The following is a 264,077-nucleotide window of genomic DNA, read 5'->3' as shown; positions in this document are numbered from 1 at the left end:
ACCAAAACCAGTTTGCGATTGGACAAACCAGGTCTGCTTTCGCTGAGACTCTTCCTCCACAGAACGGTAGAATCTTACCTGATGTTTGATAGAAAATAAATATCTTAATTAATACATTTTTAGCATGAATTTGATTATAGTTATTTGTATGTTTAAAATATAATTTCAATGATAACACATTTCACTACCAAAGTTTCACATGTTAAAAAAGCAATCTGAGGGTGCAAAAAAATAAATCTAAATATTGAGAAAATAACCTTTAAAGTTGTCCAAATTAAGTTCTTAGCAATGCATATTACTAATCAAAATTAAGTTAATGGAACATGGTTTTTACTTAAAATCCTAATGATTTTTGGCATGAAAGAGAAAATCTATCATTTTGACCCATACAGTGTATTGTTGGCTATTGCTACAAATATACCTGTGCTACTTATGACTGGTTTTGTGGTCTTGGGTCACATTTACCCTGGAACGTCACCCTGTGTCAAGTGCTGAGTGAGGCTAACTCATTTCTCATGCATTGTCATTAAAAAGTAAATAATATTGCAATTTTTAAAAAACCAGTTTTCTTTTTTAATATACTTTAAAATCTAATTCATTCCGGCAATCATTACTCCAGTCTTCAGATGTCACTTCAGAAATCATTCTAATATGCTCATTTATTATTAATGTATTAGCAACAGTTTTTGCTGCTTTGTGATTGAGATACTTTTCTCAGGATGTTTCTGATGAATAAAAAGTTTACAGCATTTATACAGTAGAATAAAAGCTTGAAGTGAGAGAGGAAACAATGAACGATGTGTGAGATTCATCAAACGCTTCTGTCTTTGTTTATTGTCTGAAAGGCTTCACTGTCTGTTTTGTCTAGGTTGTTTATTCAGTCAGTAAAGAGAACCTGATGACTCTCTTCCCAAGATTTTAAAGACAGATCAATCTAAAGAAGCAGACTCTCTTACCAAATTTCATTTTCCATGCGTGAAACTCCATGTCCTCCAGAGAAAGACTGGCAGCACTGGCAACAGCCAGAAAAGCAGCGGCAACAACAAAACCTCATCCTCTGCACCGAGAAAGAGAAGACACGAGTGTGAGGTCGGACAAGAGGTGCACGAGATAAAACAGAACTGAGTGTCTAAGTCACTGTTTCATTTCTTCTGTACTCCCCACATTTTTCCTCCAGCAGTACTTTTTTTTTTTTTTTTTTTTTTAATCTGGTTAAACCTGAAAAACCTTACTTGTGATGGTAAGTAGGATATACATTTCCTTGATGTCAATCACCCGGTGTGTCAGTGTTTGGCAGAATGAAGATGTGAGATATAAATAGGTGTTTTCATAAATGAACACACTCTATCTTTAAGCATGCACAGTATACTCTAATAATATCATTCAATAAATAATGAACATATGCAGTAATCCTTATGAGGTCATATTATAGGATCTATTTTATGCAAATGCAGTTGTTTACCAATAAAAACTGTATCTGTTTCAAAAAACAAACAGGCTGCATAGACTTTTCTCAAGACAACCACCCCCCCACCCCAGGACCTCAGCTCCTCTAAACTGTAGTACTGTTTTACTTTCAGTTATTGTATTTTTATGAATTCTGTCAGTCACTGACTGATGGAAGGAATAGAGGCCCGTGTAACCTTCTGTCTATTGAAAGTAAAAACGTATGCATGTTACACGTATGCATCTCACAAAAAAAAGTCTTGTGATTTGGGTTCCTGACTATTTAAAGAACCTTTCAGTTAAAAAAAGTTAACCATGCGAATCATCATCAGTTAAAACAAGCCAACACTTGTCTATCAGCTTGGTATTGTAGTGTTCTCTCGGGGGGAAAAAAAACAGATGAAGACTTGGTTGCATGATTTTAATGAGGAAAAGTCTAATGTTTTGGATTCCTGATGATTTTAAAGAGCTATCTAGTTAAAACAAGCCAAACTGAAGCATTGTGTTGATTGTGAATTATGAAGAGGAAATATTGGAAAAGACCAAACAACCACAAGAATGAGAGTTTCATGATCAAATATAAAACCACATACATTTTATTCCGGTACTTCATACTAACATAGTGTTTTCCTAGTTTAGGGGATTTGAAAATATAAACAACAGCTGAAGTTAGTTCATTCAAATTTTGGAAATTGTAATTAAACTAAAAATATGATTATGAGGTATTCTTGTACAATCAGTCAAACGGTCCACATTTCCTTTTCTCCCTTCCGTTGTCCGTGTTCATCTTCCCTGCAGAACATAAGAAAGTAATTTTATCCTTAATTGCAAAGTAATCATTGACATGTATTTATTACATTTAAACCTATGTTTTAAATGTCCATAGAAACCTTTTTACAGGTAAATGAACTTGCACCAATTGTGGTGAACTGACTAAAGCCATGAAATCATATAAGTAATGAACTCACCCATTAGACCAGAGGATAACTGGCTGCAGTAGCGATGCCACATTGGTTGCTCTTGTTCCTGGACATCATGATGTAGCCCTTGTCACCCCATTCCCACACCCCAGCTAAAATCACAGAAGTTTTGAATGTTTACATATAGTTTTACTCCTTGCTCAGCAACGTACTATTACTGCTTCATCAACATGTGCTTTTTTCTTAACCTGTTCTTGACGATCCAATAGTCCTCTCCATTTGAACTTCCATAACCAACAGCCAGGACACCATGATCTAAGTCAGAGCTGCTGCAGTCAGGCTCATTGTAGATACCTACAAACATGATTTATGAAATTAGACAACACATTTTGAATTCAAACCTGAATAAATAATGAATAAAATGTCAAATGTAAAACCCAGGACCTAAAAAACAAGTGATAGCATTTACCTGATTCGTAGAGCTGAAAGCTGCTGTGTCCAGCATCGATTGCAACAGATATAGGGCCGATTGTGGCAACAGCCTCCTGTAGAGCACTTTCATCCCCACTGGTGACATCAACATATCCTGTGCATGTGGCACCCACATTGCTCGGGTTATAACGGCACTGATCATCCTGTGAGGAGACAATTGATGAGCTTTTAAATGAAATTTAAATGAAATCATTTAAAAACTACAACAACGACAAGGTGAAGTACTATGGTCAGACTCAAACATCATTACGACTTACAATGGCCTCATATGGATAGGACTCCTCTGTATCCAGACCCCCATTGGATTTAATGTACTGGAAGGCCTGGTCCATTAGTCCTCCACCACAGCCCATGTTCCCAAAAGAACCAGAGCAGTCCACAAGCTGCTGCTCACTCAGAGACACCAGTTTTCCTGTCTTCTTGAATGTCTGACCCTCCAGGGAACCAGTCTGAGAGACAAAAGAAGGATGAATACATGCAAAGAGGTTAAGAATGCTGACCTGAGCTATAAACATTAGCCATATAAGATCTGTTTGTAAATGTTAAAATGTGATTCTTACTGCACTGAAGGCCCAGCATGATCCACAATCCTTCTGGTCTTTAACATCGGTCACGTATCCCTTGTCCCTCCAGTCCACAGAAGTGGGCACCACAACAGCATCCTTCAGCCGGAAGAATGTAGCACCACCACGGGCCTTAGTGTTATTCATGGAGCCAAGACATCCATGGAACGCCACCTGTCTGTATTCCTCATTGCTCTGAGAGAGGATGGGAGGAATGTGATGAAGTTTCATGTAAAGCAAAATTAATTAATTGAATAAGATTATTAATTATATATATATATTTGTTTAACTATATTTCAAATATATTAAAAAAGATATAATAGAAAAAAAATTTAAAATACACTTCACATTCAGCATCAATTTTCTAACTGATTATGATGATAATTATAATGACCTCTTTGTGTGTGTGTGTGTGTGTGTGTGTGAGAGAGAGAGAGAGAGAGAGAGAGTGTTTTAATTTTTACCATGTCAGCATAGTACGTCATGCCAAGCCTGTAGGTTTTGATGCCCTGATCTGCCATCATGTTGTGCACCAAAACCAGTTTGCGATTGGAAAACCAGGTCTGCTTACGCTGAGACTCTTCCTCCACAGAACGGTAGATCTTACCTGATACACACAAGCAGCTGATGACTCTCTTTTCTCAAGATTCTGAAGATAGATAAGATAGATAAAACTAAGAAGCAGACTCTCTTACCAAATTTCATTTTCCATGCGTGAAACTCCATGTCCTCCAGAGAAAGACTGGCAGCACTGGCAACAGCCAGAAAAGTAGCGGCAACAACCAAAAACCTCATCCTGCACCGAGAAAGAGAAGACACGAGTGTGAGGTCGGACAAGAGGTGCACAAGATAAAACAGAACTGGGTGTCTAACGTCACTGTTTCATTTCTTCTGTACTCCCCCGCATTTTCCCTCAAACAGTATTTATTTACATCTAACCTGAGAACTTACTTGTGATGGTATGTAGGATATAAGTTTCCTTGATGTCAGTCACCCGGCCTGTCAGTGTCTGTCAGAGTGACGATCTGAGTTTATATAGGCGTTTTTGGTGTCTCTGATCAGGTGCCTGTCATAAACCCATAAAACAAATAGTGATGCTGAGTGCAAAAGAAAAAAAAGGGAAATTACGTAACAGCAATTGTATGTGGCTTGTAAGAGTGTAATGCTGGGGAACACTCTGTGTAGAAGGAAATTTCCTGTAAACAACAACTGGAGATTCTTTTCTTCTTTCTTTTAATCTTTCAAATTGTATTTGTTTGATTGTGTCTCAGCAGTATGTGAGTTCTGATTTTATTATTCAAGGCAATGTCAGCAGTCATACCAATGACAACACTGCAAAACATCGCTCATAAATATTTTGATGAAGTTGCAAATTTTCTGCCTCTTCCAGTAACAAACTGCATGTGACACACTCTTTCAGAAACAGTATGCCTGTGTATATATGTGTCTATGCCTATATGTGCTTGTATGACTTAGCTGCATGGCCTGTGAGGAAACATTTTGACATAATAAAAAAAGAAAAGAAAACTGTAGAAAAAATGTACAGGTAATATAAGCATAATTTTAAACTAAAATAAAATTTCCAAACATGTTAAAAATAATAATAATAATGTCACAGAGGGGTCTTCTAAAGGAGCTTAATTTGCAGTAAAGACAGGCTTACTGTACATTTTTCAGTGACAACAAAGGTCTATGCCATTGCCCTTTTAATAAGCATCTGAGGGAATTTGTTTAGGTTGGGATTGGCTTGTGTGTTTTATGTATCTCAGATAAAAATGTATACATTTGGATAAAAGAATCTGTCATGTACATAAATGAAACTATGTGACTGAGTAGCTGTTGCATGTCAGCAATTCATGAGCTGATCAAACAAACACATGAGGAAATGTCTATCAGTGTATAGGCCTACAATATAAACAAAAGTTCATTAGAATTCATTTTAAAAAGCTCCAGGCAAAGATCACCAACTTCCATTATTATTCATACTTATTCACTTCTCATGAATAATATTTCACATGGTTTTTACTACACCGTGATGATGATCTCAGGGTTTTTCTATAACTCATTCTCTCTTCTCTGCCTGTAAGCATTGTGATTAATATACAGCAGCATTTGATTTCCTGTTAATGTGAAATACCATTTGTGTGGGAAGATCCAGATTCCTCTGAATCACATAGCTTGCCTGGATTTCTTTGAAAGGTTTTACCCAACCCACATCCTGTTTACTTCAGTCTCACAAAGATTCTGCTTCATTAACATATCCTTGCTCATTCTGTATTACCTGCACTTGTTTTTATGAGTCTCTTTTTCCCTTCACACTGTCACATAATATCTTGTTTGGCACTCTCTCAGTTGATCATGAATCCTGTGAACTATGGACTCAAGGCCAACTTAAAGATCACATTAATGTGTCTCTCTGAGCTTTTTTTTGCACTGTCATGATAGAGGTAAAAGATCAAGTGACAAGGCACAGAAGCGTTCTCCATATTTGAAGAACACGGCAGATGTGGTTTTAGGGTAACATGCTGCAGTTCTCTATAGGATGACTGGACTCCTTTGTGTTGAAGTGGACAAAAGTACAGAGCTCTTCTTGTTTTTTTTTTTGCACGTGTTTTGTGGTGGTTTCAAATGTATAGATGTAGGCATCGGTGTGCTCTCATGTGTTAGTGCTTAGTGTACATTTTATGTTTGTGCACAAACATGTTTTCTCCCTTGTTGTTGTATATCATAATAATGAAGACTCATGCTCGCTAACCAAGAATTCATTTATTTAATCAAAATCTAGTAAAAACAGCTATTGAATAACTGTTTTATTTGTAAATATTGGAATAGTAATTTATTCATGTGAGGACAAAACTGAATTATAAGCAGCCATTACTCCAGTCTTCAGTGCCACTCGAATCTTCAGAAATAATTCTAATTGGCTGATTTTAATATCCAGAATTTAAACTGATTGTATAGTTTGTTTGTATCTTAATAATGTTGTATATTGTATCATAGTGTTGCTGATCATAATAATGTTAATGCTAATAATAATATACTTCACTGTTAGATTTCTGCTTATTTTACCATTTAGGTACTTTACGACCACGGCTTTCTTTCTTTTCTTGTTTTTAAATGTAAAATCAGGGTAAAATCTGTTGAAAATGACTGAACTTAACCACACTAGGTACATTTGAACTCACGTGAGAAGACACCAGATGACAGAAAACCACTTGCTTGCTGCATTACTGATCACATGTTTGAAGTATAACATTTTTATAACTTGTGTCAAATGACTGACTGTATCTGTGTCCTAAAAACTTGTCAATATCTGATGATATCTGGCCACAATTTCTTTTTTACCATCTAACACATGAGTGCCATATAACAACAAAATAACTGCTTAACCATGACTAATGTTTTTCAGGAATTTTTTCTCAACCAACATATACATAACATAGGCTAACATAAAGTTGCTACTGACACACAAATCAGCGCATACAAAGTTGACCCTTACACATTTTTGCATCATTTTGTATACTATAACAACTCTATTATTATTTGTTTTATTTAATATATATATATATATATATATATATATATATATATATATATATATATATATATATATATATATATATATATATATATATATATATATATATATATAATCAGATTTTTTTTTTATTTTAACACCATTTTCCACGAAGTTTGGAAAAACAATTACAATACATGGCCAGCAGAGGTCGTTTTTGTTTCTCTTCATGTAAGTGTGAAACACACCTGACAAAACTTTAAAGGTCACATACCATTTCATGTGATTTCTGAATAATGGCTCACACTTGAAACTGAGTATGAAATGACTCAATGTCATCCTTATTCTGTAAAAGTGCAGTAATGTATTGCATTAAAAACAGAATAACTCACTGCTTTGTTCTTGTTCTGGCCTATTTATTTAAAGGATCTTTGTGGCATGCATTTTTGCTACATATATATTAATAATCAACTTTCTGTTTTGTCTTAAAACATAAATATAAATAGTCCCGGTTGACAGACAGATATTTTGTACCAGCTGGCTGTCATGTTTTACAGTTTTGGCAGGGGAGTCTTAGAGGAACCAACTATCTGTGCACCCGTTTATAATTTCATGACAAGACAAGAGTGAGTTTGTGACCAACAACATCAGTGATAAGCCTGGAACATCTTTCCTTCCAGAGGAACATAAATACAGTCTGATCAGTATCAAATCTGGGCTACAGCAGCCCATAATTACACAAGACACAAAAATAAATCAAGGCTTTCTGTCAGTGACCTTACATGTCTGTGACAAACATGTTAGTTGGAAATGTTTCTTTGGTTCTTGCTCTAGAAATTTGGATGACACAAAGACAAATCCGATTTTTAACTTACAACCCAATTTTGAAATATGAAGTATTCTTTTTAATATTTCATAACAATAGACATCTTCAAGATAATAGAAATAGGCCATTACTAGAACAAGGCAACACATTTAAACGCATGTTTAATATTGAAATACAAACAATTTCTTACATTTTTTTCTTAAAAGAACATCTATTCATTTTGAATTCAATAAAGTAGACTCACACATAAAAAAATACACCAGAAGTGACATTCCCCTTATAATAACATTTACAGAATCTCTCTGAAGTGGTTCATTAACCTGGAAAATCACATCATTTTATCTCACTCTTTAATGATAAGGTATGGTTTATTAATTATTTCTGAGTTCTCTCAGATTTATTCTAGCTGTTTCACACCATAGCACGTATTCCAAGAAAAAGAAAAAAAAAACTAATAGCACTGGCTGAAAGTGTATTTTAATTGAAACACAGAAATACTGATGTATATATAAATAAAAGTACTGTACATGGGAAGAAAAATAATGCAATGAAACAAGACAAACACATTGCTGCCATCGTTGTTCAGTCAATATAAACAGCCAGATTGTGTACAAATGTATCATTCTATATACTGCACCATGCAATGTTTCTTACATCTCACCGTTCCAAACAGGGGCTGGATTTTTACACCACAATAAATTAGTTTAAAAAAGATCAAAAAACAGAAAGACCATGTCGTCTAGCACCCCTTCCTCCCCTAGGCGTTCTCTCCTCGCCCTATGTTCATATCTCCATGGTGCACACAAATAGTCCTGGAGCGTGTTCAGAGCGTGTGCAGAGCTGGTGAAGAGAGCTGCTGTGCGTGGGGACTAAAGAAACAACAGTTCGGCTACAATGGGCCAAACTGCAGGCTTTAATTGGATGGTCGATGAAGGGCTTCTCATTAAAACCAGTAGAGCTCCTTCCCTTTCTTGTGGTGCTGGAGACCTGCCGTGCAAAGCAGACATGAACACAATGGCTGAACACAAGAGGAACCATTCACACACACAATCTCCATGGTGGCGGCAAACTCTTTATATAATAAGCACCAACAGCTGAGGCCAAACAATCCATTTCCTGCCATTAACCTGGAGGGTGTGTGTCTCGTTTGCTTTAAACATAATTCATGCACTTTTCTAAACAGAACACTGCACAAACTTCATCGGTGATTTGCTGGTAAACTCTCAGTTAGTTTGGAAAATGAATTTCTGTATAGCACATGTGAAAGCTTAATGGCTTCATTTCACAAACTGAGAGTTTACCAGCAAATTACTGATGAAGTTTGCAGTGTTCAGATTTAAAAAAAAAAGCGTATAATTTATGCTGCCAGAAAAATTAAAAAAAATTATAATTTTGTGTGCAGTTGTGAACATTAACATATAAATACATTATTTATCTGGTATAATGTTTATTTTTTTAAACATCACCTTCATTAAATATGAAAAGCAAATATTTAATAAAAAAGATTAATTACAGTAACCTCAGCACTTGCATTTTGTTTCCCTACATAAGATCACCTTCCATGTTGAGAGCCAGACTCTGTGCCACTTCCCCAGGCGGAAGCAGCCCTGGCCATGTTGGGGTGGGTTCCAGCTTTCCCACATCATAATGCCCAGGCAGCGTTGGCAGATGAGGCGGCCGGACGGCAGGCATCAGTAGGGGTCCGTAGTGGGCATCCAGCCCAGGAGGGGTGTACAGTTCGTGTAAGGGCCGTGGGGGGGGATAGGGCTGGCTCTGAGAGTAGCTCCAGGACTCTGATGGGTGCGGGTGAGCGTGTGTATGAGGCAGACCCGGGTGCAGGGCCTGGGCGTAGGGGTCCATAGCATAAGTGGGAGCACCTGTGGGATCACAAAGGGGTCGGCTGGGTGGAGAGGGGTAGTTACTGTCCCAAAAAGATGGAGGGAAACTACGCCGACTGGTTGAGGATGAAGCATCTAAAGGGGAGAGAAAAGAATCAGAATGACAAAGAGAAACAAAAAGCAAAGGATGTAATGGGATGATTGCTTGGAGAAAAACTACTGTAAATTTTGATATATTTTCATATATTTGGATTGTAAATATTGGCAGATTTGTAAGTCAGTGGGATAGTTACACAAACAACAACGATCTACCAGTTCTAACACCATGGTGAAAGTTCAAGCAAAGCATGCTTACTGTTATGTCTTAGGCCTCATAGTAGACAATAGAGCAATATACTGCGTATTATTATTACCTGCTGCCACACAGATCTAAAATAAACATGCAGTTTACCTCCACAGACATAACCGTCTGTTTTTGTAACATGTGTGCTTTTAACATAAACGTGTGTATTTGACAGTTTAAGTGCAATAAGACATAAAAGAGAACTTAGTTTAGTAACGTTACTCACATGCCTTATTCCATGGAATTTACCTGTTTCCCTCTAATTCTCTGATTTCCTGCCTCCACAATTTTTCTTAATTTTGTCATTAACCATTTAATATCTCTTTTGATGATGTTGTTGTTTATTTTATTTAATTTTTTATTTTATTTTTTACAAATAAAACCACCAAAATCAATACAGTACAATCAAAAATATCTGTATTTCTTCTGTTTATTAAAATCCTTATAAAGGTTGAAAAAAAGCACCAGAAATCAATCCATCAGCCCTTAATGAAAAGTTAATTTCTGTCACTGCTACTGTTGCTATGGTGACCTCCTCAGGAGCATATGAGCCCAGTTCACGAGCATCTCTCTTCTGTGTGCTCTGACTAACTTGTAATCCCAAGTTTTGGTAACTGAAATGTTGTCTAAACAATGTTGAAACACTGAAACTCCCTTTGGAGTGTTCAAGCTTTAATTAGAGGGGTCCGACCCCCTAAAACCCCCCTATAATGTGCACGCTGGTGTCGGTTAGTTATCATATTATTAGAGGTCCAGCTGAGATGACATTTCTCTGTCTCATTTGTCCACATATAAGGCCGTTGCACCTTGGACTTTCAGGTCAGGCTTGTCACATGATTTCACATGATTTCCAGCCCCATGCCCTCAGATGTCTTTCTGGTTGAATCATATGGTGTTCCATTTGCTTCTAAAGAGCTTAGCACACATCACAGAAATACACACGGCCACATGAGAGAGATGAGAGATGGAAAGAGAGAGAGGGAGAGCTAGAAAGGAGTAAGAAAACGCATCAAAGAAATACAAAAGATGAAGAGGTCAAGATATTGACAAGCAACAAAAGAGCAGAAGAAAGACGAGAAAAAGGCGCAGACTTCTGTCTGCTGTAAAGGTCTATATAAGGCACAAAGTTAAACCTGGAGGTGGTCTTCTCCTTCTTCTGTCATATAGGCCCCCCAGCACCTCCACAGACCTGCAGACCCCTGTCTCTGCTCGTGCCCCCACCTGTTGTTTTTACTAACCCTCCGGCCCCCGTAACCCCTCAGAGAATGCGGAGGGAGGGGTGAAGTATGTTTTTAGCCGTTACTTTTATGTTTAGAATTCCTCTGAAAAAAGACACCGGTGATGTGGTCATAATCAGAGGAGGGGTGGGCGAGCTCCTCATAAATCTGACGCTTGGTATTGTGAGCTGTTTGAACGTGATATGAGCTCGAGCCACTGCGCTTACCGCCACGTATAAACATAGTATCTGTTGGGAGGCAGGCAGCGTCTGAGAGGCCAGATGAAGATGTCATGGGGAGGGAGGGAGGGAGGAAGGGAATATACCAAAGGTTCATTAAGGTAAACACACACAAATTAAGCACCACCTTGCATAGCAAACACTTGTGCAAGCTGGTATTCAACAGACTACTCACGCTATCTCAGCTGGCGGCTTAAAAGGGACAGAAAGTGAATCACATTTGTGACTATTTGTGACTGTGCAACTGTGGTCATTTTTTGTTTGCTCCTGTTCTGATCCTTGCTAGTTCAAACAAAAGTGATATGTTGGTAATCATTTATTCACCTTCATGATGCTGTGAGCTCATATGGTTTTCTTTCTTCTGCTTGAAACTTATGGACCTCTTTGACTTTCACTGTAAAACGTGATAACCTGCAATGTTACCTTAAAGAGTTATTTCTACCTGACTGAACCCATACAAATAATTGTTTTTGTTATGAATTGATGTATATAGGTTGATTTAGTGATATTAAATAATATTTTTGATTTCAATAAAACCAGTTAATTTAGATGTTACCCTTTTTTGGTTATGAATATTTGTGTACATGTATACAAACAGCTGAAACATTCCTCAAAATGTCTTCTTTTGCATTCCTCAAAATATTAATTCTAAAATTATTGATTCAATAGAAGAACCATTTTGAGTTCCCCAAATAACTTTCTTTAAAAAAAAAACAAAGAAAAAAAAACTTCTTAGTGTAAAGAATATTTAAATAATATGAATCTTTTTCTACTATAAAGAACATTTTGTGCAATGGTAAGGTAAACCAGTGATGCCCATAAAGAACTTTTATTTTTACGTGTTCAGAGGAAAGTAAGCCACACCGGTTTGGAATGACTTGAGGAAATAATGACATGGCTAAATAATGACAAAATTGCATCACTTTGAATAAATTGTAAAATTGATCATTCATTTCTAACTGATTTTATTCTAATAAGACGCTTCATTCAGTTACATTTAATTCAAGTTGATTTGATTAAGTTCAATGCATTTTATTTTGATTTGTGTATGCAAATGATTTGCAGTAATTTTAAATTCCCTTGCATCTGTCTTCATTCAAACTAATGGGTGCTTTTGCCGCACTCTCACCTGTGCTGGGATCACTGTGCCTCTTTTTGCCCTCTACCTCCATGTAGGTGCTGAGAGCTCTGGAGAAGTGTTCATCCACCACGCTGCTAATGTCTCCTTGGTAGTAGGTAAAGAGGACACATCGTGAGCTCAGGTATTCTGCCTCCCTGACCTCTTTGCCCTTCATAGCCTCCTCTGCTTGTCCAGATGAAGGATATGGTGATGGGGACAGACCCCCTGAGCTGGAGCTTCCAGCAGAAACCGGGACACCCTCCGAGCAGCACGGGGTCGCCATGCTGTCCATCGGATCCCTACAGCGAGACAAGGTGCTTCTCAGACCAAGGGGTGCCTAAGAAAAAGAAGTAGCTGAGAAACATTGCGACACATTCTGTTTTTGTGTGTGTGTCTGACTGTGTCAGTGTTTATGTATGCTTGTGTGTGTATGTGTGTGTGTGTGTGTGTGTGTGTGTGCATGTATCTGACTGTGCAATTATGAATGTATATAGGTGTGTACGACAGTTGCAATCATATATTTTTTTTTACTTTCGGAATTTGAGTATCTAAAAAAAATATTTGGTAAAAAAACATAAAAACAATCAAATCATACTATTGAGGTGATACGCAGTACGTACGCAATATCAGTATTTTAGTATTAAGCGGACTGTCACTTTTTCGTGTGTAGCAGATGTTCTGACAATTTGTGCTTACCCTAAACTTACCTATAAAACAATTCAAATATATTTTTGGCAGCACAATCTGATAGGTATTAAGTTTAAGAGTAGTAAGTAATAACTAATAAGGTTACTTTTTTATTATTATTTTTTTTTCCCACTGATCATACTTGTATATATTCAGAGTCAACTATAAAGTCAACTATATAATGATTTTAACTATAGAGTTTTATAAGTTTGTACTGAAAGACTGAACAGTGTTCTCGGGACAGTCAGATCAAGACAAGTGACCACCTGTGTTGTGAATGCTAGTTCGTATTTATTTGTGCAATTTATCAGTCACAATATTTGTTGAACACACTTGTTTGATATTTTAGTAGCATATATTACCTTCGATACGTTTGCTATTTCATGATTTTTTTTCTGTTTAAATGTAGCTGAAAAGTCCATGTAAACGGTTTAATGTCAGGTTCCACTTACCATGTAATGTGAAAAAACGCCCCACGAATGAAATGCATATTTTTAACTGTATTTCTGTGCAATAATGGAAAGGTTCGACTGCTTGAGATGGCCGAGAATTTAAGATTTGTGCTGAAATGTGATATTCACTGGAATGTGACAACTTGCCCCGCTCTAACATAGGCTAACTCATGCACAGAGCAAACAAACAAAATCCTGATATAAACATTAAAAAGTGTAAAACTGCACACTTGCATGTCTTATTTAATTATGCATTTCCCATAGCAATGCATTGCGCGGAAACCTGCTTACCGGTAAAGTGCTGATGAACGCTGAAGCTTTGTGCGCGTACGGTGCGTAATGACCATAAGCCGGGTACATAACATCCAGACAACTCATGATAACCCGCTCGCTCCTCTCGGCTCGCAGGCAGCGGAACTGTCGAGCTCTGTTTCACGTGCAGAAGCAGAGGGTAAGTCAAGTAGGACAGTGCAACATCTCGGTGTTGGTAAGCAGAGCGCGCGGTGACTGACCGGTGGTCCACGGTGACGCACACCTGACAGCTGCGCTCGCGGGACTGTGGTTTGGTTTATACCACAGAATGCGCCGAAGACAGAACTTCACATGTCGACCCCTCCTACCCCACACCAAGACCCCCGACCACCCTTGAAAATGTAACTGCGTGATCCACACAATGCAGAGCAGTGCATAGAATTTGGGCTAGACCCCATTCATCTATCATGACTGATGCCTAAAGCAATTACTGTACGTGATGGAATTGTAAACCACCTTTTTAGAATAAACATATGCAATATAAATACTGTGCATAAATACTTAGCACAACTTTAAGGCATGGCTGGTTGTAACTCTAAATCAATTTACATTTTAAGTATTGTATAGTATTTCTTATTAACAATAAAGTTATAATATAGCCTACCATTATTTATATATTTAAAATACTTTTTTTAAGAATAAAAAAAAGATTATGCCAACTTAATTACAAAACATAGTGTAGTAGACTACAGTTAAGTTGCTGTGCTGAAGAACATTGGCTGATTCTCAGGGTGCCACAGGGGTGTGAGGTATAGTCTGGACACCCAATCCATACCAGCACTTGAGCAAAGAGATTCCTCTCAAATCTAGCTCACATTATCACCTTCACTTAAACAAACACGAGGTCAGTCAAACACACACCTATTAATGTTGACTCTCTCCCACTAGTTTACATTAATATTCCAAATCAAAACTGTTAATGCTTTCTTCAAGAAGGAACCTCCTCTAGATCGAGCTCTTTTAAATGTGCCAGATATTCTCCCAGATATTAATATGTTCACATTGGACCTTGAGTGCCTGGGGTTTTCTGACAGACATTCTAGAAACGTTAAGAGAATCGTGTGGAATATTTGCAGAATTTCATCTAGCGGTGTTAAACAGAGAGGAATGTCTCTGTAGTGTTTGCTCAGGGTCATTCGAGGAGATGCCAGAGCAATATGTCAGCTTCAATTGACCAGTAAACTCTCTGTCTAATAGAACTGGTTTCAGACTAACTGGTCCTGGAGAATTTAAATAATATGCAACTGCATTACTTTTGAATTAACCTTAAAACAAAACAATAATGCTAAAACATAATAAAATATTAAAATATTGTATATATTGTTTTATAGGTTTACTTATAGGCTTGTACTACTAATAATACTACTACTAATAAAAATATAAAAGTAGCCTTATACAATGTGATATTCATTATTTAAGCATACAGTTCCTATGTATAAGCACAGGATTTTCATTGTGCCTTATCAGTACTAAAACATTTTTTAAAATACCTTTAGAAACTTCATGCAAATGCAATATAATGATTTGTTTTAACACAGCCAATATAGTCGCACAATTATGGAGTACATTTACGGGAATGAGAGACATGGACACTTGAGACAAAGTTGGATCAAGCTCGGCACTGCTGTCATGAGTACATGCTTAACTATTCCCTGCTGGAGGTCAGGAGGTCTGGGACCATTAACCTCTCATTTTACATGCATTTAAAAGACTTGTTATCTGAATGCGTTCTGGAGTCATGGACATGTTTGCCCATCTAATGTCTGTCTAGGCTAAAGCACACTGTGAAACTTTACTCGCATTGGATACAGGGCGAATGATGCAATGCCACATGGGAAAGGGGTTGAGAGCTCCAGCATGACAGACAGCTGCTCCTGACAACACGCAGCACAGTTTAAAACAGACTCCGCACGATGACCACATGTAGGAGGAACCATTTATATTAATGGCCATGACCGCTTGCTCTCTCTCTCTCTTTTCTTTCAGAGTCTTCCCAGCAACACATATCACTCTCTCCTTTTTGGAACAGTAAGTCATTTGTCATTACTAAGAAAACAGGTTGTATGACTATATGCGTATGCGTGTGATGTTTTGCCCAGTCTGTATCACAATCTCTGAGCCCCAGCGTATGACCCCTGATGTAGAGCTCCGAGTGACCAAACTAGGGAACAGAGGAGAAGGACAGACGGCCCCCTCCTTACCTTCACTCTCCTTCCGGCTCCATTTCTCTTTATTTCTGTTTTATTCAATGTCCAGGCCCCTCTCCCTAAGACTGTGTGTTTGTGTGTGTGTGTGTGTGTGTGTGTGTGTGTGTGTGTGTATTTGTGAACGAGCAGAAAATAAACGCTGATTACATCATTGTTTGGTTTAGACCCTTCATGCTAAACCAAATCTCTCAGGCGTAAAACTGAACTGACAGCTCAGTCAGGTGATCACGGATTCACATTCAGATTCTTGTACAGCTTGTTTTAGAAGTTATGAAATAGTTTAAGGAATTTCACATAAAACAGTGAACATGCTATACAAAAAAAAAATTGCATCAAATATGTGATCATAAAATTTATTTTATACTTTTACAATGTATTTTAAAAGTAAACCTTTAACATACATTATACTTTCATATTTAACCCTTAAAATCTTTAATCTGTTCTGTTTTAATTTTTTTATATACAGTGTTGGGGGTAAAACATCGCAAATAACGCAAGTTACATGATCAGATTACTTTTTTCAAGTAACAAATGAAGTAATGCATTACTTTTTAATTTACAAGATAAAAAAGTTACCTATTTTCCCCATTTATTGATTGAAAGCCTCCTGCCCCCATGTTGAGAGAAATCAGGAGTAAGATGTTACTTTAGTTTAGATTTAATTTAACTCAATATATATATATATTTTAAGCTTATATAATGTATAGCCTGAATGCACTGTAAGTCTCTTTGGATAAAAGCGTCCATTTAATTTAAATTTATATATAGACTTAAGTATTTTTGTTTCAAATTTAGTTTTAGTTAGCTTAGTTCATCTTAAAAAAAAAATACCTGGCTCATCACCAGTGGGGTCAGGGCTGGGGGTGGTTGTCTTCTTCTATAGTGCCATGTGTGGTGTACAGTTGCTGCATATGCACACACACACATATACACACACCACACACATGTGCGCTGTCTGTTACTACAACAAAGACCACAGGCAGTCTGATTCTACACTATAATCAGGGCTCTAGAATGTTGGTTTAACTTTAGCCCCAAAACTCTTTACTGTGTTACATGAGCTATCAGGAACTGAAGATGCTTGTTTGTCATCTAAGATTATCTCAAGCTTAACAAATCTGCTTTCAGACTGAACCACATCATCCCTGCATGTCCAATTGCAGTATGTTCTATTTTTCCCTTGGCACATCTAATCACAATTAAACTATTGCAATTAGACACATTTGGGGTTAAGTATGACTTCTTATGCATGGTCATTCCTTGCTTTTGAAAGACCAGCATTGTTTGTAAAACAATAGGATCATTATTATATTATATTATATTATATTATATTATATTATATTATATTATATTCATTTAAATGTGATATGTTACTGATGTGAAAGTAAATTAAAAAAAAAAATACAAATCTAAAAAAAAAAAAACGGTTTCAAATGCTTAATTTTCCCCAACAAATTTACTGTCCTCCTCTCCCTCTCCCTCTCTCTCTCTCTCTCTCTCTTTCTCTCAGTAGCCTTTATCTCCATCAAACAGGGTACTTTCTCCTTGGGCCTGTTTATTAAAAGCTAACCCATTCAGTATGGATAGTATGTGAACAAGCAGCATGGCTGAAGTAACTGACGGGTGCTACATTCCCTCTTTGGCAGCCTGGAGTGTCCCAGCGATGTAGACAAGCAGCTGATGTCATCCTCGGTGTGTGTGTGTGTGTTTGTAAAGGGCTAGCAGGAGATTGTCACCCTGCTGCTGAACATTCCTGTCCCACAAGCAAAGGAGGGCGCTACTGCCCCCAGAGAAAGAAAGAAAAAAGAAAGAACAAGCAAGCAAGAGAGAGAGAGAGAGAGAGATGAACTGATTGAAAGGGAGATGTGGTTACAAAGCTGTTGTGTCACATGCTCCAACAGCGATAATTTACTCCGCTGGAGTCAGATGGTGCTGGTGCCTCTGAATGCCAGGAACGCAGATGAATTCATTCTGCACGCTATAAGATGATCAAACGCGCAAGTCATGTTAAAGGGAAGTTAAAGGGAAGTTCCACCAAATTTTTAAAGGCTCTCCAATGCTTCATTTTGGCTTTTTGCTTCCCAACAGGGATGATATTCTCTGAATTTACCTTTCGGTTTTGTTTTTAAATATCTCTTTTATATTTCTAAAGCAATATGTGGTCAGATATTCACATGTAATTGAAACAGTTCAGCACAAATATGTGTTATTTAGTATATTTAGGGAATTTTGTTTTACTGGTTCTGTGCTGCTGTACTGCTCTGAATTGTGGGAATACTTTCTTGTATTACTTGCCATTTCAGATTCAGAGTGATTTATTCAGTGATGACATCATAGAGTTCACAGCTATTTTTATTGGCCAGTAAACTGGCCGAACTCCCCTCGGTTACAACAGCTAGCCAATCGGAAAGAGTCTAGGGGAAAAATATGTTTTATGCTAGCAATCAACCAGGCATCCACGTGGAAAATCTATGGTAAATAATGTAAGAATATACAATTGACTTTAGCCTGTTGACTCTATTTTTTCTGTAAAATAAAACCTGTCTCCATGCTAACAAGGTCATTTCTCTAACAACCGCACAACTTGAACCAAATACTTTATCCAATCATTTTCCATCTCTTATTTCTCACAGGACCCTGGAACTGAGAGGACACTAACGTCACCCCTGTGCAATCCCTGTGCAATCAGATCAGCGCCATCCATTTCAAATATAAAATTCACCTGTCATTGACCTGTCACTTCCAGCACTGAGAGGCAGAGCTGTTATGACATCTTAGCCATGTGACAAATTGACACTTTTACAATGTCAACAAATTACAGAATCTGTGGTCTTTTTTTATTTTATTAGTTAAATGGGAAAAGTGGGGTTCCTTTATTTTAAGAGTTTGAAAGCACTGTGAAATATATTGACTATACACAAACATCAGTAACATGATCCATTTAGTGTCCTTGTTACAGTATAATTATAGATTTAAGTACTGAGTAATATTAATTACTTACTATAGGGTTAGGGTTAGGATCAAGATTTGGTTAGTTGCAATCATTCATAATGTTATTTCAATAAGTGCTTGTATGCAATAAGTAAGGACAAGTGTTAATGAAAAATTACCAGAACATTGTGCCAGGAATCACAGATGTGACACGCGGGAAAAAGTTTGTTGTGAAACTTACAACTGCTTTTTTCTTCCTTTTTTTCATGGTCACTATGTTTCAGTTTCAGTTGGGACCCATGAGATTTTCCTACACAGACATTTCACCTTTTCTTCAGCTCTAAAAAGAAAAGATAAAAGAGTTTAAGTATAACTAATTTGGAACCACTACATTCAACAGCAACATTCAAAGTATACACATCAAATGCCATATTAAAACAAGATGAACCAGAGAGCTAATTACTTACTCTATTAGGAATTCATAAGACCACAAGCTCTTTCTCCATCAGAGTAATCTTAGAAGATCTGACACTGGGCTTTAAGAGCAAATAACAGGCCCAGGCCGAAGCTTGAAAGGTTATAGAGCACAGGTCTCACATCTCTTAATAAATTACGAGGTGAGAGCTACTAATGAGTTGTTTTGACATGGTCTGAGACTCACAAATTGGATCAATACACATTCAGTAAACGGTAAAGACACCTTCTTAATTGGTCATTCATTCATGTCAAGTTAATTTGTGTGTGTGTGTGTGTGTGCGCGCACGAGTGAAAGAGAGATCACTCACTGAGTTATCTGCCTTGTGCATATGTTCATTATTAGAGATATAATTAGCATAATTTTCCGAATAAGTTCTCACAATTTACTGTTAACTATGCAATTAATGTAACAACAAACAGTACATTTGGTATTTAGTCTATTGATCTTCTTGATGTTAATAAAACACAGTTTTTTTTAGTTCATGTAAGCTCAGGTCTATTAAATAATATTAACAGATACGACGTTTGATTTCAATTATGCATTAGCAAATGGTGATTAGATTGGATTTATTATATTAATTAAATTATTTTTTGTTGTTAGATCATGTTAACCTATGGTTAATGTTATTCGATTTTGTTACATTTGCTTATTATTTTATATCATATAAGTGCTACTCGCTATCTGCATTATACTCCCTCGCGCTCAAACATGACATACTATCAAAATGAGAATTAGCATATAACTCACATGTTATATATGCTAAAAAATTAAGTAGTAGCATGTACGCAAGAATACGTTTGGTCCACGTCTGCCATGACTTGGCCAATGGACTGACTCAATATCAAGATATCAATTTGCTGCATAATCATGAGGACATCTAGTGGCGTAAAAGTGACAGTGCAGTTATTATTTCTACTCGGGTTTTAATGGTCTATTAATGGTCACAGCACACAAATACAATTTAAACTCGTTATATCAAGACTAAATTACTTATATTTTCCTTTATTCTCTTCAACAGCCCAAAACATATAATTCCTTAGAAGGAACTTTGTTTTGTTCGTAACATGACAATGTCAATGGATATTTTACATTGACATAGACATATTTTGAAATGTTGATGATAACTTTTAAATTTCAGCCAGGAATTTTTTTTTTTTTTTTTTTTTTTTTTTTTTTTTTTTACTAATAAACAAGCTAATACCACATAATTCTTAAAAACTACCCAATACATCCGGATGATTTTTGCAGTTGTTTGTCTCGTCATTCACAGTGTTTCTTCCAGAATTTTGTTAGGAAATGGCTTTAGTAAGTTGAAAGGACAATAATTGCAACTGGCAATAATAGCAACAACACCAACTAACAGAGGAATTAGAACAGAGGAATTAGAAAATCAACTTTGTTGAATATTTTAAAATGATGTATTTTAAATATTATATTTAATTTATATATAATATTTATATATAGGATGAATAACTTAGTTTACGATTAGTACGCTGCGTACTTGCTGGAAACAGATGTGTAAATTTGTAAATCCGCAGATCACGCAGACAGACACCTCCTCCTCCTCCTCCTCCTCCTCCTCCTCCTCCTCTTCCTCCCAGCCGTGGAGTGGCGCTGTACCGCAGTAGATAAACGTGCGGCGGCCGCTCAGCCATGTTGAAGTGTGGAGGAACTGCAGCCCGCCATTGTGTGTCTGATCTGCAACTGTAGCGAGAGAGAGCGAGAGAGATAGACGGGCGCAAAGAATATAAAAACACACACATTTCCCGTTGACTTTAACCCGTAAACAAACGCGCAGTCTAACACACAGTTTCCGGGGAGAGAGAAATGTCAGCCAGCAGCCTTCTGGAGCAGGTAAAGAGAGGCACTTTGTGAACATTGAACAGAAGTGGCGTCGAGGCGGGTTTTTTTCTCTCTCGCAGCGCGAGTTCAGGCCTGAGCTTCATATAAACCTTCGTTTATTCTCCCTCTTTCCTCTCCGAACTCACTCCTTCATGAATCACCTGGACCCAATCCAGAGACCGAAAGGCCAAGCAAACAAAGGTAGGTGAAGTGCCGCTGTGCCGTTTTTGTGCTGTAACGTTAAATAAGAGTGTCGTTCTGGTGCTGCTGTTAGCAGGCCGAGTCTTCATACCAATTCCGCTAACAATTCAACCACTTAAACCAGCTTAAAACAATCGCACGTGGACTTAAAGGAGAAATTGATCTTAAAGTAGAGAATCTGGAAGGTTTTAGTTTCTCACATGTGTGAGGGGAGACTGTGTTTGGAGTCCACGCTAGTTAGCCGCCTAGCACAGTAGTGAGGCCGAGCACAGCTAAACGCGTGACACACACTCAAGCACCTGAACACCTCCTACACTCTGAGCGAATGTTGTTTTTAGGTGTTTTCTTCGAATTTAATGCTATAGATGTCTCCCGTGTACTTAAATTCACAATTTCTGTCTGTGGTCAAGAGGTAGTGGTTTAAGCATGCTGCCAAGAGGAACCTGTTGAGGGGATTTTCAGCACCACACTCAGGGTATCAACCTTTCACAATCCAGTCGCGGGTTGAATCACTTCTTATGACCACGTGGACATTATGTGAGAACTTCTAGTCTTTTTATTTTAATCCGTTTTCAATTTAGAGCTACATTAATGACGTTGATTTGCATTTATTATTAAAGAAAGATACTATAGAAGGCGCACGGTGATATAAAAGATGGGGACATAATAAAACCAGTGCAGGCAAGTTAGAGCTAACGTTAAATAATAACTATATATTGTGTAAGTGAAGTTTAATAGACTTCAAGACATTGTTGTGCAGACAGTGAATTAGCTAGTTTATGGAGATCAGATCACGAACTGATTTCTGATGTTCAAATAAATTAGGCTGTGAGAGCTAAACATCTGACACTTTAGTAAAATGAGTGTTTGAGGTTTTCTGATGTTTGTATTTAAATAGGGATTTGTCTTTTTGTATCTCTGACTGAAAATATATTGCCAGATTGTAATTTGTTTTATATGAGAGATTTGTCGAGCCATTTCTTTTAAACTAAAGTTTGATGACAAGCGATGCATTTCATCCACATGTTGATTTCAGCAGCAGGTGCATTGATCTGATGGTGTGTTCCAGTCATGTTGAAAAGATCATATTTACAAGTTGAAAGCATGTTAATGTCAGCGAAGTCATAACTATGAGTGGGAAACCAGGGGTTTTCTGTGAAACTCAATTTTTACGCAAATACACACCTGATGCACATTTTTTATTTATCATCACCATCTTGCTCCAACAAAAGGGATTTGACATTGTAATCTCCTTGTAAATACAAACATCCCTGTGGTACATAAACGTACCATGACTGTTAGTTGTGTGCCTTGGAAAGCACTCGTAAGCTGAAAAATTCCCAGATAATATGTTCAGCTTTGGCCTGATACCACAGTTATTACATCCATTTCATTAGACAGCTTTATGTTCTCTAACTCTCTATGTCTTTTTCTTTCCAGTGCAAAACGGAGCTGTTTCCCAAAAGGATACTTTGAACGATGATGAGTTCGAGCCTTACCTGAACGCTCAGCCTAGACAGGTAGGTCTTGTTTCAGAGCTGAACAAAAGAAGAGTAGGGCAATTGTTTTTGTTGCCTGTTCTCTCAAGGATTTATTATGTGGTCCGTAATTGCATCCTGGTCTCTAGGCTTTGTTTTCTTATTAGTGTGTCACTATGGCTCTCTACACTGCCAAAGACTGCATGAGTTGTTTAAAGAGGTGTGTGGACTTAGTTAAGTCATCCATCATACATATTGATATATGACACCGGCAGATATTTAGTTGCTGTCTAAATTGTATTGCATGTTGATGAGTCATAGGAAATTGTGCACAATTTTGAGCAGCTGTTCACCAGGAAGTGAAGAAAGGTGATTAAGGAATGAAATAGCAGTAATTACATTTGGGCTCCTGCACAGATATTTTATAATGAAATTATTTAAATGATAAATTCTCCAATTTGTCAGTCCTAGCGCTAATATATGCCAAAATAACGGGTGTTCTGGCAAAGGATTTCTTGTGAGGAAAATGGGACAACGATGAATAAAGGGTTTAGTATTCACCCTATCAAAGGAATGCTGGGATCTTTTGAAGGGAATCTGTGCCACTGTTGCCCTCACAAAGCTGATTGCTGTTGTTGAAAATATGAGCAGGCTGTGAGCCTGGAGGGGGCCGATCCATGACCAGTCTCAAATGATCTTCTCAAAGCGATCTTCCCAGGACTCAGCATGTCAGCAGAGGTCTTTTAGTACAAAGTTTCAGTGCACTTGAGGTTATGGTGAGGAGGGCTGGACAGAGCAATGTTTTTTTTTTTTTTTTTGATCAAAAATACATTGAAGACATTATTTTATTGCAATTTGAAAGAAGTAAAATTATTTAATATACTTTAAATTGTAATTTACTACTTTATAAGCAGTGCTGAATTTTCAGAAGCCATTAATCAATGTCATAGTCCTTCATAAATCCTAATATGCTGATTTATTGTGAATGAGATTTATCAATGCTTTTTTATTATTATTATTACTTTAAGTTCAAAATAACAGAATTTATTCAATATATAAATTTATGACTTTTTTTTTTTGGCAATACGGGTAGTAATCTGAAATTCATGCAGAACAAAACCATATTTAGTTGTTAACTTCACTTTATTTTATTCAGCTTCATTTAATTTTGAACCAGCAGTAATGACAAGGGAGAGTAGAGGATATTTAATGGCAGTACAGAGTTTATATGGTGCTGCTTTTACCCTAATGTTGCACTTAAACTTGTGAATATTTTACCCCCCACATGTATTTACCTTTTACTTGTTTTACTCATTTACTTGTTTTTATCAGCCTGTGCAACTGACTATGCTCAATAGGAAGACTTATACATTGTTTTTGTTTTTGCAGAGCAATGCCTATACGGCCATGTCCGACTCCTACATGCCCAGTTACTACAGCCCCTCGATAGGCTTTACCTATTCGCTGAATGAAGCAGCATGGTCTACAGGCGGTGACCCCCCGATGCCTTACCTGGCCTCTTATGGACAGCTTAGCAATGGAGAGCACCACTTTCTCCCAGATGCCATGTTCGGCCAGTCTGGGGCACTGGGGAGCAACCCTTTCCTGGGACAGCACGGCTTCAACTTCTTCCCCAGTGGGATTGACTTCCCTGCCTGGGGAAACAGCAGCTCTCAGGGACAGTCCACACAGAGCTCAGGTTACAGCAGCAGTTACGCCTATGCTCCTAGCACACTAGGAGGTGCTATGATCGACGGACAGTCTCCCTTTGCAGCCAATGAGCCACTCAACAAGGCCGTGGGCATGAATAGTTTGGATCAGGGCATGGCGGGGCTTAAGATTGGTGCTGGGGACATGGCACCCAAAGTTGTTGGTTCTGGACTTCCCGGAGGGCCATTGAGTCAGGTGTCTGCAGCTCCCACCATGGCTTCCGCCTCCATGGCTCCTGCGAAAACTACTTCTTGGGCGGACATTGCCAGCAAGCCCGCCAAGCCGCAGCCTAAGCTGAAAACCAAGGGGGGACTTGGCGGGACGAGTCTGCCGCCACCTCCCATCAAACATAACATGGATATTGGGACTTGGGACAACAAGGGGACTATGCCTAAACCAGCAGCCCCACAGCAGGCTTCAATGCCCACTAATGGACAGCCGCCCAATCAGCCGTCCCCTCAACCAGGTGCTACTGCTGGTGGGATGCCACAGCTGCCCCTCAGCAATGGACAGTTAGTGCCTCCCACTGGTCAACTCGGCCAGCATCCTCTTTCTCCAGGTGGCCAGCCTGGTGCTGTCCCACCTCCACTGTCCCAGGGCCCTCCTGCTACCCAACCCTCCCAGCCGACCCGCTGGGTGCCGCCGCGTAACCGTGCCAATGGCTTTGGGGATGCAGCAGGCGGACCTGGCCAGTCCCCTCCAAATTCAGGAATGGGTGGTGTTGCTGTGCCATCAGAGCCCCACCCAGTTCTGGAGAAACTGCGCATGGTGAACAACTACAATCCCAAGGACTTTGACTGGAACCCTAAACACGGTCGCATCTTTATCATCAAGAGCTACTCTGAGGACGACATCCATCGCTCAATTAAGTACAATATCTGGTGCAGCACAGAACATGGCAATAAGCGTCTGGACGCTGCTTACCGGTCGCTGGCCAACAAAGGGCCACTCTACCTGCTCTTCAGCGTGAATGGTAGCGGGCACTTCTGCGGCGTGGCCGAAATGCGCTCGCCCGTGGACTACAACACTTGTGCGGGCGTGTGGTCGCAGGACAAGTGGAAGGGCCGCTTTGATGTGCGTTGGATCTTTGTGAAGGACGTTCCCAACAGCCAACTGAGGCACATTCGTCTGGAAAACAATGAGAATAAGCCGGTGACCAACTCCCGAGACACACAGGAGGTTCCGCTGGATAAGGCGCGTCAGGTTTTGAAGATCATCGCAAGTTACAAGCACACCACCTCCATTTTTGACGACTTTTCACACTACGAGAAACGTCAGGAAGAGGAGGAGTGTGTAAAAAAGGTAATTTGCCATGTCGTAGCTCCATCAGGAATAGCTATCCAGTTCCTTTGATGTAAGATTTGAAATGTTAGGACCACTTGTTCAATATTTTGTCCTTATGAATTTATGCTCTTGGAATTGTTTAAGTTTATCAAATTCAAGAGTATAGTAAAATTTTCTGTCACATATCCATTTAAGGATATGACGTACAAAAATAAAATATTGATTGGAAAATGCAACCTTAAATGGTGCTACAGGTTTTTGTACACAAGAACTCCCATCATTTGCAGAGTCCCCTTAAAATTGTAGTTCACATATAAATGAAATTTTCATAATCTACTCAGTCATGTCTTTCCAAACCTATGTGAATTTCTGTTAAACAAAAGTTTGTTTTTTATGATTATTGTATGGGCAAAAATAGCTGAAACAATTATTTAAAGTATAGAATAGTTGAATAGAATTTCTGTGGAAGGAAGTCACACAGCTTTTAAATGACATAAATAGTTTTTTTTGTTGAGTGAGAAAGCTATCCCTTTTACCTCATGCTGTGCCATTAATGGACTTTAAAAATGTAATTAGAATTCAAATAAAATTTCTCACTCAGCTAAGTTGTTTATCAGTAGGATAACATTTACAAATTTGAGTCCATATAACCTGTGTTTGGTTTGACCATAATGTTAATGTCGAATGACATACATGGGGTTGAAACCACCTTGAAAACCTCTACCACAATTGTGCTGGGGCTTTTGTTTTACTGTTTAGCACTGCAAGAGAACATCAGTGTTTGTTTAAAGGTGTTTTTTTTTTTCCTTCAGTCACATCAATTCTCAAGTTACTTGAGCAAAATTCTGATGTTGCATGTCCATATTTCAGATTTGACCAAACATCTGCATGCATGTTTTTTCCCCTACAAGCCAAATAGTGTGAAAAGATCTAAAATGCTACATAAAAGGAGCATGTTTAAGTAATATATGGGTGTGATCACCTTTTATTCATTTTTTTTTTGTCCATCTCTTTGCTGTGTTTTCAGTTTGTTTGTATTTGGCTTGGAGTCACTTAGTGTGAAATGCACAATAAGCATATAAAGTGTACTCATTTACTGTGGTGAACAGCATTTACAGAGTTGTCTGACAGCTCATAATTATCTATTGAATTAAATGAAAGCCCAAATATCCACCGTTCTGCTTTGTATAGTGTGGACACTAATGGTTTTTCTGCTATATGATTGTGTGGTGCTGTTGTAGCAGAAGAGAGGTATTTTTAGAGAATTCATTTCTTTACCGTGGTTATGTGGACAACATGAATTATGGCTGTAAAGCTTCAGAATAGACCGTTCATATTACACTTCTTTCTGTATACGTGGGCTAACATCACCAGGTTAGCACACAAAATGTTTTTAGCAGGACAGTTCTTCTGTTTGAATAAGATGTAATTGCTTTATTGTGAAGTATTGTTTAGTGAAATGCACCTTGAAGTGAAATTCAGTTCCATCTTTGTTTACTTTTATTGTCCTTATTCCTAAAAAATGCTGGCATTGTGGTTTCCCCTCATGTCCCTACACTGAATACAGACTTGTTTAAGATTGGCTTGGAAAAACTGAATTTTCGTTTGTTGTTTTTAGTGTGGAACAGCTGTTAGAATGGAGTACTGTTTCAGAGTTTGCACCCTTCAGTGTCTAGTAAATCTTAGTGGATGTCATTTGAAATTTTAGATTTTATTAACATGTTGCAAAACTAGTTGTAATATGACTGGAGAAACCTAGAAAAGAAAACTTGGAAATAATTGTAAAATTTCCAGACCAGAAAAAAAAAATCAGGGAGTGTCTGCTCTGTAGTGGATATAGATGTCTGGGGGTTCTGGTCATGCTTGTCTTGAAAAAAAGTTACTTATTATTATATGATTATTGTCATTCTATGTTATTTGAATTTGAATAATGGTTGGTATTTCAAGAGGATTTTTTTTTAAATGATATTTTTTCTTTTGGGCAGGTGGAGGTTCAGGGGAGTGACCCATACTCCAGTAACTCCAGTCGGAGCCACTACAGAATGCAGGTGATACATCTTACAGATTCAATCCTTCTTCATATCAACCTCTTTTAGAGATGATCATTTTAATCGTTTAACTGACCATCATTTTTATTTTATTTTTTAACAGATTATTACAATTAGTAAAGTAATTGTATTTTTTTTTCAGTAATTTTATAAGAAATATTTTAAAAGGTTTGCTGCATGGTCAAAATACACTACTGTATATAAATTTCGCAATTTATTATTAGGCCTAATGCCGAAGCAAATTGTTTACAAACATTATAATTCACTCTAAACATAGCTAGGCTATTTTAGTTCTCTTCAACTCCACAACAAATCCTTTCAATTTAACCGTAGCTTAGAAAAGAACAAGAATTAAAAATTTAAGCTATATATGTCAAAATATGTATTCACTCACGTTCCCATATCCACATAAAATGTTTTGCATAGCATCACAGTGGTACGGTGATGATGCTTAATGGCACATTTTAGTACATGTAAACTGAGCAGGTTTTTTTTTTTCTTTTTCCTATGTTTGACTGAATATATTTAATTATTATAATGAACGGGCAGCATTATCAAGGAAGCAGGGCTCATCTGTGTGCGGACATGCAGCGCCAGCCCAATCACTTCAGTCTTTTTCCTTTTAACCTTGGAAGCAACTAGCCTACTCCTTTTTAGTCATAAAGATAATCAGAATTGTAAAAGGTTTGCTTTTATTTGTGTATATTGGCAATAAAAACAAAAATTTGTGCTTTTGTAAAATACTCCTAAAGAGAAATAGGATCCCGCTTTCTGCCATCGGTTTCCTTTCGAGCAGCACAAAAATTAATTGAACCTCTGCATACTGGGCTGTTTGTTGCACAGTTTTTATTTAGTTTTCTTAAAGGAAAAAAATATTTCTCATATACGCCTATTGTGTTTGTGAATATGTATATATGGATGTTATTCTCCACTCGCAGAAGCGCTGCAGGTGCATGATATGATTTTTTTTTTTTTTTGGTCTGCTAATTTTTGGCTATTTAGAACTGATCCATGCAAAACAAATGTTAGTATTTTTAACGGGTCGCATACACTTATTATTTCTAATTTAAATTCTAATTTAAAATCTTGTCGGTTAATAATCGGTTAATGAGCGGCAGTTGTCGGTTAGGAAAAATAACCAAAATGAACATCCCAACCTCTCTACTATCTATCTGCATGCTTGTAAATTAGAGTATCTGTCAGCTTTTAAATAATGGGTTTAATTTCTGTTAGTTTCAGTAGGCCCAGCCATTAGTCATGTTAAAGCACCTTAAAGTAATGTTGTTAAAACATTAAATCATTTAACAATGTTAAACATTTTCCTTACAAGGGTGTGGGTATAATAGCTATAGATAGAGATTTAGTTGGAATTTAATTTGATTAATAACCTACTTGTCATGTAACCGGTAGTATTAAACAGTTTGGGAACAGGTAGTTGGTGTTTTTTTTTCCTCCTCTTCTTCGTTTTTGAAAGTAATTACTACTTTGAAAAACTTAAGTAATTCTGGGGAAATGATTCCTGATTCTTTAGAAATATTAAACGACAGTTTTGTTTTCAGCATTTATAACAGTAAATCTGCATATGTGAAAATTTCTGAAGAATTGTGTAACACTGAAAGCTGGAGTAGTCGCTGCTGAAAATTCAGCTTTGCCATCATAGGAACACATTACATTTTAAAGTGTATTGTAATAGGAAAATTCTTTTAAGTTGTAATATTTCAAACCACAGATTTACTGTATTTCATCAAATAAATGGAGATCAATTAAATTGTTACCTCCATCTTTTGAGGTGTACTTTTTATTTAAAAAAAACGTATATATAATGTGTGTGTGTGTGTGTGTGTATATATATATATTATAAAAATATTAATCATTTATTTTTATTGCACAATAAAAATAAGATTTGTCATGCGCATCTCGTCAGTAAAGCCGATTCTGTGATTTAGTAAATCTCCAACTGCTTTCAGATAGAGCGGCATTTAATACACTGAGCTGTAGTTTGCTAAGAAGCGTTCATAATGGAAGGCCATTCATCTGCGATTTTACGAACACTATTTCTGCGTAGCTTGTCAGTGAACTATGGCCCTGTGTATTAAATGCCGCTCCATCCATTAAGACCCAGTCTTTACAGAACTTGCTTTCAAAATATCCTCCCATCATGGGTTGTTTACCATTGTTTTATTCATTCTCTTTTCCAGGAACGCCAAGGACGTGTGAAGTAACAAGCACTGCTTTGGGCAAAAGACTGACAGGCCCCATTTCTCTCCCCAATCTTACCAGATATTTTCAGAAATTATTTTGGGGAAAGATTTAACCAAGGATTCAAAAAGAGGAAAAAAGAAACTAAATGAAGACTCTTCTTTGATTTCTGTTGACCTAAAAGACTTACTTCGAACTTGTAGTAAAAGAAATGACACGATTATTCATAGGACTACAACTTAATTCTATAGGATTCTAATAGTGAACCCAGTACCTTTTTTTTTGGGGGGGGGGGGTCCCGTTTTTGTTCTACTGCCTCATTTTCTCCTAAATTGTTTTTTTTTTTTTAGAAAAAAACATCTGCTTTTACAGTCCAAGCACATGGCATTGCTTCTCTCTTACTACAACAGTGACTTTTTTTTTTTTTTCTTCTTCCCCTCTTAAATCATTGGATTCTAGTGCCCCGGATCCTGTATAGGCAGATTCCCCCCTCATTTCTCTGTTAACCCTCACCTTCTCTTTATTGGAGCTGAAACCACCCAGTCAGGATGTAAAATGATCGTCTCATCCTTAGTGGATGTTCCATTGTTGGTTAATTGGCCACAAATCAGTAAAAGTCTCATTACCTTCTGTGGGGAAAAAAAAGTAGACCAAGTTTCAACCAAGATTATAAAATGGAAGAAAATGTAATTCAAAAAAATCTAATGAATGTTCAGGAATGTCCTGAGTTTTTTCTGTTCCTGTTTTGTTTTTGTTTTTTATTGTGTTGGTAATAGAGGGTGTTTGGCAGGGAATGGTAAACAGAGATGCCGATTTGTTGAGTTAAGGCTTTTGCTCATTGGATCAGTTTTATAATGTACAAAAGGGGGCTGTGTTTGAGAGTTGTCAGCTTGTTTTCCATTTACTTTTTCTTCTGCAAGTTAAAGAGAAATTTTTGCTATTGGGCTACTCTCCTCCCATTTATTTTTTTTCGTCTTTCTCTTCTGTTTCTTAAGTCTGCATTGAGGTGGGCCTTGCACCCTCTCTTTCTCATAATCAGTTCATTAAAAATAAATGTGATATACTCGGCAGAACTTGTGTGTTGCATTTTCCCCTTGTTTGACTAAATACTTTGTCATGCACTAACCTGTGTCCCAAACTGCCTGGTCCCCCTCCACCCAGCACCCACACTCTTCTCCTACACTAGCTGCCTGCACACTTCACCCCTTCTTCTCCTTTGTTCATGTCGGTGAATTAAAACGACTCAAGCAAAACTGCTGCCATTCAGCAGTGTCAGAATAAAGATGCTGCACAAAGCTTCAAGTGTGTTTGCTGTCTGAAGAAGTGAGTTCACAGTATGAACAACAATTTGGTTGGTCTGTTCTTCTGTACTTTGAGGGTTTGTTTTACCTGTGTCCATGGATGAGTGTTTAATTGTCTTAAACACAATATGCCTTTCTTGTGAGGAAGCCATCTGAGTGTAAATCCACCTTAATAGTCAATCAGTAGTTGGGTTAAGTGCTTATTTCACTCATACTTAGTTCAATGAAATAATTCAATTAACTACCCCCATGAAACTTAATGTTTGAGCCAGATCAAAGAAAAAGATGCTATGGCCATTGGAGATTTGACTTCTCACAAGCTGGAATGTGTTTTCTGGTTCATTGATCAGCTTTTCTTACATGGAGTCACATTGGTCTTCCATGAAACCGTTTCATTATTTACAATGCTGAAATTAGTCATGTGTGAGTGATCGTGGGATTTTTGTCAGCGATGTTGATTTTCTTGTTTACTCTTTAACCAGGTGGCGCTGTTTCCGCATCTATTCTGAATGGGGATGCAAGGTTAAGCAGTGTTTGTATGTGTTAGGTAATCGTTAAAATTCCTTTAAAATCATCGTTAGAATATCGAGTAACTTTATATTTATCAAAGTTGCATGCAGGGTCCTAAAGTCACAACGGGAGGCCTTCAATGCTCCTCGACAGAAGGACAGGTTTAATCCTAAAATGGCGGCACTGTGATGATATGAACGTGTTTGTTCAACAGGGGGCGTTAAAACTTCATTTTTTCGCCTCTAAAAACTGAGGTCAACGACCAGTTTGATTGAATGAAAAGAATAAGAACTCGCATTTATGAAACTGGATGATTTAATGAGATTTAAAACGATGTTTTTTTTTTCATCCGTTTCGCAACAAAAGATAAATCCAAATTAAGTTGCATAGCTATAACTCTTAAATGCTTAGTTCACATTTCCCCACCCTTGTGTCATTCCAATATTATTTTGTTCTTTCTTTTCTGAAACAAAAATAAAATTATTCTGAGAGATGTCCCACAATTGAGATATATATATATATACATATATATATATATATATATATTCCACTAAAGAAAGGAAGTCATATAGTTTTGGAATGACAAGGGTGAGTAAAGGAAGATGTCATTTTTTTTCTGGATGAACAATACCTTTTGAAAATCCTCCTTGATACATTTACTTGTTCAGAACAGATATGTGGGTTTAATCTTACATAGTAAATAAAGACAAAATTTAGTAAATAATTTTATTTATTTTTACCTTACCTTAAACCGTTGCAAAGAATATTGCAGGTGGCCTACAGACTATTAAATAAATCAAACATGGCTCGCAGAGTGAAGATTTGTTTATTTCAGTGTGCACAACATTAAGCCTTTCACTTCATTTTTTGTAGGTAAAATGAACAGAGGCATTTCACACAGAGTAAATGCAATTTTACATTTGACTATCCAACGGTTTTGAGCTTGGGTAATTTGTCAGAGGCCTCCGTGTCAGTGGTCACAGCCATCAATCAATTAAACCTTTTAATTGATGACAGTGCAGCAGAGTTCTGCCTGCTTAAGTGCTAAGACCAAGTGTTTACAAGAACCATCATATGTTCCTCCATTACTACTTTCTGATGTCTGTATGGCCATATGTGTATGTATTTGTGTATATATTTAGAGCATAAGAGATATCAGCCTGTCAAAATGGGTACTTGTGTGTGTATTGTGTTGATATTCAGGATGCTTTTTTTTTTTTTTTTTAATATGAGGGGGAAATAAGATGCATCACATGGCTCAACCTCCTGTCTGTCTATATATCATGCCGTCTGAGGGGCCCTTCTCTGACCTCGGCCTCCCTCTCCCCAGGGACCCCAAAACCTCTCGGGATCCCCAGACAACATGAAGGTGGGGAGAGGAACGGCACGGCACGTGTCTCTGAAACCGTTGATGTCGTGTGTGTTTAAGACAGATGCAGTCTTGTCTGTCCATGTGTCTACTGTCATTCTTCTCTGAAAATAGAGCAAACTAAATAGTGCACATGCCTAATGGTGTTTACATTGTGATTAACTTTTTTGGTGTTAAAACTGTAGGGTGCCTTAGAAGAAAAGTAGAAACTCATAAAAATGCAAGGGGAAATTCTTATTAAACCATTTCATTTTAGCATAAAAAAAGCTTAATATATAGCTTTATCTGGCTACTTGGAGATCAATCGCTATAACAGTGCAGGTCACAGGAAAGTCTGCAGCGATTTTCAGGCTTTTAGATCATATCCGTGTGGCCGCTGATATCAGGCTGCAGCTGAATAACAAAGAGATGCAGGCCTGAACTCAATCAGTCTCGGGTTTAAGAGCAGTCGATGTTGTGAATTTCCGATTTAGGTTCTTCTTGTACCCCCAGACAGTATTATCGCTTTTTATCCGGCTGCCGTTGCTGTCCAGATTGCGCGCGGGGTGAGGGGCTCCGTTTATCAGTGTGTTGACAGTCGAGCAGCCGCGTGCGTTCAGCGCATTATCAAGAGCACGCGCGTGTATTTTTGCCATTAGTAACGCCTGGCCATGTCTGCAAAAGATGCGATTTACATAATAAAATCATGTCTGTACTACACTGAGGGACCGATTTATTTCAAACGAATATGTATATATGGAGGTAGAACGAAAATATTAAAGGGTCCATTTAAATGTTCTTTCAATTGCATAAAATGTGTTTTAACACAAGTTAAAAATAAAACGGATAAATAGCACGATTTTTTAACAAAGATTACAATTTAAATTTAAGCTAATTTATTATATAGCCTACTAATGCAAAATGTAAAAAAAAAAAAAGAGACATCTTGCGCATTTAATGATGTCTCATGTTTTTATTTAAATGATCCCTCTCTTTATAAGCATTGGCTATTTGTATATTTATTTATATAGGCTAACAAAGAAATCATCCAAATTAATTTATTTAAAACATTAATTAATTGTAATTTGCTCTTAATTTTTTAATTATGTTAAGATGTTTTCCATTTGCTAATCCTCACGCATTTTTGTCATATCTGTGTTTTTTATTTCTCCTTGTAGATGAGATTTTGAAATACTATAGGGCTAAATAAATAAATAAAAACAATTAATTAATTAATTTAATTGGTATTATTTGTTAATATGTTTTTCCAGAGACATAATAGATATTAGACACACTGAAATTTTAGGCTATTGTTGAAATGTTTTAATTAAAATGCTTCTCGTTTTATAATAATCCATTATTCTTTTATACAAAATACAATTATTTTACGTCGAATTTATTTAACTTATTCCTTATCGTTATAGGTTTGCCGAATCCGAGAGTGTAGCACGTAACCTCAACATGGTTAAAGTCTAAGGTAACGTTCCTCTCAAACACTGCAATTGTAAAATATTTTTTTAATCATGCAAAAATGCTATGCTGTTGTGCAAAATGGTCCTTCGTGGTGATCAAGATTTGAAGTCGTCATAAGAACAAATGTGGAAATGTGGGGAAAAAAATGAATACGTCTCAAAGGTTTGTTTGAAAAACACTCTGTGTAAATCTATATAAGCTTAAAATTCAACACCAGCAACGTCATATGCAGTCTGAATGACTGTCAGAGTGATTAATATTTGCTTTTATTATCTTCACAGTTGTGTTCCGTCGACGGAAATCTAGCCTAAGGGGCAGCGCCTCATCCCAGACCCTCTTTGCCTTTCTTTTGTGAGTAAAATTCATCATTAGTCATAAATAAATACGTAAACTTTGACCCCTCTAAACATCTGCGCCACGTGCCTAGAGCAGATAGGTGATTTATTACTGCCAGCTTGAAGGAACATGATTTGAATGGCAGGAACATGACGTTGTTTATCTAGGGTATTAGGTAAATCTTAGGGTAAATCCTAACTAGGGTATAGGGTACATAAGGCCTTGTGTGTTGGTGTTTGTATTCTTCTCCTATTTAAAATGGGCAGTAGCAGGTTGTAACAAACCTTAATGTTCTTCTCCTGTTTAAAATGGGCAGAAGCAGTTTTTAACAAACCTTAATAATACCCTAGTTAAGATTTTCTTAACTTAAGTAGTTTGTTGCAATGGGCGCCTGATCTTACTCTAAATTCGCTGCGTCACAGGTTTGGGCAGTGGTGTAAAAAATGAGAGAATTGTGAAATATAGTCTTTAAAAAAATCTGCACAAATTTTATGGGTGATGTTTAAAGCCCTTAATCCCATACCCACTACACTGTGTTTGCATATTACACTCCATTGCTTGTAATGATGGCTTGTGTTGTGAAATGTAGGTCATAATGCAACCTTTGCATTTTTCGCTTTTTGCACAGTATTGCCACTTAATATAATCTCATGGTTTGGAAGAGATACTGCCATGCCTTAATCATTATATGCATATTAGACCCGTGTTCATGTGTTTTTGTTTAATTTAATGAATATTCGATGGTCTACTTAAGTGTTTGGCATGTTTAAAGGGATTAGCTGGTTGCATGATATCAGATAGGGGTTGGCAGTGTGATGGTGCAGTGTTTTTGTTTTATTGTGCACACATGATGTCTAGTATGAAACCATTGTGTCCGTACTAAACATGACTTGGTACCGTCGATCGGTCGCTCAGGTGAGTGCTGCTGTTGGCTTCTCTCTTGGCATTCACCGCGTGCCTTAATTGTATTGAAATTAAATCAAGGTCCACTGTGAACACAAAGAGCAAAAACCCAAGTTTCCGAACGTCGCCCACTTTCGTCTTTTCCTACATACTCTCTCCGTTCAGTCTGGTCCTGCAGTCTGGTCTGTTCTCACGGCTAACGATTCAGTCGTGCACTTCAGTATCTCCGGTTCTGTATTTTGTCCCTATGCATTCTTCATAATCTGTTCTGGTCCTTCAGTACAATACCATGTTTCTGTACTCATCATCTAAAATTCCTTCCTTCTCACCTGTCTTCCTCCTTCTGCATCTGATGTGGGCTTCGCTGGTGTTAGTGCAGTCCAAACAATAAGTCCTAATCTTGCACAATCACACACACACACTCACAAACACTTACAAACGCACTATCGCACATCTTTCCGAGGATTCTCCCTGTTCCTGCAAGATTTAAATGGAATAATTCTCCTCTTCGATTGGCCTAGATGTGTGTTAAGGACAAAACATACATGACAATGCAACTCATGGTCATATTTTACACACATATACACAAAAAGATCCCTTTTAAAAACATTCAGACCTAACCCACAATTCTAGCTGGACTCTGTACCGAATACATTTCCTGAGAAATTACAAGAGAGAGAGAGAGGGATAGAGAGAGAGAGATAAAGAGGATCTACCTTTTGTTGTACACATTCTGCAAGAAGCCCTGGCACCTGCCTTCTGTTTCATTCCAGAAGACCTTTTCCCTCTCTCGGCCAAACAAAGAGGACCAGCAAAGCAATGCGTGAGGGATAGGTGAAGATGCAAAGCTATGCACTGCTCTCCCCCTCGTCCATTCAGCACGTCTACCGCCATGATGAGACGGCTGCCAGCATCACAATGTAAAGCTAGCGCTTCCCTATGACAGTCTGTTCTCTCCCTCTCTCCCCCCACCTCTCTCTCTGTCTTTTATTTCTCGCACTCTCTCTCAGCATATGAGTACCTATACGGCAAGTAAAAACAAATACAGTAAAAATCACATCACATAAAATGAGTTGAAGCTGACAGTGACATTGAAGCTGATAAATGCATACGTTACAGAGAACATGTACATGGATTTAGGTAAATAATAATAATAATAATAATAATAATAATAATAATAATATTTCAAAACACATCAGTTACAGCCACAAGCATCAGATCACATACAACAATTACCCAGTAGCATGAAGCACAGTCTATTTCTTCAAAACTACTGACATTAAGCAGCAAATTATCTTTAGCTTCGTTCTTTTTCCTCACATTCTCGCCCTAGCAGAGAAAAAAGAAGCGTATATCCTGTTTTTCCCGTTCTCTTAGTTCCGTCAGTTCTCGCTATTCTCCATCCAAGGGTGAACAGGGGGTCCTGCCGAAGCTATCTGCCCCAGCTGAAGCTCCTTTTCCTGGGGGCTGGAGAGCGGGATTGCAAGGGGAGATGTTCTGGGGGTGGAGGGGGTTTAGGGGAGAGGTAGGCAGGTAGGAAGGTTTTCACGCATGCATGAAAGGGAAAAACAGGTGCTGGGATGCCGCAGCCGCTTAAAAACCAAAACAACAACAACAAAAAAAAAAGAGGAGTATTCTCCCCTGTGAGAAAATCAGCCTGAGAAAATCCAGCAGTGCGCGTCACTAAAAAATTAAAAAAACAAAACAACGAAAAGCTGAGAATGCGCATATACATATATAAACACATCATATATGTATACATATCCAGAGGAAGAGGGAAGGAGCAGGTATGCAAGGGATGAGCGGTTCACACACACGGACACACACACACTGCGCTGCGCACACGCTCGAGCTACAATTTATGCTCTCCGTTTGACACCACCCCCACCTCATACATACATACGCGCTCACACACACGTGCGTGTAACGTCCCAGCTGATCGTGGTAGAGAGATTAGATTGTGGGGACAGCTGGCAGGGATTACACACACAGGGGGTTGACTGAGCAGGGGAGGGGAGACCCTCTCTGACCAAGATGTATACACACATACACGCACAATAAATTGCACATAAATACAGGAAGAAAGTGTGCAGCATCACGTTTACCTAGAAATGCACTGATATCCCATAAATGGCTGCTATATTTGGAAATAAGGTAAACACACACTCATAAACTGAATGCAGCTGAGCACGCATGTAGACGTTGAGGGTTAATGTATGGTAATACATACTGACTGCTAGGGGGTGGCGGGGTGACACAGTTGACCTTTGACCCTGAACCACTCCATCTTTTCAGGGTGATCAGCTGATTGCAAAAGGGGGGCCTTGGGGAGGCAACCCAATATGCTTCCATGACACACACGCACACGCTGAGACGATACATCATGCATGATATAACACGAGCCACTACTTCACTAATGCGTAGTATCACTGCGAATCAGCGGGACGGGAGCTTCAAATGCAAAATACATTTTCATTTTAAATCGGCGTTTCTTCGTTCGTCTGCATCACACTTGATGGTGTTAAATCTGGAAGCGTTTCAAAGCGTGAAACCCCAGTGCACTAGCTGTAAAGAAGAGATCAATACTGTTTAGTCTTGGATTTTGAACAGCATTTGAACTATATCTGACATTTAAATCAATTCTATGCTTCAGCATTTTCTGCTGCAGAGTACTGAAAGAACATTCTGTTCTTTGAAAAAATAGAATTTAAAAATTGTACTTAAAGAATGCATGGCTATGTTGTAAACATCTAGACTTTTTGATATATAGAAATAATGTGTGTTAATGTCATTCAAATATTTCACATACTTGGAGTATTATAGTTAAAATAAAGTCATATAAATGTATAAATTTTTTTATAATTATAAATTAATGAAGCATCACCACAATAATATTTTTGATGGAGCTAAAAAGGGAATATAGTGGGCGAGTAAAAATCTACAACTGTCTTTAAAACAGCGTGTTTGTTTGTAGAATGCTGAAAATGTCTCCTCGCTCTATTTATGTCTTTGTCAGTGCATGTATATTCCTGCATGAGATCATTATTGTATATTATTGCATTTTATGTGTCTGTATGCCCTAGACAAATCAAACAGAAATTAAGTGTATGTAAATGGAAGAGATTAGGGCCAGTGTGTGTGTGTGTGTGTCAGCACTAGCATAGCCTTCATTCCTCCTAGCAATAGCGTCCTCTGAGTGCACTTTAATCTGTAATCTGACAGATTAGCAAATAGGAGCGTTTGAGCTGGATTATCGCTTCATTACAAATGACGAGCATCCTAGGACCTGCTTCTTGTGTGTGTGTGTGTGTGTGTGTGTGTGTGTGTGTGTGTGTTGGAGTAGTCTGTATTCTTTGTGTCTGTGTGGTTGCGTGCTTTTGTGTGGTAAGAGCTTAATTTAAATACACTTCCATGATAGTGTGGGTGTTTCTTTAAAAGTGACTGAATTCATCACATTTAAAAACAATATATATATTTGTAAATATTTTTTCCTGTCCTTTATGTTAAAAGGACACATTTTCAGGCTTCATTTATTTTTTTCAAGATTCATGTCTTTTAATCCCAGAGTTCATATCTTGTATGTCAGCATCAGATTAAAATTTCCATTTAAAAATAAATAAAAAAAAACAAAGCAGCCAGATGTTCTGCTGAGGCGGTCGGTCTTTGCGCTGCATCATTTTAAAGAGGTCACATAACAGATGGGTCGCTAAAACGTCCTCACTGACGAGCCGAAATGGGACATTTACAAGATTACAAAGACTAAGGCTAAATGAGTTTAAAACCTAAACCTGCAGTATTTAAGGGTGAAAGATCATTATTTTAAACTAATGCAAGCTACAGCGTGCAAGTGGGAAAAAGCAGAGTGGTGCACGGTTGCACGTTAAGATGTGTGTTATGTTTCTTCTTTCTTTTGGGCTTTTGTGTCCTCCTGCTTTAAAGGTATATGGGTATAATGCTGAGTTGGCCATTATATGTGTGTCTCGGGAGTGTGTGTGGTTGCCTATGGGCTATGCACAGATGTGTATGTGAGCGAGCATTGATGCATGTGTGTCTGTGCAGAATGCTTGGTAGGTCATTTGGTAAATCCGGCAGCATGTGCTATTGTGTTCGCTGCTGCACTAACATGCATGCACACATATATAAAAGCATGAAATGCTCAGACAAATGAAACAAAAAATACAATTTATCGTTAAATCAACACATTAACGGGATAGTTCACCTGAAAATGAAAATATTGTTGCCATTTATTCACCCTCATGTTGTTCCATACCTGTATGCCTTTCATTCTTCTTTGGAACACAAAAGAAGATATTTTTCCTCTAATCATATCTGAAAAATATTATCCTGCTGGGTGAAAAATGTACAGCTCCGCAGCTTTAATTTGTCATACATGTATTTAGCAGTACAGCTCATACTAGAATACGGTAGAGGATGTGATGCTAGTTATGGCAGTGCGCAGTGCAGTCTCCAGTGTACAGCTGAAAACATGAGCTCTCGGTCATGAGCGCTTCATTGTGGATGGATCGATGCCCTACTCTCCCCCGGGTCACTGGTGTCCTCCAGTGCCCTTAATATTAGTGGCAATTTCATTAGCTCTGACCACATCACACTGATAGAGAGGGGGGTGGGGGATTTGGGTTTGCTGATTAAGTAGAAGTGCAGAAGTGTTTTTATTTTATTTTATTGAAATGACATCCCATTTTACATTTCTTTCATACCTCAGATGATTATTTGTTCTCTTTGTAGTTGAAGCTCTGGAATACTGCATTTGGAATGGGATCTAGCATCTTCGGATGCTTCTTGAAATAATGATGCTACTAGACCCAAAAAATGTATGGGAACTTCTCTTTCTATCTCTGTTTCTCTCTCCCTCCCTTTTTTCTCAGTATGCCCCAATAGTCAGCCCAGCAACAGCACACAGAAGCTCCCAAAAGCAACCCCCCTCTTGCCGCCTCTGCATCCAGTGACCCAGTTTCCACCCCCTCTCTAAAACAAATCACTCCATGACCCACTTCTTCGTTTCGCACCACTTTAGCGTGTGCATGTGCTTGGCAAAATTATGCATCTGTCTTCGCTCTGAGGTTCAGAGGCATTTCATCTGTGTGTTTGGTTATGGAAAAATACTGCTGGCAGCATAAAATCCCCCACATTAATAATAAACGCACAAAGAACTGAGATATTTCTGCCTTCTGTATGTAACATCAGTATGTCTGATTATGTTAAGACAGTCAAGGTCAGCGTTGCCTCATGACCATCTATAAACAGGATTTTTGCAATCACAATTATTTTAATCTTCCACTTTTTTGTGGCTCAGCGTCGGATACGTGCGTGATTTGTAATTAAAGTACGCCATCAATGGCTGAATTCTTTTCTGATTAATGTATGTGATAATGCTCATACTGCTGATAATAAGAACATGTCAGTGAGACTGTCAGAGGCGGCAACAGCAAGGCAAATCAATTTTGCGGCCTATTTAAGCAGAGAGACTAATGGTAATTTTTAATAATCAGTTATGCTCAGACAGTAGGTAACACATACAAACAAACTCCGTTTATAAGAATTAATAGGTAAACATTTGTAATCACAGCACTTTTCTGTTCTGGCAGATGCATGCTGTCAGAATCTTGAGTGGAGCTGATTCAGGTAGGATTCATTTAAAGGAGCAGTGGGCCAAGGTTACAAATTTTAACTCAAAGGTGCATCAATTGGAAAAACATGCATCATTCATTAATGCAGTGCATAAGTGTGTGTGCACTGCAGTAAATGAAAGGCAGTGGGTCAGATTGACCCTGAATGACTGGTTTGGTACTGTACATCTGTCAGTAGAGATGCAGCCATATTTACTGCCTTAAATATCAATATTACATTTTATTATCCCCTATTTTTACCCCAGACTAGTAATATTTTATCCCAGTTGTAAATCTTTAAAAAAAGACTCTTTACTGGAAATGTCTGTGCATGGATCATAATGTCAATGCATTCATATGATAGTCTTAGTATAGTTTTTTGTTTTAATCAATAAACTGCATTCATAAAAATGATCATTTATTTAATATTTAATATAATGATTAATAAACACTGTAATATTTAAAATTATAATTATAAAATACACACATTTCAACACATTTAAAATGAAAAATGTATGAACAAGTTTCATAATTTCATATTAAGCAACAAAACTAGGGATAACAATAATAAGAAATGTTTTTGAGTGCAAAATCAGTTTATTAGAATGATTTCGGAAGGATCGTGTGACACTGAAGTCCGGACTAATGGCTAAATTTAGCTTTGTCATCGCAGGAATAAATTACATTTTTAAAACGTATTAAATCAATTATTTCAAATTGTTACACTATTTCAGAATATTATTGTTTTTTATTGCACTTTTGCTCAAATAAATACAGCCTTGGTCAGCATAAGAGATTTTAAAAACATTACATGGAATATACATTACACACACACACACACATACATTTATATATATGTAGTGCTTGATGTAACACAGTAAATCATATACAAACTGAAAATTCTGTTGTGCATTTGGCTGTATTATTTTATAAATTTATGCATTTATGCATTTCATGGCATCCTCACAGTACTTCCCGTTTTTTTCATAGTAAATTTTGCTCACAGTGAAAGCCCTTTAAAAGCCTGCAGCCACAGATTTCTACACAAAAGCGGGGAGGAAAAGGATGACTATGAGGAGGAGGGCAGAAGGGAGGCCAGTGGCACGTGTCCAGATTAAACGTAATCCCAGAACAGGATGCCAAACAAGGCTTCAGGTGAGAGAGGAGCTCCAACGGGACGAGAAATTGGAGGGGGTGGGAGGAAAGACAGGTGGCCAGGAAGACAAGAGATTTGCCCGACAGTATAATGATGCCCATTGGAAGGGGACTAAAGGGTGGATTCAAATGTATAATTGTTATTGCAGGTGACTGAGGGAGTATATGATTATGTATATATATATATATATATATATATATATATATATATGTAATATGTATTTACATTCTAAAGATTTATTTTTGGCGTCTTTTTACTTTGTTTTGATAAAACAAAAAGCGAAGTGTGTGAGTGGGGGGATGGTCTTAAAAGGTCAACGAGCTGGGGTTCGAACTTGGGATTCCCGTAACGCCATAATGCTGTATGTTGGCGTGCTGCCCACAAGGCTATAATGTATTTGTGTTTAGAAAACTATTAAATATGATTATATTATAATACTAATATTATACAAATATGATATAAGGGTAAGATTTTTTTGTATTTTGAAAAGGTTTCTTATGCTCACCAAGGCTACATTTATTTGATCAAAAATACTTTTACAAAAATATTTTTTTTTTTGAAAAACTTTTCTACTTTTTGTAAATGCTTATATACAGTGGAATATATTAATATTATTTGAATAATATATGTAATTTATTTATTTGATGGCAAAGCTGAATTTTCATATATGATTTGCTGCTCAAAAAAAAAAAAAAGTCATAGCATTATCACCAAACAGTTATGCAGTTATATGCTCATGCTTATGCGTATATGTATATGAATAAAATTAGAGGGTAAGATTCCCTGTCCACTTCCTGTAAAGTTATAAATCAGTACACACTTGTTTCGGTTACACTTTATCCTGTGTCCTTGTTATAGTGTAATTCCACATGTAAGTACTGAGTAAAATTAATTATCTATATGTACTTACTATATGGTTAGGATTGGGTTTTGGTTTAGGGTTACATGCATGTAATCATACAGAATTCATTGTTATTATAATAGTAAGTAAATGTAATCTTTAACAAGCACACCTGCTACAAAAGTGTTACCCTTTTGCTGTTTCTTTTGCTGTTTGAGGTGCCCTTCAGACTGAATATTCACATCATATAGTTTGAGATATCACTTAATTTGGCCGAAAACCTTGTCCTTCATGGAGCACATTTGAGCGATGCAAACATACACAGAGACAGAAACATACCCAGAGATGCAGAGATTGACACTTCTCTGTCGTCTCTGCAGGATTATGGAGAAGCTCTAATCTGACCATCCCACGTGGGGTAAGAGTGTCCTAATCAAGTCAGCTCCGGAGTAAAAACAGCAAGGGTAGAGGGGGAGGGGAGGATGATATCTACTAACCAGTTAAAGAGTTCACCAGCTAATCCTGAAGTGGGATTGGGTGGATGTGGCCCTGGATTGGACACAGCGGTTGAAGTGTGACCTTCACCGACACACTGATGATACATTTCTGAGCGAGTGAGGAGGAAAAGGAAAAAAGGATGTCTTCAGAGGTAACGCAGATGATTTATTATTTTAATTAAGCATCTCAGTCGAGTGAGACCAGCAAAGCCACAATTATGCTAAAACAGTTCTCATGTTAATCAGAAAGAAATGTGGGTATGCCGTAAGCAGTTATAGCTCAACAACACTTTCAACTGTAGCATAGATGACTTCACAAAACAAATCAATGTTTAAAACTGACTGTCAAACCCCGTCCCAAAAACACCAGGACGATCCCTTCAGAAATGGCCTTAATTCATCTCTGATTAACTCATCTTGTGAATCCATTTATCATTGCACTCACCTTTTTTTTCTTTGAATATAACTACTTATTTCACCTTCTCTGTCCCCCTACAGTAATCTGTCATTAACTAAATCCATAGCCCTCTTGTATTTTCAGAATACGGTGATCTGAACCTCCAGCTGGTACGAGCAGCATCTGCCAAGAGCATAAATGTAAATGATCAGATGTTAATGGCCCTCTAACGGTAACAAGGAGAACAAATATAGCTGCAAATCTACTCCCTTTGTTCCTTTTGAGAGACCTCGTCTCATTTTTATTTTAATGTTTTATTTATTTTTGCTCCAATCCATGAGCCATCAAATTTTGTTGCCATTTACAGAAACACCAGTTTTGCATCCCGCCACCCACTCAGAGTTCACAGACTTCAGGATAAGTATTGCAAATCAAAACACAGAAAGAAAGATGTCTTGATTGAATGCATAAGTGCAATGCAATCTATGTTGCCAATATTCTGCACCAAATTTCCTCTACTGTTAATGGAAACATACAGAGTGTTGTGTATCAGTAGCACAGTCCTTCTTTGCCTGCTAGGTACACTGTTAAAAAATTACTGTAAATTTTACAGTAAAATACTGGCAGCAGGGTTGCCAGCCAGGTACTGTAAATTTTACAGTAGTCGTACTGTAATTTAATTTACAGATTTTTCCTGTATTCTCAATTACAGTAAAATTCTGTAAATTAAATTACAGTAAGACTACTGTAAAATTTACAGTAACTGGCTGGCAACCCTGCTGCCAGTATTTTACTGTAAAATTTACAGTAATTTTTTTATATTTTGTATACTGCATTTTTACAAAAAAATATATTATATACTGCATTTTTAATACATTGTATATGGCATTTAACAATTATTTAAATAGCAAATGCACACTTTCAAGTAGTTTACTGTGCAAAGCAATTCTTTGAAAAAAAGCATATGTGTATTTGCTATATTTAAAGTATGTAAAATGATAGCATACAATATATTTTCCCTATTGCTGACTTAACTTTAACTGCATAAAGTGTTATATAATGCATAACTTAATTCACCAAACAAATATAAAAAAATAACATTTTTAAAATCTAAAAAAAAAACAGGTCAAAATGTTATATATCACTTTCAAATTTACATAAAAAAATGACATAAAAAGTATATTATTTTGAACTCATTTTTATTTATTTAAAAATTCTTTCATTTTTTTTTAAATGGATATGAAATTTTGGCATGATTTCTTTTTTATTACTTGGAACATAATGGCCATCATGGACCTTTACACAAAGAAATATTCAAACTGCGTTATAACCGAAACATGACCAACATGGTCATATTAAAACAGTTCACCCAAAAGTGAAAATTCTGTCATTTCTCACCCTCATGTCATTCCACACCCTTAAAACCTTTGTTCATCTTCACAACACACATTAAGATATTTTTTATAAAACCTGATGGCCCAGTGATGCCTACATTGCTAGCAAGATCATTTCCCTTTCCAATGCCCAGAAAGGTACTAAAAACATATTTAAAACAGTTTATGTGACTACAGTGGTTCAACCTTAGTGTAATGAAGCAATGAAAATACTTTTTGTGTGCCAAAAAACTAAATAATGACTATTCAACAGTATCTCGTGATGGATGACACTGCTTCATGAAGCTTCAAAGCTTTATTAATCTTTCAGTTCAAATCAGAGCATATCAAACTGCCAAAGTCACATGATTTCAGTAAATGAGGCTTCGTTACGTCATAAGTGTTTTGAAATTTCAATGGTTCGTGTGACTTTTGCAGTTTGATACACGTTCTGAGCAAATGATTTGAAACAAAAGATTCGTAAAGCTTCTAAGCTTCATGAAGCAGTGTTTTGAGATCGCCCATCACTAGATATAGTTGAATAAAATCGTTGTTTTGGGAGATGGGGGTGGGGGGGGGTTGGCAAAAAAAGTATTCTCGTCGCTTTATAATATTTAGGTTGAACAACTGTAGTCACATGAATTGTTTTAAATGTTTTAGAGGCTTTCTGGGCATTGAAAAAAAGAAATGATCTTGCTAGAAATGCACGCTTCACTGAGCCACATCTTATTATGTGTTGTGAGGATGAACGAAGATCTTACGGGTGTGAAACGACATAAGTAATTATTGACTTAATTTTCATTTTTGGGTGAACTAATCCTTTAAAAACCACAAAGACATTTTCAGATAGCTATCATCATTAAGGAATAGACCAATATTGCCAAACAAGTCATACAAAAAAAAGTGATGCATGACTGACCGGAAGGAGCCGCGCACTTGCAGAAGTCATACAAACTTTCCATCAAACAGATAAAAATCAACCAAATAACAATTATGCTCCAGATGAAGTTCCATCCCAGGATTCAAAGTGTGACTAGAAATATTGAAAAGAGTAAAGAGGACAATACATTAGATATATTACAAAACATAATAATACTTTCAGAAACAAATAGGGGGAGGACAGATACAGTCAGAGACAGATACAGGGATGAGAGGTACAGTCAGAGAGAGACAGAGGGATGAGAGGTACAGTCAAAGGCAGATAGAGAACAATAAAAGGAAGACGCAATCTTGGTGTGTGTGTATCCTTACATTTCAGAAATTCCATTGGAATTTGCACAGAAGAGTGGCAACATGTGGGTTGACTGCCACACATTTTCTTCTGTATCACTTGTCCTGTTTTTATTTCGATGGCACTTTTCCCTTGGCTTTGGGTCCTCTCTCTGGATTTATGCCCACAAAGCACCTAAAGGGTCATGAAACAGACAATATGTAATTAAGAGCGGTTTTAGGACCTCCAAGAAAGTTGGAGATGTCCACTAATAATAAAAAAAAAACATATTTAACTCAATAGCTTGCTGGTGTTAAATAGGGAGACAAATATATTCTCTTCTCGAGTTAAGACACATTGTTTTAAAGGCATCAACAGAAATAACACTGATAACATAACATTATTAAAAGGAATGTTCTGATATAACTTATCTATAAAATGCTGGTTCTGAAGTTGTTAGAATTCAACCATTACCTTTGAATGAACTCCAAGGTACACACTGCTTCCTCCTGATACTCAAGATTAAACTAGTAATAAGCAGCAAACAGAGTGGCAAGGCCGGACAGGAAACTGGGCTGAGTGCCCTCAGAGACCACCTCGCCTTCAATACTCAGCATCCAGTGCCCACTTGTCAAAGTGTCTCCTATAACAATCAATATCACAATAGTAATTAATACCTATACCATTTTTTTTTTTTTTTTTTTTGTATTTCAGATTTTTACATTTACATTACATACTATATTTAGTAGGGGTGGGATAAAAATGTGATTCTTAAATGTATCGCAATGCATAAGCAGACGATTCTGAACTGATTCACAAATGTCAAAAATAAATTTTCTAAACGTTAATTCATGTAATGTTGACGGAGGGTAAAAGGCGGATCTCTGAAACGCGGAAGTGCATGCCCAGACAGTCTGTGACATGCACATATTTCTTTTACTGTCTATGGTGTGTATCCACTGGCGCAGAGCAAGCGTTTTGAGACCTATAACGTTACTTGAGCGTTTTCAGTCCATTTAATGGAAGTTGAGCTTCCATAGTTGCATATGGTTTGTGGTGGATCGATAATGCAGCAAAATGCCTCCTAATGTGAAACAGACTGCAAGCACTTTGTTTTTTTCTTCCTGAACCTTCTGGTTGTTCGTTCATTTGAAATGACTCGAAAAAAGATTCGTTCATTTTGCTGAACGAGACTCAAAAGTCCGATTCGGTAAAATGATCCGAACTTCCCATCACTACAACTGATGACAAGATTCAAGTCATAGACGCAATAAAACAACTCGTTTGTTTATTGGTCAGTGTCGCGCATGATCAGTTCATTTGTTCAAGTGTCACCAGACTGATAAGGAGCATTTGTGCACCCTGTGCCAAAATACACACAAGATTTGCCGGCCGACATAAATATAGACACATATATATAAATAGCATATTTAATAATTTCAAGGAAAACGTATTTGGTCGCCCTAAGGTAATAAATTAGGCTAACTATACAAAGCAGACTTTATATCAAACAGATTTGTTAAAGTTTTCACATTAACGTTACCTGAAGTTAGCAAAGGCTCAAAAAAAATCTACATCTCACTGGTTACGTTATCTTAGAAAAGCACCACTGATAATTTATATGACACACACATCCTCCGTGAGCGACCCTGACTGACCGCGAGGCTTTAGAAACGCGTTTTATTTCGGCGCCCGTGTTAACAGATGACTGCATGTGCAAAGTTGTTTTACATCATAAAATAATCACGACGAAGTGTGCTGATAAACACTAAGTTACAGTGAATATAAACTATTAGCACTGAAACATGTCATTCATAACGAAGGATTCCAGAGATTTTCTGTCCATGGCTGCTATAGCGCCGGGGGATGTGTGAAATCCTACCGCGACCGCGCTACTGAAACCCCGCGCAATTCTGCCTCGCGCCCCGCGGACGGATGATGCTTGAATCTGGGGTTACCAATATAATCCGCGAATGTAGATGCATTCATATACTATAAACTACCAAACAAGAAATATAAAAAACTGAAGTCACTTACCACAGTTGTGAATCACTCCTCTTGTCTTTAACGTTAATCTCCTCGACCGTTGACGATGCGGCTCCGAAGATTTGAAATTTACAGCAAAATTCTGTAAATTTGAGTCAGACCTACACGTGACCCCAGAATGCATTGCAGTTTACAGCAATATGCTGTATTATTAAAAAACAGTCCGCGGCTGTAAAATAATGCTGTAATTTTTACAGCAATTCATTACAGTGTACAGGGACAGACTGATTTGGTTTTATTTTTTAAATTAGTAAAACTATATTTTTTAATTTAATTAATTTCATGATATGCCAGTTAATTAAGCAAATGAATCACAATTTCATGCATATATTAAAGGAATAGTTCACCCCAAAATGAACATTTGTTGGAAATGTACTCTCAGGCCAATCAAAGTTCGCAACAGATTTAGAGAAATTTAGAGGAGTAATTACTTGTTTATTATTGGATCCCCTGCAGTGAATGGGTGCCATCAGAATGATAGTCCAAACAGCTAATAAAACATCACAAGTAATCCACACAACTCTAGCCCATCAATTAACATCTTGTGAAGTGAAAAGCTGCATGTTTGTAAGAAATAAATCCATCATTAAAAACATTTCCTCCAGTAAAAAAGTAATTTCCCTGTTGTCCTCTCAAAATCCACCAACATATTTGTCTTGTAGACTTTAATCTTTGCATACAAACAAGATTCAGGCAAGATGGCTTTTTATTATTATGGATAGAGGACAAACAACGGTTTGAAGATGTTAACTGATGGACTGAAGTTGTGTCCATTACTTCTGGGTTAATGTGATACTTTTATAAGTTGTTTGGACTCTCATTCACTCCAGAGGATCCTTTGATGAGCAAGTGATGTAATGCTAAATTTCTCCAAAATCTTTTCAAACAACTACATCTTGTTTAACCTGAGGGTATTTATTTATTTATTTTTAGCAAATTGACATTTTGGGGTGATATATATATATATATATATATATATATATATATATATATATATATATATATATATATATATAAAGTGACGTAGCATACAGCCAAGTATGGTGACCAGTACTCAGAATTCGTGCTCTGCATTTAACCCATCCAAATTGCACACACACAGCAGTGAACACACACACACCGTGAACACACACCCGGAGCGGTTGGCAGCCATTTGTTATGTGGCGGCCGGAGAGCATTTGGGCATTCGGTGCCTTGCTCAAGGGCACCGCAGTCGTGGTATTGCCAGGCCCGAGACTTGAACCCACAACCTTAGGGTTTAGGAGTCAAACTCTCTACGACTTCCCCCCACATACACACATATACATACAGTATATACACTCAATGGCCTCATTATTAGGTACACCTTGCTAGTACCATGTTTAACCCCTTTTTGCATTCAGAACTGACTTAATTATTTATGGCATAGATTCAACAAGGTGTTGGAAACATTCCTCAGAGATTTTGGTCCATATTGACATGACATCACGCTGCAGTTGCTGCAGATTTGTCGGCTGCACATCCATGATGCGAATCTCCCGTTACAACACATCCCAAAGCTGCTCTATTGGACTGAGATCTGGTGATTGTGGAGGCCATTTGAGTAAAGTGAACTCATTGTCATCTTCAGGAAATCAGTCTGAGATGATTTGAGCTTTGTGACATGGTACATTATCCTGCTGGAAGTAGCCATCAAAAGATGGGTTCACTGTAGTTATAAAGGGATGGACATGGTCAGCAACAATACTCAGGTAGGCTGTAGCATTTAAACAATGCTCAATTGGTACTAAGGGACCCAAAGTGTGCCAAGAAAATATTCCCCAAACCATTACACCACCACCAGCAGCCTGAACCATTGAGACAAGGCAGGATGGATCCATGCTTTCATGTTCTTTACGCCAAATTCTGACCCTACCATCTGAATGTCACAGCAGAAATTGAGACCTATCAGAACAGATTTACATATAGTTTTTTCCAATCTTCTATTGTCCAATTTTGGTAAACCTGTGTGAATTGTAGCCTGCATTACCTGTTCTTAGCTGACAGGATTGGCACTCGGTGTGGTCTTCTTCTACTGTAGCCCATCTGCTTCAGGGTTCGGCGTGTTGTGCGTTCAGAGATGATGTTCTGCATACCTTGGTTGTAACGAGTGGTTAATTTGAGTCATTGTTGCCTTTCTATCATCTCTAACCTGTCTGCCCATTCTCCTCTGACACTCTGACATCAGCAAGGCATTTCCGTCCACAGAACTGCCACTCACTGGATATTTTCTCTTTTTCAGACCATTCTCTGTAAACCCTAGAGATGGTTATGCGTGAAAATCCCAGTAGATTAGCAGTTTTTTAAATACTAAGATCAGCCCGTCTGGCACCAATAACCATTCCACATTCAAAGTCACTTAAATCCCTTTTCTTCCTCTTTCTGATGCTCGGTTTGAACTTCAGCAAGTCGTCTTCACCACATCTAGATGCCTGCAATGAGTTGCTGCCATGTGATTGGTTAATTAATCATTTGTGTTACCAAGCAATTGAAAAAGTTTACCTAATAAAGTGGCTGGTGAGTGTATTATATATATATATATATATATATATATATATATCCACCACCACACATTTCACCTCTCTTAGTATTTAACCATTAGTATATCTGTTTCACAGCATCTCAAAGCTTCTATGAACCAGTGATTTCCTCCTTGGCTTTTGTTTTACCACTGCTGCTCAGCATGCATTTGGTAATTATATCTCATTTGCAAAGCAATTTCAAAGCCTCTCTTTCTGCCCTTAACACCTCTATAGGTGACACTAAACCTGCTCCTTTTCTCAGATAAGAGGCTGCAATTTTAAAAGTGAAAATAAATTACAACAACAACAAAAAGCCAGCTTTTTGTCTTTCTTTCATCTTTCTAGTCTGAACAAGTATGGTGTAATGTATATTTGCTTTTAAAAACATGAATAATTCCTCTTTTTTTATTCAAATGCTCATGATGCAATGCTTACACAATTCATGTATGTATCTATCTTTCTTAAAATATGGTTGAAATGAATAGAGCACTGTTGAGGAGTATCTGCAATTCAAACACAGAAAAGAAAAGCCACACTCGCTGATATGACAGCTACAAATCGTAAAGTTTATCGGATTCTCTGGGTCACTGGTGGTCTACATGTTAATCTTGTTTTATATTTCAGTGCAGCGAAATAGATTTGACTTGAAGTGTCAAATTCTTTTTGACAGGGTTTAGAGACAGTGCCTTTATTTTGACACTGAATAAAGCCAGCACTGCAATGGAAGGAAATAATGCAAGTATTTACATGCATAGAAATAGCAATAATCATAATGAATGGATTCCAGATGCTAATTTTAATGTATGCAGCCGCGCTTCTCTACGACAGCACACAGATGCTCAGTTTTGCTGTAGGGACGGGGGTGCTGGAAACTCATTTGCATGCCGAACTGCTATCTTAATGTGGATATTTATTTTAATTTAATTTCTTACCCGCACATACCGCACGGCAGGCTTTTGTGGCAAAGTCACATTAACCTCTGGCTAGTTAATATTCAGCTGGCGAAGTCCCCCAGCACTTGATGAATATTCATGAGGTGGGCGAGGCCGTCCCCTCACTCCTCCTCCAGCTCCATGGCGCTCGCGCGGACATGTTTATTTCTGAAAGCGGCAGCGCACGCGGCCATCATCATCACCGTCATCCTCATCATCCTGCAGCTCGGTCTGCGCGTGACAGTCGCTCAGCTCAGTATGGCAAACAAGAGCGCTTTGCCCACCAAAGAGCGCTCTCTGAAGGGCAGGGAGGAGAAAATGGTCGTGGCAGGTAAATTCCGTCTCTCGTGAAATGTCAAGGGACACTGATGTTAAAGCAGCTTGATCTAACACTAGCGTTTCTCAATGAATAAACTCTCGTATGCCACATTACATCCGGGACATCAGGACAGTTGAATAGACGGCAACTTCCGCATTCAAACAAAAACCATGGTAACCGGAATACCGGCAAAACGACACATTTGTAGTTATTAATATCATAATAAATGAATATAAAATCTCATTCATACACTGTAAGAGGCTTTACAAGCGCTGTAGTTTTGTGTAATTGATTTGATGAGAGGAGATGGGGGTCATTTACAATATGGTGAGTTTTTGGCTTTGAAGCTTTCTTGTCAAAACAGAACAAATTTGACAAATAGCATGAAAGCCTAGTAACGTTAAACTTTTAATAATTGTCAATAATTTGGTTAACTGGTATGTATCGCTCAATTTTATTTGATACAATATTATGTTTTTTTTAATTAAAGTTAATATAATTTGCCTGTTTCATAATGCCATAACTGAGTGAAAAAAAACGAATTAACAGTAATTTAATAAAACGTAAATGTATTATTTAAGTTACATGTCTTTATAATGATGTATCAGGGTGGGCAAAACTCAAAAACGACTTCGCTATCAGTTTTAATTTTGTACATAACTCATATTTGTTGTGATTTTGTTGAATTTTTTTAAATGACCTCTTTTGGGTGGTCATAAAAAATGCATCAGTTCTTGGCTTACTTGGCAGGACTGAGTTCTTGTCTTTTTTAGAGTAACACTAGGCCCAGTTGGCTAGGCACTCCCTGCCCTTATTCCAAAAATAGTTGTGGTGTTCCCTACCTTAAATAAATGAATGTATGTAATCACCAGCAAACAACCAGGTGATTCTGTGCTTTCAGATATAACCATGACAGTTTTGCTGGCCTGGGGCATCCTGGGAGTTCTGGTGCCCTAGCAGTGTCCAGGGGCCCATCTGTGCATTATGCGCATGAAAGCTCCGCCCCCGTCACGCATTCCCGGCCCTTCTGTCGAAGCAGCTCGCTGTCACGGCATGGCGGAAGCTTCCGGGCCTCTGCATCCATGGGGGGTGGAACAGAGTTTTGGGGAGGATGATCAAACCTTACATGCTGTTGCCATGCTGGCACAGTTTCGGGCCTAGAACTGCCTGAGAAAATGTACTGATGTCAATGCCACAGTCAACGCCTCTTTTTTTAAATGTCTTTATTAGCTGTCTATTAAAATGTGACGTATTTCATTAGATGTTGATGTTTTGTGCAGAGCATTCACATGCACACCTCTTTCAGATCTGTTTATTTTTACTTTTACTTTAGTATTTTAGTATGAGAGCAGAGAAAATTGAGGAAAGCTTGATATTTAATGGAAAAATACATGTTTAGGATTTAATTAGTGCTGGGCGATATGGGCAAAAAAATGTTGCAGCTGATATCGATAATTATGACGATACATTTCAAATCCGTTTCTTTCAAGCATATTTTTTACTTTCTAAGTGGAAGTTGTAGAATCCAGACCATTAATTGTGTTTTTAAGCTGTTCTTTAAGATTTCAAACACTTTGTGTGTTTTTTTTTTTTACACTTTTTATTTTTCTTTAATAAGATATACATATATCTTAATAGAAAAAGGAAATTCGTAGTTTCTGCATGTTCTAATGAGTGATATTGTTTCAAATCATGAAACAGGTTTGTGTTGGGTGACTTTGATGATGCGTACATTCAGCACAGTTTGCAGTGCAGGCTGCAATATTAATATACATTTTTTTCTCTCTTAGAGATTTGACCGTAGCTTGAGTTGACAGTAGTAGTAACATCTGTAAAAACTAACAACATCATTTTTGAAATGTAATTATTCTGACTGTTTGAGCCATTGGTTTTCCATAGTAGCATTCATGCAAAGTTACTATAGCTTAATCACACAAAGCACTGTAATTATAATCCATTACTGCTTCAATACCTTTAATACATGTCTACATCGATAATATATAATTTGATATGAATATCCCACATTTCTGCCCAAATACCATGGTGCATTTAGTGTTACAGTAAATCCATGGTAAATGATGGGGATTTGTAGATTGAAAATCCTTCTGACTGTATCGTTGCACACAATGTTTCTACTGTTTTTCAGCGCTGTTTCATCTGGCTTTAAACTTTAAAATGTAATTTGTGTTGTATACTAAACTCACTGCACTGTTTATTGTCCAAGTGACCAACTCATAAGTGAGTAAACGCATCTGCTCTAGTGAGCTTGTGCTGCCCTGCAAGTTTGAACTTTGAACAGAGTGGATAAATGGTCCGTGTGACAAAGTTCAAGTGAGAAGCGCTGTTTTATTATGCTTTTGTCGCATAAAAATTGAATCTAATATTTATCAAATTCTTGTTATCGTTTTATTAAGGAAAATAATATGGCAAAAATTATCGTTTTATCGCCCAGCCATATTGTAAATAACTAACTTCATTAAATTAAATTGAAAGGGTTAGTTCAACCAAAAAAATAAAAGAGATCTTTGTTCATCTTCGGAAAAAAAATTAAGATATTTTTGATGCATGTTGAGAGCTATCTGAACCTCCCATAGACTGCAAGGGTACTACCATGATCAAGGTCCAGAAACATAGCTTAGACATCGATAAAGTTATCCATGTGACATCAGTGGTTCAACCTTAGTTTTTTGAAGCTACGAGAATACTTTTTGTATGCAAAGAAAACAAAAATAACGACTTTATTCAACAATTCGTCTCCTCTGTGCCACCATAGCGCCATTTTGGAGCATGTGCTGTTCTGCATCAGCTGTGCCACACGGATACGTTTTCTACGTTTCCTAAAATTACGATTGAACCACTGATGTCACATGGATTACTCCATGCTATGTTTCTGGACCTTTGATCATGGTAGTACCCTTGCTGTCTATGGGAGAGTCAGGGAACAAGATTCCATCAAAAACATCTTCATTTGTGTTCTGAAGATGAGGTCTTACGCATTTGGAACAACATGAGGATGAGTAATTAATGACAGAATTTTCTTTTTTGGTAAACTATCCCTTTTAGTTAATGTTCTGCCTTGTCAGATTTGTCTGTTTCATAAGCATTACTTGTGATTCAAATCCTTATTTTGGGAAATTATTCTTTCATTGTGTGTATACCTGTGAAATGATGCACATTCCACCTCATTGCCATTTAAAGAGCAATCTCATCTGACCTTGTAGAAGAAAAAGTTCTATAAAGAGTGACTGGGTGACTGCTATTGGTTTTTCATCACCCTCTGCACAGAAGTATTTATAAGATGCTTTTTATCCAAAGCTATATAGAATACACAAATAGGAGGCTCAGACCGCCGTGAACAGGCTGTAGTTAAGAACTTTGCTCAAGTGCACAGTGGTGACAAGTAAAACTGTAATCAAAGTAGCTCTTCAGATCCTTAGCTTCCCATACCTGAGAATGTAACCGTAACTGTAATGAGCTAGTACCCAAGATTCCAAATCCCTAGATTAAAATATACTGCTGGCCTTTCACTATTTAAAGAACAAATCTATACTATGGACCCATTTGGTTTGTCATGCTGAGCATAGCCATGTTCATTTGTGTGGCTGTGAACATTTTTATATACAGCTATTGTATTAAACCCATATTTTTACATCTTCAAACCATTCAGAAAGTTGACATTTATTTGCTTAGGGCCTGAGAATACTGTTTTTCCACCACTGTATCCGTTAGCTTATGTTTTGTTTCAGGCATCAGAATGCTGGAGGTGTTCCACCGATTACGTGCACTATCTTGCAAACTGTAGCAATGAGGGGGGCCATCCTTCACCATAGCAACCGGAAATGGTTGCTTGGATACAGGTTTGAATAGAAAGTATGGTATGAATGCATCAGCAGTCTTCTCCAGGGGACATAAGGCACTTGAACTTGTCGGTGACTCCAGTGTCTCAGCTGATTCAAGTTGACCCAGCATGAGGTGGTGTTGGTGCAGTCCAACAGAAATGGCCTTGAATGTGCAATGTTTAACAAGAACGTGAAGACTGGTTGGTTTAAAACACTTTCATACTGAGATTGATTAGATTTTTCTTTCATATTCAGAGTGATAAACACAGCAGGTAGGCCTACATGCAGTTTAGACCTTGTCTTTACAGTAGATGTGTTTATATAGTACCGCTTGAAGCAAGAGAAACAGTTTTATCTTCAAGACAATATGGTTAGGTGGCAATGGAATCATTTGAATCAATATTTCACCCTGCTAGGTGCGTTTATAATCGGATTACAAATAGTGAAATCATTTCCAATTGGTTCCAAAGAGTTTGACCATTCTAGTTTCTCTACTGAATCTCTGGTAACTCTGAGTTGTCTTAACCCAACACCAGTGATATGCATCCAACCAGCATTACAATTAATTCATATACCCATATTACATTTTAGCGTTGTGAAATCCTCAAATCTTAAAAAGCAATGGCAACTTTGACAACAGAAACACATGCTGTAATAGTCCAGGTTAACATCAGGTCCTTGGGTCATGAGAAAGTTGTTGTATTGAGGGATTGTGAAGGCTCATTCCAGTGCCATGATGATGGACAGGCAGACTCCCAATGAAATTAGCAGAGAAAGCATGCAATAGTGTTGCAATTCTGTGCGCTTTCTGATATTTATCAAGGCTATTGCTTTTTCTTCTGTTTGCCGGAACACAAATCACCCCAAATTAGGTCCATTTTAGCTGAGGTTTCGGAGAAGAAAAGTCCTTTTACCAATCTCAGCGCTCCATTAAAAGTCCTCTTCTGGTTCTTTTGTCAAGCTCACCCCACCTTCCTTTGCCTCACTTTCTTTTTTCCCTTTTGCCTTCACTGTCCTTTTATCGGCAGAGCGGTTGGTAAGGTGTTGTGGTGTTGGCGAAAGCGTCTTTTGGCACAGTCACAGGGCACCGTTAAAGGAGGCAGACTGGCACGTCCTGGACCCATGCCAGAGCTCCTCAGGAGAAATACCCACTGCTGTGGTTGATGTGTGAGTGTGTGAGAGAGAGAGAGACCGATAGAACAGGAAGAGAGAGAGAGAGAGAGGCATTATGGGAAGGTGAAGGGAGGAGGTTGGTGAGTTAGTGAAAGAGAGAAAACACTAGGTTTGTGGTGCCAGAGCTTTTGTGGATGTTGGTTGTGTTGGCGTGTTCTTGGCCAGCTTTACTTTATTCCAGTTTGTTTTGTTACGTTATTTTTTTTTCACTCTTTCCTGGATGTAGCGGCTTTGTGTTCATCTGCTGCCAAAAGGCACGAAGGAATGAAAGAAAAAACGTGCAGCTCCATATTTCCGCTGCTCTAATCTGTTGCGCATCCCTCTCTTATATTCCTCTGCCCATTCCTGTCGTCATCACTCACTCCGAATATTCATTTGTCCTCCATTTCTCACCTCCTTTATTTGGAAAATGTGTTGTTTCCCCTTTTCTTTTCAGATCCTCCCTCGCAGAAATTAGAAATGGCATAATTGTATGCTTGGCTGGCAGGTCAGTGCCAGGTGGTCTTTTCGAACATTGTGAGATTTGGCAAATGTGACTGCAAAGGTGTGTATGTGTGTGTGATGCACAAGTCCTCACCCTGACCAGAATAAAGAAAGCTTTGCTTTTCTAGGTGACAAAACAAGCTGCTCTTTTTTATCTTGATTTGGGAGCATGGCTTTTGCCTGACTGCTTGTCTTTGTCTCTTAGTTATTTGCTTGTTATCTCATTTCTTTGTATGTTTAGCAGCATTCTTGTTGTTAAATGTGGAAAACAGATTACACGGGTTAAACCAGTTTTGCAAATGAAACCAAATGCACTTGTGTGCACATATGTGCTTTAATTCTTTCTGGCGTACTATTCAGAGTGCCTGTGAATAATACAATTCTGTGATTCAACCTGTCTGACATGTGGCTAGTGAGATTGGTGTATGTATATTTTATTTTAGTTAGCATGCTGTGCTTTAGCTGTTAACGGCACAATAAAAACCCTCTCAGGGAGTTTTTCCTTATTTAAAGTTCCTTTAAAGCACTGTTGTAACAGACAGCAATACGTCTTTGTCCATTGCGTCACACCTAACTGTGCTTTTTTTTTACTTGAGTGTGTTGTCACAAATTTTGCATTTTTAAGACCCTGGCCTCATTTTCACCTGGTATTAAGATGTTTTTTCAGTGATCCCAAATGGTCAGCCGAGGCTTAAACTGTTTTTTACAGTTTAAAATGCACCTCTTGCGACCAGTGCTGTTTTGGATATATTGAGACACTTCCCTATTATTTCTTCACACTCTGCATCACAAATACTGGTGACTGAACAAACCCATGTTATGCGAATGGGAAAGGAAGCAAATGAAATGAGTTAAGAAGCAGTCCTTGTGTTTTTGAGTTGAAACAAGTCTTGTGCGTCTTTTCAAACATATTTGACTTCATGAAGATCTAAACTATATAAACAGTTTAGATGCCTTGTACACTTGTATTTTATCTTAATGCCAGATAAATATATATGATGTAAACAGAATTAATTTTAGCTCAATTTATTTCAGTTTTAAAAGGCTTTTTTAAACTTATTTTAATACGAATGAATAACAAATAAAGTATCTGATCCCAAAACCAGGAACTCCATTTAGTCGACTAGTGATTTATACAACCAACCAACCGACTAGTAGATTTTGTATATCCATAGATTCTATTTTTATATATACTGAACAAAATGAGATATGCTTGCCCTTGCAAAATGCTACTGCTACAGTGTTCTGGGTTCTCTTGATTGTGAAGTCAAAAGCGCCCATCTCCAAATCTCTATTATATTCTAGTTTCTAGATATGGCTCACGCCCCTCCTTCAGTGTGAGTCCATTTATGCCAGTCAAGAAAAAAAGTCTAATTACTAATTGATTAGAAAAGTAATAGCATACCTCTCCTTAGAAAGCCCACAAGATTTAAGTTCCATTCTTATCTAAAGCACAAGGAGTGCAGGATATGTTATGTGCCAAAGTTAAAACTTTGCTACGCTAGTCTAACTTTCAGGCCAAGCTTTTTGCAATTGGTAATGGACAGAGTCTCAGTATTAAGGTCTTTATCGTATATAGTTTAAACTTTAGGGAGATTAAAGGGGGAATGAAGTGTGGATTGCCCTAAATGCATTATTGTGTGGGTTTGTTTGTGGGGCCATGACACATTTCTTCATCCATATGCTAATATTAGTGCACAGTGTGTAAACCACTATCCTTTGCGGCCTGGAGATTTAGGTGGTAAATCACTTCAGTCTTCTTAGCTCTAATCCTCCCCACATCTGTGCCCCTTTTCTCTTCCTCTTTGCTGCTCTAATTCCGGTATGGCACAGTTGGCCATCATCATCCATCCATATAACTCGGGAAACATTTGGTTTGTCCATCCTTTATCGCCCTTGTGGCCTAATGCACTGTAGGTTGTTCCACAGGGCTTTCAGAGAGCTGATGTTGTTTCCTTCTGATGCATTTGCATCACTTGTGGTTTGTGACCTTCTCGGGATGGTTTAGAGGTGTGTGTGTGTGTGTGTTGGGTGGGGTGGGGGAAGTTCAGCAGTGTAATCTGCTAAGTGTCTCCCACTGCAGAAACAGCAGCACTGATTCAGCTTAGCCTGAGCAGACCGGGCAAATCTGCAGTAATCCTCGCCACAGAACCCGGTCTGACAGTCCCACCATCTGGAACAGCGCCACCTCGTGCATACGTACACCCCATTATTACAGAATATTTATATTGCTGTCTTTCTCTGTTTCTGCAGCAAAGCATGCAGCAAATGGGAACCCCACAGTGGAGCCATTTCCTGATGGCATGGAGATGATCATGTTTGGTGAGTTTGGAAAGGATCATATTCCAGACTATTCTTAGCCTATTGCTTCCTAAAGTACCACTTGTTTCTGAGTGGTGGCACATGGGAGACCCAGGGTTGAAGTCCAGCCTGTTCCAAACTAATTTCTCCATCTCTCCTCTTGACTTCTTGTTTTCAAGTGCCAATAAAAATGTGGCTAAAGGCTCATTTAAATGAATCAGTTGAAATGTCAATGACTACCTTAACATGAACATCAGTTATCTATTTTTTTAACCTTATTCAGAATAAGACAAAATTATGATTGGGGGGGGGTCGTGGCCTAATGGTTAGAGAGTTGACTCCTAACCCTAAAGTTGTTGGTTAGAGTCTCAGGCCGGCAATACCATGACTGAGGAGCACCTTGAGCAAGGCACAGAACCCTCAACTGCTCCCCGGGTGCCTCAGCATAAATGGCTCCCCACTGCTCCGAGTGTGTGTTCATGGTGTGTGTGTGTGTGTGTGTGCACTTCGGATGGGTTAAATGCAGAGCATGAATTCTGAGTATGGGTCACCATACTTGGCTGTATGTCCCGTCACTTAAGTTGTTTACATTGGTTGCTTTTTGAATATTTCTTTGATGTTCCCACACGACGCCATCCGACGTACACTCCAGAATTTTACAAATCAACGTATAGTTTTTAGTCATTATGGTGCCATATACAGCTTGGGGTGTTTCATTTTCAATTTTACCAAAGCGTCAACTGCATTTATTTATTTGTCATGCTATATGAAGCTTCAAGCTTTGGTAAATTTGAAAATGAAACACCCCAAACTGTATATGGCTCCATAACAAATACAAACTATACAGTACGTTGATTTGTACAGTTCTGGAGTGTATGTTGGATGGTGTCATGTGGGAACATCAAACGAATATTCAAAAAGCAACTGATATAAACAACTTAAGTGACGTGACATACAGCCAAGTATGGTGACCCATACTTCAGAATTCATGCTCTGCATTTAACCCATCTGAAGTGCACACACACAGCAGTGAACACGAACACACACCCAGATCAGTGGGCAGTCATTTATGCTGCGGTGCCCGGGTAGCAGTTGGGGGTTCGATGCCTTGCTCAAGGGCACCTCAGTTGTGGTATTGAAGGTGGAGGAGCGCTGTACATTCATTCCCCTCATCTACAATTCCTACCGGCCCGAGACTCAAACTCGCAACCATTGAAATGGATTACAAGTCCGGATCTCTAACCATTAGGCTACGACTTTTCAAACTGTGGGTTTGTCTTGTTTTGCTTGTGTTTTGGGCAAAAGCTTTTGTTTTGAGAGGGTCACAGAGTATCAACAGTGTCTGAAATATCATTTTTTAGTATGTAAAAATATAATAATCAGCAGAAGCATTAAAGATGTCAAACTGACGTAGTTAGGAAGGGCTTTGTGGAAGAAGCAAAAAGGAAATTTTGTTAAAAAGTCTGTCTGTGCTCAGTGATTTATCTGCAAAAGATTAAAACTGTCCTATTATTATCGCTATTTGATGTCTCTGTCCCATATATATTCAGGAATGGGCTGTTTTTGGGGAGCAGAGAGGCGCTTCTGGAGGATTCCTGGTGTGTTCTCTACTCAAGTGGGCTACTCTGGGGGCTTCACACCTAACCCTACCTACCGTGAAGTGTGTTCAGGTTAGTCCCAGCCACACAAACACAGCCAGTCAAATACAGATATGCATGTAGACACACGCCCAAATCAATTTGTCCTTTTTGCCGCTACATGCTTGTTCATCTCCCATATCGAAGAGGTCTCTGATGACACTTTTCCCAACCTTAAGTCACACACACTAGAGCAGCAGCAGCTTCACTGTACCCAGATTAGTGCTTCGCTGCAGTCTTCACCAAAACATTCCCTTCATCTGCAGTGAACTACCCAGAGTGCACTGCTCTCTCCCAGATCCGCAGCCCTTCCCCCCTTCCTCTGTATGACCTACTTGTAGCCAGACAGTTCAGAAGAGATGAGATGGAGGGAGGGATGCAGCTGTGATGTTGCAGTTTCTGAACTGGTCCCAGTGAGAAGGTTCTTCTGACTGCAGCTCAGAGGGTTTGATCTCTCCAAACACACACACAGGCTCTTTTAAGTGTGTAGTGTGGAGAAGACTTGCGGCTGTCAGAATTGCGTTGATTGTTGGGGTTAATATGTATTCAGGCTTTGTTATTTGTAAGAGTACGGTACAGATTTACACGATTGCTTTTGAAAGGTTTTGTCTTTGACAGATTTGACAGAATGGTTCTAATGATCTGAAAACCTTCTTGGACTTTATGCTTAAATGCTTGAATACAGTTTTGTATATAATTTTAAATTGTGCCTGCGTTTTGTGGCTGACATCTTTCCTAAATTTCTTTACAATACCATTTTAAATGTTTAAGCCTTTGTGGGCCTGCCTGATCCAGTATACAGGATACACCTCGTAAAGTTGGATAAGAGAAGTTTATCTTCATCGTAACCACATGAAACAGACAAACGCATTCACTTCAACTACAGTACAAAAGACAGTTTTGTTTTTCAAAGAAGTCTCTTACATTCATGAAGTCTACATTTAGTTGATCAAAAATACAGTAAAACGTAATATTGTGAAATATTATTACAATTAAAAACAATTGTTCTCTATTTGATTAGATTTTATTGAATTTCCAGCAACCATGATTATACCAGTCTTTAGTGTGTCATGATCGTTCAGAAATCATTGGTATATGCTGTTTAGTGATCAAAAACCATTTATTAATAATTTTTTTATATTCTTTGATGAATAGAAAGATCAAAAGAACAGCATTTCTTTGAAATAGAAATTTTTTGTAACAATACAGGTCCTTCTAAAAAAATTAGCATATTGTGATAAAAGTTCATTATTTTCCATTATGTAATGATAAGAATTAAACTTTCATATATTTTAGATTCATTGCACACCAACTGAAATATTTCAGGTCTTTTATTGTTTTAATACTGATGATTTTGGCATACAGCTCATGAAAACCCAAAATTCCTATCTCAAAAAATTAGCATATGTCATCCGACCAATAAAAGAAAAGTGTTTTTAATACAAAAAAAGTCAACCTTCAAATAATTATGTTCAGTTATGCACTCAATACTTGGTCTGGAATCCTTTTGCAGAAATGACTGCTTCAATGCGGCGTGGCATGGAGGCAATCAGCATGTGGCACTGCTGAGGTGTTTTATCACAATATGCTACTTTTATCACAATATGCTAATTTTTTTAGAAGGACCTGTATATACGTCTTAAAAGTCATTTTCTAATCAATTTAATGCATCATTGCTAAATAAAAGTGTATGTGTTGCTAAGGTTGTTAATATTGCTAAAAATAATTAATAAATGTACAATATTTGAACAGCAACTTAATATCTGAGTAAAAGATTCATTCAAATCCTGTTCATTTTCTAATGCCTGAGTTTAAAGTATGCTGCAAAATTACAGAACATTTGCATAGCTCTATTTGTGAATGATCTGATCTAATCTAATTCTTTTTGTGCTGTTCTCTCCAGGTTTAACAGGGCACACGGAAGTAGTGCGAGTGGTCTTCTCTCCTAAAGACGTCAGCTTAGAGAAACTTCTCAAAGTCTTCTGGGAAAGCCATAACCCCACTCAAGGTAAACAAACACACGTATTCCCTCACATCTACACAAGTGCACTCACACAGATGTCCATAGAGAGACCCCTGGGTGCAAGGTGCAGTGGCCCAAAAGCAAACGGTCTCATGAGGGTAAAACCCGGATGCATCTGTGTGTTCACGCTGCTCCATGCATGTGTGTGTGTGTGTGTGTGTGCTGGATGGTCAGGATGATCTCGCAGGAATTGGAACAGCCTCAGACAGGCTATGTTAATGTGTCTGAGACCAATTCAGCCATGAGAGGAAAAGAGACATCGCGTATGTGTGTGCATCAGTGCAAGCGTCAACTATTCCTCCAGTCCTCTAGAAACAGAACCAATATTGAACACACCGCTGATATTTGCTGTCTGTACTTGTCCTTCAGTTCCTCATTTGAGAGTAAATCAACCTTGGTGTCTGTCTGCAATCCAGCACTAAGCTTGAGAAAAACAGAAGAAAACTTAAGAGAGATCGATCTATCTGTCTATATCTATTTATCAGTCTCTCTTTCCCACTTTATGTTATTCACTGTTTGTCTGTCTCTCTGCCTGTACACGTATCTATACTTCTGTCTCTCAATTTGCCTGTCTTTCTTGTCTATCTATCGATCATCTATGTGTCCTTATGTCTGTCTGTCCGTCCGTTAGTCTGTCTGTCTATATGTCTGATGTAACAGTGTGACTGCAGCTTGAAGCTGTTGTTTGGCTCTCTGTGTTCAGTCACCCTGAAACAGAGAGAGAAGAGAGGAAGAGACACTCCTCTGAAACATTCATAAAGCTTGACCCTGAGGACCTGAAGCGCACACACCCTCTTCAGCTCTCCTTCGTCAGCTGGACTGTGGGACTAAAGTCTCTGCTTTAATACTTTATATGATGTCTATGGTCCATTCAGTAACTTCAATAACTTCTTGTCTGTATGTTTTCCTCCAGGAACATGTACAAATTCCCTTCGGGGATCAGTAATGCATGTCTGTATATCTGCCAGTTGAGGACACGCCCCTAAAACCTGAGTCAGAGCGTGATTTAAGAACGGCAGAGTGGTTTTCTTTGAATCTTTCATGTGTCAAATCATCAGTTTGAGGCTGACATGATTACCCTGTGTGTTCGGTTCTGTGCCAGCTCTGTAATTCACATCATGTTCTGAAGGTGTCTGAACTTTAAAAAGTCACCCGGGACACCGTCACCCTGTCAGCCAGAATGCCCCAGAAAGTAAAGAGCAGAAAATTACTCATAGGAGCCAGGGTTAGTTGTCAGGAATGGCCTTCAAATGTGATTAAACATCTAACTTGCTCTGTTTTCTTTTAGCTATAAGAATGCAAGGTATCTGCAGATATATATTTTCTAAATTGACTAGTCTGCAGGTTATCTGGACAACTGATTGACTAGCTGACCTTAGAGTGGTAGTTCACTGAAAAAATGAAGTCTGTCATCATTTACTCTGCAGAACACAAAAGAAGATATTTTGTAGAACTTTGGGGTCCCAACAATATTGACTTTCATTTTGTCACAGAATACAAAAAATAGTTTTTGGAATAATGTGAGATTGAGTAAATGATGATACAATAATTAAAAAAAATAAACAATCCCTTTTCCATTTTTCTATAATAAGGCTGGCTTAGGATGATGTCTATCCAACCTGATCTGATGTGTTTCTTAGGGGGTGTTTGCATAAGATCCATTCTTGCGTTAGAAAACAGGTAGACAGATTGCAATACAATGGAAAACAAAGCAGAGGTCTCAAGGCACGTTTTTTAAAGCTGAGAGCATTTTTAACTTGACACAAAAGTTTTTGTATACATAGACCAGGTTTTAAAAACTAGTGTAGACTGCAAGCAAGAACTTGCAGCCTTTTATTGTGATAAATTATAGATGGACAACAAACATACAGGTTTAAAAATATAACCTTTTACTGCACAAAACTATCATAGTCCTCCCAAAAAGCCTCCAAATTACATATAAGAGATGTTCCTCAGAACAGATTTAATGATCGGAAAAGACAATTTTAATTTGTAATTGTCTGGAAATGTATTGTTGAAGCGGTGGTTCTTTGAAAAGTATCAGTTTAGATATGAGACCGTTTTAGTAACATATATCCAATAAAATACTTTAGAGCCTGACTACAATAATAAAATAATGGACATTCATTTTTAGGATTTTATTCACTTTTCAGGTAAAAAAAAAAAAAAAAAATCACACTTTTGTAATTCCCTCATATATCCCAAGTGGGCCGCACACCCCTTAGTTAAGAAACACATAGTCTGAAGGACCATCATGACCCAACACCCAAAAAAACACACACATATACTCTTATAGAATCAAGTGAGAACATGAATATATGAAACTTGTTCACACATTTAAATGTGCACCAGGTAAGATTTAATAATTTAAGCAACATTTCAGCACTATTCCTCCATGTTGGCATGGCATTTTTAGGTTGTGTTTCATGATCCTGAGAAGCATGATGAAGACCATGGCCCATCTGCATGACAGAAGCATCAGATTGTGTTTTTTGGCGTGGGGCACGGGCGCGGCCGCTGCACTGCTATTGGCTACCAAGAATCGAGAACGTCTCTGTAGGCTGTTCATCCATGCATGCTTAACGCACATTCTATTTGTCTGTACTAGAACGCTCACGCTGAATCAACTATGAATCATGTGTGTTCGTCAACATGTGCACGTGTGTTCGTCATTGCTTAGAATAATAGGTAAATACAGTATAAATCCGCAAGTGTGTAAGGTATCATAGGCTGCATACGTGCACGCTTGTATGTATTGACATTTAAATGTGCACCAGGTAAGATTTAATAATTTAAAGCAACACTTTCAGCACTATTCCTCCATGTTGGCATGGCATTTTTTAGGTTGTGTTTCATGGATCCTGCAGGAGTTTGGTAGAGAAGCATGATGAAGACCATGGCCCATCTGCATGACAGAAGCATCAGATTGTGTTTTTTGGCGTGGGGCACGGGCGCGGGCCGCTGCACTGCTATTGGCTACCAAGAATCGAGAACGTCTCTGTAGGCTGTTCATCCATGCATGCTTAACGCACATTCTATTTGTCTGTACTAGAACGCTCACGCTGAATCAACTATGAATCATGTGTGTTCGTCAACATGTGCACGTGTGTTCGTCATTGCTTAGAATAATAGGTAAATACAGTATAAATCCGCAAGTGTGTAAGGTATCATAGGCTGCATACGTGCACGCTTGTTTCCGTTGTGCACAGAGACCTGTGTATTAAGCTGCTGTCTCACAGTTCAAAGGGTTCTGCTCTCAGCAGCATGATTTCCGGAATCGTCCTATCAGGGCTGGGATAGCAACATCCACAGCCAATCAAACACTCCCAGCACTCTCCTCTTTGTACCCCCACCTCATACCCAGCAACACTTGCTCTGGCAGAGTCTTTAGGTCATGGTATTGCAAATGTGCGGTAGCTTCCCTATACCCTACGTTAATTTTCTAAAAATATAGGGTGTATGCTTCATCTTTGGCTGTGCTGACAAAGATAGTACAGGAAGCCGAGGGTTGAGTGAGACGAGTTGGGAAAATTGGGTTCCTGGATGGATTTGACGAACAGGAAATAACTGAAGCTATTTTAACAATTCTATCGCCTGTGGCAAACTGTAGAGTGGAGAAGTGCAGTGCGGGCACACACACGAGAGAAACGCGCACACACGCTTGATCGCCTCAGCAGTTTGTTACTTCCTTGTTTAAGAAAGACCCCCCTCCTTTCCTCCCCATTCCCAACGGCCCCCGGGGCTCTCAGTCTGTCTACAGGATAACAACATCTTATCTTCTCTGTTCTCCTCTCCTCCCCCATCCCTGGCTTCTTCTCTCCTCCATCCCTCGCTCCCCCTCAACATCATCCCATCAGCATTTCCGCAGTGACTCCTCATTCTTACCCTCCGCTTTTTATCTCTTAGTCACTTTCTTCATTCTGCCATCCCGCGCTCCCTCGTTCCGCTAACAATGAAAGAGGGCGGGTTTCTCTCCTCCTTTGTCCTCGTTTTTTCTGTCTTGCCAGTTTCATCTTTTATCGTGTCATGTTTTTTTTTTTGATTTGCAGTATTTATGTAGCTGCTGCGTCAGAGAGATGCATTATCGCTTGCTTCACGGGGGAGAGACAAGATGGCTGATGCAGGCGCTCATCGTGTCTTTCAAACGTAGCGGTTGATCTAGATTCTCCTAGGCCTGTAAACATTACATCCAGTTTCCCACCTGCTTTTGGTGTGACTGACACTTTTGCTGTGTATATTTAGCCCTGAAAAGCTAAACATCAATGCTGAAAGCTAATTATGTACCCAAACTGTTTGCAGGATCTCCATAATTACTCCGCCACACTTTTGTTTTGTCATTGAAAACAAAGGTTATTGAGTTCACATGAACACCATTTTGTGCATAAGCCACCAAATGGGACAAAAAGAAAAGACCGCTTCTAAATTAAGAACCCCCCTTTGTCTTTTTGGGGTTCAGCAATGGGCACGTGCCTCTCGGGGGGTGACCTCGACCCCAGTCCCTCCTGAATGAGGGGGGCTCATTACAGTTTGTCAGTCAGCTAAGGGGGAGGGGCCGACAGAGGTCATTTATGGAGAGTAGATGAGAAACGGTCGCAGAAATGCTTATTTTTGATGAGAAGGGGGTGGATATGCTGGAAGAAAACATTTGGCTTGTTGAGGAAGTAAAGAAACAGAGCTTATTTTTCCATCATATTGGACCATTTTGGATGCCCTGTTGAAGGTGCACAGTGTACAGGTGCATCTCAATAAATTAGAATGTCGTGGAAAAGTTTGTTACAGTAATTCAACTCAAATTGTGAAACTGGTGTATTAAATCAATTCAATGCACACAGACTGAAGTAGTTTAAGTCTTTGGTTCTTTTAATTATGACGATTTTGGCTCACCATTTAACAAAAACCCACCAATTCTAATTCAAATTAGAATATGTTGACATGCCAATCAGCTAATCACCTCAAAACATCTGCAAAGAAAATAGTTTCTCAGTCTTTGGTTCACTAGGCTACACAATCATGGGGAAGACTGCTGATCTGACAGTTGTCCACAAGACAATCATTGACACCCTTCACAAGAAGGGTAAGCCATAAACATTAATTGCCAAAGAAGCTGGCTGTTCACAGAGTGCTGTATCCAAGCATGTTAACAGAAAGTTGAGTGGAAGGAAAAGATGCACAACCAACCGAGAGAACTGCAGCCTTATGAAGGATTGTCAAGCAAAATCGATTCAAGAATTTGAGTGAACTTCACAAGGAATGGACTGAGGCTGGGGTCAAGGCACCAAGAGCCACCACACAATTAGCTACAGTTGTCGTTTTCCTTTTGTTAAGCCACTCCTGAACCACAGACAATGTCAGAGGCGTCTTACCTGGGCTAAGTAAAAGAAGAACTGGACTGTTGCATAGTGGTTCAAAGTCCTATTTTCAGATGAGAGCAAGTTTTGTATTTCATTTGGAAACCAATGTCCTAGAGTCTGGAAGGGTGGAGAAGCTCATAGCCCAAGTTGCTTGAAGTCCAGTGTTAAGTTTCCAGAGTCTGTGATGATTTGGGGTGCAATGTCATCTGCTGGTGTTGGTCCATTGTGTTTCTTGAAAAAACAAAGTCACTGTACCCGTTAACCATGTTTACCTTTGCATGTGTTTTGAGTTGATTAGCTGATTGGCATGTCACCATATTTTCATTTGTAGGAGAATTGGTGGGTTTTTTGTTAAATGTGAGCCAAAATCATCACAATAAAAAAATAAAAAAAGACTTAGACTACTTCAGTCTGTGTGCACTGAATTTATTTAATACACGAGTTTCACAATTTGAGTTGAATTACTGAAATAAAGTAACTTTTCCACAAAGTTCTAATTTTTGAGATGCACCTGTATTTTAGCCCAATATTATGATTTACATAAAACTTAAAAGGTCTGGAGTTATTAATTTATTTTTTATGTTTTATGTTTTTTTTAGCAAGGATGAATTAAATTGATCAAAAGTGACATTAAAAAACATTGAACTTTCTGTTCATCAAAGAATACTGAAAAAAGATTCTGCAGCTCAACTGTTTCCAGAATTGATGATAAAAATAAGTTTCTTGACCATCAAATTAGCATATTAGAATGATTTCTGAAGGATTGTGTTACACTGAAGATTGGATTAATGGCTGCTTAATATCCAGTTTTGCCATCACAGGAATAAACTACATTTTTAAATAAAAACAGAAAACTGTTATTTTAAATTGTATTAATATTTCACAATATAACCGTTACATTATTACTAGGGGTGTAACGGTTCACAAAATTCACGGTTCGGTTCGATACGATACACTGATGTCACGGTTCGGTTCGGTTCGATACGTTTTAGATACAGCAAAATGTAAAAACATCTCAACTTTTCAGAATGCCGCAAGCGCACCGCGGGTCATGTGACAAGAACTAACCAATCAGCTTCATCCTTTCCCGTAACCACGTTGAGAGCTCAGCCAAGATGAAGGATCAGCTGATCATAGTTGTATATGGATTGCAATTTTGAAATAAATTTAGTAGCAGAGCTACTGCAAGCGATTTTTAGAGCTGCAAATCCATTTATCCTTCGCTGAAATTTCCGCGTCTCATGGAGAGAGCACGTCATTGTTGCTTAGCAAAGACAGACGCCTCATGAGCGCTTCTGCCCAAGCGCTTTGGAAAGGAGGAGAAAGACGCGCTTAGCGTTTTCCATGCGTTTTTAGGCACGATATGTGAACGGCCCCTAAGGCGCTCGCTCACTCAGCACGCGCTGAAGGCTCGTTGCAAAATGTCGAATGCCTTTAACAGACCAGAAATATAAGATCCTAAAATAACCAACAGGTCTGGTGTTTGGGTTGGATTCCCTGTAAGCTATAGTTTCTAAATGCTGCAGGGATAGTTTGCTGCGTGCATGTTTCTCCTTTTTTTCGTCTTTTCCCAGATAGTACTGACGCATATATCCCAGATTTTTTTTTTTTTATTATTCCCGCTGGTGTACCCTGTCATGTTGCAGATGCGACATACCGTTGTTTTTTTATCCACCACTCTCTTGCCATCACCATTATAGCTTAAAGGGAATCCAAAGTGCACCCAAACACCAGACCTGTTGGTTATTGGAGGATCTTCTCATTTCTAGTCTGTTAAACGCATTGGCTATTTTGCAACGAGCCTTCAGCGTGTACTGAGTGAGCGAGCGCCTGCTGAGTAGCCTAACATAAACATATAAGATGGTGTTTTTTTCTTCTTCGGGAGTGTCAGGGGCGTTGCCTGTTACGTTGTTTGGGTTATTGGGCTACCTTGTTGAACGCATATCATTATATTTCTCTCTCTCTCTTTTTTTTTTTTTTTTCAAATATAATTAATTACTCCAACGAACCGTTCGGTATACATAATGCGTACCGCGTACCGAACCGAAAGCGTCGTACCGAACGGTTCAATACGAATACGCGTATCGTTACACCCCTAATTATTACTGTGTTTCTTATCAAATAAATGCAGCCTTGGTAAACATACTCTAAGAAAAAAAGTACAAAACACTTGGGTACCCTTTCAAAAGGTATCTACTGTGGCATGGCTTTGGTTTTGTTTTAAGGTCTGAATAACAACAGCAACAATTAATGTTTGCCACAAATAATTAGTTTTCTAATCTAGAAAAGTGTTTTTTCTAGTTTTACAGTAATTTATAGAATGTCTTTTCTGCAAGAAAAATTAGAGTGTAAGAGATATATTCACAGTATAAAATTGTTAAAGGGGTCATCGGATACCCATTTTCCAGAAGTTGGTTAAAATTTCTCAATGATTTTTTGCTTTAAATGCTAATGAGCTCTGCTGACCCCGCCCCTCTCTTCTATGGGGTGACGAACTGAACAACAGAACACCTCAATCGCTATGGAGCCATTCTTGTCTACATCTGGTCCGCCGGTCGGACTGTTACAGCTCACTCAGGGCGGGTCTACTGTAAGGATCAACAAACCTGGGAGCGGCCTTCATCAGTGTGATGTCACACAGACCAGAAGCTGAGAACAGCCTGTAAAATGGAATATTATTTTTAATGATTAAATAAAAAACACTGGGTGGATTTTTATCTTTATAGTTTAAATGTGTACACACACTGCCAATGCACATTTATGTAAAAAAAAAAAATGTGTAAAAGTGAATTTAGCATGTGATTACCCCTTAAATTTAAATGTTTTCATCAGTGAAATGCTAGCTAATATACATACTAAAAATAAACACACACACACACACACACATATATATATATATATATATATATATATACAAACCATGTTACATTTACAGCACATTTTAAACGTGTGTTTTTATTTATAAGGATAATGTAAGAATTTGTGTGTGTGTGTGTGTGCAAAAGAGTGAGGTTGTGAGCTTGTGTGTGTATGTGTATTACATAAGAGGTGTAAAAATAGACCCAGCTCTGCACCATTCCTCTTAGTTGGCTCCTCTCGCACGCACACTGCTTCATCGTACCCACAGGGCACACACAACAGTGCTCTGAACAACCCCTCACACACATACACTCCCTGCATCATACACACTCAAATTCACAAACTAAAGCATCACACATGCACCTTCACAAACACAAAAGGTGGACATACTCCATCTACTTGCCATCAAACTTCCTTTATAAAATACAATCTACATACACATCAATTTGTGTGTTTTCTCGTCGGCATACATTTGAGCCTCAGTGTTTAAAAGCTGTTTTTGTCCACGGACACAGAGGCTCTTCGGTCACAGAAACGCAAGCCACAGAGTTTGTGAGTAAAGTGATAAACCAAGCAGACTAAGATTCAGAGCCATCAGTGTGACACATGATTGACATTTTGTGTGACAGGGAAAATTTAGCTTTTGAAAGACACTGAGAATTCTCTGGTGTCAGGCTTCACATCACAAACACACTGTTGATGTTTCAATATTTAAATTTAAAGGAATATTTCTCCCCTGAAAATAATATTTGTCAAGATTTACTCACCCTCGTGTTGTTTCAAACCGGTGTTCCGTTCACTCTCAGGGAAATTTTTTTACAAAGTCTGTCACCAGGGCAGTACCTTTTTTAAAACTTACACCTTTGTAACTTTTAGGTACTAATATGCAACCTCAACCTTTGGGTATAAAGGTGTACCTTTTGATGCTTGAATTAAATAATCACGGCATTATAATATTTAATATGAAAAGTAGATGCTATTTTAAAGATTTGCAAAATAATTTTCATCACTAATTATAGTATTTTTAAACATTTAATTTATATGACTATCCAATATCAAGCAGTACTGAACAAAAGTGACTGATGACAGATTGGATAGTTAAGGATTTTTTAAAAAGATAGCAACAACACAGTTTTGGTGACCATTGACATCCATTGTTCATCCATTGTTTTGTGTTCTACAGAAGAAAGAAAGTTACAGGTTTGGAACGACATGAGGGTTTTGGGGTGAAATATCCCTTTTAAGTTGCATCTGTGTTTATTTCTAGTTTCCGGAGTACTAATGTCCCTCAAGCATTTTCAAAAAAAACCTGAACACTAATAAATACGAGGTTTTCATCTTATCCTTTTCATTCACTCTTCCAATCTTTTTTTTTTCCCTCCTTCCTCATCGAGCCACATAGTGCTGATATTTGAAATGTCTGGATTGGTCAAAGCAGCCTTAGAGGATTGGCATCTGTCTGGATGATGCTGTGTGTGTGTGCTTTCACGTGCGTGTACAGCTTATTCACTCACAAGTACACATAGTAAATCTTTCCATTCTTCCCTCCGTCTAAAGCAAAGGGTGATGCTTCTTGACCTCTGCATTAACAGAAACCGTTTTCCTGCGGGAGAGCCATGTTATGGAGAGCGAGAGAGACTGCGTGTGACATTTATGGAGTCAGCTTCTGCCCAGCTCTCTGCTCTGACCCTGTTTGTGCGCTGATGACACATCTGCAGCGTTCTCCACTCTCGGTTCACGTGCGTGTTGTGTGTTGAGAGGAGAGATTCTGTATATTATTCAGCTTGAACAGGGAGGATCATCAATAATAACTAAGCATCGGGATGGAGGCTGAAAAAAGAAGCGCTCCAGTCTCAGATGGAGTACATTGAGTGCTCATCGTTTCCTTTTAGTTTTTAACTCCTTTTTCCCTCGTATGAGCCGAGATAGATTTAAGAGTTTTGATATTCAGTGACACTTAAAAGTATTTGGCCACTTAATTAAAAATGTCTGAATGGCATTGCTGATTGTAATAAAATATATATATATTTTTTATTATTATTTTTATTACTTTTATGTAATTTTTTACTTTTTGTATTTTACTTTATTCATCACTGAAATGAAGTGCATTTTAACATTTATTCAAAAAGAAAAAAATTATTTGTAAAATGTCTCAAAGTGGTTCCTTCATCATTTGTTTGCAGATGGTAAATGTTTGGTTGGAAGTTCCCGCTCCTGTGCAGTGGCAACCGTTAATTAAGTGTCCAAACATTTACCAGTATAACTTGGCTGTGTGATGTTTTTGGTGGCTCAGGCCTCAGGGTCACGGGGAAGGTCAGTGACTGTCGCTTTGGCACTTTGGAGGATCAGCCAATCAGAATGCAGTATTTTGGCCTTTGAAAAGAGAGCTACAGAGAGCTCATGGCAAGATGGCCGACATCCAGTTCTGCAAAAAGATACAAGAGAGACAGCAAATTCACTGTGGAAAAAAAATGGCAAGGGAATACCGGAAAATACAAACATGTTTCCACATGTTATCAAGGAGGAAATTATTCAAAGACTGCTATTTTTTTCATATTTTCTAATCTTTTTTATTTTTTTGCAGCAATATCAGAACAGAATTGGATTTTGCTTGCTAATAATAGAAATGTCATTAAAAAGACTGATGTATACAGTGACAGGACTGCAAATTCCTGGGGTTTGAGTTTTTTTAAAGAGCTCTAAAGCGTGTGTGTGTATTTTTTAGGAATGGCACAGGGGAATGATCATGGCACGCAGTATCGTTCTGCCATCTACACCTACAGCCCAGAACAGCAAGAGCTGGCCGTGAGAAGCAAGCATGTGTACCAGGAGGTGCAGTATCTCAAAACACACACACAAACTTTCCTTTGAATTCTGTTGCTCTAGAATGAATTACGGATATTTTCATAACCCATAGTCCTAACCCAGCTCCAACATTATTTACTTTTATTTCTAAATATTTTTTACTATTCTCATTCATGGTTTATGTCATTTTTCTATATTATGTGTTAGAGGGGACATAAGTGAGAAATAAGGATACACTACCATTCAAATGTTTTGGGCCAGGAAAAGAAATGAATACTTTTATTCAGCAAGGACGCATTAAATTGATCAAAAGTTACAGTATAGACATTTATAATGTTTAAATGCCATTTTAAGACCATAATTTACAGCACTAATGATATTGAGCACAAAATCAGCATATTAGAATGATGTCTGAAGACTTGAATAATATCTCCCGATAATTCAGCTTTGCCATCACATGCAATCACATCTAATAAAATGATCATTTTATAAATCATGTTTTACTGTTGTTACTGTAGTTTTATTGTATTTTTGGTCAAATAAATGCAGCCTTTGTGAACAAAGTTCTTTCAAAACACTTAAGAGACCCCAACATTTTGAACAGTAATGCGCAAATCAGTTTAGTTAATCAAATATAATCAGAGTTGAAATCCACTGATTTTGTTTTTGCCCCATCACATCTCCAGAAGCTGTCTCATTTCCATCCTCTCTTTTCCATTCTTTGCTGCTCTCAAACTGTTCACTGTCAAACGCTGACCGCCCACACCTGTCAGAGAGATGCGCTTGTGGATGCTCATGAACGCAGCTCATCTGGATGGCTGGACTGTTATCCCTGTCAAACTAGTTTGATGATGCTTTGGTTTGTGAGATACAGGAGCTTGGGTTGCCGTTCTTGCGGTAACCCTTTGCTCCTCATGTCATCGGTCTTGCTTCTAGGGCTCAGATGTGATTTGGGGGTGAGGGGAATGAGGCATGGGCAGGGAGGTGGGGTGACCCCTATTGGCCTTGGCATTGTGCACATCAGGGTGAAAGGTCAGGCTTGCAGGAGGCAGCTGTGGTTAAAGGGGCACAATCAGATCAGGGGACCGAAACGGACATGCTGTTGATGGCCCTAGTGACCCCACAAGCTGAAATGTACACACACACAGATATAGTAAAGCAGAAGGGGCATTTCAGCACGGGTTAAACTGGGCCATAGCACTTTTAAGGCACTTTCAATTCAGAATTAAATAATTAAATAATGGCTCGGGTTGGTAGTTTTTTTATTTAAAGAAGTCTCTTAAACTGACCAAGGCTCCATTTATTTGATCAAAAGTTCAGTATAAACAGTAATGTTGAAAAATACTATCACAAAATTCATAATAACTTATAACGTAATTTATGACTGTAATGGCAAAGCTGAATTTTTTAGCAGGCTTCAGTGTCACATGTTCCTTCAGAAATCATTCTGATGTGCTGATTTGGTGCTTAAATAACACTTCTTATTATTGTCAATCTTAAAAGCCGTTGTGCTGCTCAATATTTATGTGGATAAGTAAATCCTATATGAATAGAAAGTTCAAAACTAATGTTTATTTGAAATAGAAATCTTTTGTAACATGTATTTACTGTCACTTAAGAACAATTGAATGCATCCTTGCTGAATTAAAGTATTAATTTCTCACAAATAGTAAGTATGATTTGAGAACTGGTATCGTAAATGCTATCTGTGTTTGTATGGTATGTGAATGTTGTACAGTAGGTGACTTTGCATGCAACATGATGATTTTTGTGTAGAACGAATGGCTCCAGATTGCATGAAATCTATTTTAAATACGTTTATTAAAAGGGCATCACATCTCTCAGACTTCATAGCCTTTCCCTGCAGTTGATGCTTGTGCTTCTCTCTCTGAGGGTGGTTTCGAAGAACGGCTCGGTTACATAAGATGAGATTAGACATGTTAGTCCAGAGTCTTGTTAAAATATAGAGGAGCGGACATGTGTGTGCATCCGTCATACTGTGGAAAAGCGCAGTGGAGAGTGAGAATTTGAAGAGAGACACTGAAATAAAAGAGAGTGTGAAGAAATTGGTGAGGCCTTTTTGAGGACACTTCCATCAGGTCAAATTCAGGTGATGAATCAGACACCGACATCACACGCAGACGGGAAATGAATTATTAGCACTCGCTGAGAGTTGCACTCCATCAGAGTCTCCCAAAACTCTGGCATCAGTGAGGGCAGTCAGGGAGAAGGAAACACGGGAGTGTGAGAGGAAGAAGCTCTTTTAAGCGCTGTGGTTGAGGAGGGGAGGGCTGCTGTAATGAAATGTAGGAATTTGCAGAACATCAAAGAGTTTTTATTCAGTAGTGAAAGAGAGCGAGACGCAGGAAGATAGAGTAGAGGTACAATTCTGCTGCAATGAAGCACTTTCTCCGAGGAGTTATTTTGGGGATTTGAATGGAAGTTTATGAATTTGCTTTGTTTATCTACTTGTGTTATCCTGCAGACATCAAAATTGTTTTTTTTATTTTATTTATTTTTTTGTTATGTTTTGGGGGGGTTGAGATTCATCTTCATGGCCCAGATTAAATAATGTTGACAAATGGTCGTTGAAAAAGTGAATGCACAAATGTGCTGTGAATGTCAAAATTTGGCATGTTGATATTATTGATATTTTTCATCTTATGTACAATTGAATGCTATTATAATATTCCCAGTATTTAAAAAAGTTAGCATGATTATTCATAAAAATTTAAATTTTGTAAAATGTAAAATTTTTATGTAAAAATCACCTAAAAAAATTATGAAAAGAATAGACTATGTAGATGTAGCACTTACATATGCCTTGTTTTAAAATGAATTATAATAATATTGGTTATAGTCTTGTTTTTGTTCGATCCCTTTATAATCCATAGATAAGCAAAAGATTTTATGTGAAATATCACTTTCTTTTTGGCTCAAATTATCAAGGTTTTTTTTGTGTGTGTGTTGTTGTTGTTTTTTTTTGTTTTGTTGTTTTTTTCTAATCAATTCCTGATGGATATAATCCCATCCTAAAAAAATGTTTTTCCTGTTGGAATATCCCGTATCATTCTGGGATGTCAGTTCATGGAGGAAAATTTGGTTAATGGAATATGACATTGACTTTAAGAATAAACAAACACACTGTGCTCTAGAGCTAGAAGAAAATGTAGTTTTTGATCATTTTAAGCATGTTGTATTATTGTTTATAAATGTAGTAGTAACACTAAATAGGCTCAATTTTCATCCACAATGTTATTGGCTGATGTTGCCTATAGCTCAGGTTCTTATAAGCACTCCATCTAAAAACAAAATCTCTCTGTTCCACGTCAAGTAATCTCACACAGATAGACGCTCATGCTCTCACACTTTGATCTGTCTCCTCTCACAGGTCACATGACCCTCTGCTGCCTTATTCTCTCTCACAAAATGCAGGAACCGCCAAGGATGACAAAATGGATTCCTGACTAAATCTTATGCACACACACTCATGCTTACATGCAAGCTAAGTATGTGTGGAGATGTGCGTAAATGCACAGAACATGCAAAGATCAGCCTTGGCCTTTGCACTGTTTTTTTTTATTTTTTTACATTATGCCTTCTTTCTCGTGTATGTTTGAACTAAAGTGAATCATCTTTACACCTACACATGCTTTTCTGTTGGTGCGGCAGAACTATACAGCTTATAATATGGCAAAGATGCTGTAGCTTTTAGCAGAGACTCTGCTAAAACAAGAAACAATAAGCTTTCTCGTTAAGCTAAAACTGTATCACCGTTTCAGGAATTTTGAAGTGTAGCTTTTTACTTAATAGAAAAAGCTGCATTAATATTTATTATTTATGTTGTTCTGTTAAAAGTAGGCCAAGCGGTTGCAGTTAAAATATACACAGGGAATGTGCGTGTTAACGTGAGCAGGTTCAGGTGTGTGTGTGTGTGTGTGTGTGTGTGAATAGTCTAATATATAAGGTAAGTTTGTTCTCACAGGAATATAAATGGAAATATATGAATTAAATCTGATGGGGATAAAAGGGGAATTCTGATTGCAAAACATACTGAAAATGGTCAGACTAATTATAACATATATTGGTGGGTTTGTGTGTGTGTGTATTTGAAGATGCAGGAACACATAGTGACATTAGTTGAGTCATCAGAGTCAGATGAAGCATATTCAGATATGCAAATGCTTATGTAATCTCTCTCTCTCTCTTTACCTTTCTTTTTCTGTCTCTTTCTTTCTGTCTCTTTGCTTGACTGTCCACAGAAATGTTCTCCTCCACAAGAGAGACACAGACCACTGAGCTTTGACAGAGCCAGCTTTCTGACACCATATCCACACACACATAAAAAAAAAATGTCCACCCTTTCTAATGCACACTATTTAAAATATTTTGCACAGTTTAAAGGATGATAAACATGGCTCAGCAATATGGATTTTCATTTCTGCTGGCCCATTCAAGCCAATAGTTTTGATTTGCACTTGACCTTCCAGTACAGGCCTAGTAAAATCAAGAATGAAAATTATGAATTTTAATTAAACAGATTTCTGTGTCAGAGGTTTTTATTTATGTTTATTTAAGAAACCAGTGTGCTCTATGAAATCATGGGTGTATGTGTGTGTGTGTATATATATATATATATATATATATATATATATATATGTATATAAATGCATGCTGTTGAACATTTTGATGGTGGATTCTGATAATGAAAAGTGCATTATAACAGTAAAAGAAAATATATATATATATATATATATATATATATATTTTTTTTTCTTTCTTTCTTTCTTTTTGTGTGTGTGTGTGTGTGCGCTCTGCTTATCAAGTTTCTGGTTCTCTTTTTATGCACACCTGGCTAAATGTTGTTTGTGTGTCCATCTTCCTGTTCACTGTAGCATGTGTAACCATGTGATAATCCTATAAGGTTATTCTTATCTTTTAGCCTTATAAATATACTAATTTCAGAGACATATTTTTAAAAAATAAAAAACATGGGAAATGTTTTGTTTATGTTGTATAGGTATCTTTGTTTTTCTGGCGTCCATGCTGCTGTTAGTATCTCATGGTGTTATGCACATGCAGCCTCTTTTGTTAGACATGAAATCAGTAGCAACTGAAGCAGACTTCTGTCACCACCTAGTGGCTGAGATCTGGAACTACATAACATTTCATATAAGGACGGTTGTAATTGCTTAAAGCCAGCACATAAATGCTCCCATCTCTTTCTTTGTGTTGTAGAGACACCTCCCTCAGGTCTACATGTGAGCTTTAGAAATACTGTGATTGATCTGCAAATGTGTTTTGTTCTGTCTGTTTGAAATAGTAGTACCTAAAACCTTTTTCTGCTGGAGTTTATGGATGCGCCCCTAGAGGGAGACAGAGCTTCATTCATGTCCCTTTGAAACAGTTTTGGACATTCTGTCTGGCTTTAATATCACATACACAAGAAAGAGTTGTTTCAGTTCGAAATTATTTGCTTCTCCCTAGACAGTGATCACATTTATCCTCTTCATATCAAAATGTGTCATCATTTATCGTCTCTTTTTCTGTCTGTTCCTGTTTCATCTTTTTGCTAGGCTCTACATAAGAAAGGCCTGGGTGAGATCACCACCGAGATCCGAGAGCAGGCTGAATTTTACTATGCTGAAGACTATCACCAGCAATACCTGCACAAGGTGCCTAAAGGATACTGTGGCTTAAAGGGCACCGGTGTCACATGCTCTATCAGAGGAGAGAAAGATGAACTCTGACTCGGGGCACACAGACATTTTTCTGCTATTTAAAGGAATACTTCACCTGAAAATGAGTATTATGTTGATTCACTCTCATGTTGTTCCAAACATGAATGAATTTCTAAGAAATTCTTTCTAATATTCTTCTGCATTAACTAACTAAAATGAAACCCATAACAAAGTTTTTTCATTACTTTAAATAAAATGAACTGTAAATGTAATTAAATAGAATGTTGTTGTTGTTGTTGTTTTTTTCAGGTAGGCAACATTTCTTGTTTTTGTTTAGTTTAACTTGAAGTACTTAAATAACTAAAAATAAATAATATAATTTTAACAGACATTCTAAAAAGAACAAATATGCATTAAATTGTTACAACTTTAAGAATAAAATAAAAACAAATTCAAAGTATTAGCAATATATATATATGTAAGTATGTATATACGTATATGTATGTATATACGTATATGCGTCCTTGCTCTTTTTCATGCAGTTACTATAAATGTGCGCTTTAAAAAAGGAGGTCCATTTTTCTTACCCAAAAAAACCGTATGACTTGAAAAGAATATAACACACAAGTCAACTGGATTTCACTGTAAGCTTTGTTTGGGTGAATTACTTCTTTAACAGGGGAGTGGTGTGTTTTGCAAGTGTCTTATTTGATCCATGTAGAAAAAGACATGTGTATGTTTGTACAAACTGTGTATTAAAAATATTTTTCTGACAAAATGTAAGTCTGTGGTACAAGTTGGGCTCTTAAAGCCAACAGTAACCTTCTGCCAGTGATATTTCCACAAGCTAAATCTGTCACACTGTCTGCTCTAGAGCATCTGCTGTGTGGCTGCCTTATGCTCCGGCCAATCTCTGATCTCTGTGGGCATTACAGTACAGTACTGCAGCATTCTAATACATCAACCCCTGATTTAAAATACAAATGACCCATTCTGCCTCATGCAACATGAATAACAGTGCTTGCTTGTACACAAAACTGTTTATTTAACTCTATTTTAAAACAAACAATCATATTACACATTTTATTTGTGTAATAATCATTCAGTAAAAATTCTCTATTTTTTCTTCATTAAGCCTTCAAGTTGCACCTGTGGTTTCTGTATACCACTAGGTGGCAGGACATGTAAATATAAAAACATGCCTTTAAATAAATCAACTGTAGATTAAAGGAGGTGGCAGGTTGTAATTTCTGTGCCAGCAGCATCACCAAACCGAACTGCAGAAATGACTAGAAAAGGAAAATTGGTAATTGCGTTACAAAGCCTTGAAATGAGAAGGTTAATTAGGCCTTAGTTTGAATACTTTGTATGTGTGAAGTGAGACTTGAAAGCTGGAAAATCTGTGGTTGGTAGGCAGTTGGTTTCTAGATGGCTGATAAGTTTTTCTGGGTGGTTGTGGGGGCATTTAGTTGATGTAGCCTGAAAGCTTTAGGAGGAGTTGGAAATAAAATTCCGATCTCACCCTTAAAAATAAATTATTTAGTAAATTTCTTTCTTTCTTTTTTTTTTCTTTTTTTAATGACAGCAATATATTGACCAAATAAAAAAACAGTTAGTTGACTTTCATTGTATTATATTTAAAGAGGTCCTATTATTCTCAAAGTCTAGATTTTGTTTTGGGGGTGTGAAAAACGCATTTTTTTTCCACATAATTTACATTATTACAATACCTTTCTCCCCAGCCTGGCACAAATGGCTCGATTAGTTCTGGGTTTGATGTAGGCCCGCCTTCCAAAAAAAATTAATGCGTTGTGATTGGTTAACAACTTTAACAGTGTTTCAGTACTGCCCCGCCCCTTGCCAAAGCAGCAAGTTTCGTCTGCTCAGGTATCCAACTTACCTTGCAAAGCGGAAGTAAATACAATTACATACTTCCTTATAATGTGTTAAACTTCCGTTACAAAAATCAGCAAGCTGTGACAAAGTGGAGACAAAACTCATCAATCACATTTGAGCAGAATAGGATTGGAGAGATGGAAAAGGAGAATAACACAAGAGCTTCAAAGGGGAGTTGTAATACAGACATATATTTATAACCTACTAAAATATAGGCTATTCAGACCATATTTACTCTCGGTATTATTTTAGGACTACTGGTTTTTTTTATTGACAGCGATGTCATTTGTGTGCGGCATTCAACAACGTTAACAACAGGAGGATGGAGGACCTGATGGCTGTGATTTTGTTGTGTCTCGCGGGTTTCACAATAATGGACATGGAATGTTGACTTATTTGGAAAGCAATTGAAAGAATGGGAAGAAGGAATCTACAACAAAAAGTGCTACATTAGTTACAAGTGCCTGCACTTCATCGTCCATACATTTCTCGTTATTCATCATACTTGCGAAATAAGTTGACACAATGTTTACAGAATGTTTGCACTGCATTTTAAATCATGGTGAGTGAGTGTCTACTTGAATAGTACTAGTTGTGCTGGTTAGACCCTGCTCCGGAGTAGAAGTTCATTTGGTTCTCAAAAAAGGCAGTCCGATACTAAAATTGCACCCATTTCCAGTGGTGCAAAAATGCACAAAAGTGGGTAGTTCCACAATTAGTTCTGGTACTTTGAAAAGGTTCCCACGGTGTAAAAGGCCCTATTATTGCACTGTTTGGCTATTAACTGTGAGCAGTGGATAACTGTGAGTAACTGGATTTTTTTCCTGCAACTTTGCTAAAAAGAAGCCCAAATTCGTGTATAATAGGCCACACGTACTTGTCAACTAGTGATGTACCTTGTTCATGAACTAGTTGAAAGAACTGACACATGTCGTTCAAGAATTAAATGAACTGGTACATAGCTTATCTCATTCGTGAGCGAAATGAATGAGAGTAAACCAGGTCAGTTGGCCATTTAGCATGTCAACCTCACAAAATGCAAAGCGCAGTTATAGGTACTGTGCAGGTACGATTTTTCATATTTAGCATACAGAACATAATTTCACATTTAATCCCCGAATTATGAATGTGAATATATAGGCTAATATATGATCTGTCTGACCAAACAATTAAAATGATAATTATGCAAGAAAACCTCATGCTTTGTTCATCTGAACAACCTTAATAAACTTTATATATTGAATGCAATTATGCACACATTTTAATAAAGCCAAATCAGTTTTTGTTACAAGTGAATACGTTCGTTGACTTAAGACACTCTTTTTCGCCATATTTTGTGTAATGCCAAGAAATGGTCACTGAACGAATCAGTGAACAAATCTGAACGAATCATTTCGGTGAATGAACTGAAAATGAACGAATCTCTTGAAAGAATCATGTGCTGAGTCCCAATTCGCATACTATCTGTGCTAAATAGTATGCGAAACTAGAATTAGTACGTCCCAAATCGTAGTATGTTGAAAAGAGTATTCCAAAGATACCCGGATGGTCTACTATTTCCGGTTAGAATTTGAAGTGCAGATCAGTGCACACTCTAAGTGCTAATATTGCCCACAACCCATTGCGTGCGGGAGGGAGGAGCTTTGCGATGGCTTTGTGGTGATGTAAACATGGCAGCCGCGTGCAGCAGCGGAGATGCGCCCTCAGCTTTTAAGTGTAAGAATTAAAATGTTATTAAAGGTTGGCTTGCTTAGTTGGGGTCACTTCATCTACAGCGATATCATTGACTTGATTGTAAATAAAAACAGACACTATTTAAACTGAACAGAGATGACATAACTGAATTCAATGATGAACTGCCTTTAACTATCATTTTGCATTATTGAGACACTGTTTTCCAAATGAATGTTGTTCAGTGCTTTGACGCAATGTATTTTGTTTAAAGCACTATATAAATAAAAGTGATTGATTGATTGATTGAATAACTAATTAAAGTTGTATTTTATTTCGTTACACACATTGCACATGAACGTCAGAACCAGCCGCCTCACAAACGACCTGCGTTTGGTTCTACGATGACGCCGCCCTGCTTCTTCACTCCTCAACTTGGTAGAAGAACACATTGTAAAATGTATTGTGAAAAAAAAACGATGAGAAAAAAAGATGGGAATAGTAAATAAAATTTTATTGGACATAAAGAATGAATGAAACGTTAACAGTTGTGGGGTGCGTACTAGGCGTTCACGTTGCATGACGTCATCGAAGTATGTCCCAGAACGTGCATACTCTTTTGCTACACACTCAACAGTATGTACTTTTTCCTCACAAAAAAAGTACATACTTTTAGGTCGTAGTATAAGTAGGCGAATTGGGACTCAGCAATGATTTCCACCACTATTGTCAACTCTGGTTCTAACCATGACCTTTCCCCTGCCCAACCCCCCCCCACCCCCTCCAACATCACAAAAGCTGGGAAAAAACGCTGTAGTCCAAACGAGCCGTTTGTTGTAGTTCTTGAAAAGGGATTTTTTTTTTTTTTAAACAAAATATCTCCCTTTGGAGTGGATTTTGAGATTTGTAACTTTGTAGATATTATTTATGACACACTACAAACTGACTAAAATTCAAAAAGTGAAAAAGGAAAATAGGACCCCTTTTCTTATTTTTAATACAGTAGGTCCATTTCTTTATTATTTGAAACCTAACAAAATGGTTAGATTGCTATATAAATGTTTATATTATACATTGTACGTGTGTTTTAAAAGTATATTTTAATTTAATTATTTTTTTTAATTTTTTTTTACCACAACAGTATGTTGAAATTTTTAAACACTGAACTCCATTGACTTACACTGTATGGGCACAAAAACAAATTTCAGTAGAAACTCTTTTGTGTTCCACAGACGAATGTAAGTTGTACAGGTTTGGAATGAAATGAGGGTGAGTAAATGCTGACAGATCTGTTATTTTGATGTGAACTATACTTTTAAAACCGGCTATTCTAAATATTTCGGTTTCACACCTCAGCTGTGTATAGCGCTACACATGAGTCAGCTGCTCATTTTAGAAATTGAAAAAACTTGACAACAAGCTGATCTGCTGACTGGCCTGAATAGAGCCGGGTAATTATGCTGATCTGTCCAACTTAAGCAGCATTGCCCTAGTTTATCTCGATGCTTCGTTAAATATGAAGTACTAATGAACCCGGCCTGGCTTTGGCTGGTGATAGTTTGGGTGATATCTCATATATGGACTCAAGTGCACAGTGAGTTCTGGAACAAAGGCCATGTGCTCTAAAACCGGATCAAAATGTGGTAAAGTCGACAGAACGGAGGATTCTGGAAGCCTCTTGTGGTGTGTTGTCGTCTGCTCCTTGGCTGATGATGTCACTGTGTTATCTGTCATCTCTGACTGTGTCTCTGGGATGAGACACACACATGATTCACACAGCACCTGTATGAGGAGACAGATTTCTGGGAAATGATACATTCATCTTCAAACTCCCACATGTGTGCTATATGCACACCTATATTTTCACCGCCAGACGTACTGTACATAAGGGTTACATAAACACATTTCTGCTATGAATGGATCCCACACACAAACATTAGCTGAGATCAGATTACCCAGGTTTGGTAAAATTATCTTCATACAATGGCACCAAAAAGTAATTTGTACACTTAAAAATGTCTGAACATCACTCCATTAGTTTAATAAAATTATCACAAGAAATAACTTTATTTTTCTTGTATATTATTTGAATCTTAATTTTCTGAATTTAAAATTGAAGTTATGATTAGGAGCTTGCAATGAAAGTGAATGGGGCCAGTCTATAATCATAATATGCAATGTTTCAAAAGTATGTTCAAATCGACAGACAAATCATATGTATATATATATATATATATATATATATACACACACACACACACACACACACACACTTTTTTATTGTGGTAGTCAACATCATGCTCAAATGTTGAGCTTAACTTTTGATTCTGGAATATTTCTTCAAGTGTCCAAATACACATGTGTTTATTGTTTTGAGTTAAATTAATACGTCCAGTACAGCCGCAACCAACATACACACACAGGTGTGGTGGCATGTTCAATGAACCAGACACACACACGCTTGTACGCACACACTCTGACACACTGACAAATCTTGAAAAAGCTTTTTTGTTGACCGCAGTCTGATTTCCTCTGCTCTATTTTCTCTTTTCTTTTCTTTTCTTTTTTCTCTTTGTGTCTATCTCTTCCTGGCACCTGTGTGTAGGTGTGGACCGTGCTGCAGGTGCTCAGTCTCTCTCTCTCTCTTTGGCTTTCTCTATCTATCTGTCTCTCTCTCACTCTTTCTCAGTCTCTTCCTCCCCCTCCCTTTATGAGGTTATTTTGGTATGATGATGATATTTTTTGCATTTATGCACATGTTTCTGTTTGGCTTGTATGTGCCACATCGCTATAAAAATCAGCTTGACTCTGGGTATGTCCCTATGTGGTTATTGCTGCCTACCAATCTAATAGATCAGTGGCTGATTCTTAAAACTGAAAAAGTATGTTGCTGGAAAAAACGGCCTCACTCATATCTTAGTGAAATGAACTATGTGGGACAGTGGTTTAGCTCTCTTTAGCTCTTAATGTGGCTGATGGTGTACAGAAATGGTCTAAAATAAACTAACGGAAGGAAAAAACGACCATGTAAATTGTATGATGTTGTTTTATCTGTTATAAACCGTGCTGTGTTGTGATATTATCTGTTTGGATATATATGTTCCTTTTCTTGTTAGTTAATTAATTAGCCCCACACCTGTGTCTGTTTCCCACTGATTACGTTCCCAGTATTTAAAAATCTGTGTTCTCCATTATTGCTTTGTCCATTATTGATGTTAGATCATTTGGGTTTGTGTTAATGTTCCTTTTTCTCTCCTGTGGATCAATAAAATAACTATTTTGATATATTCTTCATTTTGTGCTTTGCCTTATACACCAACACGTGTGACATTAGTAGCTTTAGTGTGTTAGGATGTGTTATATTTATATTATATGCTGTTATGTATCATGTTATGCTAGTTTCAGTGTGATGTGTTGTTATTTGATGTTCTGTTTTGATGTTGTGTTGTGTTTTATGCATGGTTGTGTTATTATAATATGATGTGTTATGTTTTGATGTGTTGTGTCTTTGTGTGATTTTCTGTTTTATATTGTTATATGTTATGCTGTCTGATGTGGTGTTATTTGTTCTGTAAGTGTGTTGTTGTGCTCTGTTAGCTTATATATTGTAAATTAAATGTTCTATGTTTTTGTGATATGTTATGAATGTGTTGTTATTTGCTGCTTTGCGTTGTTTAGTTATAAGCTGTTTTGTCTTATGTTATATATTGTGGTTGTTATTTGTCATATGTTTGTGTGACTTTATGTTAATGTGTTGTGAACTGGGCCATTCTGTGTGGCACACCAGTGTCAAAAGGTTGCCCAATTCATTTGAATTCATAATGGATATACATATTTATAAATGCCAATGCTGAACCTACTGTATAAGGGACAAACAATATGTCCTAAACAAATTATGGCTGATAAATATTCGCTGGTCATTGGCAGGTGAGGTTAATTTTGGATCATGCTTGCAAAAGATTGTCTCCTCTTTCACTTCTCTGTGTCTGTATTATTCCTCCCTCTATCTGTCTTTCTGTCTCTGATCATATTGGTGACTTTGTGCAACAGTATGAAGGCAGTGAGTGTGACAGAGCCAAACTGTCCAGGTGCAAGTGTCTGACTCCTCCCTCTCACTAACACACACACTTCGGCACAGGATGAAGACACTCGGCAGTTATTTCTGTGTTTCCTGTCTTGAGTCTCTCTCACACACACACACACACGCAGGTGCAGTGGAGAGTCACTCAGTGAGGAGGGCACCAGCCAGTCACATGCACGTGTGTTGCGACCGGACACGATGACACACTCTGATATTCCCCTCCCAGTGTGTGTGTGTGTGAGAGAGAGAAGGGTGGGTGATGCTGTTACCACAGGGGCAGAGGTCAAAAATCCCTATAAGGGAAGATGTGTAGAACTGAAGAAAAAAATAAAGGCAGAGAAATTGTGAGAGAGGGAGAGACACCGGTGCTCAACACCGCCCACATTTCGCAGATGTGCTGCCCGGAGAACAGTGAAGCTTACTGGGCAGCACAGAGACAGCAGTGTGCCCTCAGCACACACACACATATGCGCTCTCACGACCAGACGTGATTGCTCCATTAGGAGGTTCCTCAGCTGTGGCCGTTTCTCACACACTCGCATACAGCTGCGAACACACAATTATAGCCTACTTTGACCCTCACGCACAGACGCTCGCTCGCTTACGCTCAGACACACCTTTGAGAGTATTAGTTCACATCCGACCTCTGGGTGTTTCGAGAGAGGCCACAGGCACATACAAAGCTTTTTGTAGCTTATTTGGGTCACTATCTGACATCAAACACGCTGTCCAGTGCTATCGCCCATCAACTGATGAGTAAACAGGAAAAGGAAATGTGAGTGTGATAGATATCAGTGTGTTCTGCTGCAAGGTGCTTCACATTGACAAACTTGATCTCATTAAAACATCGGCAAACTCTTAAGATCTTAGATAAAATTCAGTTCTGGAATTTTCAACTGACAAACAGCAGGCCGAGAACCTCCATCTTCTTGTTTTATTGATTCATTTGCATTAGTGCAGAATCTGAACTTTTTGTACTGGAGGTTATTTTATTTTTTTACTGATTACACCAGTGATTCTCAACAATAAAATAAAGACATAAAAATAATTCTAGACCTGTAAAATTAATGTAAATAGTAAATCTTGTCATATAAATGAACTTCACAGGCATTGTTATAGACAATATTTTTCTAGGTATGTTCTAAGTCCTAAAATATGTTATCAGGTAGAAATTGAGAGTTAAAAATAATTATATTCAAATAATAAAATAAAAAAATAATACAATTCAAAATCCTTATCCTTATACAGCAAATCATGATCCACTAGAAAAATAATTGAGCCTTTGTATATTGTTGTGGACAATCGGGGGCCTTAGAGTCAAAAAGCTTGAGAACCTTTAAAAAGCATTAGAGGAAAGTTTTATTGCTCAAAATGAAAACGGAAATGAATGTAACATGTCTATTTAGTGATGTTGTGATATCCTTTGGCATAAACGGTTTCCTCTGTTCTGGTGATTGATTCTTGTACTTGTTCAAACCATCAGATCCTCCCGGAGGAAGTTCAAATTAGAAGTTTAATCACTTAATTATAAACTTTCAGTTGAGTATCAACTATAAATTAGATGTTAATACTAACATAAAAAATACTGTCACTTTAAGAGAGGTCCTTGTAATCTTTTCACAAGTTGAGTGAGAATTGGAATTCAATTGGCCACACCTGTCAGGAAGTTGAACTGAATAGAAAGAGGAAGTTAATTTAGCAAATTTGGTGAAAAGCCTTCAAACTCAAGGCTTTTTACATTTAAAAAAAAAACACATATAAGCAAAATTGTCTTGTCTGACTATATGAATTCAATTTATTTAAATTTTACTTTCTTACATAAAAATAAAAGGCATTCTAAATTAATTTCTGAACAGCACACAACCCTGGAAGAACTAAAAGAATGTTTAATGAACCTGAAATAACCGTATTTTGAACATATTTTACCTTTTGATGTCAGATCTTATTATACTGGAAATCTAAGTTTTAATATATATGATATTACTGTTGTCTTCTTCTGAGGAGAAGAATGTGAGAGGCAGGAAATGTCAGTAATCTCTATCTGCTCTCCCTAGTCTCATTGCTACCTAGGAAAAACACTTGCGATAATAAATAGATCTAATGTGTGATTTGTCTTTCCTGTGGGTGGGGTTTAAAAGAGACTTTCAGGTACATGACTCTAGTGTTGTTGTGCCGGAGCTGAGAAGAAGATTGTTTTTCAGCAGCTCTCAAACCTGGGCATCCTGTTGTTGTGTGATCCGCTCCAGCCCGGCAGAAAAGTATCAAGATGTTAATATCAGCACAAAGAAGATACGTTGTTTTTACTGCGGTTAAAGAGGGCTCTCACTGCACACAGACTCAGTGCAGCAGGCCGCAGAGTGCAGTATGCAATACTGCGTGGGCGAACCTCGCTGTAGCTTTTAACTGCGTGGGACAGACGAATGTGTTTGTCTGTGTACGTGTGCATATAAGGGTGTGTGTGTGCGAAGGACAGGTTGAGGATGGTTGCAGAAAGTGTACAGCATCTTACTTTGCCCCACAATGACTCATTTGCTTCTCTTCTGCACCCTGCTGCCTTGCACACACACACTTAGTTAATGAGGACATACAGCAGACAAATTATAATAACTCTAGTCTAACCCATCCCTACACACTAATCCTTTTTCATGAATCTTTTTTTTCTTCAAACGTTAGTCCCCAAAGTTTTCTGTCATTTTTTAGTTAAACCCACATAAACATTCATACAAAGGTCTCACTTACTGACTCCTAACCAAGTTCTCATACACACTTACACAAATGTACATTTACATTAATCAGACGCTTTTATCCAAAGCGATTTTTTTTAATGAAATATATTTTGACACACACTTTAGTCACTGGTAATGCTTTACAATAAGTTTCGTTTTGTTTCCATTTTTCGTTACATATAATGAACTCACCTCTAAGTTTTCCATCTACAAAATGTCAGATGTCTTATGAATATATGTAAAACAGTATGCACTAAAAAAATGCACTATAAAAAATATAAACAGTTACATAAGGGAACAATCACAGACATCCAACTTGAAATTATAAAACTGTTTTAGTGTATGTAAAAGTTAAAATGAAAAATAACCCTTATTGTAAAGTGTTGCACATTGATTTTGTATGTATTTTAAAAAACACATACAGTTACACATGGGGGAAAAATCACAGGGATCCACACATCTACTGTAATATTTGATAAGTAACTGATGAACTAGGCGAGACAGAATATGTGGCGTTTAATAGCATTTTTCTGCTCATTTGGAATTCATTCATAGATTATGTTAAACAGTTTCATTCACATTTATTGGTCAGAAAGCATTACCAAATCAGCTACAACATTTGATAAACCAACACACGTTGCAGTAGATGTATAGAATTTTGTGAATGGTGAGTATTTGGAAATGTGTGAATCAGGGACCTTCCTAACAGTGTCATCAGAAAACCCATGACCTTACCCCTACACACACATTGCTGCTTCAGTGACAAGATGGGTCATCTACATTTTGAATGAAAGATATTAATAACCCTGAATTGAGAGGAATGCTAATTATATATCAAGTACAATAATGTGATTTGTAATGACAATTATTCTTGCAAAATCTATTTTTCCTCTGTCCTACTTTGCCTTTCTAGGCGCTCTTCTGTGGAAGTTGAGCTGTGTTTATTTCTCAGCCAGAGATCTCACTGATGAATGTTACCAGCCGGGTTACTTTTTCAACATATTCACGTCTCTGTTTGACTGATAAGACATAGGGAGGAAAGGTTCATCAGGAGGAAACCACATTCGACATCTCTCCCATGCAGCTGCTCCCAGACACCCACTCTTCCTGCAGGAGTGTGTGTGTGTGTGTGTGTGTGTGTGTGTGAATGCTTTCAACAAAGAGTATGTAAGTCTAAATCTTACCAACACTATATTCTTGCATGTTTGCATGCATAAACGTTTGTCCCTTAAAGGGGTCAAAACATATGAGAGGTCTTTGTACCATTAAGTTTCATAGCTTAAAATGTCCTTCAAATTATGAACAAAGCATTTATTTAATTAAGCTCCAAAAACTGCTCGTTTTGGATCTTAGGTGCAAGCTGAGGTCACCCGTGCACAAACATTTGCATAAACATTGTCTCCAGAGCAAGGCATTGACGAATAGTCTTCTTCTCACCATAGGCCACACCCACTGGTGTTCGGTCGCTTAACGGCTTGACACTTGATTATGCTGAAAGCGAGTGTTGTGTCCAGATAAAAGCAAATAGAAATGACAATCACTGCCCCTATTTTGTCTACACTGGGTACAGTATACAGATACTTGAGTCTGTTGTCAATCGGACAAATGCAGTGAAAAAACGCACACTTTGGTGCATTTGGTTTAAACATATAGTTTTTGTTTTTGTACAGATATCAGAAGGATCTCAGCATAAGGAACAAAGGGATAGTTTCTTTTTATTGGCACCGTGAATCGTGTCAGATGATTGTTTGGAGTATTTTGCTTTGTAAACGAGGCACAATGTCATGGAAAGTTCGAAAAGAAACATTTGCTGAAAGATGAAGATCTACTAGATCTTACTGCAGCTGCCTCACAAACCGTAAGTAAATGATTTCATAATGCTTTCTCTGGAAATGACCATTTTATTTTGATCATATTGCCAAAACACTCATATGCAATAGTGAGGGGGGCGTTGATACGGTTTACTATGCAGTGATGTTAGCCAATCATAACAGCGGCCAATTCCTGACAAACCTTGAATGACAAGCCCCTTAAAAACAGGGCTTTTTAGACAGAAGGTAAGCATGAGGGTTAAAAAGAATACTTTTTCCACATTTATTCGTTTTTTTTTTTTTCGTTTTTTTTGTGCAGTATCATAAGTAAACATGAAGGAACATAATAAAATAATTTAACAAAAAATCCATGTCATGATCCCTTTTAAGAACTTTAAAAGAGTGTTCATGTCCAATAATTTCTTACAGTATTAGGTGCACTCAGAGGTTTTGCCTCCTTAAAAATGTTTTTAAGAATATTACTTTTACAAAATATTATTAACAAGATGTAAATCTGCATGAGATGAACACAAACAGCTGCTAATTAAAATATTTTATTATTATTATTATTATTATTTTACATTGAGTGGTTCATCTTATGTAGGCCAACATGTTGCGATCACATAACCAATGACTCATATTTTTGGTGACTTGCCTGTTACTTAACACTTTTGTACAATTGAATGAAAGCTGGCTTATACAAATGGCACTGTTAATAGAAATCTTTTTTGCGCCTGAATGAGTATACATCCACACCACTGGGTGTCACTATATATTTATAAAGATATGTCAGAAACAGTAAAAATAGTACTCTGTTCCAAATGCATCCTTTTGCACTGAAGGCCAAATGTTCTGAGTGCATCTTTAAAAAAAAAAAAAAACAAGCATTATCTCTTTCACAGAACCAGATTATTACGAATGAAGCCTCATAATACATTAATTTGCATTAGTTAAACCCCAAAGTAGAGTTAAGTCGGAAAAAGTGGCGTTGAAACCACAGTTGTAAATAGCGGTAGCCAGTAGGCCACACGACTCTCCTGGACTGGCTCCGCAGGTCTGCAGGTGCACAGCGAGATGGAAAGACATACAGATCACAGGCACAGAATCTATTTTTTTACCCCTGACCTTGAAAAACATCCGGTGACAAAATACTGGTCTGACATCTTGTAGATGGAAAACTTCGAGGTGAGTGTGTGACCGCACTCAGTGTGAGGTTTTGAGAAGGCATCATGCTGTTTACACACACTCACATGGTGTCTCTGTTGTGGTGGGCCGCACTAAAGTTTCCATTCCGACGAAGCATCATTTCCTGGGCAACGACTCTTCTGACCACGTGATCCATTACGTCCGATTGACTAAGAGTTGATTTTTTTTGTGTTGTACACCTGTAGCGTTTTCTTGAAGAGTCTTGAGGAGATATGATACAAGCACACATCAGCAAAGTTTTTTTGCTTGCTGATCAGTTTTGAACATCGAACCTTTTCTGTACGGGTGTTTGATTGTGAACATGTGCTTATGCCTGCTTTCTTAACCCCTGCGTGATAACTGAATAAGTATGAGCGGTACAGCGCCAATAGTGTGGTAAGCCGCAGACAGAAATAGCTGATGTACTTTTTTGGTGTACTCTGGCCTGGGTCTCACCTGTGGGAGAGAGAGCAGGAGGTGGAGGGGCTTTTAAAGATGAAGGAAGGTGACACTTTACGTGAAAAGTACCTATTGCACAACTTAATTATAGTGAACTGAAACTAGAATCATGAAACATATTTCTGGTACTTGAGATAAAATAAACATTAACAGAAATATAGTGAATATAAAAATACAAAATGTCTGATGTAACGATGCAACTAAAACTACAACTAAAAAAAAAATGTATATATGAAGACATTTAACAAATAAAAACAAATAGTAAGAATGACAAATATACAGCAAAAATATTAAAACTTTAAATAAAATTATTATCCCAATATTAAAATAACACTGTTGCACATCCTTCATCATACATAAATCCTATAATATCTAGAATTTAAAGTTAATAGTCCTATTTTGAAAAAGTTGCATGCACTGAAATTTAGAATTACAAAAGTACAATATAATGTCAAGTAAAACATTGAACTTTGTTACATTTCGAAGAAGAAAGACTGAAATAGTATTTTCTCATAAAACATGCACTAATAATTTATTAAGAATTTCAAAATCTATACTGAGCACATAGTCATAAGTAATGGCTGTTTATTTTGCACCATGCTAAAATATTGTGTTTTCAATTAGAAAAAAGGATGTTTATTTGTTTTTAATATATAGATTTTGTGCTCAAATCTGACATGCATGAGAGACACAAATGGGAAAATTCACCTGTTAGATTGATATTACCTCTCTAAAAATATAAGTGTTGCAAATATGAACAACATCATACATAAAGTAAAGCATCATGTCAAGTGAGCTTTAAGACCCCAGAAAGATTGCTGAAAACACAGATGATGAGTGGTCAATCAGTGTGGGTTTTTAGTGACAGATCCTTCAGTCTTCTCCCCCAGTTTTAAAGATTTATTGCATCTTCACTCCAGAGTCGACATAACATCAATATGTCTGTTTTCAAGCTGTTCATATCTGTCATCTGGAGACGTTCTTCTGAAGGTCTCCAGATACTGATCCCCACAAGGGAACGTGAGCGAGTGCTGCACCCTCTCCTGCTGGCATAGTGGCATCATTCTAAAACTGGTATTAGGCATTTCCTGCTGGGTTCGTTGGCGGGTGGAAGTGTGTGAATGTGTGTGTGTGTGTGTGTTAGAGTAGATAGCACCTGGCTTGCGCAGCTGTGGGTCTCCTAGTAGGGGGGAGCAGGAGGAGGGGAATGAGGTCCTGCACTGTCACAAACTGTGTGTGTGTTGCATCTGCGCATTTCTATATCAGTTGCCAAGGGCTGAGTCAATCTAAATAAAACTAAAGAATCCAACATGCAAAAATGTTTTTTTGCATCCAGGAAACTTGCTATGTTGCTCTTGGCCTTGGTAAACATGACAAAACAGCAGTTTTTTAGTTAGTTTTCCTGGTTTATCTCGTTTGCCCCTGCTGGTAGATGCTTGAACTACACACTCTGCAACCAAAAAGCATCTTTCTCTGTTGACGGCCATTCACAAACAGCTGTGTGTAAATGTTTCATATGATGTCAAAGATTTATTCTAATTACTATATGGTGTTCTTTTAAAGGGATAGTTCCCTGATAGCACCCTCCATCTTGTTCTAAATCAGTAAGAATAGTTTTTTCTGTGTCTGTTGGACACATAAGAAGGTATTTTGAAGAAAATGAGTTAACGGTAACAATTGACTTCCATTATAAAAACAGAAATACTATGGTTACCTTCAGCATTTTTTATTTTTATTTTTATTTTTATTATCAAATATCTTTTGTGTCCAACAGAAGAAAGAAACATAGTGTATAGGCTGTGCAACATTACTGAGATGAATGGGAATTCTAACAGATAGTTTTCTCCAGCTGTTTGGTTGGTTCCTCTTTAGGACAGAAAAGCCGTTATTTCATCACCAGAGAGTTTGTTGAGTTGTGCACGTCTCTAAGGCATTTCCCAAGTGTACTAGGTGGGGATTTAAACGGTTTCTGGTTCGTAGATCCATGTTAGACGCCATAAACAGCATGGACAGGGAAAGTGATTTATTGACTGTTTTGAGTTGAATGCTGGCATGAAGTCACATGAGAACATCTATTTGTTCCCTCACTGTAAGAGTCTGTAGGAGTGCAAAAACCTTGACTGGGAAACTCCGCATCTGTTCAGTGTCCTTGACTTAGAATGTCTCCCATTAAGAACCTTGAGCTTTTTACGTTACCCTGAGTGCCTTTCAAAGCTGTTTATTTTTGCTTTATCTTCACTCTTATTATTTATAAACCGATTTGAATCATAAAATCTTAGCACCTTTGAATTGCATAAATAATCTTCTAGTGCCATGTTTGTTGATACGTCTGCCTGTGTTGATTCGTAATCTGTGTGATTGATAGTTTGCATGTGTGGGACTGCAGATGAAATCCACTAGTGTCCTGTAGGGGGCACTTTGGATCTTGGAAAAGTTCTTTGGAATGCTGTGGAGAGCAGAGAACATGCTTTTTTGTGTGGTATGTGAAAACCAATCAGGATTAAAATATTCTGAAGGATTTGCTGAGTTTATTTAAACTGTTTGTGGAAGGTAAGAACTCTGATTTTTACTAATATATCTTGCAAGCGGGCAATCAGTTAAGCAGGAAAATCCAAGTGATTCATTATTTGTCATAAATAATTTGGCAAACAGAGCTCTCAAAGAGTGTTTCCAAGTGGAAGTAACTTTTCAGAGTTATAGCATCTCAAATAGTGCTCATTGTCAGGATGGTGCTATCCTGTCCACTGTCTTCTGTACAGTTTCTGTTTCACAGCTCAGAGAAGCAGCTACAAAAACCATCAGGGGCAGGTCACATGGCAGGTTAAAGGTTAGAGGTTGGGTTTGACCGGTAGGGTAAAGAGGTCACACATACATCACGATTGTGGCCTCAGGATATTCTGAAACCTGTGATGGACCTAGCGTGTAAAATGAGCTTACACAAAAACAGAACAACCAGATAAAGATTAAGACCGCTGTGTAAGCTATGGGGAATCAGCAATGCTTCCAGTCAAGACACATCTGCATTAGCTTTCACAATGCCTCTCAAGAGGTAAACAGTGATTTAGCAATCAGCTTTTGTATCACTTTATCACTCTTTGCAAAAGATGTTGACCCTGGAACATGTCTTACTTGGCAAAATTACTGCAACCTTTTACAAATGGTTTTATTGATGAGAAAACATTAATGGAATTTTTCATTTTATAATTGTTCAAATATCATGGGAACGTTACCTCTTCTTGGAGAGTATACTAAAACAAGTAGTAACATTTAAAAAATGTTATACAAACATCCAACTAAATGTTTCAGAAAAAAAAGTCCTGAAAAAAAAGTATAATGATGTATAAATAACATTTTTGTGCTAACGTTTCAAGAACTTTAATAAAGACCAAAGGAACTTTGAACAGTATTTATTAACATTAAAGGCAGAAGGTTTGTTTGAGAGAATCTTGTTAGAACTTTAGAAGTTGTTTTGCACTGTTTAAAATCAGCATAGAAGACTACAACCAATAGAGAAAACATGCATTTGTGTAATTAGGCTTTGGACTCAATCGTCATAATTATTAGCCCCAGACTGCGCAATGCATAACCAATCTTCTATTTATGTTGTCTAAAATATAATGGAAGTGGAGAAAGAACTGTGGGCTCATGTGTGAAACACTCAAGCGTTTTTATTGCTAAGCAGTGACTTTTGTAAATTACTGAAAATTAGATTTGTGAGCTTTACTCGCTGTCAAGACTCTTAGTAGATTTACCAATTTAGAACAGAAACACTGATTAATTTGTTGCCTAAAAAAAGTAGCGTAGCGTGTCAGACAAACAAGATAAGGTCTCATCTGACCTAACGAACGACCTGATGGGAGGAGAGAGGGAGAGAGAGTTCCCGGACACAAGCGCTGTTTAAGATATATTGACATTTTAAGGGTTCAAATTCTAGCTTAGTTCAGTGGAGGACAACCTGTCTGTGTGACTGCTATAACTTTTCAACTTAAAGGCTTTCTGAAACACTTTTAAACGTTCATGCAAGACCTTCAAGACTTCAAGTCAACATTGAGAATTTGCCTTGACGAACTTTATTACTAGTAGCAGGTTAAATATGTTTCTTCAGAGAGAAGGAAATGTTGAAATTGAGATGGACTGTATTCCATCCTGAGATTTCGGACAGACACAAGTCTGTTTGAGTTCTCATGGCTGGGTCCGGTATCCCCTCCCACTCCTTCCTTATCAGTAATAAATGCAGAAATCCAACACCTCACAGCTCACCAAACACCGTTTGTGACTTAGGTCCGATCATCCGTGCCCAAGGGCCAATTTCACGGTGGGCGATCACAACAACCAAATGTCTCCAGTCAGTCTCTCTTTGATGGGGGCAGATGAAGTGAGAAATGAAGGAAGGAAGGACTGTGGGATTATGGTGATTGTTGTGCTATTTTGATTCAGAGAAAGTTAGTGTATGCGTGAGTCAATGATTTCTGACCATTGTCAAAAGAAGAAACTAAACATGTCAAGCACATGTGCCGGTGTATATAGCTTAAAGCATGTACACTTAACCTCTAATTTTTACCTCATTTGGCTTATATAAAAAGCACACCTGTGCTCACGATTGTTTTGAAGACCAGAAAAGGGCGCCTACGATAAAGATTATGATAAATGGCATGCAACACCCCTATGGCTACAGTCTGTCTGCTGTTACATCTGGATGTCCCATCAGAAACGTTCAGTCAAACAAACACTACAAGTCTCGTTCTTCTCTCTCACTCAAATATCTTGTGAAATACTACAACAAATTCTGTTCATTAACATGAACAAGCACACAGAGGCAGCCGTGGTAGTTTTGGACCTGGCAGCTCACTTAGTGCAGATAAAACTCATGAAAAAAGATTTAGTAATCTTTAATGTGTTAAACACATTAGTCTAATGGTACAGCACTCGTTTAGCATGCAAAGGGAACTCGGGTTCAAATCCAGTGCTAATATAAACCAAAAATAAAACTGAACTTGGCAGCAAGGCATCCCAATGCATTTTCCTGGTATGGAAAAAGGCAGACTGGATTATTTGGTATTTAAATTTATTTTGTGTTCTATTCATTCTCAGTTCAAAAAACAAACAGTATGTAGATGATACCTGGATCTGATTGACCAAGTTTAGACTTTAAAGAACGGCAACATCAAATGATCTTGAAGCATGTTGTAGATCTTATTGTGAACAATTAATATGTGGATATGTTTAGTTAAAAGAGTGTTTAATCAAAAGGTCATAATAGGATCTTCCAGGTGAAAATGAGAACATATGCAGGATGTTATGCAATCATTTAGTCGGCTTTTCCTCAAAAGTTTGAGTGCAGCATACTCAAAATTCAATCAACAAATGATGCATAAAAACCAAATCCTCATCCTATTATTTCTTTTTTGATAATCTTTTGAACTCATATGTTCCTCACAATATGGAAGAAGAAGAAATCTTCCTTCTGATTTATCACAACTTTAAACTAATGGGCCATGCGACCCCCTCAAATGTCTTGAAATGGCAATATATATATATATATATATATATATATATATATATATATATTTGATATTGATAGTATAGAAAAAAAGTGAAAACATAAAACATATTGACAAATATATTTTCACACTGAATGGGCTGCTTCTGTCTTCACAATCTTTTATATAGTTACATTTTCGAGCTATTTTTTCTCATTTTGTTCCACTTGTAGTGTGCATGATCACAAAAATGCAGGTAAAAGTCAAAGAACTTTATACTAAGCCTGTATAGGAACATATATGCTTGCATGTGTGCGAGTGTGCGTGTGTGGTGTGACTTTTGGGTAATGCAGTCGCCTGTAAAGCAAGGATGGAAAATCTTAGAGAGACTAAACTTGCAGCTGAGGTTAAAAGAAGTGTGTGAGTGTGTGCAGATGAGTGTGTTATTAATGCCCTGGGTGCTGCAGTGAGAGCAGATACTGGTTAGCTGCTGTGGTTGCGCTCTTGCAGTGGCAGGAAACAACCCAACCTGTGATCTTTGCAGACTCTAATGGAAAATTCACTCAAACAGAAAAAAAAAGATGTGTGTACGTTTGTCTGCATCTGTGACAGAGAATGAGAACATATGCTGCTGTCGCCTAAAAATAAAGGTGTTATTCATTTATTTCTTTGATTATAAAGGATGCTGTCTAGTGCCACTAAACCCCATAAATAACGCTACACAACTTGCAGTGTTGCTTTATTTAAAGGGTCTTGTGATGTTTATATCTGCTTTTAGGGTTCATAGAACATTGCATTTCATAATAATAGCAATTAGCAGGCTGAAAGAGATCATATATTCAATGGTAATGCATTTACGCAAAACTATGTGCACAAACCTGACCTGTGCGTTTGTCTTATGTATTTATTTATTCTGATTTAAATGATAATATTTAGTTTTTTGGGCGTTGCCTTGCCTGGGAAGGGTGGAAAGATGTGTGTGTGTGTGTGTGTGAAGTGTGTCTTTAATATGACATCTCCAACAGCTGTGTATAATCTCCCAATACACTCGCTCACACTCTTTTCCTATTCCATCTTCTGCACAATGGAACAAAAGAGCAGGAACTGCCACTCTCTCCCCACCGTCCAATCAAAGCCGTCATTATTTCTCGGCCGAACACTCCCTCAGGAAGTGCCATCTCCAAAACACGCCAGCTGTGCTGCTGTGCTTATTATGGGCCATTATGAAAGACAGAGACACAGTAACGCCACAACATACAGTATCTGGGCTATTGTGCATATATGCCGCATTAAGGTCCCCTGCTGCGCGCAAGTGCTGCTCTATGGTTCCATCGAGAGCAACGCACCCGACTCTGAGACAACATCTTGCACCGCTTATGACTTCAGCTCAAATTACGGCACAAAGCCTGGGCCAGGTGACGGATAACATCTTCCAGATGTTAGTTGGATGTCATTTAGAGGTTACGGTAATACAGAAGCTGCAGCGAGGCATAAAAATCACAAATCATATGGTGGCATCTTATGGGGTGAAAATGGGTGTCTTATTCTCGGTCTTTAACCTTAAACAATTTTCTTCTACCGCCCACTTTCCCAGAGACTACAGCTGAGTTTATGGCATCCCTTACATCTATGACCAACAACTCCTGCGCAGGTGCTGCTGGAGTATGGCATATTCAGTAGAATAGATGACCATTCTCATACACGCTGATGCCAAACTCCATAAAAGTCTGAAATAGATGACTGTTCTCATCCGCTGTATTGTGAATAGTCCTTAAAGACTCTGATGCTTAATTGTGCTTAACTTTTTCTGTCATGTCTCTGCAATATCCATCATTTTGTGACGACATTTCTGCAAAACAATATAATGTTGTTTCTTGCACATTTAGATACTCTTTAAGTGAGTGCTACTTAAAGTCTGTTCAGTTTTATCTGACATAGATAGACGTGTCACAACAGTTCATAAATAAAATGTGAAGTTAATGGTGCTAAAAGGTTAATGCTCTTTTGTGGTTTATAAGAACATTTGTGACCATGGACCACAAAACCATTTTTAAGTGTCAATTTTTCGAAATTGAGATTTATAATCTGGAATCTGAGGGTGCAAAAAAAAAAAAAAAAAAAAATTCTATATACTGAGAAAATTGCCTTGAAAACTGGCCAAATGCATTCTAAGAAATGCATATCAAAAATGTATATTTGTTAGCGTTAACCAAAAGCAAACACAAACTAAAGCCTCACTGGCTAAAGCAGCAATGCTTATCTTGCTTCTACAAGAGTTTTTTTATCAGATGATCTACCAAGCATATTTTACTACATTAGAAAATCCATACAAATGAAGGTGGTCATGTGATTCAAATGTCAAAAAATCATGCAATAGAAGTATGTGTAGTGATGTTGTTCGCTTGTTTGTTGTCTTGGAAAACAAGCAAACAGAAAAGCATCTGATCATATCATTCATAACGCGGTCGATTTACATCTCATACAGTATGTAAACACTTGTGTTACCAAGGCAACGAGTGATGAGCTCTGTTATCAGCCCCACAGTGGAAAATGAAACCATACTGGCTGGGCTGGCACAGAATACAATGGTTAAACAATGAGAATGGTTAGGCCCCACTGTGGAAAATGTACTCTTACATAGAGTAAAGGCATAATATGCTTTCAACATAAAAGCTTTTACTTTATAATTCTGACTAAAATACCTAGTTATGACCATAATGCAATTCCAAATGAATTGCATCAAACTCAGAATAACATCAAACTCAAAAATAAAATAATAATAGGGATGTTCTTATTATCATGGGGAGATATCAACCTCTACAGCACTTCCATGGAGGCATAACAGCCAACTTTAAACAGATATTTCAAAATAAATTAATTACTCCTTAGTTTATCTATGGAACACAAATGTAGGTATTTTTCATGAAATCTGAGAGCTTTCTAAACCCTGCATAGACAGCAATGCAACTGACACATTCGATGCACAGAAATGTAGTAAATACATCATTACAATAGTTTTTTCATTGTGGTACTCCTGTGAACGCATGGCAAAGACTGACATGGAAGAGAAAAAATTATGAATAAAGTCAGATTTTTCATAGTTTTCTCTGCTCAAGTTTTCTTGTGTCAGTTACATTGCTGTCTATGCAGGGTCAGAAAGATTTCATCAAGCAATATCTTAATTTGTGTTCCAAAGATGAGTGAAAGGGTAACGGGTTAGGAGCAGCATGAGGGTGAGTAATCAATGACAGAATTTTAATTCCTTTAATCATTTGTGCCTTAATCACATGATATTCTTGACATCATTGAATCTTCTGCCAAAGTTGTTCAACAGTCAATACATTTTTGTGGATACCATAGAAATGAATAGGAAATGCAATAAACAAAAGTCCATATTTCTCTTAAAAAGCAATTTTTGCTTCTACCTATGTAGAGCCTTCTAAATCGGTTGCAGCTGACCATAGACTAGTTTCTGTTATAGAGCATGAGACTTTTTTCTCAACTAATGGACAGATAATTTAGTCTCATGTTTTAGCTATGTAAAGTCTGCACAATCACAGCGTTCCCTGCTTATCATCTCTGTCTGTCTCTCCATTATTGCTGATGTTCATTCCTTGGTAGACGTCTGAGAGCTGATAATTAACTCGATCCGTTGACACAGGTGTGCATCTCTGTGGATATTTAACACCCATTACAAACAACACACACACAATCCTGTAAGTAAACCTGCCTCTTTAACACACAAACCAAATCCACACAGCCAAACATATGATCACATTTACACCTTCTCATGTCCCAAAACACTCATAATCGCCAATCTAAAACTCATAGTGTAAATGGTTGTTTGTTTATTTAAAGTTTTTCACACTGAGACATTGTGGGACAGTTTGTTTACTGGAGTCGTTTCTCACTGTGAATCTTATCTTAATTACTCTGTGCTTCTCACTATATGGCCTCTTCGCAAGTCAAAGGTCATCAGCTCTCTATCTCAAGTACCCCCCCCCCACACACACACACCAGACAGGGAATGCTAAACTGATGTAAGCTTAGCTTTAGCACAACCCCCATAATCTCGTTCAGTCACCCTGACATTAGCTAGAACATGACCATATCAAGGCCTGATGACCTCTTGAGCTTTCCTGTTGTTTCTGCACTAGCTGCTCCATTGTCTTGCAATTATTAGCTAATTAATGCAATGACCTTGAATAATTATATAATTTATCTAATGTGGTTTTATGTAAAGCGTTTAATCACACTAAATCAATGGTTTGAAGGTTAAAACCGAGAAGCTTTTGGATTTGCTGAGAAAGAATTTGGTTTTGTGTACAGATCTAATATTTTTTTAATGTGTAGCTCTAAATATATTTATTTTAGACCATTTTTCTGCATTAAATATTTCTTTTGGCTTCTAATCATTTTTTTTTCAATCATTCTTGCACATTAATGTAATATATATTCGACATACACTACCATTTAAAGGTTTCGGGTCATTACGATTTCTTTTTTATTCTTATTTTTTTTAAAGAAAGGAAGAAGATCTTTTATTCAACAATAACACATTAAATTGACCAGAAGTGTCAGTAAAGATATTTATGTAGTAAAAAATGCCATTCATCAACAAATCCTTACAAAATGAATCAAACATTTTAGGCAATAAATCTGTTTTCAACATCAATAATAAGAAATATTTCTTGAGCATCAACTCAACATATTGGAATGATTTCTGAAAGATAATGTGACATAAATGACTTTTTAAAATATATATTTAAGAAGCAATAGATTTTGAATTCTAATAACATTTCACAATACTATTTTCTTACTTCTTTTATTAATATTAAAAAAATCCCTTATGCTTGACATGAGTGAATTTTTTCCCTTTAAATACTATTCCTTTAAATATGTTTTATATGTATTACTGTATTACAAAGCAAAGCCCCTCTTAGCTTTCTTACAGACTGTAATGTAAAATCACATATGAACCTAAAGTGTGTCATTGTGTCTGTTTGGATCAGAGATATGTGTGTAGTCAGTGGGACAGGGAGCAAGTGGTGACATCTCAGAAGATAAGAGGTTAGTTATTTCTGATTAGTTGAATGTCTATCCGCATTGAGTCTTGAAATCAGGTCAGTTATTGTGTGTGTGTGTGTGTGTGTGTGTGTGTGTGTATGTTGCATCTTGAGGAAGGAGAGGAAGGGGCATTGACCTGGATAGGAACAGTAAAAGGAGGGGAGACCATGTGTCAAGAAATCAGCTGTTTGTTTCTCAGTGGCTCTTTCACATCATCTGTTCATAGAAAGATCTCAAATGAACATGTGAATGTGAACATATATGTGTGTGTGTACACATACTTTGAAGTTGAAAGACCAAAAACTGTCTGTGATGTCAAAGCATCATTGACCCAGAAAGAAATGTGTGCACACTGGCTCTAATTTACATGCAGACATTCAGTAAAACTGTCTGTAAGGACAAGAGCCTGGTATATCTCCCTGAGCTCAGTCTCACTGTCTCTTACAATGTCTTGCCCTCTTTTATCCTTCTTTCATCCCTTCTCTTTTTCCCTTGTTCCTGTCATCTAAATCCAACTCCTGTCTCAGTCTGTTTTTATAGTCGGTGCATATGCTGTATGATACTCATGCGTTTGACCCCAGGATAAGTTGTGTAGCCTACTTACCCTTCGATCAATGCAAACAAAACCAGTTATGTAATTTAAGCACAAACCTCTGGCACTGGATTTATGGTTTGAAAAACGGCCAATGATGTGCTTCTGTTTCTCTTCAAAAGATCTCCATCAAAACTTTTAAGATGCAAACTGATCTGGTCTGGCTGCCGTTATTTATTTTTAGTAGATTTAACTAGATTGCTACATATAGATATCCGTACTATATTTAACAATAATGTTTTATTATAATATTAATATGTTACCTTGGATCAGGACACAGTCATGTAGCATGGGTATATTTGTAGCAATAGCCAATAATACATTGTGGATAAAAAAAAATATATATATATATATATTTGTATTTTATGCCATTAAGTAAAGATCATGCTCCATGAAGATATTTTGTAAATTTTATTACCGCAAATATATCAAAACTTTATTTTTAATCCGTAATATGCTTATAATTAATTAATAGGCCTATGCGTAATATATTTCTAATGAAATTTTGACAACTTTAAAGGCGATTTTCTCCATATTTTCCTTTTTTCCAGATTTTCAAATGGTTGTATATATATATATATATGTATATGTATGTATGTATTAAAAACAAATTTTGCCTACCCTTATGACCAGTTATGTGGTCCAGGCTCACATAGCCTATTCTTAAACCTTTTTGATCATTTCTTTTAGATTTTGCTAATGTTAAATAAAATCTGTTCATTATCATTTCGTTTTGTCCCTTCTTGCTGTGTTAGACACATCACTCAAAATAAGTCGCTACTTCTTTCTCTGTGGAGAATATTCTGGCGGGTTTCTCGGCGATCCCTTATTGCAAATAGAGAGGCTTTGTCGACGAAGAGGGAACAAACGCCTTGAAAGATTTTCTTCGGGAGTGATGAGGGCGGGAGGGGGTGGCGGGGTCGCGCTAATTATGCACGGCGATTGTTGATGGCTTGATTGTGTGCGTCCAGCTGCACAGAGGCGCGGGGGCGAGCAGAGGGCGGGGACGCGGAGCAGGGCAGACTCACTGACGCCAGTCGCCACATTCTCCCATGCGCTCAAAAACAGGCTCGATTGTGCCGGCCCTGGTCCACAGACACCGCAGTCACACTGAACTAAACAGAAAGAGAAGAAAATACGCCTCACGTGTCCCCTGTGTTGAATCCATCAGTACCAGCACTTAAATTAGTTTTCATGTTGTGATCAAACGTCACGTCAGGTCAGTTCACGAGGTATGTGGTGCGTCACGTGATTAGGGAATAATAAGGACGTATTCATTCTAGTTTAATGTGCTTTATTGGCATGACATAGCCTAACTGCATATTTGCATTGCCAATAGCATTGCAAAATGCGTAAACTGAAGTAAAATAATAAGAAATGCCAATGGATTAAACAGTTAGTATGAACAAATAAAATTGTGGTGTGAAATTAAAAACAATGATATTTAAATGAACAAAAATAGAATTTAACAACCAGCTAATTAAGACAGCAATATCACACTCCTAATCATACCAGTACATCCATGAAACAAAATGTTTTCAAATGTGCCACTGTTTTATAGCTTACATTATACATTTTAGATTTAAAAAAATTGTCAGTTGGTTCATAATGAGCCATGAAAACAGTTCCAAAAGAAGCCTTTGCAGAAAGTCGGTATGGAACAGTGTGGGTGAATCAGGGATATACATTACTACAGTAACATTAATTAAACTAATTATTAATTTTGGTTAATTAGATAAACATTATGTTAAGCTAATAGTTATAATAAGCCAAATTGCAGGTAGACATTGAAAGGGACACATAGGTCTACTCAAGGCCTATAACTGTCCTTCATGTTAGGCAATGAGATACTGTAGGGCCAACTTATTATTGACTTGGTATAACATAGGCCTCATGTTTGAGACAATACAGTGGCTTCTCAACCAAACATTTAAGGAGTTGCTTGGTATCAGCAGAGATGACGAAATATTTCCATGATCTGTTTTCAAACATGTTTTTTTTTTTTCGGGGTGATCCTTTCACTTCTCACACCCACATGTTCTTCTTGTTTTTATTTTTTATTGCTATTTTCGAACCCAACTGGATACCTGCAGAGACCTTCTTTCCATGATGTTGGTCTTTGCAAGAAAGGAAAGGGCTGAATTTCTTGCAGTCATACAACAATCGAACTAAATATATGGTTTGCACCCTAAGTAAGTAGCACGGCCTGCAAAGAAGTGTATTCATTCGGTTGCATGCACATAAAATAAAAGGTGTGTGTCTCTAAAAATTCTAATAGGCAGGTTAAACACCATGTTTAATTTTTAACGAATGTAATTATTCTGTGAGAAACAGAATGACAGTTGGTTTAAAGTGCTTTAATGTTATTAGGCCTACATTTGCATTAAGTCATTCAAGTGCAACTTCTAACCTTTTAGGCTACAACCTGAACCCACTAAACCTCCCCTCTGTTTCTTACAGCCTCTTTTTTTATTCATGAAAAATGTTATATTGTGTCTTCTTTGACTAAAGTGAACTCAATTTAACACCAGTTTGAACATGACAAAATATAGCCTAGCCATTCAAGCAAAACAGGAATGTGTTTTATTTGAGAACTATTATACTATTGCAGTCTGAGAAAACGGAGCTGGTTTTGTATTAGTTTAACTAATCTAGCCAAACTGAAGAGCTTTACATACGGAAAAACTCTTGACTGAATGTAAGTCCAGGTGTGCGCAAATAAATTGTGTGGGCAAGTCTACGTCTTGCGCGAGAGGTTGGGCGAGTTCTTGTAGTTTGATTGACAGCTGTTCTGACCAATCAGAGCGGCTTCACGGCCAAGACTAGTCTTTTGCAGATGGGGTGCGCGCTGGAGCGCGTGAATGGATGACGTCGGGAGCCCGGCGCCAGGCTGTCTGGGACTCGCGCGTTAGATCAACACAGCTGGAGCGGGACAGGACACACAGCTGGCCCGCCAGCGCATTCCTTCACAAAAACAGCACTGTGAGAAAAGAGGGGACACATCTTGATGTAAACTATAAATGTGCTGGGTTAAAACTGGAACGAGAGTCAGGCTATAGTTTGATTGTAACTTGCGAAGCTTCCTCTTCATATAAAAAATAGTCATGGGAGACAGCTATAGTTATGATCTATTTATAGATAACGAGTAACACTTTTAGAATGCAAGAAAACCGCGCGCACAGTGGTTTGTACAGAAGTTCCTGAGTTGGTTATTAATATTTCTGTGATCGTGAGAATATTTATTGAAAAAAAAATATCTATTTGTGTCCCTCTTGGCATGAGAATCGAGATGGGTATCAACGTTTCAAGCTTGATTCATTACTTGAGAAAAAAAAGTAGGCCTATTGAGCTGGTTGCATGTTGTGACTTAGGCACTTTGATTTTCCTTACATTTAAGGTGTTTAGTTTTAACTAGCATTTAATTATAATAGCCTATTTACATTTTAGAGGGTTGCTTTTTTCTGTGTTGGCCTTAAAAACGTGTTCTGTTGGCTATAGATATGTAGGTTATGTGTGTGAAATAGTCTCCTAAAGGAATTAATTTCCGACGCCAGTTTGTCTGCAGGTCACGGGAGTAGCCTAGCGTATTTATGGAATTTATCCATATCATGTCTTAGCTGAGATGGAATAATTTAATTAGAATAATTCCTTCCGCTTTTTCCTCTACAAATGTTTAAAAAAGTGTTCACTTTAAAATAGATATGGTAAAATAGAATTCTGAAAAGAATTCCTAATTACTAGGAGTGTTTGCATAGCATACAATACTGCCAAAGAATCAGTATAGCCTACATAAAATAAAAATAATACATATGCTAATAAGAATAAAACGTATCTTAGGGGATAAAACGTGTGAACTTTAAGCAGAGTTTATATATAATCTACTGCACAAGCTGCCCCAGCTCCGTTTAGGTTCACTGACCCCAAATCTTCACTCAAATCCACCACAGAAAAAAATATCTCTCTTTCTCTCTCGCTCACTCTCTAGTATTCTGACAGCTCTTCCTCATTCCACCATTCTGACTGACATCTCAACGCTTCCACTCACGAGTTATTTATTTGCATAGGGCGGGGCCTATACGCTTATAGTCCTTTTACTATTGGCTAAGCAACACATGAGGGTTTGTTTATTTCTGGAGAGGGCGGTTCTAAATGAACCAACGCTTGAAAAGCGGTCGCCTGCTTGCTCGTGCTTCCATCGTTCAATGAGCACGAGACGTGGAGAGGGACAAACTTTGGATAGGCTATCTATCAAGCTGGAGAGCTAGTTCGTCTCACTTCCCAGACTTCTTCAGCCATCTCTACAGTTGGATTCTCCTAGCAAGTCAGAAGTCAGATCCAGAATGAAGGCGATCAGTCCCGTTCGCTCTGTCAGAAACTGCTATGAAGCTGTGTGCTGCATCTCAGAGCAGAGTCTCGTTATCAGCCGCTGCAAGAGTCCCATTGAGGAGCTTTCAGATATGAATGACTGTTACTCTAAACTCAAAGAGCTGGTGCCCAGCATCCCTCAGAACAAGTCCGTGAGCCAAGTGGAGATTCTTCAGCATGTAATAGATTACATCTTCGATTTACAGATTGCATTGGAAAACGAGACGGACACGCAAAACACGCCTGACATGTTCATGGCAATGAAGGTGAGCGCAACGTTAGGATATTTGTTGTCTTTTAATAAGCCTACTATAATGTATGCGGTAGTCTATATTAATCAATATACAGTTCATTTGAAAAAATAAAAATAAAAATCAAACGTTGTATGTATTTTCCCCCTTTAGAACTCAGAGATGAGTCGTAATTTCTCCAAAGAGGATGAAGCTATGTGCCATTAGGACAGAGGGATGACAACGTTCAATGGTACGTGACTGTTTCTTTATTTTAAACTATTATATTAGTCCAATTTTGTTAGGTGTTAATCTACACTCCTTTATTAAACTTGAAAAATAACAGTTCTTCAGTCCTCATAGGTTCAGCAAAGAACGCTCTTGTAGCTAATCAAGAACCATTCCTGATCTGAAGAACCTACAGAATGAAACATGATTAAACATGGTCTTTGTTTCATTATAGGTTCTTCAGGCCAGCATATTGGTTTTAAGATCTTTTTTGAGCTGATGGTTTTTCCAAAAACAAGAATAAAAGGTTCTTTGTGGACCCTAAAAAGCGTGCCCTATGATATTAAGCTAGAAAAAGGAATCTTTATTTTAAAAAGCAAGGAAAGCAGTTCGATTTACTAATTGATTAGTCATTATGCATGGATTAAATCTCATGTTTTTGGTGAATGTTGTACAGGACAAGATTACGTATTAAAGTCTGCCCATTGTCCTATTTTTTTTTTGGTCATTGTGCCAATCAGCAAACAAACTTGGATTCCCCTATCAGCTCTAGCAAATGAAAGTTTTCCATTTGGCGCCAGACTGTCTGCAGTCCATCTGAATCCACAGTGTGTGTGTGTGTGTGTGTGCGTGCTCTGAGTTAACTTTTCTCCCTCTCATCTATGCTGCAGGTGCGGGATAGAAACTTTTCTCCTCCACTTATGGAAGAAAAGAGAGTGAAGGGGTGAGCCGGGTGAAGGAGTGAGGCTCTATTCAGAGTGTGGGAAAGCAATCTGCACCCCTCTCGAGCTGTCTATTCTTTGGTCACTGGACACTTGAACAAACCAAAGCCGAGGAGTCTTTAAGATCACAAAAAAGAAAAGCCCTCCGATTTTTTTTCCCTTAATCATTCCTGTTTTTTGTGGCAACAATCAAGCATTGTATATTTTGTGCTGGCTACATTCCTGACTATTTGGACTAACTAATATCTCTTTACACACCCTTCCTTCCCAGCCAGTCTTGGAGAATACACCCCCTCCCCTTTTTTTTGAAAACATTTCCACATTTCAGCATGGCTGCAGTTTGGTCTCCGTGAGCTTCTCGATCACAGGGATGATGTATATATTGTGCTTGAGGGGAGTTTTGTGTTATAGGGTGGGAAGGGCCTTGGGCAGTGGGAATACAGATGTGGATTAGAATTTGAACTCTATAATATAGAGTGGATTCATGTATATGTTTGTGGGGATTGTCTATTTCTACAGACTGTCAGATCAACGAGTTTCATAAACTCCTTTAAAAGATTTTTTTTGTTGCTTTGTACTCTTTTTCACAAGAAAATAAATCATACATGAAACAGAAATATGTGGTTCAGTATCATTTCTTAAAGAACTCAATGCAGACTTTTTGCCACCTTTAAATCATCAAATGTGTCTTCTGGATATATACTGAAAATAAAATGTGCTTTCTGTTTGAATAAATAAGGGAAAAGGTGATTGCATTAACTCCATCTCCCCCATAACTGTTTGTGTGATTAATATATTATTGATATGAAACATCACTCCGAACACAGGCACTTTCAAGACATTTGATTAAAAAATGCTGCTTATGAAAGGCTATGTGTAAGTAAATACTGGTTAAAAAAGTAAAAGTACAGTACATCTGCCAAAAATATTTCCAGATTGAGTCATCTTGGACTTTTTTGTGTTTAGCATATGATCTGTTACAGGCCTACACAACAATGTCTAAGTGTGAGTCACTTTATTTAAATAGCACATCTGTCCTATGAGTATCTGTGATCTCAATCAAAAAAGACCTTTGCCCACAGAACTAGAGTTTAGTGCAAGAGTGGCCTGTGGTCAAACTCTGATAAGCGCAAGCACTCATCTCATCTGGACTCTAAAGGAGGGATTATGGTTTTAAGAGGCTGACCGTGTCCAAAGATTTGGGTGTTGAGTAATGTGAAGTGTCCTGAAAGACGTCTTCAAACATAATAGGTATTATAGCGACACCCGGTGTTCAAAGTAATAAACACATACACGTTACCGTTTAAACCGCAGATAATCAACAGGCGCCATCGTGTGGCTTGTATATGTAAACAAATAGTTAATTGAACACGTTGACGTTTTGTGGCAACCCCAATCATAGAGGATGATACGGTAGACCTATTTTGGTTAAACTTTTACATTAAATCTAAATTGTATCTTTATTATAATTGACTCAAATCTGAATATTTCGAACTAGCTATTTGAAAACGAAATAAACCTGGAGAAATATATGCTTGTTTAATTCATCTTTTGACTCTAGTTAGGCTATAATCCTTTGTCACAACTTCCCAGCCTTATTTTAATGTTGAGTAAAATATTCAGTGATGTTTTCCTTTAATAATTCCTATTAAGAAAAAGTTCTCAAATAACGGGATAAATTAAATAGAGTTAAAATAAAGTTTACTTTGTTTAAATAGCCTAAGTAAAGTCTGACGATGGACAAAAGTAAACGATTCTTACACATTTTGTCATTCTTTCTTCACAAATGAAGAATAATTGTCTTAATTCAAAAACATAAATGCCAGAAATCCCGTGTCTCTCCAGAAGAGGGCGGACAAGAGCACACGACTCTCACCTTCTCGTAACGTTTCTGTGTACATTGCTGTTCAAAACCTATCTTAGCTATGACTAAAGTAAGGAGAAACTTCATGTGTCACTTTAACAATATGTAATTTTTTGCAGCAATTTTAACAAAATTTTCCATTTGGAACTGAATTTTTAGATGCCCTCTCCACCCTTTTTTCTTTTATATCATAAAACACACTATGTCTATGTCATTTGTCAAATAATTGAAATGGTGAATAAACCCAAATAAATATTCCAGCCTTAATAATTATGTTACCTATAAAATTAATTACAAATGTAACAATAAATACAAATTTCATACCATAATAAATGCTCTGCAAGAATAATTTACTCAGACGGACAAGAACTCACATTATAGACTTGTCTTACAGTTTGTTATATTTTCTCAAATAAACCTGATTCATGTGTTAGATTAGGCTACTAAGTCCAAAACTGCTTGTTGGATTTGAATGTGTGTACTAGGGTATTCAGTGCTTTCATAAATGCCTACTTTTTCATTAAAAGCACATATCTGACAGTGTTTGCAGAGACACTAGACCCATAGCTAGATCTATTATACATCAAAAGTGATTCCCTAAAAGTGATTCATTTTCTGCCTCCATATAGTATGGTGCATATTTCCCCAAAGCCCTGGCTGATTTTAAACAATTTCATCTCTGTGGGCAACTGGATAATTATAATGATTTTGCTATGTGATACGATGTTTCTAATCAAACTATTGTGATTTCTGCAAGATTTGAATCACCATCTTGTTCTTGTTTGTTTATTTATTTTTATTTTTATTTTTTTGATGCTCCACTGCCATACTTTATTTGGAAGTGTGTCTCTACTAAACACTGTAAAGATATAATCAGGCAAATGGTTGCGTGGGAGAGTCTTAACAATCATCTGAAGCATGGTGGGGGTTCACTCTTTGTGCCAGATAATAAGATCCTTTCAAGTGTAAAGTTTTTTTTTTTTTCTGTGGGGTTGTTTAGGGCTTTAAAGCTCTTTATTTCTCCTTTAAGTCTCATTTCACAGAGTCAGGCCATGCCAGAGTCAACTATTTTTCCATTTTGCTTTTGAAAAACATTGACATTTAAGACTAATCTATGACCATGATTAATTTGGAAACCATGGAAACACAATTGGTATGATGTATAGTACTCTTTCTACTTTGTGATGTATTGTATCTGTGTAAATGCTTTGGTTTTATATGATATGAGTTCATTTGTGTGAAAAACGTCAGTTTTATTATGAATTATACTTTTGTGAAATACATCTAAATGCTAAATCTACATTTGACTAGGACACGTTTGATAACGCTGTTGTTGTAAAGTCTGAACAATATGTCGCCCTTGTTCACAACAGAGATTAAGAGAGGCTGTGTCTTTAAGAGGATGAACGCTAGGCACCAACTGTTACGTGTAAATATATTCAAAATCCGAACTAGCGCGTCGTGCCAGCAGCCAATCACGAAGCGCGTCTAACCGCGGGAGATCCAAATTTCGCGGGACGTAATTTGGCGCTAAAATAGCGCTCCTCTGTTGAGCTGATGTCAAAGCAGGGCTTCTCGGCCGGAGAGGAATTACAGACACATAGGAACGTTTCTCACAGTCGCCGGCTCTACAAAAGAACTACAAGAGAAACATTTCCGAGCTTTGTTTACCTTTGAAAGGTACATTTATGAAACTGAATGACCGTGGTACCTTTATTACATGTTTAATTTATTTGCATTATATTGAGACGTAATAGCCTCTCTTGTGCTACTAACAAAGGACCCTAGGAAAGAGTTTTTGTGAATTTCGGATGTTTAAATTTTTTAAGTTTTAACGCATAATTTATCTACAACTTTAACAATATTTATTATACTAAAGTGCAGGTTCTCTATATCCTTTGCAGTATTTTAAGATATACATATTCATTTTGACGGTTGTTTCATTGTACAGTAAATTGTAGACGCGATTTGCGTAATAAAAGAGTTTCTTTTGCGTGACTTTCGCGGGTTTTCTTGCATTTCGTGTGCAAAATGATGCGGATACCCAGAGGGATTTCTCCAGCTTCTGGAAGAGGCGCAGTATCTGGGCTCTCGTGCCCACAGAAGAAAATGTTCTCCGCGGTGAGGACGGATTTTTTCAACACTGGACTCTCAAGCCCACCGATGAATTCGGTACCGGCTGGATACTTCACTCAAATCGGGAACACGACAGCTGCGGAGCAGAGACCCAACTGTTTGTACGCGACCCCCCACGGGCCGGAGCCTAAACCGATGCGGACCTCTTCCGGACGGCTGCCGGTAAGCCTATTTCCTTCTACCGCTTCTAAGCTATGTATTCGAATACTTGTTTCATGTCTTAGTACAATAATATGGCATTTATTACAACACTGCTACAGTCACACTATATAATCCACGTTGTACAGCAGGAAAGCTTCACGTTTCTGGCTTTGCCACAGGGTTTTATCTGTGCCATCATCTCTGATGTCCTGAAAATCTGTCAGTTCCTCATGAATGAATAAAACAGGCCGGTAATTGGAGAGCATGACCACAACACTTGCATGTATATTTCAGTCATGACATTAACACAGACAGGACCTTCAGGTAAAAGAGTGTGGCAAGCCATTTGTTTCTTAAATTAATCATCCTTCTAGGATCAACAATTATTAAACATTCAAAATAATACTCACTGTTTTGCTAATGTCAAGGACATATACCATATTCAGGGTACTGTCATTTAATTTTGCAATGAAATGAAAAGGAGTCTATGAGGGATAGAATTACAGTATGTTCAAAGGCTTGTGCTGTTAGAACATGCCACTTGAAGCATCTTTTCACAGCAGACTTTAGATAACACCAATAAACGGTTTAAAATTGTGAGATCTGCTATTATGTAGACTCAGACTTCAAGTCTAAAGGTGATCACACACCAGACGAGAAGCACTGCGCCTCAGAGGCGCCACGTCTAGGACATCTCTAAGTATCGAACATCGCACATTCTATATGCACAAGCTTAATTTAGCTCATTTAATATAAAACTTTGCAGATGGCGCTCTGTGCCACGGAAAGACGCCGAAATGGTGTGCATACTAGGGATGCACCGAAATGAAAATTCTTGGCCGAAACCGAAAACCGAAAAAGAGAAAACCAAGGCCGAAAACCGAAACCGAAACACCGAAAGAAATTGTGCCAATTATTAGTACCATTGCAATTATTGCTATGACCGTGTACTAACTTTACTATAAGACATTGCAATTGCATAAATTAATATTAAAGTTTCAAAGATAATTACAATTACATAACTTATTTAAAAAAAAATAACATAAAAAAAACAATACAAATGATGCAAATATTTATTAAGCACATTGCAACAATGCACAGTATAAAATAAAATTCAAACTAACAATTTATCCCACTCATGTGTATATTTAATAATAATGTACAGGCCTACTGGCCTGCAGAAAGGTTTTAAAATGAACAGTTCTCTCATAAAAACAAAGTGCATTTAGGTGAAGTGCATTTGAAATTTGTCTATGTAGGACTAGAAAGTGCATTACTTCTCCAGTTGGCAAGACTGTTATCACTTCTGGGGATGGGGACTTCAGACAGATAACCATCTAGCTGTTGAGCAGTTGAGCTTGTCATCTGCCTGACATTTGAGAAATATTTGAGAGAGTGTATTTAAATAGGGCCAGGGCATAAATAAACATTTTTATCAAATTAAAGCAGAAATCTAGCAGAAAATCTAGCATAAATATGGCTACAATCTGATATTATGTATGTATATATGTTTGTGTGTGTGTATAAGAACAAAATAGCCAACGTATTATTATTATTTGAGGCACTTTCTTGCAGAATTCCACTGAACATATCAGACAACGATGGTGCATGCCACTCATCTGGTGCAGAGACCAGTCTTTTTTTCTGCGCTCTGGTCTGTCTCCTACGCTTTGCGCTTCTCAGTCTCCACGCGGGTTCTCCGCAATCCGCATCCAGCGCGGCCTGGATCATTTCTCGTGAGCGCTGCCTTATTTCCGCATCCAAGTAATGGTTTTATAACGCGGATCAAGCACATTCGCGATGAAGTGCAGAGGTTCCGAAAAGATCTCAGTGAGACGTGTGCTAACAGACTCTATAAGACTGTACTTTTCTTTGTTTTTACTTCGTGGTCCGTCTTAATCTCTTTGTTAGGAGACGCTTTAGTGCTGCGAATAAAGGAGTAAGAAGAGAGAGAATGTTCTCACTGGTGTTAAGTGAATGTCGCGTGGAGCTCGTGGTCTTTGCTATGCAGGTGCACGTGCAGGTCGCGGTTTCTGTTTGCGTCATCAAAACATTTCGGCCGTGTTGTTTCGGTGATAAAAGTCTATCGGCCGAAAACCGAAAAGGCCATTTTCGGCCGAAAATTTTCGGTGGCCGAAATTTCGGTGCATCCCTAGTGCATACGGTGTGCATACACTCATAGAAAACAATGTGTTCGAATTTTATAGACGTGGCATGATGTGACGTGGCACTGTGCTTCTCGTCCGGTGTGCGACCCCCTTAACACTCACAGCCTCATTTCTAATATGGTAAACTCAATGTGGCGTCTATCCTAAAGTCTATGCCATGGTTACTGTTAACAAATACAGGTATCAGATTAATAGTAAAACTGAATACTGGTTTGTTACCAGTGGAAACATGACTTTACTGTGAGAAGGACTAGCAAAAAATTACTGGGACCAGTATCTAATGAACAGTTACTAGTGAAATGGAAAAAACTTACTAATTATAAAAAATAACAAGTACTAATGACATCTAAATAAAAAGTTGTACCTAGTTAGTTTTGAATGTTGAAATGGCTTTCCATATGAATTATTTCAGGGGGGAGGTGGTTGAAGCTGATAGATGGGGGAAGGGTGCTTTACAGCTTCTGAACCGGACATTATATTATATGGGTCTGGCTTAAAAGTAAAGTGGGGGAAGGGTCTTCGAAGGTAAATTAATCAAAATACAGAACATTTTTATATTTAGCAATATATAAAGCATGTTATGAATGAATGCTTTGCCTCCCGTAAAGCCCCATGATTAAATGACCCAGGTTCATCAACAAACTGGTTATTCCTGTATTTGTATGTTTAAACTCCTGGATTCTACAGCTTTTAGTTTATGTAGCTGCAGTTGTAATAATCACTCCCGTTTTTCCTGTGCCATTTTACACCTGTCTCACAATTCGTCCTTGCACAAGCTCAACGTCTCAAAAAGGTCGGAAGGTCAAAGTATCTGCTCCAGGAACTGCCTATGTCGTACTTCTCTGTGTTGCTTGCTGCCTCCAGCTGATAAACAAAAGTAATGATCACAGACTCATGCTGCAGAATATGGGGCAGGGCTGATAACAGACTGGGCGTCTGAATGGGTTTGATGCACATGCATCCAACTCTAACATAGATTACAACAAAAGCCTACTTCAGAATGCTTTTCTGGGTTTCTGGTTTTTCATTTTGAATTGACCAATTGATGTAATTGGTCAATTCAAAATGGTTAACAGATCAGATAAGGCCTTGTCATATTGCTTTCCCTGATTCCAAACTCTATATTTTTTTATCATATGTCATTTAGTCTGTAGTATTAAAATGTTTCAAACAACTTCTTTAATATCTTTTTTGGAAGAAAAAAAGAGTCTAGTGAAACTTCCAGTTTCTCTTGTTCAGTTTTTCACACTAGTGTGCAAGTCACATCTCCTGCTCTGAAAACTTTTTTTTTTCTCTTCTTGTTCTCTGCCCCTTTTTCAGTTTGACATGAATGACACACCTAAAGTTCACGTTTTCCTTTTCAGACCTTTGATCCATTACTCCTTAAAAACTAAACTTGTGAATTACATTCAGTTAATCCTGCTGAAATGCGTAGTTCACGTTTCTTCAAAATGTCAAAGTCAATATGATATTATAATTTCTAATTCAATGTGATATTATATTTTTTTGCAATTACCTATAATTGTTATCAATGTTGCATGTTATTTCAAACAACCAAAAAAAAGGCTTATGTTTATAATCATTAATGTAAAGGACTTTCCTTTACTGCTGACATCATTTAACTTTCTTTATCCACCTTATTTTTCAATGCAGAAATACAGTGGTTTACATGTGAAACTTCCATTTAATTAGTCACTAGATAAAACTATAGAATAATACAGTGCAGTAACTGGTAAAATTGTTTGCTACAAACCAGCGATTTTGTGGTTAATGATAAATGTTTTCTGATTGTGATTAATCATTTGCTGACCTTCTGATTTGTTGCTTCAAAGGTAAATACTGACCCTTGAGGATATTTAATTCAGCATTAAGTTTTCTCAATCATATTTTCTTAACATAGTTTTGCTTAATATGTTATCAAGTCCAAGTTTATTTATCAAATGCATGAGCATAACAATAGTTGCAGACTACATGCAGTAGTAATTGATGTCAGCATTGCTCTGGTAATCTCCAGTGAAGGAAAATAAAAACTAGAGCACTGTACAACAGAGCCAGACTTTGAGGATTTAAAGGGTCATGGAGATCGCTAGGTTTCTGGTTCTCTCCAAATCTCACGTGTCTGAGATCAAATGATCAACCACTGGTCTTTGATCACTATGTTGTAGAACACATGATTTGGCTTTGTTTCTAGAGACCCTGGTGACACGTCCCGCCCTCCACCTCCCCCATTCCAGAGTCCCTCGAGTCAATTTACCTCATTTCATTCTCTTAATTTATCTGTTTCCCCCTGAGGGGCCACCAGTAACCAGGTGTTGCATAAACAAGGTGGGTGATGGGTCTCAAGCTGTTTAACTCTGATAGCTCTGCATGGACCCATCTGGCCAAGTTTTGCATAAGTATCATCCCCTTGTGCCCTTTTCATGTGTACTTCCCCATTTCTCTTTTACCTGTGGCTTCTTTTCATTTTGACACTTTGGAATATGTCACTGACACAGAATGGCCTTTCTCACTCTTACACGTTGTGAGTGGGATGTATGTGTTCTTTCACATTTGGGAGTGGCACTGTTTGCAGGTCATTCTCTCACGTGTGTCTGTAGGCGTATAGAAACCTGTTCTCTTTCAAGTCAGATTGTGATTGTTAAAAAACACCTCAGATGATGATTACTTGGAAAGTTACACAATAACACGTATTAAGACCCTCATTCCCCACCCCCAGCTAGGAAAAGAACTCATAGTTATGCCATTGATGTGGGAGAAAACGGGGGAGGTGTGACTTCATGCACCGTACACTTCAAAGAATGAGCCTGTAAATATCTAAAAAGAAATGAAGCATATATTAGAAGTGCCATACCATTTGAAAAGTGCCTCATTTAGTAGGCAAAGCTTAGTAATTTGTCATCAGTTGAATTTAATCATGATACTTTTATAGTATACACTGTATGAAAACCATATGAAACCAGTGGTTGAAAATATTTCTGTTCAGCTTTCACAAGCAGTGTTTTGTGTGAAGACCCAACATTTTACTTCCTTTAAAGCTTTGTTTTCATTAGCACTAAATTACACTGCCGTTTAAATGTGTAAAAGTAGTTCATACTTTTCATTCAAAATTTGTTTCCTGAAATGTCTTGAAATGTTACTTGAGCACCAAATCGGCATATTAGAATAGTCTCATGACTGTAAAGACTGGAGTAATGGTTGCTGAAAGTTTAGCTTTGCCATCACAGGAATAAGTTACATTTGAATAAATATTAAAATAGAAAATATTTTACATTGTAATATTTAACAAATTACTGCTTTTGCTGTATTTTTTATCAAATTAATGCAGCCTTTATAAGCGTAAAAGACTAATAAAAAATATATATTTCCAACTCCCAATGTTTGAACAGTATTGTAAGTATACTGTCTATGAATAAACATTGAGTAGGGGTTTTATGATGAAACATCCTCTAGAAGTTATTGGAAATGATCAGGTGTTGTGTAACTCTTGTTGAAGTAGCTATTAGTGAAACATTGCTTGCTATATGAGCATTGTGCCATAGCAGTGTTGAGTATTTCATAGGGTTTCATCATGATCTCTAAAGTCACTTGATCAGGCCTCTTGAGTTGCTTTTGATTCTAATGTGAAAAGGGAAATGTTGCACATCCTAAATGTCTTTTGTGGTTATTTAAGTCATATTTTATTAATAATGAGTGGGGTAGACCAGTGTCTAATGCTTAGAATTTTACTAGGAAATCTAAAACTAAGAATTATTTGTTTAGCAATCATCATAAAGATTATTTATCCTAACCTGTTGCAAATATTGCCCGTAATGTGTACGCATATCATTGCACACTGTTACCATCGGTGATTGGTGTATGACATCTAAGTATCAAGAGAGCGGTTCTAGAGCATATTCGAGCACACACTCTTACCTTCAAAAATAGGTGAAGTGGCGTGGGGGGTTGCCCGCCCGCTTGCTTGCACGCTCGAAGTGATGATGCGCGTTGTCGCGCGACTCTTTTACCGGCTGTTTTGATGAAAGATCATCGTTCGCGACAAAAATAATATTTGCAAACTGTAATGAAGCAGAAATCAGTTAGTTCCTCACTTTCCGCGCTGACGCCGAAGTCGTTTGCTTGCTTCAGTGAAAGTATAACGTGCCTAACGTTTTCGACTCGTGCATTACACGTCACGCCCTGATGTCACGTGTTGTTACGGGATCTTTACTGGTTGTGTGTGAAAGCACGCACACATCCCGGGTAATCACTGGCAGTGTGAAAGTGCAAGATCTAGCGACCCAGGAACAATTGCCTGAACACTTTACCCATGTATTTGCCGGAATGGCAGTGTGAAAGGGGCTATAGAAAGATGCGATTAAAATGGCTTGTTAACACAATGTCATGTAGCATTTCATTTATCTCAGGCTAGTCATCAGGTGACCACAGCTTGTTATTCAACCAGACAGATTAAGTTTAGAGAAGAGCATTTCGTGAAATATTAAACTATAAAGCTACTCATTTTATTTTACTTTACCTGTTAGTGATGTCCTTAATCATTTAGTGTTTATTTTAAAAAATAAAGTTATGACAGACATTGTCTAAATAATTATTTCAACAACAAATAGAAATTGTATAATTTATGAGTTAATTTAAATACTTCTCTGAATATAAATAACATGTTTGCATACATTTTTTATATTTATATGAGTGTTTATTATTATAGTTAGAAATAAATAGTAATTACATTTAAGTTTGGACTCTGTTTTTAATTGTAATCTTGTAGTAATGTAAAATGGTTTCTTATTGATACAATGCTGAAATCAATTCAGTTTTGCCTAAACATGGGTGTTTTTGCTAGCCACAGCTGTGTGTGATGTTCGCTTTCTCAATGGATTTGCATATTTTTGGGAAACTCCTGGGCCTGACGCAGTTCCACAAGTTTCAGATATAAATCTATACAAACTGGTACAAATATTAGTAGTTTGGATTTCAGTCGGTGAAGCTGCTCCCAGATCGGTACTTTAGAAGTGAATATTTCAGGTTCCACCCCATACATTCTGAGCCAGCATTTCTCAGTTCTCATTTCCCACTGACACAGGAAATGGGCAGAACCAACTGCAAACTCTTACAGTCATGAGATGCTGTTGTTCAGAAAAAAATGAAGCACACAAAGGTCCCCTTCTCACACTCAGGTGGGCGTGTGTGTTCATCTTGAGCTGATCTGCTGTGCTAAAGCATGGTAACAGCTGATGCTTACACAGATTTGATGACAATTCAAAAAGGGAACCCACAAGACTCTACTTCAAACATCTAGTGGTGGCTCCAAAACAGCTCTTAGTGAAAACATATATATCCTGTTAAATGTCACCCCGTCCTGTATACGGGACGCCTACGTTGACTAGTATATTACAATCAATTCTAATCTAATCTTGACAAACTATGTATCGTTGGAAAGGTCTAAGACTCCCAAAAATATATTTTACCAATATTTTTTGTTAAACATTATGTAGGAAAAATAATAGATGGATTTATGACAAGAGTGCACCCTCAGAAATCTACAGTACAAAAGGGGATTTGACCTTTGTTTAAAAAAAAAGACTTCCTCGTTGCCTTTTTCTCTATCACATTTTAGAAATCATCAGAAGTTATATATCACTTGAAAACATAAAATCTCAAAATTCATCCTTCAAAACCCATTTTAAAATCAGACATTGCATTACCATGTAAATGGTACATCAAAATCATGTTACAAAATGTTTTCAGTCATGAATTATAAAAATTTAGGTTTGTATCATGCACATTCATGTCTATCTTCAAAAACGTGAGTGACAGTTAACAGGTTAAATATTTTTTAAACCTGTTGCCAAGGACTCTAAATTGTTTTCCTGTGCGGGGTAACCTTTTGTAAAATATAATATAAATGCAGCTACACATTTTCATGTATAAAGATTGTTATACTAGGCTATATAAAAATGAAAAAATAAAAAATAAGAAAAATACGTTAATAGTGCTGTCAAACGATTAATTGCATCCAAAATAAAAGTTTATATTGACATAACGTGTTTACTGTGTATATTTATTGAAAATGAAATGGTCATTGCTACATTCAGTAAATATTACCAGTTTTTTCTGATTTTTTTTGGCACACCCCACATACTTTACATCAGTGTGTTTGCTTCCTTAATATAGGTCTTGTGTAATATAAAACAAATGGGGGAGGCAAGGTGAAAATTAAATTGAAAAGGTTGAAAAAAGAACGGAAGGGGAAACAAACAAAAAAAGAGTTTATGCTCCTCTCCCCCAACCACCTGCTCAGTAGCTCCAGATGTCAGTGACAGGTGTAGATGTTGTTCAGGTCGGGAAATGCAGACGCACACAGGATAAGCGAACTGTTCACAGCAAATGCTCGCTGTCTGTTACAGGAGTATCCTGTCTTGAGTGAACTGCACTCCTGATTGCCATTGGAAAGCAAACAGGCAATGTGTGGGTGTAGATTTCCGTGTCAGTTGGCTTTTGAAACCTTTTTTTGTGGAGTTGGGTTGTTGAAACCGGCCCATCTGCCTGGTGTGGAATGCTAAAGATTTCAGAAATGTGTAAAGTTTCAGGTCATGCCATCCTTAATGCTTTAATGGTAAAAAAGTTGAATAAATAGAAATAGTAATGTCAGGCTGGGAGATACTTTAAACCCTATAGCATTACTCTATCAGGTTCTCAGTTATTGCGTTTCAGTGTTTTAGATTTCTTTTGAATTTGATTCGAGATCCATAAATCCCATGTGGGGATTTAATCATAAATGGGTAGTGCTAAATATTTTGTGTGACCTGATCAATCAAGTCAAATGTAGTTGAAAATGTGGTCATTTCCCATTTACAGTGTAAACTTTTATGTGTCCTGAGGTGTTTAAGACGGTGGGCTGCCTACTCGCCTGTCAATTAAATTTTCCTCCTTCAATAATTTAGGTTGTTTAAACCTTACACCTATCTTCTAATCTACTAGTATTAGTAGCAGTTGAGGTGACCCCCTCAAGGAAAAAAGGACAAGAACTTGTTTTTCTTTTTAGGATTGAGACGGATTTAAAGTGGCAGTGTATTCGGGCAGTTGAGGAAAGAGGAGTAATTGTTCTTGAACAATGCAGTTAAGAAAACACTTTCACTCAAGTGTGTCTCACTGTCTGAGCTTTCCAAAACACTCTTTCCTGTCTGAGCAAATGTGAAAAACCATGCAACATTCATAGGAACAATAGACACAATGCTAAATTGGAGCTATATAAATAATCCAATAGTTTGCAGGCAATTGAAGGCTAGCATAATTAACATTCTCTTGCTGTCTTTCTGTCCCAGGCCAAAAGAAGACTAGATCTAGAAGAGCCGATTTATCTCCCAGAATTCCGCACACCTAAAGGGAAAGGAAACTCTGCATGTGCAAGGGCACCAAGCCCCAAAAGTGAGTACAACACAATGATCTGCAGCAAATGTCAACACAATCACTGTTAGAGAAAATGGACCTTTTGTTCATGAGAGATGGAAGTTCATACCTGTTTTAGGGCATCTCATAATTGTTTAAAAAGCAAACACACCTGCCCAAGCCTCACTTATTCCTCTGGTAGGAACTGCAGCTGGTAATACTGGTAATACTATTATTAAAAGAATGCCCCTTTTGTATCTCTCTCTTTCCCTCTCTCTAGCTCCCAAGTCTCCAGGGGAGCGCACCCGTTATGACACTTCCCTTGGCCTGCTGACTAAGAAATTTGTGGGCTTGCTGAGTGAATCAGCTGATGGGGTTCTGGATCTGAACTGGGCCACAGAAGTTCTGGAGGTTCAGAAGAGACGGATATATGACATCACAAATGTTTTAGAGGGTGTGCAGCTCATCCGCAAGAAATCCAAAAACAACATCCAGTGGCTGTGAGTGTGTTAGATTGGATGTTCTGGAAACTAAAGTGCTAAATGCTCAATTTTGAGTCTACTCTGAAACGCATGACCTGAAGATGCTGTTGTAGTTCATTGTCAATACTCCTCTTCTTGTGTTTGACAACTTCCTGGGAGTCTTTTCCACTCATCGATCCAATTGAATAGAGCTTTTCTTTTACTGGAAGAACATTCTTCCCTTTTAGGCCTCATGATATCAAAATGGGCATATTTTATCCTTGTAATTGGAAAAAAACTCAGCAGCTATCATTTTAATTTTGTTTTTCAGCAATGATGTGTAAAATGGAACTAAATTGTGCAGTTGAACCAAATTTTCCAAAGTTTACAGATGTTATTTCATATTAATGATGTTTTTTTTTTTTTTTGGTGGTGGGGAGGGGGAGTCACCATCTCTACAAAGATTTTAAAATCGCACAATTGTTTCAATACTGATAAATGTTTGTTGAGCACCAGATCAGCAGAACCATGTGATGCAGTATTAATATGTACACATACATGCTTACTATATGTAATTAATTATGATGTTAGTTTTAAGCAGTATGTTTTCTGTATCTTGTGTGCTTTAGTGTCAGTGGTGTGTTTGAGGGCTCATCCTCCAATTTAGAGAAGACCAGCGCTCTCAAGAAAGAGCTTTCTGAGCTGGACAGGCAGGAAAAATCTCTGGACGACCTCATTCTATCCAGCTCAACGCGGCTACGTGAACTGACAGAGCACAAGGACAACCAAAGATATCCTTTTATTGTGTGAATGATTTGAGTGATTTGTCTCCTTTACTACTGTGAGCTTGTTCAGACATGCTGTTTTCAAACAACACTCACATGGCATAGGGATCCGTTTTGCAATTATCTTAATTCTGAGTCTTTCATTTTTAAATGCAGTAAAGTTACCATGTATGTGAACTGTCAGTCATTTTTACTCCGTTTTATTTTAGCTTTATGGAATATTTTATCAACACTTGAATGTTTACTGAAGAAAAGGAACCAATTTTTTTTTTTGAAAATCTTGTTATTGTAAATGAAAGATGATCAAAACAGATGGAACAGATCACTTCCAACAAAACATCCAAAGCTTGCATAGTCCTATACCACTTAGATCAACATATTATTTGGTAACGTTATGTAGGTTTGATTTATATGCTGTTGAATGTGTGATGATTGCACTATTTTGCATATGCATCTGCTTACATATGCGATTGCTTGTATCATTAATTATCTATGGCAGGGAAGAGTCATAAACCGTATTAAATGCAAAAGGAGTTCCTTAACTGAAGCTCACATTAGGATATGTGACCTATCAGGACATTCGTACCATAAGCAGCTTGAAAGATCAGACTGTGATTGCTGTGAAAGCACCATCTGAAACCAAACTGGAAGTTCCAGAAGCATCTGAGGTCAGTATTTGTCTTAGTCCAAACATAACGTTACTGAAAAGACCGGCATAAAATCTGATGCTGCTCTTAGCTTGTTAATGCTGGCTGTTGATCAAGCTGGTAGACCAAAGAAATCTTGCTGGTCAATCTAGTTAGGAATCCATGTGGGACACACAATATATGCTGCTCTTTTCAGCTTTTTATATATCTGTAATAAAAGTTCTAACCCAAACTGACTGTAATGTTCAATTTAATCTCCTGAGTCTTATGATACGACTTCAAATGTCTAGGAATTTTGAATTAAATATGTGATTTAGCCTTTCATCATTCTTTGTTTCATTTGGTGTTCTGTAGATATTTAAAGCCACTTTGTCTCTTTCATATTAGTGATGTAAAACATTCATTTATGAATCAATTGATATTAGACAAAATATGGTTCCCACTGTCTGCAGGTAAATTTCACATCTTCCTTCATTTTCATTAGGGCTCGCTGCAAATTTACTTGAAAAGCAAGAATGGCCCAATTGAGGTGTACTTGTGTCCTGAAGAATGTTTGGAGGATGCTAGTCCCGTCAAGAACGCCACACCCGGAAAAGATTACCCACAAACCCCCAGCGCCACCACACCCTCTGTCTTCCCACCTGCCAAACCCCAGCCAGTCGAAGGTGAGACAGTTGCCACGAGCTTACTACTACTTAGCACTTTCAAAGCAAGCTGTTAGTTGAAGTCGCTAACAAAAGTTTACGTTTGAAATGCTTCAGCTGAATAGATGATAGCGGTAACATTGTGTGCAAGAGACTAGAGAGCGGTTTGACAGACTAACAGTGTCTATTTCTTTGTACAGGTTTGCCTATAAAGCCTCAGACTTCGATGACTGGCACCAGCGGCAGCACGTCCCTGCTCGATGTGGAGGGAATTCTGGATCTTCCTCCCAGCCTTCTCCAGATCACTGAAGACCAGCTGCCTGGGATTGCATTCACATCCGATGCTTCAGGGCCCTTTGTTAACTTTTCTCCTCAGCTCAGCCATGACGACTACCTCTGGGGTCTGGAGGATGGAGAAGGAGTATCCGACTTCTTTGACACATACGATCTGGGAGATCTGCTTAAAACATGAGGCATCCAGTGTGACGGAAGTGTGATTAATGGTGTGAGATTTCAATTGTAATTAGTTTAATTAAATTTTTTAAAACACTCCTTCACATAATGACAGATTTAAGTTTGTATAAAATGCACTACTGAATTGGCTTAATCGGTTCTGTTCCTGATAAAGAGAGTAAATTTGGGATGGAACCATGTCTTAATATTTTAACTACATATAGTGAATGGAATCTGACAATATTGTCAACAAGCGCCTTCTAGAGGAGATCCATGTGTTAGGTTTAGTACACTATGAAGCCATACTTTTTATTTCTGTCAGCCATATTACCTTAAGTAAGGCATTTTTGCTTAGTTTAGATATTTTTGTCAAAACAAAAACTGAATTGTCATTATTATTTCAATTTTAAGTTATGATATGTTTTTGGTCATTATTACTTGAATATCGGTGATAAAATCAGGCCTAGGTATTTGCCTTTTATAGATATGAGATAGAACATACTGTTTATTAGTAAATCTTCAATGAGATATATGGAAACTCAGGTAATTTTAAAGCTTTTCTAGAGCTTTAAAGCTTGTAGTACTGCCAAACATTGCCAGTAGAGGGCTGTGTGACCATTTTTAGCAGTCGGCAAACAAAGGTGCTTTTAAAGATATTTAGAGGAGTGAATTGTTATAGAGTAAAGTTTTGAGAACATGTATGAAAGGCATCTACATAACCAGACTTAACTGAACCAGAGATCTGAACCTCAAGCTCTTTCAGTCTAGACAGAAATAGGTGCTTATCTGTTCATTCTACCTCCATCTCTTAGTTTTAGACACTGCGAGGTAGTACCTTGATCTTGTAAGAGTGGCCTTTCCCACTGCACTGAGTTATGATTGTGTAGTACTGCATGGCTCAAGAAACAAGGTTTTACCATTGATGTGTCTGTTTATGAGAAACCTCAGGGAATGTCCAGATTTGGCAGCTGTTTTTTATTTGTATTTTTTTATTCTATTTTATTTTACATTTCCGAATAATTAATTCAAAGTGATACATTAGCGAGGGATTTTCTTGTATGTTTAATCCATTTTTCCTGAAATGACAGTAGTGGAGTTCTCAGGGTTCACTACTCCACTCAGAGTAGTTTAGAGACTTTTAATGGCATCTGGCAGAAACCTTTGATACTGTTTGAACACTGAACTGCTGGGAATACAAAGTGAACTTTGTTTCCAGGGTGTTTTTTTTTTTTTTTCCTATTTGGAGTTGGGATTCTTGCTCCACCTGAATGGTAGGTTTATAGCTGCAGAGGCAAAGCAGAATTTAACTGTTTTTGTCTGGTGTGTGTAGAAATACTCTTACTGAAAACACCCAACTTAAATGTAGAGCACATATGGGTCTGGATACAGTATGGAAAAGCTTGATTTTCTCAACTAGTTTCCCACACCAAGTTCTGCAGTGAAAATAATTATTTTGAAACAAGCATTTCTCAGTCAGACTGAACAAAGACTTGAATTTAGCAGCATTCTGGAAACCTGATCTGGTTGATTCAGCTTTTTTTTAAGGGGTTGGGTTGGTTTAAGAGCAGTTGTTAATCAGATTTAATAATTGATTAACTTGCCTTTTGAAATATGTACAAATGTTTTACTTGGGGTTTGCTTCATGCAACTGTCCCACATGCGGACAACTGTCCTGTCCTAACAAACTTGAAAAGTGTGTGTCTGTATATGCATGAGTGTGCTGAAGTGTGAACTAATTTTTTGCAGTTTTGTGCATTTGATTGTAGTTTATAGTGTGTTTTATTTTATTATTTTTATTTTTTGGGGATGTTTTTGAGTAAGCATTATGATTATTATAATTTTTTTTATTGTACAGAATAATAATTTTGTATTTATAGGTTTTGCATTTGAAGGAAATTGGTGATTGTCTCAGGATGTCATTTTTATAGACCGTCTGTTTAACAGGCAGCACTTAATATTTGATATTGTGGTGTTTAAATGAATAAAGCCCTGGTAATGCTCAAAGTTGTATTTTGTGTACAAAGCATTTTTTGTTAAAAGTATGTGCTTGTATTGTGTAAGCAGACTCCTACATGGATATATGCAGGTTCAGTAACAATGTTTTAGTTTAACTGTATTTTCATACTTGGAGTGAGCTGCAGGGTTTACCTGTACAATGAGGAAATACCATAGAGATGAGTCAGTGAAAATGACAGAAACATTGAGACTTGCACAAAACAGACGGGTAAATCTGATTGATAAACTGCTGCGGTCATTCTTCATTCCAAGTTGTCTGAAAATGTTGCTTACATAGTTGCTGTCAACCAGTGTGGTCAAGAAACATGGTTATTTTTAAAATCCTTGGTTTGGTAGTGAATGTTTTTATTTTTTTATTTTAGATAAACAATATACTGCTAAAGAGTTTAAATGCATTAAATTAAAGAAATTAATACTTTAATTTGGCAAAAATGCTTTAAATTTGTACAGTGACAGTAAAGCACACTTAAAAAAAAAAAAGAGTTGTTCTTTTGAAATTTCAATTCAAAGAATCCTGCAAAAATGTATGACAGTTTCTATAAAAATAGCATAAAGCACTGAAAATAAATCTTTATTAAGCACCAAGTCAGCATATTAGAATTATTTCTGAAGGATCATGTGACAACTGGAGTAATGACTTGTAATTTCAGGTTTATTATTATAGGAATATTGAATTTTAAAATATATTTAAAACAGTCCTTTTAAATCATATAATTTCAAAATATTACTGTTGCATTTTTGATCAAATAAACTGCCTTGGTGAGCATGGAAGACTTTTTTCATATTAAAACATCTTTGTGACTTTTAAAAGCTACTGATGGTGATTATTGTATTGTCACATTTAAAACAAATGATCCTTTTTTTATTTTTTAATCTACATGCATCGTAGTCTGTCGCTTAAGCACAGCTGAAGTCACTGAATGTGTGTTACAAAGTTGACAGTGAAATCTCCAGCAGTTTCATTCAGGCAGGTTCTGACCTGCTCTCTGCTTTTCTAATTCGCTTTAGATGCATCATGAGAGACCACACACACACACACACACACACACACACACACAGAGATTTCGATCTGAGACTATATTAACACATTTGATTTTTGTGCTTAAATTTTGACCTATTTTTGTGAAGCTTAAAAAATCCCTAATATCTTAGCTTATCTAAAACAATTGATTTTAACTATCCCTAGTGAAAGAATAGTGTGTTGACAAGACAGATTTTATCACCCAAATTAAACATTTAAATCTAATTTATAATAAAAACAGCTACAAATTTTGTACATTTTGTAGACAGTTACATCTAAACTTGTATTTGGCTCCACTTCTCACAGACATTGTAATATCGTGGTTCAAGATACAAGGAAGGACATTTTCCCTTAAATATTTAGCACACAGCTTTTCAAAACACAATAGCATCACACAGATGAGTTTCTAGAGGAGGATTTTGAATTTCCCCAGACAGACTGTCACACCCTCACAGAAAACACATTTATAACCATGAAGAAACAACTGTTCACACCAGTCTGTCGTTAAAAACAAGACTTGCTTCTAAACTGGTTTATAAACACTGATGACTTCAAGGGAGGTGTCCTATGTCTTATTTTATGACAAGGTTGGGTGGTGATTCTTTGTAGGGAGTGTTATGGTTGTTTTCGTATCTTCATCACATTTCTGTTGCACTGTTTAGTCCCACTCTAGTTATGTATAGAATCCCTCAGCCTTCCCTGTGAGATATATTTGCTGTCTTCTCTCTTTTGCAGTGTTTTACAGTAAACGTGGCCTCCCTGGGCTGACAAGACAGGATAAATTATTATTTTCCTGTTCTAGAGCCAACAGATCTTGGCAGTGTGGATGGGAGGGGTTGTCTGCTAGGAATCCTTCTAGTCTGAGCTGTAACCTTTCCTGGAACACGCCTCATTTTTTGTTCAGCAGCCACAGACTCCAGCCCCCATCCAGATCCAGCCCCCAAATGCATGCGATTGGTTGATGTCAAAGAAACATAACAATAGGGGAAGGACAAAAGCCGGTAAGTAGGAACATGCAGCACGCTGTGGCCACAGCAGTCTTAAAATATGGTACTGAGGTGGAGAAGACAAGAAAAAAGAGGGATAAATGAAAGGCCCGTTCAAATGCAGACTAGACTTCACACTTCACACTCACACTTCCTTTCTCTTCTCTATCACCCACTTTCCTTTTTCTCTTCCTTCAGAGTGACGTCCAACCAGTTTCAACATTTCTGCTCAGATCCTTTCAATAAAGCTGCCACACAAAGAGGGGCCACAGCCAGGGGGAGAAAGAGAGCATTGTTTGGTCACAAAACCACCATTACATCAACAATAACTCATGAAGCCAGTACAGAATATGAAGAGAATACTGTGTGTGAGGGAACGCATTGTGTTTGGGGAGGGGGTGTACTTTGGAGAAATTCAGGTCAACGAGCCGAGTTAACTTCATTTATTTCGGTTTAGTCATCTTATGAATAGTCATGTTTAGTTTCTTGCATGTTTGAATCATGTTTGACCCAGAGTTAATTTTACAGTATAAATCATTGTTCATTGTATAAATCATTCCATTTTGCATATGGAGACATAGATACATGTATTTAACTTTTTAAGTTTGACTTTAAGTCTTTAAGGAAAAAATAAGAGAGAAAGCCGGAAACAAATATATGTACATGTAACAAGCCTTATGACTCTTTAAACAGTCTGAAGGTTCTTTTCATGCTTTTATTTCCAACTGTGATGAGAAAATGCTCTCCAAAACTGTCTAATTTATTTATTTAGGCTAATCAAATTATACACCATAAAATACTTGTGCATACCTAGAGGGATAAAGTCGGATCTGATACCTGTCCAGCACATTGCATCAATGTAACATTATACTGTATTGTTAAAGGATAAGGTAAGGTGTGCAGCTTTTGAAAGGACACAGGAAGAACCGGCATACCTCTATGATATCTGCAGGGGAGGTGGATGAGACAATTCACATTATATGTCTTATAAAAATTCTGTTATTCAGAACACTGGGATATAAGCACAAAGCACTAGTTTCCGTTGCACTAGTCTGCCTTTTCAAATATAAAGGCTGCACATGAAAAGGCACCGTATCATTAAACTTTATACTGATAAGCATGTTCATTCATGCACATGTAGTGCATTTAAGGAAATGGATTATCTGCATTGACACTTGAAGAAGGAGAGAAAATGCATGCACAATCCTTTTCAATTGGCTCCACTAAAGGCCCACATGAACAATGCACTGATTTTTCATCTGTCTATAAAACAAATGACAAATAGAAACAAAAGACAAAAATCATAAACAGAAATCATATTAACTTGCTTTATATTTGTTTTCAATTACTTGTTGCTCCCTTTGAACTTGACATTGATTTTATTGATATGTTGTTTTTCTAAACTAATTTAATTTATGGAAGATATTGGGCATATTTTAAGACACACTGACGTTTAAACAAACCCGTCTTCATATTGGCCTACCATATGAATAAGAAAGACAATATCGGCCTATTCAAATGGCTTCAATAGAAGTGTTACAACAATAAAAAAAAAAAGTCTCCATGAGTCATTTCAAAAGGCCAAATATTTCACTTTCAAAGAACAAATGGATTCATGTTTCATTCTAAAAGGCAAAAAATGAATCTGAAGTCTTCCATTCTTTCTCCGCGCGCTCTATTCATTTCGTCAGTGAATACAAACATTCCCACGTGATGATGGAATGACTCCCTCCCCTCGCGCACAATCTGGACGCGGCACGCGCTATTGAAAGCTCGCGCGGCACAGAGAAAAGTAGACCAAGTGCGCAGAGACACTTTACCGACTCTTTCACACGGCAGAACACGGAGAAGACAGACACTTTCGCCTTTTGTCGCTACTATGAAACAACTTTTAATTCCCCTGCTTTGGCAATCACACTCACTTGCGGATTTAGAGGACTTTATGCAGATGCACTTTGCTTGATCTTGAGGTGGTTGTTTTCACTATTGCTAGGATTTTAAGTTCCTCGGTTTGTACAGCTGGAAACATGCCGGAGAAAATAAGTATCTCGGATTTCGTTTCTTTGGCGAATGAGGATCTATCGTCCCCGGGAAGCTCTGGATTCCAGTCTAAAATGAGCGACTGTCGCAGCACCGTGGCCGCGCTCGAAGAGGTAAGGGCGCGTGCAAGCACGGTGTTTAAATGTGCACAGGTGGACAATACACCACCTGAGTGAATCCTTCAATCTATGACACAAGAAACATTTTCCTTTCCACTCGTGTCAAGACTTTTTACTATGAGCAGAACAGTATTTTTTTTAATTCAGTCTAACTTAGTGAAGATTTTGTGGCAGAGTTTATATTTACCTGTTTTATGTGTGCACTTACAGGGTAATAAAATGGTCCATCCTTATAATTCTTAAATTGTTATCAGCCAGGGTGACATTTTGAATCTAATTTATCTGAAAATAAACTAAGAAAATTTGTCAAGGTTAGTTGAGAATGTCTATAGGTAATGTAAATTACTCCTGTTTGTTACTCAGGGAGGACACCTGTGTGAACAACAGAACTGACCTTTTGCCATCTAGTAAACTGTTTCCAATGAATCTTTTTATTAGCAATAGTGGTTTGAATTGCCCATTGTACACTTTATGGGCTCATGTTATGGTTTAGAGTTAGAGGATGGCACAGGAGTCACAATAAGGAAGAGACATAAACTGTTTTCAAGTAACCAAGTAAACTTGCTCAGGGCACTTGTATGTCAAGTAATTGTTGTCTTCAGTCTTGAACAGTAAGACTGGAATGACAATGGCACAAACACAGGATCTCTTCACAGCTGCGTCATTTCATTGAGGAATAGTGTTAATATATTAAATTTCAGAAAAGCAGGACTGATAAAACAAATGTGGGTCTTTAATATATAGGCATTTGTGTGGATTAATTAAATTAATGGAGAATAGAGAAACTCTGCCAGCAAGTGATAACACTGGGCATGTTAGGACAGTGGAAGTCTTTCATTTGTTTCCGCCTATTCATGGGAAAAGGTTTATGGGTTTTCAGGAATTTCAGTGTTCTAGATTTGTGGTTCTCAACCAGAGGGCCGGGGTCCACTAGGGGGCCTCAACAAACATTCAAGTGGGACACAGGATGACCCAAAAGATTAGATTAGACTAGATTAGATTCAACTTTATTGTCATTATGCAGAGTACAAGCACAGAGCAAATGAAGTGTACAGAGCAAATGAAGTATTTAATTGAATATTTTTTATTAATATACAAAAATAAGTAAAATTGAATCTAAATCAAAATGCTAAAAAAAATACTTTCAATACTCACAGTTTCTAGTAATAAAACGGTTTTTAAAAAGCAGCAGAAAATATCATACTGTATAATTATTGTGTGGGAGAAAAGCTGCTCGGACATCCTGGCATGACTCCCATTGTGTTTTACACAATAAAGTAAGTCAAACATATTTGGAATGACATGAGGATGAGTAAACTGTTTATTGTGAATGAAAAATGGTTAAAAATGCCTTCAAGCAGCATTTGAGCAACACGAGTTATGAAACTGATACGTACGTTTTTGTGGAAATATTCTTTAGAATTAAGACAGAGTTATGAGATGGAAGTAACTTTAGTTTCCTTGAATGAGTCAGAGATGATGGTGTAGTGGTATTTTGATCAGGATTCTAGATATGCTGCTCAGTTCCTGATGTTGCGGATATGCAGTGTATGCCCAGATTACTTGTGTAAATATATCAGTTTGTGAGTGTGTTACAGTCTTTCAAAACTTCAAAGCGGAGGGTTAAGCATGTTTGATGCCCAGGGGCAACGGGTGTATATAACAGAGTGTGTTTTCATCAAGGTTAGTGTTTGAAGGCTTGTTTGGGTTTGAGAGGCAAAGTTTATTTTATGTATATATTTGCTGAGACTCTAGCAGATAGCTGGCAGCATGATGAATGTTCTGCAGGAAGAGGCCACGAAAATACAGTAACCCCAGGACAGATGAATTTGCAATGCAAACTTTTAATTATTATTGAATTAAAAATTATGCTTTGTATGTTATGTTTGTATTTGTATGTGTGTGTGTGTTGTTTGTCATCATACATCACTTCACATCTGATGTAAGCACATACCCACTGCAGTCATGCCTTGAGTCAGCAGGTTTGATTTGACTAATGCATTTATTTCTGTCCATCCTCACTCCCTTTGTGTGTAGTATAGATGACTCCCCCAGCTGCTAACAGGATCACATATCCTAGTGTCGTCAGTTCTCTGAGGCTTTAGTGACCAGTGTTTGAGAGGTTAGGAGGCAACTTTACTTGAAAACTTGGAAATAACTTTTTAATTTTGTGCTACACATGCTAAAGATTATGTATTTATTGTTCCACTGATGCAGACATTTAGAATATTTGTACTAACAGTCATAATGCCATTATCCAGTTAACTTATGTTAGAGATGTAGAGAAAATAATGGTGAAGCTATTATAAAAATAAAAAAAACATCTTCACAATGCAAGCTATCAAAGTAGATATGCTGAAATTAAGTAAGCATAATATTTTTACATAAATATATTATATCTTTTTATTTAGCAGTATTTATTAGGCACAGAAATACGGATCATGTTTAGAGTTACAGCTTTTAACTTGAACACTAATTTACACAAAATAATGAAAAATATATGGCCGCAAAAATAGTGTTTCACAGGGTCTTCAGTGAGGCATTTCTGTTCAGACAGTAAGCCTACATTAAAGCTAATTATTTTAGTCTTATAAGCTGTTAAAAACTAATATGTAAAAAAGCCTCTTCTTTGTTTAACATACATCATGTGGGGTTTAAATCCCCCCAAAACCACTCTTTTGAAGTCTTGAATATAATGGCGATAAACCATTTTGAGAGAGCTTTTATCTTGAGACGACCACAAACACACTCAATAGGGCACTTTAAAGTGTGTTTATTATGTACTTGAAATCCATACCTTCTTTTTTTTCTGGCATTAGGTGTTTTTACATTGGAAATGCCTTTTGATAAAGTGGTTTGTCTTCCATCTGTTTTAACGTTGAAAAAACATTTGATAATAGATCTCATTTTTAAAAATTGTTAGATTTATGTTGAGGAAATATTCTGATACCGGTGTAAACAAAAGGTCATGTGTGTGCCGGCTCTCTGTCTGTGTGTAAAAACATGAACCTGTCTGGTGTTTAGCGTGTGAGATTCTAAGTTAACCTTGCTGGATCCCATAAGTCCATGAGTCTGGGATGTTGCCCAAAAAGCTACAGACAAAAAAAAAAAGATCCTAAAAAAGTTAGTCTTGACACTGATTTATTAACATTGATCAGACTAAACAATCTCTGGCAGACATCAGCAGGCATACATCAGTGTGATTTAAGGTCACACACTCGAGGTGGTTTAAAACCCTTCATTGTGATATTCGCATTCAGGTTTCATGTTTTCATTCTTAATCAACACTTTCTGACCAAAGAAGTTAAACAAACTGATGTGATTCAATCCTAATAAACCAAAACAATATTTAAACCACTGATATTTGAACTCAGGTTAGATTCCCACGGAGGTGTGTCTCTTTCTGACTCGTGCACTAATTCTTTACTGTAAATGGTGTCACTAAGACTTGTTGTTGTCTTTCGTAAGGCTTGATTCACCATCATCATGTTGACCTGACGTGATAGAAAGACTGCTTGACAACTATTCTGATGTTTGTTCAGTAAAAACAGTCCAGTGTTGCCCCACATGTTTGTGCCAGTGATTACATGAAGTTGAAGAGTGTAGTTGCTGCTGATGCTAGTAATGAATTTCTATTCTAATGTTTTTCTTGTTTCTCTGCTGTCTTCCACCAGTCTCTAGAGCAGGACCAGATGTCTCTACAGAGGATGAAGAAAATTGTAAAAGCCATCCACAACTCTGGACTCAGTGAGTGCAGTCTTATTTTTTTTAGAACTTTGTGTTCCTCTTGTTTGCTGAATTATCTAATCTAGTCCGTGCTTCTCAACCTTTTTAACTCCAAGAAGACTATTCATTGTCCACAACAATATGTGAAAGCCCAACACTCCTAGTTTCTATAAATAAAATTGCAGGATTCCAGACTTTTTAGAGCTGAATATATTTCAGGGATCTCACCTGTTTGAATGAAGATTATGAAGGATAATGAAGAATGTTTTTACACACAGTTTCTACCAAATGAAATATGTTAGAGCTTGGCATAACTAATGTATATTTGAATTTGAAAGATTTTTTCACACCTTATTTTAAGGTCCAATTCTCACTATTAACAAACCGTTAATTATGACTTTTGCCTCAGTAAAGTACTAGGGCCCTTTAATTCACTTGGCGCAATGCAACGCAAGGTGCAGCACAAGTATGTTTGCTAGTTTCAGTCCGGTGCCGTTCACGTTTTTCCTGTCCAGTGCTATGTCGTTTAATTAGTAAATACATTTGGTCATGGGCATGCTGGTCTAAAAACGAGGTGTGTTTAGGTGCATTGCTGGCACAATGCTATTTTAAGGAGCTGAAAATAGACTGCGCCATAGATCAACTCAAACCAAACTCAGACGCGTTCTGTCTTTGCGCTTGCCAATATTCGCCGTGTAAATAGCAAATCCGTCATGGCACGAGCGCAACTGGCTCTTAAAGGGAATGCAAGATGAGACTCTGATTGGTTTATTGCACGTTACACCCAAAAAAACACCCATTACTCATTAAGAGAATAGGGATGACACGTTTAGACCATGCGCCTGAGTGCCAACTGTTTTTAAATAGTTAAAATAGCAAAAGTGGATTTTAGACATGCCTTAAGTGCACCTGCGCCGTGCGCTTTACACTTTGCGTTTAGATCGTTAAAACAGGGCTCCTAATTTTTAATAGTAAGGTTGTTGTTAAGTGATTCTCTAGATGAACTGTAATCATTATATGTTCTTACATTATATGTGCTATATATATTAATAAACAGCCAATTAGGTTAATAATAGGCCTGTTAATAAGCTAGTTAAAGCTAGTTAATAGTGAGAAATTGTCCCTATACTAAAGGGTTACAAAGATTTAAGTAATTTACAATACTTTTTTAGTTCTAGATTTCACACTTTTAAAATGACTCCCCAGTGGGATCACTGGTATTTCAAATAAAAAAGTTTTTGAGCAAGTAAAAAAAAAAATGGGACTCGAACCGGCGCCCTTCGTGTAACTAGTCCAACTCTCTAACCATTAGGCCACAGCTGCCCCCTGATAGTGATAGTTAATGTGCCTAGCCTTTTTGACTTGTACATTTCATGTCACATCTTGATATCACGTGTCTTTATGGGAACTTTACGGGTTGTGTGTGAACGCTCGCACATATTCCGGATAATTACTGACAGTGTGAAAAAAATCTAGTGACCCAGGAATAATTGCCGGGACACATTACCCATGTATTTTCCGGAATCGCAGCGTGAAAGGGGCTTTAGTATCACTCATTCAAACATCAGACTGTTACATAAGAGTCAGCTTGTGATGCCATAAAGATGCTTAATTAAATTATGGCAGTCATTAAAATGAAAAAGTAAGATTTGTGAAAAAAGTCTTCCAAAAACACATTTCCTAAAAAATTGCATTGAGGTCATTCTTACTTTTGCTTTCTCACTCTCTCTCTCTCTCACACAAATGAAGGATGACAGAAATTGGGGCCCAGACTTGCGCTGACATCACAACCACTAATCTCTTAAATACAGAGCAGATTGTGTGTTTTCCTGTTTTTTACACTGAGTCAGAGTGAAGAAAATATCAGTTTTAATGAACCTCAGTTTTCTTAATGACCTTACGCTGTGTTAAACACACACAGTTTCAGTGCCTTATTCTGTTCAGCCTGCACAACGCACGTGGTCACTGGTTACACCTCTGTAAGCAGTTTGGCTGCATGTACGCTGAAACTTTATCACATGATCAAACTACTACTTTTTTTAGTACCATCAGCTTTTACCATACTGAACTGTCAGGGGATATCTGTGTTTACATCTGCTCCTCCTCTCTGAAATGAGAAATTGCCCCACAGACCTGGCCAATACACTATTTATAATGTTATGTTGTGCTTACAGAAGTCCTGACTGGAATGATCATGATTTCTGGGAAACATGTCTCAGTTCTGCCTGCTTCTCATTTCTGAGGGCGCATGCCCCATTTCTCAATTCTGTGAGTCACAGTTCAGTTAAACGCAAAAGAGACCCTGCATTTTATCATCTCCCCCCTCGTCGTCACTCGCTCTCTCTCTCTTTTAACTGAAAACAGATGTCTCATTCCGGTAACACTACTATTGAGGAGCCTCAATTTCCTGCCACTGTGTGTTTGTGGTGGAGCTAAACTTGGTTTAGGATTGAGACCAAACCTGAACCCGATAAAATCACCACTCTTTCTGATTCACCCCATCCTCCTCACTGTGGTGGGTCAAAGTTGTTTGTATGAAGTTGTGGAAGCTGTTTTGTAGCTCATATTAATGATTCAGAGCTAATACATTTATCAGTTCTGTGCGGTGTCAAGCAGGTTTATTAGCCTTTAGAGCTTTTACTCTGTTTTTCTGTTTAATCAACCTGGTTAGAAACCAGTGTTTGAGTCCAGAGTCCATGATGATTTTGGGTCAGTATATATAGATGCCTTTTTGTTGTTTTGTTAGTGAATTCATAGTTACTTCAGGTATCATTTAAACATATTTTTGGAATTTGCATTGATGAACTTTATTTATGTTTTATTAATGAAGTCATGAAAATGAATGTTAGTTTTAGTTTGTTTTTGAAAGCTACGTATGTAATTTCATTTGTCAAGCAATAATAACTCCTCTTAAGTTAGTAGTATACTTGGTGAAGTGAAGTGAAGTGACATTCAGCCAAGTATGGTGGTGAACCATACTCAGAATTTGTGCTCTGCATTTAACCCATCCGAAATGCACACACACAGAGCAGTGAACACACACACACACTGTGAGCACACACCCAGAGCAGTGGGCAGCCATTTATGCTGCGGCGCCCGGGGAGCAGTTGGGGGTTCGGTGCCTTGCTCAAGGGCACCTAAGTCGTGGTATTGAAGGTGGAGAGAGAGCTGTTCATGCACTACCCCCACCCACAATTCCGTCCGGCCCGAGACTAGAACTCACAACCCTTCGATCGGGAGTCCAACCCTCTAACCATTAGGCCACGACTTCCCTCTCTTCAATGAGGGTTGAAAGATTTTTATGAATGAGTTCACTTCAGGTATGATAGGGAACTCTATGAAGGTTATTTAGAGAGCTGTATATTATTTAGTCGAAACGCATGTCTGTCTGTAATCTAACAGTGCCACAGTTCAAAACTGTGGACCGTGGACTAAATGTTGCTGAAGACATACAAACACAGATGTGGAAGACGCTTTAAAGTGTTGATATAGGGGTCAGTTTTCTAAAAATCCAGGAACAGGATCTACTTCAAGGTTCATTTGAGCTTTACCTATAGTCTCTGGAACAGATCAGGGTCTCAAACATGTCAAGAAATGAATTAACAATACAAATTAAAACTGTGTGTCTGAAATTGCTCACAGATGCCTGTTGAGAAAAATAAAACTGTTTCCAGATCAGGGAAGGTAGGTCCTTAGAGTGCTTGGCGCCTGCGAGTGAAATGCAGTATTGTTTGAGCTGGACTGACTCACTGGAAAAACACGGTTGATTGAAGTCCACAGAAGAGGAAGTGTCAGCTAGACATTCGATTAACTAACTCCAGAAAAAAAATCCCCTATTTTTGTCTTTTTCCTTTTTTTTTTTTTCATAATGATGCTACATTTGTTTAGCTGTTTGTCATGTCTTGGAAAACGGAACTCAACCCAAAACCAGATAATGCAAGTTTATTTATTAAGGAAGTGATCTTACATTTCCACAATCTTTAGACCCTTATCAATATGCTGACATTAGGATTTCTCCTGTTTGTTTAATGCCCTTTTGACACTACAAAGTAATTTATTGAGGTGAAATGGGATCAGGACACAATGCATGTGATGCACCCAAGTAGGATGTGTTCCTCGATGAAGACTTTTTTTTTGTTTTCTTTTTTTTTTCCTGGAACAGTTTCCTGCCTTAACCCAACCCCTAGAATGAGAGGACAATGATTACTTGATTGAAATGTTGTTTATGAAAAGACAGTGAATTTCAATCCAGGAAAATGTGTACATCATGTTAAGCTATAGCACTGTATGCTAATTCCAGGGATGTTCCCTTGGAAAGTCCACTATGTGCTCCCACAAATACTTGTGATCATCATAAGTGGGGATGCTTTGGCTTTGCTTTGGCTTTTATCTAAGTGGACCAGTTTATTTTATAGCTGAGGAGCTGAAAGCTCTTAGATCTGTAGTGCAGTATGATCCTGTTGTGATTTTAGTTTTCTTGCCAGGATCTCACTGTGCTTCAGCTGGTATCATTTTCACTGTATCACAAAATCCAGTTTTCCTCTATTCGTTTGATCATGCGGTGAGGTTTGCAAGGTCACACGGTTTCAGAAGATTGATAAAGGTTATCATGTTTAAAAAATTACAGCTTTACAAAAATTAGTGTTTTAAAGTAATCTAAATGTATCTATTTTCTTAATACTCTATTTTTTCCATTCTTGTTCAAGAGTTTGGTGGAAGATTTAATTTTTTTAATAAATTTAATATTCAGCAAGGATGCATTCAATTGCTAAACTTATAGTAAAGACATTTTATAATGTTAGAAATATTTTATTTTCAAATAAATCCTTTTGAATTTTGAAGTATCCAATTCCTGCTGGATAAAATCAAGTCTCACCCTACATTTGTTTTCATTGAATATCCTGTTTCTCATGGAACTGTCTAACATTACAGGAGAAAAGTGGATTCCAAACACAGTTTTGTGTTGATTTCTAGTTTCTGGTTATCTGCAGAAAGGTCATTGCAGAAAGGTCATGGGATTGTCTTGTTTTTGATTGTGTGATGTTGTGTTTCCAGATCATGTAGAGAGTAAGGAACAGTACACAGAGGTTCTGGAGCATCTGGGGAACAGTCACCTGACGCAGGATAATAACGAGATCTCCACAGGCTTCCTGAACCTGGCTGTGTTCACGCGAGAGATCACTGCACTCTTCAAAAACCTGGTGAGCAGTTAAAAGTCTGTAGTGGAAAAAGTTAAAAGTCAATAGTGGAAATAAGAATTTTTGCTATCTTTAAATTATATATCAACATAACATCTTGTATGTCAACGTATGGCTTTTAAAAAGCACACACTGGTTTACCCCAAAGTTAGCTTCCAGGTGCAGCATAAAGTTCAGTGAAGCGTAAATGGTAATTACCTGTATAATTCAAGGCCAACATGAATATTTTTCCACCATTGAGAGGAAACTATTCAAGTACTGTCTGCCCTGCCAGTATTATTATTCAAAGAGCACCTTTGGGTGTGTGCCTGTGTGACTTGTCTTCTTGATATATTTCTGAATAAGAAACAGCAGACTTCCAGCTGTACAAAGTACACATGGGGCTGGGAGAGGTAGTTTTGTGTGTGTGTGTCAGCAGGGGTTCAACAGCTGCAGGCGAGGGCCCCTCAAACCAAAGCACCCAGAACCCTCCCACTGATAGTTTCTATGGTGATGGTAATTTATACCAGACCCAAGAGCATGAGTGGATAGCGTCTGACCACTGAGCTGTCAATCAAACGATCACCAGGGACAGGAACCACAGCTTAAAAAATACAACAGAACCTCTGCTAAGAAAATAAACTCCATTAGATTTAGCGTCCTTGTGTGGGGGCTAAACTTTCCCTCAGAGTAAAGCCCATTTTTCATATTCATGAATACTTATATTTATAACATCCAAGGTTATAAATCCATATTCTGCACCATTACCAGCTGACTCCCATGATTACTTGTAATTTACACTCTTGTGTAGCACAATATGCATTTAATGTTTTGTATGAAAGTGTTTACTTGGGTCTGAGTATCTTTTTATTTGTATTTTTTAGTGGTCAAGCAAGGTTTTTTTTTTTTTTTTAACCATTCAGTGCCTGTCTCTACACAGCACAGTGGCTGATGTAATAATATATAATATAAGCAACACACTAATAAAAAACAATGCTGTCATTACATTTAAAACTGACATTTAAAGAGGAAATAAATAAAGGCTGTCCTTTGTTTAAAATGATTCGGTCTGATTCTTCTTTCGTCCTGCTTTGGGTTTTTCCTCGCAAATTCTTTCCTAAGTATGATTTATACTTGCTCAGCACTTTTATGCACTTGGCCGAGGAGAAATCCCAAACAGAGTTTTACCTTTTGCAATTTTATAATGCAGATTTATGGTTGCGAGCATTCATACATCCAGACTCGGCTCTGTAGGGAGGATTATGCCTTGCAGGGTAAAAATGTGAGCACTCACTTTTAAAAGTGTGTTAGAGTTTATATTAACATTTGCATTATGATCTGGCTGACTTTCAGAGGTTGTTTAAAGTTTCTTTTTGGTTTGTCTCTGTTATATTATTTCTACATACCTGTTTGTTCTCGAGTGTGAACTTATAAGTGTTCTCTCTGATGGTTCTTTAGGTGCAAAACCTGAACAACATAATTTCTTTCCCTCTGGAGAACGTGCTAAAGACTGAGCTGAGAGACAGCAGGCTGGTGAGTGAGACAGACACCTGTGTCATCATACTAGACTAAAACGTCACATTAAACCTCAGTTGAATTAATAATTGAAATCAATTAAAGAGTTGATAAAGCTAAGAAAATAAAAATGTATCCCTTTAAAGAGTCAACAGTGTGTCATGTTGTTTTGTAACAGGATTTGACATCATGTAGCTTGTTTGGGTTATGTTTCAAATGTCAGAAACGCAATAACTGCACCACACCTTTCTTTGAGTTTAACCGGTATGATGAGTTGAGACATATTGCAGGGCTCTGAGATCAAGTTTTGATACACACCCTGATATTATTACTCGCACAATATCAATTGTCCACACTGAGATGTCCTTGGTTATTGCATCACGCTTTAAAGGCAACACAGTTTTTATTTTTTTTATGTGTTTGTGTATATACTGTATATGAACAAAATTCTTTATTCTTATATTGTTGTTGTTTTTTCTCCCAGGAGCTGAAAAAACAGATGGAGAAAAGCTGGAAGGATTATGAGGCTAAAATGTGAGTTTCAGAGTCAAATTGTTCTCCTGGTACACAACTTCCTATAATATTTAATATGAGACCACCACTTGGCTTGTCTAAAAGACAAAAGTCCACCAGCTAAACTAGTGTCTCATTATGGTCTATTCTCTTTTTTTCTACATTAATTTTCACTTCGGCTTTTCAGAGGCAAGCTGGAGAAAGAAAGAAGAGAGAAACAGAAACAGCATGGGATGATTCGGTTGGACTCAACAGACACAGCGGAGGACATGGAGAGAGAAAGAAGGAACTTCCAGCTGCAGATGTGTGAGGTATAAGAGGCCGTATGAGGGCGGTCGGTTAACAGACTGTGAAACGTGTGCAAAATGAACCTGACCAAGACCACATTGTTGTGAGCGTCTCAATGAGAATAAGTGCAGTTAGTGCAGCTGTATGTGTGTGTCTTAGCAAGTCATTCCTGGGTTACCTCAGATTGTTAACCTCTCTGCAGTATTAAGCATATTCTTTGTAAATTCAGTAAGTGTGCGGCATTGTGAGAAGTCACTTAAAACCAAAAGGCTTTGGGGTGATTTTGAGAGAGGCACACTTGTTTGAGGCCACATTGTGTTCATGTGTGGTTATTGATGACCTCACTCCACATGTCTGTGGCGATATGTCCAAGTTCCATATACAGTGTGCGTGACTGTTAGCAAGACTAGGGGAAATTTGGGCTATGCTGCTTGAACCCAGCTGAGGTAATAGAAAGAATAAGGAAAGAAGGAGTGAAGTGGAGGAATAATGAAAGAGAGGGGGATTTTCATGTCCTACAGTGCTCCTTTTCCCAACCACAAAGCTCCAGATGTCTCCACTTTTCTCTCTTTTATAGTGGAGACGTGTGTTATTTCTTCCAAACCTGACTGACCATGTGACCATCATTAACTTTGGAAAGTTCCTGTATCCATATATGCATAGAGTACATTTTCATTTATTTGAACAGATTGCTTGGATACAGAATGTGCAGATGTTTAAGCAGCATTTGATCCCCAGTGGCTCCTTTCACCTTTTTTAATCTACATAAAGTCGTTTACTCATGCTTATGTATGCCAATTTTTCGAAAACTATATAATTTAGTTTCACCAGATAATTAAGTCTTTTTTTTTCGTTCATAAAGCTTGATTACACTGGGATAAAAGCTAAATAATCGGAGTCTGTTTGAATCATACACTACACAATTTTGGGATACAACAGTGGGATTGACCTTTGACTGTTGATCTTTGACGAATGACTAAACTTTTTTTCTCTCTCTCTCTCTCTCTCTCTCTTTGGTTTGGTAGTATTTACTGAAGATTCAGGAGCTGAAAGTTCGTCAAGGACCAGATCTATTGCAGAGCCTGATTAAGTACTTTCAAGCCCAACTTAAGTAAGTCTAAACCAAATTAAGATCCTCTAGTTGTTTTTAGTACAAAACTATGCTTTTCACATTAGCCTACACTTAAGTCTGGGTTAAGACCCCTTTAAGACTGGGTTCAGCATATGAATCACAAAAGATTCAGAATAAAGTAAGGTGAAGATTTAATCCTGCTAATAATTAAACAACTGTGTCTATATCGATTGAATCTCTGTGGATTTGTGGGTGTGTGTATAGATGTCACTGACATTTGAGATGGCTAAACACTGTGATTTTCTCCTTTTTTTCAGTTTTTTCCAGGATGGACTGAAGGCTGCAGAGCATCTGGGTCCATTTGTGGAGAAGTTAGCAGCCTCTGTACATACGGTAATCAATTTGTCAATCCCAGTATTTTTATAGACATAATTACATACATATTCTAGTCTCCACACTTGACAAGGTGTGTTACATAAATAAAAATGTATTTTAATATAGTCATAAATTTCATACAGTTTTGCTGTGGATCGTAAAAGGCAACTCTAACTGGATGGTTTGTTTTCTTAGATTTAATAGAGAGATGTAATTGCTTATCTTGTTGTTGTTTTTTGTCTCGCTTCTCATGTTAGTCATGAACTGGCGTAGTGTTAATATGATAAAGTAAGACTCTTCAAATTCCATTCGAGGAAGATTTATCATTTAACACTTTATCATTGATTTTACTTGTCTCGTCTGGCTGATACAGTTAGTTTGAAATACTCTGTTACATACCATACATTTCTTTCTACTGAATATCATGTAAGTCTTTTTTGCACGCACATTAGCTTTGTTGAAAAGTCTTATCTTTTGAGGGGAAAGCAATCCCAAAATGAATTTCAACAAAATTATTGAAAGAATAAAATACTCAAGATGAAGCATGAGTACTGGAAAATATGAATAAAACTGTTTAAAATGTTACATATGTGTTCTAGGAGATTTGAGTGAATGTCACACAATAATAATAATAATGGTGTCCATGAAATGATTGTTCTTGTATTAAAGTTTGTCATTTAGTTGATACTATGAGGAGAAGGCAGGATAGGGCATGTGGAATTGGTGTTCAGTTGACCGTGTTTTATAACAACTGGTTCGGGTAATGTTTCCAAAGTGACATTTCTCCTGTTTCAGCTTGCTCTCTTTCGATCATAACGCATCAGCATTTGGCACATTAAAGCAAATTAAACAAAAAAATGAAACAACCACAATCTAGCTTTCCAAAAGGAATAATTTCCTTTTTAAAAAGGACTATGGAAACTGGTTGAAGAAATTGCTGGAATTTTGTACTGGGGGCCAAAGCCGTAATATAAACAGGCTTTGAGTACTGCAGTTTTTCTGGCTGTGTTGGTTTGGTCCTGGGCTTGATTATGAAATGGAGGGATGTGTTCCAGTTTAAGCCTGTAAACGGCTAAGTAATCAAATGTATTTTTGTTTATGTGTGAAACTTATGTTAACTATTCACAAGACCAGTCACATTGTGTTGCACAAAAACAAGCCCCATCACTTTACTGTGATTGATCACAGGTTCGTCATGAGCAGGATGAAGAAGTAAAGCAGCTATCTCAATTGCGTGACTCACTCAGAACACAACTACAGGTTGATGGCAAAGAGGTAATTTCCAAAATAAACAACTCCCAGAATGCACGTCTTCTAGCTCAAAGTAATGCATTTTCTGTATAAGATGGACCAAAAAAAGAGCTAATCTGTGGCCATAATTGACATTAAAGACTATATTTCAGCAAGTTTAGTGATGAAGATGATGATGATGACCATAATAATAATAATAATACATTTGGTTCTGTCTTCACAGGATTTTCTAAACAGGAAGAATTCTGGCCATGGATATAGCATCCACCAACCACAAGGCAATAAGAAATATGGCACAGAGAAATCTGGATTCCTTCTTAAGAAGAGCGATGGGTGAGTTAAACATTACTGTCTACTTCCCCAAGTTGAGAAGGTCACCAGTCCCCCCAAAACAACAACAGACTATTTATTTATTATTACCTGGGCTTAATTCAAGTTTTCCAGACATGATGCAGTATTGAGCTCCTGTTTGCTTTCAGTCACACGGGGTGAGTGTGTGTTTCTCAGGAAACACTCTCCACACTGCTCTCAGTGTTTGTAATGATATATATGCCCCTCTTCTTAAATTGGAAGCAGAATAAATTAAGTGAGTTATAATAACCTGAGGGTCGTAAACTACAGATAGTTAGCAGCATAAAGCATCAGTCTGAGCTTTGTGACTTCAGGCTCACAGCTGAGAGTGTGTGTGTGTGTGTGTCTGTCACAGAGTTCCTTTCACACAGATGTTTTCTATTAAATGTGATTTAGTCTGTTACTGCACTAGAGTCTTGAAAATCTTAAAAATCTCTAAAGCCAACCTACAACTCATTAAACACACACATGCCCATATAGACACAGGTTTTTGGATCAGAATAAACATGTGTCAGTGCCTTTTTTGTTGTCAGTAAATTACTGATTGTAACTTCACTAGAGACCTACTGAATCAGTACAGTTAACTATTGGCTACCAGTTATTTCTGCTTATCAAATCAACTACCGTATATAAATCTTGATGACAAGGACCCCTGAACATGATCTTTTTTTTATCCCTGTGAAAAAATAATAGTTAGAACATCATCTTTTTCTTTTGTTTTGCATTAACCCTGTAGTATGGAGGTATTATGCTAATACTGCTGAATGCTGAATGTGGATTGTTAGGGTTTTTCCATGATCTTTGTTTTTTTAGGATCAGAAAGGTTTGGCAGAAGAGGAAGTGTGGTGTAAAATATGGCTGTCTTACCATTTCACACAGCACGGTGAGATTTGAGAAAGACAAACACCTTCCAGTTACACATACTTCAACTTTTTGTTCACAAACCTTCTGTATAAAATCCTATGGCTGAGTCACTATGCTGTAATCAGTACTCTTGCTTGTGTGATTGTTTAATTAACACAAATCTGACATTGGTAATTATACACAAAGACTGTTTCCTGTTCTAGTCTCTAGAGTGAGTACTTGAGCTTCAGAGGCCTCCAATCAAATTTTCCCATGCTGTATGAGAATAAAAAAGACTCATCGCTCATGTATTAGCGTTTTCTTTTAAAAACCACAGACTAAAGGCCAAAACACAACACAAATGTTTAATCTGGAATCATCCACTTTCACTGCTTTTGCTTGCACGTCCGTGTCCACCAGCTGCAGTGTTTTAGCAACCATTAACTTTATGTAAGCTTTTACTAACATTTTTAGCATTAATCCTGCACACAGCATAAATGCAAGTGAGATTTGTTTGCGTTTGACTTAGTGAGTGACCACATATGTGATGAGAATGCACTTTAAGCATGTTATGAGTCTTCTCTATCTCTCAGATCAACAGACCACCCGCAAAGCTCAACCTCCTGACGTGTCAGGTGCGGCCCAACCCTGAGGAAAAGAGAACGTTTGACTTAGTTACACGTATGTTGACCTCTGACCCTTTTTCATCTCTGCTGTGGTATGAAGAAAAGGAATGGGAAACTAGCATGCTAATGATTGAATAGTGTGTGGTACACACTGTATACTGCCTACTAATATTTAGAAATAAGTGAAACTGAAGGCAATGTACGTTATAAGCAGTAGTATGCTACACTGCTGTCACACAATTTTATATAAAGACTTTATAATTCAGTGCTGCTGGTTTAACTGACTGTGATTCATTAAGTGAAATCTGATGTGAAATACAGTATGTGAACCAGGTGAGCTGTTTTATGCATGTAGGTGTTCAGAAGTATGTGCATACGGTTGGGAGGAATAAGTATGTAGGTGAACCTGGATCATGAAATACAGATAACTTGAGTGGCTAGTCCTGACCTGTTCTATTTGTTGTTGTTGATTTCCTGTATGTTAGGATGTTTTTTCCATGTTTCCTTTGCATAGAGGCCCACCAAACGCACACTGCTTATCTCTTTTATCTCTTTCTTTCTCTGTGCTTGCAGACAATCGCACATACCATTTCCAGGCTGAGGACGAGCAAGAATGCATGATGTAAGTGCAGAAATTTGTATGCTCACACACACCCGTATACATAGAAATCTTTATCATATACTGCAAAGCCACATGTACAGACATGATGGAGAGAGCAGGTTCATCACCTGCTTCTAGAGTGGAGAGAGAATAAAAAGGAAAGAGTAAGATAAAGAAGGCATTGAAATGTTAAAGATGCAACGGATGTATTTGAAAGGTCACCTATTGATATGAACGCACGTCTTTGTTTTTGTAATCCCTTCATTTGTCTTCTTGCAGATGGGTTTCTGTCCTGCAGAACAGTAAGGAGGAGGCCTTGAACACGGCTCTCGGAGGAGATCAGCTTCAGTTTCAGGACAGTGGTCTGCAGGAACTTGTCCGAGCTGTGATCTCAGGCCTGAGAAACCTGCCAGGCAATGAGGCCTGCTGTGACTGTGGAGCTCCAGGTCTGGAAAAGAGGATCCTAATGCATTTAAATACTGTTAGAGGCCGTTCATACAGAACACGTTTTTGCATTCCATGCATTTCCTTTTTTTTTTTTTATGAAAATGTGCTAAATGGACATGTTAGACTACTGTCTTTTTATTTTTAAATGCAAAAATGCATTCTGAGTGAATGGCCTCAAAAACAGAACTCCTATGTGCTAAGTGAGGTGAAGTGAGTGAAAGTGACATTCAGCCAAGTATGGTGACCCATACTCAGAATTTGTGCTCTGCATTTGCTATGTTATTCTAAATCAAATTAAAATGTTTATTAGAGAGAGACATTTAATTAAAGCCTTAAATAGTTTTGAATGTGAATTTCTTACAACTATTTGGGTCAATTAAATATTTAAGCAATGAATAACATTGTCTTATCCCAAGACTTATTGTATTATCTTTATGAGCTTCTAAAAAACACTTTATTGGTCAGAGGAGGGTTTTAAAGAGTGGCAAAGAAATGTTTGAATGATGTGTGTTGTGCTCTTTAGAACCCACCTGGCTCTCCACAAACCTGGGTATTCTCACCTGTATCGAGTGTTCAGGAATCCATCGTGAGCTTGGAGTACATCAGTCACGAATTCAGTCTCTCACTCTTGACGTGCTGAGCACATCTGAGCTCCTGGTAAACACACACACACACAGACGTGTGATGTCATAAAATGTGAAAAGATAATTCAGCTCCATTCATTATACAGTCCATTACCTTCTGCACATTTACTGTTGTTTTTTTGTGTGTGGTACGTATCACATTTATCTTGAACTCTTTACCCATAATCCTCTGGGACTGAGTCAGCATTTACTCACATGTGTCTCTCTCACATCTGTACATGTTTATATGAACTTTTTACCTCTGACAGTAAAGCAGTGCAAATGCTCCTGCACACATGAGTGTTATTTATTAGTTCGTTACTTGTCAGTTAGATTACAGATAAATTACCTAACGTAAAGCTGGATCCACATGTTCAGGGTTTTACTGCAAACATCTGTTTATCAGTTGTGTTTTTGTTCACAGTTGGCAGTGAGCATAGGAAATGCCAAGTTTAATGACATCATGGAAATGAACTTGCTCAGTGATGCAGTCAAGCCCCTTCCAAAAAGTGACATGTGAGTCCTATTGTGCAGTCTTTTTTTTTTTTTTTTTGCTTTTAGCTCAGACTTTTTACCTCATTTTGGATTTTATTTGCACATCTCAGGACAGCGAGGAAGGAGTACATTGTAGCAAAATATGCAGAGCGGCGCTACATCCTCCCAAAAGAACACTCTGAAGCCTGTTACGTGTTTGACACTGTGAAGAGCAAAGATCTCACGTCACTTCTACAGCTCTATGCAGAGGGAGAGGACCTTTCTAAACCAGTGTCCACACCTGAAGGACAAGTGAGATCCTCAGTCCAAGCATATACACAAACACCACAACCACAATGATGAGAACAAAAACATCAAGGCTTATAAAGTTGCCGTCTCTCATGCTTTAGAAATTTCTTGAGATGTTTAGAGCTTTCAAAGGGATCAATGCATCATATGAGACTTCCTGTGGTTTAGTCAAATAGATGTTTAATTTTTCTTGATCATTTTGAACTGTATAAGCAAAAATAGGACATCTATTTGGTCACACGGCATTAATCACACATCATTCACACTCTCTCTGTAATTCTGTATTTCCTCTCTTTTTTCCATCTCTAATCAGATTTCCCCTCTCTTCAGCCCACTCAGGAAGTGAACACAAGCTGTGTGTAATGACTGCTGTACTTGTGTATGAGTTTTTTTTGTGTGTATGTGTGTGTTATTTGGCCGTAGTCTCTGAAATATAGACTTGAATGAATCAGTGACTGAATCACCAACATTTTCATTTTAACACGCACACATATATACTCACAAGTAGAGAATTGTAGTATGCCAACTCACAGACTAATTCATTAATCTTCTCCGTCACTCTTCATCCAGTCTGCTGTGATTTATTGGACTGGTGAATAACAGTACGTTTGTTTCACAGAGGCAGTGGCTGGTTGGCAGCAGCCAGTAGCTTAACTTGTTCTCTTCTGTGTCTAACAGGACCTGAAGGAGACCGGTCTTCACTTAGCTGTGCGCATGTCTGATAAGACCTCTCTGGCTCTGGTGGATTTTCTAGCTCAGAACTGGTGAGAGAAATCTGCTGTTGTCATGGATCTGTCAGTAGGATGTCCATCAGCTGACCACTTTGTGTGTGTGTTTCTCAGTGGCTGCCTGGAGAAGAAGACAGCAGAAGGAAACACAGCGCTTCATTACTGTGCATTATACAACAAATCAGAGTGCTTGAAACTTCTGCTCAAAGCAAAGGCTGTTTTACACACAGGTATACAGTATTTACAAGCATTCAAATTCAACTCAAAATGATTATGGATATAGATGGGTGTATGGATGTATAGACAGACTATGACTATGACAGACTTGAGTTCAACATAGATAGATAGAATCACAGATAAATGGATCTGTCCTCAGTTTTGACCCTTCCATTGTTCTGATTGTCCCGTAGTGAACTCAGCGGGTGAGACGGCTCTAGACATTGCCAAGAGACTTCAGCACATGCAGTGTGCCGAACTGGTGAGTATAGCATAATACACAAAGCTTTTATTGACTTTGTGTGTATGTGAGCACATGTTTGTAGAGATATTATTCCTAGGTTGACTAGGTTGAACTTTATCCTGTTTAATATCCTGAAGTCTCATATGACAGTGTTTTCATAAGGAGCTTCCATGGTCCTTCCTCTGCATATAATAATATCATATAAAGCAAACCTAGTAGATGTTATAAATACAAATGTCTCCAAATAAACAATGAGAGATCATCAAACTATTGGCCCTTTACAATATGAAGACAACAAACAAATAAATAAAAAATAGAGCTGGATTTGATTCTCTTATCTAACCGTGTGATATGTCAGTCTGGTCAAAAGTGAGTCAGTGAATTGGCTGTGGATTTCTTATATTTTGTTTGTGTGCATGTATAGCTGGAATTGGCCCACAGTGGGAAGTTCAACTCTCAGATCCATGTTGAATACACATGGGAGATGCCACAGGACATGTATGACAGTGAAGATGATCTGGACGAAAGGGTCTGTAGACCACTGGTGAAATTGTTTCTCTGTTTTGCATTTTTCTGATTATATAATAATATAATCATTTGTTTTATGCCATAATATTTCTTTGCTTTAGATTTTGTAGAATCACAATGATAAATCAGTGCACAGGTTCAGTAATATGAAATAGTTTCTTTTACACACACACACACACACACACACACACACACACATACATATACATATATATATGGGTATTGTGAATATATGATTTTACAAATCTATGGGTGCTCATAAATAAGTGTTTTGACTCAAAATGTGAAATATGATGTTCGATAACTATTTGTTTAGGTAAGTTCCCATCCTAAGGGCTCACGGTCTCCGCTTCCCCCTGCTGGCAGCAATGGGCACTGCTCGGCTGCATGGAATTTAAATAAAAGCAGTCCAGCCAGGACCTATGAGAATATTGACTTCCTATATGGAAATCCACCCAACAACAGCGCCCCCACTAATGGCTCCATGCCTCCTCCCCTGCCAGCTAAAGCAATACAAAGAGGTGAGATACTCTTTGTTAGATTTTAATTGACTTGTCTGTAATTTTGTATACCCCAAAAAACCTTGTGCAGGTTTGACCTGATAAACAAAAGCTAAGGAATAATCTGACATTTAGATGTTCTCTAAGAAGCTGAATAGAGCTCCTTTGCATATGTGAACTGTGTAGAAACCCTGCAGGTTTCTTCCAGACAAACCACAGCAAGGTCAAAGATAATTTGTGTCCCTGCAGGCCGTTCAGATCCTCAGATCTCGGGTTCCATTCCAGAGACTCATGCCCCCTACCGCCAGAGTTCCCACCCCACCAGCTGCTTTCAGAGAATCAGTACTTCTTCCCCCGGCCCAACACCTTCACGCTCTCATAGCACTGGAGCATCAAAGGGACATAGACAGACGGTGTCCTGGGAGGGACAACCTTTCTCTGGGGCCGAGGGCAAAAATCACTCCACCTCACCACAGAGTCAGAGAGGGCCCGTCAGGTTAGTCACTGTGGTCCTACTCTGCATGTATCAGTATTACTGTTGTTAACAATAGTAATAGTAAAATCTGAATTTTTGAATGCGTGTTGGTATTGTGAGTTTTTGACGTAAAAATATTCCTCATGTCTGCAGTTCAGAGAAGACGACCTCATATCGCCGCACGAGCAGCAGCAGTCAAGGAAAGAGTTCGACCCCGTCTCCAGGGTGTGCAGGCAGTCAGGAGGAGCTCTACTGCAGTCCAGTGGGCGGGGCTCCCAGTCCTGCACCTCCCCCAGCGAATGCTAACAACAGTGCAACAGTGCCAGTCATACTACCGCCACCTCGCTCACGCAAAAATGCCATGGTAACATGCCATACTACAATCTTTGTTTTGAGACATGTTTTTTCAAAAGTATTCCTGAAGATTACATATGTTTACTTATATATATTTTTTTTGCCGTTTATTTTTGCTTTATTTGTAAACACGAATTTAAGGGCTGGAATACACTACACAACTTCACAACAATTTTTCTCCAATTTGCAGTCCGGAGAAGTTGACATTTGTGATCAAAACTCATAGCCAGTCTGCAGATTTTGGACAGTCAGATTTGATTGATTTCACAGAAGATATACGCATAATGTGTGATTTTTTTTTTTTTTAGCTTTAGACTCTGATTCCATCCAGTCTTCGAATATCAAGCATATTTTATTTTTAATTTGAGCTGATTTTAGAATGCATGTTGTTTTCACTTGTCATGAGTCTACCAGCAATGGGGCTCATTTCTGCATGAGTCTGTTGTGTTTAGAACTACCAGATGCGGTAGGGAACTTTTGACGCTCTAGCGGTTAATAAACAGAACTGCTTGCGTCTTGCGGAAGAACATCGTAGCCGGAACTACTACTCTGTTTATGTCTATGAAGAATCACAAAGGTACTGGGTTACTCCGCCGCCGTACCCCCGAAGCAATCTAAAATAGTCCGAATATAAACACTTATTATAGGTGCACCCTAGTGATTCAAGACAAGCTAAAAACACAGTTTGGAAAATGGATTCATGGTGTACTCGCTTTTGGTTATTTAACACTGATTGGTTATTTTTTACTGGGAGCGATGGAGTTTCTGCAAATGGCAATAGGACCACTGGGAGGAGCCAGAGGAGCTTGATTTTTTTTCACAGATTATCTGTCTTATATTCTACTGTCAGGACATAATGACAGGTTTAATAAATATGTAAAAAAAATATTTTTTTACAAAAGTTCCCTACAGCACCTTTAAAATCCTCAGTCTTTTAGTGTTTGATGCCCAGTTTTTTTTCACGTGTAAGATGCCTGGTGCATAGCCAATTATATGATACATTAAAGATAAATATGAAGTAGCTACTGATGCAAAGAGATACAATTCACCCTTATTACGATGCAGTGTGAACTGATTTGGATTCCGCAGAATACGATGCAATAGGAAAAAAAATATGCTATGCAATTCAGTATGGTATAAATAGCTTGTTTTTATTTCCTTGGTACAGACTGACTTCTTAATCTACCTTCTATGTGACTCTCAAGACATGCCTCAGTCTCAGTTTAATGAGAAGAAATCAATCTACATATAAAACATTGTTCACTTTCCAAATAAAATTATAGCGCATCTACTAATAATTATATATAAATAAATAAAAAATGTACCAATGCAAAAATTACAAAAATTATGCATTGTGATACAAATACTGATGCCAATCTGTGAATCTTGCCATCCCTAATACCAGATTTTAGGAATCATGCAGTGCATTCTAGCCTTAAATTCTAAAGTGTTTATTTTTTGTTTATGTCTCAGATCTCATTAAGGGAAAGACCCAAAAAGGTCAGAGCGTTAGTTGACTGCAGAGCGGTTGGTGCCAATCAGCTAGCTTTCTTTAAGAATGAGATCATTATTGTGACAGCAACTGATGACCCACACTGGTGGGTAAGTATAGTAACTCTCTCACACTGACACACACATATCCTGTGTTTCCCAAGCGTGCTTTTAACAAGCTGTGGAGCGTCTTTGAATAAATTTCCTGTAAACAGCTCAAACTGAAGACTTAAACATATTGCGCTCTTTCTCTCCCAGGTGGGCCATATAGAGGGAGAACCATCAAGAAGTGGCTCTTTTCCAGTCAACTATGTACATAAACTAGGAGAATGAGAAGAACCTCCATGAACACTCACATTCCACCACATGGAGCTAGTCTAGACTGTTGCTTTTATCTTCAGAGCCGCTAGACCTAGAAGCTGTGGAGGCCTGAAATGCGCAAGGAAGATGAAAGACTGGAGACCAGACTCTTCCACAGCATTAGTGTGGATGCTGTAAGGTGATCCACTGATTCATTTCAGCACTGCTTATAATGTATCTCAGCTGTTTTACCGGACTGAAGGTTTGGCAGGTACATCATGAATGACTGGACTTGGAACAGGCAGAAAATAGATGGAAAACTGACCAGCTTTTGAAACTTCCTGGCTTCTTTGTCTAAACAAACAACATTACTTGTTCTTATTGATATTGGCTTGAGGCACTTGGAGAAACACTTGGAGTTTGAGGTCTCTTAAGGAGATTGTCTGGGCTCATTTACTGAAACTCATCCTGTACTGGGTTCAGTTGCTCAGTGCTTTCTAGATTATTTTAATGACATGCCATTAGTTCTGGCTAGACACCAGGTCCCCCAGACAGTTAAAGGATGATGTATTTGGTTTCATCTGTCTCCTCTGCACCGACGTCTCCTATTGCTGCCGATTCCCGGATATCCAGGCCTGCACTGGGAGATAAAGCATTCAGAATGAATCCTCAGAAGAAACAACAGGATGTTATATGAATGCTCAATAACAAAATGTTTTGATTGCAGAATTTCCCAGAAAGTATATTCAGTATTTCAAGCCATAGCTATTGTCATTTTACTTACAGTACAGACACTATTAGGCCTTACAGAGCACAATAAAAATGCTAAGTCACTGCCACAGACAATTTTCACAGTTTAAGTTTTTTTGGTAGCCTAACACATTACATATCTTTGCTTCTAAAATCCTGTAGTAAAACATCTCTTTTCAAGTGTTCAAAATGTTTTAAAATCTGTTAGATTTGTATATGAAAAAAAGTTCTTTCTGCATTTGCCACCATCACTGAGTTTCTTTTCTGTGTCTGTATTGTTATCAGTCAGCATTACGTTTTTATATAAATGGGTTCTCCCTCCAAACTGAGGTGGTTTATGATGCATTTGGAACGTGTCTTGAACCAGCAGACGCTGTAGAAATGTTTGATAAACTGAAAGCACATAACAGATGTTTTCCTTTCTGCCATTTCATTGACTTCTGTGAAGAATTTTCAGGCAGAGAAGATTGTAGTATGCATGTTGGCAGCAGAGGTCCAAACGGTTCAGCTGACTTTGTGTTTTAGGAAAGCAAAAGGTAATGCTGCGTGTAAATGATGCTTGTGAATATTAACTGTTTCGCATCGCTGCAACTTCTTATAATTGAGAAATGTCTAGTTTGTTCAGAACATGATTTTTTTTCTCCAAGATATTACTTAGCATCTTAACTGCAATTAAATATTTGCAAACTACCACGTGTTTTCTCTGAGATAAACATACAGTAGATTGCAAAACATTTTATCTGTCTGTTGACTGTGATCATAGTCTAGCCAACGCCATTCAAGTGCTTTAGCATTACAGTATTATTTTAAAAATATTGTTTGGAAAAAAAAAATATATATATATGTGTGTGTGTGTGTGTGTGTGTGTGTGTGTGTGTATATACAGTACAGACCAAAAGTTTGGACACACCTTCTCATTCAAAGAGTTTTCTTTATTTTCGTGACTATGAAAATTGTAGATTCACAATGAAGGCATCAAAACTATGAATAAACACATGTGGAATTATACAGTATTGTTCAAAATAATAGCAGTACAATGTGACTAACCAGAATAATCAAGGTTTTTAGTATATTTTTTATTGCTACGTGGCAAACAAGTTACCAGTAGGTTCAGTAGATTGTCAGAAAACAAACAAGACCCAGCATTCATGATATGCACGCTCTTAAGGCTGTGCAATTGGGCAATTAGTTGAAAGGGGTGTGTTCAAAAAAATAGCAGTGTCTACCTTTGACTGTACAAACTCAAAACTATTTTGTACAAACATTTTTTTTTTTCTGGGATTTAGCAATCCTGTGAATCACTAAACTAATATTTAGTTGTATGAGCACAGTTTTTTAAAACTGCTTGACATCTGTGTGGCATGGAGTCAACCAACTTGTGGCACCTCTCAGCTGTTATTCCACTCCATGATTCTTTAACAACATTCCACAATTCATTCACATTTCTTGGTTTTGCTTCAGAAACAGCATTTTTGATATCACCCCACAAGTTCTCAATTGGATTAAGGTCTGGAGATTGGGCTGGCCACTCCATAACATTAATTTTGTTGGTTTGGAACCAAGACTTTGCCCGTTTACTAGTGTGTTTTGGGTCATTGTCTTGTTGAAACAACAATTTCAAGGGCATGTCCTCTTCAGCATAGGGCAACATGACCTCTTCAAGTATTTTAACATATGCAAACTGATCCATGATCCCTGGTATGCGATAAATAGGCCCAACACCATAGTAGGAGAAACATGCCCATATCATGATGCTTGCACCTCCATGCTTCACTGTCTTCACTGTGTACTGTGGCTTGAATTCAGAGTTTGGGGGTCGTCTCACAAACTGCCTGTGGCCCTTGGACCCAAAAAGAACAATTTTACTCTCATCAGTCCACAAAATGTTCCTCCATTTCTCTTTAGGCCAGTTGATGTGTTCTTTGGCAAATTGTAACCTCTTCTGCACATGCCTTTTTTTTAACAGAGGGACTTTGCGGGGGATTCTTGAAAATAGATTAGCTTCACACAGACGTCTTCTAACTGTCACAGTACTTACAGGTAACTCCAGACTGTCTTTGATCATCCTGGAGGTGATCATTGGCTGAGCCTTTGCCATTCTGGTTATTCTTCTATCCATTTTGATGGTTGTCTTCCGTTTTCTTCCACGTCTCTCTGGTTTTGCTCTCCATTTTAAGGCATTGGAGATCATTTTAGCTGAACAGCCTATCATTTTTTGCACCTCTTTATAGGTTTCCCCCTCTCTAATCAACTTTTTAATCAAAGTACGCTGTTCTTCTGAACAATGTCTTGAACGACCCATTTTCCTCAGCTTTCAAATGCATGTTCAACAAGTGTTGGCTTCATCCTTAAATAGGGGCCACCTGATTCACACCTGTTTCTTCACAAAATTGATGACCTCAGTGATTGAATGCCACACTGCTATTTTTTTGAACACACCCCTTTCAACTAATTCAACTAATTGCCCAATTGCACAGCCTTAAGAGCGTGCATATCATGAATGCTGGGTCTCATTTGTTTTCTGACAATCTACTGAACCTACTGGTAACTTGTTTGCCACGTAGCAATAAAAAAATATACGAAAAACCTTGATTATTCTGGTTAGTCACATTGTACTGCTATTATTTTGAACAATACTGTATACATAACAAAAAATGTGAAACTGAAAATATGTCGTATTCTAGGTTCTTCAAAGTAGCCATCTTTTGCTTTGATTACTGCTTTGCACACTCTTGGCATTCTCTTGATGAGCTTCAAGAGGTAGTCACCTGAAATGGTCTTCCAACAGTCTTGAAGGAGTTCCCTGAGAGATGCTTAGCACTTGTTGGCCCTTTTGTCTTCTGTCTGCGGTCCAGCTCACCCCAAAACCCTCTAGATTGGGTTCAGGTCCGGTGACTGTGGAGGCCAGGTCATCTGGCGCAGCACCCCATCACTCTCCTTCTTGGTCAAATAGCCCTTGATGCCTTCAGTGTGACTCTACAATTTTCAATTTCATAGTCATGAAAATAAAGAAAACTCTTTGAATGAGAAGGTGTGTCCAAACTTTTGGTCTGTACTGTATATATAAACCCTCTGTAATCGTCAAACACTCTACGTTTCCCACCCCACAAATCCTGGATTAAAAATGGATCTTTTTGCAGAAGGATTATGCACACACATGATACATGTGTGTTTAAATCCATTTTAGTACCTTTTTTCTTGACAGCTGTACATCCAGGATGGGTCTAATGGACGGTTGCCAGCACTCAACTTAAATTGATCAGATTAAAAATCGCTAGCTCTTAGCCTCTGACTGAGCTGTTGCATAATTGACAGGTGTTATGTCACTGCTGAGGCGGTCAGTGCAGTGCAGGAAGTTTCAGGTCAGTCTGAAACAGATGTCACTGTGATGGTCTGCAAATGAGAACCACTGGATTGCAACATGATACAAAAGATCTCCTTGGTTGAATGCCATGTGTAATCCATCATCTAGGAACCTACTACTGCCTCCAGTATTCAAAATACCTGCTATTAAGGGTTTTCTTCGAAGGTAGCAGTGTTAAAACATTGAAATGTTTCAGATAATATTTTAGGAAAGTGTAGAAGTGTGCATAAAATATTCTGGTAGCATTTCCGCTGTTTCAATGTTGCTTCATGATGTCAGTTACAGTGCTCTATAATGTATCTGCACCTCTGAAATAAAGCAAAGTTTGAAAATGGTTAAATTAGATAATTGAAATGACTGCCCAATGGCGTTTACTGAATTATTGTCACAAGACTTCTGTTCTAACTGATTCAATCAGATTTATTGACTAGTGACCGTATCTAATTTAAATACACGTAGGCCTACACTAGCAAAGCACAGATGTGTGGTACATTCATTTAAAATATTCTGTGCGTAATATATTTGCTTTAGGAATGCACATCTATGAAAATACGGTGAAAAACTGACTAAGTACAGGACTATAGGATGCAACGATGCTTTCCATTTCCGTTCCCTGTTTTCGAGTCACAATCAAATTAACGTATTTTCTTTTTTTTAAACTACATGGGGCCATAGTATCGCCACTTTACAGTGTCACAAAGACCAGACCGTCTTTATACAGTAACGCTCCTGTAACATGATGATAGATAGATAGATAGATAGATAGATAGATAGATAGATAGATAGATAGATAGATAGATAGCACATATTATTTAACACCAGTTTCAGTTTAATTAAGTCGATTTTTTTTTACCCCGATTTAAACATGGAATTATATGGAAACCGGAACATGCGCGACCACCTAAACGGAAGTTAAAATCCATCATAGAAGCCCTCATCGGTTACTCAGGAAAAATGTGGATACTTAGATTATTTTTAAACCTGTATGCTACAGAGATAAACCAAGGTAAGCTTTTAATTCATCTAAACCCATTGGATCGGGGCTATTATCATGGCAGTTTTTCGTCATTAGGGGTTAATAACGTTACGCAAGGCCTCATCATGTTATGCTAACAACAACATGAGTGCTTTTTGAAAATCTTTGTAGGCTATAAACTGCAAACGAAGTAACAACTAATGGTTGCCCTTAGTTATTGAAGTTGCATGCTCTAGGATTACTTCTGAAACGTAAAAATAGAAAAGCACCCTTAAAACGTTCAGTTTGACCACGTTTTAAAGCTGCGGTAGGTAACTTTAGACGCTCTAGCGGTTAATAAACAGAACTGCTTGCGTCTTGCGGAAGAACATCGTAGCCGGAACTACTTCTCTCTGTTTATGTCTATGAAGAATCACAAAGGTACTGGGTTACTCCGCCGCGGTAGCCCCGAAGCAATCTAAAATAGTCCGAATATAAACACTTATTATAGGTGCACCCCAGTGATTCAGGACAGGCTAAAAACACGGTTTGGAAAATGGATTCATGGTGTACTCGCTTATCACATACATTTTTCTACATTTTGAACACAAACAAAGTCACGGACCGCAGCACTGATTGGTTCTTTTTTACCGGGAGCGGATGACTTTCTGCAAATGGCAATAGGACCACTGGGAGGAGCCAGAGGAGCTTGATTTTTTTTCACAGATTATCTGTCTCATATTCTACTGTCAGGACATAATGACAGGTTTAACAAATATGTAAAAAAATATATTTTTCAAAAGTTACCTACAGCAGCTTTAAGGATGTTTTATTATTATTATTATTATTAAAGAGTTTTACTTTAAAATAAGACAAAAGGTTGATAATTTAATAATAAATTGATAATAAATTATTAGTTTTGCCTGAAGTGAGTTTAGTCTCTGAATATGGTAAGAGTGAGAGAGACATGGTCAGTCTCTAATACAATGTGTTTTTTCCAAGTTTTTTTTCTGTTGTAAGAGACTAGGCAATCAATTTAAATTCAATCTTAATCCAAGGAAGCATTTGACCTTTGCGTATATAATTGTTAATTGTCAGGTGGACTGACATTAGTGGTCTGTGTTTCCTCTAATGTGGATGTATGTCAGATTGGCAGATGGCTCAGGGAAAAAAAAGAGGGTGTTGGTACTGATCTCAGCAGAAATCGATCAAGTGTTTCTTCCGGTCCTGTTGACCTATCAAATTCTGCTGAGAGACTCGCAGTTTAAAATAGATATTAGGCATATTAGTTTCTCTCTTTAGCGAAAGATCAGCATTTCCATAGGCAAAAAGGTTCATTAAAAAGGTCAGTCAAAGCAATTCTGATATTCAGTATGTCATCGATAAATGTACAGAAGCATGTGAAATTGATTTATTTCCCACTGTATTTTTTGTTCAGCAAACCACACAAATAATGTTGTAAAAATTCAGTGATTATTTCAGCATAAAGAGGAAATAAAAATACATAATTTCAGTGTTAGACAGGAGACAAAGGTTTTTGAAGGTTGAATCTTGTTCTGTAACACAAATAATGAAATAACAGTAAATACAGAAAATGCCATTTTTAAAGAATTAAAACATTGAAAAACACATTAAATACATAAAGTCAAAGCATGATACATTCCTATTCAGTAGTGTTCAAAAAATACAGTAAAAGGCAATAGTTAAGTTTAAAGAGTTTGTGAAACCCATTAAATATATATATATATTTTTATCAGAAAAGCTTCTCTTTACTGTCTCTTAAAATACAAGCTATTGTAAATAGTTGTTGAGCATTAAGGTTACACCAGTTTGGGAAAATTATTTACAGAAATAATGAATCAGCTTATCTAAATAAAACAGGATATTCAACAAAATTCTATACATAGATTAGAGTTACCTGATGAAACCTATAGGATATGGCATCATAACTGTATAGATGGACACAAGGAAAGACTTTACATTCATTCTGCAAGTGGGCCCAGAGAGATCTTTGGGAAAGCTTTTCTTTTAATATCTGCCATCGCAAAACTCATAAAAGGTGCCGTGCAAAAATCAGTGCGTGAGAGAGACTCCGTCTGAGGTGTCTTTAAAACACACAGCGTAAATGAATTACATATATACAGTAAACGAGATAAGGCATTTGATGAATGTTTAACTCTTGATAGCTTTTTAAAAAAAATGGAGCCTATAAATCACGAATGCAATGAGAAACCATCCAAAGGGTCATCTGGTAGCATTGCTAGAATTCCACAACCAAAAAATCCCTTAAAAAGTTTACCATGGTACCTTACAGTAGTTATTACCACAGTGAAACCATGGAAATGCTAGTGCACAATAGTCAAGCTCCAGAAGAAAAAATCCCATTCATTTTCTCTGTAGGAGATTCATTTAGAAAGATAAATGATACAACTTTAAAGACGGACCAACCAAAATCAATCAATGGTATTTTATTCAGCTTGTTTTTTTTTTTTTCATAATCCGGTCCAACAGTGAAATTTCTGGAGAGAAACTAAATTAACCAAAATTCTGCAAATTAATCTTTAACAATTGCCTGTTTCCATTAAGCACTACAAATGAAGCCAGTTTCTCTATTCTATAGACAAATAATGCATATTTTTATAAAATCAGCATCTTTAAGTCAACCAATTAAATTCAAGTTTGTATCATTCAATACTTTATGTGACTGTGCTTAAATCTTTTTTTTTTTTTTTTGTACCTTTTTCTTTATAATTTAGTTTATAATGTTGTGATTCACCTTGTAGCTGATTGGTTTAGTTCATGGCTTATGACTCTTATGAACACTTAAAAAAATCCTATGGGGAAAATGAATAGGAATACTTGTGGAACCAAGTACACTGAAAAAGTTTGTGGACAATGTTACTCTGAAATATTAAAGCACTGAATACCACGACTACACTTGTTGTTTTGGTTTCACAGTAGTAACACTTATTCTACAAATCAAGATATTTAAACAGAAACTGTTGTTACCATGGTAATTGTTTGAAGGGGAACCCAGATGGATTCATCACCTCATTCCAACATTAGTTGCTAAAAACAAGTCCTCACACAAGGGTTTTTCCTTTTATATGTCGCCGAAGAACACTGCAGCCATGTTCAATCATCTTTCACACTCTACAGCAGCCAATCAGTCGTGTGTCCTGAATGTAGCATAATCTACAGCTGTCTAAATCAAATCCCTACTAAAATAAGGGAGACCAGCAACCCTTAAAGGACACCGAGATGTTCTGTCATTAAAGAAGTGCAAGTAGCCCTTTAACTGAGATTCAGCAACTTCTATTGTGTTTGTTTTACGCCTGATCAGTATAAAGGAATAAAGACTGGTCTGCAGGCATCCTGCCCCGTCAAATGACGCAAATCTAACGGCGTCACACACAGATGCGTGGGTGTCACGCAGAGCTGCAGAGACAAAAAGCACCATAGGTGCAGCAGTAGAGTGGATTGCAAAGTGACCCTGTTAAAAGACATTCTATGTGTATGTAATGATTGTAATCACAGCATATCAATTTAATAATTAATGTTACATAAGAGTAAATAGTTGCTTAAAAACTTAAGACTTCTGATCAGAATCTGATAATACAGAACAACATATTAGTTCTTCTGCTATAATTACCTGTGCTCATTAAATGTAATTAGTAATATTATCATTTGTATTATTAACAATATAATTTTAAAAGTATACATTATATATAATGATATATTACGATGCAGTTATTCAGTGTTTTTACGATGCAGTGAGTAGAGCAACTGTCTGCGTACACAATGAGGCAAGATGCCAGGTGCAGGCTACGTTCTCAGTGGTGATGTACGCTCCTGCTGGCTTACCCTGCTGTACAGCATAAATTTATCTGCCGAAGGAAAGGTTATCCTGCTCACTAAAGACTTGCAAGGATAGCCAGCATCACATCATCTTTCTCTCTCTACCTAGCCCAGAATCTTCCAGAATTAACCGGTTCGAGCCAAGAATAGCAGTCTCCTGTGTTTTTGCTGAAGTCCCTAAACGCACGCCTCTCAAACAAGGCTGAGCCAGAGCCATTTGCTCTAAGAGAGAGAGAGGGAAACTCAGAAGAGACAGGAAGTTTCCATGAGAGCAGTTGCACCAAATAACCAAACCAAAAAGATTATGTGATACACTTAATAGCCTGTTTCTACTCAGTATCAAACGAGTGATATTGGTTGTGCCTGAAACCTGAAAAAAAGCAGCGTTTGCAGGTAGCATACGGAGGTAGGAAGGCGTCAGACGTTAGCATAACATCCTTTCTCTCTAACATGCCTTCATCTGGTTCGTTTTGAAGGTTTTTGATCCCGTGTTGCCTGTGATTTTCCATTGTTCTCTGCATGTGGTTCAAGATTGAAAATAGTATCTGATGAAGTGGTAAATAATCTATGATTGTACATTCATAATGTATGATTTTCTGGCAAGAACTGAGCATTTGTAGTCATTAAATATTTGTTTGGTTATCTCTCACAAGAATTAGTTCTAGATCATTACACATGACAGTATGATGCTTTAGAAGCTGGTCAGGGACTCACATTTAGGACATTTGCTTTTAGCCATGTACTTACGTATTTCAACCACATTTTTTGAGGCAATTTCAGTCGTGTACACTCCAAACTAACCAGCAGTCTGCAGTGAATGATTTCACACAGGAAGAACCTCAAAACGTCCTCTGCCGGTCATTCATGGGCTGTAGTTTTTGATCTGTTAAATACATTCTGAAGGAAATGAAAGTCAGGTCCAGGTTGCTAAGCGACTGGGGGATGAGAGAGGCCCCAGATGGAACGTTGATGGAGAGAGATAAATCACCACTTTTCTTCCCCGTCCACACATGCTCAGTGGGTGCCCTAGATGTACTCAAGAGGACCAAAGCGCATGTGCGCACCTCCTCGCAAGCCCCCAGTATATGTATGCAAATCATACAGTCACAGTCGTGACCATTCATCTGCCGTTCACACCATAGATGTTAACTGTAGTGAGAACTATAACTATAGTCCACACAACAACTCGAGAATTGTTGGAATCACTTTCAGAACCAATTTTCCCAGCTGATGGATAATAAAATCTCAATTAGAATCCACCTGACATTAAAGAGTTGAGCATTCAGAGTGGCAGACTACATAACTGCATCGCATGCTTCTAACAACCAGAATCCTCTATTGATGGCGAGGCTGTTGTATAGTTATTGTTATAGTCAATGTTCTTGGTGTGAAAGGCCTAAATCTGTTTCTGCAGAAGAAAGCCTTTTGTTTTGGACCGATCACAGGAAACCTGAGTGACTACTTCTGGAAGATTAGCTCCTGACATTCACACCTTTCACACACACAAAGCAACCCCAGGTACATGAAGTGTAACACATGCACAGAGCTCTAAACATCAGCAAAGTTTACACGCATTACAGAAAATGCCCAGTGTCTTGTGTTCAAGCAGCAAATATGAGGCCTGCGCCATTTCAATGGGCTCAAATGAAGCACCGTCTAAGATCTCAGGTAACAATATATTCAATCAAAGCAAAGGTTTCAGCATTTCCTGACTAAAAGCGAGTAGAAAAATGAGCCTCGGACAATCTTGGATGATGCTGTGACGAGTGACAGCGGTGAAAGACCGTCTTGCAGTGGATGTTTGGCTATTTGAGTTTAACAGGCCAAGGGAGGCACGTTCTCAGCCCCAGCATGGAGGAGAAGACAATGGTGGGCCTGTGCCGTTTGAACCGCAATCCCTTTTTCAGCCGCTGTCCGTTTTCCGCCACATATAGTTCACCCTGCTGGGCGGCAGAGGTGATGCGGCCCACCAGCTCCCCATGTTCCACCACCTCCTGTTCGGAGCGCACAAACACCTCCCTTAGCTCCTCCAGTCGTCTCTCCATCTCCCTGATGACACGCTGGCGCTCCTCCACCTCCAGGAGGCGTCGACGAGCTGCTTCGAACTCCATACTTGAGCTGGGGGTGACCAGCTTGGATGAGGGTGCTGTGGCGGATGCAGAGGGTGGCTCGGAGCCCACCTTTCCAGCAGGGACTCTACGAAAGTCTCCCATGGAGATGGATCTCCGCTGAGAAGAGGAGGGAAGGAGGACGTTGGAAGAGGAAGCAGAAGGACGGACATTCGCCGTAAAAGGAACAGAAGATTCCTGCTCTGCATCACTGTCAGAGTTTTCATCCTCGTGTTGGTGCTTCTTCATGTTTGCGCACGGCTGCTGCATTTGTTTTCTGTCGAGGTGCGAAGCACTAGTACTATTCTGTTTGTGCTGCCTTTTCCGTTGAGGGAGAGAGAGCTCAAGAACCGTTTCGCTGCCTGTGAGATGCTCCATTCATTAATAAGGCAGCAGCAGCACTGTTAGCTCACACTGGAGCAGACTCGTCATACTCTATTGGACAAAAGGACGCTGACTTTGCTGCAGCTGATTGGATGCTCGCCGTCTGTTATCCTGCCCACTCAGCATCCCCTCTCTTTCTCTCTTTTTCACTCTCTGCTGTCCTCACTGTTATCTACGTCAACTCACGTAATAAAAAAAAAGCCAAAAAGTGGTTATTTTTCACCATCTCTGCTTGATCATACCCTGTTCCCTCCCTCTGTGTGTTGCCCATAGCAACACAGCTTAATATCACATTTTGTAGGAAAGCAGAATTGACCGCCCACCCCACACACACTCATACACATTTCCCCCTCTTGTTTCCTTTGAAGTTATTCTATCTTTCTGCATCCCTATCACTTTTTACCTCCCCCGCTGAGGTCATAAATAGCCAGAGATGTAAGATCATTTGCAAATCCAACATTCCACGATCTGCTGTTGCCAAGCAACTGATCTTGGCATTCATAAAATATACGTTTTATGTATATTCTCGTATTGAAATAATACACAGCAATAAATGTGCTATTTGTTAGGGAATTATTTCGTGTTCAAGCTAAAGCTAAAAAAACACTAGCAAAATATGAAGCAATGTTTGCTTAATGAAGCAAAATTGAATCAAAATTATGTAATACGGTATACAGTCAAACTGTTAAAATATTTTTTACTGTCATATTGTCATATTGTTTAGACCAATTATTAATTTCTATAATTTGTTTAATTGTTCTATAATTAATAATTCTATAGTATAATTAATAATTTCTTTATTCAAGGGAGCATTCATATAAATTCTAGTAAGAGTGGGTTTTAAAAATAGGTATGTTTAAATTGGCTTAGGGAACAAATAGGTAATTCAAGATTAACACATGGTAATTTTTTTATTTATTAGAATTTTTTCAAATTAGAATTATGTCTGTCGCCTTGTTGGATCTTTCCTTGATATTTACACTATATGTTTTGTGAGCCTGGTCATGTAAATGCATATAAATAAATAAAAAAAGCATCATAACTTTGCAACCCTTCAAGGTATGTTGATCTTAAATTTTGAGACTGTGACTGTGTCTTTTCTGTTGTATTGCATAAATGCAATGCAACCAGACTGATAATCTCAGGGTTTAATTTGGTTTTGTTTGTGTGTTCTTTTTTTATTATTATTATTTTTGTTATATGTTTTAGCCATGATTGCCATCCACAGACTGCAACGGTTTCAGTTTGTGTTCTACTGAAGAAATAAAGTCACCTACATCTTGGATGCCCTGGGGGTAAGCAGATAAATTCATTTTCGGGTTGAACTATCCCTTTAATGTGAAACCAGCCCCTATCATTACAGTGATGCTGGGAAGAGACTGCAATGGAAGTTTGGTCAAACCTCAAGAACACTATAGATAATGGGAAAATCCAACATCTCTGGCTCAGTACTGCTTCAAAACAACTGTAAATGAATAATTAAAAATGTCAAGCACATTGTGCATTTGAACTCCACTTTGATACTTTGCATACTCTCATTTCAAAGACAAGAGAAAAGCACACTAAACACTAAAGTTATTAGTGTTATCTGAACAGGCAATAAAAAAACGGACTATCCTGGAGAAGATATAACGCATGTAAAGCAGCAATAGTGATGTTATGAGCCACATTTGTGGTGACATAAAGGGACAGTACAAAGTGAGAATCACTTAGCCATGCTTTAAATAACCTTTTAAAAGCCCCTTCCATCCGAGATTAGAGCAGTTATTGGTAAGAGAGGGAGGGAAGGGTGCTCTCAATGTTGGATTAATGATGGATTTATTTCAGGCATTCCATCATCAGTAATGTTCAGAGAGGTGCTGCAGATGTTACTTTACTGATTACATAAAATGAGAGGACAAAGTGAGAGAGAGACAGCATGAAATTCTATTAAAGATGATGCTTAGGTCCGGAAAGAATTAAGCTTGTCTTGTTACATATAAGCCATCGGTTTGAAACCGAAATGACTGAAGTGAATGAGTTTAAAATAAATATTTAACTTTCTATATATCATTCAAGTAATTTTATATATTATTTTATATCCATTTCTGCAAGAAAATCATATTTTTCCTATCTTGAATCTATTTGACTATATATATATATATATATATATATATATATATATATATTTTTTTTTTTTTTTTTTTTTTTAAGTAATTTATTTCTGTGATTTCAAAACTGGATTTTAGGGACAGTAGGGGAGATTTCTAGGAGGAACAGGCAAAACAGTTGGAGAGGAGAGAAATTAGTTGGAAAGAGAGAGTGAGAAAGTGAGGCCAGGATTAAAAACAGACAGATACTGTATATACAAGAGCTTTGTCATTCATTCATTATGGATTTAGACTCTCAAATAATCCCACCACATCATGGCCTAAATTCTGATGTACAAAGCTCTAATTTTTCTGACTTTTAGTATATTAATCCAATGAGAAGATTAAAAATATAATATGCCCCAAGACGGTCAAATACATTGAGATGGAGACCTCACATGGGCCAAATTATGATTTAGTGACTGAAAAGAAAGAAAGACTGAGCAAGACAATACAGGACAAGGCATACTTTTTTCTTTTCTTTTAATAGAAAGTCATCAAGATGAAGGTTCTTTAATTCAGCCCCTTTACTGTAAAAGCAAAGGACGTTAATTTGTATCCCTTTACCACAAACAAACACCCCCCCAACATCAGGCAGGAGAAACAAACACGTTTACACAGTAATACGAACGAATGCTGCGACTCCCAGTAAATAAAGCATTTTTTTTTCTTCAAGGAAAGGCAAATAAATCACTTTTTTTTTTTTTAAGATTAAGCAAGAATAACCCCAGATAGCACACAAAGAGCAAATAAGGTTTGGGAGAAACAGAATGCAGAACTACAGAGACAGGCTATGTTTTTTAACACTTTGGACATGGTTCCAAATTCTGTTCCAGTTACTGTTTTTAAAGTGACTGAACAATTTTCACCCTCATGTCATTCCAAACCTGTTTATAGCTGAATGACCATGATATTCTTTTCAATAGGATGGAAGTGAATTCCTGGTCCTTAAATAAAGCTTGGACACTCCACAGATCTTCTTTTGTGGAATAAAAAAAGTCATACAACATAGTTTTGGAAAGACATGAGGGTTAGTAAATTGTTACAGTTTTCATTTTGGAGCAATCTATTCCAAGTAAAACTATTAATTTTAATCATCAAAACAATGAGAACTAGGTGCTTTTCTAATTGTTTATGTCCAAGCAAAGACATTTTCAGAGTTCTTAATAATTCAGGAATTGTGGGAAAGGGAATGCAAAGCAATACTTTTAAGACGTGTTTGACTGGTAAAGGGTGCAAAAAACAAGGCTTCATGAATTTGCAAGGCATCGCTAAGAACAGCCTGAGCACAACACAGTTGATAGTTCCACCAAAGTAGGCATCTGAACGCAGGGAGAACAAGGAATAGGACAGACAAGGTAAAAATATACACAATTATTAAATCATTTCCTTAGCTGTCATATTTAGACACTTTTGTGCTCAATGTGCATTTATAAAATAACTTCTCTTTAAGCAAAACAACAACAACAAAATCAAAACACAGGAGACAGCATTCAATATCCAGAAAAAGCACTTGTCTAACAAGAGCAAAATTTTTCCATGCCACAAGTTTCAGATGTCATCTCACATACACACATTGTTTCATTCTTTACTTTAATAAACACAAGACGACATTTTCTGAACTGTCTTCACCAGTGCTGACAGGTTCACCAAGCAAAGGTGACGGGTCGGGAAAACGAGAAAGAAACAAGACAGCATTGTACAAATCCATGCAGAAAGCACTCCCATTCTCCACTATGTTTAGGTTGATAGTCATGTGATCATGCTCACCGGATCATTATGGAAGATATATTTAACCTTTACTTGTCCATGTGGGTGAAATATTATACCGGAACCATCTCTGCTTCTCCTAAAGGCCACTTTGAGCTTTTAGGAAGAGACTGACTAAGAGAGATCTACTGGACAATTGGAAAGCATAGCAACTGAAAAGCTTCTAGAAAGAGACAGATCTAACATGAAATCCATTTGAACAAACTATAGAGGTAAAAAAAAAAAAATACACAAAAAGCAAACCTAACAAAAACAGAAATAAAAAAGAAACTCAGCAGTGTTAATATTTGGGTATTACAGTACCAAGACAAATGCATTGGGAATATCATCTATTTTATAACAGTATCCTTTACCCGGTTTCTTTTCATTCTCTCTCATACACACACATAAACACACACCACTACTTCTAAGGGAGAACGGAACCCTCACTGGCCACGCCCCTCAAACTTCATCAGCCAATCACCTCCCTTGCCTAGCGTTGCTTGACAGCTCCACTGCAGTGCTGATGTCATGGGCAGGTTCAAGAGACCGTCTTAAGTCTTTAGAGCTTCAGTGTGGTGCTTTCATCCATCCATCCTTTCATCCATCCATCCTTTCCACAACTGCATTCAGCCTGAAGTACTTCTCCATGTCTGCTTCCCTCGTTCTCTACAGAGATGTGGAAGGAAGCTTTTTCACCCGTCTCTGCGCCAGGAATGAGGACTCGATGGGCTTCAGCTCAGGGGGTGGTTGGGAACTCTTCAGTGCTGAGTATGTGGCGGCCATCGCCCCCTGTGAGAAGAAAGTTGGTGAAGTAATAGACCACCATTTACGTTCTTTATGATAAATTTAAGAGCCTCATGGCTGTGATACCTTGACAAGCTTGGCATCTTGATGTTGTAACTGGCTGTTGGGAAGTTTGTCTCTCTGAATGATCCACGGATGCTTCAGGACCTGCTTGGCTGTGAGTCGCTGGTGAGGATCCACATGGAGCATCTTAGAAACCAGATCCTGCATTGAAAATAATGCACGTGAGAAAATAAAAACCCTGTCGGAGTGATTTGAACGGCTGTGTGGATGGGGGTAATGGCCTACTTTGGCAGCATCAGACACCGCGTCCCAGTTGCCTCCCTTCAGAGTAAAGCGTCCACTCCCTATCCGACTCAGAATCTCTTCTGGAGTGTCTTCTGGTCCGTTGGCAAATGGTGTAAAACTGGGACAATTAAAAACCAAAGGAAAAATTAGTGTGGGTGTGTCAGATTTTGTGTGTGTGCAGTGTTTATTAATAATGCGAGTGAATGTTTGTGTGCATTCTTACCCAGCAAGCATAGTGTATAGTAATACTCCAAGACTCCAAATGTCACAGCCCTCATCATAGCCCTGTCTTTTCAGTACCTGCAACACAAAATGATAACTTTCAGCACAGTTATTGAGAATAATACTCAAAACTGCACCACAAAGACATCACACTGATGCCAAAAAATTTAAAGCCACATAGAACAAATTGTCCTTTCATATAAATAACTCCACATAAAGTCCCAGCCAATGTGTTTTCACTGTAGTTCAAAACATTGGGAATTTAATATGTTTACTGGTCTACACAGAATTCCTCAGTCTACTGCGAGAAAAAACGCTCACCTCGGGTGCTACAAAGTTGGCAGTATAGCAGGGTGTCATGAGGAGGCCATTGTCTGCCCGGAGCTGCTTGGCAAAACCGAAATCACAGATGCGCAGAGATTCTGGATTTCCAGACTCGTCAACATACAGAATATTACTTGGCTTCAGGTCCCTGTGCACAACCTTGGAGAAAAAAAACACCAGGGTTTTTTAAAATCATTAAAATTTTCCTGCATAATTCACAGACGGCTACAAATATACCTGCCATCTTTAGGTGCCAAAAGTATTTATATGTGCCAACTTGTAACTGTACCATTGATAGTGCAGCAGATATATAAAAAAAGTCGTTATAATAAATTTCAAGTTTAGTGTTAAAATTGGCCTCATAGTAGGCAATTGTACCACTTGAATAATCAATTTTATTAACCCATCTCAAATATGATACTCTAAGTAATAATATTATTGTTTTAATATTAATTAATAGTTTATATGGCACTTTGTTTTGGGAACGTGTTTAAGTCAAAGATCTATAATATTGTGATAAAATATTTGTAGTGTTACAATTGCCCTCAATCCCTATTTTCTATTATACTGGGGTTAGCTTTCAAGGAAGAGTGGTTTAATTTAATTGATTTGAGTAATTTTTCATTCTTCAAGTGTTACAATTGCCCCTAATGCCAGTTTACCATTATATCAGGGTAAGATTTCAAGGAAGAGTGGTTTAATGGAATTGATGTGAGCCCATTTTTCATTTTTCAAGCTCTGCTTTATTATGTGCTATAAAAGGCTACAGGATGATATTAGGCCTCAGAAGCATATCTATTGTGGTTCTTCTGGGAAAGATGTCAACATAAAAACTATTTAATCACAATAACTGTTGCAAACAGAGGATAGGGAACAGAGGCGACTAGAACAGTATAGGGTCTAGGGAAGAGCCTTGGGGAACACCCTTAGAGAGGAGGGGGGAAGAAAGTCTCTGTCATAAGCTGTGAATCATAATAACATATTTTTTTGCCAGGGGCAGGTTATTATCTACAAGACAAATGTAATTGTGTTTATCCATGCATGTTTTCTCACCCCTTGACAGTGCAAGTATTCCACAGTCTTTGTGATAGTGTGCAGCACAGCACTAGCCTCTCTTTCTGAGAAAAACTTCTGCTTGAGGATTCTGTCCAGCAGTTCACCTCCTCGCATCAGCTCTGTGACCAGGTACACCTGCTTCCCATTATCATACACCTGCACCACAAGTTTTTTTTTATTATTATTATTAAATATGGAGTGGTAGTATTTTTAACTCTGTATTGTGTAAATATATTACATTTTAATAATGCAGATGATTTCTGTAGACCAGTTAATTGTGAAATGATATGCTTTTGTACTTACGTCTTTGAGAGTGATGATGTTAGGATGCTGACCGTATCTCAGCAGGATTTCAATCTCTTCTGATGGGTCGGTGCTTGTTTTATCAATTACCTATCAGAATTATACAATAAATCATGTACAGCATTAGTTACTTGAAGACCATGTTTATCTAAAACTATTTTAGTGAACAAAGCCTTTTTGTTGGTGATGTTCAGTTAAAAGAGCATTCATATATATAACAATGCTGATGCCAAAGAAAGAAAAGATAATTCAAAGCCACGTCAGTACAATTTTTTGAGAGGTTAACGGTATGAGGCTCTAACCTTTACTGCATACTCTGTGTTGGTTGCTTTGTGTATGCAGCGTTTGCAGACAGAGAAAGAGCCCATGCCGATGTCCTCCTTCAGTATGTAACCATCACTGAACAAGTGGTTCTTACCGTGAAGCTGCTGCTTGGAGACAGATACACAAGAGAGAGAGAGAAAATATTAGAACAGCCCCCCACACACACCACACACAGGCACCAAAAGTAAAATCTAATAATTATAATGGACACTGTACACACTGATTACATTCTTTTAAACAAGGCACAAACACTACATATTATTATTACAGTTTGAACTCAGCACAGTGAATGCTGGAAAGCACAGAATGATGATATCACTAATACTGAGTAAAGCAATTCACTTTCTGCATTACTAAATTTTCACTAATATCTTCCTTCATTAACATTTAACCACTGTATCATAATCTACATTGAAGTGCATTACACCCACTCTTACATTAATCAAAGTGAAAAGAAATACTGCTTTCTAGTGGTCAACCATTTCAAGCTCACTTAAGCTCATAAATCACAGGATGACTAAAGTATGTTCAGGGTTCAAAACAAGTTACATTTTAACCCCAAGATATTTAATGGTTTCATAAGTGAACACCACTGAAACAGTCTTTGCAGGTGTTAAGGTCATGATATTCCTCATTACTTTCATCACTGCATAAAAATGATAGAATTTATCATATTTAAACAGCCTAGACAGAAAACCTGGACACTGTAACTAGGCACACTTAATGGCATTCCCCTGGTAAACTTAAAGGGATGCTCCACCCCAAAATAAAAATGTTGTCATTGATCACTTACCCCCATGACGTTCCAAACCTGTAAAATCTTTGTCTTTGGAACACAATTTAAGTTTTGGATGAAAACCGGGAGGCTTTTGACTGTCCCATTAACTGCCAAGTAAAATACACTGTCAACCGTAACATTATGAAGCGATAAGAATACTTTTTGTACGCAAAGAAAACAATAATGACTTTATTCAACAATTTGTCTCCGGTTCTCTCCATTTTGTTTTCTTCACACACAAAAGTTTTTTTTGTCACTTCCTAACATTGCACTTGAACCACTGATGGCAGATGGACTATTCAGATGATGTCTTTCATACTTCTCTGGACCTTGACAGTGTATTTTACTTGGCAGTTAAAGGGACAGTCACAAGCGTCCCGGTTTTCATCCAGAATATCTTATTGTGTGCTGAAGACAAACAAAGCTTTTACGGGATTGGAACAACATGGGTTGCTGTGATTAATGACAAAATTTCATTTGGGGAAATCCTTTAAAGTTTAACCTGAGCCCTGAAATAATCTTGTACACTGTCATAAAAGCTGACAAGGTATGTCACATTAACCACAGTTAAATACAAAGGGTTATTTTCAGATGTATTTTGACATATAATAGATCATTAACCTGCACCACAGGGTGTGGAGGGGGCCGAGAGGGCTCTTCTTTGCCCTCCTCCTCTAGCATTGCTGTGGCAACAAAGCTGAAGCCCCGGAAGAGCTGATGAGCCCCTGCGCTGGGGGGAACACCTGGGGAATCTGAGAAAGGCCCAAGAAGCAGAGAAACCATGAAGCCCACACTTATATGCCACATTACTCATGCTGATGACATTTAAAAAAAAAACTCCCAAAGCTCCAAATTTACTGCAGTGAGCTCAGCTTGTAGATCAAGATGAAACTACAGCCATCTGTTGTATGGCTACCCTATTCATGAAGAGACCACAGAAACTATGAAAGAGACCGTTCACCCAAAAATGAATATTTTGATCATGTCATTCTTTATTATTTTTTTTATTATGTGTGACATAGATACTTACAAGATTTAGTGAATATTTCAAATCAAGTCTGCCCCTCAATCAGAGATATCCTACAGTTTCAGAAGACTTTTTATAGCGCATGGTGATGTAATTATAATTTTTACTTTTTTTGGACCCACAGGTATCCATCTACATTTATTATATGTATAAGATCAACTTTCTAATAACATTCTGCTAAACAACTCCTTTAGATTTTAACAGAACAAAGGCAATCATTTAGGTTTCAAACAAAGTGAGGGTGGGTAAATGACAGAATTGCAATTTTTAGGTGAACTATCTATTCAAATTCTCCAGTAGTTTGTTTTTAAATCTAAAAAATATATAATTTTTTTTTTTTTACAAAGATCCTGAGCACCAGACTAGTCACAGATCCCTCACCTTTAGGGGTACGAGAAGTGAACTCTGAATCAAAGTAAAAGGTGTCATCAGGTCTGGCCACAGCTGGCTTGAATGGAGGTTTTATTTCTCGTCTAAACAGTTTCTGAAAATAGATATAAATATATTTTTTGCACTGAATTCTTTAATAGAAAATGTTCCAATAGATCTGAAGGATTCTGAAGAACTTACATTCCAATCAATCGTCATGAAGAATGAATGGCGTTTGATTTCCTCAGCTCCATCTGCTCCAGATCCTGGTAACAGTTAGTGTATGAATAAAACATTTCATTCATTTGCAAATACAGCACATTAAATTAAATTCTCCTCTCAACTACTTTTATCTAATCTGCCAAATATAATTTTAATATAATTGACTTAACTGGAAAAGGAAGCTTATAGCATGATTACATTTTAAAACACTAAATCTGAAAAAGAGTACACAAAACAATCAGATTGTGTATTCTTTACCCAGTCTGTTGGTAGGGTTCCTCTTGAAAAGAGCTCTCAGTAAGCTTTGAGCCTCGGCGCTCAGGAACTGAGGCATCCCTAACCTGGCTCTGAAGAGAAAACCAAACAATAATCATGACTCAAAAACTGATCAATGTTCACAACATATTTGCTCCTATAAAAAGTTTTAGTAAGATTATTTGATGATTTTAAAAAGAAATTCCAATAGAACTGCATTCATTCAAAATTGAATTTTTATAACATTATAAATTACTAGCTGTCATTTTTGATCAATTGAATGTCTCTTTGCTGAATAAAAGTATTAAGGACGGGTAGTGTAGACCACGTCAATATTAATACACAATAGAGATCAATTGTTGTTTAACAGCTTATATTGTTTTTCTTCCAGCAGCTTGCTAGTAACAAAATAGACAAACCAATGAAATGGAAAACAATGCACTGAAGACTATTTCCTAGAACAAAAAAATGAGCCTAATCAATGTAAAACTCATTTATTCTTAATGCTTCATTTAAAAACTAATTTGAGAACATTATTTAAAGACTCTAAAAAAGAACAAGACTAAATAGACTCTCACTTCAGAATAAGATTCATTGTTTCTTTTCTGTCTTTTCCCTGGAATGGCAGTGAACCTGTAAGCATCTCAAACTGTAAAGAGGAGAAACAGAAAACAAATATTAAAGCAATATATATTAGACAAAAAAATAACTGACAGCAGAGCAGGTTTTCTCCACTTCTGCATGAATCTGTTCATACCATCAGTACCCCAAACGACCACCAGTCAGCGCTGTGCGTGTGTCCCTGCCGGTTAACCACCTCTGGGGCCATGTACTCCACCGTCCCACAGAAGGAGTAAGCCTTCTTCTCATGGTCGATAGCCTCCTTACACAGCCCAAAATCTGTGAGTAAAAACAAAACCAAATACACCAATTAACATTATGACTAAAGAATGTCTAAATTCTTTGGTAAACCAGTGTTTTTATTGTACCTGTGAGTTTAATATGTCCCTCTTCGTCCAGGAGGATACTAGAAAATAGAACACAGAATAAAATACAAATCTAAAGGATATCACACTCATACTTAGAAGAGTTCATGGTGTGTACATGTGTTTGCAAATGTCAAGCATCTCCTCAGTGAGTTTATGTTGTGTGTGTGTGTGTGTGTGTGTGTGGTGTGTGTGTGTGTATAAGTACTTCTCAGGTTTGAGATCTCTGTAGATGATGCCGAGGCCGTGCAGGTGATCTAGACCCAGTGCCAGTTCAGCCAGATAAAACTTCACATCTTCTTCTGTGAACATCACCTGAACACCAAAGAGATGCTCTGAATACAGTGTAGACAAACAATAGGATATTGCGCTCATTGATATGAGTATTATCTACCTCTTTTGACAGCCTGGTGAATAGATCCCCTCCTCTGAGGAAGTCCAGAATCAGATAGAGTTTACCCTCAGTCTGAAAAGCTGAACACACACACACACACACACAAAGAAGTGCGGTTGAAGTGAATCTGATCTGTTGGTCATTAATGATAAGCTTCTACAGCTTCCTTTAAATTGAAGACCTCCTCCAGAAGGTCAAATGCAAGATTACAATGTTCAATTACTCAAATGAACGTAATGACCCTGCAAACATGGACTCCGAACTGTAAATAAATCGTTTTACTCCTTCCGTTAATTTTAGGACCATTTAATGATTCCTTCTTAATAAAACCACATGCAGCACAGCAATTCAATAAAAGTACCCTTTGTGACATTTAAAAAGATCATAATTTACTCACCATCGTGTCACTGAAGCATCAAAAAGGATGCAAATGCCAAAAGACCAAATTTTAAGTTGTTATTCACTAATTATCTTCCCATCCAGGAGCTGTTGAATCTGATATTCAGAGTAGGCTGATTTAATTGTGACTGATCATTAAATCAATGAATCAACTTATTCATTTAAATGATCCAACTCAATCTGACTTCACTACTTCACAGTCAATAAATGGATGGCAAGATTTTTTTGTGAATAACAGCTTAAATTTTTCACGTTAATCAAACAAATCTATTGTGTGACTTCTGAAATCTTGGAATAGGCTGGAAAGATACTTTAATGGTGCTTCTGCTGTCAACATTCATTGAAATTACATTGGAAAGCAGTATGAGTAAAGTCCTTAGAATCTCTCATTTTGTGTACAGCGGAGTTTTATGGATTTGGAATCACGTGTCAATGAAAAGATGATGACGTAATTTTAATTTTGAGTAAGCTGTTCCTTTAGGGAAAGGGAAATGGCATGAGCACATATAATTGGTAATGAATCATAGACATCACACTAACTCACCATAATGGAGTTTAACCACAAACGGATGGTTGACGTCTGCCAGGATGTCTCTCTCCATTTTAGTTCTCACACGATCCCTCACTGTGACGAGAACAATTTCACATGGGTTTTGAGGAAATATCTGGCCACAGCTAACAAAGTCAAATTGAGCATGAATACGTTTTTTTTTTTTTTTTGCTGCAAGCGACTGAGTTAGCAGCAGATTCAAACTAGCGGAAGTCTCAAGCAGAAGTTCATCAGATAGCATGTGTTTGTAAGAAGTGTTGTTATAAGCTCTCATTAGATATGTGAAGGCTCTCTTTTAAGGAACGGAGAGAAGGGAGGAGGAGAGAAGTAGAGATAGCTTCTGAAATTTCAGTGAACTGACACCTGAACCTAAAACCTCAGGTTTGTAAGCATGGTGGGATTTTCTGTCATTGGGGTGCACAGTAAAAAAAAACAGGAAGTAAGTGTACCCGCAGAGGAATTACCGTTAATCTGTGACCTCGCTGACACAGAAACAAATTCAGATTCAGAGTTGAAGGAATATGCCAAAAAAAAAAAAAAAAAAAAGACCAAATATTGTGTAATTGTGACACTGCTAATCCCATCTGATACTACGGTTCTGACAATAATAAATGAAAATCTGGTCAATTCAAATGGTAAATTCATGATTTGTGTAATCCTCAGGGTTGGTATCTGTGGTTACACAAAAACTGGGAGTGACACAAGAGTAAATAAAGAAAAACAGGCCAGGAGAACAATGTGAACTGAAAGCAGCTGTTGTTGCAGGGCTGTATATGTTCGTAAAGGAAGCTTGTGTGGTTTGTGGTGTGTGTGTTTACACTGATGCTGTACCTTTGAGTGTGGCCTTTCTCAAGACCTTCATGGCGTAGAGCTGATTACTGTCAGGAGGGGTTACCTTTCGTACCAAAAACACCTGTGCACACACACACACAAAAAACATGTTTTCACTCTACAGTTATTCAAATGTTGTGCTGAGCGTTCACTCAAAGCAATTTTGGTTAAGTCCAATTTAAAAGTGGCAGTTCACCAAAAATACTGTTATATTAATTACTTGCCCTCATTTCATTCTAAACAAACAAGATCTTCATTCATCTTCAGAACACAAATTAGGATATTCTCAATGAAATCTGATGGCTTTCTGACCCTGCATAGGCAGCAACACAACTGACAAGTTCAACCAACGACAGTCAACCAATGACAAGTTCAAGGCCCAGAAAAGTAGTATGACATCAATAAAATAGTGTTTCAACAGTCATTTTGTGATGTGAATTTATGAGAATACTTTTTGTTCAAAGAAAACATAAATAATGACTTTATTCAACAATTTCTTATCTTCCTTGTCAGTCTCCATTGCATGTTCATGAGAGTACCACAACTTCATGCGTGTAGTGCTGCTGATGCAGGAGCCAGCGTTCAGATTTTTTTTTGCCCAGCTCTCCTTATTTGAACCAGAATATCCAGAAAATGCACTAAGATAGATGGATGTTCTATTTTCAGAACACTGGCTCCTGCGTTGCATGAAGTCGTGGTACTCACATGAATGGACATTGAAGACTGGTACAGAAGAGAAGCAATTGTTAATTGAAGTCCTTATTTTTTAGTGTGCATAAGTATTCTGGTAGCTTTATATAATTAAGGTTGAACCATTCATTGCATTGCTGTCTATGGTGGGTCAGAAAGCTCTTGGATTTCATCAAAAGTATCTTGATTTGTGTTCTGAAGATTAATGTAGGTCTTATGGGTTTGGTTTGGGTGAACTATCCGTTTACATTTACATTTATGCAATTAGCAGATGCTTTTATCCAAAGCAACTTGCAACAGTGCATTCATGTTATACCTTTTTTTTAACCAGTATCTTAAAGGGCACTGGGTTGCTTACTGGTATTAAAATAATGTAAAAACCCATAAAAACCAAAATTCGCTCAAAACAAAGGAACTGGTTAATTTTTATTTTATATGAGACAATAAACTTCCATCAGGAAGTTGTATTGAATTGAATGACAGGAAGAGAACTTGTCTGAATTGTAATTCAAAGACATTCGTAAGTGTAAATATTCACATGTAGTCAAACTTAATAATCAAAAAAATTCCTCAAATGTCTTGCCATTGAGATTAAGTATTGTTCAGGATGGAATATCTTTCCAGTAACATATTATGAAATATTAGTAAATATTATTACAATTTAATACAACCGTTTTATTCGTAATGTTTATTTGTAGTCTTCACTTCACTTAATTTCACTTTAATTCATCCTTGCTGAATAAAAAAAATATATATTTTTTCCAATCTTACTGACCCCAAACCTTCCATCAGTAGTGAATATAAATCAACTGTGCATATAAATCAATTAAAATTGTAAATTGCAAAATTATAATAAATGTTTTTTTTGGAAGATTACAAACATTGATTATTAAATCAAATTACAAAACACGATTCTACATCCCAAAATTAACATTTGATATTGTCTGCTACATTGAAGTAAAAGGAATTTTCTATTTAATTAATGGACTGCAGACTCATTCACGTTTGCTCTGGTCCAGAACAGTAAAACCCTCTGAACATCATCACAAAATCACCATTAACTAGCTTTTGCTTATCAGTTCTTACGGTTTCTTATATATCTTATATACAAACACGTCTTTGAATTTTTAGTTTGTGCATATGAGACTCTCTTTACCTTTCCAAAGGAGCCTTGCCCCAGCACTTTGAGCAGCTCGAACTGTGAGGCGTCTGCTTTCTCCGCACCCTCCTTAACAACATGTGTGATGTTGATCTCCTTGATGTCACCATCTTCCTACAACATAAGACACAGAGACTGATATCAGTCACAACTTCCATCAGGTTGTTTGGTATAAAACATATACAGAGCAGACAGCCGAATGGTCAGGAAGACAAGCTTGATTATTAAAGCTCAAAGCTGGCTTAAGTGGACATAATCTCCAATGCTGGAGGTCAATGAACGATAAGCCATTTTCTTTATTCATTTCACAGTAACTGCTTATCTTGTCTCATAGAGCAGATTATTATCTATACGTCACTGACTGGTCTTCACTAATTCAAGATTGAATCAATACCAATGTCAATGACAAATATTTCCTGGGACCTAAACAACATTATGAAATCTGAATTAGGCTCAGGGAGGGATTTGGTTTACAATGCACCACCTATATAATAGCTATATTATTATATGAGGGATTCTGTTAGGGATCAGTTGCATGTGTAACTTGAATTGAACCTGCAACTTCTGTGTTATCATCCAAGACCACCACCACCACTTGTTATTCGATAGCTATTTTGCAAGTTTCAGCAGCAAGGGTGCAGTTCAGATGAGTGAGGAAAAGTTCCAGAGAAGCTCAAGAATGTAATTTAAAAGACACATAGAAAAACACTTTAAACCTATCAGATCAGAGAGTGTGATGACTAGCAGTTTATCCTTCATTAAAGCTGACAGAAAGCATGTTGGCTTTGCTGAAAGTTGTAAACATGTCTAAGAGGAAATGGTTAATGGTCAAAATTAAACTGAATTCTGAGAACATGGTTAGTGCATGTAGTAAAAGCACACAAACACTTCTCACTAATGAGCACCCATATCAAACCCAGTTAGACTATTATCAGATCTACTTAGAAAAACCTACAATTCTGACTAACTGACCAACAAAATTATCACTGGGATGGAAAAATTACCAATACGTCATTAAATAAATCATTTAAAGGGATCTTTCAAGCTAAAATTAGAAGTCTGTCATTGTTTACTCCTCCTGAAGTTGTTCCAAACTTGCATGGCTTTATTCAATGGAACACAAAAGATATTTGAGGAAATATTTTTTTCATACAGTGGAAGACAATGGTCATCGAAACTTAGTTCCCAACATATTTCAAAACAACTTATACTCTACAGAAGAAGTCACACAAGTTTGAATGACGTGTGTGTGTGTGTGTGTGTATATATATAATAGCTATATATAATAGTGTGTGTATATATATATATATGTATATATATATATATATATACACACACATACACTCACACACACACACACACATATATATATATATATATATATATATATCTCTGAAGACAATCAGAAAAAAAAAAGTCTACAGCAAATTCTAGATGGATGTTAGAAATTCAATTTCGTCCATCAACTTCTCTGCACATGAATCAATTAGGCCCTAAACTCAGATTAATTCATTGATTTCTTTAAAGACATTTACAAATTATGATGACACATTCATCTCATTACTTAATCTCATTGTAATATCAATTTACTTCAAAAGAGTCTCAGTTTGATCAAAAGTCTGAAATTCATTTATTTTTGGGTGGCAATTTGTGAGCAGTTTTAATGCTGAACACAAGTCAGCTGAAGTTCAGAAAAGGAGGAATTCAGCATTTGACAGGTATCAGGGTGTTGCTTACACTTGTATCTCTGAAGCACATATCATAACTGTTTTCCTGCAGATATACCACAAGAAAGATGCATTTGATGTTTCAAAGACGACCAAATTTAAGCAGCAAACATCTGACAAAATCAAAAGTGTCTGACTTGTAAAATGACAACTAATTAAAGAAAAGTTTGTTTACATATACATACAACCAGTGTGGCCCTATTCAACAAAACAAATGTAACGTATAGTCTTGCAATCAACCATCCTAGCAACAAACAACAAACTACAACTCCTCTACAAAGCAATGCCACCATACGGTGTCTGTGTGTGTGTGTGTGTGTGTGTGTGTATTTGTGTGCACTGACCGTCCACGTCGTATGTTCATCGTTTAAAGCTGCACTAGACTGAGCCGAGTTTGTGGTGCTGTTGGTCTCCTCTCTGGACTGAGTGGCATTCGCTAAAGCCTTACTGTGCTGCCTCTTGAACAGGTAGAGCCTCAGTAACTGACTGACTTTAAACTTCCTCTTCTCTTTCTCCATCTCTTCATCCCTCCTCTAACCAGGGTATTCCACTGTTACCCCCATCCACCTGCTGTCGGTGCAGCCATGGACAACAAAACTCATCCCAGAGAAGGAGTGAGCTGAGTCTGGCAGTGTGTGTGTGTGTGTGTGTGTGGAGTCAGGGTGTGTGCTCTGCGCTACTTGACAACTACAGTGAGGCACGCAGGAAGAGGAAGGAAGAGGCCGAGATCGAGACCTGAAAACAGAACTGGTGAAAGAGAAAAAACAAGCGAGAGAGAGAGAGAGAGAGAGAGGGGCGGATGTGACATAGTAATGTGTGACAGATATGCTAATAAAGATAGATAGGAGAAAAAAAAACAATTATATCTTAGGAGAGCTTTAAAAAAATATTTTCAAGTTATTTTAATTAACATTACTGACAAGAATAAGAAATACACAGATATAGAAAAAGAAAGACAGTGAGAAAAAAAATAGTTGCCCAAGACGTAGCTCAATGTCTGTTTCCCTCGGGGTGGACACTTAAATGCCCATTCTGTCCCATAATGCCTTGCTGATTTCCCCTCTCACTCCCAACGGAGCTAAAAATATGGTGATGCTTTAAAACAGGTCTTCCTCTGACCCTGACCAGTCCAGCCTGATACTACAAGTGGAAGTCATAATCAAAGAAACAACAAACACTAAGGAAAGCTATCAAAAGTGAGGTTTAGGCATGTCCCAGTGCTCCTCTTCCTCTAATGTAAATCCTGCTAGAAGCCAAGCTGACAGACAGTGTGACAGAGCTCAAAGAGGAAAGAGGCGGGAGCAGAAAGCTCAGAAATCTTACCTTAACACTGATACCAGCAAACTCTTTCTCTACCCAGGTGATCTGTGACTTGTACTGCTAATGTGGGGTTGGGGAGAAAGAAGCGAACAAAGAAAGGATCAAACTAAGAACAAAATGAAGGTTTCTTTTTACACTTTCACTCCTGTGAACTGATGGAGCACCTAATAATTCAAGAAATTGAAAGTCAATTCTAAAGTCAGTAAAAGCTTTGGGTGAGAAACACAAGACTGAAATTGACATTGCTGTGTAATGATAATCTTCCTCTTCAGTGGGTAGAACATTCACTTTGGTGTGAACCGAGGACTTCAAGGCCCAGGATTAGGACATAGTTGAATTAGGACATTCAAGAAATTTGTATAAACATGCCTTAGAAAAAATCATTACTGGTGTGCATTAAGACAAAACAAAGGCACTGACATGTTTTAAGATCTGTCGGAGCAAGTTTCTTTCAGATGAAACAGCTCAGATTTACATTTTAGTCTAGGACTAGTCTGTGAAACCGGAAGTATATGTATACAATTCAATTGGACCAAGACTGCATTGTTCAGAAAATCTCAAATCGATTGTTTTAGTGCAGATCTGGGCATGAGTGCTTTGCTCATTTATTCCTACAGGAAACAAACTAAAGGAGAAAACATGCCTCTGGTTCTGAAATAATAAGTGCTCAATCTTGATGGTAAATAAATGATAGCAATTTCATTTTTTTATATGAACTATCACTTTAACTGCTGTAGTAAAGAACTTAATTTAGTTGTTCATTGTTGAAACGAAAACACTTCCTGTTACAGCTGATGTTGAGAGAAAGAGAGAAACTTCTCTGATATTCCTTCTGTCACTCTTTACCGATGCCCTTTAAACACTCAACACTGTGTAAATATACACACACACACACACACACACACACACACACACACATATATATATATATATATATATAAACTATAGTTATATAGTTTATATATATATATATATATATTAAATAAAGAAAAGGACTTATTTTATCTGTCACTTTACTTTCACTCTGCCTCAAAATGATTAATATCACAACACAAACGCCAAGAGGGAAAACATATGCAAAAAAATAGCACTTCCGCTGTCATTATTTTGTAATGAGCACATCTATCCATGTAAGCTCTCCATTACGTACAGTTAAACTAAAATGAATAGTGTTTCTGACAGAAATTTTAACTGGACAATTAATAACCAATATAAAAACTAAATGAGAAAACAGAGGATTTAACACCAAATATATTTTTTTGCAATGCTGAACAACCCACAAAGCTACAGGCTGCAGCTTTCTGCATTGTAAACCAGACGTTTCCTGTTTCAGAAATGTTCAAACCAGTTCGGTCACACAGAAAAGTCATAGCGAAACAGCTTACAAACAAGGGACGTGCCCACAAAAAACTTGATGAAAAATGTTAAACAAGAAAAACATTAAGCGCAAATCAACAAAAGTCACAACATAGAAGAAAACGTCCCATCTGGACCTCTCGTTTCTAACCACATCAGAACAGAGCGTGTTTCCTGTAGCTCTCATCCTAAACAAACCCCTCTACCCCTCTACTCTTGATTACCTCAGGTGAAGGACAAGTACACTTGCCTGTTGCATGCGTGGCTTGGTGCGGAAGATATGCCTCCACATCTCCACCCTGATCCATGTCACTAAGGACAGAGGCTTCAGCGAGGGCTGTCCGTCACAGGGCTCTCTGTCTTTCTCTCACACGCACACAAACCTCTTGAGTCATTAGAAATGGGGAAATGTCGAAAAATGCAAGGGACAGATGGGTGATGTGTATTTATGTCAGGAAATGGTGAAAACTTTAGATAAAAAACCACATGAGTCACTCAATTCCTTCCTTGGTATTGACACAGATGTGTTTTCACACTGGCTTTAGCTGCGGAAGAACAAGCTCAAGCAAATAGGTGTCATTTACCATGCAGATATGCGCCCACCGATTTTTGTTCAACACTTGCGCCATCTACTAGCATCTTCAACAGTTGAGGGGTTTTAATGCTGTTTCAGTTGGAATTAGAAGAAGCTAATTTTTTAATGGTGCTGTTGTCATCAGTGGTGGAAAGTAAAAGCAATGACCTCATATTCCCAGCAAAACATTTTATACACCAATCAGTGATATTTAGTATTTATTAGCTTGTCTATTTGGGTTCCTAGACATATTGGCCTAGAAAATCGCAACTTTTAATTTCCCGTCTGTCTTAGACCATGATGTAACTACAGGAGAGTCGAGTTTTAAATAGGAAAAATATAGAAACTAGAGAAAGTCATTTTTGAGCGAGATGCTAACGGTCTAATCAGATTCAATGATCTATGCTAAGCTAAGCTAAACGTGCTACTGCCAGACCCTAAGATCGGCTGAATGGATTCGAAAACGGCAAAACTCAACTGTTAAACTCTAGGGGAGATGGAAATTAGCTTATTAAAAAAAAATGTGGAGTGTTCCTTGAAATGTGTCTTCTCTAAACACAAGAGAAAATTTTCCAAACTTTTCAACGGCAGTGTAGATTATGTAAAAAATGTTGCATGTTAGTTTATGATACATAATGCAGTAATTCATTACAATGAATTTGTAATTTGAAACATGCTGTACAAATTTGAATAAAAACAGGAACTTTTTAAAATACGTGCTCAAATCTAATTCATATTTATGACCCTTTACCAGCACACGGAACGCTTCGTGACTTCTCAAGGACTTCTACACCTTCCCCACTCACCCACCACTTAAAATAAAAACATGATGCTCGTAGTCAAGCTGACCCCACAACTTCAGTCCAACAACACACTCTGACACCTTCACAACTCAGCCTCCAAAACCATCTGAATGCAAGTTGCAACAGTCACAGCTCTGCATGTGTTGCTAAGCAGCGAGCGCTAGGGATTCTGCCGCGTGTCTTTGTGTGGCCACCTGTTGCACTGGATTTACAGAACTGCTCATTCCTAACAAAGACGCGCGTGCAGCTGCTGTGTGAGTGGAAGGGATGTGCATCGGTCACGCCAATCAGCTTGTAAAGGGCTCGAAGAGGCTTAAGAAGTGATTCACAAACATGAAGTGGGGGGAAAACAGTTCGAGTCTCTTTGATCAGTGAAAGGGGTTTATGGATATGTATGCAAACCTCATTAACTGAGCGAATACACATGAGATTCTAATGAGCAGAGAATATGCTGGTTGGGCTGGTGGTGAGTAGCTGAGCACTTCATAGTTTAAGAGTCTCTGAGAGGGACGCATGGTTTTGGAAGCAGCGAATGGGTGCCGATGCAGCGCTGTAACCGACCACTAGAGGGCAGCGTAGGTCTGTGTAGAACAGAAGAGTATATGTCAAAACGATGGGGCTACTATTGTTTTTATACAGATATATTTACTATTCAAAAAACCTTATCCTCATAGAAACCTTTCTGCATTTATATTTTCAGATGAACACAAGTTTCTATTTTTAATCAATTATTTTCCTCATAGGGACAGCTGCCTGGTCCCCACACAAGGTTAAAAATGTCAGGTTTTACTATCCTTGTGGGGACATTAGTGTACTTATTTCAGAAAGCCTTAAAAGTAACATTGCCAAGTCTTTATTAGAGCAAATTATTTCCTATCAGGGGAATGGTTATTATCGGATCTAAACCTCAGTCTTGAGCAAATTCAGTCTGAACAAGCATCTGTAACCTGACGAGCAGCTCATTCAGTAAATCTTATTACTGTCAGAGACTCTAGACTTTGAGGCAGAGATCAGAATGTACTTTAGAGCTTCAGATATACACAAGTGAGGTTCTGCATATAAAATGTACACACGCACAGCCAAATTTTCTTAAAAATCATTAAAAATGTTAATGTCCACTGAAAAACCTTGTTCCGCCAGAAGTGTAAAGTGCTGAAAATCCAACAAGCCGTATAGCTGCTCTAAACACACTGGGGAGGTTCCTGTTATCAAATTCTGATTCCTGTTATTCTGTGATTCCGGTTGCTTTCTACACGAACACCGGTGCTTGCGGTACAAGGCTGTTGCATCACATTATTAAACTATATTAATCACAGTAACTGCATTTTTAACCTCTGAGTTACAGCATTGATGAATACTCCCGTCTGATTTTGATTCTCTCTTGACTTCTGTTTCTGCTGTGTTTATATAAAATCTCACTGGTTCAGATTCCCGTCACATGTAACAGTACATTAAACATCTTCTGCCTGGCTGTGATTATATGACACCATACCTTAGTTTTATTTTCAGTGTGGACAGAGAAATTGCTTGTCGCACTGCGCCTGGTTAGGACACAGCGTGACAATTCACCAGCTGTACAGAGCAGAAAATAAACTTGTCTCATTTCATCTGGGCTTGCAGATGAAATAGACTCCAAGTCAAACAAATCCCCATTACAAAATTTTATTAAAGACAATAAAACTCAATATAATAACTGTGTAACTATAACTTAATTTAGTATTTTATCATATATACCTTAGTGATGTTCATATTTCTTCATAGTGGCATGACATCTGTCTCACACACACACACACATCGAATGGCAGGATCCATGCAAATTAGATGAATGTGATAACTGGAAAGCGCAGATGAACCTAACCTTGCTGCTTAAGTGAACAGCCTGTCTGACACAGAATACTGAAACATAATAGGTTGTTAAAATGCAAATAAATTCAGGGAGTTTGGAGTGACTAGCGTCATGTCTGGACGGGCTACATATATGTTGTTTCTAACAGAAGAAGAAAAGAGGAAAGACTGATTACTCAATTAGGTTCTCTTCCTACAAATATTTTTTCACTTTTTATGAACTGGGTACCTAAAAAAAAAAAAAAGTACCAAATATTCAAGATTGGAGGGAGACTAAATTTGCTATGGAATAATCATATCGGTCAACCACTGTATGTATATATTGGTGTGGACCAGCGCCTTTAATGGTTACATGATACATGATCTGTAACACTGGTTACAACATATCATGTATCATTCTGCTCTGCATAAGTGCTCTGTAAATGTGCAGTGATTCATAAGGGGGAAAAATGAGTAATTATCAAATTAGAATGATATTTGAACGAATCCATAATTGAGTATAATATAATTAACTATAATATAATGATAATATTTAAGATTTTAGTTTGAATGTGAATCATTCACATTAATAATATTTAAATGATAGTGAATATGAGAAAATACAGTTTAAAAAAAACATGCTAGACACTGCTTTTATATAAAATTTAAATAACTGGATTTAGCAAATTAAGGTGACATAAACCCTTAAGGCTAATTTCAAGCACATGTAGATACAGACTTTCACAACAGAAAAACAAAGAAAAAGAAGAGTGGTGGAAATTGAAAGCAGGCTTTTTTTTCACTATTGCTTCAAGCTACAAATTCCAGAATTTTTTTTTTTTTTCACTTCGAGACGTGATTTAATACATCAGAGCGGGGGTGCAGAGGGTTTCAATCAGTGTTTAATTAGGAAAGCAGTAATTGCATCACTTCTGGCCATGACAGAAGGCCATCTTTAGAATCTAGTGTCTGAGATTTGTGAATGAATTATACCGGTCAGGTGTGAATGGAAGATTAGGGTTGTGGGGGGTGTCAGAAAATAATGGGAGTCATTGTAGCGATGAGGACGAGCACAGTAACCATGGAAACTGCTGTCAGGATGGAGACAGGTTTGAAGACGAGAGCCATGGGAGTGTCAGAAGGCTCTATATAACCATATGCATGTATAGTAATTTACATGAATTACTCATGTACACATGCAGTACGTTTCAAACAGATAACCTATTCGATTAGGACAATGTGGATTTAGTTAAACTCATTTTATAAAATACACAAAGCTAGTGTCCGTTATACCGGTGTAAGACGAAAAACCAGATGACCTTAATACTTGCGTCACACGCTTACTCTGGACCGCAATATTCAAAGCGGTGACGTTTGCTTGCGCGCATACACAAACCCAGACAGAACTGATTAACGTGCACACACACACTCGCTCGGAGATTAATGTTGTCCCCCAGCACAAGAAAGCACAGCTCATTAATTCATAAAGCACGTTCTGTGGAGGCCTGTTCAACCCAGGACACCTTAAACCACATGCACAGACCCAAAACACACCAGCACTTCCACCCCAGGCTCTCCCATAGACACATATCCCAGCCAGCTGGAAAATTACACAAAACAAGACAAGGGTTGCGAATCATCCCCTGTGCATGCCTCTGAGGGAAGTAAGGGGGCTAGAGCTCTCCTTTAACATAAAACCAAATCAGCCTCTGTTCACCACAATAGAAAAAGCAGAAATTCACTGAATGATATTGACATTTTTTTAAGTGACTACTTTAATACATTTATGTGTACTGTTTATTTATTATGTATACACACACACACATACACACACACACACACACACACAATTTCAGTATATATTTTGAAAAATATTTACATGTATACACATTTATATATTTACATTATTATATTTTATATTATATATAAACATTTTTCTTAGATATATACATGCATGTGTTTACATTTATATAAATATACACAGTACACATTCATATATTATGTAAACACTTATTTTGAATGTGATTTAATCGCATTGACAGCACTGAAATGAATACATCACAATATCATAATGCACAGTATGAAGTACGGTTCAAGCAGGGGACCAGAGACCAGGGCTTAAACAACTAGCCTAAATAGCCAGATGTTTCTTGTTTTAATTTACTCTCTTTTTTTTCTGTTGAAGAATTATGATTCCCATGGTCTTGGAAACCTTTGATATATAGTAAAGGTAGCCTGATTAAGTAATGTGTGATTTCTAAACTTGGAAAAATCTAGAAGTAGTTAAATCTTAAAAAAAATGATTCCCACTTTACATTAGGTGGCCTTAATTTCTATTTACTACATATATCAAAAGGTAAGTATTATGTACTTATTATGTCCATAATGTATTGTAAAACACTTTTGCTGCTATTGAGGTGGGACACGGGTTAAGGCGTAAGGGATGGGTCAACAGTGTAACTAAATTTAATTACTGAAATAAATTACATATGTAATTACATGCATTTTATAAAATAGAAGTATAATGTAAAACGTATGTACATAACTGTACATCTAGAATCATGAAATTGAATTAATTTTTGTCATCATTTACTCACCCCTCAAGTCACTTCAAACATGCATGCCTATCTTTCTTCAGTGGAACACAAAATAATAATAATAAAAAAAAGGTCATTCATACAATAAAAGTCAGTAGGGTCTAATATTGTTTCGGTCCCACTGATTTCATAGTATGGTTGACTTTCATTTCTGGTTCCCACAACCCTAGAAATGTGGATCCACTCTTGCTTGAAGGGTTAAATGTGGCTAAGAACTGCACTTGGCTCTCCACATGCTTTGATTATGGTTGGGAGTACAGGGCGTTCAGGGTGATCAGGCACAGGCGCGGGGGAGTAGCATTCAGAGTCTGTAAAGAGTTTTGGATCAATACCATCATTCTGCTAAAAGTCATTTATGTTTTGCGTGTAGTGAATGAGATTTACACGTGTGATAGCAGACAGACACATCAACGTCGATTCGGTGACTAACTGCAATATTGACTTTAGCTGAATCAACACAGCAAATCATTGCTAACCAAAACACAACCTTAAAATAACGACCAATAATTCAAACAATTTCTGGCGTAATTATGTTTCTAGCAGGTCGAACACACCTTGGCACAGAAAGCGGCAATAAAGGGTAATGATTAATCCACTCAAAACCTTTGGCTTTGTCCAGGGTGATGTGGGAGTAGATAAACTGAGAGGAGAAGAGCAGATGAATCAGACTTTGTAAAGCAGGGTGCCGTGTCTGCACAGAGGGCAGTAGTTTAAGAGCTCAGGTGGAGATAAATCGTGATATGCTCACACCTGAAACGAGTGTCTGAAGGTCAGCAGTATCCTGAGCAGTTAAAACAATTGATGGATGTGAAGCAGAGACGGGCATCTTCAAGCCTGGCTGACTTTTCTCATTTCTACAGGCCTGTTGATAAATGGAACGGATGTATGTGTAATTTAAAACACTGCCGCAGTAAAGTGTGATTGTCACATCAACATGACAAGAATGAGTGAGAGACAGAGCCTGAGAGGAAGCCTCAAAAGAACAGTTCACCCCAATTTCTCTCATCATTTACTCACCCTTATAATGACATTTTGTGTTTTACAGGTTTAGAACAAGATGAGGGTGAGTAAATGATGGAAGAGGACTATGCCTTTAAACTCCACACTGTACTAAATAAACCTCAGCATCTAGTGATAAAACCACACACTTGGGAGTGCAAATTTGTAAATGCATTTGCATATCTAAATGAGGTTATTATTTTAAATACACTTTAAAAATATTTGTGATTTTTTTTTGCAGGAAAATTAAAATAAAAAAATATCATATCCCTCCATACCACAAGCTTCTTTGCATCTGCAGCTAATAGAATACTTTTGTAAAAAATCTCAATTTATAAAATATCTTGTTTAGTCATGGTACTGGCTGATTGATCTATTTTGCATCTGCAGCTAAATAAGCTTGCTTGCTTGCACAGTTTTTAAAATAGTCTGGTTCAGAGTATTATTTAAGCAGGTTTTGCAGCTCACTATCAGAAACCCTCCACCTCCCCCAGCACCACCTGTATATATCTGCTAGTGGGTAATTTTATGTATGCTATTTGTGCAGCAACAGTATATCTTACTTGCTTATAGAAACTTGCCAGTAAATGTAATGGCAGTAGTCTCGTCAAAGCCAATCCATTAACATTTCCATATTCATTACATGCTAAACTATACCAAGAGTTTTCACGATTGAATTATAAGTTAGTTTACCATATACTATGAAAATCTGTAAACTGTGTAAACTGTAAAATTACTGTCAATTTTTTTTTTTTTTGAAATGCCACAAAGTGGTGTTTGTTAAATTCTCTATTATTTTTGTAAATGTGTGTTACACTGATGGTGTTTGTCTTTGACCCTGTGCAATATCAATGTATAAGTACAGACCATTTACAATGAACTGATTCATTATGTAACTTTTAAATGTACAATCAGTATTACTTTGATAATTCCAAGCAACTTAAGGCAAAAATGCATCAATTAAGGAAATAAATGAGCTTGGCAATCAGTGCCACTTTCAGTACCATATCAGTTCTGCCTCTGCCCTGGAAACTGGAAACTCGCATAAACCATGAACAGTGTACAATGGCCCTAAGTCTCAGTATCATGTTGACTGAACTGAACCTCTGCAAGGCCAAGACGCACAACAGGAAACCTTGAGCCTCTGAGCAGAGAGCTGTTTGCCGTTTTAGTCCGACAGTGACAGCAGGGTCATGAGGAGCTTCATGCTTTGGGCCAGACAGCTGTGGAAAAAAACTCTAGCTTCAACACCTTCAGACATGTGAATCTATTTCTGCCTCCACACACCATCTGTCCTGTATGAATCTGTTCACATGGAGCTCTGCAGCCAAAAACAAATATAAACAGTCGTCTAACATCTAACAGCAAAACCTAATGAACAAAACAAACCTCCTGCATTAAAAATGTGCATGTTTTACTGGAACAGAATAGATGAAAACAAAACAATAACGGTTGTTAATAAAGCCATGTGAGGAGCCAACTGAGATTACAACAAAAGAACATTAAGTTGAAAGATTAACAAAAATATTGTAATGAATAATATATAAATCAACACAATACATAAATGAAGCATCTCACCTTTGGGGACATTTAAGACAAGTTGGAGGTTAAATTCAAAGAAAACTTTTGCTTTAGACTGAAATGATCTCTTATTAAAGGGACAGTTCACTTGCAGACTGTGAAAGAGCATGCTATTTGTTTTAGGAAAATTAGTGATATTGATCTTGGCCATCTTAGTCTTCCTATTGGTGACTTACCAGTTGTGGCCTCGGTTGACCAATATAGCACTGCATTTGCATCTATTCTGGATGAGGTTGCCCCGCTGAAAAAAACGTGTTGTTTCTTTGAAGAGATCATCTCCATGGTATACATCTGAGTTACATTGTAATAGAAAAAAAAACGGTCTAACAGTTCATAAATCAATGTTTGATCAAAATCAGACTGAAAACCATAATGCTCTTAAATCTGCAAAAATGGCACATTATTCGACAATCATTAGCAGTGACATCTCTAATCCCAGAGTTCGATTTAGAACATCTAATAACATTAACTGTTCCACGACTGAGCAGTGTAATGAGTTTCTCAATTACTTTTCATCTAGAATTGAGAATATCTATAATTTTATTGCCAGTGATCTTGCTTCTGAATTTGTTGAGCTGCATTCTCCAAATCTCTCTGACTATGTCTTCAAGTTTCAATGCTGTTGATTCTGATTTTATTTCTAAACTTGTTTTGTCGATGAATTCCACTACTTGTATACTGGATCCTTTCCCTACTACTGTATTGAAAAACTGTTTGTGTGTTATTGTACCTCACCTTACTGCCATTGTCAATGTCTCACTTAGTGAAGGGATTGTTTCTCCTGCTTTAAAAATGGCAACAGTTACACCGGTTCTAAAAAAAGCCTTGGAGTGATATTGCTGATGTCCAATTATCAGCCCTTTTTTAATTTTTTCCATTCCTGGCAAAAGTCCTTGAGCAGGTGGTTGTTAGTCAACTCCAAACTCATCTTTACACAAACAGCCTATTAGAGACTTCTCAATCTGGTCTGGAAAAGGCATGGCGACTGCTGTAGTTAGGGTCATGAATGACCTTCTTGTTATAGCTGATTCTGGGGCTTGTGGCATTTTGGTTCTGTTAGATCTTAGTGCTGCATTCGATACGATATATCATAGCATATTACTGGACAGACTACATCGATGGATTGGTCTATCTGGAACTGTGTTGAACTGGTTTAAATCTTATCTTTTCAGAAAGTTCTCAGTTTGTCTCAATGACTGAGTGCCAGTTATCCTCACAATGAAATAATGTGCGTGCTTATGATTATGAGGGAAATCTGCAGGAAGCGCAAAAAGATAAAGTGTGAGTTTATCAGTGCGTCATGTATTCACTCAGATAACGACTGTTATTTTCTTCTTAAGAAAATAATTAAGATGTTCTTCAGAATATATATGAGAAAACTTAAGAATTTTTCAAGAATTGCACTTAAGAACATTCATACGAACGTCTTGGAATTTATCTTAAGAAATTTCTTAATTTATTTCTTAAGAAGATTGTAGTGAATCCGGCGCCAGGTCCACAGTCAATTTCCTGAAGCCATATGATCATTTCATATGAGGAAAATTATGAAATTTAAGATTATTTGTTAAAAAAAATCTTCCTCTAATTCAACCTTTAGTCTTGTGTGGAAAAGAGTAACCTCGACATTCTGCCTAATCTCTAATTTTGTGTTTTACAAAGACAGAAAACAAAAACAAATTGAGGAGACTGGAATAAAAGATGACGATTTAAATTTTGGCTGAAGTTACAAAACTACTCCTCTAAGGGGAGGCATAGATCATGACCTGATGGATTCAATCACAGGCCTGCAAATCAGCAGTTAAGGCAGACCACACAGATTAAGTGGATAATCAACATGAAATCTATTTAAGGTCTGTTAGTCTAAAACCACTGCAGGCTGAGCCATCATTACCTGACCGGGGCTGCAAGTGTTTTTTCCTCGCAGCAGTCAAGTCAAAGCCAAATTTATACAAGAAATCTCAGCATAAACATATTAATGTTTTATTAAGACGCCACCCTAGCTGTGACAGTGAGTCATGTCATAAACTAATATCACAAAATAACTCTGAAAGAGAATATTTAAACAGTGCAAGAGGCTGTGTGTAAAAAAGAAGAGATAACTAGGCTACTGGAGAGAGCGAGAGAGGAAGTGATCAAGGAAGAGGGTGTTTCCTTTGCTTTGTGGCTTTGTGGACACCAACAGGCGGATGATTCTCTTTATTGACTCTACACTGTCTGTGTGAATCACAACGAATGATGAAGAATATTAGGTGCATACAGGATGTGAACAAACACAGACATACACTTTTAATCACTGTTCTCATCATCACACATTTGGAAGGGATGGAATTGCCTAATTTTAATCGATGTGTTAAATAATATAGTATGAAATGCTAGTAAATGAATGATTGAACAGTGGAGGTTTTCTGATCTCAAGTTTAGGTTACATTCATTCACTTATATTAAATACATTTTAATTGAATTGAAGAATTTCATTTAGAAAAATTGCTATTTATCAGGATGCATTATTTTAGACAATTATCCAAAAATTTATCTAGTAGGCCTAATTGTTTATTTTATGTATATATATATATATATATATATATATATATATATATATATATATATATATATATATAGTATTATTTATTTTCTTTTTTGCAATAGTCTGTTAAGCAAGCTATTGTGAATGTGATGATTTTTTAAAAAGCACTCCATTTTGTTTTATTGAGTTCATTTTGTATTTATTTTGTTAAAATTATATATAGCATATTTTCAAAGTTATCGGTGTATATTTAATGGTAAAGTTATTTCCTAGTTAATCATTTGGTGCATGTATGCAGGTAGGCCTAGCCTAAGTTTAAAAACTGAGGTGCCAGGTGCCGCTTGTTTCGTTTTTGTTTTAACAGTTAGTTTAACAGTTTTATAACGCTAATTTAAAATTGGTTATTCTGGATGTTAGTCTGAATACCTATTTATATACATTTTTCACAAGCTCTGAGATAAAGTCTGCAGGAGCGGGTGTCAAATCAGCATATTAGAATGATTTCTGAAAGATCATATGACACTAAAGGCTGGAGTCATGACTGCTTAAAATTCAGCTTTGCTTTCACAGAAATAGAGTACATTTTAAATTACATTAAATCTGAAATTTTCAATTGTAGTATTAATCCACAATATTGATGTTCTACTGAATTTATAATCAAATAAATGCAACCCGGGTGAGTATAAGAAATGTCTTTCAAAACCATTAAAAAATATATTTTGAACAGTAGTGTAGATTGCATGTAAAGTATCTATATTGCATCACTGTGTGTGTTCTCTGGGAATCAAACCCATAATACTGGAGTTTGTTAGCACTCTAACATTGAGCTACAGGAGGTACCAATTAGATTTATGAAGTCAATTAACACAATATAAATTAATAATGAGGTCCGTTAAATATCTACATTGTATCAAGAGCCAAACAAAAAAAGCAGATGGCTAAATATTAATATTCGATTAGAACTTGCTCACATTACAAGCAAATATCAACATTTATGTGAATACACAGCCAACAATCATAACAGACCAATATTTATGACTGCACTAACCTTTTTTCCCCTTCTATTTATTTGCCTCCAACTCCTTCCCTGTCTAAATCAACTAAATCCCCCTGAAGAAAACATGCTAGAATGAGAAAAGTGATCGTAGGAGTGAGAAATGTGTTTGATTAGTTCACTCAAGTATTCTGCACTGCAGTCAGACAGATTAACCGAAGCGCACACAGCACAGAACACACTGCCGTGATGTCACACGACATGATGTCATCCTGCTGGGAGAGAGGGAGAAATCCTCGCTCCACGCTGATGATATGGGTAAAATGTGCCAGCAATTTTGTCGCAGTGCATAAGAGGGGAAAAGACGCCAGTCTATTAAAAGAACCCACTTCTAAGACTTAAACACAACACAAACGGTTCAAATAACCTGACAGATAGAGAGGGTGGAAGAAACATGTAAGAGTAGAAAGAAAGAGCAGATCATATTTTTCCGTGCTCACAGAGCTGAGTAAGAGAACAGAAATCCCTCATGCCAAAACACGTCTTAAATGACTCACTTCGAGAGAAGAACATGTGCAGGTGTCAGCACATCACTGCTGGCGTCCTGGATCAGCAACAATATGAATGGACACCGAGCCAAGCAGTGCAACACAAGAAAAAACATGTCAACGCAAGCTAGTGCAAACACATTGCCAGGGATTTCTTCAACTGAAGGCCCTTTTAGCAAGTGCATTTGAAGATTATTTCCCACCTTTCTTACTAGTTCATTCAATTTGTCTACTAATCTAAAAATGTATATACATAGCTTGAGTGCTTTCCATTTTTTTGCTTTTTGGCAGTGAAACCTCATGCTAAACCAATGGCCCTGTATCTTTAATTCTGGGTGCATTTATGCTCTTATCTGATCTCTCTCTGATCTGCACTGATCTCATACATGGCCTCTCTGCAATTCAACTGACAGAAATCCGTTGCAGCAACAAAGTAGTTTAATACTTAAGAAAGGCAATCGCTGTGGGCTTATTTGATTTCAGGTATCTTATGATTGTGTAAAGCCTCAATCAAATAGAAAGCAATATACACAACATGCACTGCTGGGTTGAAGATGCTCTAAAATTCATTTAACACATCACTCTCAGCATGCATGTGCGTGAGAGCCTGAGAAATGTATAGATGAAGGAGCATAGTTCAGAGTGAGAGTGAAAGACTCAAGAGAGACATAAAAAGAACAGCGTTCGAGACTGTTGCAGTCAGATCTTCCACTGATGAAATGCACTGAACTCAACACGTCTGTGCCGATAAAAGATCTCCCACAACACTCTACAAATAAGAACTGTACAACCTAATTCATTTCATATTTTGGATTAAAACAGGCTGACTGTGGAGTCAGAAGATTATGGGACATTTTCTAAAAAAATAATTAACTTGAGAATGATCACCGTCTTACATGCTGTATCTGTAAAACAAGTCTCAAGCTGACTTCACACAGCCGAGTTAAAGCTGCTCTGATCAGGCTCTGTGAAAGGCAGCTCTGATTTTACTTTGTTTCTGTGCAAACGAAACCATAATTTTTTTTTTATCAATTATTTTATTCAGCAAGGACACATTCAATTGATCAAAAACAGTAACAGTAAAGACATTTGTGTCACAAAAGATTTCTATATCAAATACATTATAAACTTTCAGAATTGAAGATGCTCATTTCTTTAAACTCTAATAATATTTCACAATATTATTGTTTTAATATTTTTATTATTGTTTTTCATAAGAGGGTTCTTAAAAAATGTACAAATCGTAACGACCCCAAACTTTTGAAGGGTAGTGTACTGTGATTTATTTATTTTCATATTTTTTTCTTTAATCATTTCTGGTTCTATATTGATAATTGCATATACGTTTTGCAGCAGTAATTTTGGTCTAAATATATTTGATGTAACAGTGCCACTCTAAAAATGTCTACACTCACTGAGTTGTCCAACACTCTTTCCTCCGCTTGTTATGATAGTTACTGCCCTTCCCTGAAGGCTGAAGATATGTACCTGATGACATCTGACTACTGTTAAAATCCTCTTTTTTTCATCCTTTAATCCCATTAAAGAACAATCCCTCCATCTGTTCATGTCTCAGGTTGTCTTTCAGAGCAGGACCTGTGTGTTTGCTCTCCTTGGAGGCAGCGTTTGATGCTGGAATGTAAAAGATCTCCTCCCAAAAGCAAGTCCGAGCAGATTCAGTTAAACAGAGCATGATCACATACACACACAGACTGTCCTGGAGTCACAGCACAGGATATGAACACAGACCGCTCGGAGGGTCTTTCAAAGTGGATCATAATTGCAACAGAAAACACACACACACACACACACACAGTGTGAGGATGGCAGGCACTTTGTTATTTTCAAGGGAGCGATTACTCAGACTGAGTGAGCAAGTGTGACCTGTACTCACAGTGAACATGCAAACACACACACACACACACACACAGAGCATTAACTTACTCTACTCAACCCCGCTTGCCTGCAGTGTCACCATGGTTACACATCACCATGGTTACACAATATATACATACACTGTTATAGATCCAATCCAAAAAAAACGAAATGCTCTTCAACAATCCAGCTTGACTCCAGCATGCAAGGTCTATTGTTCTGCTATATACTGAAAATGTTCCTGTAGTGCTTCTTGGGTGTTTGAGAAAAGACAGAATTATTTCATGACTGTAATACCATGAAAGTACACTATGCTACATGATATTAATCACATGATACTCCAACGTATTACCATGCAGGAGCATTTCCTCCAAGGAGGCAAGGCTCTCATCCAAAATACAGAACCACTCTGTAACGTCACAATAAAGACTTAAAATGAGTAATCAGCTTGGTGAAATATAACACTAACTTTATGAGATTCATACTTGCCTTATATTGATGACATTGTTAATGTAAAAAAAATGAAATTATATATCTTTTTCTTTTTTCTGACAGAGTAAGTTAAGTTTATTAAACCAAGAAAATTCGACTGGGACATGAATTTACATTTGAGAAGAAAAAAATAAGAAAGAAAGAAAAAAATAACTTCACACACCGTTACGGTGGCACAAGAAAGAACTCAACGCTTCACTCACAATATCCTTGTACTGTGTTAATAACATGTTTTTTATGACGATTCCTGATGCCCCAGATTCTAGAATATTAAATGCAGCTATGCATTTTTCATGTATGAATAATGACCCATTGATACTGTGAAATATAAAACTAATATAAATGTGAAAAATATTAATACATGGGAATATTTATACATGTATAAACATAAAAACCAAACAAAAAACTATATGGTTGCCTTTAGATTGCAGAACATATATCTTCATATTCCTATCATCAAGGTAATTGGCTGTGATATTGTATCACACGTACTGTACTTGATTCAGCATACATACATACATACATTCATACATACATACTGTACGTACGTATGTACATACCAAAACCCCTGATATCCAGATGAATGGTTGACCAGTACATGGGTCCCTGTTTTTACCTTCTCAGAAACAGATCTGTTCACAGTGACCTGTTTCGGTGCATGTCTCTTTAAATGATAATGGGTTACTGCTCACCCCACCTCTCTCTTTAGTTTTTTTTTTTTTGTGTGTGTATCCGATATGCTAATTTTAGGACAGTCTGTCAGTTGTTGTGGGTGGGGCCAATCAAAATAGCCTAACAAATGTTTTAAAATGTACTGTGGCATAGCCAGGTTTTTTTGTACATGCACCAGGATGAGACAGGGTAATATCATAGTATTTTCTGAAGCAATCATTAAATACCATGACTACAGTACAGATAACTCTACATCTTTAACACTATACTATGAATCACAGGATGCTGACTGCAAATCTCAATGGACGATTTCCAGAATAACTTTCACTATTGATGAGAGGTAGCCCTCGATGTCCACTTAAGCCTGGCTGTGATTTGCGAATCGGTGCAGCAGCATCCCAAACAGAAGCTTTAATTACACAGATCATGAGAAACACACTCTCATCCACAGACCAGGGTTCAAACACACTACAGGCTAAGGGCATCAGATAACATTAATGCCTGGGAGCGCCACAAAGCGGGCAGGACTGCTGAAAAATTGATGAGCAAGCAGAAGAGTTCCTCTTCAGGGAGGATGACCTCAAAGAGATTTCACTCAGATGCTGAAAGTGATATCAAATACTATCTTTAAAAAGACACACACACACACACACACACACACTCACTTCACAAAAACACACATGCAGACTTCTATAACACACACACACACACACACACACTGTGTGCAAGGCTTAAACACAGACATATACACACTCACACTATGGTGTGTAACGCACCCTAGCTGTGCCGATCGAACCTAAAAGGCCATTATCTAACACAAGAGTGCATACTAATCAAATTCACACCAATGGAACAGACATTATTGCTCACCCCCCACCCACTTCCATTGGGAGCACACACGCACACACTGTTTCACTCTGAAATATTTTCGCCCATTTCACACAGCAGTGTCACATTTAAAAGGTCCATAAGTTGAATACCACCTATATCACGAATTTCACAGCACTGGAGGACAGTTCACCCAAAAATGAAGATTCTGTCATCATTTACTTCAAACCTGCATGACTTTCTTCCGCTGAACACAAAATGAGATGTTTAGTAGAAATGTCCAAGTTATATCTAAAATCATATAGAAAGCAGTTGTCAAAAATTATGAAAACAAAACATGATTTAAATATTATATTCAAATAATAAATAAATTATGATTTAAAATAGAAAAAAAATACTAAAATAAGGATATTTAACAATATCATTTTATTATAGAATTTTGATCACATAAATGCAGCCTTGGTGAGCATTAGACAGTTATTTCAAAAATACAGAAATATCTTTCCAACCCCAATCTTTTGAACAGTAGTGCACGCATAAACATGGACAAATAAAGAACTGATTTACTGACATTGACTTCAGACCTGCATACAGTGAGTGTACGTAAGTGTACGTGAAGGAGCATAGTTAGTCGTGTGTAATTAAAAGACCAAAGTCTCTTCTGATGTAGAAGCATAAGTGCTTTTATCAAATATTAAAGAGTCTTAATAGAGACACACCGTGTTTAAACTCAGGTCAGGAAAGGTTCGGCACAAAACAAAAACCAGACATCTAGAGAGACCAGTTATAGTTTCAACAAACACAAACAAGTATGGGCCCACAGCCATATTTTGCTAGACAAACGATTTCACTTCATGGAGGCTGCTTTGATTTACATTGTATTTTTTGCCTTTAGCTGACAAACATATCGTAAGAGTCTGAAAATGATTAAACTGTGGTTGTTTATATCATTGTGCACATTGAGCATGTTTTATATCAGCAAAGAGTTTCTAAATCCATCAATCTCTATTATGTTAACACAAACACCTCTCTCTCTCACACACACAAGCAATTTTGATAGCAAGACTCCATTCGCTCTCATTAGTGCCACGAGTCAGCATTTATGAACATGTGTTCATTAAAAACCTTTTACTCCAACTCTGACAACTGACAATGAGCCACAAATTTTCGATGAACACGCTTGCTTCGCTCTCCATCTCTTTTTAATGCATCGATATCTCATGCTGTTGCCATGCCGATTATGAAACACCATGACAACAAGGTCAATATAGTCATCAAAGCGGCACACAGCAAACACACAACAGGGGCAACATTCATCAATTTAACATTTTCCAACAAACAGGACAACACATCATGTAAACATCAATTATGGAGGAAGCAAACACAACCACATGACTATATCAAGGGACTCTAAAATTCAGCAAAATAGCAGAACTAGGACAATGTGTGAAGGCATTCCAGAAAGACTTAACATAGATTCAAGTACCTTAAAAGACTTTTCCTATGTGAGCCAATGCTGATTTCATTGGCCCATCTATTCATTTATTCAAAAAAGGAATACAAATGCAATTCACGCATTCAATTACAGGTTTGTGTACTTTTTGGCGGCTAAAAATAGAAAGTTAAATATGTCAGGTTCTTGGATGAACATCGCCTCCACATTTCCTGATTTTGTGCATCAAAACAACATTCTGTGCCTAATTATTGGTTTCTTTTTCACTTGCCCTCTTTTAGAAATGAGCAGCAGTTCTGACAGCCACTTATAACAAACAATATGAAAACGAGAGCAGCCAAGTGGACTGAACACTTACTACAAGGCCAGATGAGAAGCTTAACACATCCATCAGATGGAACGGACTCGTAGTTTAGTACTTCTCTAGAGCTGCACTGTCTCATACAGGACCAATTTCTCACTTTCAATTTTCACATGAGCCTTTGACTTTTCCTATGTGAGCCAATGCTGATTTCATTGGCCCATCTATTCATTTATTCAAAAAAGGAATACAAATGCAATTCACGCATTCAATTACAGGTTTGTGTACTTTTTGGCGGCTAAAAATAGAAAGTTAAATATGTCAGGTTCTTGGATTGACATCGCCTCCACATTTCCTGATTTTGTGCATCAAACAACATTTGTGCTAATATTGGTTTCTTTTTCACTTGCCTCTTTAGAAATGAGCAGCAGTTCTGACAGCACTTTATAGACAAACAAATGATTGAAACTCCCAGAAGGGCGTTCCCGCTTTTAGAAACTGAGGAACACAACAGAAGACAGAACAGCTTGGACTTTTTAAAACAAACTTCAGCAAAAACATTCACAGAGAGAGCAGCCAAGTGGACTGAACACTTACTACAAGGCCAGATGAGAAGCTTAACACATCCATCAGATGGAACGGACTCGTAGTTTAGTACTTCTCTAGAGCTGCACTGTCTCATACAGGACCAATTTCTCACTTTCAATTTTCACATGAGCCTTTGATTCTGTTCCAGTCTATAAGGCAGCTTTGGAAATGACTCCTTAAATTGGCAAAATGTTCAAAACCTGAGTGAGAACTGAGGAGTGGTCTGTCTTTCATCACTGGAGCGGCGAAGACGAAAACAGAAAAATTAGATACACTGTACCTCGCAAAATGAATAGCCTTCTGATAAGATGATGTTTACCAGAAAAAAAAAATTCATAGAAAAAAAATTCATAATGTTGTCAGGTTTTGGAGGGCATGGTAGATATTTTGTGCTATCAGCGTGATTATTTTGGCCGGGAAAAGAGAAAAACAGGGGAGAACATGATGAACTTAATCCAGGCATGAGGAACCACCCTTAATCAAAATGATCACAGGAGCTGGAGCATGTTTTGACTAGAAAGCACAAGCCATGGAAAACATTTTCTATTACAAGAAATAAGTTAAAGATTCTTCACATTAGCTGACTGTACAATCCTCTTTTCCACATGAAAAATCCACATGTTCTGCTCAAATGAGAACACCTATACCCAGTACACTAATGGTCACAGTCATTACTATTAATGGTCCATTATAAAGCTAATGGGAGAGGATGACTAGATTTAATGGAGCCAATATGTACAGCATGTGCTTGAGAAAATTATGAAGCAAAAACCTTAATGTATTGAAATGACTCATCCTTGTTTACTTGCACTTTTTTCTGTCAGTCTGTTCAATTCAATTTGATTTTTAATACAGTTTATTCATTAATTTATTTTCAAACTATATTCTCAGATCAGGTATATTTTTCTTTAGGTCAAGACTTTCATTCGGTTACAAAAAATCTAAAGTGAAGTCAAATTGCATTTAAAAGAACTGCTTTCACAAAAGTAAAAATTAACCATGGAAACTCTTAGAACTATTGCAATACAAGTTCAGTAAGTCTAAGAATAGCATGATACTGCCTAACTTGCCACAAAAAACCCTTGAGGCAGATGAGGCTCACCCTATGTGAAGATGGGATCTGACAGTCACCACAGCCAATTTGTGCCACAGCTCACACTGGAAAGTGATGCAAGGTTTCTAGCTCTATGTGCATTTGGTTCAGAAGACACTTATGTTTCACTAAAATGGCAAACCTAAAATTCCTAAAGTGGAATAGCTAGAATGAAAAATTTCTAAAATGGAGTAGTGCATAACAGAACAGTCTATAGTAATACAATACGAATAAAAAATGAGAGCATCTTTAATTTTTAATACTGTAGAAACACATGAACAAAAATAATGGGACAGTTAAAGATAAGAGGAAGCCAGAGCTGATGAGAAGCTAGAAAAGCAAGGTAGTGAGAAGAAAGTGAAAAGCTGAACAAACTACATGAAATAGAGATGATAAGGTCTCGTTAAATTCTCTGTTCCTGTTATCATACAAGACTGTCGCTTGTGGCTCTGACATGTCATGCTTGACTCCGCTCAACTTAAGACCCAGGCTGACAGAGATTCCTGGACAAGCGGTTATTTATTCCTGCTTGCTCTCGCTGGGGAGGATGGAGGAGAGCGGAGGTATTATTAGCAACGTTCATCCACAATATCGATCCTGAAGCTTAGGTCCTACAGCTGAAGACGAGCAAAAAAAGACTTTAGATCTACATCAAGACAGGCATCTTGAAAAACTCAAGCTGAACAAATTCATTACTCATTACAATTATTAAACCACTTTTCCACTGAGAAATGAAGGTAGCTTTTACGCTGCAACACTACTATCCCTGAATAATTATGTTTTTAAACAGGTTTCCACAAAAAAGGAAGTTGTGGCCTTATGTTTAGAGAGTTTGACTCCTAATCTTTCATCTGAATGTGCATAGCCTGACAAATAAAATGGATTCCCTAAGAATTTGGGCAGATACAACTGATGCAGACATAATAGTCTTCACTTTGACATGGTTAAAAGCATCTGTCACAAATAATATGATTAACATCAATGCTAATAATGTCTTCAGATCTGATTGTGCAACAAAAGGAGGGGGAGTTGCAATATATGTGTAGTCTAATCTGAACAGTTCCTGCATTCAGTCATTTATCAAAGTAAATGGCTTGGAATTCCTGGTGCTTAGACTACATTTGGTTTCTGGCTCTGACATTATTGTGGCTGGTTGTTAGCGTCCGCCTTCATCTTCTTCAATTGAAGTATGAACTTTACTTGCAGAATTTCTTCATGATTGGACAAAATATGAATTGATTTTACTTGCCGATTTGAATTGGGACTGGTTATCGTCATGTTACGATTAATTTAAGGAGGTTTGTTACTTTCTGTGTTTGGTACAGCTGATCAATTCAACAACTCGGCTGAATCAAAAGTATGTGAGCAAATCAACTTTATTGGACTTCATTTTAACTAACGCTCCTCACAGGTATTGATATAGTGATATATAGTGATCACTGTGCAGTTGTCTGCGTGAGAAATTGTAATATTCCTAGATCTTCAATGTGGTTTATTTATAATAGATTTTTAAAGCATTTTAATGAACAAGCTTTTTTACGTGATATTTATCTCAGTGATTTGGGTGTTGATTGACATGGTTAACCATGTATACAAGTTGTTAATTTAGCTGGAATTATTTCAGATCAACATTTTTATCCATCTGTGATAAACACACTCCAGTTAAACGATTTAGAATAAGTCGTAAAGATAATCCTTGGTTCAATGATACCGTTTCTACTTTTATGAAACAGAGTGATCTTGCACTTTATATTCCTTTAATTTTATGCCCATTACTACTGCACAAGTTCATAAAGCACTAGACCAAGGATCTGTTTTAGCCCCTTTGTTATTTTCTATTTATATTAATGATTTAGGTCATGGAATAGAATGGCTAAAATACATTTGTATGCAGATTATACAATTATTTTAACCGCAGCATCTTCTTTAAAACAAGCTCTACAGCAACTGCAGCACTCATTGTTAACGGTTAAAATTGGTTTTAAACTCAAATAAGACAAAGTATATGATTTTTAGTCGCGGTCGCACTACGGCTACAGATTTGACAATTACAACCTTGAATGGTTCACTTATAGAAAGAGTTAGTTCTTATAAATATCTAGGTATTTGGATGGAAAGATTAGCTTTTAATATTCATATTGATAAATTGTTAAAGCTTAGACCAAAACTAGGCTTCTTCATATTTTGCATGAATCTTTAGGTTGGTTATCTTTACATCAAAGGAGAAAGTTACATATGAACTTATTTATCATAAAGGCTCTATTAGGTAAATTACCATCTTATATTTCTAATTTGTTAATATTACATATAAATAGTCATTGCACTAGACCAGGTTTGTGTATTCGGTTAGTAGTTCCAAGGGTAAAGGTAAATTAATTGCAAAATTTAATAAATCTTGACACACTTCCAACATTGAGTATTTTTAAAGGTCTTTTGTATAATGTTTTAACGGAACCGTAACGGAATTGCTTTTCTTGATCTGATTTTATTAATGAATTGTGATTGTGTAATCTGTGGTACTGTCTCTGTGATTCTTTTTGTATGAAACTTTATGTGCTGCCATTTTGACCAGGTCTCAGTGGAAGTAGAGACAGCAATATCTCAATATGATTTCCTGGTTAAATAAGGGAATAATAATAATAACCCTAAGGTTATGGGTTCAAGTCTTGGCCCGGCAATACCATGACAGAGGTGCCCTTGAGCAAGGAACAAACCCCCAACTGCTCTCCGGCGCCGCAGCATAAATGACTGCCCACTGCTCTGGGTGTGTTCACTGCTGTGTGTGTACACTTTGGATGGGTTAAATGCAGAGCACGAATTCTGAGTATGGGTCACCATCCTTGGCTGTATGCCACATCACTTCACTTCAAACACTCCAGATAGTCCTGCCCCCAAACACATGTCATTGGTTAAGCCGCTGTTGCTTTGCCATGCTGGTCAGGTTGTTCATACAGAGCAAGTGTTTATACTTTTCATTGTTTGATACACTGTACATCTACATTGCATTTTAAACTGGGAGAGGAAAGTATTTAAACACTGAAAAATACACACTTAAGCTTTAACAAGGGCAAATACTATCAACACACTGGGGAGAAAAAAAAAACACAGAGTGAGAGTGAAATAAAGGGCAACAGGCTTCACCTCATTAGCCATTTCTGTTCTTTTTTCATAATTGATCTCATCCCTTCAACACTTGTTCCCACTCACAAGCCATTTTATTAAACCCAGTCATGGTATTCCCCTATAATGAAGAAAAGCATGCTTCAAAATAGCTTCATGAAGAGACTAAAGACAAAGCGAGGAGACAGACATCCATCTATTTATCCACACGTCCCAGTTCAAAATTAGAGAACAGGGACATAAGCTGATATAAGCTGAGGGCTTCTGAAATGTTCACAGTAAATCTGCCATAATGTCTGATTTTGCTTGCGTTTTGACTCTGGATAGCTGGATAGTCTTGCTGGCCCTTTCTTTTCAAACAGATTGACTTCGCTGTATTTATGGCGACCATAGATCACATCTAAGTTCATCACCAGCTAAATGACCCTCACCAACGACCCTTTGCTGACGTACAATGAAATAAAAACTTGTGTGATTTATGTTAAGTGTTCCCACAACAAGAACAACCAATCAGCATATATCAAGGGAACCAGTGAAAGACTGTGAGCTGGTGAATCGGCCAGCTGTAATGGCCTGTTATCAGTGTGTCTACTGTGCTATGTGCTGCTATATGCTGCGATAATTCTCACAAAAAATATCCAGATCAAATGTCATACCTAAATAAAAGAAATAAGACAGTATATTTTCACAATTAAAAACCTACTTTTAGGACCTTTTAAAGACAGTATCTATACAGATACCATTCAAAAATCTAATTTTCATTTTCTCTCATTTTATTGTATAAAAAAAACAAAACAATTTTGCTATACAAATAACAAACTGTGTAATATAATGAAATACTGGTTTATGACAAATATGAAACATCCTTATTTGTTCTTCACAAAACATCCTCAGGTGTGGGAAATAATTGATTTTGCACTGTTTAAACATCATAGTAATTTGTATTTGTTCTATTGTCACATTGTAATAATATAGGTATAAAAATGATGCATTCATGAAGGCCTGATAGGACAAATGGTCAGCTGCCCCCAACTTTCTCACACTGGCCATGGGGACATTCTTGATGTTGAGACATTGAGTTGTACCGCATCATAAGATTTGATTTGTGAACTCTTGTTTGAGCCAATATTGCGAGTGGTGTGTCTAAGAGACCTTAGAGTCGCTTCTGTCTCACTGGAGTGTCTGGGGTATATTGGCAGCTTTCTGAAACAATCAATGGAACCGGTTCCAAGTAGAATTCAGTCTAGAGCTCTGGCTCAGAGACTGACGCCTCTTTGTGTGTCAAAAGGGGTCGGATTACTCATAGCCTCTCTGTTCCAGGATTCATCTTGACTTTTTGCAGCCTGTCTATCTAACTGTGTGGGGAACAGTGTTGTGCCTGAACGCGTTCATTGAACGATAGTTCATGAACTCGTTCATATTTTGGGCGAACGTGAACTGAACGTGCTGTATTACCGCCTGATGAACGTTACTGTCAACTCGTTTTTTCTGGTGTCTGTGAACGGCACACTCTCTCAGGTTAACTTCGTTCAATAGGGTGCCAGATTTCTATAGAGCCTTCCAGCCGAAAACCCGGCTAAAACACACCGTAAACGGGTCTTAATATGTAGCGGATAAAACACCCAATCTGGCAACACCAGCCACCAGTGTCACACCGCCGTCCGCCGCATGCGTGACGCGTCATCAAAAAAAAAAAAAACAAGCATGCAGGTGACAGCAGCATGTAGCAAGAAGGCGTATCATCATTTAAAATAATTTTATGATGTTTATGACAAGGTCGGTGACAATGGGAGACAAAGCATTAAAAGCAACAATGGGGAAGTGCTGTCCCCTCAATACTAATGTAAACCCTGGTTGGATAAGAATTCAAAATTGGATATGAAGATGAAATCTGACGCATAGCTTCATTTTTAAAACTGATAAAATAATTGCTGTCTGTGATTCTATATGGGCTGTTGCAATAATTGTGAAAATAATAGCTCGAAGCAACATATGGAAAAAAAGAACTATGAACTAGATTTTGTAGTTTGAACTATGAACTGAAATAGTTCATTTTAAAATTTGTGAATTGAACTTTGAACTAGTTCATGTAGAAAGTGAACTTTCCCAACACTGGTGGGGAAAGCCTCTCTCTCCCTCATGAATCCCTGCATTTGTTGTCTTTTTATGTGTAATATGAGCCTGAAGTGATGGACAGAGAGACAGCCTGTCTCCTCCTACAGCATGCGCTTTTCTTCTATCTTTCTGAACAGTGAGCTCACCTCAAAACTGCAGTGCAATTCAGTTAAGGTCCTGTAATGCTTTAGACCCCAGAGACTCTGGCCAGATATTTTGGGGCCTTTAATTTAGTCCGTCCAAAGACAAAATTACCACACTTGAGCAATAGTTTAATGAGTTTTTGTTATCAGAGAATAATTAAATATTATGCAAATATTACTTTGATTATTATGCATAGCATTTAATATAGCCAATCAACTGTTGACTATTGATCATGTAAATAATCTACATTTGGTTGAATATGACACTGTAGTTCCTAAAAGTGTTGCAATTCCTGATGTTTCTTGACCTTAAATGGTCATATATGTTTGTTGGATTTTTATGACCTTTTTCACGGTTTAAAATTTAAGCCTGTTTTAGGACCATTACAATTTTGTGCACTGTGACATGTTATCTGCATGTCTCTGTATGTCTATGCTACAGTGTGTCCAGACACTGCTTTTGAATATTTTATAACAATTATTCTCAGTGGTGATTGACATTACTGCAATACATTGATTTAATACAAAACAAAAAAAAGAACCAGTTAAAGATAGATTTAGATATAGATATAGTTGCAAACTGTGATGATTTAATTGTGAGAATGGAGCACACAACCAGCAGAAAAAGATAAATCTGTCCTGCAAATTACCCATGAATCCAGAAAGATGGATTAACAAGAGTAACGTGAAAGCAGCATGTTTTAAGATTTGCTGGAAAATAAGTTTTTCTAGATGTAAAAAAAAAAATTATAACTGTCCCGAACATCTGGAAGTGTGTTTGCAAGTGTGGTCAGCTGGGTCCTACCTTAACAGCTGAAGTGACCCCATCCTCAGTGGTGCTCTGCCCGTTCTGAAAGAGAAGCAGAAAGAGATTCATGCATATATGTATAAAGTTAAACTTCTTGCTCTTTTCTACTTTCCATAATTAATAATAAGTCATCAAAACTAGTTAATATGAAAACTAGCCACCAAACTTCATGAGGTGCCACGTGGGAATGGATTCATTAAACCGGTTCATTTTTATTCACCATCGAGTAACTCATTAATTTGATGCAAAATAATTGCAGAGGCTTAGCCTTCAAAATAGTGTACATAAACACAGTTCAGGCATGTTTACAGCTGGATCCTCTCGCTTATTATCGTGAGAACTGCCACAGCATGTGTGCATGCATGTACAGCTGTGGTGTCAAAATCATAAAAGCGTGTTATGCCTAGATGGCATAATCAACATCTTCCGGGGCATTTCAACAGGTTTTGCTCCTCATACACTCACATACACACGTTCTTTTCTGTGAATGTGCTTGAGCAACTGTTCTGCCAACAAGCTGGGTCTTCAAATGTAATTCTCCTGTATAACAGATTTCACTGCACGTTCAAAGACACTTACAATTATTCATTGTTTATACTTACTTTTACTAGGTTAGTATTTAATTAAGGTTTAATCATGCTTCAAATTGCACACTTTAAACCCAGTGTAAAAGTCACAATCTTATAATAATACTGTTTTGATGGTCTTAAAAAGTCTGACATATACAACAAAAGTTATTTCGGTTCAAGATTTTTCAGAAACTAAACATCAATCTGAAAGTAAAGACAAAGCGACTTTACAAAGTGCATTAATATTTAAAGAGGTATTGTTGGTTTTACTGTTGCAAACAACCGCATTGTTTGATCTGCACACATTTAGCCAAAACTTACTTTAATCAGAGGTTTAAGTGTGAAAAGCCTTACAGAACACAAAAAAATAAAATGTCTGCATTTAGGAACTGTATGTGATGATGGCCTGAGCAAACCACAACCACCCAGAATCAAAATATATGTAAAATACATGTAAATTCTATAAAAACATGTAGACAGAACTTCCTCATGCTATTTCCCCTTCATGTTTCCATTAGAAAAACTCATTTATCAGAACTCAACATTTATTTCTTAACACACAATGAAGTAGGGCTGCAACTAACGATTATTTTGATAATCGATTAATCTGTCGATTATTTTTACGATTAATCGATTAATCGGTTTATGTACTTATATTTTAGTTTTTTCCATTTTTTCCTCAATGAAATTATTAATTAAGGGTCTTTATCATTCAGCATAGACTTTTTAAGAGATTTTAACCATTTTGCATTGTCATATCCTCATCAAAAATATACATGGAGTTGTTTTATTATGTTAGTAATCCTTTGTCGAACTCTTCTGCAATCAAAACACTGACCCATACTCTAGCAAAATTCACAAGGAGATTTCAAATATTGTTTTCACCATGGCAGTCCTTAGAGCTCCTAAAGTAGTTTAACATCCCAAACAAAGCTTAAGGAATCTTTGAGAACATATTTTCACGAAGTATAAGGATAAAACAGAATAAAATTGCAGTGCATTGTATTTTATTATTTACTGGGAAAAAGCTTTATATCTTATGCTGTGAAATTGTAAACAATCCTTCGAAAAAAAAAAAAAGTGCCAATGGCATGAAACCTGAATGGAACTCACAATTTAAAGTAAAAAAAAAGAAGGTTGTCCAGAAAAAAAAAATTGGGACACACACAAAAAACCTGCTGTGTGAAAAAGAGCAGTGAATACTTAGAAAAGAAGTGCATTTTAAATATACTCAAACATTTAAAAACAAACGTTTCTAAAAACGCGTGTAAAACGCTAGTCGCGCCGCTTTCTCCTTCTTTCCAAAGCGCCCCTGAGGCGTCTGCCTTTGCTAAGCAACCATGACGTGCTCTCTCCATGACGTGCCCTCTCCATGAAGACCCGGAAATTTCAGCAAAGGATAAATGGATGCGGTGTGGACGCGCCTGGAAAAACGGGCGCATCGCACCGCGTGCGTGTCGCGACCGCGTCGCTTCCATTATGAGAGTGCATACTGCGCGCCTACATAGGAAATAACGAACTTGAACACGCAAAAGACACGATATGTGAACGGCCCCTTAAACAGTTTAGTAGTTCAGAGTTTACAGGTTACTCTTCATTTTGAAGGCTCAAAGTAAAGTACTCCCACTTCCCGCTGAATGCTGCAGAGACGCTGTTCGGGAAGCACGTGACATAAAACGAGGCCAGCTATTGGCTATTCGCTACTTCACCTGCTGTACTGGCCGAGTAAAACCTCCGGTGGCTCATTACTGCCACACTTTGGTCACCGCAGATTTGAAATATGCACGAAATGAGCCGCTTATGGCAAATTAAATTTATTTAGCGACGAATCGATTACTAAATTAGTTGACAACTATTTTAATAATCGATTTTAATCGATTAAATCGATTCGTTGTTTCAGCTCTACAATGAAGTGCTATCAGTCTCTTTCTCACAAACAATGAAACATGTGAAGACTAAGAGAGAATGTGTGTACCGTTTATTCATTTTCTGAATTTGTAGATTACCTGCACGACTGACTGATTTCTGCAGTTCAAACAGTGAATTCTCTCATGACCCGGCAGAAAAACACAAGAATCACATCCTTCACAGGCTATCGCTTTCAATTTCATTCAATACAGAACCTTGAGCCAGAAGAGAAGGAAATGAAAGCGACTAAAATAAAAAGAATAGGAGGAAGGAAGAAAACACTTCTGGCTGCTCAGGGAAAAATGTAAAGCAGACAGAGATCAAGGATTCATTCATTACTGCTGACTTCAGATCGATTCACTCAAGTGCTCTGGAAGTTGAAATTGCTCTGAAAATTCATCTTAGAAAAGCTCTGGTTTACAGTCAATGTCACTCTTGACGACAATAAGCAAGAGGTCTGGTATAAAAGTTTCCTTGGCAACTGGAAAGACCAGACATTGTCTCCAAAAAGTGACAAGTGAGACTTCTGGCCATTCACAAACACCATCTCCAACTGTGATGCACAACAAACAAAAAAAAAAAGGATAAATTGCTATAACTGGAGACTCAATATATCATCAGGAGTCATGGGCATTAATTTTGTGTTTCCTCATTGCCTGTATACAGTTTTTTTTTTTTTTTTACTCTTAAAATATAGGTAGCCATGGATTTGCATTTTGGCATATGGTTTTAGCTAAATAAATGAAATAAGTAATATTAAATAAAACAATAATCTCAATAAATCTACAACTTATCTAAATCATTTATAAGGTTTTCTCATGAAAAACTGCTTTAAAAAAAATGTTTTGCGAACAATGCCAAAAGTTTGGAGCGAGACTATATACCAAACAATGGAAAAAAAAAATCATTATTATTTTTACTAGCAGCACAGAACTCCCACTTTAAAATATAAGCTGAATTACATAAGAATTGATATGCAGTTACATAAATCACTAACAGACTGTGTCAAAGTGAGCTGTGAACATCAGCTATCTGTAAAGAAAACTGATAAGGAAATATGAGTGATGCTTAATTAACACTGCACTCGTTTAATGTCTACAACACTTTAATGAATCCAGGTTATTGAAATCTTTATACAAGATGTACAACATGATATATTGTGTTTTTTGTAGGTTCTCTAAGAGAAGGAAACAGATTTGTTAACCTAAATTTTGTGAAAGGTCAGAGACAAAATAATATCAAGTATAAAAATAAAACAAATTGATGGCATTAAAAAACAAAAACAGAAAGCCATAAAATAGCATGTGGAAATGTCTAAAGTATGTGTGCACTTTAAGGAGGTTAAAAGGACAAACAGCATAGAGACTTCGGCACAACTTCTGGCTTTCTAGAAAGACAAACTCAAACTATGGAAGAAAACACGTAATGAAGAAAACACACATAAAAAGATCAAGAAGCTGGAATGTACATAAAATGCATGAACACACTAAAGCGAAAACACAACAGAACAGATTATGGCCACTGGTCACACGTGACCCTGAAACTCTTTTCCTGACAATGCAATGCAAATGAAAGCACTAAAAGAGTTGTCTGCAAAAAATGAACAACTTCTCTCTCATAATGTGACCCTGTTACAGAAATAGCATGCAAGTAATTGGGACCAAAATGTTTCTCAGAGAGGTGAGATGAAGAGTGTGTGTGTGTGTGTGTGTGAGAGAGAGAGAGAGAGAGAGAGAGAGAGAAAAGAGAAGTGAATGGAATTAAAAGCCTTGTATTTTGGACTTGGCCATTAATGAAACAAGTGCATGACAGGAGAGAATAGACAGGGTTGCTACAAAACAAAAGAAGCACAAATAATAAAACACATAGCAAAATACATAGATGTATCTTTTAAGAGGAAAGGGAAAGGACTGTTGAGGTAAAAAAGACAAATCAGACAAACGCGAACATGGACATTTTGTGTGACATGTTCATCTTCATAAAGCATGAACAAAACAAAATAAATTAAATAAAAACTCCCTTGGCAAGGCTACATCTGGTTTGTGATGACCACAATGTGTTTTGTGGTTTGAATAAATGGCTTTCAAAAGCATGAAACCATCAAATTTAAAGAGAACTTTAGAAATGCCAGTTTCCCGATTCAGAAAGTGTCATGTTAACGGCTCATGAAGCTATTAATGGATTTCAATGTTTGATTGTAAAGACATTTTTCTTTTGACCTTGGTTTTGATAAACTATTCAGGTGCTGAATTGGGTCACCACTTGATGTCCAATGAAAATCTGATTCCTCAAGTAAAAAATAACTGAGAATTTAAGGTTTACAGTCATTTTTTTCTCTTTTAGTAAGTATTTGGCTTATCTTGGATATAGAATATTTTTTACATAACCACTAATGTAAAAAAACTAAACAAATTGCAGGTACATACTTTCCGTATTTGCTCAAAAATGCTGGATTTTTTTGCATGATGTAATATTAGTCCAGTCAAACATCAACTCTGCAGCTCCCTTAGACTGAGAAAAACAGTCTAAGGGAAAAATATAGACTATAGGTGAAGAGAAGAAACTCTTTTTTTCAAGCCCTGAAGAAACCAATATCAAAAGACAGGCCTGTCCCTATGTGTGACTCACGTCTTCAGAATGCAACTGACTGACAGATAAAATGGGAGTTGAGTTTCTAGATGCTTCTGAAGTCCCTGAATAGGTCAGACTGCTCCTTAGAGCGATAGGAGCATGCAACTAGGCCATTATGAAATCTCACCTTTAACCTACAGATCAGGTGATGCTGTTGAAGGGGATACACACCAATGATATCAGAAGAGAGAGCGGTACGGGGCAATGTAAAAGAAAGACAAATGAAAAGGAAATAAATATATAAAGGAAGGAAATACAGTGGTGGCCAAAATTATTTCACCAGCTGGTTTTAAGTTAGCTATTTCTATTTTATGCTGTACTGTGTCTGTAGGAAATATCAGTTTACATTTCCAAACATTTGTTTTGCCATTAATTGTAATAATTTACAATTTTGCGTTAACCAAGTGCAGTTTTAAATAAGCGGAGCTCATATTTCCTTATCAGTTTTTTTTTTTTTTTTTATAGATAACTGATGTTCAAAGCTCACTTTGACAATGAAAAAAAAATGTGTTCTAATAATTTTGGCCACCACTGTATAAGAAAATTAAAGAATTAAAGTATGGATGAATGAATGAATGAAAATAAATACATTTCAATAAATAAATAAAAAAAAAAAACTTTATGAGTCAGAAATGTCAGCTTGCTGATGATTCAGGCATTTGACATGCACACAAAAAACATTTGTGTCTATTTCAATGTCAAACCTGACAAGTGTGCAAGGCTACATAGTGAGCAGTTATACAAGCCTGAACGACTAGAAATGTGACACACCAAAGATGAAGGTCTGACAGAATATGTGAGCCCTGGTTAAAAGAAAGGAAACAGACAGCAGGAGAAAGATGAAGGGAAAGGAAGACAAAGAAATCACAGAAGAATGGAGTCATTAAAACTCTGCGATGAATTAAAGATAAATGTTTAATACTCTCAAAGAGTGAGACTCTGACTGGTGTTCACAGGTGGCAGGGATTTAAAAAGAGATGACAGGAAGAAATTCGGCTTTTAGTTCAGAGTTCCGGATCACATCATCTCCATATTCTCGGCCGTCATGCGCTGCTATGCCTTCTCACATTTCAAACCGCTGCACGAATCGACAGCTGAGACCGGAAACACAGTTTTAAAATCTGATATTCCCAAGGAACATATGCGGGAAGCATGTGGCAGTGTATGTATGGTATTTACAAAGGAAATGCAAGAGCAAGAAAGCAAGTGGGAGAAATCGGAATGAATTTGATTAATATTCTTTTCAAATATACTTTTAGAACTCATGAAGGAAACTGAAAGCCTCTAGAGCAGAGAACATCTGATCAGTGTACATGAATCCACCAAAACTAATGTCTGAATTCTGTTTTTATGGCTCCATCTCAGTTCAAAGCTCACAGCTTGGCTCGTAGGACACGGTTACACTGGCTCTTCTGAGTGAAACATAACCCCTCCCTGTGGAACAGACCGGGCCTCATACACTGTGATATACCGTCAACACACTTCCAGCAAATCTGGGAAGCTCCCGGGTTCACAGGATGGAGCGAGAACAGAACTGGTGACTCCTAGAGCACACAGAACGCCTGCCCTTTAATAGAAGAATACAGCCTCAAATGCTATCCTTTGTTCTCCAAAGGGTTAAAAGCCCTTGTTGAACAAGCTCCAGGTTCCATGTAACTACAGGCTTTTGAAATAATGATACGAATCATCTTTGTGCTGCATGTATGATTACAAACACAAATCACTGCTGAACCCAGAGAGCATGGCAGCCAAAAAAAAGCTAAACAGCAGGTGCTCTGAATAAAACCCAAAAAGAAATAACTCACATATAACAAAAGGCCTGGGAATTTTTTTAAGAGCAATAAGTGTTCAAGTTGCCAACCAGTAACTATATGAGGAACTGCAATATAGCTTCTAAGTCTAAAACTGAACTGCAACAATGTGCATGAAAATGCACTTTATATGGCAGCACACAGACTGTGGCGACAGTTTTCCAGGCATCTTGTTTCATCAATTCCACATAATGTGTGATTAGAGGCCCTTTAAGCATTGGCAATATGTAAATACTGACAGTGAGCAAGAAGCAGAAATTAATTTGTTATACAATTCAGGTGGTTTGTACCTAGTTGTATCCTTTTCCTATAGTACCTACTTACTTGGCCTAGACTACATCAGGAAGCACTTTACAGTCTTGTGGTACTTGCTGAAATGCTGTTGTAAGATTCTAATCAGCACAGTTATTCTGCAAAATTTATGAATCTAGATTCATTTCTGCTCCGTTCTGCCTCGCTTTCTCATCTCCAGAAAGAATTTCACTCAAAGGACTGAGAAGAACAGAAAGTGTTTCTGGAGGGAACCTGCTGTCGCCTCATTGGTGAACCCATTAAAGGGGTGAGCGACCGGAAGGCAAGGGAGAAGGAAAGTTCATTTAAGCTTAAAATTGAACAGATTACAATGACGGGAACAAAAGACTATAAAACATGTCTCTTGCAGAGATTAGTCTGAGAGCAAGAAAATAAATTACATCATCTTTCTTCTATTCTCATTAATCATGGACCTCACAGGCCATATCGTCTCAGCTTGCGCTATAGTTATAAAGTTGACCTCCAGCCAAAGTTGCTGGAGCAAATTCCAGTGCCGTGCAATGCTAACGGCTGAAAGTTTACTGTAGTAAGACACTGAAATGAAGCATGAGTTTAGCTCTCAGAGCTGTTAGCACTGTGGTCTGTGCATGTGATCAAAAGATAAGATTCCTCAAACCAGCATGTCTGAAAATATCTTTGCAAATCAAAAGGAAATGTAAACCTTTTGAAGAAAAATAAACCCATCTCACTGTATTAATGCTAAATGTGACAGAAGTTTATCTTATACTTCAGATGCAGGTGAATTATTACAAACATGTGGCTGTTATTGAGATTGTTACAGTATGATGTTTTAAAAGCAATAAAAAAATAAAAAAACAGCAGTTTTGTACCACACACCACAAAAAGTCTGGCTACACAAATTCAAGAGCGCACAATAATTCAGAAAGTACTATTTCCCAGAGTTTCTTATGACCTTAGACTTCTGTATTATTTATTCGATTTTTTGACATTTCACATGTACCTCGGAGAAGACAAAATGCACACAGAGAAACGCCGGAAAACAGCTGGTTCACTGAGCACAACATAAGAAAATCAATATTCTTCAACTAGAGTTCAAAGAGGAGAAAAGCTGCAGAGTCATTCCACAAAACTGGTGCCTTTTAAAATGTTTATTTTTAATGTAAAAAAATTCTGATTTTGAAAAATGTCCATAACCGTTAATATGCTTCATTATATAACCTCAAGAAAATGTGTAAAAAGAAAAAAAAAGCATGGATGCTTTAAAGCTATGACTTGCGTATTAACAGGGTTGACAGTTTAGCAGTTAATTTATTAATTTCTAGCCTTGTTCCCAAGACCATGGCACTGTAAGGTGTACAGCAGAAAATAATTATTGTTGATATTTCTAAACATATTGTGTGGTCTACTGTGCAAAATCATAGCAGCAGAGTTGAGTATTTCAAATCATCCATCACTGACAAATCTAACAAAATTTTAAGGTAAAATGACGTTAAAAAGACACATGTGCCTTACGTTTTCAATTGAATTGTTAATAAAAGGAGTCTGGATGACAACATTGCTGATAAATAATCTGGTTGGAAACACATGGTTAGAGACCAGCCATGTATCCACATTAAGAAAGTTTCTGGGTTTATGTTGGTGTAAAATAAAATGCCCTGCAACAAGTTATAGTAAAGTTAGTGATGGCTTCTCATCGTTAAAGTCATTGTTTAAACATGGTTACTGTATGTGGGACACCTTTCTGTGGAATGACCCTCCAGTGTTACAAAACATCTCACCTGCGCTACTTCACGCGGCGCGTCATGCTCGCGCTCCAAAAGAGCATCGAGTAAAGACACCATACCTGCAGAACTCTGCACCAGTTTTTAGTCATCTACAATTATTTTAAAGTATCACATTTCATTATGATTGCCGTTTCTCTCGTGAACTCCCCACGACAGACACGTGGACCTCTGGCACGGATAGAGTAACCCTGATGACACATTAAATAAGTTAATTTTAGTGCTGTGATTTCACCACCTCTCACCTCCGTCTCCAACTGCACCAGCTCCATTTTGGGCCATGGTTCTGCCAGTTGAGCAAGTGGCATTGTGTAGGCTACGCTCCTTCTTATCTCTCTCAAGAACTCAAAATCGGACGGGGATTTCTTCCGATCCCGTGTATTCCCTTGTGGAACTACCTGGTGTGTCCCTTTGGCTCAGAAAGCAAACGGGAGACTTTTTTTCTCTCACAATCTGCACAGGACGCACATAGTCACTCCGTAGAAAAATCGAAGCAGTTATTCCTGATTAAATGACGTTGACGGATTCTCCTCTCGGTCCGGTGATGAAGAGGAGTTGCACAGCCCCGTTCCTAGAAATGAACAAATCTCTCCCAGTCAGTCAGTCAGTCATTCAAACACACACGCACAGGTGGACTTGGGTTTAAGAGGAACATGCGCCGTGCGTCTGCGGCGATGAAACGCGTCCCCTCCGAGGAAATGAAATAAAAGATGTTACTGTCATACGATGGTTTGTCAACTGACACTTACTATCGGCGTGCACGCAAACAGGAAAAGAGGATCTGATGCTGTCAGTGTGTTCCGCTCTGAACCGAATCCACAGTGTAAAAGCGCATGAGCTTCAGCCGATCATTGGTTTGAAGACAGTTCTCGGCCAGCCCCTTTCTCCTACACCCCTCCACTGACGCCCCTCGCTGGCCACTTACTGATACTGCAAGGTCACAGCCAGTTACACAAAAATGAAAATTTGCCCATAGATTACTCAACTCAACTCTACTCAAATTTATTTCTAAAGCAATTTCAAAAACCACAATGGGCACCAAAGTGCTGTACATGAAAAAAAAATAAAAAATACATACAATCCAAATACTTTAGATCTGACAACACATTACTAAAAGCCATAGAAAATAAATACGTTTTTAACATCCTCTAAAATTACCCTAGATTAGGAGATTGTTTTAAGGACAGCGGAAGCTCATGGCAAAAGCTCTATCTCCTTTACATTTCAAGCCCGATCGAGGAACTGTCAGACACAGTTGATCCTTGGAGCGAAGATCTCAAAGGGTGATGTAGACTAATCAAATCAGAAACATACCCTGGTGCCAAGAGTAAACAGCACTTTATACTGGATTCTGTATCGAATCGGTAACCAATGCAATGAAACCAATACAGGGGCAATGTGGTCTCTTTTTTTGGTACCAGTTGAAAGCCTAGCAGCTGAGTTCTGAGCCAGCTGCACGTGAGAGAGGCATCCTAGATGTATATGACTTCCTTCTTTCAGATGAATCCAGTTCGAATTATATTCATAATTGACTTGGATCTTTCAAGCTGTTTGATGGCACTCAGATGGTGTTGCAGTGCATCAGTCCAAAAGAAGTTAAATACAAAACACCCATCCATTAAAAAGAAAGTGTCTCACACGGTTCCTGGGGGCGAACAAAGGTTAGATAGATTAAATTGATTATTGCGAAGCACAACCAATACAATGTTCTGCCGCAAAACACATGCTGCTAGTGGGGCAAAAGTTCCATAATGTACATTGGCAATAATTTATATATTGTAATTTCTGTAATCTAATACATGTTTAAGAAAAGTAAAACTTTTCATTAGAATTAATTGGCAAACTTTATTGCAGTTATTTTTTCATATAACAAATATTTGAAGCTTCACCCTTTCAAAAAAAGAAACTATCCTGTTATGATGGTTTTAACTTTGATAGCTACATAAATATAGTATACAATATTGCTAATGTTTTCCATGTTAATGTGCAAAGGTATTTACATGGTACTTCAAAGAATATTGTACTAGTAACCCCCCCCCCCCCCCAAAAAAAAAAAAAAAACTTATGGTAGGTAATCAAATGCAATGGTTGCATGACTTCCTAAACTTTACCATCAGTTAGGCACAAGCTGATTATAAAGAAACATTACATTTAAAAAGTTGCATCTGACTGGACTCAGGAAAGCAAACCATTGCCTTGCATACCAAGCATGTTTTACTAAAATACTACCAACAGAAGTAGAGATCGATGTAATAGAGTATCCCCAGTGCTGGCACAAGTAGACTATCCCCTTTTCCATCATGCCATGATTGCTTTTTTATGTTGTCAATTGTAACTGACTTGTAGGCTTGCCCATTTGTGACAAGGCAGTGAAATGCCAATACCTCTTGACTCTTTATTCTCTCATAGGGAGCAGAGAAGAGCAACTGTTGGTTACCAGTGGCAACCACAGACCTGCCAGCGTGCCAGTGAATCTGTTGCCAGAGTAAAACAGAGTATGAATGGTCGTTTTTATGAGATGGTAAGTGGGTGGATATGGAGTGTGCATGGTAGAGGACCATGTTTCATTGAGTAAAATGATGGCACAAAGCGCAAAATGCTTTAAATGGCACTAAAATACACTACTTATAATGTAGGGCTATGTCAGGCTAAACTGTAACATTTTTAAAAGGCATTAAGACTCAGGCCTTTTTCAACAACATTTCTTAGTGTGGACATAAAGTCAATTATATATTAATCTTTTCACAAAAATATACCATAGGGAAAACAAACACTCATGACCCTCTGTTGAGTGTGTCTGTGTGTGTGTTCAGCACTACTGGAGCAGTACAAATAGCAGTTTTGTACACAGATATCAAATGCACATACTCAGATATACCATGGCTTCGATTCTCTTGCTCTTTACTGCTAGCTTGGCCTATTTCAGTAAGAACCTGGCAATCTGCCTGCCAGTCCTTCTCTACAATTACTGTACTCAAAGTCTCTTTGATTCAAAAGCATCCGCTAGAACAGCAAATACTCTGCTTTAGAGTGTGAACACCATGACTTTCCGTGCAAGGTGACTCTCTACATTATTTAGTCTAGAGAGCTTGCAAGAGACTCTTAATACAACAGCAGATATCTAAAAAAATCCTGAAACCTGAAGATGTAATGCAAGATGTTGTACTTTTTATTTGGCTGGTTTGGTATTCCTTGTTCCATACCAAGGCAGTTTCCCATGTTTTACAGCATTGAGGGTTTAGAAATTAATCTAGTTTGACCTTGAAAAGAATGTGAAAAAGGAACGTTTAAAACACATTCTGAAAATTACTGAAATATTACAGTAGATGCATACAGGCAGTAGGAGCTGAATGAATTCAGACTGAGCAATATTTTTATGTAACACCTATAAGTACATTACATAACATTTATATAAAACATATATTTTTCATAGTAGAAAAAGTCATAGGAAATATAAGAGACTTTGTTTGAACCATGAACATTAAAAACATATTTTTTATGTATTTATTAGCTCTCCGTGGGTTTTTTATTTTTATTACTAATGACATTAGTGTATAAGTGCTCAATAATGCCACCTAGAGGACGGTGATAGATAACAGTGCGGATCTTTAGTAGTTTACAATATTTGGCTATAAATCGGTGAGACTGTTTCTATGTTTGTATAGAGCTGTGCATGAAATCTATTGGCCGTTTGCCTGTTTTTCCTTTGGACTTCTTTGGTGGACTATTTACCACACCTCATGTGTCATTTCTTCCCACAGTACACAGATATAGATGTGTTCAGACAGGAAGTCTTGTGTATATGTAATTGATGTTGATGCAAAGGCCTGCAAGAAATAATGGCCAGCCAGAACACTCTTGATGATTTCCCCTCTTGTTGATTGTTGTTGTTTTTTTTCCCTGCTCAAATAATCAAATTTGTTGTTCAGGAATTCATCAACTTGATAATTATCAAGCTAAACACAATCTAAAATGCAGCAAAGCTATTTAAACATGCAACATGTCTATGTCTTTCTTTACTATGTTATTAGTTTATTTATTTGAATCTGATTGTATTTTTTTATTTGTTAATTTAATTTAAGTGCATCTTAATCTTAATTTGTACTACCTTATATATGTAAGTATAAACACACACACACACACACACACACACACACACACACACACACACACATAAGACTTAAATATGAACTCCAGTTTAGTTTAATTAAACTTGCCATATTTTCATTCAGTGTCAATGATTAAGCAAAATCTTTAACACTATTTGCAGCAGGGATTTATATTCCCACACTGCTGTTATGCAGCATTTATTTGACCTAAAAAAAAGGCTGCCAAGGAATAACCTGCACTTCCTTGAGTAATTGTGTGTGTACTTGGTGTTGTGAGAAAGAACTACATAATTTCATCCCCATTGACCTCAGGGAGTCCATGCCTGGATTATGCTCTAGCATCATGAGAAGATGACTCATTCGTAACACATTACATTGCAGAGGTGCACATTACATTAAGACATGCCAAAACCCCTCACCCAACATGCACACATACATACAATAGCCTTGCATATGCTCGCTATTATTTCTTGAATAACTACAACAATGTGCTTCCTTCCGAAAACTCAACACACACACAGACTATTCAGCAGGATGTCCGCCCGCCCGCCCGCCCGCCTCCCACCCACACTACATCACACACACCCATATATGCATGTAAATTGTTGTAAATCAGTAGGAGGTGTGTGTGGGTGAGAAATGAAGCATGAAGCAGACTGCAGGAGCCACGGAGCTGCTTTGGGCAGAATAATCACTGGACTGCATGAAAATCTTAATGGCAGTTCTGAATGGTATATTGCCAGTGAACATGCACACTAATTCACACCACTCAATTCGAAAGAAAATCAGCATTTGGTGTTTTTAGTTTGTAAATAATCTGTATGCATTAATACCCAATATTTGCATTATATAGACATTTCATTAGCTAGCATGCTATTTTCCCAATGCAGGTAGTATACAGTACTAGTTTGCAACATGTGTTATAAAGGTTAGGTTCAAACCTTGAAAATTTATGAGCAATCACCATTGTGTTCATGAGCATTCTTTGTGTACTGAGGCACTCCTCAGACCGCTTCAGAGTTACTGTTCTTATAATAAAGAAAAGTGTAGTCAGATTACATATTAGTACAGAATGCATGTAGCAACCAGGATACACTCATGCAGGCAGCATAAAATATGTAATTATATATAATATAGTTTTGCATGTGTCTACAATTAGAATAGAGTACCAGTGGGCCTATATTGCACACTGAAAAATAGTGAAGAATTATGTGCTACATGATTTTACTATAACATTATTTCATTTCAGTGAGCACTACCTAGTTATCATTTCTAAAATAAATGTGACTATTTTTCATTTTTAATCCAATTTTGTGCGAAAACGTTGTTGACAATCCAATTAAACAATGAATTAAGGGTTGGGTTATTTCCAAAAATGAAGTATCTGCATTTGAACTTCGATACATTTCGCAATCAGATTAGTTAACCTAATGCTTCTCTCAAATTGACCAGAAAAAAAGCAATCATTTTACAGAAACAAAAATATGTCCTCTCCCTTCCCAAGAAGGGAAAGTTCTTGTGCATGCTTAATGCTCCTCAATCAAGATGTAAAGGTTTTAAGGGATTTGTCAACTAATGTACAGTTTATATTTAATAGGAGATAAAAAAAAATTAAGTTAGCTCTTACTAGAAGTGTGTTATGTATTATGCTGCATGAGAAATATGCAGCATAACAACAAATAGTAAAACAGTTTTAGTGGTAAAAAAAAAAACACATAAAATATGATAAACAAGCAAAAACAGAAAAGAAGACACTGCTCACAAGAGCACAGTCTAATGAAAATATATAAATGGCATATATCAATGGCACAATTTTTTTTCTTTTTTAATGTGTTATTTATACACAAAAACTGACTTTGGTGTGCAATACTTGCATATTATATGCATGTGTTTGACGTGCATATACTATGCATATTGCATACATATAAAACTCCTAAACCTAACAATTGCGTATCATATGCACACCAAAGTCCATTTTTGTGAATAAATAGTTTGCCAAATAGAAACAGAAAGCCGAAAATCATGCCATTGAAACACACATTAATGAGTTATATTATGTTATTTTGAGTTCATTCATCACTGAAACTGCATACCTTTATTCAAACATGTAATGCCATTGTAAATATGTCAGCGAGAGGCAGAAAAATTTATGAGTCTCCTAGATACAGAATATCCTCCAAAATTTTGTCTTGTGCATTAAACATATTTTGCATGCAAAACACACCATACAGTTGCTTTCAAATCTTATTCAAAACCAGGCAAAGTACCTTTCAACCCATTTAAATCCATTAATGTAGATTAAATTGAAAAGCACAGTTTCTCTAAGAGTGGAGAATGTGCTTGATTTGTTGCAGGTATGAATTTCCTGTGCCATCACGAAGTTCATCAGTGACCTCACTCCGTCTTTCTTCCAGATGTGAATTAATTTGCTTGCTTCTGCGTTGCATAATTAGTATTTTCATTGCAGCAATCTTGAGAAAATTATCCAGAAAACACTAATTATGAAAAACACAAATTGGATCAGGTCTTGTTAGAAGTCAACATCTAAATATAAGCGTGTATCAATAACGTTGTTTACTTTATAGAAACGGACTCATAAAGCAAAAGGCATTAATGCAAATATATTTGAATCTGTAAATAGTATAGATGTTGTATACTAAAGAATGGTTCTTTTATACATAAGAAAAGGTGTGGAATTCTGGATAATCTGAGATTATCTGGATTTAGATTTGGCAAGTATAGTGGCAAAACAGTGATTCTCATTTCTCATTTCACAAGAACCGGATGTGCTCAGACATGCAAAAGATTGAAAGGTATTTGGCTATTTCCTTGCATGCTAAGAGGGAGGAAGAAAACCTCAGGGTCTCAGGTCTACATTTATGCCTCAATTAAACAGATCTGAGAACCAATACACAGTTTGAAAATATGCCAAGGGTCCACTTCTAATAAATGAGGTACTAAATAAATGTTTAATTAAATTAAAACATTATATCAGCCAAATTCTTTCTCTGAAAAAATTAAGTGTATCTCTATAGCACTTTTCGTTTCAAAGCATCTTAGCAGAAAATCATGATGTTGATCTTAATGCCTTTTTTTTGCATTTAACAGATTAAAGCTAGGCGATATTTACATTTTGCAACCAAATAAAAAAGTAGACAGTTAAGGTCTGCTAGTATATCACTTTACGTTAGTGTACTGTATGTTTGCTATTAAAGCTGGATATAACGTATATACAATTAAATATATAGCTCTGGGCGACAATACATCCATTTTTGCGAATATATAAAGGTGACAGCGAAATGCAACCTTTTTGAACACTGTGTTGGTCACGAATCTTTAGTAGAGTCCGGCTGAGAACAAAGGATTTTGAATAATATAATTCACGTCAGGTCATCTCTGAGTATAGTCAGTGTCGCCATAACTCAGTAAAACTATTATCAAAGAGTTCAAGAGCTTCAAGGATACATTTCATAAGGCCACTCAATGCCTGCCCGCATCTATCCGCTACAATAGAATGCAAATCAAATCATACACTTGCTTTGCTTTTGAAGCAGCTGCTCTTTTATCATCTACTCCATATCCGTTCTGAATCCTATGGTTTCTGTGATGTTGCCTTATTGCACAAGCATCTAAAACTACAAAGAGAGACGCACTTTGTCTACAATATGTTGGATCTGTATGGGAGGAATGAATTACAGAGCTCAGTGAAGCCAAGATTGCATGGTGATTTTGAGACCTGTTTTATCAGGTGCCGGTTGCATAAAAGGTTAAGACTAGTCTTAAAAGTTAGTCTTTTTTCCTTTAGCTAAAGAATTTTCCTTTAGCTAAAGAATTTTAGCTAATTCTTTTCTTTAAGACTGGTCATATATATATATGTATATTCAGTTACATAAAAGCATAGTCTAAGTTGAATGCAAAAATAAGACTGATTACCCTTTGGCTATAACTGCTAGCTGGTCAAACTTGTATTTAAAACACTGACTTAACATAGAGTTTATGCAACTGGCCCCAGGGTTGAACAGATAATGTTTTTTTTTTTTTTTTTTTACTTATTTGCATATACAGACATCACCTAAACACTGCATCAATCACACATATAGGAGGCGCTAGATTAAAGTACAATGCACTGCTGGAAAAAAAAAATGTCTCTCATAATCCCAAAACATAAATCCTATTTTAAACTAGACCAGGCTGGGAGACCAGATAAAACCAGCAGACCATTATATATATATATATATATATATATATATATATATATATATATATATATATAATTTGTTAATATTTATAATTATATGTCGATACAAGCATCAAGTGCACTTGCTTTTTTCATTTGCTTAGAATGCAAATGAAGGTGATTTAGTCAAAAGTCTTGGAATGTTTTTCCTTTCACAATGGCCTAACTGCAAACTATGTTAATTCATTACATAGCCTACCATTTCTCCCAGCTAAGTTGTAGGCCTACATTTTTCTAGACTACTTAAAATTCCTCTGTTGGTCAACAAGAAATAGCCTAATAATGGAACATAACAATGTAAATAATAACATTATGTTAAATTATTGTTTCTTGTTGACCAGCATTAATTCACGATTGTTGTATGTTCAATAATTTCTAAGAAAATATCCAGTTGTAACAGTGAAATACATGTAGCCTACACTACAATTTATGGGGAGAAATGGGATCTAATGGGTTAAAATAGTTTCCCACACTTTACTAACACCAGAAAGATGACTGAGACGAACGAAGACCATAAAGAGTTAACTAAGTTGTTCAAAACACTTTAAATGTGCTGGGTGGGAGTCAGCAAACAGAGAAAACTGATTTGGTCTCTGGACACTGAAATGCCTCTGAACAAGTTTGATGAACCCCTCCCAGCAAACCGAGACAGGCGCAGTGCGCGCGAACACTAGCGCCGCACACCATTGGCTGAGAGCTCGGCTTTACCTGGAGGAAGGTGTGCCAAGCAGACAAGGATGAACTTTTCTTTACTCTGATCCACTTCAGGGATTTGAATTCATGCTCCTAAGATCATGGAGCCCGTAACGTCCTGGAGCAACGAGAGAGTCGCCGAGTGGCTCAAAGGTAACAGGCTGTGTTTATGTTTGTGTGTCAGTGATTTTTGCGACCGACAGGTGACTATATGTCAGTCGCTAGAGAGATACAGCAGAATTAAACAGGAACACCACAAATCCCTAAGGAAAGGGAAGGTGTAGTGGAATGAGGAAGCGCTTTTAGTTTGTTGATAAACTCTCGCGCGAAATTGACTCACAGCTGGTGAATACAAAAGCGATTTAACTTAACAAACTGCATTCTATTGATATGTCTTGCCTCATATGCAGAGCGATAAAATATGCTGCTGTCATTCACTGCGCGAGTCTAGACTGGCCCACATCGCTCGCTATATGCGCATGTCTCTGTTTCTCTCGCTCATATCTGATGATCCATGTTTGGTGGTTTGATTTTAACACTCGTCCAGTGTTATTTGTTTTATAGACCTACTTTACAATAGTGTTTGTGTCGCTTTGTAGGCTATTTAAACTGTAGTTACATTAGTACTGTAGTATTGCATAATAATACTAGTTGGTATTTTGTGTGTTGCTTTTGAATTATGTATAAGCCTATGTTTTACAGTACTTTTGTATTGATATACAATATAACTATAATGTTATATAACTATAATGATGTTTAATATTTATTCTGTATAGTACTTCTGTTATTTTCAAACTTTATATTATATTTATGTTTTTACTTTATATTTCTATTATGTTATCATCTTTACAGTGGCTTGATACGGCAAAGTAGGAGAATAGTTGTCTTTTTAGTCCGGTGAATATTTATCTTTTGATTTGTCTACTAAAAGCCTTGACTACTGAAAGTTTTGAATGATATTGCCCCCAAAAAGATATAGTTCATTGAACACATGATGTTATGAAAATGTTGTCAACAGTGGGGCATGTTGATACACTTCATCATGCCATTAAACAGGAGTTTCAGCAAATTTTAAATGGTTTTGAAATACAAAACAATTAAACTGCATGTTTAATACTACTGTATATACACTATTGAAAAAATATTGTCATTTAAGTTAATTTTGTAATTCAGCAGTTTCACACAGTTGGACAAAACAAAGGAATTCCACAGTTCTATCATAATATCAAAGCATAAAATCACATTTTTGTTATAAAATAAATTTTATTCCACTATTAACAGTAGAGTTTTCCCTCAGTAAAGTCCTAATTTGCTGCATAAGATATGGAAGATATATGGTTTACATATGTTAATGTAGAATAATGGATTAATATAAATACTAGAAACTAATAAGTAGCCTATATATAGTAAAATGCATGTTAATAAGCAGCTAATTAATAGTGAACAGTGTTCCAAAAACAAATATTAACTTGAATTTTCCTAGCCTTTGTGTTAGTTATTTCTAACACTTTATATAAAAGCATAATGAACTCATAATGAAAATATTAGAATGTGCACTTTATGAATGTAGACTAATTATGTTTGTATTTTTGCTATGATACTGTTAAAGCCTTGAACCTACTGTATTAGAAATAGCATAGAGCCCCTTATCTCACTTGTTTGTTTGTCTAAGTGTTTGTACAATGTTGTCTTGTGATCATTTAGGTTCTCAGTGTATGAGACCTCTAAAGACTTAATAAAAACATCAAAGCAAAATGTGGTAAAAAAGCTTTTATATTCCCTGCAATTAATTTATATGGTTTAATTAAACCAACTAAAAAGATTGTGCATGTCTTATGAATCTAGAATAGAAAAAAAGTCTCCGAAAGTTGTGGATAGTTGCGTAAAAATCTTACACAAAGGAATTTTCTTCAGGGCACGAAATCTTTGTGTTTTATCAGCTCAGAGAAATAAGCTTAAATCCTCAGTGTTCACTGCTTGAGTGACACACTATACAGTAGTTTACAGTAAGTATGTGCTGACGAGATCCATCTAGCACCTTCAACTGTATTTTTTACCTTGTTCATACCAAAATCAACAACAGAAACATGTCACATAGAGGTTCTGAAGTTCTTTCCTAAAGTAAACACACAGCAGGTATGTGTTTTAACATGACTTTCAACAACAGCTGGCAGCACAACTTCAGTGTGCATGACCCAGATGGCTCCTGGGCACCTTTTTCATGCTGGGCCACTCATTTCCTTCCATTATAATGGATCTTTTTTTGTGTATGTGTGGATTGATCAGTGTTGTATTTCAGATCCTCATATAGCTGTTTCCTTTCATTCATTATGTGTTGGTGTCTCTCTCCTCATTCTAACCACCTACTGACATAATTTTTTCTTTCTGTATTTTACTTGGGTCAAAGATAATTATATATTTTTTTTTAAATGCACCACAACTGTTTTGTGCTTTAATATATTGTAAAATATAAGTTATTCCTGTGTTGGCAAAGCTGAATTTTCAGTAGCCATTATAGTCTTCAGGGTCATATAAATTATTATAATATGTTGAATTTGTGTACAAAAACTTTCTTATTTTTATAGTATAAAAAACATCTGTGGTGCTTATTATGTTTATAATATGTGTATAATAACTATACAATTAATTTATTAATATATATTAATAAAATATATTATGAATATAAAGTTTAAAAGAGCAGTATTATTAAGTTTTTAATGGTAGTGTGTATATATATTAATATTGATATTATCATCATAATATTTTTGTAATAATATTTATATTATGACATTTTCCATTATTTTCCATTAACATCTGGTATTTCGATGAACTTTAATTCTGATGGTAATTCAAACTGTTCATGAACATCACAATTTCTCTGTGCTGTTTACTCTTATTTAACTTTGTGTCATATATCTGTGCATTTTTCAGGTCTGGATGCTCCTCTACAGCAGTACTCGTTCTCCGCAATGGCATCTCTCTGGCTCAGATCTGCTGAATCTTTCCTCTACCAGACTGGAGAAACTTGGAGTGCATAAAATCAGACATCAGGAGCTTATACTAGAGGCTGTGGAAAAACTCTGTGCTTTGGTAGGACCCTTGAGTTTGTAATGTGTGTGTGTGTGTGTATGTGTTTGTGCCTTAATCTTTGAGAGGACAATTATATAAAATGCTCCCAAGTAGAATAAATAATTCCAAGTAATACCAAGGGGCGTGCTCAGTGCTAAGTTTAGCCTATTTATTATTACCATCTATTTAAATCAACACTTCTGAATGGAGTGTTATAAAGAGGATAAGGTTTGTATTTGAGTGTGTGATTTGTGAATTCGGGGGTGTATTTGTATGTTAATAATCTTTCTGTTATTTCATAACCTGATATTAAGTATATCTGTATGAGTTTTTGTTAGTGCCTGTCTGCTACCCGTATTAGAGCCTCTGTTATAGAGGTGAGGAATGCTGTAAGACTTAAATCATTATTTACAGCCTAATAGCATTAGTCTGTGACTGTACTGCTCTGTATACCATCTCTCTCTGTCTGTGAGTTTTATTACATCTGTGAGAGTTGCTCACCCTGCTGACTTAAGCTTTATTCCCAGAGGCCTGTAACACTAACAAAACTCCAGATAAATCTCAGGGAACATTCTTCCACAAGTGTCTGACATATTTTTTGAAACCGTTTCCACTTCCATGCTTGTCTTCAGTCATCTTAGCTGTATAATATCATAGAGTTATAGTGTGCATTTATGTGCGGTTTAAAGAAATAAACAGTACAGTCATTTCACTTCATTTTCAGCTCATAAATGTGTTGATTGTTGGCTGGTAGACTGAAGCTTCCCCTGAGCTGACAGTGGATGTGCTCCATGTGCTGTAAATGTTTTGCCCGCTGGGAGGATTAATGTGGACCTGTTGGTGCCAGGACTCCCTGTGTGTTTCGTAACAGCACATTCAGGCTTAACTGCTCCTGCTTTACTAGAGAGAATACCTTTTTATTTTATTTTTTTAGCAAACCTAAAACTTTCAAGGCATGGACCAAAGGCAGATCAGGATTTGGTGGGTTATGAGGACAGTAGTTATGCTGAGGTTGAAAGTATGTTTGTAGGATAGGAAAAAATGCCATGACATTTCAGAGTAGGATGAAAGGTAAGTGTAAAAGGGAGGTATAAATATTGCACATTTATCTTTTAAATGTAGGTTATTTGTCTTTTAAGTTATTTAGGACACAGAAGTCATCATAGTTGGGTAAACGTTTTCTGTAATTGTTACCAACAGCTAAATAAATAAACAAAATTCCGCCATAGCAGCAGCATTTCTATGACTTTCAAAAGAGGAAAAAATATCAAGAGATTGATTATGTCAGTCGAAAGAGAAAAAAAGAATATTTCTGTAATTTAATGCCAAGATAGTATAAAACAAAGTATAGTGTTATAAATGTACATGCAGTAAAAAAAGAAATATATATAAAAAAATAAAATATATATAATAATATATATATATATATATATATATATATATATATATATATATATATATATATATATATATATATATATATAAAAACTAGATGCAATGTTAATAGCTGTGGAAATTTTTAGAGTGCCTTGTAAAATTAAAAGTAGATCAACTTTTAAATACACATTTCTGGCACCTAACATTGTTTCTTGTGTTTGCATAGACATACAGTGTTGGGGGTGACAATCTGCGCAGTTTGACAGAGAAACTGCGTGCAGTGGCTCACACTCTGCAGATGAGCATACAGGGGCGCTGGCGTGTCAATACCAGTGATGGACAGAGCGCCACCGAGCTGTCACAACAGGTCCTGCAGGCGTTGGTGGACGTGATCACAGCATCCAATGGACTTGTGTCTTTGCTCAATAGGTGAGAATCACACAGCCTGAACCACGGAGTGATGTTTACCTGTGTGTTAACATACAGACAGTGATTTTGCACATCAAGTAGTGTTGTGAAGTGTCATTCTTTCTCAGTCATATTGTGTATGTCTTTCATAATAGGTATCAATTTGCACAGCAGACTGGACACACAGCAAATGAGAAAGTTGCCACTCTGTGTAAAAATCTGGACATTACAGTGCATAAGGTGAGCCTTCTTGTAACACTGCTTTAAAGGAGATTCAGTTTAAAGATTGTCATTGTTTGCATTGTTACAGAGTATTTAAGTTGCTCTTTTCCATAAAATGTAAAAATGCAATAACTTTGTGTGAGTAATGGACTGAAATAGAAAAGGATCATGACATGAGAAATCAATTTGCCTTTTGACATATGAGAATTCTTTAGTTTATGCCATAAAAAATCCTTTCTTGAAAAATGTTTCTTGCCTCGCATCAAAAGTAAATAGAGCCCATTATAATCATTCATAATTTTTGTGCAGTACAGTACAATACAGTACACAGATGTCCGTTTAATTTGTGACATAGTCCATGCGTTTGAGCTCTAGGTTACTACAGTCAAAACGATGAAACTCTCTTCAAGAGCGCACAGTACTGAGGTTTATAACTGTTCAAAGAAAAGACTCATTAAACTAACACACAGATTTAATACACTACGTATAAATATCTCTACCCTTTGTACTAGTGACGTCTGGTTCACAAATGAATCGTTCGATTTAACCGGATCTTCTTAGTGAACCAGTTGAACCAGTTCACCAAATCGGACTGAATCATTTGAAACGGTTTGTGTCTCCTGTAAGCATTAATCAAATATCCCGGAGTAATTCATTTACTCAAACAGCACACTGACTGAACTGCTGTGACGAGAGAACTGAAGATGAGCCGCATGTGTGTTTTACTCACTTTTCTATGTGGACTCAAAGGGGTGTGCAGACTGCACACTGTGACTCTGTGTTGTTTCAAACTCATCATTCTTCACACGGGATGTGCATCAGCGCTCTGTGATGCTCTGTACTGGCACCTTTAGTATTATAATACTTATCTGCGCAATCAAAGATAATTAATAGTCTTTCTTGTTCTGTCCTATCTATCATATGTTGCTGCCTTTATTAATGTACTATACATTTAAAAGAAAGGTATTATATATTTCTATATAAATGTATATACTTGTTTTTTCATGAATGTATTTTACAACAATACAAAGAGCAATGTGTAACATTTTACCAGATTTTAGACTTATTCACTTTTATTTGTAAATAAAATCTTTCACTAGATTTTATAAAATTATTGTGCACCCGTGATTTTTCTAGAATCTAGACTACCGTTAATTATCCAGTAACCTAGTTTATAATAGTATTTATGTCATAGATTATTATTATATTTTTTTCATTCAAGTTGTCTATGTGTAGTAGATTGTGTTTAACACACAAAAGAGTGATGATCAGGTCAACACAAAAGTATAGAAATTCTACATTGATTAAAAAAAACTGTGCTCGTATCGGATCGAATCAGTTCTGAAAAAATGGTATCGTTGCATCCCGACTTCATATACATGTTCCTCTGCCAAAACTGTATCATTACAAGTGAACCTCAAGAAACATATTATTTAGAAAAATCCTTGTCATGACCCCTTTAAGTCATTTTTCAATGGAAATATCTGCCATATCTCACAGTAGACGGAACATGTTTTTATGAGTCTATAGTGATTGAAGTGATCGAGGTTAAATAGAGGTTCTGGTGATTTCTTTAATCTGTCTATGATGCCTATATTTTTTTAATTGCTTTGTTTGTTTGTTCTTCGCCTGATACAGTCACACTATAATGCTGACAAACACATGGTTTTCATTACACTTATTCACTGGACTCAAGAGGGCTAAGGCTGTCCGAGGAAGAGAGAGAGAGAGGGGGTGGGGAGAGGGTGAGAGGGCGGGGGCGGGCATTAAAAGTCAGACTATGAGAACTGAAAGACACTTTGGTTGTGTGTTATTCACCTGTGGTGAGCAGACAGGAGAGAAGGTCACATGGTATTCACATCATCAGAAGAATCATCTGGACCTGGAACATTAGGGTTTGTTTTTCTATTCATCGATAATTTTACACTTCAATAAGTTTTGATTGTTTATTTTCTGTCTGTACCATTCAACCAATAATTTGACATACTTCATTCTCTCACAAGTTTAACAGTCATCCTTTACTTGGGTGCAAACTAACACCCACAAACACATGCACACACATACTAATGATAAAACAGGATGACATACAGTGTTGTTGGAAATCAGATAGCATCTGTTTCAAGATTGGGGGCTGCGTTATCATTCGAAAGGCATCTGAACCATTTGCTTAATGTTTCTTGCAGATTTCATGTTGGCGTTAAAAGTTTCAATGGCTTTTTGGTGCTGTTTGTGTACTCATAGAGGGAAATAACAAGAAAATGGTTTGATCGTTGATTATGTGACTCAGATGTCCACTCTGAGACCAATCGCCATAGCTGAAGAGGGGAAGGAAAGTGTGGAAATGAGAAAGAAAGCTTAAGTGTTTCTGTGCATGTATGGAGAAACAATGTGCAATGTGCACACTAAGAATGCTGACACTTGATGCTATCAGCTTCTTTCTGTCGGCTGTCACACACACACACACAAAAACACAGAGTAAATCACTAGAGACTTGTTCTCTCTTTCTGTTTTGTCACCGAGTTCACTTTCCTAAAGCTGATGGCATCTTTTCCAGTTTAAAAGCATTGTTTGTATACTTCCTGTTTACGCTACAAACAGTATTGTGTGTGTATCATGAGTGCAAATGCTTTCTTGTGCAACAATCAGAAACTTTATCATGTACGAACGGCAAGAGTAAGAGAAGAGTTAATGTACAAACTGAAAAGCTGTTCTGGATCACCAATCCTTACATAATCATTCCTGCATACAATGGGGTCCAGAAGTCTAAGACCACCAGTGAAAATACTAATGTTAAACATTTCTGTTAAAAAGTTTGGTGTAAATATTTTGTTACATTAATAAGTTTTTGGTAACTTTTAAAAATGTAATGAATCCTTGCTCAAAAAAAAAAAAAGAAGTCAGAACCCTCAACTCAGTTTAGTCCAAAGATTTCTGGGAATAAAGAGTTAATTCTTCTTACATTTGAATACGTTTCTGACATTTGAAGCCATGAAGGTGAGTGTTAGGGGACAGGTGGGCCTCTGATCCTTATAGAAACCACGTCACCTGAAGTCAAAGGTCATCATGTCAAGCAAACCTCTGGTGATACTAGTGGGTCATACACGAATGACTGTGTCTTGCTCACTGGTGGTGCTGAGGTTTTAATGAACAGAGTTGTGTCCAGGGTTAACCCAGATATGAAGGGGAAACTCTTTTTTTATCAGAGATATAATTGCACCTGTTAGTGTTTTGGTGTGTTTGTAGGTATTGGCAGCTCTGCCCGGGGAGTGTGGAATAATTAGCAGTCAGCCGATGACTATATCGAGAAAGAGAGAGAAGAGTAATGAACTTTAAAAGAAGGAGAGGTGAGGGAGTGAAAGATAGATTAATTAAACGAGAGATAAGAGGCAGAGAGTGAGAGAGGGTGCAAAAGGAAATTCATACACACACACACACAGTACTGGAATACATCAGTAGATTAAGCAGAAAAGGTCACGTCGATCAGACAGAGGTACTGTATGTGCTTGTTTTATCTGTTTTACCTTGAGTATATTTGTCCCTTAATGTGTACATGTCTGAAGCTGCTTCATAATTGTTTAATAGTTGCTGGGAGTAAATGGTTATTTAATTTAATTTTGGAAATCATTTCTTCTGTATAGTGACTTAACCCAGTTCAGAGTTTACTTTAGTTTACTCACAATGTGGTTAATGTTAGATGATATATAAAGACCTCATAGAGGTTTTAAAACTAGTAATGCTCAGTTTACAATATTAGACTCGATGTGTATAATTATTTTTGCTAGGAAATTCAGTCTAGAAGGTAGTACAAAATAAGATGCACCATAAATAAACATACTAAAAATGCCTTATTGACAATGTAAACATTTCTGTGAGGGTTAGGGGATTTAAATATCATCAGCTCTCTATAAAAACAATATAAGTCAAAGGAAAGTTCCCACCATGATAGGAAAACAAGCATGTGTGTTGTTTATGCGTTTGATAAAGTGTAAATGGATCCATGCAGGATGTGAGGCAGATCTTTTTTTAGTATCTTCAGGTCTACTGGTCTGTGACCCCTTAACAGTGCACTTGATTTAGCTGTTTGTCTCTGCCTAGAGACAGAACATTGATATACTTTGGTTTGCTCCATTTTTGTCATTGTATGCAGCTGCAAATGCAGTTATTTGGAATGCCAATAAGCTACAGACAAAGAGAGGGAGAAAAAGATAGAGGATGGAAAGAGAAGATCTGACCTGTGTTTTATAACTGAGGAAAGCTCTCTTTCTTTCTGCAGTGTTGAAAACAGAGTTAATGATCATTATCAGTGTGAAATGAGGAGCTTTGTTGGGGACCTGAGGATAACAAGGTAAAAGCTTTTGAGTTGAATGAAGCTCCATTGTATGAGGACATCAGCCTCAGTAGAACTAAAGGATGAGGAAAACAGCAGGACTGGAGAGAAAGTGAATATCAGTTGTCGTTCTCTTCAGTTTATTTTTTCTTCAGTAATACATTTAGTTATGCATTTGCTCATAAGTCGTAACATAAAGTGGGGATAAAGAACCCTGGTGCAAATCAATGCAATATCAAAAGACAAAATATTCTCTAATTCTTAACTCATTCAAAGTAACAATGAAACAGAAGTAGCTAAATATATTTTTATTTCTGTATTGTAGTATATATCCGATAAATATTGTGAATTTTGATTTCATGTAAACATTAAATATTTTTATTAAAATTTCCATTACCCCCCCCCCATTTTTGGTGCTGATTTTTGCTAAAGTAAAATGTAATTAAATAATTAATTTAAAATATAATTAAAATGATGGCATATATTAACTGTTGGGGACAAAACTACACTGTTGTTTGTAGGTCAAAGAATAATTGAATTAAAAAAATGATTAAATACACAAATATGCAAATGGTAGCAGACTTGTTTAACAAAAATAACAGGTGATCCTACAAAAATATATGTAGTTTCTGATTCAAATTAGCTTAGTTTTTTTTCTGGATGTGATTATGATGAGATTTATTGTTGTACATCTGTGAGATGGCTCTCAATCAGCAGTAAGGACTGACCTGGGCTTGAACTATACCATGATGACCTATAAAAATACTCTCTGCCAATTTTCTTTGATAGGGTGTGAATATACAGTAGAAGATATCACACTAAATCACACTGAAGACATAAGCAGTGTGTGACCTGTTTGACCTTCCACATCATTCCCTCCTGTCATTTCATTCACTTTTACGCTTACACCTGTTTCCATGCCAACAACACATCTTAGTTCCAAGCACCTGCTCAGAAGCACAACCATATGCTTATCAAATCACCTCAAACAATGCAGATAATTGCTCTCGTTTAAAGTGCAATCCCAGCAGTCACTGCTGTGTTGAATCGGAGATGCTCTGTCAGATCTCATTGTCTTACTCAAAACTGGATGAACCTGTACTGCAAAGCAATTCATAAGTAGCATGGGTATATTGGTAGCAACAGCCAACAATACATGAGTCAAAATTATATATATAAAAAAAAAATCATTTAGATACTAAATAAAGATTAATGTTCCATTAATATGTTTTGTAAATTTGCTACCATAAATATATAAAAACTTAATTTTTTATTAGTAATATGCATTACTAAGGACTTGTAACTGTAACTACCCTACTGTAAAGGTGATTTTCTCAATGATTAGATTTTTTTGCACCCTCAGATTCAATAGTTGCATCATATCCAAATATTGTTCTATCTTAACAAACCATACATCAATGGAAAGCTTAATTATTCAGCTTTCATATAATGTATAAATCTCAATTTCAAAAAATTGACCCTTATGACTGGTTTTGTGGTCCAGGGTATGTATGTAACAAAATACATATTTATAAAATACATGCTGTTTAATATACATAATTGAATCTTAAGCTTAACTTGACAAGCAATAGTATGAAAAGTAGTTACAGTAACAGTACTGATGGTTTACTTCTTACTTTGTTAGGTTTTAATAGACTACTGGAAATGAATGCATTCAAATAAAACTCTTTGTGAGCCTAAATGTTTGTGTGTGTGTTGATTTCTCATGAGGGGAAGTGTCACACCTGTTTAAATTAACGAGAAGTGAGCCATCAGTGTCACACACACACATACCTCCTAAACACAAAATTCTTCAGCTGCGCGTCATGTTATATCCTCTCTCTTGCATACCTGAGTTCGGTAAGTACATGCTTTCATGCCTCAGATGGACTAACACTGAATCCGTTTAGCCAATACAAACAGATCTGAGCTTGGATATGAGCCCTTATTTGTGCTGAATTTCATGGCTGAGTGAGTTGTGTATAGGCTGAAGTGAATCTGTTGGTGGTCTGGGATTCAGTGTTTATCTTTAGGGATGTTACATAAGATCTGGCTCATCAGTAAATCTGGTTCAAATGCTTTTTCTCTTGCCACCGATCCTCAGCAGCCACCCTAATCCTTTAATTAGACTATGATCTACATGTTCTGTACAGTCATCAGTATGAGTGTGCGCTTGTGTGTATGTAATCTTGTGCTTAGCTCTTGTACGGGTTGCTGGCTGTATGTTAGCGGTGTTCTGTTTGAGGAAGTGTTTCATTGAGAGGTGTGAAGGAGCTGAATCAGCCCTGGAGTGAGTGGGTTAGGTGAACTCCCCTCATGTGTGTTTGTTGATCTCTGAATACTGGATTCAAATCTTCAGTGGGTGGAAACACTTGCATTTTTAGGAAATGTTCTCATTTCTCTCTCTCTCTCTCTCTGTCTCTCTTCCCTGTAGGAAACCGCTGTGTTTGAAAAGGAGAAGGACATTATATCTATTGTAAGAGAACATGGGCCTTCTGTCTCACTCTTACTTTCTACATATCTTTTAATTTTTTAATTATATTAACATACTCATATGTTATTATTATACTGTATTATATTATAATACTGTATTATATTTTCAAGCCTTACACATATAGCAGTTATGAAGTTCATATGAATATATTAATACATTTCAGTGACAGAAATTACACACAGTTACAGACTTTCTGTGGTAGGCCTAACTGATATACTGTCATTTACCACAGAAAGTAATTTTCACTTGTAAAAATAGTTTAGTGTAATGAATAAGGTTTTAAGTAAATGTGCAACTTATATTTTTGTTACATTACTTTATTTAATATTAAAAGTGTGGCATTTAAACTTTTAATTTGAAGTTTTCTGAATCATCCTTTCATCATTTTTGACAGCAGTGTATACTTTAACATTATCCCAGGACAATACTTTATAGACTTCCAGTACTGTACTTGCTGTAAATGTGAATTTTACATGTAGTTAAAGATGTATTTTTGATAGAGCTGAACTTGTATTGATCCTGGGACATTCTTTTAATATTGTATTATGGTATTCATATTATTTATATAATATTTTGTAAATGTATTATATTTACACTTACATTTGCTGTTCAGAAGTTTGAGGTCAGACTTTTTAAAATGTTTTTGAGAAAAAAAATATATGTTCACCAAGGGAGTGGTGATACATTTTGTTCAGGATTCTTTCACGAATGCAAAAAAAAAAAAAAAAAAAAAAAAAGGTTTTACTTGAAATATAAATATTTTTTAACATTATAAATGTCACTGTTGATCAGTTTTCTTCCAAATAACATCTTACCGACACCAAACGTGTTGCCTACAGAATCCTCTATTATTCCAATAATATATGTGATTATATTCATTACTTCAGAAGAAATAACAAATCTTTTTTTTTTCTTTCTGTCTCTTTCTCTAGTGTCGTCAGCTGGTAGCAGTGTGTGATGAGATTTTGACCATTACTCCGTTGCCTCTTCTTACCCATACTGCCCAGCTGGAGAGTGTTGACCTGCTCCCAGCTTCAGCAGGAGATCAAGTGGTAATGCATCTTATCATTTAGAACTTGATTTCTTTACAGTAATTCATTCTTTTACTATTTCATCCTCTCTCCTTGTTGTCCAATTATGTTTCCTATTTTTTGTTTGGCTTTCAGCAGCACAGCAGCACAAATTAGCTTTGAAACAATTTTCAGTCAGATATTTCACAATTAATTTCAAGGAATAGGAAAGTAATGCATTGAATTAAACATGAGACTTCTAAGTAGAAGGACTGAAATATTATTTTCTTGTAAAACATACTCTATTGATCTTGGATTATTTTTAAATTTGAAAAATCATTTTTGCAATGTCTAAGGTTCATGTAATTTTCAGTATTCAGTATTTATTTGGATACTTTGCTGATGTTAAAGGGGTCAAATGATGTTGCTAAAAAGAACATTATTTTGTGTATCTTGTGTAATGAAATTTGTATATGTGGGTTAAGGTTAAAAAAACACATTATTTTCCACATAATGTACATTATTGTTTCTCCTCTGTGCCATGCCTTCTGAAAAGTGTTGATTTTTACAAAACTCATCGTTCTGAAAAGCGAGGTGTGCTCTTATTGGCCAGCTATCCAGTGCGTTGTGATTGGCCAAATGTTTGAAGCATGTGATTGAAAGTTACACGCCTCAACATATACTGTTATGGCATGTCCCGGTCAGAACACCGGCATGACTGGGGATGGGTACCGAAACCCAGTATCAAAATGGCCCCGGGGCTAAATTATGAAAGACCGTAGTATCAGTAAGATCTGATGGTATCGGTTCTGCTTTTGGTACTGGAGGGGAAAAAATGTACGTACTATGTATTTTTGCTTAATAATGTTATCGTGCACATTTTATCTGTCAGTCACACACACCACATTGAACGCGGCGCACACACAGACATAACAGTATGAAAACTCCTGCTTAATAATACAGAGTGACAATGGCGAAGAGATTTGCTTAATAATGGTATCGTGCACATTTTATCTTACCAAACATTTCTATTTTGCGATAGATGTTTTGTTCTGCAAGTTCTGCAAGATCTTCAATCGGCAAGATCACTCATGCGTGCCGCGGAGGCTGACTGTCAGTCACACACTCCACAACGAGCGCGGCATAAGGGGCCATTCACATATTGTGTCTTTTGCGCACTCAAGTTCATTATTTCAAATGTAGGCGCGCGGTAGGCAAGAGCTTGTTACACTCCAAAGAGAAAGGTGAAAATTTTAATCGCATCATATGACCCCTTTAAATTCACACTATAGTTTTGCGAATGATATACAGATGGAGTTTCAACATTATCTTTCTCCCTCTCTGTCTCTTTTATCTCCTTCTTTAAACAGAGCTCAAATAATTTTTACTCAGACAGTCCTTTTACTTTGTATTGTATTCAGCTAATATGTTGCTAAGGGTGAAGCTATTTAAAGAGAGTTTAATTATGTAAAGCTCTTCCTTTCTGTACCTTAGACGCAAACACATGGCAGCTCCACAAAAGAGAAGTTCTTATGTAAGGTGTCTGTGGACTGATAAAATGTTCAATTAAAAATTATATGATTGGTTTAAATTTGACCTGTTTTTTTTTTCTAAGAACTGTCATGCTCTGAAGGCTTGTGCTCATGCTCTTTTTTTTGTGGGGGGGGGGGGGGGCATATTTGAAATGAATTTGGGCCTTTATATTTTGTCTCTTCAAATTAGACCCAAAACACACAATGCAACATAAATGATTACATTGGCAATCATTCACAAACCATACAAGGAAATCCAATAGCAGGGTTTTACACTCTTCAGTACACTGTCGTTTATTGACAAAGGAATGTCTGTCAAAATATAAAAATACTTGTCAAGTGAGACCTGCCTCTCCTGTTTTCTGGAGAGAGGTTGTTGGAAAACTAATTAGGTTTGTATTTGGCATGCTTGGGAGAAACAAAGATTCAGAGAATATAATAATTGATTATTATTGGTGGATTCAGTTAGCCTGAGGTTGTACTGTATACTGGTTCATTGTCTCTTAAGCAGGAGGTCTCTGTGCTAACAGCACATTTCCAGCACAATCAATACTATTTAGATCCAACTTGGGCTGACATCTGACACTGCAGTCGTTTCATTGACCAGTGCCGGTCTGAACATGCTCCCTCAGTTCTCCTTTTGAATTTCTTGTTAGAATCCTGGAAGGAGTGCTGAACATTATAGGAAACCAGCAGGGTTCATGGACCAATTACCAGCTCTGATTCTCATCTTGCGCACAGGAGCCAATGTCAAATCCATTGAATTCTAGTTTAGCTGAGGCTTAAGATTTTCTTGGCTTTATATGCACATTATTTCTTTCACATTGGGAATTGAGATCACCACCACAGGATCCAAACTCATTTTGTCACTGAAACAGCAGCAGAAGTAGGACAGGTTGATGGAACCCCAGCGCTTCAATATATTTTACCAAGATTGAAAAGCTTCATTTTGTTTTTCTAATGTATTTATTTAGGGAGGGAAATTTTGTGTTTCTGGCATAAACAGATGTAAATCATTCCCTAAATTGTCTGCTGGGAGATATGACAGAGTGTGTTTGCAGTGAATTCACACGTAAATGAATTGGCTCACAACCGAGTGGGCGAAAGGTTAACTTCCTCCTAGGGAAAAGGTTGGCTAGGTTCTGGACTCGCTTAAAACAAGAGTCGTGGGTTTAAATTGCATTTTTTTGCTAATTTTTCTTTTCTATTATGAGAATGAGATAAAAATGATGCTTCCACGTAAACTGCTTTCTTTAGGGTCAGAAACAGAGGAAGACTCTGCGGAAGAGAGTTGTGATGTCATATCCTTTAGTTTCATCTAAAAAACTGCACTTTCCAGTCTTCTTAAGTGTCACATGATCCTTCAGAAATCAATATAATGCTGATTTGGTGCTCAAAAACATTTAATGCAACATTCCAATGTTGAAACTCAATGTTGCTGCATAATATTTTTATCGAAGTCACTTTTGACCAATATAAAATATTTTTGCAGAATAAAACTACTGTTTCAATATTTTTAAATATTTTTGACCGTGAAGTTTTGAATGGTAGTGTATAATAATCATTAAATCTTAAAGATGTTGATTTTGCATTCAAAATCCACTTGGTTCAAAAAGGGGGCACATTCCTGTTTGTTTCCGGTTCCTTCTAAGCCATTACAATCATTACTTTGGAATTTTTGGTAGAAGTGTTTTTGGTGCTCTTTTACTCAGTAGTGTGTCTTAGAACACTGTGTTTTACATAACTATATATCCTGTCTTACAGTATCCTACAGAGATCTTTGAGAAGATTTTAGCTGAAGATGAAGTCCTTCAGGTCAACGGACAGATAGTGGTAAGTGAAAACAGTTCAATGGTAATGATGTTTAACTGCACTAATAGTGATATACTAGTGTTATTTACATAAAGAGTGCTGTAAGGAAGGAAATTAGCCAGGGTTCTAATGAGAGGGGCTGGACCCCGGGTTGGCACATTAAGACTCTTCCGTCCATTTGATGACCTGCCTGCTGGATTTGAGCAGATGTCTTTTGTCCACTAATTTGGATTATTAATAGCTTATGCCCCAGTATCCTGCAATTACTGATAGGCATAGAAGAAAAACAATAGTTAATTCAGATAAAGAAAAAGTGATTAAAAAGCAATTTTAAATGAAATTATTTGTAAAAAATCTAGCACATTTTTCAGAAAATGTCTCAAAGATAGGTGCAGCCACAAGCATCAGGTGCAAAAGAACACCATTTTGGATGCAAATATGTATTTATTTCATGCAATGTTAACAATACATCCTATTTCAGGTTGGCTGGAGCCGGGCAAACCTTGTTCAAAAACTGGAGGAAAATCCAAATGGAGTCACTCTGGTTTTGATGAGGCTTCCAGGATTCCTGAAACGCAAGGAGAGCCGAGCCAAGTCTGAGGTACTAGAGGTTCATCCTTTTCTCCAACATATGCCACTTTAAGCATTTTAGAAATAATTGTTGACATAATTTTCATGTGAAAATACTACTTTTATAGTAGCAGTCTATCTCAAAGACACTGAAATCCCTTTCATAGCTTTATTAATGCAGACACATATCTGGTAATTTGGTAATCAAATTCGATCTTAAATTTTAACTTCCACAGTTTCTTGGCAAATGAACCCATTGCACTCATTACAACAAATGAGATTTGCTCTCACTGGAAAAAAGGATGTACTGTACTTTTTCACAACCATGACTTGTGTATAGAAGCCAATTTCTGCCACATGTGAAACAAATCATGCTTTAGTAAATCATAATTGACATAAAACTGCAAATTGTGACATACAAATTTTGACATGGCCTATGACTTTTTGTCTCAAACTTGTGTCATTTTCTTTTTGTCACTCATAATTGTGACGTCTCATAATTATCTGTCTGTCAGGATCTCATAATTGTTATCACATGATGTCCTAACTAAGTTCTTATGTCATTATTCAGGTTTTTTTCATGATTCAGGTCTGTAAAATCAGATACAGTAAAAAATATGATTTTTGCTGTCTGCCTGACTAAACAAAGCCAAAGTGTTTTAACAGTGTTAAAGGGGGGGGGTGAAATGCTATTTCATGCATACTGAGTTTTTTACACTGTTAAAGAGTTGGATTCCCATGCTAAACATGGACAAAGTTTCAAAAAATTAAGTTGTACGTTTGAAGGAGTATTTTTGTTCCAAAAAAACCTCTTCCGGTTTGTCACAAGTTTCGGAAATTTTTTTTCGATTATGGCTCTGTGTGACGTTAGATGGAGCGGAATTTCCTTATATGGGTCCTAAGTGCACGCTCTTCTGCCGGAAGAGCGCGCGCTCCCGTATAGCAGAGCACTGAGAGGCTGAGCACAGCCTGATCAGAGCGAGAGCGTCGCGAAAAGTCACAAAAGAAGTGTGTTTTTGGTTGCCAGGGCAAGACAACCCTGCACAGATTACCAAAAGAGAAACAGCATTAAGGGACCAGTGGATGGAGTTTATTTTTACAGAGCATCAACGGAGTTGTGCAAGTGTTTTTGTTTGTTCCCTTCATTTCGGATTGCACATCGTTTATTTCTTAAGGATAATGCAGTCCCAACGGAAAAGGGTCACGATTGTGTGTTGGAACCACATGCGGTGAGTAAAACTGCTTCAAATACCTCTGTGTTGTTAACTTAGCTATCAGCGCGTAAGCACATCAAGTAAACAACATGCGATGTTGTCATCAAACTGCACTTTCCACATGTACAGCTTAAAAAAAAAAAAAAAAAAAAAAAAAGACGACATAAAGTGGAACTTAGTCATTTTCCAAAACCGCTAAGCAAATATATACAGTTTCAGTACATACCACATAGAGACGCCTTTGCTGATGCTGCTCTTGTTAAATTTCAGCCTCTGGATCTGTGTCACAGCTTCCACATGCTCTCAACTCAAAAGCCTACTGGCACTCGTGATTCTTTAGCTCCGCCCACACGTCACGCCTCTAGGCGCTCATGTTTTTCCGGGAAAAATCGGTACAGACTATCTTTCTCTTATAAATATAATAAAAATAAAGACTTTTTGGAGTTATGAAGGATGCAGTACTACTCTATAGGTACTCAAGATTAACAGGATATTGAGTGAAAACGAGCATTTCACCCCCCCTTTAATAACCAGATAGAAATGAACACGAGTCTCATAGGTGCAAGCATTTTACTCTCTTTTTTTTTTTAGCAGTTGCTTTGCAACAGATTTATTGACGTCGCCTGTGGTTGTGCTTGTTCAGTAAGCAACACATTTGCTCTTTGTGACACTTAAATGATTACAGATTCTCTCACACAAGCAGACTCAGACATGCACATTAAAATAAACATTTTCAAATGAAAGAGACAATCTAATTTTCATATGACCTTGTCGTGCCTTAAGAGCATCGTCATGACAACAGCAACTTTCTTCCCTCCAGTCTCCCGTGACTGTAAACACTCATTAGGACAGTGTGTGATGGAGCAGTCATGTGGCTTTTAAAATGTTTGGGTCTGTTGCTGACCCTGAGGGACTGATCCATGGGGATGTGACAAACACACAGATCCCTTTACATACTGATGAATGCAGACACAATCCTTTTTTTATCAAGCACATTTCAGTGTTGTTTTATTATCATTGATAATACTATTCCTATTTCTATTTCTGTTTTTATTTTCATAAAATGTTGTGCTTTTTTGTTATTTTTTATTATTATTTAGTTGTAGGTTATTTAGATTTTAGTTATTTTTAGTGCCTTAACTTACACTAAAAGAAAACGAAAAATGTGGCCTTGGGAACTAGCTGGAATAAAATAAGTTGAATCCCCCCTCCTCCCAGGTAATGAAGATGTTTATGGTTTTAGTTAATGATAATAACCCTGACATAAACTACTGTTCAAAAGTTTGAGATCAGAAATATTTTTTATATTTTTTTAAAGAAGTCTCTTATGCTCATCAAAGTTGCTTATTTGTTCAAAAATACAGAAAAATGCATTAATTAATATTATTGCAATTTAAAATATTGTTTTACTATTTTACTATACTTTAAAACACAATTTATTCCTGTAATGCAAAGCTGATATTTCAGCATCATTACTACATTTTTCAGTGTCACATTTATAATCAATATTGGAAATTTATCCATTTTTGCTGCTTAATATTTTTTGGACCATATGATACTTTTTGTCAGGAATCTTTGATTAATAAAAAGTAAAAAAAAAAAATTTTTTTAATAATATACACAACCATTTAAATGTTTAGGGTCTGTAATTTTTTCATATTATTCACACTTGAATGATTCAGATCATTAAACTAATATTAATATTATATAATGATAACCCAAGTAAATACAAAATTCATTATCATCAAAATAATTGTTTTATTTATTAAGGGAAAAAAGCTGTCCAAACCTGCATGGCACTATGTGAAAAGGTAATTGCCCCCTAAATCTAATAACTGGTTGTCCCACCCTTTACAGCAACAACTGCAATCAAGTATTTGCAATAACTGGCAATGAGTCTTTCACATCACTATGGTGGAAGTCGTATTTAAGTCCGGACATTGACTTGGACACTACAAAACCTTAATTTAGTTTTTCTTGAGGCATTCAGAGGTGGACTTGCGGTTGTGTTTGGGATCATTGTCCTCCTGCATAACCTAAGTGCGCTTCAGCTTGAGGTCACATTGAGGTATGATAGAATGCAGAATTCATGGTTCCATCAATTATGGCAAGTCGCAAGTTGCAAAGCAGCCCCAGACCATTACACTGAGTGCAGTGTAGAGAGTAAAACCTACCCCTCCTCGTCCTGCTGGTTCGAGGAAGCGGTCAGTCACGTGTGTGTAGGATGACCGATCTTAAGCCCCGGGTAAACCTCATATTCAGCATTCCTTTCCATCTCGCACATAGCCGTGTCTTCTGAAAAGTTTATGTGAGATAATTTCACAGAGCTTGTCAAACATTGTTTTTGCTTCAAATTGGGTTATTATTCGGTCAAATGATGTGTATGATTATTATTATATATCTAAAATTATATGAAATTATATAAATATTATGTATATGAATTCTATAACAAATTAAATAACTGTAATTACAGATTTAGGTTAAATAAAGATGCCAGTCTTTAATTTTTTATTTTTAGGAAACAAATAAAATAATGAAAAAATTATACTGTTCTTTAATGTTGCTCAAAAACAAAATATATTCTGTCCAGTGGGAATTTTTTTTTTCACCCAGTCATTAAAAAAAAAAAAAAACATTTCAGAGCTGTAACAACAATACCATGAAACTGTGATATTTTTTCCTAAAGTTATCATACCATCAAAATCTCATACCGGCCCATGCCTAATAAAGATATTTTTTGGCAAATGTGAGACAAGCCTTTGTGTTCTTTTTGGTCAGCAATGGTTTTTGCTTGGGAATTCTCCCATGGATGCTGTTTTTGCCCAGTCTCTTTCTTGTTGTTGAATCATGAACACTGACCTTAATTGAGGCAAGTGAGGCCTGCAGTTCTTTAGATGTTGTTCTGGGGTTTTTTTATGACCTCCTGGATGAGTCGTCGTTGTGCTCCTGGAGTAATTTTAGTAGGCTTTCCACTCCTGGGAAGGTTCACCAATGTTCCAAGTTTTCAACATTTGTGGATAATGACTCTGACTGCAGTTTAAATATATTCTATTGCCCCCGAAGTACTGCTTAATAAACCCAAACACAGGCACACAGTCTTACTGGAAAAAGACACATAAAAGTACTTAAACTTGCCACAAACTCACCATGACCATTCACAAGGCATGAAAATGTGCTCATAAACTCATTGTCGCACACCTAAAATATGTCGCCACAAAAAAATATGCATTGGGTTTTTCCAAACATCTCATCAATCTAACCATTTCCTTACTTTCAGAGAGAGGAGGAAGAAGAAGAAGAGGAAGAGAAAAGCCGACCTTCTCTTTTGGGCAGGGTGGCAGCTTCAGTCCGCTCTATGTCCTTCAGGTGAGTTCGGCTCCGCTGAATATCCTCAGATGCTCTTATAATCACTATATTGCTTTTTCCGATGCTAAATTTGCATGAGGCTCTGTAGAGGGATTTCTTGTCGCTCATTTCATTTTTGCTGTTAAAACATAATTGAGGTGAAGATATTATAGTAGTTAGAGGCAATATGGTATGAAATAATATGATAGATTTGTATTTGCCTACCATAATGCTTAGCCTTGAGTCTGTGCTTTCCATTATTTGCCTTTTTTACAGTAAACTTACTGTGTACAAGAAGTGAAAGTCTCCATTTCTCTGCCTGTGTTTCATAAACCAAATTCTTGTTTCATAACTGTTTTCGATGAGCTACAGTGAGGACATGCAAGCGATCCGCTATCTCAGGTCTGTGTGTGTGTGTATAGCATGGTTGAGCTGGATTTGAAAGTGAACTATAGTATGCGTGTGTCTGTACATGTAGCGCTGCAAAGGTCAACTTCGCTGACTTTGTTTATCGATACATTTTTTTGTGTTTTTATGCTTTCATATAGTGTATACTGTATGTGTGTGTGTTTATGTATCACAGATCAGCATCAGACAGCACACATTATTTCAGACGGGAGAAATCAGCACTCTCTAGTGCACAAAGCTCTAATGTACATCAGCCAAACACGTTAAAGCCAGGGACAGGTAAGAGTCACAGCAGACTTTACAGAAAATATCGAAGATACTGAACATATAGATTTGTTGTTTAGCTTACTGACGTTTACAGCTTTGATGGTAACACTTTAGAATAAGGTTCATTAGTTAATGTTAATTGACTAATTTAGTTAACATGCACTAAGCAAGAACAATCCTTCTTCAGCATTTATTAATCTTAGTTAATGTTAGTTTCTACATTTACTACTAATGCATTATTCAAATCAAAATTGTGCTTGTTAACATTAGTTAATGCACTGTGGATTAGCATGAACTAACAGTGAATAACTGTACAGTATTTTCATTAACTAACATAAACAAAGATTAATAAATACAGTAATAAATGTATTGTTCATTGTAACATTAACTAACGCATCCTTATTCTAAAGTGTTACCGCTCTGATTACATCGTACATGCTCTTTAAAAATGTTTCAATCTATCTTCACTTTTGTAGATTCTCTGCGTGCAAGTCGAAAAAGTTTGCAAATAGGTTTAACTGCAGAAAGGAGTCCGTCCCCGCAAGACTTGGAGCTCAACCGAGCCAGCACTAGCTCCTGTCCTGACATGGCAGGACTGAGAGTAAGAACAAAAAAGATTTATTACATGTATAAGCATTCATTTGGTATGACACACAACTCAATAGACTTTCATAGTCAAAAAGCAAGGTCCATTTTGGAGAGATATTATAATGATTTGTCACCCTTGAGCATGATAAACTTGAGTGTGCCATGAGTCACGGAGAAGCATGTGTTGGGGCATCTCACTATAAAGTGTTTCTAATGAGGCAACTCTAATGAAATCAGCAGAAGCTCTTCTTTAAACCCTGTGATCTCAAAGTAATTATATGTTTCTTTTTACCGCAGGAGGAAAAGGAGAACAAAAAGAGCTCTACTAAAGGTCAGGCGTGGATTTGTTCATTCACTCCTTTTTCTAGGACTTATATCTTATATCATTCATTACAAAATAATGACACTACCCTGATTCATATGAACACTTCAGGAACACGGTCAGCGCTGAGCCGGAGGAGGGTGTCCTGTCGTGAACTTGGCCGCCCAGACTGTGACGGATGGCTCTGGAAGAAGAGAAAAGAAACAAACGTCTTCATGACTCAGAAATGGCAGAGATTTTGGTTCGTCCTGAAAGGCCCTACACTGTATTGGTATACAAGCCAACAGGTTAGTACAAGTTTACTTGCAAAGAGGTTCAATTCAGATGTAAATGTTCATGTTTATAAAGTGCCAATCTGTGTAACCAATTACAAGTGTCCATTACTATAATAACTTTTTTGTCAAACTGAAAAAAACCCTTCTTGAAAGCATTTTCATCTTTTTTTATATATTTAATTGTTTTATTTTCTCCTATTTTTATGTTTAAATGACCTTATTCATCATCTAATGCTCATATATAGTTAATATTTTTTTAATGTAGATATATTTCAAATAATTATTGAACCCATATATTTGTGCAGGAGGAGAAGGCGGAGGGCTTAATCAAGATCGGCAGCTACAGTATAGAGAGCGCAGGAGAACACAAGAGGAAGTAGTGAGTATCTCCTGCACTACACAGAACACGCTGGATTTAATTACCCATTCATTATTTGCAGCTAAGTCAGATTTGAAGGGATGCGTATTTGTTGACTGAACAACATTAAACCCCATTCAGCATGATTGTTTGTGTTCACACTGTCATAAAGAAACAGAAGTCGTCTGTCTCCGCAGACTCTGTGTTTGTGGTTGGCTGTGAGAGTATCAGACGCAGGAGGGCAGTTAGCCGGAGAGGTGTGAATAACAGAATTACACTTTGCATTCCTCCGAGCGTCCCCCGCAGTCCACAGTCACTGAACAGCACAACCTGCCACCAAAATGACTAATGAGTTCTTGTTTTTTCATTAAGCTGTGAAAGCCTTTGCCCTGAGATTAATGGATATTATCATCTGATCTCTTTCTCTCTCTTTCTCTTTATCTTCTAGTGTATTTCAAATGTGCCATCCGCGCTTCCAGAATTTTTTCTTCGCTGCTGATAATGTAACCGACATGAGCAAGTGAGTGTGGCTGCATATAAACAAGCATTTTCTCTACCGCTGCATCCAAACGACAGTCATTCATGATTTTATAGCTTAGAGAGCATTTTGTAAAAATCATTGAGTAGCGAAATGTCACAATGATTAGCTCTTGCTGCGCACCTGCAGTTTCTCTTCATGTGCAAATGATTATGCTTTGACCTTTTGAATTTTAAAAGATGTTTTGCAATGCAATGCAATGCAATGACACTGTATCTTTTAAGGTGGAGTGTGTGATGCGAAGGTACTTTTTTAAAGTTTAGTGTGCATAGCCGACCATAAGCGATTTGTAGGTTTACTTCACAAATAGTGCAAATACTGTGTGGGAGAGTTTAGTATAAATTGCATATACTCACAGCTGAGTTTATTTTGACACTATCTTGTGAATATCTATATATTACTGAGAATAAAATTTGTCAAATAAATATTTTGGTAGCAAGTGAACAGCATCTTCTAATTATTTAAAAAGCTCCTTTAAAAAGGGGTTAATAAATATTCTGTGGGATAGTAGAATTTTTCATGAAAACAGAGTGCAAGGAAAAGGAGGATGTTTTGGGAACCAGACTGTTTTTTCCATTATCTTTTGGTGCCTCTAATGCTGTGGTTCTCAACCTTTTTGACTCCAAGGTCCTCTATAGTCCAAAACAGTTTTCGAAAACTGATGTGATTGGTTGTAATAAAAATAACTTTTTTTTTTGTTCTCTATGTTGTCAGACAACAAATTAAGATATTTTTGATGAAATCTGAAAGCTTTCTGACCTTCCATAGACGTTAAAAGCACAAAAAGTAGTAAAGACATTGTTAAAATAGTCCATGTGACATCAGTGGTTCAACCGTAATTTTATGAAACTATGAGAGTGCATTGCGACACTTTTATAAATGTGTCGAAGACTGACACAGAAGAGAAAAAGTCATTATTTTTGTTTCCTTTACACAGAAGTTTTCTTGTAGCATCATACAATTAAAGTTGAACCACTGATGTCACATGGACTATTTTAATAATGTCTTTACTACCTTTCTGTGCTTTGAACATGTCAGTTGCGTTGCTGTCTATGGAGAGTCAGAAAGATCTCAGGTTTCTTAAAAAATATCTTAATTCGTGTTCCGAAGATAAACAAAGATCTTATGGGTTTGGAAAGACATGAGGTAATTAATGACAGAATTTCTGGGTGAACTGTACCTTTAAATAATTTTAAGACTTATTTAGGCTCCCTGAAAGCTTGCTGAAGCTCCCTAGTGGGATTGGCCAACTAGTTGAGAAACTTTATTGTAATGATTGGTAAAGGCTTGTAAGCTGGGAAGGCTTGTATTAGTTATTTAAAAATATATTTTTGTAAAAATAAGTTTTTTAGTGTTTGGTCAGATAATTCAACAGCCACTGCATAGCACCTACAGGAAATTGGAGTGGAGCACATTATGTAATAGCACTACAGATTGGAGCTCTCTTTTACACTTCATGATTTGTCCCATGACCAGAGGAACTCGGGTGCTTGTTACCTCTAAAAATAGAGCTGGGCAGTTGTGTTAACAATCATGTATCATTCCCCCACTTGTTTGACAAACGATAATATTAGACCAATATCAGGTGACTCAGTTTGTGTCTTCTAAAGAGTTTCATGCAATTTAGGTCCATTATTTTCAAGCACAATTGTCCAGATATTCTGTTGCCAGGTTGCACTAGTCGATCTTAGCCTCGTTATAAAAAGCTCTGAACTCTAAAATGAATTTTAATGGCTGTGACCTCTTGAGTAGCACTTGAGGAGCTGCAGTAAAGCAGTGAGTCAGCCGACGCTCCGAGCCAGACATACAGAGCAACAGTGTCAGTCGGCCTGTGGCACTGGAGATTGCGGGAAGACCAGACCGTTTAACCTCATGTTTACCTGCCTATTATTGCTCTGTGCTACAGCACACATACACATTCCATGGGTTTCACACATTCAGAATTTCTCACAGCTCACCTCTGCCCCCTGCTGGCCTTCACCTAATGCAACACAATACAAATAGGAAACTGGTGAGAAATCTCTGATCTCTATTTTTCTCTCTCTGTCTCAACAGATGGATTAATTGCTTAATCACAGCCATTCAGAAACATAAGAAAGGTGTTCAAAGTCAGCCAGACAGTGAAGAAGGTAGGAAAACAACACATTCACGTTATTTTTAATAGCTAGCATCTTTACACAGCTAAGTTAAGGTGGTGCTGTGACAGCTCCAAGTTCTGTGCGAAATAAAATCTGTTCTACAGTATCAGTTTTGACTGATAAAATGCTACATGAGAACATTCTTGACATTTTTGTCAATTATCGGACATGCATGAAAATTTGTTTCAGATGATTATGATTCCAACAGAAATGTATTTATAATGCTTCGTTACTGCATCATGTGTGTTAACACATTTTTCATGGGATGTATGCTGTTCACGTACTACTTTATCAATGTAAAATGTTTTTGTTGTCAGAATGTTACAGTGAAACTGAATCTGAGGAGGAATCACGTTCACCACTTTCCCATCGGAAGAAAGTCAATACAGTGAGGAACATACACAAACACTCATGTTGTTCCAAACCCCAAGATTGTATTATTTGGGATTGGGATTAATCAATACAGTAAAACCATAATTTTGTGAAATATACTATTTTATAAAAAAAATAATTGTTTTGTATATTAATATATTATATTATGATTTAATATATTATAAAATGTCATTAAACTCTGTGTTGGCAAATCTGGATGTTCAGCAGCCCTTACTCCAGTCTTCAGTGTCACATGATCCTTTAGAAATAATTTTAATAAGCTGATTTAATGCTCAAGAAACATTTCTTAATATTATAAGTAGTGTAAACAGTTTTTGTGACAACTTTGATAATTTTTTAATGTGACGTTGTAAATGTCCTTACTGCTACTTTTGATCAGTTCATTGGGTCTTTGCTGAATAAATGTAATAAACGTTTCAAATGTAGTGTAGAATGTTGCCACTTCACCTTTATTTTGTGGAAAAGAGCTGCTTGGATCATCTGCAATAAATGCAGAATTTTACAATAAACATAATTATAATTTTTTTCCATTATCCAAAAGCAGGAAATTGGCTGTGTGCATTTCCTATAGAACATAGAATTTTAACAGCGTTTCTTCTTTATTTTGACATAGAAAACTCAAACACAATCACACACACTTCCTCGAACAAAGGGAAAGCAGAACAGGATGTCAGCGCCAATGACCATTTCACAAGCAGGGGGCAGTAAAATTGCAGGTAAAGGATCATTGTAAAATATTATCAGCCTCTTTATATCTTTAAATCTTTATAGCCCTTTCAAAGCTAAAATTCATTCTTTAATAAAAAAACAATACTTTCACTAAACAAGCAAAATCTCTGTATGTCTCTCAGGAAAAGTAGATGAGATGGATGAAATGTTCCATAGCCTGAAGAAAGGAGGAGTGTCTCTGATTGGTCAGAATCAGCCGACGACTCATGACCAGCTACGTAAATCCTTCATCAAACGCAACAAAAACCCTGCTATCAATGAGAAGATACACACACTCCGTGCCCTCCAGAGCACACTTAAGGTGTTAAGACATGCATTTACACTCACACTAACAACCTAACATAAACTGTTGTTATTATTATTATTTCCTACTCATGTCAGTTGTTAAAGATGGACAGTTTAAAGTATAATACCAGTCATATACAATACAATAGAGTTGTAAAAACATTCCTGTTTTTACTGTAGTGTTGATCAAATAAATGATTAGAGACCTCTTTCAAACGCATTCAATCTTTTGACTGGTAGTGTATGGAAGCCAGGTAGAGTAGGTCATGCACACGGCGGTCTCTTCATTTCTCATTGGCTGCTGGTGTTTTCTAGGCGAAGGAAGCAGAGCTTCACCTGATTAACAAGATCCTGGAGGACTCGGAGTTCTCACCGCAGAATTTCCGTCAGTGGAAAAAGTTAAATGAAGAGCTACTGCAGGACATTGAGAGACAGTACAAACAGACAGACTCACCAAGCATAGACACAGTGTCCAAGGCCAAAGACGAGGCAAGCACACTGAATCTGAGTGATGGAGAACAGTTGGTAGATGCAGAGACACCTGATGACAGAGGCTCCACTTCTACAGAGGCACAGGTGCCAATGCAAACACATACCACAGTCACAGACAAAACTACAGAGAACTATTTTTACATATGACAACCGTTTCCTTCCTGTACTCTATTAAAACAAAACAAATGAGAGTGCAACGCTTGGATAAACATATGGATCTGACTTGCAGGCATCTGGGACAGAGCACTGGCTGTTTTACCAGAACTAAGCTTTTCAAAAACACTTCATACTTCTGCTGTTCATTCACTAAAAACTATCACTGAATTTATGATGCTGAACTGCCTGATGCTGGCTCAAGAACGAATCTGACATTAGGCACTTGCTAGAGGATGTTGATTGTATACTGATGTATGTAATTTTAAAATATATATTTTAGATGAATTATATCAATATGATGCCTATTTGTTTTATGTCAGGTATGTGTGTTAGGGTTTCCTAAATATGTCAGAAATATTATATGAATGCTTCTGGTATGTTCAGACATGATAGACAAGAAAGTATGATTTTATAAGAATGTATGTTTTTTTATTGTGTAGAGAATTTATGACAAGTTATAACTATATTTCCTGAGAGGGAAAAAATATACCTCATTGTACATAGTTTGTATTAAATGCCCAGAAATGGTAATTTCCCCAGAATTGCCACACTGTGGCGCCATGTGTTTTGGTCATGAGATATTTCACACTTTTGTCACCTGTTCCTTTGAGTCTTTTAGTGGGTTTTTTACCAACAGTGTATAATCATGCATTAAATGACTGTGTTTATATATATATATATATATATATATATATATATAATTGCTTCAGAATATATATTATTGTTCTCTTTTTATTCTATTTTAAAATGTCAGCAGTCAAATAATGTTTTTTTGTTTGTTTGTTTTAGTTTTTTATAATCCAAGGTAAAAACCCAGACATTTTTGTCCTAAAGTGACAAACTCATCTGTAGGAAGAAAGCAGTGAGTGTTAAATGACTTGGGTGTTTTTGTGTCTTCATGCTCCTGTAAAGAAAGCAAAAAGTCACAAAATGTAATAATAATTTATTTGATGTTACTTTTAATTAAAACAAAACAAAACAAATAGAAACAGGAGATTTGAATGATATTTGTCATTTGCTGTGTTTATGCAGAGCCAAAGCCAATCTCACCACAGCTGTTCCACTGAAATTAGTTTAAATCCTTATTAAATAGTTTTGAAAAAACATTTTCGATGTCAGTTTTCAATTTTCAAATAGAATATTTGTGATTGTCTCAAAAAAATATATATATATTTAAACTAATGACGTTTTCTGACCTCATGTCTTTGTAATGTGGGAATGTACTGGACAGGTGGCTGTGTATTTCCCCAAAATATTTGTTTTGCGTAAAATCATTAGTTAGCATGACAAGCCTATAGATAGTTTGTGCAGGTGTGATGATCTAGGCCTGTTACAAGCAGTCTTACTTTTCACATCGCAGGGGCAGCAGGAACAAATGCTTTGAAACATTTAATGAATCATCTAACACATATAGTATTACAGTCAATAACTAAACACATTTACAACAGAAAGATTTATCAAGTAAAGATAGTAATTACTTACAGATCAATATATTACAAGTAAATGCTTTTTACCAGCCATAGGCTTAAAAGAAATGAAACATGACAAATATTTCACACACTAGTGGGAAAAGCCAGAAATGACAACAGCCTTGTGACACTAGTACATTGCTTTCATTTTACAACAGCTTAATAATAATACAGTACTGTCATGATCAACGGTAAAATCTGCCACGAAACAGACAACTCATAGGCTACAATCTATGTCTTATCAATTGAGGGACCGTTCACACAGAATGCATCTTTGCATTTAAATGAGGCGCATGGTATGGGAATAAAAAGGAACGCAATGTATCCACAAGCATTTTTAAAAGTTGACAAAACCGAAAACAAATTAGTAAATAAATAAATAGAATTGTAAAATACAGAAAAAAATTAATCGCGCAGAAGAAAACAAAAACACATACTATGTGAACCAACCTCATGTTCACACCAAGGATGATAACTATATAAAGTTTTAAGACAGCAATAACGATAATAACGCCACAGAGGAGTGATGTCATTGAAATTGCTTTCAGAAAGACTAATGACAAAAACACTGACAATCAGAATTGACCTGACTTTGCTGGTATGGATGCTAACATAGAGTTCTTTATAGTATAGTTCTTGGTGTGAACAGGACTTAAGGCTTCTGTTAGCAGTTTCCTACATATTTTAATATAGTTCTCTTTAGAAACATCACGTGTATAATTCAGATTGGTCCAGTTAATAAAGACTACAGCTGCACTACACTGGGCCATGTGCCAATGTGTTTAAACACATAAGAGTCTCTTCACCTCTCAGGAACATTTGCTCCATCTAACAGTTTACCTCATACATCTCTGCACTGTCTTTGAGTCTCTGCTTACGGCAAGATGAACACTTCATGCTTTTTGAACCCAAAAAGCAGCGCGGCCCCTCCAGCACCTGTACCCAAGCTCCCACCCACCCGAAATAAAGCGACCCGGCTGGGTGTAACGTTAGTCGGGGTGGCTTGTGTACATTGAGTCCTTGCGTCTCTGATACGGTTGAATTCACCTCGATCCCCAGCTTTGAAAGATTATGAGTGTACACTCCTATGCAGCGAGACTGAGCACACCCGCCAGCGCCACCAATAGGCCACCAGCTGCAGCTACACTCCTAAGTGGGATATCAGTCCAGCAGCGGACACCCACGCTGGCGAGGACAATCCCAGCACCGCACAGGAAAAGAGACGAGAGCACCATCCCCTGGACCATTCGAACCCGAGCATCCCGCTGGTAGGGACCCCGATACGGGCCAGCACTCTTTGACTTCGGAGTGCACCACCTGCAGGCAGCTCTCCCACAGGCCGTCCGAACGAAGTAGGAGAAGCTCCGTAGCTCCGCCACGCCCTGCCGCACCCAACCGCGCCTGTCCCCTCCCTCCACTGTGGCGTGAATCGGCGCAGTGAACACCAGCACAAGGCCCAAGGGAGCAAACACAACCCCCATCAGCATGGACACTGGAGTGTGCATCACGTCTTTGTCGACTTGTAGCTTTTCAGGATGATGCTAAGCTTGAAACCACTGGCGAAGACCTGGGGAAAAGAGTAAAATTTCAGTTAAACTCATCCCACTCGCACAGATTCTAGAAGATTCTTTCATTTAAATCATCCCCTCAGACACCCGTCGTCGGAAATGCATTCCTGGATTCGCAGTCTGTTAGATCTAAAAGAGGAAGAGTGCGTATATGCATGTCTTGTTAGCCGATGACTCTCTCTTTTGAGCTCTAAGAAACATCGTCATTCCTGGCAACCAGCACAGTGGAGGTGAATGGCCCGCTGTTGCTAAGAGACAGTAACCTGGACGATTGCATCTTTTGTGGTACATCTGAAATGGTTTTGCACTATCAGCCACAGGTGCTAGTCTCTGAACATCATCTTTTGACGCAATTGTGTGGTTGTGCT

The 264,077-nt window shown here is 37.2% G+C and overlaps 8 protein-coding genes, 1 long non-coding RNA gene and 3 pseudogenes across 18 annotated transcripts; 6 read left to right on the top strand and 6 right to left on the bottom strand.

Moving 5' to 3' along the window:
- Positions 1-2,210: 2,210 nt before the first annotated feature.
- Positions 2,211-4,471, bottom strand: LOC113117224 (cathepsin L1-like; annotated as a pseudogene).
- Positions 4,472-7,908: 3,437 nt separating this feature from the next.
- Positions 7,909-14,274, bottom strand: LOC113117225 (transcription cofactor vestigial-like protein 2). Its single transcript, XM_026285756.1, has 4 exons — positions 13,952-14,274; positions 12,531-12,858; positions 9,321-9,737; positions 7,909-8,751 (listed from the first exon to the last, which is right to left on the bottom strand). The coding sequence occupies exons 1-4, from the start codon at positions 14,036-14,038 to the stop codon at positions 8,708-8,710; spliced, it is 876 nt and encodes a 291-aa protein (XP_026141541.1). The 5' UTR covers positions 14,039-14,274; the 3' UTR covers positions 7,909-8,707.
- Positions 14,275-21,237: 6,963 nt separating this feature from the next.
- On the top strand, positions 21,238-31,646 carry LOC113117223 (YTH domain-containing family protein 2). The gene is made up of 6 exons (XM_026285755.1): positions 21,238-21,442; positions 21,607-21,631; positions 23,072-23,151; positions 24,499-26,121; positions 28,089-28,151; positions 30,350-31,646. Exons 1-6 carry the CDS (start codon positions 21,416-21,418, stop codon positions 30,371-30,373), a joined length of 1,842 nt encoding a protein of 613 aa, XP_026141540.1. The 5' UTR covers positions 21,238-21,415; the 3' UTR covers positions 30,374-31,646.
- Positions 31,647-47,459: 15,813 nt separating this feature from the next.
- On the bottom strand, positions 47,460-49,556 carry LOC113117903 (uncharacterized). The gene is made up of 3 exons (XR_003294224.1): positions 49,360-49,556; positions 47,797-47,965; positions 47,460-47,517 (listed from the first exon to the last, which is right to left on the bottom strand). It is a non-coding gene; the product is annotated as an uncharacterized LOC113117903 (long non-coding RNA).
- A 3,368-nt stretch (positions 49,557-52,924) lies between these two features.
- Positions 52,925-81,590, top strand: msrab (methionine sulfoxide reductase Ab). Of its 2 annotated transcripts, none has more exons than XM_026285753.1 (6): positions 52,925-53,171; positions 60,908-60,976; positions 62,506-62,625; positions 64,496-64,600; positions 75,551-75,657; positions 81,207-81,590. In XM_026285753.1, the coding sequence occupies exons 1-6, from the start codon at positions 52,940-52,942 to the stop codon at positions 81,378-81,380; spliced, it is 807 nt and encodes a 268-aa protein (XP_026141538.1). In that variant the 5' UTR covers positions 52,925-52,939; the 3' UTR covers positions 81,381-81,590. The 2 variants fall into 2 exon arrangements, with proteins under 2 accessions (XP_026141538.1, XP_026141539.1); XM_026285754.1 differs by lacking the exon at positions 52,925-53,171 and adding an exon at positions 53,373-53,486.
- Positions 81,591-110,452: 28,862 nt separating this feature from the next.
- Positions 110,453-112,441, top strand: id3 (inhibitor of DNA binding 3). The gene is made up of 3 exons (XM_026285752.1): positions 110,453-110,910; positions 111,049-111,127; positions 111,774-112,441. The coding sequence occupies exons 1-2, from the start codon at positions 110,620-110,622 to the stop codon at positions 111,100-111,102; spliced, it is 345 nt and encodes a 114-aa protein (XP_026141537.1). The 5' UTR covers positions 110,453-110,619; the 3' UTR covers positions 111,103-111,127; positions 111,774-112,441.
- A 2,601-nt stretch (positions 112,442-115,042) lies between these two features.
- On the top strand, positions 115,043-130,514 carry LOC113117220 (transcription factor E2F2-like). 2 transcript variants are annotated; one of them, XM_026285751.1, is made up of 8 exons: positions 115,053-115,368; positions 115,737-115,986; positions 125,453-125,555; positions 125,797-126,016; positions 126,607-126,768; positions 127,316-127,430; positions 127,894-128,074; positions 128,254-130,514. In XM_026285751.1, exons 2-8 carry the CDS (start codon positions 115,798-115,800, stop codon positions 128,523-128,525), a joined length of 1,242 nt encoding a protein of 413 aa, XP_026141536.1. In that variant the 5' UTR covers positions 115,053-115,368; positions 115,737-115,797; the 3' UTR covers positions 128,526-130,514. The 2 variants fall into 2 exon arrangements, with proteins under 2 accessions (XP_026141535.1, XP_026141536.1); XM_026285750.1 differs by having other exon boundaries at positions 115,043-115,986.
- A 3,761-nt stretch (positions 130,515-134,275) lies between these two features.
- On the top strand, positions 134,276-159,154 carry LOC113117219 (arf-GAP with SH3 domain, ANK repeat and PH domain-containing protein 2-like). Its single transcript, XM_026285748.1, has 26 exons — positions 134,276-134,682; positions 138,363-138,435; positions 143,470-143,615; positions 145,050-145,124; positions 145,591-145,640; positions 145,807-145,930; positions 146,933-147,018; positions 147,297-147,372; positions 148,543-148,629; positions 148,829-148,938; positions 149,770-149,839; positions 150,393-150,480; positions 150,999-151,047; positions 151,306-151,472; positions 151,997-152,130; positions 152,521-152,612; positions 152,702-152,882; positions 153,558-153,643; positions 153,722-153,837; positions 154,018-154,085; positions 154,492-154,596; positions 154,912-155,116; positions 155,345-155,591; positions 155,724-155,934; positions 157,398-157,526; positions 157,674-159,154. The coding sequence occupies exons 1-26, from the start codon at positions 134,557-134,559 to the stop codon at positions 157,746-157,748; spliced, it is 2,976 nt and encodes a 991-aa protein (XP_026141533.1). The 5' UTR covers positions 134,276-134,556; the 3' UTR covers positions 157,749-159,154.
- Positions 159,155-165,494: 6,340 nt separating this feature from the next.
- Positions 165,495-169,873, bottom strand: LOC113117218 (uncharacterized). Its single transcript, XM_026285747.1, has one exon. It carries the CDS (start codon positions 169,126-169,128, stop codon positions 168,448-168,450), a length of 681 nt encoding a protein of 226 aa, XP_026141532.1. The 5' UTR covers positions 169,129-169,873; the 3' UTR covers positions 165,495-168,447.
- A 2,964-nt stretch (positions 169,874-172,837) lies between these two features.
- Positions 172,838-224,139, bottom strand: LOC113117216 (ribosomal protein S6 kinase 2 alpha). Of its 8 annotated transcripts, XM_026285741.1 has the most exons (24): positions 224,054-224,069; positions 223,550-223,875; positions 214,329-214,373; positions 187,047-187,103; positions 183,994-184,110; positions 182,148-182,229; positions 181,311-181,391; positions 180,368-180,447; positions 180,182-180,288; positions 179,977-180,014; positions 179,745-179,887; positions 179,566-179,636; positions 178,991-179,079; positions 178,712-178,776; positions 178,523-178,625; positions 177,736-177,866; positions 176,315-176,440; positions 176,013-176,102; positions 175,707-175,865; positions 174,651-174,812; positions 174,331-174,407; positions 174,108-174,225; positions 173,886-174,023; positions 172,838-173,804 (listed from the first exon to the last, which is right to left on the bottom strand). In XM_026285741.1, the coding sequence occupies exons 2-24, from the start codon at positions 223,610-223,612 to the stop codon at positions 173,682-173,684; spliced, it is 2,265 nt and encodes a 754-aa protein (XP_026141526.1). In that variant the 5' UTR covers positions 223,613-223,875; positions 224,054-224,069; the 3' UTR covers positions 172,838-173,681. The 8 variants fall into 8 exon arrangements, with proteins under 8 accessions (XP_026141526.1, XP_026141525.1, XP_026141527.1 ...); XM_026285740.1 differs by having other exon boundaries at positions 223,550-224,139; XM_026285742.1 differs by having other exon boundaries at positions 187,047-187,100; positions 223,550-224,139.
- An 8,118-nt stretch (positions 224,140-232,257) lies between these two features.
- On the top strand, positions 232,258-261,205 carry LOC113117215 (connector enhancer of kinase suppressor of ras 1-like; annotated as a pseudogene).
- Positions 261,206-262,867: 1,662 nt separating this feature from the next.
- Positions 262,868-263,949, bottom strand: LOC113117902 (claudin-23-like; annotated as a pseudogene).
- Between the last annotated feature and the right edge of the window lie 128 nt (positions 263,950-264,077).

Source organism: Carassius auratus, chromosome 17 (genome assembly GCF_003368295.1).
Source record: "Carassius auratus strain Wakin chromosome 17, ASM336829v1, whole genome shotgun sequence".
NCBI classification, from domain to species: domain Eukaryota; kingdom Metazoa; phylum Chordata; class Actinopteri; order Cypriniformes; family Cyprinidae; genus Carassius; species Carassius auratus.
Note: the sequence above shows the minus strand (reverse complement) of the source record. Positions and strands in the feature narration are given on the sequence as shown.

What these genes read in the sequence shown, in the direction of transcription:
- LOC113117220 (XM_026285750.1), top strand. Translation starts at nt 115,720, where the DNA reads ATGATGCGGATACCCAGAGGGATTTCTCCAGCTTCTGGAAGAGGCGCA. An exon ending in CCTCTTCCGGACGGCTGCCG is followed by an intron (nt 115,987 to 125,452) that starts GTAAGCCTATTT and finishes TTTCTGTCCCAG; the next exon opens with GCCAAAAGAAGACTAGATCT. An exon ending in CAAACCCCAGCCAGTCGAAG is followed by an intron (nt 128,075 to 128,253) that starts GTGAGACAGTTG and finishes TTCTTTGTACAG; the next exon opens with GTTTGCCTATAAAGCCTCAG.
- LOC113117225 (XM_026285756.1), bottom strand. Translation starts at nt 14,038, where the DNA reads ATGAGTTGTCTGGATGTTATGTACCCGGCTTATGGTCATTACGCACCG. An exon ending in CGTTCATCAGCACTTTACCG is followed by an intron (nt 12,859 to 13,951) that starts GTAAGCAGGTTT and finishes TCTTTTTCTTAG; the next exon opens with GCACCCCTTGGTCTGAGAAG. An exon ending in TCTGGCTCTCAACATGGAAG is followed by an intron (nt 8,752 to 9,320) that starts GTGATCTTATGT and finishes TTTGCACGGCAG; the next exon opens with GTCTCCAGCACCACAAGAAA.
- id3 (XM_026285752.1), top strand. Translation starts at nt 110,620, where the DNA reads ATGAAGGCGATCAGTCCCGTTCGCTCTGTCAGAAACTGCTATGAAGCT. An exon ending in ACATGTTCATGGCAATGAAG is followed by an intron (nt 110,911 to 111,048) that starts GTGAGCGCAACG and finishes TTCCCCCTTTAG; the next exon opens with AACTCAGAGATGAGTCGTAA.
- LOC113117218 (XM_026285747.1), bottom strand. Translation starts at nt 169,128, where the DNA reads ATGGAGCATCTCACAGGCAGCGAAACGGTTCTTGAGCTCTCTCTCCCT.
- LOC113117223 (XM_026285755.1), top strand. Translation starts at nt 21,416, where the DNA reads ATGTCAGCCAGCAGCCTTCTGGAGCAG. An exon ending in AGGAGGAGTGTGTAAAAAAG is followed by an intron (nt 26,122 to 28,088) that starts GTAATTTGCCAT and finishes TCTTTTGGGCAG; the next exon opens with GTGGAGGTTCAGGGGAGTGA. An exon ending in GGAGCCACTACAGAATGCAG is followed by an intron (nt 28,152 to 30,349) that starts GTGATACATCTT and finishes TCTCTTTTCCAG; the next exon opens with GAACGCCAAGGACGTGTGAA.
- msrab (XM_026285753.1), top strand. Translation starts at nt 52,940, where the DNA reads ATGAGGTGGGCGAGGCCGTCCCCTCACTCCTCCTCCAGCTCCATGGCG. An exon ending in CTACCGTGAAGTGTGTTCAG is followed by an intron (nt 62,626 to 64,495) that starts GTTAGTCCCAGC and finishes TGTTCTCTCCAG; the next exon opens with GTTTAACAGGGCACACGGAA. An exon ending in AAGCCATAACCCCACTCAAG is followed by an intron (nt 64,601 to 75,550) that starts GTAAACAAACAC and finishes TGTATTTTTTAG; the next exon opens with GAATGGCACAGGGGAATGAT.
- LOC113117219 (XM_026285748.1), top strand. Translation starts at nt 134,557, where the DNA reads ATGCCGGAGAAAATAAGTATCTCGGATTTCGTTTCTTTGGCGAATGAG. An exon ending in CTGCACTCTTCAAAAACCTG is followed by an intron (nt 143,616 to 145,049) that starts GTGAGCAGTTAA and finishes ATGGTTCTTTAG; the next exon opens with GTGCAAAACCTGAACAACAT. An exon ending in CTGATGACCCACACTGGTGG is followed by an intron (nt 157,527 to 157,673) that starts GTAAGTATAGTA and finishes TTTCTCTCCCAG; the next exon opens with GTGGGCCATATAGAGGGAGA.
- LOC113117216 (XM_026285739.1), bottom strand. Translation starts at nt 186,241, where the DNA reads ATGGAGAAAGAGAAGAGGAAGTTTAAAGTCAGTCAGTTACTGAGGCTC. An exon ending in GGTCGTTTGGGGTACTGATG is followed by an intron (nt 179,637 to 179,744) that starts GTATGAACAGAT and finishes TCCTCTTTACAG; the next exon opens with TTTGAGATGCTTACAGGTTC. An exon ending in ACATCATCACTCTCAAAGAC is followed by an intron (nt 175,866 to 176,012) that starts GTAAGTACAAAA and finishes CTTGTGGTGCAG; the next exon opens with GTGTATGATAATGGGAAGCA.